Here is a 281,753-nt window from a genome sequence, read left to right as displayed (position 1 = left end):
TAATTGGTGGTTCTGTTGTGAACATCTTTATTATTGCACTAACAATACTTTGATGGTATTTAATATTAAGCTCCCCAAACTCCCTCCATTATTTATATGTTGGCCCATGGTTTATAGTATCTAACATGCTACATCAGAGCACTATAGCACTTTAGGTTCATCAACATCCCTGCTAGTAGTTATCACAATAGGTTTTTGTTTGGGACAGCCGTCGAGGAGCGGGTGCGCCATTCTCGCTATTTTCACATTAGGGCGCCAACCTCTGCTGTGAGGTAGAGACAGGGTAGGGTCACTAAATCTATTGGCCCCTTATCTTGATTAAGACTATTCCTGTTACCTCCTCCTAGGTCCCACATTTGACTATCTGTTGTGAATTCTGTGGCAGAGCTCCCTCCTGTGGTCACAAGTGGTACTTCGGCTGATTCTCTCTGTGAGCTTCCGTTGGTGGAGGAAAGTGGTACTGCGGCTTCTGAGTTTCCTTCCTCAGGTGATGTGGTGAAGTCGTTAGGTGCTGCTCTATTTAACTCCACCTAGTGCTTTGATCCTGGCTTCCAGTCAATGTTCTAGTATTGGACCTGTTTCCTCCTGGATCGTTCCTGTGGCCTGCTGCTCTGCATAGCTAAGTTCTGCTTTGCTATTTTGTTTGCTGTTTTTTTCTGTCCAGCTTGTATATTTGTTTTTCCCTGCTTGCTGGAAGCTCTGGGAAGCAGAGGGTGTACCTCCGTGCCGTTAGTTCGGTACGGAGGGTCTTTTTGCCCCCTTTGCGTGGTTTTTGTAGGGTTTTGTGTTGACCGCAAAGTTACCTTTCCTATCCTCGCTCTGTTTAGAAAGTCGGGCCTCACTTTGCTAAATCTATTTCATCTCTACGTTTGTTTTTTCATCTTAACTCACAGTCATTATATGTGGGGGCTGCCTTTTCCTTTGGGGTATTTCTCTGAGGCAAGGTAGGCTTATTTTCTATCTTCAGGCTAGCTAGTTTCTCAGGCTGTGCCGAGTTGCATAGGGAGCGTTAGGCGCAATCCACGGCTGCCTATAGTGTGGTTGGAGAGGATTAGGGATTACGGTCAGCAGAGTTCCCACGTCTCAGAGCTCGTTCTATGTTTTTGGGTTATTGTCAGGTCACTGTATGTGCTCTGACCTCTATGTCCATTGTGGTGCTGAATTACCTTATCATAACAGTACTGGAAGCCCAAAGTACTAATGATTCTCAATAGAGGGAAAAAAGAAGTTCTGAGACCATTTTTTTTTCTTCTCTGCACTGTGTTTTGCCTTTTTTTTCCCCTAGACATTTGGGTGGTTCAGGACACAGGTGTAGCGATGGACATTAAAGGTCTGTCTTCATGTGTGGATCAGCTCACGGCAAGAGTACAAAATATTCAAGACTTTGTGGTTCAGAATTCTATGTTAGAACCGAGAATTCCTATTCCTGATTTGTTTTTTGGAGATAGAACTAAATTTCTGAGTTTCAAAAATAATTGTAAACTATTTCTAGCTTTGAAACCTCGCTCCTCTGGTGACCCAGTTCAACAAGTTAGGATCGTTATTTCTTTTTTACATGGCGACCCTCAGGACTGGGCATTTTCTCTTGCGTCAGGAGATCCTGCATTAAGTAATATCGATGCATTTTTCCTGGCTCTCGGATTGCTGTACGATGAACCTAATTCAGTGGATCAGGCAGAGAAAAATTTGCTGGCTCTGTGTCTGGGTCAGGATGAGATAGAGGTATATTGTCAGAAATTTAGAAAGTGGTCCGTACTCACTCAATGGAATGAAGGTGCGCTCGCAGCTATTTTCAGAAAGGGTCTCTCTGAAGCCCTTAAAGATGTCATGGTGGGATTTCCTATGCCTGCTGGTCTGAATGAGTCTATGTCTGTGGCCATTCAGATCGGTCGACGCTTGCGTGAGCGTAAATCTGTGCACCATTTGGCGGTATTACCTGAGCTTAAACCGGAGCCTATGCAGTGCGATAGGACTTTGACCAGAGTTGAACGGCAAGAACACAGACGTCTGAATGGGCTGTGTTTCTACTGTGGTGATTCCACTCATGCTGTCTCTGATTGTCCTAAGCGCACTAAGCGGTTCGCTAGGTCTGCTACCATTGGTACGGTACAGTCAAAATTTCTTCTGTCCGTTACCTTGATCTGCTCTTTGTCATCGTATTCTGTCAAGGCATTTGTGGATTCAGGCGCTGCCCTGAATTTGATGGACTTGGAGTATGCTAGGCGTTGTGGGTTTTTCTTGGAGCCCTTGCAGTGTCCTATTCCATTGAGAGGAATTGATGCTACGCCTTTGGCCAAGAATAAGCCTCAGTACTGGACCCAGCTGACCATGTGCATGGCTCCTGCACATCAGGAGGTTATTCGCTTTCTGGTGTTGCATAATCTGCATGATGTGGTCGTGTTGGGGTTGCCATGGCTACAAGTCCATAATCCAGTATTAGATTGGAAATCCATGTCTGTGTCCAGCTGGGGTTGTCAGGGGGTACATGGTGATGTCCCATTTCTGACTATTTCGTCATCCACCCCTTCTGAGGTTCCAGAGTTCTTGTCTGATTACCGGGATGTATTTGATGAGCCCAAGTCCGATACCCTACCTCCGCATAGGGATTGTGATTGTGCTATCGATTTGATTCCTGGTAGTAAATTCCCAAAAGGTCGACTGTTTAATTTATCTGTGCCTGAGCACGCCGCTATGCGGAGTTATGTGAAGTAGTCCTTGGAGAAGGGGCATATTCGCCCGTCATCGTCGCCATTAGGAGCAGGGTTCTTTTTTGTAGCCAAGAAGGATGGTTCGCTGAGACCTTGTATAGATTACCGCCTTCTAAATAAGATCACAGTTAAATTTCAGTACCCCTTGCCGTTGTTATCTGATTTGTTTGCTCGGATTAAGGGGGCTAGTTGGTTCACCAAGATAGATCTTCGTGGTGCGTATAATCTTGTGCGTATTAAGCGAGGCGATGAATGGAAAACTGCATTTAATACGCCCGAGGGCCATTTTGAGTATCTAGTAATGCCATTTGGACTTGCCAATGCTCCATCAGTGTTTCAGTCCTTTATGCATGACATCTTCCGAGAGTACCTGGATAAATTCCTGATTGTGTACTTGGATGATATTTTGATCTTCTCGGATGATTGGGAGTCTCATGTGAAGCCGGTCAGAGCGGTGTTTCAGGTCCTGCGTGCTAATTCTTTGTTTGTGAAGGGATCAAAGTGTCTCTTCGGTGTTCAGAAGGTTTCATTTTTGGGGTTCATCTTTTCCCCTTCTACTATCGAGATGGACCCTGTTAAGGTCCAAGCCATCCATGATTGGACTCAGCCGACATCTCTGAAAAGTATGCAAAAGTTCCTGGGCTTTGCTAATTTTTATCGTCGCTTCATCTGCAATTTTTCTAGTATTGCTAAACCATTGACCGATTTGACCAAGAAGGGTGCTGATGTGGTCAATTGGTCTTCTGCTGCTGTGGAAGCTTTTCAAGAGTTGAAGCGTCGTTTTTCTTCTGCCCCTGTGTTGTGTCAACCAGATGTTTCGCTTCCATTCCAGGTCGAGGTTGATGCTTCTGAGATTGGAGCAGGGGCTGTTTTGTCGCAGAGAAGTTCTGATTGCTCGGTGATGAAACCATGCGCCTTCTTTTCCAGGAAGTTTTTGCCTGCTGAGCGAAATTATGATGTGGGCAATCGAGAGTTGCTGGCCATGAAGTGGGCATTCGAGGAGTGGCGTCATTGGCTTGAAGGAGCTAAGCATCGCGTGGTGGTCTTGACTGATCATAAGAACTTGACTTATCTCGAGTCTGCCAAGCGGTTGAATCCTAGACAGGCTCGTTGGTCGCTGTTTTTTGCCCGTTTTGACTTTGTGATTTCGTACCTTCCGGGCTCTAAAAATGTGAAGGCGGATGCTCTGTCTAGGAGTTTTGTGCCCGACTCTCCGGGTTTATCTGAGCCGGCGGGTATCCTCAAAGAGGGAGTAATTGTGTCTGCCATCTCCCCTGATTTGCGGCGGGTGCTGCAAAAATTTCAGGCTAATAAACCTGATCGTTGCCCAGTGGAGAAACTGTTTGTCCCTGATAGGTGGACGAATAAAGTTATCTCTGAGGTTCATTGTTCGGTGTTGGCTGGTCATCCTGGAATCTTTGGTACCAGAGAGTTAGTGGCTAGATCCTTTTGGTGGCCATCTCTGTCGCGGGATGTGCGTTCTTTTGTGCAGTCCTGTGGGATTTGTGCTCGGGCTAAGCCCTGCTGTTCTCGTGCCAGTGGGTTGCTTTTGCCCTTGCCGGTCCCGAAGAGGCCTTGGACACATATCTCTATGGATTTTATTTCAGATCTTCCCGTCTCTCAAAAGATGTCAGTCATTTGGGTGGTCTGTGATCGCTTCTCTAAGATGGTTCATTTGGTACCCTATGGTTCCATCTGTTGATCCTCCTGCCCCGGTTTTGGTGGAGGGGGAGTTGGAGTATATTGTGGAGAAGATTTCGGATTCTTGTGTTTCTAGACGGAAACTCCAGTATTTGGTTAAGTGGAAGGGTTATGCTCAGGAAGATAATTCCTGGGTCTTTGCCTCTGATGTCCATGCTCCCGATCTTGTTCGTGCCTTTCATATGGCTCATCCTTGTCGTCCTGGGGGCTCTGGTGAGGGTTCGGTGACCCCTCCTCAAGGGGGGGGTACTGTTGTGAATTCTGTGGCAGAGCTCCCTCCTGTGGTCACAAGTGGTACTTCGGCTGATTCTCTCTGTGAGCTTCCGTTGGTGGAGGAAAGTGGTACTGCGGCTTCTGAGTTTCCTTCCTCAGGTGATGTGGTGAAGTCGTTAGGTGCTGCTCTATTTAACTCCACCTAGTGCTTTGATCCTGGCTTCCAGTCAATGTTCTAGTATTGGACCTGTTTCCTCCTGGATCGTTCCTGTGGCCTGCTGCTCTGCATAGCTAAGTTCTGCTTTGCTATTTTGTTTGCTGTTTTTTTCTGTCCAGCTTGTATATTTGTTTTTCCCTGCTTGCTGGAAGCTCTGGGACGCAGAGGGTGTACCTCCGTGCCGTTAGTTCGGTACGGAGGGTCTTTTTGCCCCCTTTGCGTGGTTTTTGTAGGGTTTTGTGTTGACCGCAAAGTTACCTTTCCTATCCTCGCTCTGTTTAGAAAGTCGGGCCTCACTTTGCTAAATCTATTTCATCTCTACGTTTGTTTTTTCATCTTAACTCACAGTCATTATATGTGGGGGCTGCCTTTTCCTTTGGGGTATTTCTCTGAGGCAAGGTAGGCTTATTTTCTATCTTCAGGCTAGCTAGTTTCTCAGGCTGTGCCGAGTTGCATAGGGAGCGTTAGGCGCAATCCACGGCTGCCTATAGTGTGGTTGGAGAGGATTAGGGATTACGGTCAGCAGAGTTCCCACGTCTCAGAGCTCGTTCTATGTTTTTGGGTTATTGTCAGGTCACTGTATGTGCTCTGACCTCTATGTCCATTGTGGTACTGAATTACCTTATCATAACAGTACTGGAAGCCCAAAGTACTAATGATTCTCAATAGAGGGAAAAGAGAAGTTCTGAGACCATTTTTTTTTCTTCTCTGCACTGTGTTTTGCCTTTTTTTTCCCCTAGACATTTGGGTGGTTCAGGACACAGGTGTAGCGATGGACATTAAAGGTCTGTCTTCATGTGTGGATCAGCTCACGGCAAGAGTACAAAATATTCAAGACTTTGTGGTTCAGAATTCTATGTTAGAACCGAGAATTCCTATTCCTGATTTGTTTTTTGGAGATAGAACTAAATTTCTGAGTTTCAAAAATAATTGTAAACTATTTCTAGCTTTGAAACCTCGCTCCTCTGGTGACCCAGTTCAACAAGTTAGGATCGTTATTTCTTTTTTACATGGCGACCCTCAGGACTGGGCATTTTCTCTTGCGTCAGGAGATCCTGCATTAAGTAATATCGATGCATTTTTCCTGGCTCTCGGATTGCTGTACGATGAACCTAATTCAGTGGATCAGGCAGAGAAAAATTTGCTGGCTCTGTGTCTGGGTCAGGATGAGATAGAGGTATATTGTCAGAAATTTAGAAAGTGGTCCGTACTCACTCAATGGAATGAAGGTGCGCTCGCAGCTATTTTCAGAAAGGGTCTCTCTGAAGCCCTTAAAGATGTCATGGTGGGATTTCCTATGCCTGCTGGTCTGAATGAGTCTATGTCTGTGGCCATTCAGATCGGTTGACGCTTGCGTGAGCGTAAATCTGTGCACCATTTGGCGGTATTACCTGAGCTTAAACCGGAGCCTATGCAGTGCGATAGGACTTTGACCAGAGTTGAACGGCAAGAACACAGACGTCTGAATGGGCTGTGTTTCTACTGTGGTGATTCCACTCATGCTGTCTCTGATTGTCCTAAGCGCACTAAGCGGTTCGCTAGGTCTGCTACCATTGGTACGGTACAGTCAAAATTTCTTCTGTCCGTTACCTTGATCTGCTCTTTGTCATCGTATTCTGTCATGGCATTTGTGGATTCAGGCGCTGCCCTGAATTTGATGGACTTGGAGTATGCTAGGCATTGTGGGTTTTTCTTGGAGCCCTTGCAGTGTCCTATTCCATTGAGAGGAATTGATGCTACGCCTTTGGCCAAGAATAAGCCTCAGTACTGGACCCAGCTGACCATGAGCATGGCTCCTGCACATCAGGAGGTTATTCGCTTTCTGGTGTTGCATAATCTGCATGATGTGGTCGTGTTGGGGTTGCCATGGCTACAAGTCCATAATCCAGTATTAGATTGGAAATCCATGTCTGTGTCCAGCTGGGGTTATCAGGGGGTACATGGTGATGTCCCATTTCTGACTATTTCGTCATCCACCCCTTCTGAGGTTCCAGAGTTCTTGTCTGATTACCGGGATGTATTTGATGAGCCCAAGTCCGATACCCTACCTCCGCATAGGGATTGTGATTGTGCTATCAATTTGATTCCTGGTAGTAAATTCCCAAAAGGTCGACTGTTTAATTTATCTGTGCCTGAGCACGCCGCTATGCGGAGTTATGTGAAGGAGTCCTTGGAGAAGGGGCATATTCGCCCGTCATCGTCGCCATTAGGAGCAGGGTTCTTTTTTGTAGCCAAGAAGGATGGTTCGCTGAGACCTTGTATAGATTACCGCCTTCTAAATAAGATCACGGTTAAATTTCAGTACCCCTTGCCGTTGTTATCTGATTTGTTTGCTCGGATTAAGGGGGCTAGTTGGTTCACCAAGATAGATCTTCGTGGTGCGTATAATCTTGTGCGTATTAAGCGAGGCGATGAATGGAAAACTGCATTTAATACGCCCGAGGGCCATTTTGAGTATCTAGTAATGCCATTTGGACTTGCCAATGCTCCATCAGTGTTTCAGTCCTTTATGCATGACATCTTCCGAGAGTACCTGGATAAATTCCTGATTGTGTACTTGGATGACATTTTGATCTTCTCGGATGATTGGGAGTCTCATGTGAAGCCGGTCAGAGCGGTGTTTCAGGTCCTGCGTGCTAATTCTTTGTTTGTGAAGGGATCAAAGTGTCTCTTCGGTGTTCAGAAGGTTTCATTTTTGGGGTTCATCTTTTCCCCTTCTACTATCGAGATGGACCCTGTTAAGGTCCAAGCCATCCATGATTGGACTCAGCCGACATCTCTGAAAAGTCTGCAAAAGTTCCTGGGCTTTGCTAATTTTTATCGTCGCTTCATCTGCAATTTTTCTAGTATTGCTAAACCATTGACCGATTTGACCAAGAAGGGTGCTGATGTGGTCAATTGGTCTTCTGCTGCTGTGGAAGCTTTTCAAGAGTTGAAGCGTCGTTTTTCCTCTGCCCCTGTGTTGTGTCAACCAGATGTTTCGCTTCCATTCCAGGTCGAGGTTGATGCTTCTGAGATTGGAGCAGGGGCTGTTTTGTCGCAGAGAAGTTCTGATTGCTCGGTGATGAAACCATGCGCCTTCTTTTCCAGGAAGTTTTTGCCTGCTGAGCGAAATTATGATGTGGGCAATCGAGAGTTGCTGGCCATGAAGTGGGCATTCGAGGAGTGGCGTCATTGGCTTGAAGGAGCTAAGCATCGTGTGGTGGTCTTGACTGATCATAAGAACTTGACTTATCTCGAGTCTGCCAAGCGGTTGAATCCTAGACAGGCTCGTTGGTCGCTGTTTTTTGCCCGTTTTGACTTTGTGATTTCGTACCTTCCGGGCTCTAAAAATGTGAAGGCGGATGCTCTGTCTAGGAGTTTTGTGCCCGACTCTCCGGGTTTATCTGAGCCGGCGGGTATCCTCAAAGAGGGAGTAATTGTGTCTGCCATCTCCCCTGATTTGCGGCGGGTGCTGCAAAAATTTCAGGCTAATAAACCTGATCGTTGCCCAGTGGAGAAACTGTTTGTCCCTGATAGGTGGACGAATAAAGTTATCTCTGAGGTTCATTGTTCGGTGTTGGCTGGTCATCCTGGAATCTTTGGTACCAGAGAGTTAGTGGCTAGATCCTTTTGGTGGCCATCTCTGTCGCGGGATGTGCGTTCTTTTGTGCAGTCCTGTGGGATTTGTGCTCGGGCTAAGCCCTGCTGTTCTCGTGCCAGTGGGTTGCTTTTGCCCTTGCCGGTCCCGAAGAGGCCTTGGACACATATCTCTATGGATTTTATTTCAGATCTTCCCGTCTCTCAAAAGATGTCAGTCATTTGGGTGGTCTGTGATCGCTTCTCTAAGATGGTTCATTTGGTACCCTATGGTTCCATCTGTTGATCCTCCTGCCCCGGTTTTGGTGGAGGGGGAGTTGGAGTATATTGTGGAGAAGATTTCGGATTCTTGTGTTTCTAGACGGAAACTCCAGTATTTGGTTAAGTGGAAGGGTTATGCTCAGGAAGATAATTCCTGGGTCTTTGCCTCTGATGTCCATGCTCCCGATCTTGTTCGTGCCTTTCATATGGCTCATCCTTGTCGTCCTGGGGGCTCTGGTGAGGGTTCGGTGACCCCTCCTCAAGGGGGGGTACTGTTGTGAATTCTGTGGCAGAGCTCCCTCCTGTGGTCACAAGTGGTACTTCGGCTGATTCTCTCTGTGAGCTTCCGTTGGTGGAGGAAAGTGGTACTGCGGCTTCTGAGTTTCCTTCCTCAGGTGATGTGGTGAAGTCGTTAGGTGCTGCTCTATTTAACTCCACCTAGTGCTTTGATCCTGGCTTCCAGTCAATGTTCTAGTATTGGACCTGTTTCCTCCTGGATCGTTCCTGTGGCCTGCTGCTCTGCATAGCTAAGTTCTGCTTTGCTATTTTGTTTGCTGTTTTTTTCTGTCCAGCTTGTATATTTGTTTTTCCCTGCTTGCTGGAAGCTCTGGGACGCAGAGGGTGTACCTCCGTGCCGTTAGTTCGGTACGGAGGGTCTTTTTGCCCCCTTTGCGTGGTTTTTGTAGGGTTTTGTGTTGACCGCAAAGTTACCTTTCCTATCCTCGCTCTGTTTAGAAAGTCGGGCCTCACTTTGCTAAATCTATTTCATCTCTACGTTTGTTTTTTCATCTTAACTCACAGTCATTATATGTGGGGGCTGCCTTTTCCTTTGGGGTATTTCTCTGAGGCAAGGTAGGCTTATTTTCTATCTTCAGGCTAGCTAGTTTCTCAGGCTGTGCCGAGTTGCATAGGGAGCGTTAGGCGCAATCCACGGCTGCCTATAGTGTGGTTGGAGAGGATTAGGGATTACGGTCAGCAGAGTTCCCACGTCTCAGAGCTCGTTCTATGTTTTTGGGTTATTGTCAGGTCACTGTATGTGCTCTGACCTCTATGTCCATTGTGGTACTGAATTACCTTATCATAACAGTACTGGAAGCCCAAAGTACTAATGATTCTCAATAGAGGGAAAAAAGAAGTTCTGAGACCATTTTTTTTTCTTCTCTGCACTGTGTTTTGCCTTTTTTTTCCCCTAGACATTTGGGTGGTTCAGGACACAGGTGTAGTGATGGACATTAAAGGTCTGTCTTCATGTGTGGATCAGCTCACGGCAAGAGTACAAAATATTCAAGACTTTGTGGTTCAGAATTCTATGTTAGAACCGAGAATTCCTATTCCTGATTTGTTTTTTGGAGATAGAACTAAATTTCTGAGTTTCAAAAATAATTGTAAACTATTTCTAGCTTTGAAACCTCGCTCCTCTGGTGACCCAGTTCAACAAGTTAGGATCGTTATTTCTTTTTTACATGGCGACCCTCAGGACTGGGCATTTTCTCTTGCGTCAGGAGATCCTGCATTAAGTAATATCGATGCATTTTTCCTGGCTCTCGGATTGCTGTACGATGAACCTAATTCAGTGGATCAGGCAGAGAAAAATTTGCTGGCTCTGTGTCTGGGTCAGGATGAGATAGAGGTATATTGTCAGAAATTTAGAAAGTGGTCCGTACTCACTCAATGGAATGAAGGTGCGCTCGCAGCTATTTTCAGAAAGGGTCTCTCTGAAGCCCTTAAAGATGTCATGGTGGGATTTCCTATGCCTGCTGGTCTGAATGAGTCTATGTCTGTGGCCATTCAGATCGGTCGACGCTTGCGTGAGCGTAAATCTGTGCACCATTTGGCGGTATTACCTGAGCTTAAACCGGAGCCTATGCAGTGCGATAGGACTTTGACCAGAGTTGAACGGCAAGAACACAGACGTCTGAATGGGCTGTGTTTCTACTGTGGTGATTCCACTCATGCTGTCTCTGATTGTCCTAAGCGCACTAAGCGGTTCGCTAGGTCTGCTACCATTGGTACGGTACAGTCAAAATTTCTTCTGTCCGTTACCTTGATCTGCTCTTTGTCATCGTATTCTGTCATGGCATTTGTGGATTCAGGCGCTGCCCTGAATTTGATGGACTTGGAGTATGCTAGGCATTGTGGGTTTTTCTTGGAGCCCTTGCAGTGTCCTATTCCATTGAGAGGAATTGATGCTACACCTTTGGCCAAGAATAAGCCTCAGTACTGGACCCAGCTGACCATGAGCATGGCTCCTGCACATCATGAGGTTATTCGCTTTCTGGTGTTGCATAATCTGCATGATGTGGTCGTGTTGGGGTTGCCATGGCTACAAGTCCATAATCCAGTATTAGATTGGAAATCCATGTCTGTGTCCAGCTGGGGTTGTCAGGGGGTACATGGTGATGTCCCATTTCTGACTATTTCGTCATCCACCCCTTCTGAGGTTCCAGAGTTCTTGTCTGATTACCGGGATGTATTTGATGAGCCCAAGTCCGATACCCTACCTCCGCATAGGGATTGTGATTGTGCTATCGATTTGATTCCTGGTAGTAAATTCCCAAAAGGTCGACTGTTTAATTTATCTGTGCCTGAGCACGCCGCTATGCGGAGTTATGTGAAGGAGTCCTTGGAGAAGGGGCATATTCGCCCGTCATCGTCGCCATTAGGAGCAGGGTTCTTTTTTGTAGCCAAGAAGGATGGTTCGCTGAGACCTTGTATAGATTACCGCCTTCTAAATAAGATCACGGTTAAATTTCAGTACCCCTTGCCGTTGTTATCTGATTTGTTTGCTCGGATTAAGGGGGCTAGTTGGTTCACCAAGATAGATCTTCGTGGTGCGTATAATCTTGTGCGTATTAAGCGAGGCGATGAATGGAAAACTGCATTTAATACGCCCGAGGGCCATTTTGAGTATCTAGTAATGCCATTTGGACTTGCCAATGCTCCATCAGTGTTTCAGTCCTTTATGCATGACATCTTCCGAGAGTACCTGGATAAATTCCTGATTGTGTACTTGGATGACATTTTGATCTTCTCGGATGATTGGGAGTCTCATGTGAAGCCGGTCAGAGCGGTGTTTCAGGTCCTGCGTGCTAATTCTTTGTTTGTGAAGGGATCAAAGTGTCTCTTCGGTGTTCAGAAGGTTTCATTTTTGGGGTTCATCTTTTCCCCTTCTACTATCGAGATGGACCCTGTTAAGGTCCAAGCCATCCATGATTGGACTCAGCCGACATCTCTGAGAAGTCTGCAAAAGTTCCTGGGCTTTGCTAATTTTTATCGTCGCTTCATCTGCAATTTTTCTAGTATTGCTAAACCATTGACCGATTTGACCAAGATGGGTGCTGATGTGGTCAATTGGTCTTCTGCTGCTGTGGAAGCTTTTCAAGAGTTGAAGCGTCGTTTTTCTTCTGCCCCTGTGTTGTGTCAACCAGGTGTTTCGCTTCCATTCCAGGTCGAGGTTGATGCTTCTGAGATTGGAGCAGGGGCTGTTTTGTCGCAGAGAAGTTCTGATTGCTCGGTGATGAAACCATGCGCCTTCTTTTCCAGGAAGTTTTTGCCTGCTGAGCGAAATTATGATGTGGGCAATCGAGAGTTGCTGGCCATGAAGTGGGCATTCGAGGAGTGGCGTCATTGGCTTGAAGGAGCTAAGCATCGCGTGGTGGTCTTGACTGATCATAAGAACTTGACTTATCTCGAGTCTGCCAAGCGGTTGAATCCTAGACAGGCTCGTTGGTCGCTGTTTTTTGCCCGTTTTGACTTTGTGATTTCGTACCTTCCGGGCTCTAAAAATGTGAAGGCGGATGCTCTGTCTAGGAGTTTTGTGCCCGACTCTCCGGGTTTATCTGAGCCGGCGGGTATCCTCAAAGAGGGAGTAATTGTGTCTGCCATCTCCCCTGATTTGCGGCGGGTGCTGCAAAAATTTCAGGCTAATAAACCTGATCGTTGCCCAGTGGAGAAACTGTTTGTCCCTGATAGGTGGACGAATAAAGTTATCTCTGAGGTTCATTGTTCGGTGTTGGCTGGTCATCCTGGAATCTTTGGTACCAGAGAGTTAGTGGCTAGATCCTTTTGGTGGCCATCTCTGTCGCGGGATGTGCGTTCTTTTGTGCAGTCCTGTGGGATTTGTGCTCGGGCTAAGCCCTGCTGTTCTCGTGCCAGTGGGTTGCTTTTGCCCTTGCCGGTCCCGAAGAGGCCTTGGACACATATCTCTATGGATTTTATTTCAGATCTTCCCGTCTCTCAAAAGATGTCAGTCATTTGGGTGGTCTGTGATCGCTTCTCTAAGATGGTTCATTTGGTACCCTATGGTTCCATCTGTTGATCCTCCTGCCCCGGTTTTGGTGGAGGGGGAGTTGGAGTATATTGTGGAGAAGATTTCGGATTCTTGTGTTTCTAGACGGAAACTCCAGTATTTGGTTAAGTGGAAGGGTTATGCTCAGGAAGATAATTCCTGGGTCTTTGCCTCTGATGTCCATGCTCCCGATCTTGTTCGTGCCTTTCATATGGCTCATCCTTGTCGTCCTGGGGGCTCTGGTGAGGGTTCGGTGACCCCTCCTCAAGGGGGGGGGGTACTGTTGTGAATTCTGTGGCAGAGCTCCCTCCTGTGGTCACAAGTGGTACTTCGGCTGATTCTCTCTGTGAGCTTCCGTTGGTGGAGGAAAGTGGTACTGCGGCTTCTGAGTTTCCTTCCTCAGGTGATGTGGTGAAGTCGTTAGGTGCTGCTCTATTTAACTCCACCTAGTGCTTTGATCCTGGCTTCCAGTCAATGTTCTAGTATTGGACCTGTTTCCTCCTGGATCGTTCCTGTGGCCTGCTGCTCTGCATAGCTAAGTTCTGCTTTGCTATTTTGTTTGCTGTTTTTTTCTGTCCAGCTTGTATATTTGTTTTTCCCTGCTTGCTGGAAGCTCTGGGACGCAGAGGGTGTACCTCGTGCCGTTAGTTCGGTACGGAGGGTCTTTTTGCCCCCTTTGCGTGGTTTTTGTAGGGTTTTGTGTTGACCGCAAAGTTACCTTTCCTATCCTCGCTCTGTTTAGAAAGTCGGGCCTCACTTTGCTAAATCTATTTCATCTCTACGTTTGTTTTTTCATCTTAACTCACAGTCATTATATGTGGGGGCTGCCTTTTCCTTTGGGGTATTTCTCTGAGGCAAGGTAGGCTTATTTTCTATCTTCAGGCTAGCTAGTTTCTCAGGCTGTGCCGAGTTGCATAGGGAGCGTTAGGCGCAATCCACGGCTGCCTATAGTGTGGTTGGAGAGGATTAGGGATTGCGGTCAGCAGAGTTCCCACGTCTCAGAGCTCGTTCTATGTTTTTGGGTTATTGTCAGGTCACTGTATGTGCTCTGACCTCTATGTCCATTGTGGTACTGAATTACCTTATCATAACAACTATCATAATAAGGTTTTTCTCACCCTCTCCCTATAGGGGCAATAAGGGATAGACGGGACAGTCGACGGTGAGCGTGGGTGCCATTGCGCAGGATAAAGGGTGCCAACCTCCGCAGTCAGGTAGGGTGGTCTTGAGGCTTAGAGTAGGGACTGGCACCATCCTTGGCCTTTTCAAATTTTAGTATTTTTTTATTTCTTGGTGATGGTATTAGGTTTTGTGTGCACCAGTATTTTACATTAATAAAGTTTACATAATTTTATAGAGAAACTGTTCTTTTTTTCTGTGAACTAGCTGATGAAGTGTACTCCAATTATTTGTTTACTGTGAATAATTCAATTACTGAACATGTGCACTTATCCTTAAGAGGCCGGGAAACAAGCGTCAAATGACTTCAATATTGTCAATCGCGCTTGTTTAGCGGACTGAACTTAACACTTATAAATACAACAGAAATGTTTCTGTGTGATGCTGCAATATGTGACTATTTGGGACCACACTTTAAACTTTTGCCCACTTTGTCTAAAACCGGCCCTGTGGACAGGACAACGAAAAGGTTTAGCAGTTGTGCGAACCCAGCCTTCAAGGGTTTGTCCATCATTTTCTAAACTTTTCTAAATGTGTCCAGGTGAGAATGAAATGGTAAATGGGTTTGGCTATAGGTATGGTACTAGGTGTGGCAGAAAATTTGCCACGGTGCATATTTTTCTTAATATTTCTCTTTTTCAGAAGTTGGGAGTTATGGGTAACAAGTCTACACACAGCTTATAACAAACACAGCAGCCACCAATCACAACAGGCAATGTTACAGGACCTCACTTTGCATGTGTTGGGACTTTCACACAGCCGCGACACATGCAGCTGCAGAGCCAAACAGCTGATCAGCCGAAGCGATCCAGGAAGCCGGGTTCCTTCTGCAGCTTATTCGGTAAGCGCTATAGCTTGCCGAAGAAACCCTGACCCAATCAAATTTGCTCATCTCTACTGATGATCCCCTGCAGTGGAGTCCAAAATACACATGATGAAGTTAAAGAGAACCTGTCAGGTCCCACGTGCCCCCAGAACCAGCAGCATTTGCATCTGCATATATAGACGCTACCCAACAGTCCCTGTGTTATATTACATACGTAAACAGATCTTTAGAAAAAGTATGTCTTTTTATGATATGTAAATGATGTCTTTGACTAGGTGAGAGGGCATTAGTGTCCCCAGACTAGTTGTAGCACTAAGTATGTTATCATGCCCCTGAGAGTGTGATAACATAACTTACAAGGGCCATACTTACCTTGCATATGCACGCGGCTTCTTCCCCTCTTATAATTGATCCTCTGAAGACGGAGTTATGTGTCTCGGCTTCAGAGCGGTGCTCTGTGCATGATTGTAAGTGCAGAAACTTCCAATCATGTGCAGTGCGCCTCTCTGAAGCCGCGACACACATACCCTTGTGAGCCTGCACAGCACTGAGAGCAAGAATGAGAATGACAGGAACCACAGTCATTTTTCACATCTTACTCTTTCGACTCCTGAATGGGAGATCTTGGAATCTGTAAGGCAAAGTTACTTATCCATCTGGAAGACATCTTATTGGCTCGTAATTTATTCTGCAGCAGGACAACAGCCCCAAACATAGAGCCGATACAATTTTTTTATTAAATAAAACCACTTTACATACAGTTTTCCTTTTTCTTTTTTCAAACAGGAAGAGGAAACAATAAGGAAAGGAAAACATAAGATATTGACATAGTTTGAGATTAGTTCAAGGCAATCATGGTATTTGCATATACTGTATATAGATGTTAATTAATTAAGAACAATGGCAAAGTCACATAAGGCAAGTATTTGTTGGCAAACCAACAGAACCCTTTTGTATACCAGACCAATGCCCTAAGCCCATAACTTCCCTCTCTAAAATCTCTCCTCTCACTTTGCATCTAACTCTCTTGTCGACAACCTACAATCTGGCTTCCGTCCCCACCATTCCACTGAGGCTGCCCTGACTAAAATTACGACCTACTTACAGCCAAAGCTAACAGACAATTTTCTCTACTCCTACTTCTAGACCTGTCCTCTGCCTTCCACACAGCCCTACCACGGATCCTCTCTTCCTTTGGTGTCAAAGACCTTGCCCTATCTTGGATCTCCTCGTACCTTACCAACCGCACATTTAGCGTTTCCTACTCCCATACTACCTCATCATCTCGCCCCCTCTCGGTTGGTGTCCCTCAAGGCTCTGTCCTAGGACCCTTACTCTTCTCAATCTGTACACTTGGCCTGAGACAACTCATAAAGACCTAAGTCTTCCAGTACAATCGATATGCTGATGACACTCAGATCTACCTCTCTCCTCTCTGGCCAAGATATCACCTCTCTGCTCTCCAGAATCCCAGAGTGTCTATCAGCCATATCCGCCTTCTTCTCCTCTCACTTTCTCAAGCTCAATGTGGACAAATCTGGACTAATTATTTTTCCTCCATCTCGCATATCTTCCCTACTTGATCTATCAAAATAAATGACATCACACTTCCCCTGTCCCTGAAATCTGCTGCCTCTGAGTAACCCTTGACTTTGCCCTGTCCTTCAAATCGCATATCCAAGCTCTCGCCACCTCCTGTCACCTCCAGCTCAAAAATATTTCCAGAATCCGTCCTTTCCTCAACACTCACTCTACCAAAATGCTTCTGCATGCCCTAATCATTTCCCGCCTCGACTACTGCAACATCCTCCTCTGTGGCCTACCTTCTAGCACTCTCTCACCCCTCCAGTCTGTCCTTAACTCTGCTGCCCGACTAATTAATCTCTCTCCTCGCTACACTCCTGCATCCCCTCTTTGCAAATCCCTTCACTGGCTCCTAATTTCACAGTGTATCCAGTTTAAACCACTAACACTGACCTACAAAGCCATCCATAAGCTTTCTCCTCTGTATATTTCCAAACTAATCTCTCAATATCTTCCCTCACGTAAACTCTGGTCCTCCCAAGACCTCCTCCTCTCCTCCATGCTTTTTCGCTCCTCACCCAATCGCCTCCAAGACTTCTCCCGAATATCCTCCATCCTCTGGAATTCTGTGCCCCAACACGTTTGGTTATCCACCACATTTGTATCCTTCAAAAGAAACCTGAAAAACCACCTCTTCAAGAAAGCTTACAACCTGTAATGACCACACGGCCTCCTCAACACCATCGGAGCTACTGCATCCCCTGACCTACTGTCTCCTTCCCCATAATCCTGTAGAATGTAAGCCCGCAAGGGCAGGGTCCTCTTCCCTCTGTATCAGTCTGTCATTGTTAGTTTGTTTACTGTAAGTGATATATGTATTTTGATGTAACCCCTTATGTAGAGCATCATGGAATTAATGGAGCTATATAAATAATAATAATAATGATAAAGCAACCGGAATTGGTATTAACTAGCCTGTAACGATTCCATTCCATCAGCTTTGAGCTGTCTGTGCAGTGATTAACAGCTCAGTTGTCCAGTCTGGTGCAGGGGTGTGCTGAGTTGTTTGTGCAGTGATTGTCAGCTCAGTTGTCCAGTCTGGTGCAGGGACATGCTGAGCTGTCTGTGAAGTGATTGACAGCTCAGTTGTCCAGTCTGGTGTAGGGACGTGCTGAGCTGTCTGTGTTGTTATTGACAGCTCAGCTGTCCAATCTGAGACTGGGAAGTGCTGATCTCTCATCAGGTGATCCCAGTTCTCTTGATTGTTGAGCTGTTTACCTGAGCTTGCAATCACAGATAGCTGTCGCTTTAGCTTAGTTTAGTGTGGTTGGTTTTCTCTGTCTGTGCATTGTATTTTGTTTGCTGATGCATCACTGCCTGACCTTACATTTCGTTCTCATTATATGTCTCTTTAAGCACCTTTCTCTGATCCGCTATCCTACTGGTATCTTGACCTTGGACTGTTACCCGACTACGACTTTGTCTCTTACCTCTGTTTATAATGTACCCTTCAGGCTTTTAACCTCAGACTCCTCGACTATCCCAACTCACGGCTTGTCCGTGAGAAGTGACTCAGTGTTGCATAGCCTTTGAGTAGAGACAAAATCCATCCATCTAACCAAGAGCTGATTCTCATTAACTGTTCTGTCATAGGGTTCTAATTCCAATATTCCTTCTTTTTTCCTTTTTCTCAAGAGCTATGTGTAAGAGGACAGAGAACAGAAAGGATCTCTCTATCTCTTATTAGTATGTAGGAAGGCAAATCGGGAGTATTAAACCAGGGTCCCCACATTAACTCATTTATGCATGGCTTTTCTCTTTTGATACACTACTCTCTCCATAAATATAATATTATTAATTGTACATTTAATTTCATTAAGGTTGGAGGGTTCGGCTCTAGCCAATGATATGCCATTAGTTTACGTGCCTGAAAAAGAATCCTTTGGATGCCCAGAGCCATTGGAGTCTATGTCTATATTTTCCCCCAAAAGACCCAGTATACGAATCTTCTGGGCTCTGGTTCTAGTCTGACCTCAAATACTCTCTCCACAAAATCCAAAGCTCCCTTCCCAAAGTCTTCTGTGGAAACTTACTCCTGCATCATGTGCATTAAGTGACCATTCTCGTTACCATACTTACCATAGGGCAATCCAATTTAATTTTTGGGTGTACACCTATTCTGAAAAGGAAGTTTAGGGTTCTATACACCCTGTGGACAATATGTGTTTGTGATAGTCTTGGGATTTACAAATAGATAACCTTGGGATTAGCTCAAGAATGCAGTCAATCCTTATATACAATGTGTGCAGAATTATTAGGCAAGTTGTATTTTAGAGGATTATTTTTATTATTGATCAACAACTATGTTCTCAATCAACCCAAAAGACTCATAAATATCAAAGCTTAATATTTTTGGAAGTTGGAGTGTTTTTTTTTTTAGATTTTGCTTTTTTAGGAGGATATCTGTTTGTGCAGGTAACTATTACTGTGCAGAATTATTAGGCAACTTAATAAAAACCAAATATATTCCCATCTCACTTGTTTATTTTCACCAGGTAAACCAATATAACTGCACAAAATTTAGAAATAAATATTTCTGACATGCAAAAACAAAACCCAAAAAAATTAGTGACCAATATAGCCACCTTTCTTTATGATGACACTCAACAGCCTTCCATCCATAGATTCTGTCAGTTGCTTGATCTGTTTACCATCAACATTGGGTGCAGCAGCCACCACAGCCTCCCAGACACGGTTCTGAGATGTGTACCGTTTTCCCTCCCTGTAGATGTCACATTTTATGAGGGACCACAGGTTCTCTATGGGGTTCAGATCAGGTGAACAAGGGGGCCATGTCATTACTTTTTCTTATTTGAGACCTTTACTGGCTAGCCACGCTGTGGAGTAGTTGGAGGCATGTGATGGAGCATTGTCCTACATGAAAATTATGTTTTTCTTGAACGGTACCGACTTCTTCCTGTACCACTGCTTGAAGAAGTTGTCTTCCAGAAACTGCCAGTAGGTCTGGGAGTTGAGCTTCACTCCATCCTCAACCCGAAAAGGTCCCACAAGTCATCTTTGATGATACTAGCCCATACCAGTACCCCACCTCACCTTGCCAGCATCTGAGTCGGAGTAGAGGTGTCTGCCCTTTACTGATCCAGCCTCTGGCCCATCAAGAGTCACTCTCATTTCATCAGTCCATAAAACCTTTGAAAAGTCAGTCTTAAGATATTTCTTGGCCCAGTCTTGACGTTTTATCTTATGTTTCTTGTTCAAAGGTCATAAAGGAAATAATGGTGTGCACTCAGGACAGAGGTAAGTAGGTGCTGGTAAAACAAACCGTGTGGTCCAAAACAATCCAATATCAAAAATTACCGCACACTTGAAGCTGGTATGATGCAAATATATAACAAGTTTATTGTGTTCACAAAACAGGTTGCCACAAAAAGGAAACAAAAAGTGCAGATAGAAACCCAACGTTTCGACCCTCCCGGGCCTTATTCATGGGGTTACTCCTGCGCCCTGCTGCTGCGGCACCATGCCGCAGCAGCAGGGTGCAGGAGCGCCGCTCATCCAGCACTCTCCATTCACGTCACTACAAGCCTCAGGAGTGCTGCCCGCACAGGTCATCCAGCTATACACAGGCCCACTACGGATGTCACAGCCTCTGTGTGCCACTATCGCTTTGCATTACAAAACAGCATATTCCCAGCCTGTTCCAGGTTAAGCAACAGCTTATATACCAAGGGACTTGCCCTCCTACCCTATGCCTGCCACCTACATATGTATCCTAGCGTGCATCAAGTAACCCCATGAATAAGGCCCGGGAGGGTCGAAACGTTGGGTTTCTATCTGCACTTTTTGTTTCCTTTTTGTGGCAACCTGTTTTGTGAACACAATAAACTTGTTATATATTTGCATCATACCAGCTTCAAGTGTGCGGTAATTTTTGATATTGGATTGTCTTGCTCAAAGGTGTTCGTTTTTCAGCCTTCCTTACCTAGGCCAGGTCCCTGAGTATCGCACACCTTGTGCTTTTTGTTACTCCAGTAACGTTCCAGTAACTGGTGGCAAAAGGCATCTTGGCAGCTTCATGCTTGATTTTCCTCAATTCATGGGCAGTTATTTTGCGCCTTTTTTGCCCAACATGCTTCTTGCAACCCTGTTGACTATTTGCCATGAAACGCTTGGTTGTTCGGTGATCACGCTTCAAAAGATTGGCAATTTCAAGACTGCTGCATCCCTCTGCAAGATATCTCACAGCCCGTCAAGTCTCTCTTCTGACCCATTTTGCCAAAGGAAAGGAAGTTGCCTAATAATTAAGCACACCCTATATAGGGTTTTGATGTCATTAGACAACACCCCTCCTCATTACAGAGATGCATATCACCTGATCTACTTAATTGGTAGTTGGCTCTCAAACCTGAACAGCTTGGAGTAGGACAACATGTATACAAAGTATCATGTGATCAAAATACAACTTGCCTAATAATTCTGCACACAGTGTATTATTTCTAAACACTCTTTTTCGGTGATTACTTTGCATCTCCGTTCATACTGTACCCACACACACAAACAATACACCATTTGAAATGTAAACTTGCTCCCTTCAGCAAGAAAATAGCCAAACAAACCACACATCCACAATTTGATCACGAAATACAGTTTAAACATTAATTTACATAAACCTGCAATAAGGAAAAATGACCTGCAGGTGGCACCACACTACCACAAAGCACACTATAGATTGAATTTAGCCAGTGGTAGAATCCAACTATGGCAGCATTTTTCTGATAGCATGGTCACACTGGCCCCATGGTATCCCCTGATGAGCACAACGAAACGCGTCAGGAGAAAGGGGGAAGGTATCCACCGCTGCACCTGGACAAAGGGTCGTATATACTGACTACATTCATGCGGGTGAGATCTTTCCGAGTTGTAAAATAAGCCAATCTTTTGTGTTGCGTCAATCCCCTCCCAAAAAAAGGGGAGGTGGGAGATTCAACCCTAAGAGGATGCACTGACAGAGTATGATGCTGCATTAATAGGTGACACCACCTTGGGATTGTTGCTGCTGTCATGGTTGACCCCGTAACCTGCTGCATATTGGTCTCTTTGGACGGGTGGCTATAGTAGAGCGGCTTATTTGTGTCAAGTAGATGGCCCTGATATTGTTTACAGGGACCAGTCATGTATATTATTTACACTCACTGATATTGGCATAGTATTTCCAGGTGAACGATACCTATATATTCATGGACTGTATAGCCTGTCAATTAAGTTTCTTGACTATTCATATAACGTGGAGCATGCACTAAACGGGCACGACTCTATTAGTGGGACTGCCCATCTAAGTCTGGTTTGTTCAGAATAGAGTATGTAATCCCATGTAAATGGGACTGCAGGGATTGAATGTTATTTTACTATACGTGTAAAGAACAGACTTTTAAGTAGTTTTTTTTTTCACATATAAAACTACCCTACTCTTTGATGTGCACTCCACAAGTTTTAGTGTTGTTTGTCCTATGCACCTTGCACTTTTTTATTATGTTTGCTTTGAGAGTTATACCTTTTAAAGATTTACATTAAAGGTTACATTTTAATTCAAAACGCTGATGTATAATAATAGTTGGATTCTACCACTGGCTAAATTCAATCTATAGTGTGCTTTCGGGTAGTATGGTGTCACCTGCAGGTCATTATTCCTTAGTGCAGGTTTATGAAAATTAATGTTTAAACTGTATTTTGTGATCACATCGTGGATATGTGGCTTGCTTGGCTATTTTTTTGCTGAAGGGAGCAAGTTTACCTTTGAAATGGTGTATCATTTGTGTGTGTGGGTGCAGTATGAACAGAGATACAACGTAATCACCGAAAAAGAGTGTTTAGAAATAATATATAAGAATTTGACCAGCTTGATTGTCCTGAAATTGCCTGCGCCCCTGACAACCAATGTGCGAAAATTTTGCACAAGCCAACTAGTATTATTAAAAACTATTTCCAGCATAAAGAAGAACATAGTAACATAGTAACATAGTTAGTAAGGCCGAAAAAAAGACATTTGTCCATCCAGTTCAGCCTATATTCCATCATAATAAATACCCAGATCTACGTCCTTCTACAGAACCTAATAATTGTATGATATAATATTGTTCTGCTCCAGGAAGACATCCAGGCCTCTCTTGAACCCCTCGACTGAGTTCGCCATCACCACCTCCTCAGGCAAGCAATTCCAGATTCTCACTGCCCTAACAGTAAAGAATCCTCTTCTATGTTGGTGGAAAAACCTTCTCTCCTCCAGACGCAAAGAATGCCCCCTTGTGCCCGTCAACTTCCTTGGTATAAACAGATCCTCAGCGAGATATTTGTATTGTCCCCTTATATACTTATACATGGTTATTAGATCGTCCCTCAGTCGTCTTTTTTCTAGACTAAATAATCCTAATTTCGCTAATCTATCTGGGTATTGTAGTTCTCCCATCCCCTTTATTAATTTTGTTGCCCTCCTTTGTACTCTCTCTAGTTCCATTATATCCTTCCTGAGCACCGGTGCCCAAAACTGGACACAGTACTCCATGTGCGGTCTAACTAGGGATTTGTACAGAGGCAGTATAATGCTCTCATCATGTGTATCCAGACCTCTTTTAATGCACCCCATGATCCTGTTTGCCTTGGCAGCTGCTGCCTGGCACTGGCTGCTCCAGGTAAGTTTATCATTAACTAGGATCCCCAAGTCCTTCTCCCTGTCAGATTTACCCAGTGGTTTCCCGTTCAGTGTGTAATGGTGATATTGATTCCCTCTTCCCATGTGTATAACCTTACATTTATCATTGTTAAACCTCATCTGCCACCTTTCAGCCCAAGTTTCCAACTTATCCAGATCCATCTGTAGCAGAATACTATCTTCTCTTGTATTAACTGCTTTACATAGTTTTGTATCATCTGCAAATATCGATATTTTACTGTGTAAACCTTCTACCAGATCATTAATGAATATGTTGAAGAGAACAGGTCCCAATACTGACCCCTGCGGTACCCCACTGGTCACAGCGACCCAGTTAGAGACTATACCATTTATAACCACCCTCTGCTTTCTATCACTAAGCCAGTTACTAACCCATTTACACACATTTTCCCCCAGACCAAGCATTCTCATTTTGTGTACCAACCTCTTGTGCGGCACGGTATCAAACGCTTTGGAAAAATCGAGATATACCACGTCCAATGACTCACCGTGGTCCAGTCTATAGCTTACCTCTTCATAAAAACTGATTAGATTGGTTTGACAGGAGCGATTTCTCATAAACCCATGCTGATATGGAGTTAAACATTTATTATTATTAAGATAATCCAGAATAACATCCCTCAGAAACCCTTCAAATATTTTACCAACAATAGAGGTTAGACTTACTGGCCTATAATTTCCAGGTTCACTTTTAGAGCCCTTTTTGAATATTGGCACCACATTTGCTATGCGCCAGTCCTGCGGAACAGACCCTGTCGCTATAGAGTCACTAAAAATAAGAAATAATGGTTTATCTATTACATTACTTAGTTCTCTTAGTACTCGTGGGTGTATGCCATCCGGACCCGGAGATTTATCTATTTTAATCTTATTTAGCCGGTTTCGCACCTCTTCTTGGGTTAGATTGGTGACCCTTAATATAGGGTTTTCATTGTTTCTTGGGATTTCACCTAGCATTTCATTTTCCACCGTGAATACCGTGGAGAAGAAGGTGTTTAATATGTTAGCTTTTTCCTCGTCATCTACAACCATTCTTTCCTCACTATTTTTTAAGGGGCCTACATTTTCAGTTTTTATTCTTTTACTATTGATATAGTTGAAGAACAGTTTGGGATTAGTTTTACTCTCCTTAGCAATGTGCTTCTCTGTTTCCTTTTTGGCAGCTTTAATTAGTTTTTTAGATAAAGTATTTTTCTCCCTATAGTTTTTTAGAGCTTCAATGGTGCCATCCTGCTTTAGTAGTGCAAATGCTTTCTTTTTACTGTTAATTGCCTGTCTTACTTCTTTGTTTAGCCACATTGGGTTTTTCCTATTTCTAGTCCTTTTATTCCCACAAGGTATAAACCGCTTACACTGCCTATTTAGGATGTTCTTAAACATTTCCCATTTATTATCTGTATTCTCATTTCTGAGGATATTGTCCCAGTCTACCAGATTAAGGGCATCTCTAAGCTGTTCAAACTGTGCCTTCCGAAAGTTCAATGTTTTTGTGACTCCCTGACAAGTCCCCCTAGTGAAAGACAGGTGAAACTGTACAATATTGTGGTCGCTATTTCCTAAATGCCCAACCACCTGCAGATTTGTTATTCTGTCAGGTCTATTAGATAGTATTAGGTCTAAAAGTGCTGCTCCTCTGGTTGGATTCTGCACCAATTGTGAAAGATAATTTTTCTTGGTTATTAGCAGAAACCTGTTGCCTTTATGGGTTTCACAGGTTTCTGTTTCCCAGTTAATATCCGGGTAGTTAAAGTCCCCCATAACCAGGACCTCATTATGGGTTGCAGCTTCATCTATCTGCTTTAGAAGTAGACTTTCCATGCTTTCTGTTATATTTGGGGGTTTGTAACAGACCCCAATGAGAATTTTGTTACCATTTTTCCCTCCATGAATTTCAACCCATATGGACTCGACATCCTCATTCCCTTCGCTAATATCCTCCCTTAAAGTGGACTTTAGACAAGACTTTACATAGAGACAAACCCCTCCTCCTCTCCGATTTTTACGATCCTTTCTAAACAGACTGTAACCCTGTAAGTTAACTGCCCAGTCATAGCTTTCATCTAACCATGTCTCGGTTATTCCCACTATGTCAAAGTTACCTGTAGATATTTCTGCTTCTAGTTCTTCCATCTTGTTTGTCAGGCTTCTGGCGTTTGCGAGCATGCAGTTTAGAGGATTTTGTTTTGTTCCAATCTCCTCACTGTGGATTGTTTTAGAAATGTTCTTACCTCCCTTCTGAGTATGTTTTCCTGGGTCGTCTTTGTTCGAGTCTAATGTTTTTCTTCCCGTCCCCTCTTCTTCTAGTTTAACGCCCTCCTGATGAGTGTAGCGAGTCTTCTGGCGAATGTGTGTTTCCCAGGTTTGTTGAGGTGTAGTCCGTCTCTGGCGAGGAGTCCATCATACCAGTAATTCACACCGTGGTCCAGGAATCCAAATCCTTGTTGTCTGCACCATCGTCTTAGCCAGTTGTTTGCATCAAGGATCCTGTTCCATCTCCTGGTGCCATGCCCGTCTACTGGAAGGATAGAAGAAAAAACTACCTGTGCATCCAGTTCCTTTACTTTCTTCCCCAACTCTTCAAAGTCCTTGCAGATTGTCGGTAGGTCCTTCCTTGCCGTGTCATTGGTGCCAACATGTATCAGAAGAAATGGGTGGACGTCCTTGGAGCTGAAGAGCTTTGGTATCCTATCAGTCACATCCTTGATTATCGCACCTGGAAGGCAGCATACTTCTCTTGCAGTTATGTCCGGTCTGCAGATGGCTGCTTCTGTGCCTCTCAGTAGTGAGTCTCCCACCACCACCACTCTTCGTTGCTTCTTGGCTGTACTGTTTGCTGTCACTTGTTGCTGTGTACCCTTTTCTTTTTTGCTTGCTGGTATTGCTTCCTTCTTAGGTGTGCCATCTTCATCCTCTACAAAGATTTGATATCGGTTCTTCAGTTGTGTGGTTGGTGATTTCTCCATGGTCTTCTTGCTTCTTTTGGTCACATGCTTCCACTCATCTGCTTTTGGAGGTTCTCTGACACTTTTTGCACCTTCTGTGACCAGTAGAGATGCTTCTGTTCTGTCTAGAAAGTCTTCATTCTCTTTGATGAGTTTCAAAGTTGCTATTCTTTCTTCCAGACCCCGCACCTTTTCTTCTAAAAGGGCCACTAGTCTACACTTCTGACAGGTGAAATTGGATTCTTCTTCTGGTCGATCTGTGAACATGTAGCACATGCTGCAGCTCACCATGTAGGTTGTCACATCTGCCATGTTGCTCCTAGATCCTGCTGACTTGCTGTGTGTTTTCCTTCTTGTGTAATCTACTCAGCCAAGCTCTCTTGCAATAATGTCCTACAGGCAAAAATTCTGTAAGGCGCGCGGTTTGGTGATGCTTTCGAAGCAGCTGGTCCCGGCTGTACCCAACGATCTTCTAGCTTAGGGAGACTTCGCTTCTCCCAGAAGGCACCTGGAATATGCAAATTAGCCTCCTGAAGCTTGAATCCCTGGTTAGGGAGTCCTGAAAATGATGCTATGTGCCCCACAGAGCCCTGATCTGAACATCATCGAGTCTGTGTGGAATTACTTGGAAACAGAGGGATCAGCACAATCCTACATCCACAGGAGATCTGTGGATTGTGCTGATCCCTCTGTCTTATTGCATTTTTTTCACTGTTGTGGTGACTGAAAAAATGTAATTCTGGCAGTTTGATTTTTTTTAGCGATTCACCATTTACTGATCGGGTTAATTCATTTTATTTTTCGATACATCGGACTTTTATAAATATGGAGATACCAAAAATGTGTTTTTTATGTTTTTATTTCTTAATGTCTTTATATCTTTGAATTTTATATTTTTTTCATATTTCTTTTGCTTTCTATTGTATTTGTTAGCCCCTTTAGGGAACTTGAACCAGCAAATGTCTGATCGCTTGTGCTATATACTGCAATACTATAGTATTGTTATATATAGACATAACTTTAGCCTCTTACAAACGCCAATCATGGCACAGGTATCTTCAGCAGACTCCTGGCTGTCACTGCAACCTATCAGCACTCCGATGGAGATTGACATAATGTAACAGGTTAATAACCATAGTCGTAGCTTTGCTTCACTCATAGATATTCGGCAAAGATGCAGGCTCAAAAACTGAAGTCTGGAAACTAGCAAATGACGTACTGTTATATCATATATTGGTAAGTGTAGTGTCCCCATCCCGTTCCCCCGGCTGCAGCTTTGGCGTGGGGACGTCGGTCTCCTGGGGCTCACCTATGTCCTGCACAGCCTGCTCCTGGTGCTGCTTCTGGTACGCTATGTGTGTCCCGCAGGTCCTCTTGCACGCCACTAAGGGTGAGCGCACGCGCACTCCCAGTCTCTTAAGGAGACAGCGCACCATTTTCTAAAATACGTTTCAGCCAATGGCTTAGTGTCTCGTACTATTTCAGACCCCTCTGCCCTTAGGGAGGTGCCTGAGCAACAAGTGTTTCCTGTTGCTACTTCTCAGGTTCCCAGTGCCTGTGTGTAATGCCCTGCTGTAACCTCGCTACTACTGGTTTGTTTCCTCAGAGTACCTACTGGGCTTTCCCATGATTTCTGGAACTACGCCTGCTCCACCTTCTCCCCATGCCAGCTGTCATCCACTACCCGCTTGGGCCGCTTACCTCCTGCCTGGTTCTCCACAACACACAGTACCTGCCTGCCCGCCAGTCCAGCTGAGTCAGCTACCACGTTCCCAGGGTCTAACTGGAGGTAGCACCTTGCGTACCCTGAACTTCCATTCCAGCCCTGTTAGGGGTCTTACTACAGGGGTCTGGAGTTCGCTTAGTCACGCCCCCTTCAGAGTCCCCTGGGTAGTGGTCCGGTGCTTTCACAAAAATTTCAATAAATGAATGTGCACTTCAACATCTGTTCCTCCATTTCCATTCGTTATAGAAAGGAGTTGAAGGTGAAAAAAGTTCTGAAATGATTCTTGGTGTGATTTTTTTATTTACATGACATGACACTTTAGTGGGGTGGGGGTGTAGACTCTTTATGTCCACTGTAAAAAGGAACTGGTTGGAACTGTGCCCCTTTTACATCCATGCAGACCGGACTAACACCTATTGCAGTCGGCTAATTCCTGAAGTGGCTTCGCCTTTGAGAACCTTGGCGGTTCCACTGATTTAAAAAGACATGGCATGCATATATCCTAGATGTATTTCTGTATGAAAGTTTCAGATCTTATTTCAGAACTTGCACATTTTATTAGTTAATACTTTTGGCATAACCAAAATTCTCATGCACTGCTTCTGACATTTGATGTAATTCTCAGCACAACTTCCTTATTAAAGGGGTTTTCCCACAAACAGTTAATTTTAAATCAACATTTTAATTAACAGATCTTTAAATAATAATAATTTCCTCAAATGTCCCTGTGCTGAGATGAGATAATCTTATAAATGTGCCCCTGATGTGTACTGTGTAATGACCGTGAAGGAACATGGTCTGATCATACCACAACTCCTGAACAGGGAAGGACGCATTACCTAAAAACAGGCAGTGAAATGTTTGCCTCACAGAAAGAATCAGCCGCGATCCTGTGCTGTAGTGTCTGTATATTCTCATATGCTTCTTCCCCTGATCAGGACCTGTAGTATGATCAGACCATGTCCCTGTACGGTCAGACACGGCCATTACACAGTACACAGCAGGGGCACATTTATAAGATTATCTCAGCACAGGAACATTTTATTTAAACACATCCAATTGTGGAACATTTTTTCAACATCTATTAAATTAAAATGTATTTTGTGGGAAAACCACTCTAACTTTTGCTGTTTGTGCAATTAGCACTACCATCTCTGCAGCCAGGTCACACATTCCTCCGGTTCTTATATAGGGGCCAAGCGAGGGGTATGAAAAGAAGTTATCCAAGTAGTTGACGGACAACTTCATTAAGGATCAGCATTGAGATACAGAGGCCTATATAGTGATGTACGTATGCAGTTATTTGCACCAATATACAGTACAGACCAAAAGTTTGGACACACCTTCTCGTTTAACCCCTTCACCCCCGGAGCGTTTTCCGCTTTTTCATTTTCGTTTTTTGCTCCCCTCCTTCCCAGAGCCATAACTTTTTTATATTTCCGTCAATATGGCCATGTGAGGGCTTATTTTTTGCGTGACGAGATGTACTTTTGAACGATTCCAATGGTTTTACCATGCCATGTAACAGAAAACAGGAAAAAAATTCCAAGTGTGATGAAATTGCAAAAAAAGTGCAATCTCACACTTGTTTTTTGTTTGGCTTTTTTGCTAGGTTCACCAAATGCTAAAACTAACCTGCCACTATGATTCTCCAGGTCATTATGAGTTCATAGACACCTAACATGTCTAGGTTATTTTTTTATCTAAGTGGTAAAAAAAAATTCCAACGTTTGCTTAAAAAAAAAAAAAAAAATTGCGCGATTTTCCGATACCCGTGGCGTCTCCAATTTTCGTGATCTAGGGTCAGGTGAGAGCTTATTTTTTGTGTGCCGAGCTGGCGTTTTTAATGATACCATTTTGGTGTAGATACGTTCTTTTGATCGCCCGTTATTGCATTTTAATGCAATGTCACGGCGACCAAAAAAAACGTAATTTTGGCGTTTTGATTTTTTTTCTCGCTACGCCATTTAGCGGTCAGGTTAATCCTTTGTTTTTATTGATAGATCGGGAGATTCTGAATGCGGCGATACCAAATATGTGTATGTTTGATTTTTTTTAATTGTTTTATTTTGATTGGGGCGAAAGGGGGGTGATTTGAACTTTTATACAGTTAGGGCCAGAAATATTTGGACAGTGACACAAGTTTTGTTATTTTAGCTGTTTACAAAAACATGTTCAGAAATACAATTATATATATAATATGGGCTGAAAGTGCACACTCCCAGCTGCAATATGATAGTTTCCTGTTGTGAGTTCTGTTTTTGGGCTCCCTCTGGTGGTTACTGATGGTACTGGGTGACTTGTGTTCTCTGCGGTCTCTGGTGTCCACCTGTTCCATCAGGTTATGGGTGTTTCCTATTTAACCTGGCTTTTTTGTCATTTCCTCGCCGGCTATCAATGTAATCAGCGTGTCTTTTTACCTCTGCTCCCTACGTCTGTTATCTTCAGGACAAGCTAAGTTTTGATTTTCCTGTTCTACGTTTTGCTTACTTTTTGTCTTAGTCCAGCTTGCAGATATGTGATTCCTTGCTGCTGGTTGCTCTAGTGGGCTGAAATTACTCCTCATGTTCCATGAATTGGCACATGAGTTCAAGTAATTTCAGGATGGTTTTTTGAAGGGTTTTTCGCTGACCGCGCAGTTCACTTTTGTATCCTCTGCTATCTAGCTTTAGCGGGCCTCATTTTTGCTGATTCTATTTTCATAACTACGTATGTGCTTTCCTCTCATTTCACCGTTATTACATGTTGGGGGCTGCTATTTCTGTGGGGTGTTTCTCTGGAGGCAAGTGAGGTCTGTGTTTCTTCTTATAGGGGAAGTTAATCCTTCGGCTGGCGCGAGACGTCTAGGAATCATCGTAGGCACGTTCCCCGGCTACTGCTAGTTGTGTGTTTAGGTTCAGGATCGCGGTCAGCTCAGGTTCCATCACCCTAGAGCTTGTTTTGTTTTTGTGCTTGTCCTTTTGTGATCCCCTGCCATTGGGATCATGACAGTATAGCCGGCCGTAAAAAATTGGTCATCGTTTTGGCTGAAGTAGGAGGAAAAGTAGTCTGAGGAAGTTTTTTACTTTTTTTTTTTTTCCCTCCTCAGTGTTTGCTGCCTAGCCTTAATTGCAGCTTGACTGCTTCTTTCCTCCTCTTAATCCTTGAATGGCTCTGACCTCAGCTGTTTATCATGGACGTCCAGAGTTTGGCTTCCAGCCTGAATAATCTTGCTGCTAAGGTTCAAAATATACAAGATTTTGTTGTACATACGCCTATGTCTGAACCTAGAATTCCTGTCCCAGAGTTTTTTTCTGGAGATAGATCTAGTTTTCTGAATTTTAGGAACAATTGCAAGTTGTTTCTTTCTTTGAAATCTCGCTCCTCTGGAGACCCTGCTCAGCAGGTCAAGATTGTTATATCTTTCCTGCGGGGTGACCCTCAGAATTGGGCATTTGCATTGGCACCAGGGGATCCTGCGTTGCTCAATGTGGATGCGTTTTTTCTGGCATTGGGTTTGCTCTATGAGGAACCTAACCTAGAGATTCAGGCTGAAAAAGCTTTATTGGCTCTCTCTCAGGGGCAAGAGGAAGCAGAAATATATTGTCAGAAATTTCGGAAATGGTCGGTGCTTACTCAGTGGAATGAGTGCGCTCTGGCTGCAAAATTCAGAGATGGCCTTTCTGAGGCCATTAAAGATGTTATGGTGGGGTTCCCGGCGCCTACAGGTCTGAATGAGTCCATGACTATGGCTATTCAGATTGATCGGCGTTTACGGGAGCGCAAACCTGTGCACCATTTGGCGGTGTCTTCTGAACAGGCACCTGAGATAATGCAATGTGATAGAATTCAGTCCAGAAGTGAACGGCAAAATTATAGGCGGAAAAATGGATTGTGTTTTTATTGTGGTGATTCAGCTCATGTTATATCAGCATGCTCTAAACGCACAAAAAAGGTTGATAAGTCTGTTGCCATTGGTACTTTACAGTCTAAGTTCATTCTGTCTGTGACGCTGATTTGTTCATTATCATCCATTTCCGTCGATGCCTATGTGGATTCAGGCGCTGCCCTGAGTCTTATGGATTGGTCATTTGCCAATCGCTGTGGGTTTAGTCTGGAACCTCTGGAAGTTCCTATTCCTTTGAAAGGAATTGACTCTACACCTTTGGCTATGAATAAACCTCAGTACTGGACACAAGTGACCATGCGTATGACTCCCGTTCATCAGGAGGTGATTCACTTCCTGGTACTGTATAATTTACATGATGTCTTAGTGCTTGGTCTGCCATGGTTACAAACTCATAACCCAGTCCTGGACTGGAAAACAATGTCTGTGTTAAGCTGGGGATGTCAGGGGGTTCATGATGATGCATCTCCGATTTCTATCGCTTCATCTACTCCTTCTGAGGTTCCGGTATTTTTGTCTGATTATCGGGAGGTTTTTGAGGAGCCTAAGCTCAGTTCGCTTCCTCCTCACAGGGATTGCGATTGTGCTATAGATTTGATTCCTGGCAGTAAATTCCCTAAAGGTCGTTTGTTCAATCTGTCAGTGCCAGAGCATACTGCTATGCGGAATTATGTTAAGGAGTCCTTGGAAAAGGGACATATCCGTCCATCTTCGTCCCCTTTGGGAGCAGGTTTTTTTTTTGTGGCCAAAAAAGATGGTTCCTTGAGGCCTTGCATAGATTATCGTCTTTTGAATAAGATTACAGTCAAATATCAGTATCCTTTGCCATTGTTGACTGATTTGTTCGCTCGCATTAAGGGGGCTAAATGGTTCACTAAGATTGATCTTCGGGGTGCGTATAATCTTGTGCGGATAAGGCAGGGTGATGAGTGGAAAACCGCATTTAATACGCCTGAGGGCCATTTCGAGTATTTGGTGATGCCTTTTGGACTTTCTAATGCTCCTTCTGTCTTCCAGTCTTTTATGCACGATATTTTCCGTGAATATCTGGATAAATTTATTATCATGTATTTGGATGATGTTTTGTTTTTTTCTGATGACTGGGAGTCTCATGTTCAGCAGGTCAGGAAGGTGTTTCAGGTCCTGCGGGCCAATTCTTTGTTTGTAAAGGGTTCTAAATGTCTCTTTGGAGTCCAGAAGATTTCTTTTTTTGGGGTATATTTTTTCCCCTTCTACTATTGAGATGGATCCCGTCAAGGTTCAGGCTATTTGTGACTGGACGCAGCCTACATCTCTTAAGAGTCTACAGAAGTTCTTGGGCTTTGCTAATTTTTATCGTCGCTTCATAACTAATTTTTCTAGTGTTGTTAAGCCTTTGATGGATTTGACTAAAAAGGGTGCTGATGTTACTGATTGGTCTCCTGCGGCTGTGGAGGCCTTTCAGGAACTTAAGCGCCGGCTTTCTTCTGCTCCTGTGTTGCGTCAGCCAGATACGTCGCTTCCTTTTCAGGTTGAGGTTGATGCTTCCGAGATCGGAGCGGGGGCGGTTTTGTCACAGAGAAGCTCCGATGGCTCAGTGATGAAGCCATGTGCGTTCTTTTCTAGAAAATTTTCGCCCGCTGAACGGAATTATGATGTTGGTAATCGGGAGCTTTTGGCCATGAAGTGGGCATTTGAGGAGTGGCGTCATTGGCTTGAGGGTGCTAGACATCGTGTGGTGGTCTTGACTGATCACAAAAATCTGATGTACCTTGAGTCTGCCAAGCGTCTGAATCCTAGACAGGCTCGTTGGTCACTGTTTTTCTCCCGTTTCAATTTTGTGGTTTCATACCTGCCAGGTTCAAAGAATGTGAAGGCGGATGCTCTTTCTAGGAGTTTTGTGCCTGACTCCCCTGGAAATTCTGAGCCCACTGGTATCCTTAGGGATGGGTTGATTTTGTCGGCTGTCTCCCCAGACTTGCGACGTGCTTTGCAGGAGTTTCAGGCGGATAAACCTGATCGTTGTCCGCCGGAAAGACTGTTTGTTCCGGATAATTGGGCCAGTAGAGTCATCTCCGAGGTCCATTCTTCTGTGTTGGCAGGTCATCCTGGAATATTTGGTACTAGAGACTTGGTGGCCAGGTCTTTTTGGTGGCCTTCCTTGTCGAGGGATGTGCGTTCTTTCGTGCAGTTTTGTGGAGTTTGCGCTCGGGCTAAGCCTTGCTGTTCTCGGGCCAGTGGATTGTTGTTACCTTTGCCTATCCCGAAGAGGCCTTGGACGCACATTTCCATGGACTTTATTTCAGATCTCCCTGTCTCTCAAAAAATGTCCGTCATATGGGTTGTGTGTGACCGCTTTTCTAAGATGGTTCATCTGGTACCCTTGCCTAAGTTACCTTCCTCCTCTGAGTTGGTCCCTCTGTTTTTTCAAAACGTGGTCCGTTTGCATGGCATTCTGGAGAACATCGTTTCTGACAGGGGATCCCAGTTTGTGTCTAGATTTTGGCGGACGTTCTGTGCTAAGATGGGCATTGATTTGTCCTTTTCGTCTGCATTCCATCCCCAGACGAATGGCCAGACGGAACGAACTAATCAGACTTTAGAAACTTATTTAAGGTGTTTTGTTTCTGCTGATCAAGATGACTGGGTTTCCTTTTTGCCGCTTGCCGAGTTTGCCCTTAATAATCGGGCTAGTTCTGCTACCTTGGTTTCTCCTTTCTTTTGTAATTTGGGGTTTCATCCTCGTTTTTCCTCTGGTCAGGTGGAGCCTTCTGATTGTCCTGGAGTGGACATGGTGGTGGATAGAGAATAGTAAAACCAAAAACACTCAGTTTGAAAAAATGTTGCAGTAATCCGCAAGTGCTAGTAAAAGATGTAAAAAACAGGGTATTTGGTTGATACGTTTTTTGCAAAAAATGTATTGTAGCATGGCTAAAGGGTGTGTAGTCGATGGGAGGTATGTGCCACATAAGTGCCTTGTTGCTGTAATGTAGCCCGGAATATTGCGTTGTTTTATATAACCATATGTTTGTGTTTCAGGACCTGTGGTGATGTCAGACCACATGGCTAATCATGTGATAGATTACTGGGTGTGGTTAGTCCTATATAAGACTGGCTAATCCTTTACACAGCAGATATGTGTGGAGGTGAAACCCTCCTGAGTGTATTCGGCTTCAGGACTGAGCCGGATGAACTGGACACTTGTTTTCCTTTGCCTGAACCAAAGGCTATTTTGCTTTCTGTTGTTTTGCCACATGGTTTATGAAGCAATAAACCCAGTGAACTTTAAAGGAACACGTCTCCTGAGTGTCAGCCGTCGCAGCTGAGTGAGTGAAATCCCTACAATTGGTGGAGAATGCAGGCAGCGTTCCCAGCGGAGACGTGAGTTTATTTTTGAATGTCCTGGGTCAAGGCTGTTGCAAGCCAGCAAGCATTGCCGGAGAAAATGGAGGACCTGCTGAAACACTTGGCCCAGCAGGAGCAAAGGCAGCAAGAGACCAACAGGCTGTTGATGCAGCAGATACAACAGAGCCAGCAGCAGATACAACAGAGCCAGCAGGAGCAACGGCAGCAGATGCAGCAAAGCCAGCAGGAGCAACGGCAGCAGTTACAACAGAGCCAGCAGGAGCATCAGCAGCAGATGCAGCTTCTGGCAACCGCCATCCAGGGCAAGGCGAGCGCCCCAACCCCAGGTTTGGCTGATGACACCCACGTCCGGAAAACGGTAAGACGTGCATTGCAGAAAATGACTCCCGGGGATGATGTTGAGGCCTTCCTGACGGTGTTTGAGAGGGTCGCTGAGAGGGAAAAACTTCCGCCAGAGCAGTGGGCAGAGGTACTTGCGCCATACCTGACGGGAGAACCCCAGAAGGCGTACTATGATTTGACCTTGCAGGATGCCAAAGAGTATCACAAATTGAAAGCCGAGATTCTCGCACGTCTGGGGGTGACACTGACTGTCAGGGCACAGCGAGTTCACTCCTGGGGCTATCACCGGGACAAACCACCTCGTTCCCAAATGTTTGATCTGTTGCACCTGGTCCAGAAATGGCTGCAGCCAGAGACCTCTGCGCCTGCACAGATGGTAGAACGGGTGATGATGGATCGGTTTGTCCATTCCCTCCCGAGGCCTATACAGTCTTGGGTTGCCCAGGGTGATCCCCAGAATGCCGACGAGCTGATCGGACTGGTTGAGAGATACCAAGGGTTGGAAGGCTCCTTCGGGAGGCAGCCCATGCCGTACTGGGGGTCCCAGAGGGCAGCTGAGTCCCAAAAAGGGGTGGTGCGTCCAAGGTCACAAAGGGCGGGGGAGGTGGTGCCCAAGGTCCCCACGGGTGATGTTATTTGTTGGAGGTGCCACAAGCCAGGACATATAGCTGCCCGTTGTTCCCAAGCCACTGAGCAGATGGACTGCAGCATGGGACGCCGTTGTTCATACTATGCGTATCCAGTCTGTAGTGTGAACTCTCCATCCAACGAGGGACCTCAAGCGTGTCCCGTAAAGGTGAACGGTCGAGCAGTAACGGCACTGTTAGACTCGGGGAGCCTAGTGACCCTGGTGAGGGCCACTTTTCCTCTTCATCTGCTCCCAGGAAAGAAGGTCGGAGTGCGGTGCATACATGGTGATGCAAAGGACTACCCTATGGCCAGGGTGGACATTGAAACGGCATGTGGCACTGAATCCCACATAGTCGGCATAGTTCAGGACTTGTTGCACCCTATAATTATTGGCCGGGATTTCTGTTTGTTTTGGGATTTGTGGGGAAAGGGTTCTGAGCTCCCTGGCAGGGAACCAGTGAACCCTGGAACGGTATCGCCACACCCAGAGGCAGACAGCTTTCCTTTTTGTGTTCTGGTTGGGGATGAGGAGGAAGTATCCCCTACATCTGACATTCTGGAGTTAGAGGTTACCGGTGAAAATTTTGGGACTGCCCAACATAGGGACCCCACTCTGAGGGAAGCCTTTAATAATGTCACAGTTATTGACGGGGTGGTACAGGAGCCGGGGGCAGACAAAAGATTTCCCCATTTTCTGTTGAGGGGGGAATTGTTGTACCGGGTCACAAAAATAAGGGAGGAGTTGGTAGAGCAGTTGATAGTGCCGGGTCCGTATAGACGGAAAGTGTTGGACATGGCCCATTCACACATCTTGGGTGGACACCTAGGGGTGGAAAAAACGCAGGAACGGGTTGTGCAGAGGTTCTATTGGCCTGGGTGTCACCGGGAAATAGTGAACTATTGCAGGTCCTGCCCTACATGTCAGCTAACTGCTCCTACTCCTCATTTCCGGAACCCCCTTGTGCCACTGCCCATTATTGAGGTACCGTTCGAGAGAATTGCCATGGACTTGGTCGGTCCCTTAGTTAAATCAGCTCGGGGCCATCAGTATATATTAGTCATCCTGGACTATGCCACACGCTATCCTGAGGCAATTCCCTTGAGGAATTCTTCCTCAAAGAGCATAGCCCGCGAGTTGGTCCATGTCTTTTCCCGGACAGGTCTGCCAAAGGAGATCCTGACTGACCAGGGTACACCTTTCATGAGCAAGGTGATGAGGGAGTTATGCAAAGCCCTGAAGATCTCCCAGTTGAGGACCTCGGTGTACCATCCCCAGTCAGATGGTCTTGTTGAGAGGTTTAACAAGACTCTAAAGAGCATGCTGAGAAAAGCTATAGAGAAAGACGGTAGAGACTGGGATTGTCTCTTACCCTATCTGATGTTTTCCATTCGTGAAGTTCCACAGGCCTCCACAGGGTTCTCACCGTTTGAGCTTCTATATGGCCGACATCCACGAGGACTCCTGGATATAGCCAAGGAAACCTGGGAAGCCGAAGTCACGCCCCACAGAAGCGTCATTGAGCATGTGGCCCTGATGCAGCAGAGGATTGCAAAGGTGATGCCTATCGTGAAAGAACACCTTCTCCAAGCACAAGAAGCTCAAGCCAGGGTCTACAACCGGTCTGCAAGAGTGAGGCAGTTCAATTCGGGAGACCGAGTTCTGGTGTTAGTTCCAACGGTGGAAAGCAAGTTCTTGGCCAAATGGCAAGGGCCATATGAGGTTGTCGAGAAACTTGGTGAGGTAAATTATAAAATTCACCAACCAGGAAGACGGAAACCATTCCAAGTTTACCATGTCAACCTCATCAAGCCATGGCAAGATAGAGAGCCGACAGTTACTCCGTCATTGTTAAGCAACCCAGAAGGTGAGGTTGGAGCGGTTACTATAGCAGAGACGCTATCAAAGACCCAGAAACAGCAGTGCCGGGAGTTACTCCAGAAAAACAGGGACCTGTTTTCAGAATTGCCAGGATACACGAAGGTCATAGAGCACGAGGTCCTAACAGAGCCCCATGTGCGGGTGAATGTGAAACCTTATCGTATTCCTGAGGCTCGTCGAGAAGTTATCTCCAAGGAAGTGGAGCGTATGTTGAGGCTTGGAGTCATTGAGGAATCCAAGAGCGGTTGGTCAAGCCCAATTGTCCTGGTCCCAAAACCTGATGGAGAGTGGAGGTTTTGCAACGACTATCTGAAGTTGAATGAGGTCTCCAAGTTCGACGCTTATCCCATGCCCCGTATTGATGAGCTCATCGAAAGGCTTGGGCACGCCAGATATATATCCACCTTGGATCTGACAAAGGGGTATTGGCAGATCCCCATGGCGCAGGAAGCCAAGGAGAAGACAGCCTTTTCGACACCTGATGGATGCTTCCAGTATGCCCGGATGCCGTTTGGCCAACAGGGAGCTCCGGCGACCTTCCAGAGGGCTATGGATAGAGTTCTTGCACCCCATAAGGCCTACGCTGCTGCGTACCTAGATGATATCGTCATCTTTAGCCCGGACTGGGAGAGTCATCTGGAGAAAGTCCAAGCGGTGTTGGATGCTATAAGAGAGGCCGGATTTACTATAAACCCAAAGAAGTGTGCCTTGGGTAAAGAAGAAGCTAAGTACCTTGGATACATAGTGGGTCACGGAGAAATAAAACCCCAAATCAGTAAAGTGGAGGCAATTCAAACGTGGCCAAAACCAGTTTCCAAGAAGCAAGTTAAAGCCTTCCTGGGAATCGTGGGATATTACAGGAGGTTCATCCCAAACTTCGCCACGATGGCTGCGCCTCTGACTGACCTGCTAAAAGGGACAAAACCAGTAATGGTTAAATGGTCCGAAGAAACAGAGTCAGCCTTCCAAGAAATGAAAAACGCTTTGTGTAAGCAACCCGTTCTGATGGCCCCAAACTTCAAGAAAGAGTTTATTCTTCAGACAGATGCCTCAGATGTTGGGGTGGGAGCAGTCCTTTCCCAAGAACTACATGGGGAGGAGCATCCTGTTCTCTATCTGAGTAGGAAGCTGTCCTCATCTGAAAAGAACTACTCAGTCGTTGAGAAGGAGTGCTTGGCCATAAAATGGGCAGTGGACACATTACGGTACTATCTGCTGGGACGTAAATTTAGACTGATATCCGACCATGCCCCACTTAGGTGGATGAGGGAAACGAAGGGTAGAAATGCTAGGGTCACCCGTTGGTTCTTATCCCTGCAGGACTTCAGTTTCCATGTGGAACATCGGGCCGGAAAGCTGCACGGTAATGCGGATGCCCTATCAAGAATCCCTTGTTTAGTGGGAGAAAGTGCCAAGCCCCACGGCTTTAGGCAGAGGGGGGAGGTATGTAGCATGGCTAAAGGGTGTGTAGTCGATGGGAGGTATGTGCCACATAAGTGCCTTGTTGCTGTAATGTAGCCCGGAATATTGCGTTGTTTTATATAACCATATGTTTGTGTTTCAGGACCTGTGGTGATGTCAGACCACATGGCTAATCATGTGATAGATTACTGGGTGTGGTTAGTCCTATATAAGACTGGCTAATCCTTTACACAGCAGATATGTGTGGAGGTGAAACCCTCCTGAGTGTATTCGGCTTCAGGACTGAGCCGGATGAACTGGACACTTGTTTTCCTTTGCCTGAACCAAAGGCTATTTTGCTTTCTGTTGTTTTGCCACATGGTTTATGAAGCAATAAACCCAGTGAACTTTAAAGGAACACGTCTCCTGAGTGTCAGCCGTCGCAGCTGAGTGAGTGAAATCCCTACAGTATACTAAGCTGCTCTACCAATCTTCACGGTATACCCTTATCAGAGCAGTCCTAACTAATGTATGCAATCCCTATCTGATGTATTTAAAAACCTGATCATCTGTATATAACCTGTGTGAACAGGGTTCAGAGAGGAAAAATCCATGTGTGCATACAGGGTAGAACAGCTTTTGTGCAGATAGCCCAAGAGGAGTGGTGGAACTCCCCAGTCTTGTAGACACAAGAGAACAATTATGGAAACAGGAACACATGGGATACTTGCACAGTGAACAAGTCTGTATGATCATGTTCACACACCACCAAGAAACCTGAAGACACAAAAGAGAATAGTAAAACCAAAAACACTCAGTTTGAAAAAATGTTGCAGTAATCCGCAAGTGCTAGTAAAAGATGTAAAAAACAGGGTATTTGGTTGATACGTTTTTTGCAAAAAATGTATACTAAGCTGCTCTACCAATCTTCACGGTATACATTAGTACATTGCATACATTAGTTAGGACTGCTCTGATAAGGGTATACCGTGAAGATTGGTAGAGCAGCTTAGTATACATTTTTTGCAAAAAACGTATCAACCAAATACCCTGTTTTTTACATCTTTTACTAGCACTTGCGGATTACTGCAACATTTTTTCAAACTGAGTGTTTTTGGTTTTACTATTCTCTTTTGTGTCTTCAGGTTTCTTGGTGGTGTGTGAACATGATCATACAGACTTGTTCACTGTGCAAGTAGCCCATGTGTTCCTGTTTCCATAATTGTTCTCTTGTGTCTACAAGACTGGTGAGTTCCACCACTCCTCTTGGGCTATCTGCACAAAAGCTGTTCTACCCTGTATGCACACATGGATTTTTCCTCTCTGAACTCTGTTCACACAGGTTATACACAGATGATCAGGTTTTTAAATACATCAGATAGGGATTGCATACATTAGTTAGGACTGCTCTGATAAGGGTATACCGTGAAGATTGGTAGAGCAGCTTAGTATACATTTTTTGCAAAAAACGTATCAACCAAATACCCTGTTTTTTACATCTTTTACTAGCACTTGCGGATTACTGCAACATTTTTTCAAACTGAGTGTTTTTGGTTTTACTATTCTCTTTTGTGTCTTCAGGTTTCTTGGTGGTGTGTGAACATGATCATACAGACTTGTTCACTGTGCAAGTAGCCCATGTGTTCCTGTTTCCATAATTGTTCTCTTGTGTCTACAAGACTGGGGAGTTCCACCACTCCTCTTGGGCTATCTGCACAAAAGCTGTTCTACCCTGTATGCACACATGGATTTTTCCTCTCTGAACCCTGTTCACACAGGTTATATACAGATGATCAGGTTTTTAAATACATCAGATAGGGATTGCATACATTAGTTAGGACTGCTCTGATAAGGGTATACCGTGAAGATTGGTAGAGCAGCTTAGTATACATTTTTTGCAAAAAACGTATCAACCAAATACCCTGTTTTTTACATCTTTTACTAGCACTTGCGGATTACTGCAACATTTTTTCAAACTGAGTGTTTTTGGTTTTACTATTCTCTTTTGTGTCTTCAGGTTTCTTGGTGGTGTGTGAACATGATCATACAGACTTGTTCACTGTGCAAGTAGCCCATGTGTTCCTGTTTCCATGGTGGTGGATAGGTTGCATCGGATTTGGAGTCATGTGGTGGACAATTTGAAGTTGTCCCAGGAGAGGGCTCAGCAGTTTGCTAATCGCCGTCGCCGCGTGGGTCCTCGACTTCTTGTTGGGGACTTGGTGTGGTTGTCTTCTCGTTTTGTTCCTATGAAGGTCTCTTCTCCTAAGTTCAAGCCTCGGTTCATCGGTCCCTATAGGATCTTGGAAATTCTTAACCCTGTGTCGTTTTGTTTGGATCTCCCGGCATCGTTTGCTATTCATAATGTGTTCCATCGGTCGTTGTTGCGGAAGTATGAGGTACCTGTCGTTCCTTCGCTTGAGCCTCCTGCTCCGATGCTGGTGGAGGGTGAATTGGAGTATGTTGTGGAGAAGATCTTGGATTCTCGTGTTTCCAGACGGAAACTCCAGTATTTGGTTAAGTGGAAGGGTTATGGTCAGGAGGATAATTCTTGGGTGATTGCCTCTGATGTTCATGCTGCCGATTTGGTCCGTGCTTTTCATAGGGCTCATCCTGGTCGCCCTGGTGGTTCTCGTGAGGGTTCGGTGACCCCTCCTCAAGGGGGGGGTACTGTTGTGAGTTCTGTTTTTGGGCTCCCTCTGGTGGTTACGTTTTGCTTACTTTTTGTCTTAGTCCAGCTTGCAGATATGTGATTCCTTGCTGCTGGTTGCTCTAGTTGGCTGAAATTACTCCTCATGTTCCATGAGTTGGCACATGAGTTCAATTAATTTCAGGATGGTTTTTTGAAGGGTTTTTCGCTGACCGCGCAGTTCACTTTTGTATCCTCTGCTATCTAGCTTTAGCGGGCCTCATTTTTGCTGATTCTATTTTCATAACTACGTATGTGCTTTCCTCTCATTTCACCGTTATTACATGTGGGGGGCTGCTATTTCTGTGGGGTGTTTCTCTGGAGGCAAGTGAGGTCTGTGTTTCTTCTTATAGGGGAAGTTAATCCTTCGGCTGGCGTGAGATGTCTAGGAATCATCGTAGGCACGTTCCCCGGCTACTGCTAGTTGTGTGTTTAGGTTCAGGATCGCGGTCAGCTCAGGTTCCATCACCCTAGAGCTTGTTTTGTTTTTGTGCTTGTCCTTTTGTGATCCCCTGCCATTGGGATCATGACATTTCCACATCCAAATCGGAGAAAGGGTTTAGGAATCATAGCTCTGTAATGCATAGCGTCCTCTTTTTCAAGGGACCAAAAGTAATTGGACAATGGACTGTAAGGGCTGCAATTAACTCTGAAGGCGTCTCCCTCGTTAACCTGTAATCAATGAAGTAGTTAAAAGGTCAGGGGTGGATTCCAGGTGTGTGGTTTTGCATTTGGAAGCTGTTGCTGTGAGCAGACAACATGCGGTCAAAGGAACTCTCAATTGAGGTGAAGCAGAACATCCTGAGGCTGAAAAAAAAAAAGAAAAAATCCATCAGAGAGATAGCATACATGCTTGGAGTAGCAAAATCAACAGTTGGGTACATTCTGAGAAAAAAGGAATTGACTGGTGAGCTTAGGAACTCAAAAAGGCCTGGGCGTCCACGGATGACAACAGTGGTGGATGATCGCCGCATACTTAATTTGGTGAAGAAGAACCCGTTCACAACATCAACTGAAGTCCAGAACACTCTCAGTGAAGTAGGTGTATCTGTCTCTAATTCAACAGTAAAGAGAAGACTCCATGACAGTAAATACAAAGGGTTCACATCTAGATGCAAACCATTCATCAATACCAAAAATAGACAGGCCAGAGTTAAATTTGCAGAAAAACACCTCAAGAAGCCAGCTCAGTTCTGGAAAAGTATTCTATGGACAGATGAGACAAAGATCAACCTGTACCAGAATGATGGGAAGAAAAAAGTTTGGAGAAGAAAGGGAACGGCACATGATCCAAGGCACACCACATCCTCTGTAAAACATGGTGGAGGCAACGTGATGGCATGGGCATGCATGGCTTTCAATGGCACTGGGTCACTTGTGTTTATTGATGACATAAGAGCAGACAAGAGTAGCCGGATGAATTCTGAAGAGTACCGGGATATACTTTCAGCCCAGATTCAGCCAAATGCTGCAAAGTTGATTGGACGGCGCTTCATAGTACAGATGGACAATGACCCCAAGCATACAGCCAAAGCTACCCAGGAGTTCATGAGTGCCAAAAAGTGGAACATTCTGCAATGGCCAAGTCAATCTCCAGATCTAAACCCAATTGAGCATGCATTTCACTTGCTCAAATCCAGACTTAAGACGGAAAGACCCACAAACAAGCAAGACCTGAAGGCTGCGGCTGTAAAGGCCTGGCAAAGCATTAAGAAGGAGGAAACCCAGCGTTTGGTGATGTCCATGGGTTCCAGACTTAAGGCAGTGATTGCCTCCAAAGGATTTGCAACAAAATATTGAAAATAAAAATATTTTGTTTGGGTTATGTTTATTTGTCCAATTACTTTTGACCTCCTAAAATGTGGAGTGTTTGTAAAGAAATGTGTACAATTCCTACATTTTCTATCAGATATTTTTGTTCAACCCTTCAAATTAAACGTTACAATCTGCACTTGAATTCTGTTGTAGAGGTTTCATTTCAAATCCAATGTGGTGGCATGCAGAGCCCAACTTGCGAAAATTGTGTCACTGTCCAAATATTTCAGGCCCTAACTGTATATTTTTTATTTTTTTTATATTTTTAATCACTTTTTTTTTAATTTTGGCATGCTTCAATAGCCTCCATAGGAGGCTAGAAGCATGCACAACTCGATCGCCTCTGCTACATAGAGGTGATGCACAGATCACCTCTATGTAGCAGAAATGCAGGGTTGCTTTGAACGCCGACCACAGGGTGGCGCTCAAAGCAATCGGCCATCAACAACCATAGAGGTCTGTTGTGAATTCTGCTTTTGGGCTCCCTCCGGTGGCTGTAGGTGGTAATGCAGTTGTCCCTGGCCTGCAGTTCTGGACAGGTGTATCTGCTGATTGCAAATCTGACTGGGGTATTTAGGTTTGCAGGACTCATTAGTCCTTGCCAGTTGTCAATGTTTCTTGTGAAGTGTTGGATCACTTTCTGGTTTCTCCTGCTTGGCTGCCAATTCAGCAAAGATAAGTGTCTGCTTCTTTTTCTGTGGCACACATGCAGTGTGCTTATATTCTGTGCTATTCATTGTTTTTTCTCTTGTCCAGCTTAGACTGTGTCAGTGTTTTCTCAGTCTTGTTGGATTCTTTGGAGTTGCAGATATACGCTCCACATCTTTAGTTAGATTGTGGAGTTTTTGTATTTTCTGCTGTGGATAATTTTTGGAAGGATTTTTAATACTAACCGCTTAGTATCCTGTCCTATCCTTTCCTATTTAGCTAGTGTGTGCCTCATTTGCTAAATCCTGTTTCCTGCCTGCGTGTGTCTTTTCCTCTACTACTCACCGTCAATATTTGTGGGGGGCTGCCTATCCTTTGGGGTTCTGCTCTGAGGCAAGATAGTATTCCTATTTCCATCTATAGGGGTATCTAGTCCTCCGGCTGTGACGAGGTGTCTAGGTTTTGTTAGGCACACCCCACGGCTACTTCTAGTTGCGGTGTTAAGATCAGGGTTTGCGGTCAGTATAGTTACCACCTACTCGAGTGAAAGTTTTCATGCTGCTCCAAGGTCACCGGATCATAACAGAGGTCTCAAGGAGACCTCTGGTTGTTATGGCAATGCACTGATGACCCCCGATCATGTGATGGGGGTCAGCAGTGCGAGCACTTCCGGCCGCACGGCCAGGAGCGCTAGTTAAATGCCGCTGTCAGTGCTTGACGATGGCATTTAACTAGTTAATGGGCGCGGGCGGATCACGATTCCGCTCGCGCTCATTGCGCGCACATGTCAGCTGTACAAAACAGCTGACATGTCGCGGCTTTGAGGTCGGCTCACCGCCGGAGCCCACCTCAAAGCAGGGGATCTGCCAGCTGACGTACTATTCCGTCAGCTGGCAGAAAGGGGTTAAAGATTTTTCTGTGTTTTCATGACCATGAAAATTGTAAATTCACACTGAAGGCATCAAAACTATGAAGTAACACATGTGGAAGTATGTACTTAACAAAAAAGTTTGAAACAACTGAAAATATGTCTTATATTCTAGGTTCTTCAAAGTAGCCACCTTTTGCTTTGATGACTGCTTTGCACACTCTTGGCATTCTCTTGATGAGCTTCAAGAGGTAGTCACCGGGAATGGTTTTCACTTCACAGGTGTGGGACTTCTTGCTTTATAAATGGTGTTGCGACCATCAGTTGTGTTGTGCAGAAGTCTGGTGTGGTGGATACACAGCTGATAGTCCTACTGAATAGACTGTTAGAATTTGTATTATAGCAAGAAAAAAGCAGCTAAGTAAAGAAAAACGAGTGGCCATCATTACTTTAAGAAATGAAGGTCAGTCAGTCTGAAAAATTGGGAAAACTTTGAAAGTGTCCCCAAGTGCAGTGGCAAAAACCATCAAGCGCTGCAAAGAAATTGGCTTACATGAGGACCACCCCAGGAAAGGAAGACCAAGATTCACCTCTGCTTCTGAGGATAAGTTTATCCGAGTCACCAGCCTCAGAAATCGCAGGTTAACAGCAGCTCAGATTAGAGACCAGGTCAATGCCACACAGAGTCCTAGCAGCAGACACATCTCTACAACAACTGTTAAGAGGAGATTTTGTGCAGCAGGCCTTCATGGTAAAATAGCTGCTAGGAAACCACTGCAAAGGACAGGCAATAAGCTGAAGAGACTTGTTTGGGCTAAAAAACACAATAAATGGACATTAGACCAGTGGAAATCTGTGCTTTGGTCTGATGAGTCCAAATTTGAGATCTTTGGTTCCAACCACCGTGTCTTTCTGGGACGCAGAAAAGGTGAACGGATGTACTCTACATGCCTGGTTCCCACCGTGAAGCATGGAGGAGGAGGTGTGATGGTGTGGGGGTGCTTTGCTGGTGACACTGTTGGGGATTTATTCAAAATTGAAGGCATACTGAACTAGCATGGCTACCACAGCATCTTGCAGCGGCACCATCCGGTTTGCGTTTAGTTGATCCATCATTTATTTTTCAACAGGACAATGACCCCAAACACACCTCCAGGCTGTGTAAGGGCTATTTGACCAAGAAGGAGAGTGATGGGGTGCTACGCAAGATGACCTGGCCTCCACAGTCACCAGACCTGAACCCAATCGAGCTGGTTTGGGGTGAGCTGGACTGCAGAGCGAAGGCAAAAGGGCCAACAAGTGCTAAGCATCTCTGGGAACACCTTCAAGATTGTTGGAAGACCATTTCTGGTGATTACCTCTTGAAGCTCATCAAGAGAATGCCAAGAGTGTGCAAAGCAGTCATCAAGGCAAAAGGTGGCTACTTTGAAGAACCTAGAAAATAAGACTTAATTTTAGTTGTTTCACATTTTTGGTTAAGTATATAATTCCACATGTGTTAATTCATAGTTTTGATGCCTTCAGTGTGAATGTACAATTTCCATAGTCATGAAAATACAGAAAAATCTTTAAAGGAGAAGGTGTGTCCAAACTTTTGGTCTGCACTGTATGTCATGAAACTAATAATTTCCTATTTCATCTTCTGTGACAGGGTCAATTTTAACTTTACTTCATGTATTTTCATTTGCACTTTCTGCTTCTTCTTTTTGAAGACTAATTAAAGCTTTCTTACTTGGATGTGAGAACAAAACTGTTTCCTTCTTCTAAAATGCTCAGAAGAATGTATCTTTTTGTAACACCTCTTTTTATAGTTCATTTAGTTCATTGTCTTGCCCTTTATCTAAATACCCTGGCCAAGGCAAAGAGGATTGCTGGTGAACCTCTCCACCTGTCATCCAGTGCCTAGGGCACATGTCCTGATTTTCCAATCCTAGCTGTATCCCTGTGTCCTCATAATGCTCAGATGCCCCAGATCCTCCAGACCAGTGTTTCCCACACTCCAGTCCTCACAGCCCCCAAAACATGTTTTAAGGATTTCCTTTATAAATCCATCATGTGTGGAAAACTATAAAGGCATCAGTAACTGCTACATGTTCTATCACCTCTGCAATACTAAGAAAATCTTGCAAACATGATGTGTTGGGGGCCATGAAAACTGGGCTTGGGAAACACTGCTCCAGACCAACGTGCTTCTAATGACTCTTTAAAATCCTCATACATGTTACATAAAAGTTGTTTGAAGCCTTACGTAACCTACATTACCTACTTTTATCTGCAGATTTTTCTTACCAGGAAATAACTCATTATTTCTCATCAGCAATGAGGTCCATTGGCACCCCTAGCCCTTTACATTTGGAATCTGTTTGTTCCTGAGGCTCCTCTACTAAAGGTCTGGTTTTGGATAAATACAGTCTTATTTAGCAATAACCCAACTAAGAATTCTAATCACCCTAATATGCTGAGATGTGAGGGTTGGCTTGGGAGAGAACAATCTCCTCAATTGTTGACATGGTCCAGGTCTTTTAAGTCCTCTATCAACACACTTTATCAAGGCAAACCATATCAAAATACTTATGGCCTGGTATCATACTTCTGTGCTTTTACACAAACTTAAACCTGCAATATTAAAAATTTGCTGGAGCTGTAATTCGGGAAAAAGTTCTCTGTATTATATTTTCTGGACATAGAATCTTAAAATGTTGAAGTTGGAAGGGACCTCAAGGGTCATCGTGTCCAACCCTCTGCTCAATGCAGCGCAGAAATCACTTAACCATCACAGAGAGATGTTTGTCCAGCCTCTATATGAAGACTTCCATTGAAAGGAGAACTCACCACCTCTCATGGCAGCCTGTTCCACTCATTGATCACCCTCACTGTCAAAAAGTTTTTTCTAATATCTAGTCTGAATCTTCTCCCTTTCAGTTTTATTCCATTGCTTCTCGTGTTTCCATGGACAAATGACAATAAGGATGATCCCTCTATACTGTGACATCCCTTCAGATATTTGTAGACACCTATCAAGCCTCCTCTTAGCCTTCATTTTTGTAAGCTAAACATTCCCAGATCATTTAACAGTTCCTCGTAGGACATACTTTGAAGTCCGTTCACCATCCTGGTAGCTCTTCTTTGAACTTGCTCCAGTTTTTCAATGTCTTTTTTAAATGTGGTGCCCAGTATTGAGGTCTGACCAAGGAGGAGTAGGGGGGATGATTACTTTATGTAATCTAGACTCTATGCATCTCTTAATACATCCTAGAACTGTGTTTGCCTTTTTGCTGCTGCATCACACTGTTGACTCATATGCAGTCTGTGATCTATTAGTATACTCAAGTCTTCACACGTGTCATTGCTTAGTTCTATTCATCCCATTCTGTAGATGTAATTTTCATTTTTCTTACTGTTAAATATCATTCAATTAGTCGCTGCCCACTGATCAAGCATACCTAGAACCTTCTGAATCCTTTCTCTGTCTTCTCTAGTGTTAGCTATCCCTCCTAGCTTTTCATCTTCTACAAATTTTATCAGTTTCCATTCAGTTCCCTCATCTAGATCATTTATAAAAAATGTTGAACAACACTGGGGCCAGGACAGAGCCTTGTGGTACCCAACTTGAAACACTTTTCCAATTGGATGTACAACCATTTATCACTACTCTTTGAGAACGATCACTGAGCCAGATATGAATCCACCAAACCATAGCCTTGTCAATCCATTACTTGGTCATTTTTTTTTTTTCAATAAGGATAGTATGAGATACTTTATCAAATGCATTGCTGAAGTCGAAATATACTATATCTAATCCACATACCCCTTGATAACAAATTATTGCAAGGAGGTGGAGAACCTCACCAAAAATGTGCTAGGGAAGCATATTCCTCTAGATCCTGATATACACTAAACGTGTTTCTGAAAGACATGGATAAACCTAGGGCCAGACTTCTGCTCTTACTACCGACTACTAACAGCAGTAAAAATGTTTGATTCCTTATTAGCTTCATCAAAGATTTTTTCTGCACTGTCACTACCAGTTGTACAAATTACATGCCCTTATTAAATAAAAGCGCATTTTAATTTTCTCATTCTTGAGCCGAACATATAATAAAATTCTATCAAGTGAAGATCACTTTCATCACTTTTAATTACTATTACCAACCACATTTGGATTACAGCTTGTGCGTCTGTTTGATGCAAATAAAATTCTATGCTTAATTCTTTTTTTTTTTTGGAGCTGTTAATTAAGTGCTCTTGCAACGTGGGTAAGAGTGGGATTGGTGATTAAAAGAGGACGGAGTTTAGAAACTGCACAGAATAGATATACTCTAAACTCTGTCAAAAGCTTCCTTAGCTCTGCAGATGTTCTTTTGGGTCAAGGATTAACTGGTAGTAATTTGGCCGACTGCCCTTTCTGGGTACTCCTATATTTCAAGCCTCCTGAGTGGAAGGCAATATTTCAGTCAGTTCTTCTGTCTATTGCAATATATCAAGCACATTCAATGCCATCTTATAAAGTGAACGCCAGAGACACAAACTCTCCTATCTGCCAGGAGACAGGTTTGACCTCAGAGTTGCCATGTCCATCATGACAAATATCTCTCGCAACAGCAGGGTTTATGATTGCAGGACCATGGTGAAAACAGAAGATTTTATCTATAAAAGGTGTCATTGAAATTGCTAGTGATTCTGTGGAAAATGCCCCTTCAGAAATTAATATATTATCCCACAGCTCTGATGTAGAAAATGGGGATGTCAGCTAAATTATGCCACAACTAAGCATTGCCCTTAAAGCAATTATTCTACATAAATAAACTTGAGAAAGCTGAAAAGCCAAGTATGATTAAAAAGAATATTACCTCATAGGTAGTCGGAGTTGTAAAATCATTATACAATAAAGGCAAATAAGGAAATTACATAATTGTGATACTAAAAAATCAATAGAACTTGGGAGCCTACCACGACTTCGAATTATTGTCCCCATACCTCCTGCTTGATTGGGTTTCCTGAAAGAGGTGTAAGGTGATTATACTCAAGTAGTTTCCCTTAAAAGAAGACCATTGCTAACCAGATTGATGTAACAACCCTGCTGGCATCACTGCATGGCCTCCCATCCCCCACTTGCATTACACTCAAACTCACTTACTTCTCTGGGCCTTGTTGTGACTTCTCTCTGCTGCCAGCTCCATGCTGTGTGCCTCATGTCTGCTGCTTTTTCTGTACATGCTCTGTCTGTGTGCATAGGGGGGCGGAGCCGGCAACTCCTGTGTCATATTGAGACTGTGTGCACCTTGCTATGGTGTCCCCGGCCAATAGCTATGAGACTTCCTGTATTTGAGATCCCCACCCATTGGTGGGGGCCTGTGCAACTTACTCCCTCAGTCAGTTCTTAGCTGCTGAGGTGCCAGGCCCTGTCTCTGTTACTCTTATGTCTGCCACCCAGGGGGGCGTTGTACCTTGGTCTGTGTCCTATGTCTGCCACCCAGAGGGGCGTCGTACCCTGGCTTGTGTCCATGTCTCTATGCCTTTTTTCCTGTTCCTGACTTTGTCTTAGCCTAGTTCTGTTCCTGTGTCCGTTTATATCCCTGCCTTGGTTTCCTTTCCCTGCTGTGTGTACTCTGTGTCTTGCTTTGCTCTGCTCTCTGCGACCTTGCTTTGCTCTGCATTCTGTGACCTTGCTCTGCTCTCTGTGGTTTTGCTCTGGGCTCTGCACTCTGTGTCTTGCTCTGCACTCTGACTTTGCTTTGCTCTCAGCTCTGCACTGTGTCTTGCTCTGCTCTCAGCTCTGCACTCTGTGGCTTTGCTCTCAGCTCTGCTCTCTGTAGCTTTGCTCTGCACTCTGACCTTGCTCTGCACCCTGTGGCTTTGCTTTGCGGCTCCGCTCAGCTCTTGCTCTGCGGCTCCGCTCCTTGCGGTTCTACCTGGCTCCGCTCCTTGCGGTTCTACGTCTCTTGCGCTTGGCTCCGCCTCCTGCTCTTGGCTCCGCCTCCTGTGTTTCTGCACATGGCTCCGTCTCCTGTTCTTGGCCCCGCCTCCTGTGTTTATGCATGTGGCTCCACCTCCTGCTCTTGGCTCCGCCTCCTGCATTTCTGCACTTGGCTCCGCCTCCTGCATTTCTGCACTTGGCTCCTCCTCCTGGCTTCGCCTCCTGCATCTCTGTTCTTGGCTCTAGCTCCTGTGCTTTTGCTCTGCATCCGCTCTTGTGGTCTTCCTCTTCCTATTCATACGTCCTCCTGTCTGAACAGGTTCTTACCTGTTTTACATACCAGCCTGCAGACCGGTCCCTACCGGTTCTTCCAGTGTACCAGCCTTGTCCTCCTGACCTGCCAGAGAGCCACCCGTACCTGCCTGCCAGAGAGCCGTGTCCGCCTGCCAGTGTTTCTGTAGTACCCATACCTGCCTGCCAGAGAGCCAGCCGTGCCCGCCTGCCAGTGACTCTGTAGTACCTGTACCTGCCTGCCAGAGAGCCAGCCGTGCCCGCCTGCCAGTGTCTTTGTTGTACCCGTCCGCCTGCCTGTGTCTCAGCCGTGCCCGCCTGCCAGAGTGTCAGCCGTGCCCGCTTGCCTGTCTATGTTCCGTTCCGTGGGATCACCAGCCACAGCCAGACACCACCCTGGAGAGGTACCTGGTAGCTTCCTATTGCACAAGTCTGACCTCACTATCAGAGGCTCAAGTGAACACCTAGGAAGCTACTTAGTTACGCCCCTTCCAGGGAAGTTTGGTCTGTGGTCCAATGGGGCCACACCCCCGCACGCCCGCGCCAACCAGTCTGGGCACGAGCGTGACAGTTTGCACAGGCCATGGTCCCTCGCTCTCGGAGCAAGATGCACCAATCATTGTCTCTGATGCTATCTTTAAAAAACTTCTGGCCTATGAAAAGCAAGCTCCTGCGGATCCGCCAAGGTACTATGGGGATCCAAAGCTGTGCCGTGTGTTCCTGGAGCAGTGTATGCTGAACTTTGAATGGTATGCTTCTGCTTTTCCCTCTGATCTGTTCAAGGTTGGATACATAATGTCCTACCTAGCAGGAGATGCTTTGCTATGGATCAACCCCTTCTTTGAAGCAGGGGATCCCATCATCACGGACTTAGAGGCCTTCCTGGCGGCTTTCCGTAAAGTCTTCGATGTGCCTACTTCAATGTCTCCTGAACAGTCTTCCCCTCCAAGCTCACAGAGACGGTCCAAACGAAAGAAACCTGTAGGTAAACCATCGCTTCCATCCATGACGGTCCAAGACTCACCTGTTCCATAACCTGCCGAAGCAGCCACTCGAGCAAGATCCAAGAGGGCTAATAAGAGGGGGCTGGCAAATTTGCAGCCTGAATCTGGTGCTGAGATTGAAATACGGTATCCCTGTGGTTGTAAAGAACATTCAGATGGTCTCTGCCCTGTGAAGCCTGTACTCCAAATCTCTGGGCCAGTAGGAGAGGCTGCCCCTGGCGAGAGTCCTTCCTCTCCATCAAAGTTAATGACTGTTTCTCTGCCTTCTGGGTGCTTTGGTGTGTTTAAGCCACCTGTCATACGGAGTCGGTGTATGGTCTCCGTTCCAGACACCACCCTGGAGTGGTACCTGGTAGCTTTCTATTGCACAAGTCTGACCTCACCATCAGAGGCTCCAGAGAAAACCTAGGAAGCTACTTAGTTACGCCCCTTCCAGGGAAGTTTGGTCTGTGGTCCAGTGGGGCCACACCCCCGCACGCCCACGCCAACCAGTCTGGGCGCGAGCGTGACAATTGATTAAAAGCAATTGAAAATTTCTGAACATGACTGGACATTCAGCAATCATTGAGATGCCCAGACTTCATGGTTGCAGTCACTTTAAGGAAATGATGCTCTTAATGGTTGCACTACTCAGAAGAGATACAAAGGCATAATGGTTACATACACACACAAGTTGACAATGTATCATAAGTTTTGCAAACATAAATAACAAGAACAATGTTGTAACCTCTTAGATTTGACTTATGTTCAGTTCACAGAGGCCACCCCCAATATACGTGTCATTAAACATTGACCCAGCTGTCTCATTAAACTTGTTGTTATGTGCACGCTGCTAGGTTCAGATAGGGGGGACAGGTCTTATGAATTCTTTGTAACTCTGGGAGAATCGTTACTCAGGGCGACCATGCACTGTGGCTTCCTCAGGCACAAGATGGATCCACTTGCTCACACAGACACAATTGACAGAGTCCACATGAACAGATGAACAGTGTTGTTTAATATCACAGCACGTCCAGTGCAATTCAAGTCTCTTAAGCGCAGGCTTCATAAACAGTACAGCTGCTTCTTAGGGGCACATTGACTAACAGTTCAAGGCTCTTTACAAAGGCACAGTAGTACACATAATTCCTTCTAGCACAGTGAGATGGAGGGGGGTTGCTGAGGGAGATGATTGATCCCTGTGACAATTCTTTCCAGTCCTTATCTTCCTGCTCCTGATAGACTTTCTGAACTAGCAGTACAGTGGTTAGCCCAACTTCACTCTTTAATGGAATCCTGTGTCCTTATGGTTCACTTGTCTGAACTTTTGTGAGAGACGGATCACACATCACTCATCCTTTCGGCTGCTGCCTGAATAGTAAACACGTCCCCACAATCCCCGTGGGGCTCTGCTAACCACTCCCTGTCTCCTGTGACTCTCTTAACCCTTCTAGTTGCTGAATGTTTTTGAAGCAGCAGCACTCAGCACTACTTCTGCATGTCACATACATAGTACGCTGTTGTGAATTCTGTTATCAAACTCCCTCCTGTGGTCATGAATGGTACTTCGGCGAGTTCTGTCCATGGACTCACCCGGGTGGCTGTGAGTGGAGCTGCTGGTTCTGAGGTTCCTTCCACAGGTGACTTAGTTTATTCTTTGGCTGGCTGCTCTATTTAACTCCACTCAGATCGTTACTCCATGCCAGCTGTCAATGTTCTTGTACTGGTTCAGTTCGTTCTTGGATCTTTCTGGTGACCTGTCTACTCCAGCAAAAGCTAAGTCCCTGCTAGTTAATTATTTGTTCATTGTTTTCTTGTCCAGCTTGCTATCATGATTTTGCCTTGCTAGCTGGAAGCTCTGGGATGCAGAGTGGCACCTCCGCACCGTGAGTCGGTGCGGGGGTCTTTTTGCACACTCTGCGTGGTCTTTTTGTAGTTTTCGTGCTGACCGCAAAGATACCTTTCCTATCCTCAGTCTGTTTAGTAAGTCTGGCCTCCTTTGCTGAAACCTGTTTCATTTCTGTGTTTGTGACTTTCATCTTAACTCACAGTCAATATATGTGGGGGGCTGCCTTTTCCTTTGGGGAATTTCTCTGAGGCAAGGTAGGCTTTATTTTCTATCTCTAGGGCTAGTTAGCTCTTAGGCTGTGAAGAGGCGTCTAGGCAGAGTAAGGTACGCTCCACGGCTATTTCTAGTGTGTGTGATAGGATTAGGGATTGCGGTCAGCAGAGCTCCCACTTCCCAGAGCTTGTCCTGTGATAGTTTAACCATCAGGTTGTTCCGGGTGCTCCTAACCACCAGGTCCATAACAGTACAGCTGGCCCAAAGTGTTAATGCATCTCAATAGAGGGATATGAGAAGTTCTGAGACCATTTTTTTTTTCTCTGCAGTGTGTTTTGTCTTTCTTTTCCCCTTAACCTCTGGGTGGTTCAAGACACAGGTGTAGATATGGACATTCAAGGTCTGTCCTTTTGTGTGGATCATCTCACTGCAAGGGTACAAAACATTCAAGATTTTGTGGTTCAGAATCCGATGTTAGAGCCTAGAATTCCAATTCCTGATTTGTTTTCCGGGGATAGATCTAAGTTCCGGAATTTCAAAAATAATTGTAAACTGTTTCTTGCTTTGAAACCCCGCTCCTCTGGTGACCCTGTTCAACAAGTAAAGATAATTATTTCTTTGTTGCGTGGTGACCCTCAAGACTGGGCATTTTCCCTTGCGCCAGGAGATCCTGCATTGCGTGATGTAGATGCGTTTTTTCTGGCGCTTGGATTGCTTTATGATGAACCAAATTCAATGGATCAGGCAGAGAAAATCTTGCTGGCTTTGTGTCAGGGTCAGGATGAAGCGGAGGTATATTGTCAGAAGTTTAAAAAGTGGTCTGTGCTTACTCAGTGGAATGAGTGTGCCCTGGCGGCAATTTTCAGAAAGGGTCTTTCTGAAGCCCTTAAGGATGTCATGGTGGGATTTCCCACGCCTGCTGGTCTGAATGAGTCTATGTCCTTGGCCATTCAGATCGATCGGCGCTTGCGTGAGCGCAAAGCTGTGCACCATTTGGCGGTATTCTCTGAGCATAGGCCTGAGCCTATGCAATGTGATAGGACTTTGACCAGAGCTGAACGGCAAGAACACAGACGTCGGAATGGGCTGTGTTTTTACTGTGGTGATTCCACTCATGCTATCTCCGATTGTCCTAAGCGCACTAAGCGGTTCGCTAGGTCTGCCACCATTGGTACGGTACAGTCTAAATTTCTTTTGTCCGTTACTCTGATTTGCTCTTTGTCGTCCTATTCTGTTATGGCATTTGTGGATTCAGGCGCTGCCCTGAATTTGATGGACTTGGAGTTTGCCAGGCGCTGTGGTTTTTTCTTGGAGCCCTTGCAGTATCCTATTCCATTGAGAGGAATTGATGCTACGCCTTTGGCCAAGAATAAGCCTCAGTACTGGACTCAATTGACCATGTGCATGGCTCCTGCACATCAGGAGGATATTCGCTTTTTGGTGTTGCATAATCTGCATGATGTGGTCGTTTTGGGGTTGCCATGGCTACAGGTCCATAATCCAGTATTGGATTGGAAATCAATGTCTGTGTCCAGCTGGGGTTGTCAAGGGGTACATGGTGATGTTCCATTGCTGTCAATTTCATCTTCCACTCCTTCTGAAGTCCCTGAGTTTTTGTCAGATTACCAGGATGTATTTGATGAGCCCAAATCCAGTGCCCTACCTCCTCTTAGGGATTGCGATTGTGCTATTAATTTGATTCCTGGTAGTAAGTTTCCTAAGGGCCGACTGTTCAATTTATCTGTGCCAGAGCACGCCGCTATGTGGAGTTGTATAAAGGAATCCTTTGAGAAAGGGCATATTCGCCCGTTGTCATCACCGTTGGGAGCAGGGTTCTTTTTTGTGGCCAAGAAGGATGGTTCTTTGAGACCTTGTATTGAGTACCGCCTTCTTAATAAGATCACGGTCAAATTTCAGTACCCTTTGCCGCTGCTGTCTGATTTGTTTGCTCGGATTAAGGGGGCTAGTTGGTTCACCAAGATAGATCTTAGGGTACTTTCACACTAGCGTTGCGCCGCCCTGCGTCGGCGACGCAACGCGCGACGCATCGAAAAACGCGCGCAAACGCGCGCAAAAACGCGCACGTTTTGCGACGCGTGCGTCGTTTTTGACCAAAATCGGACGCACAGAAAATGCAACTTGTAGCGTTTTCGTGCGTCCGACGCCAGCGTCGGAAACGACGCACACGGCGAAAAACGCAAACAAAAAGACGCACGCGTCCCCTATGTTAAACATAGGGGCGCGTCGCCGCTGCGTCGCCGACGCAACAGCGGCGCAACGCTAATGTGAACTTAGGCTTAGAGGGGCGTATAATCTTGTGCGTATTAAACAGGGCGATGAATGGAAAACAGCATTTAATACGCCCGAGGGCCATTTTGAGTACCTGGTGATGCCATTCGGGCTTTCTAATGCTCCAACTGTGTTTCAGTCCTTTATGCATGACATCTTCCGAAGGTACCTGGATAGATTCATGATTGTATATTTGGATGATATTTTGGTCTTTTCGGATGATTGGGAGTCTCATGTGAAGCAGGTCAGAATGGTGTTCCAGGTCCTTCGTGCGAATTCCTTGTTTGTGAAGGGGTCAAAATGTCTCTTTGGAGTTCAGAAGGTTTCATTTTTGGGTTTCATTTTTTCCCCTTCTACTATCGAGATGGATCCTGTTAAAGTTCATGCCATTTATGATTGGACTCAGTCGACATCTGTGAAGAGCCTGCAGAAGTTCCTGGGCTTTGATAATTTTTACCGTCGCTTCATCGCTAATTTTTCTAGTGTTGCTAAACCGTTGACAGATTTGACCAAGAAAGGTGCTGATGTGGTCAATTGGTCCTCTGTGGCCATAGAGGCTTTTCAGGAGTTGAAGCGTCGTTTTTCTTCTGCCCCTGTGTTGTGCCAGCCAGATGTTTCGCTCCCGTTTCAGGTCGAGGTTGATGCTTCTGAGATTGGAGCAGGGGCTGTTTTGTCTCAAAGAAGTTCTGATGGCTCGGTGATAAAACCATGTGCCTTCTTTTCTAGAAAGTTCTCGCCTGCTGAGCGCAATTATGATGTTGGCAATCGAGAGTTGTTGGCCATGAAGTGGGCGTTCGAGGAGTGGCGACTTTGGCTTGAAGGAGCCAAGCATCGCGTGGTGGTCTTGACGGATCACAAGAATTTGACTTATCTCGAGTCTGCCAAACGGTTGAATCCTAGACAGGCTCGATGGTCGCTATTTTTCTCCCGTTTTGATTTTGTGGTTTCGTACCTTCCGGGCTCTAAGAATGTGAAGGCTGATGCCCTTTCAAGGAGTTTTGTGCCTGACTCTCCGGGTGTTCCTGAGCCGGCGGGTATTCTCAAAGAGGGGGTAATTTTGTCTGCCATCTCCCCTGATTTGCGGCGGGTGCTGCAGAAGTTTCAGGCTGATAGACCTGACTGTTGTCCAGCGGAGAAACTGTTTGTCCCTGATAGATGGACTAGTAGAGTTATCTCTGAGGTTCATTGTTCGGTGTTGGCTGGTCATCCTGGAATCTTTGGTACCAGAGATTTGGTGGCTAGATCCTTTTGGTGGCCTTCTTTGTCACGGGATGTGCGTTCTTTTGTGCAGTCCTGTGGGATTTGTGCTCGGGCTAAGCCCTGCTGTTCTCGTGCCAGTGGGTTGCTTTTGCCCTTGCCGGTCCCGAAGAGGCCCTGGACGCATATTTCCATGGATTTTATTTCAGATCTCCCTGTCTCTCAAAGGATGTCGGTCATTTGGGTGGTTTGTGATCGCTTCTCTAAGATGGTCCATTTGGTACCCTTGTCTAAATTGCCTTCCTCCTCTGATTTGGTGCCATTATTTTCCCAGCATGTGGTTCGTTTGCATGGCATTCCGGAGAACATCGTCTCGGACAGAGGTTCCCAGTTTGTTTCGAGGTTTTGGCGGTCCTTTTGTGCTAAGATGGGCATTGATTTGTCTTTTTCTTCGGCTTTCCATCCTCAGCAAATGGCCAAACCGAACGAACTAATCAGACTTTGGAAACATATCTGAGATGCTTTGTTTCTGCTGATCAGGATGATTGGGTGTCCTTCTTGCCTTTGGCTGAGTTCGCCCTTAATAATCGGGCCAGCTCGGCTACTTTGGTTTCGCCTTTTTTCCGTAATTCTGGTTTCCATCCTCGTTTCTCTTCAGGGCAGGTTGAGCCTTCGGACTGTCCTGGTGTGGACTCTGTGGTGGACAGGTTGCAGCAGATTTGGACTCATGTGGTGGACAATTTGACATTGTCCCAGGAGAAGGCTCAACGTTTCGCTAACCGCCGGCGCTGTGTTGGTCCCCGACTTCGTGTTGGGGATTTGGTTTGGTTGTCGTCTCGTTATGTTCCTATGAAGGTTTCCTCTCCTAAGTTTAAGCCTCGTTTCATTGGTCCGTATAAGATTTCTGAAGTTCTCAATCCTGTGTCATTTCGTTTGGCCCTTCCAGCTTCTTTTGCCATCCATAATGTGTTCCATAGGTCGTATATTGCGGAGATACGTGGCACCTATGGTTCCCTCCGTTGATCCTCCTGCCCCGGTGTTGGTCGAGGGGGAGTTGGAGTATGTGGTGGAGAAGATTTTAGATTCTCGTATTTCGAGACGGAAACTCCAGTACCTGGTCAAGTGGAAGGGTTATGGTCAGGAAGATAATTCCTGGGTTTTTGCCTCTGATGTTCATGCTGCCGATCTAGTTCGTGCCTTTCATTTGGCTCGTCCTGATCGGCCTGGGGGCTCTGGTGAGGGTTCGGTGACCCCTCCTCAAGGGGGGGTACTGTTGTGAATTCTGTTATCAAACTCCCTCCTGTGGTCATGAATGGTACTTTGGCGAGTTCTGTCCATGGACTCCCTCTGGTGGCTGTGAGTGGAGCTGCTGGTTCTGAGGTTCCTTCCACAGGTGACTTAGTTTTAATCTTTGGCTGGCTGCTCTATTTAACTCCACTCAGATCGTTACTCCATGCCAGCTGTCAATGTTCTTGTACTGGTTCAGTTCGTTCTTGGATCTTTCTGGTGACCTGTCTACTCCAGCAGAAGCTAAGTCCCTGCTAGTTAATTATTTGTTCATTGTTTTCTTGTCCAGCTTGCTATCATGATTTTGCCTTGCTAGCTGGAAGCTCTGGGATGCAGAGTGGCACCTCCGCACCGTGAGTTGGTGCGGGGGTCTTTTTGCACACTCTGCGTGGTCTTTTTGTAGATTTTGTGCTGACCGCAAAGATACCTTTCCTATTCTCAGTCTGTTTAGTAAGTCTGGCCTCCTTTGCTGAAACCTGTTTCATTTCTGTGTTTGTGACTTTCATCTTAACTCACAGTCAATATATGTGGGGGGCTGCCTTTTCCTTTGGGGAATTTCTCTGAGGCAAGGTAGGCTTTATTTTCTATCTCTAGGGCTAGTTAGCTCTTAGGCTGTGAAGAGGCGTCTAGGCAGAGTTGGGTACGCTCCACGGCTATTTCTAGTGTGTGTGATAGGATTAGGGGTTGCGGTCAGCAGAGCTCCCACTTCCCAGAGCTTGTCCTGTGATAGTTTAACCATCAGGTTGTTCCGGGTGCTCCTAACCACCAGGTCCATAACAGTACGCCATCAAATGGTAGTTGTAAACCTATCTAAAACTATCCTCTCAAGGACTCTATTCAATCAAACCTGTCCAAAACAACAGTTCTCGTTACCAATATACCAGGCAACTGATGTGAATACTTCACTTGTATTAGAAGATGCCTGAATGCAACTGGACCAACCAGGTCCCTCTCCAGACCCCAGGGAACAAGTCCTACACATAACTGCCTTCTAGCACTCTTAATATAGGCACATTTAACTCAGGGTTACCAAGCCTGGTAATAGTCTATCCTTGGTCTGAGCTCATCACCACGCTCACTCCCCAACCTTCCTTTAGGTTGACAATTTTCACAACCACAAAAGGCAGTCACGTCAGAACTTAAGTCTTCCTGCAACCTTAATAACTATATATCTGCTTTACAAACCTCAATAACATCCTCTCTCTGTTATCTGCCTCCCACTTCCCAATATAACTCACAGCACCAAAAACTGTCAATCCCACAACTGCTCACTGCAACCTGTTATAACAACACAACATAACGTTATAACATTTGTATGGGTGTGAGTAAAGGCACTTGCAATGTTAAGGGTTACATATGTTTCCAACTCTAGATACAAATTTTTACCAGTCTATCCAGAAAAGACTACATTTAGGCTATGGTCAGACGGCTATATATTCTCTCATGCGAGGAAATTGGGCTGATTATGCTAATGACACTCTTCTCAAACTGTCAGAGTTGAGCAGTGTCCTATTCTCTCATATGTGAGAATCGCAGCACAGGTGTGGACTAGATGGAGAACTTAATTTCTCCATTGTCTGATTTCTCAAATGATATCAGTGTGTAGTCCAATGTTTTACACCCATAGACTTGTATGCATGAGCATGATCCAGTTATCAGATGCAATCTGATAAAACATGGAATATCACTCGGCTGTGTTAAACGCTAGTGTGAGCGAGTCCTTATATGAGAAAACATTTCAGATTTCAATGTTCATCTTTCCTTCTGCTGCTTCCCTTAGTGTTAGTTATCATAAGCATATTACATCCATATTGTTTGTTAAAAAAATAGGAACAGATCATAACAGCAGGAAGCAGCAATTTGTTTCTTTCTCCCTCCAACTGGGATTTGTTCCTGTTTGTTACTACCATACTCACCTCCGCCGATCACGGGACTGACTCTGTTGGCGCTGTGCCCGCCGCTTCTTCCTCCTCTTTGGCCACCACTCCCGCGTCGCTGCCTGCTTCTTCCTGGTCTGGTTCTCGGCGTGTGTCTGTTCGGGCGCGTCGGCGCACCTCTTCTCTGCTGCCTGTCGCGTGCCCTGTCTCCTCCCCTCTTCTCCTTAGGGACCGGGGGCACGCACAGTCCTCCTCTTTATTCCACACTGCAACCTGACCCGGCAGTATTGCTGGGCCAATTAGGTGCTGGCATCTAGTATATCAGGCCGTCCTTCCCTTGTGGAGACGCCTGATTGTTTAGTTAACCCCTTCATGACCTTGGGATTTTTTGTTTTTCCGTGTTCGTTTTTCGCTCCCCTCCTTCCCAGAGCCATAACTTTTTTATTTTTCCGTCAATTTGGCCATGTGAGGGCTTCTTTTTTGCGGGACGAGTTGTACTTTTGAACGACATCATTGGTTTTAGCATGTCGTGTACTAGAAAATGGGAAAAAAATTCCAAGTGCGGTGAAATTGCAAAAAAAGTGAAATCCCACACTTGTTTTTTGTTTGGCTTTTTTGCTAGGTTCACTAAATGCTAAAACTGACCTGCCATTATGATTCTCCAGGATATTACGAGTTCATAGACACCTAACATCACTAGGTTATTTTTTATATAAGTGGTGAAAAAAAATTCCAAACTTTTTCTGATACTCGTAGCGTCTCCATTTTTCGTGATCTGGGGTCGGTTGAGGGCTTATTTTTTGCGTGCCGAGATGACGTTTTTAATGATAGCATTTCGGTGCAGATACGTTCTTTTGATCGCCTGTTATTGCATTTTAATGCAATGTCACGGCAACCAAAAAAACGTAATTCTGGCATTTCGAATTTTTTTCCCGCTACGCTGTTTAGCGATCAGGTTAATGCTTTTTTTTAATTGATAGATCGGGCGATTCTGAGCGCGGCGATACCAAATATGTGTAGATTTGATATTTTTTTTATGGATTTATTTTGATTGGGGCGAAAGGGGGGTGATTTAAACTTTTATATTTTTTTTATTTTTTTAACATTTTTTTTCAACTTTTTTTTTCACTTTTGCCATGCTTCAATAGCCTCCATGGGAGGCTAGAAGCAGGCACAGCACGATCGCCTCTGCTACATATCAGCGATCTGCTGATCGCTGCTATGTAGCAGAAATGCAGGTGTGCTGTGAGAGCCGACCACAGGGTGGCGCTCACAGCCACCGGCGATCAGTAACCATAGAGGTCTCAACGACCTCTATGGTTACAATGGAGACGCATCGCCGACCCCCGATCATGTGACGGAGGTCGGCGATGACGTCATTTCCGGCCGCCCGGCCGGATGCGGTAGTTAAATGCCGCTGTCTGCGTTTGACAGCGGCATTTAACTAGTTAATAGGTGCGGGCAGATCGCGATTCTGCCTGCGCCTATTACGGGCACATGTCAGCTGTTCAAAACAGCTGACATGTCCCGGCTTTGGTGCGGGCTCACCGCGGAGCCCTGCATCAAAGCAGGGGATCTGACCTCGGACGTACTATCCCGTCCGAGGTCAGATAGGGGTTAACTCTGAGTTCTGCTCTATGTTTGGCTTTCCCGTCCAGACCCGCCTTACTGTCTTTTGCTCCTTCCCTATATCTCAGAGCCTTAACCCTTTGTCTCCCATCACCTCGTCCTTTACTCTCCTAGTCCTGCATCTTCCGGTTCCCGCTGACTATCTCCACTTTGGTCGCTCTAGTCCTGTGCTCTCTTCTGTTGTTTTCTCCTCCCCTGTTCTGTTCTTCCATGGAGCCGATCTCTGGTCCTGGCATCCGTGGTACTTGAGACCTCCGAGCTTGCTCCCTAACAATCCCTGTATAGGGGTTGGTCTATCTGGAACGCTCGCTCGGAGGAGGTTCGGTATTACGATCCAGTGGGTCCACTCTTGTCTCCCGCCGCCCTCGGCATAACAGTGTTTTTGGCAAAGTTGATAGCACACCTATCTTTTTATACAAAACCTGTAGAGAAGCAAAGCATAGTCTTGTTGCCCTAACCAACCCCACAACAAAAAAATTGTCTTTAATTCACATACCTATCTAAAGTTTCTGCCACATATGGGGTACCAGCGTACTCAGGACAAATTGGACAACAACTTTTGGGGTCCAATTTCTCCTGTTACCCTTGGAAAAATAAAAATCTGGGGGCTTAAAAAAATCATTTTTGTGGAAAAAAATGTTTGTTTTTTCACGGCTGGGCATTATAAACTTTTGTGAAACACTTGGGGGTTCAAAGTGCTCACCACACATCTAGATAAGTTCCTTGGGGGGGGTCTAGTTTCCAAAATGGGGTCACTTGTGGGGGGTTTCCACAATTTAGGCACATCAGGGGCTCTCCAAACGTGACATGGCGTCCGATCTCAATTCCAGACAATTTTGGTTTGAAAAATTCAAACGGCGTTCCTTCCCTTCCGAGCTCTGCCATGCGCCCAAATAGTTTACCCCCACATATGGGTTATCACCATGCTCAAGACAAATTGGACAACTTTTTCTCCTTTTACCCTTGTGTTGCTAAAAGATAATTTTTGTGACTAAAAAGTTAAATGTGGTTTTGAACAGCTTGAGGGGTGTAGTTTTTAGAATGGTGTACTTTGGGGTATTTTCTGCCATATAGACTCATCAAAGTGACTTCAAATGTGAGGTGGTCCCTAAAAAATAGTTTTGTAAATTTTGATGTCAAAATGAAAAATCAGTGGTCAACTTTCAACCCTTATAACTTCCTAACAAAAAAAATTTTGTTTCCAAAATTTTGCTGATGCAAAGTAGACATGTGGGAAATATTAGGTATTAACTATCTTGTGTGACATATTTCTCTGCTTTAAGGGCATAAAAAAATAAAAAATAAAAATTCAAAGTTTGAAAAAAAAAAAGAAAAAAGTTATATCGAAGAAATTTTACCCCTCTTGTGAAGTACAATATATCGCGAAAAAAATATTCTCAGAATTACCAAGATCCGTTGAAGCATTCCAGAGTTATTGTCTCAGTAAGGGACAGTGGTCAGAATTGTAAAAATTGGCCTGGTCATTAACCTGCAAACCACCCTCGGGGGTAAAGGGGTTAAACTATTCTGGACTCTCCATATGATGATGTCATGTGTTTGGAAGCTGCTTTTTTTGACAATATCTGAGTTAAGTAGAGACATACCTGTGGATGTATTTTAATGCACGCCTGAAAAACACTGCTTCTTTATGTAGCATCATGGGAAAGTCTAAAGAAATCAGCCAAGATATCAGGAAGAGAATTGTGGACTTGCACAAGTCTGGCTTATCCTTGGGTACAATTTCAAGATACCTGAAGGTGCCTCGTTCATCTGTACAAACAATTATACACAAGTAAAAACAAGATGGGAATGTCCAGCCATCATACCGCTCAGGAAGGAGACTGGTTCTGTGTCCCAGAGATGCACGTGCTTTGGTCCGACATGTGCATATCAACCCAACGACAAAAGGAAAAGACATTGTCAAGATGATGGTGGAAGCTGGTAAGATTGTCTCAATATCCACAGTGAAATAAATACTGTATCAACATGGGCTGAAAGGCCACTCTGCCAGGAAGAAGCCATTACTCCAAAAGAAACATAAAAAAGTCAGCTTAATGTTTGCAAATGTACACAGGAACAAAGACCTTAATTTTTGTAGACATGTCCTGTGGTCTGATGAAACTAAAATTTAACTTTTTGGGCATAATGACCATCGTTACGTTTGGAGGAAAAAGGGAGAAGATTGGAAGCCTAAGAACACCATCCCAAGAGTGAAACACGGGGGTGGCAGCATCATGTTGTGGAGTTGTTTTGCTGCAGGAGGGACTGGTGCACTTCACAAACTAGGTGACATTATGAGAAAAGGAGATTATGTGGCAATACTGAAGCAACTTCTCAAGACATCAGCCAGGAAGTTAAAGCTTGGGGGGAAATGGGTCTTCCAAATTGACAATGACCCAAAGCTTACTGCCAAAATGGTAACAAAGTGGCTTAATGATAACAAAGTCAATGTTTTGGAGTGGCTATCACAAAGCCCTCATCTAAAATCTTATTGAAAGTTTATTGGAAAGCTGAAAAGGCCGGTGCAAGCAAGGCAACCTACAAACCTGGATCAGTTACACCAGTTTTGTCAGGAGGAATGGGACCAAATTCCGACCAACTATTGTGAGAATCTTGTGGAGGGATATCCCAAACGTTTGACCAAAGTCATTCAGGTTAACCCCTTTCTGACATCGGACGTACTATCCCGTCGAGGTGGGGTGGGCCCCTATGACCACCGACGGGATAGTACGTCCAGCGCGATCGGCGGCGCTCACGGGGAGAGCTTAGCCGATCGCGGCCGGGTGTCAGCTGCCTATCGCAGCTGACATCCGGCACTATGTGCCAGGAGCGGTCACGGACCACTCCCGGCACATTAACCCCTGGCACACCGCGATCAAACATGATCGCGATGTGCCGGCGGTGCAGGGAAGCATCGCGCAGGGAGGGGGCTCCCTGCGGGCTTCCCTGAGCCCCCCGCAGCAACGCGATGTGATCTGCTCACCTCCCTCCCTGCTCCAGGCCCGGATCCAAGATGGCCGCGGCATCCGGGTCCTGCAGGGAGGGAGGTGGCTTCACAGAGCCTGCTCAGAGCAGGCACTGTGAAGCCTGCAGTGCTGTAAGTAAGATCAGTGATCTGACAGAGTGCTATGCAAACTGTCAGATCATTGATCTGTGATGTCCCCCCCTGGGGCAAAGTAAAAAAGTAAAAAAAATAAATTTCCAAATGTGTAAAAAAAATAAAAATATTCCTTAATAACGAAAAAAATATACCGTATATACTCGAGTATAAGCCGACCCGAGTATAAGCCGACCCCCCTAATTTTGCCACAAAAAACTGGGAAAACTTATTGACTCGAGTATAAGCCTAGGGTAGAAAATGCAGCATTTACCGGTGAATTTCAAAAATAAAAATAGATGCTCCATACCGTTCATTATTGCCCCATAGATGCTCCATATACAACTGTGCTATATAGAATGATCTGCACCGTTGATTATGGCCCCATAGATGCTCCTTATAATGCTGTGCCATATATGCTCTGCACCTTTGATTATGGCCCCATAGATGCTCCTTATAATGCTGTGCCCCATATATGCTCTGCACCTTTATGGCCCCATAGGTGCTCCTTATAATGCTGTGCCCCTTATATGCTCTGCACCTTTATGGCCCCATAGGTGCTCCTTATAATGCTGTGCCCCTTATATGCTCTGCACCTTTATGGCCCCATAGGTGCTCCTTATAATGCTGTGCCCCTTATATGCTCTGCACCTTTATGGCCCCATAGATGCTCCTTATAATGCTGTGCCCCTTATATGCTCTGCACCTTTATGGCCCCATAGGTGCTCCTTATAATGCTGTGCCCCATATATGCTCTGCACCTTTATGGCCCCATAGATGCTCCTTACAATGCTGTGCCCCTTATATGCTCTGCACCTTTATGGCCCCATAGGTGCTCCTTACAATGCTGTGCCCCATATATGCTCTGCACCTTTATGGCCCCATAGGTGCTCCTTATAATGCTGTGCCCCTTATATGCTCTGCACCTTTATGGCCCCATAGATGCTCCTTATAATGCTGTGCCCCTTATATGCTCTGCACCTTTATGGCCCCATAGGTGCTCCTTATAATGCTGTGCCCCATATATGCTCTGCACCTTTATGGCCCCATAGATGCTCCTTACAATGCTGTGCCCCTTATATGCTCTGCACCTTTATGGCCCCATAGGTGCTCCTTACAATGCTGTGCCCCATATATGCTCTGCACCTTTATGGCCCCATAGGTGCTCCTTATAATGCTGTGCCCCATATATGCTCTGCACCTTTATGGCCCCATAGGTGCTCCTTATAATGCTGTGCCCCATATATGCTCTGCACCTTTATGGCCCCATAGGTGCTCCTTATAATGCTGTGCCCCATATATGCTCTGCACCTTTATGGCCCCATAGATGCTCCTTATAATGCTGTGCCCCATTTATGCTCTGCACCTTTATGGCCCCATAGATGCTCCTTATAATGCTGTGCCCCTTATATGCTCTGCACCTTTATGGCCCCATAGGTGCTCCTTATAATGCTGTGCCCCATATATGCTCTGCACCTTTATGGCCCCATAGGTGCTCCTTATAATGCTGTGCCCCATATATGCTCTGCACCTTTATGGCCCCATAGATGCTCCTTATAATGCTGTGCCCCTTATATGCTCTGCACCTTTATGGCCCCATAGGTGCTCCTTATAATGCTGTGCCCCATATATGCTCTGCACCTTTATGGCCCCATAGGTACTCCTTATAATGCTGTGCCCCATATATGCTCTGCACCTTTATGGCCCCATAGGTGCTCCTTATAATGCTGTGCCCCTTATATGCTCTGCACCTTTATGGCCCCATAGATGCTCCTTATAATGCTGTGCCCCATATATGCTCTGCACCTTTATGGCCCCATAGGTGCTCCTTATAATGCTGTGCCCTATATATGCTCTGCACCTTTATGGCCCCATAGGTGCTCCTTATAATGCTGTGCCCCTTATATGCTCTGCACCTTTATGGCCCCATAGGTGCACCTTAGAATGCTGCTGGTGCTGCCATAAAAAAAAAAAAAAAAATCACATACTCACCTCTCTTCTCAGGACGCCGGCGCTTTCAATAATTACCTGCTCCTCTGCGGCTCCGTCTCCAGCACTGACGCTCAGCAGAGGGCGCGCACTGACTACGTCACAGCGCCCTCTAACCTGAGCGTCATTGCTAGAGGACGCTGCAGACGGAGCCGGAGCGAGGAGCAGGTAATTATAGCGCTGCGCTCCCCTTACCTGCTGCGGCGCGGTCCCTGCAGTCCCTGGCTTCTCCGGCGCTGCAGCTTCTTCCTGTAATTGAGCGGTCACATGGCACCGATCATTTACAGCAATGAATATGCGGCTCCTCCCCTATGGGGGTGGAGCTGCCTATTCATTTCTGTAATGAGCGGTGCCATGTGACCGCTCAGTGCAGGAAGAATCTGCAGCGCCGGAGAAGCCAGGGACTGCAGGGACCGCGCTGGGAGCAGGTAAGTATGACTACACAGCCCCCGCTCCCCCTCCCCTGCTGACACCCGGGTATATGACTCGAGTATAAGCCGAGAGGGGGACTTTCAGCCCAAAAAAATGGGCTGAAAATCTCGGCTTATACTCGAGTATATACGGTATATATTATTCCCATAAATACATTTCAATAAAAGTACACATATGTATTATCGCCGCGTCCGTAACGGCCCGACCTATAAAACTGGCCCACTAGTTAACCCCTACAGTAAACACCGTGAGAGAAAAAAAAAAAAAAAACGAGGCAAAAAACAACGCTTTATTATCATACCGCCAAACAAAAAGTGGAATAACACGCGATCAAAAAGACAGATATAAATAACCATGGTACCGCTGAAAACGTCATCTTGTCCCGCAAAAAACGAGCCGCAATACAGCATCATCAGCAAAAAATAAAAAAGTTATAGTCCTGAGAATAAAGCGATGCAAAAATAATTATTTTTTCTATAAAATAGTTTTATCGTATAAAAGCGCCAAAATATAAAAAAATGATATAAATGAGGTGTCGCTGTAATCGTACTGACCCTAAGAATAAAACTGCTTTATCAATTTTACCAAACGCGGAATGGTATAAACGCCTCCCCCAAAAGAAATTCATGAATAGCTGGTTTTTGGTCATTCTGCCTCACAAAAATCGGAATAAAAAGCGATCAAAAAATGTCACGTGCCCGAAGATGTTACCAATAAAAACATCAACTCGTCCCGCAAAAAACAAGACCTCACATGACTCTGTGGACCAAAATATGGAAAAATTATAGCTCTCAAAATGTGGAAACGCAAAAAATATTTTTTGCAATAAAAAGCGTCTTTCAGTGTGTGACGGCTGCCAATCATAAAAATCCGCTAAAAACCCGCTATAAAAGAAAATCAAACCCCCCTTCATCACCCCCTTAGTTAGGGAAAAATTTAAAAAATGTATTTATTTCCATTTTCCCATTAGGGCTAGGGCTAGGGTTAGGGTTAGGGCTAGGGTTAGGGCTAGGGTTAGGGCTAGGGCTAGGGCTAGGGTTAGGGTTAGGGTTAGGGTTAGGGTTAGGGCTAGGGTTAGGGCTAGGGTTGGGGTTAGGGCTACAGTTAGGGTTGGGGCTAAAGTTACAGTTAGGGTTTAGATTACATTTACAGTTGGGAATAGGGTTGGGATTAGGGTTAGGGGTGTGTCAGGGTTAGAGGTGTGGTTAGGGTTACCATTGGGATTAGGGTTAGCGGTGTGTTTGGATTAGGGTTTCAGATATAATTGGGGGGTTTCCACTGTTTAGGCACATCAGGGGCTCTCCACACGCGACATGGCGTCCGATCTCAATTCCAGCCAATTCTGCGTTGAAAAAGTAAAACAGTGCTTCTTCCCTTCCGAGCTCTCCCGTGTGCCCAAACAGGGGTTTACCTCAACATATGGGGTATCAGCGTACTCAGGACAAATAGGACAACAACTTTTGGGGTCCAATTTATCCTGTTACCCTTGGGAAAATACAAAACTGGGGGCTAAAAAATTATTTTTGTGGGGAAAAAAAAGATTTTTTATTTTCACGGCTCTGCGTTATAAACTGTAGTGAAACACTTGGGGGTTCAAAGTTCTCACAACACATCTAGATAAGTTCCCTGGCGAGTCTAGTTTCCAATATGGGGTCACTTGTGGGGGGTTTCTACTGTTTAGGTACATTAGGGGTTCTGCAAACGCAATGTGACGCCTGCAGACCATTCCATCTAAGTCTGCATTCCAAATGGCACTCCTTCCCTTCCGAGCCCTCCCATGCGCCCAAACGGTGGTTCCCCCCCTCATATGGGGTATCAGCGTACTCAGGACAAATTGGACAATAACTTTTGCGGTCGAATTTCTCCTCTTACCCTCGGGAAAATACAAAACTGGGGGCTAAAAAATAATTTTTTGGGGAAAGTTTTTATTTTAATTTTCACGGCTCTGCGTTACAAACTGTAGTGAAACACTTGGGGGTTCAAAGCTCTCACAACATATCTAGATGAGTTCCTTAGGGGGTCTAGTTTCCAAAATGGTGTCACTTGTGGGGGGTTTCTACTGTTTAGGTACATTAGGGGCTCTGCAAAAGCAATGTGACACCTGCAGACCATTCCATCTAAGTCTGCATTCAAATGGCACTCCTTCCCTTCCGAGCCCTCCCATGCACCCAAACAGTGGTTCCCCCCACATATGGTGTATCATCGCACTCAGGACAAATTAGGCAACAAATTTTGGGGTCCAATTTCTCCTGTTACCCTCGGGAAAATACAAAACTGGGGGCTAAAAAAATAATTTTTGTGGGAAAAAATTTTTGTTTTATTTTTACGGCTCTGCATTATAAACTTCTGTGAAGCACTTGGTGGGTCAAAGTGCTCACCATACCTCTAGATAAGTTCCTTAGGGGGTCTACTTTCCAAAATGGTGTCACTTGTGGGGGGTTTCAATGTTTAGGCACATCAGTGGCTCTCCAAACGCAACATGGCGTCCCATCTCAATTCCTGTCAATTTTGCATTGAAAAGTCAAACGGCGCTCCTTCCCTTCCGAGCTCTCCCATCCACCCAAACAGTGGTTTACCCCTACATATGGGGTATCATCGTACTCAGGACGAATTGTACAACAACTTTTGGGGTCCAATTTCTTCTCTTACCATTGGGAAAATAAAAAATTGGGGGTGAAAAGATAATTTTTGTGAAAAAATATGATTTTTTATTTTTACGGTTCTACATTATAAACTTCTGTGAAGCACTTGGTGGGTCAAAGTGCTCACCACACCTCTAGATAAGTTCCTTAGGGGGTCTACTTTCCAAAATGGTGTCACTTGTGGGGGGTTTCAATGTTTAGGCACATCAGGGGCTCTCCAAACGAAACATGGCGTCCCATCTCAATTCCAGTCAATTTTGCATTGAAAAGTCAAATGGCGCTCCTTTGCTTTCGAGCTCTGCCATGCGCCCAAACAGTGGTTTACCCCCACATGTGGGGTATCGGCGTACTCAGGACAAATTGTACAACAATGTTTGGGGTCCATTTTCTCCTGTTACCCTTGGTAAAATAAAACAAATTGGAGCTGAATTAAATTTTTTGTGAAAAAAAGTTAAATGTTCATTTTTATTTAAACATTCAAAAAATTCCTGTAAAGCACCAGAAGGGTTAATAAACTTCTTGAATATGGTTTTGAGCACCTTGAGGGGTGTAGTTTTTAGAATGGTGTCACACTTGGGTATTTTCTATCATATAGACCCCTCAAAATGACTTCAAATGAGATGTGGTCCCTAAAAAAAAATGGTGTTGTAAAAATGAGAAATTGCTGGTCAACTTTTAACCCTTATAACTCCCTAACAAAAAAAATTTTGGTTCCAAAATTGTGCTGATGTAAAGTAGACATGTGGGAAATGTTACTTATTAAGTATTTTGTGTGACATATATCTGTGATTTAATTGCATAAAAATTCAAAGTTGGAAAATTGTGAAATTTTCATAATTTTCGCCAAATTTCCGTTTTTTTCACAAATAAACACAGGTACTATCAAAGAATTTTTACCATTGTCATGAAGTACAATATGTCACGAGAAAACAAAGTCAGAATCACTGGGATCCGTTGAAGCGTTCCAGAGTTATAACCTCATAAAGGGACAGTGGTCAGATTTGTAAAAATTGGCCCGGTCATTAACGTGCAAACCACCTTTGGGGGTAAAGGGGTTAAGGGCAATAGTACCAAATACTAATGAAATGTATGTAAACTTTTATCTTTGCAGTAAGTGCTTAAAATGCCTTAAAACATTCTCTGTCTCTCTCATTATTCTGGCATTTGGCAAATATTAATAATTATGGTAATCTTAACTAACCGAAAACGGTTTATTCTGATTTCATGTCCGTAGGGCTGTGTGCCCACATTGCATTTTTTTATGCGTTTCTGCCGTGTTTTTTTCCCCAGCAGAAACGCATAAAAACGCTTAAAAACTGCATTCCTATGCAATCCTATGGGATTCTGCATTTGCTGTGCCCATGCTGCTGATTTTCCCGCTGCGGAATGCATAGCAGTAAAATCTGCAGCATGTTCATTATTTCTGCGGAATCGCAGCGATTCCGCAGCCATAGCATTGCATTGAACGCTCACTTTACGCTTGTGGCTATGCCCACCATGGGTAAAGTCAGCGCTTCATGTGCGGCTGGTACCCGGGTCTGGAGGAGAGGAGACTCTCTTCCAGGCCCTAGGTACAATAGTCATGTAAAAAATAAGAATTAAAATAAAAAATATGGATATACTTACCTTCTGATGGCCCCCGGAGTCCTCTCGCCTCTCAGCGGTGCACGTGATCCCAGGGATGCATTGTGCGAATCACCTGGGATGACGTTGCGGTCACACGACCGTGACGTCACAAAGGTCCTTTGCGCAAAGCATCCCTGAGAACGGAACGTACTGGGAGTGCTGCTGAGGAGATCGGGGGCCGTCGGAAGGTGAGAATAACCATATTTTTTATTTGTTTATTATTTTTAACATTCTATCTTTTACTATTGATGCTGCATAGGCAGCATCAATAGTAAAAAATTGGTCACACTTGTCAAGCACGATGCTTTCAACTCGCTTGGAAACGCTTGCAAAACGCTTGTGTTTTGCGGGAAAACGCATGCGAATTCCGCATGCGTTTTACCCATGGCAGGAAATTGCGGAAATGCTGCGGACATTTCTGCAGCATTTCTGCAACGTGGTCAAATAGCCTATATGTGTCTTTTTATATAGTTTATGTAAAATTCTGGTTTCAACTGTATTTTAGAAAAGATATTTTTTGATTGCTATTATAGCAAAATACACACATATTGCAAATTTACAGCACATTAGTACTGATGAAAAATCTCCAACAAATCTGCTAATGTGTGAATACAGCCTTACAGGACAATTAATACCTTGTGATCATAGTTTTTTGGCAGTTTGACATTTGTTAATGACTATGTGAAAATCTTCACAATGAACATGATGTCAACACCTATAATGTATCCTTACATGGTTAGCCAAATATTAGATAGACACCTATAAAAAAAGGCACCACACACCAATGATATAAAAAATTACTTTATTAATGGAAAAAAGACCACAACATGGTCATTAAAAAGCCAAAAAAGGCAAAAATGAGACATCACAAACACAGAACAAAGATGGACAAAACCTGATAGTAACTGCAAAACAATATATATATAAGCACTTGGTGTGACAATATGTCTCATTTTTGCCTGTTTTGGCTTCTTAATGATCATGTTGTGGTCTTTTTTCCATTAATAAAGTAATTTTTTATATCATTGGTGTGTGGTGCCTTTTTCTATAGGTGTCTATCTAATGAACATGATGTGACTTAGAAGTGTGAATTGATCCTAATATGCAGCAGATCCATGGCAAACGCTTCTTGTTGATTTGACAATCCTCAGTACTGTTCATTCGGCTTTTTTCCACGGTTTGTGAGTGCGGCTGGATAACCCTATTTATCGGCAGTGTGCTGCATACAATATGCGCCATATGGGAATTTATCCAATGTGGAAAGCCGGATCCTGAATAAGGCCGGCGTCACATTGGCGTTTAAAATGGCCGAGTGCAATGTGAAAAAAAAAAAAAAATCGCATTGCAGTCGGACCAATGTTAACATATGGGGCCGCTCCCAGCAGCCGACTTTTTGTCGGCCGTTTTCCTCGGTCCGAGTAATGTATCATCCGAGTGATGTGCGCTATAAACGGACCCCAGCAAAGGAGGAGATGGAGAAATTCATTTCTCCGCCTCCTCCGCAGCTGTGCTCCGATCCTCCCTGTGCGAGAGAATCGGAGCACAGACGCATGACACTCGGCTCCTGCTCTGCTGCGAGCAGGAGCCGAGTGTCATTAGCATATTGCATCCGATGATCTCGCATCGGATGCAATATGCCAGTGTGACGCCGGCCTAACAAGTGGAAAACAGTCCGACTGTCATCCAGAAAAACCAGACCATTTTTAATCCTTCTGCCTTCCGTAGGTCCGTGTTTTCTTTTATAGATACATACGGCATCTGATTTTTTACATCAACAATGTCATTGATAATAAAAGGTGTAATACAGTTTTCTTAATAATTGCAGAGACACAAATGTCATACAATGTTAGCCCCGTATATGACCCATTATTTTTCAACTCATTGACTTCTAAGGCCGCCGTCACACTTGCGAGTTTTACGGATGTAAGAGCGCAGAAACTACGTCCGTAAAACTTGCATAACATACGGCACAATGATTTTCAATGGGTCTAGTCCTATCAGCCGTATATTACGGATCCGTAATATACGGTGTTCTACGGCCGCACAAAATCGCAGCATGCTGCGTTTGTCAGCGTATTGCGCAAAAAATACGCCAATGCAAGTCTATGGGAGAGCGTATAATACGGAATGCATACGGACCATGCGTGTGACTTGCGAGAAATACGCAACTCACTGGCAGATGTCCGGAAATGTCCAAAGGCCTCAATCAGGCAGGTGAGACATGCTAATTAGCTGAAAAAGCCAGACAGTGAACCCAGAAGTCTGCTGCACGCCTCCACGGAGTGAGATTCAGCATGGCCAGCCTAATTAATGTAGACATGCTGATCATTTTGGTCCAAGAGAGGCCTGTAATCTGGGACCAAAGAGACCCCAACTATGCCAACAGGGCCCAAAAAGAGGCAGCATGGAGGAGTGTGTGTGGGTCCCTCTTCCCACATTATGACCAGCAGCCACGTGAGGCACAGCGACAAATAAGTAAGTACACCCATGTTTGAAATGTAATGTTCTTGTTAAACAGCAGGCCCTTACTACTTTGAATTTCTAAACATGAATTCATAAATTAATCCAGAAATTAATAGAAAGCACACCAGTATATACCTGGTGTTGGACATGATAAACGGATTTCAGTTATGTTTTGAACAGATGTCCCTTACTAACAGTGTTTTCCAGTAATTGTGCTTTCTGGGATAGAGGGTAGCGGACTCTGTCCTTGTGGCCTTGCTTCATAATTGTGTGAGTTTTTCAAATTTAATAATAAATGTGCTCCACAAATGCCTATTTCTATGCTACACTTAAATCTGTGTAGTCAATTACACCTTGTGTGAGCAATCTGCATAATGGGCTAATCAATGTGTTTAATTTTTGTTGTTTCAGTGGGTGATGTTACAACAAGGTGGCGGAGTATCCGCGACCAATATAGGAGGGAGAGGCAGCAGCGGGAGAGAAGTGGAGCCGGGGCACCTCCTAAAAAATGGAAATATGTGTATTTTGACCGGCTAACCTTTTTGAACCCCAGCATGGACCTCAGGCCGTAAGTAAAAACATCACAACCTTTTTTTATTTTTTAAGTTTGAGAAATGATTACAAATAAAATTTCAACTAAATAAATTTTTCATTTACAGAACACAGTCTATCCTCACTGACAGGGAGACAGGGTCTGACTCTGAACTGGTCATTGACCCAGTTGGTGAAGAGGTGGCTGGTCCATCTGTTGCTCCCTCAGGCTCCATCCCTCCAGGATCCTCCTCATCTGGCCAGCCAGCTCCAGCTGCAGCAGAACAACAGCAAGAGGCCCCACAGTTCGCATCAGCAGCAGTATCATCAGCAGCAGCAGCACCACCACCTAGCCAGGATGACCCTGGAAATAGCAGCAGCCCTACTGTTGCCCTGGAGCGATCCCCACAGGCTGCAGTCAGACCCCAGCGTGCACGACGCAGGAGAGAGCTTCTCCAAAGCAGGAGAAACGTGGATGCTGGGGTCATGAACTATTTGGCACGGGTTCGAGAGGATGATGGGGAGGAGGGCTTTACAAGGAGCCTTGCCCAGTACTTACGGTCCATAGAGCGGGAGTTGAGGCTTCGTGTGAGAGGGTGTTTTCAGATCCTTATTGATGCATGCACCACCCCAAATAACCCATACAATCTCTTGCAGATGATTGAACAGTGGCAGATGTCACCCGAAAATATTCTGCGGCCTCAGAGATTACAAGGCATGTATGCTCAACAAGGATCTGAAGCACCCCCTCCACGTCAGCCAACACCTCAACCCCAACCCACAACGAACCCACAATGGCAACCTCAGCACCACATGGCGGGATATCAGCAACCATCCCAATATGGCCACTTGTCCACACCCAGTGCTGGAGGCTGGTCCCAACCTGGGTTTGGACAATATGGTCATTTTGGTTTGGGGTATGATTCCCGCCCATATGGTCATCAACATCAGGGGTATCTCCAAAATCCTGTCCCCAATCTTCAAAGTGCCCAGCATCATAGCAGGCATAATGTCCCTCAGGCCACTACCACATTCGCACAGGGTGCTGGACAATTGGGCCTACAAAGGCCACCTGATGCTGACCCTGAGCAATCAACATCTCCAGCACCTACCTACCAGGACTTGTAATTTTTTTTTTGTTTGTTTTTTAATTTAACCATTTTGTTTATTTTTTATATTTGATTTGTATACACAATATTGTGTTTGTTTGTGCTTACATAGCACTCTGTAATGTGGATGTTGATCCTAATTTTTATGGCCACAAAAAACTGTGGAATTTAGAAAAAAAAAAAAGGTTATGACAAAACAATAACCAACCAAAAAAAAAATTTAGATAAGTAAAATTTTCGTTACTAACAATCAAACTCTGGATGCGCTCTATTCATTCTTACATCACACACACATGATATGCTCAAAACCATATGTGAAATAATTAAATACAACAGACCTAGTTTCAAAATTGTGAAATTTTTTTTTTATATATCTCAATAATTACACATGCAAAATTGCATAGTCCTGCCAGGGAGTAGCACCTTGAGGAGTCAAAAAATAATTTGTCAATACATCACGAACTTTGAGGCCAGAAAGTGGACGACGCGGAGGAGGGATATATGGGGTAGGCCTACTAACATTGCTCATGAGGTGATCTTCAAAATTTGGTGAGGAACAATCATGTATTCTGGTGAAATTATGTAGAATAACACAGGCTTTGATCACTTCATTGATTGTAGCCTCACTCAGCTGAATGGCAGACGGAAGAACCCGCCATTTGGCTACAAGAATCCCAAAGGCGCACTCAACCAGTCTCCGTGCCCTGGAAAGTCTCAAATTAAACACCCTCCGCCGGTGGTCAAGGTTGCGCCTGGGGTAAGGCCTCATGACGTGCCTCGTCAGTTGCAATGCCTCATCTCCAACCAAAACAAAAGGCACTGCTTCCGCATTGGAGCCTGGGAGTTGTTGTGGTGGTGGGAGGTTCAACTGGTTGTCACGTAGCCGCCGACCCATTATGGACGAATTGAAGACCCTAGAGTCTCCAGTTCGCCCATAGGCCCCAATGTCTACAATTATAAACCTGTAGTTACTGTCAGCAACTACTAACAGAACTACAGAGAAAAACTGCTTATAATTGTAGAATTGGGAACCAGAGTTCGGCGGCTTACGCACCCTGATATGTTTCCCATTCACAGCTCCAATGCAGTTAGGGAAGTCACAAGTGTTTTTGAAACCAGTGGCGATTTTGAGCCAATCCTCCTGTTTGGGCTCAGGCATCACAACTTCCTGAAGTTTCTGCCATATTTGGGAACAGGTTGTCCGAACAATGCGTGAAATTGTCGACCGCCCAATCAGAAACTCCAGGTGTAGACCCGCATAGGACAAGCCTGTGGACAGGAAGCTGAAATACAAGAAAAATAAATAAAAAAAATTAACATGAGGACTAAGAAAACATGAATAAGCACAAGTGTATATTTCATTTACTATGACATTATTTACAATATAAAAATGTTCATTTAACATTCTTACTATACTAGAATATTAACACCAGTTTTGTTGATGTGCTTGTGGCTTCATGTCCAACTAAAGTTACTGAAACATAGTAGGACACAACACATTTAAAAAAAAAATCATCAACATACAGTATGTGCGAATGTTGAATACATACCGTAAGGTTAGGAGCAGACGCTCCTCAGCAGAGATGGCTTTTCTCATCCAGGTGTCCTGATAGGTGATCCCAGGACGTAAGATCTCCAACAACATGTCAAAAGTCCTGATGGACATGCGACTATACAGGTAAAACTTGTCAGGATGTGCCCTCAAAGCTGAATATAGTCTCTGGAAATGTCCTTTACTCTGGCGTTGGGTCAATAGAGGATGTACCCACAATCTTCGTCTCCTCCTTCGCGGAGCAACATTGACCGGATATGGCTGGCCAAAGCGACGAGACAACACCCAGTGAAGCAACACCCGCTGAGTTGTGCTTAAATACACATGGTCAGACATGTTTGTAAGGTCAAAGCAACACAGCCAAAATATGCAAGAGAACATATAGGGCAGATGGGAGGGGTCCACCTGTTGTAGAGGGCTTAAATAGTGTTGTTAATGATGGTTTAAATGATTTGCATGCCTGAAAACCGTTAAATGTCCATTTTGTGATGGTGCGTGCAAAATACGCCATACGGATCACATACGGATTACACACGCACAAGCACATGCGCAAAATACGCGACCACACCTAAGCAACGCATTAACTACGGAAGTCGATTACGGAGACATTTTGGTGTATTGAACGCGTAGTACGGACGTATTATACGTTCCATATTGTCTTACGCCAAGTGTGACGCCGGCCTAATGGGATCGCGTGATCCAAAATGCGGATCAAAGTGGTGCGTGCTGCGGCTTTTTACACTCAGACCATCGAGAAAATCGTTCATATGAGCTACTACATTGACTTCCATTGGTCAGTGTTCTGTCTATGTGTTATCAATTTTGCGTACGGACAATACTGATTATATACTGGTGTGAACGAGCCCTTAGGCCACGTTCACACGGTCAGTATTTTACCTCAGGATCTGTAAGCCTAAATCAGGAGAGGAACAATCAGAGGAAAAGTAAAATAGAAACACGTCACAACCACTTCTGTATTTATCACCCACTCCTGGTGTTGGCTTACAGATACTGAGGTAAAATACTGACCAAATACTGATATTCAATATCAGGGACTATTGCTCCCCACACGGGTTAAAGGGATGCACTCAAGTGGAAATAAAATATTCCTATAATATTATTACATGTTGGGACTTATCTGCTTTCTGACAATATTATGTGAATTTTGATATTGATTTATTTTTTATTTGCACACATATATAGAGCCAGTAAGTTCCTTAGTGCTTTACACACACCGTCACATATATGACTCCATTATCCACACCTGTATTTCTTGCTACTTCTGCTGGTATTTCCGTTTCACACCATAAGGGTATGTGCACATGGAGCGCCCCCAGACGCAGGGCCGGGAGGTACTCGGTACCGGTCCTCTCTGTCTCGGTGCTGGGGTTGTCACGGTGGCTGGACCCGGTCCGTGACCCTGCTAAGGGGCGTCCAATGAAAGGTGATGAAAGTCTGTCAAGGGTTCGTGACGCCACCTGTGGTGTTCGGTCAGGGTGACCGACGCTGCTTGGAGTCTACTGGGGTGATGTGATGGCAGCTAGATGGTGAACCTTCCCACAGGTGAAGTGCTTCCCCAGGGCTTCCCAGTAGTGTAGGTGGTGATGATGTGAGGCGCGGTTAATAACGAGGACACAGGGTTGCAGTCTCTTTACCTTTTACTGAAGGCTTCGGGATCCTCAATCCAGAGCACTGCTAACAGGGCTGGCTGAGACCGGCCGGTCCGAAGGCACATCCAGAGTTCCCTTTGCAGGTGGAAATTGTTGCCTACCAACTAGCGCCTGTGTGTTGTAGTCCTTCCCTGCTGAGCACCACGGGATAGTACTCACAACTTTCATATCTGTTCTTTCTCTTCTCCGTCCCCCAGTTTATCTGGATAGGACGCACCCGTATGACGGGTAGGCTCGGAGCTATTCTGGGGCCCTAGAGACGCCCCTCTCCACATTTGCCCCCTATGTCTGCTTAGGTGATTTAAGTTAGACAGCCAACCTATAATCAACTGTCCTGCTGCTGTTTGAAGTAATGCTTGAAGTCTGTTACTTCCTCGGCGTTCCGGCCACCGGCTACGCGCCTCAGTAGGATGTTGCCGTTCTCGGGGCATGACTCCTACTGGTTCTATCGCCTTTGTGCTGTGATCTCGTTTCTCACTTCTCCACAATACTCTTCGCTTCGTGTCCTTCCTTAAGATGCCGCCGCAAGGTAGTGCAGGCGCGGCTCCGTCACGTTCTGTCCTTTCTGCTAGGTACCTGCCAGGAACCCACCTCTGACAGGTCCTCCCTGGAGCTCTCCCAGGCTGCTTTCTGACTAACTTCCTATCCAACCCCCAGTTTTACCAGAGTGTGAGGAGTGGCCTAATACATAGTGCCTTTTGCTTCCCCTGGTGGCCAGAGTGTGAAGTGTAATGTGTGACTGTGATACCTGGTCAGGTGAACTCCTTTAGTGCAATCAGACATAACATCACTCCCCTTAGTGGCAGAGCGACATTACTGCAATGACCAGGACTCTGAGGCGCTGCACACACGCTGCGGATTTTGCTGCGGGTCCGCAGCGGTTTCCCATGCGTTTACAGTACAATGTAAACCTATGGGAAATGAAATCCGCAGAGCACATGCTGCGGAAAAAAACGCGCGGAAACGCAGCGGTTTACATTCCGCAGCATGTCAATTCTTTGTGTGGATTCCGCAGTAGTTTTACACCTGCTCCAATAGAAAACTGCAGGTGTAAACCCGCAGCGGTATCCGCAATAGAAACCGCGTTAAATCTCCAGGAAAAACCGCAGCGGTTTAAGGCTATGTGCACACTTTGCAGATTCCACTGCGGATTTTTCCGCAGCGGAATTGCAAAATCCGCAGTGAAAACCCATCGCGGTTTTTACTGCGGATTTATCGCGGTTTTTACTGCGTTTTCTTCTGCGGATTTTCAACTGCAGTTTTCTATTGGAGCAGCTGAAAATCCACAGAAAAGAAGTGACATGCTGCGGAATGTAATCCGCAGCGTTTCCGCGCGGATTTTTCTGCAGCATGTGCACAGCGTTTTTTGTTTCCCATAGGTTTACATTGAAATGTAAACTCATGGGAAACTGCTGCGGATCCGCAGCGGTCAAATCCGCTGCGGATCCGCAGCAAAATCCGCAAAGTGTGAATATAGCCTTACACTGCGGATTTATCAAATCTGCTGCAGAAAAAATCCGCAGCCCTCACAGATACGTGTGCACATACCCTAAGGCTATATTCACACTTTGCGGATTTTGCTGCGGATCCGCAGCGGATTTGACCGCTGCGGATCCGCAGCAGTTTCCCATGAGTTTACATTTCAATGTAAACCTATGGGAAACAAAAAACGCTGTGCACATGCTGCAGAAAAATCCGCGCGGAAACGCTGCGGATTACATTCCGCAGCATGTCACTTCTTTTCTGCGGATTTTCAGCTGCTCCAATAGAAAACTGCAGTTGAAAATCCGCAGAAGAAAACGCAGTAAAAACCGCGATAAATCCGCAGTAAAAACCGCGATGGGTTTTCACTGCGGATTTTGCAATTCCGCTGCGGAAAAATCCGCAGTGGAATCTGCAAAGTGTGCACATAGCCTTAGAGGCTGGCAGCCCCCTCATTCTGCTCTGGACCCCTATGGATTCTAGTTACACCTGTGAAGTCTCTAATGACTGCACAGCGCCAGAATCCCTGTGATCTCCAGCTCCATCTACTGGACAAGTGCGAGATTGCACCTAATTGTGCTTGTAGCAGAGGCAGCTGTGCTCTCATGTGAGCAGTCATAAGACAGCCACTGCCGCCTGGAACTATGGAGGTAAGGCTGGGCTCAGGGGCTGCGCTCTGCTGCTGGCTATGGCCGGCCGTGTGTAGTGTGAGGAGGGCATGTAAGTGACGCAGCGGGGGGTCCTGACGTGCGCGGCTGCCTGTGTATGTGTGGGCATAGGGCACGCAGCTTCCTGTTTAGCTCTAGCAGCCTGCCCACTCGTCGTGTTATTTCCTACAGAGGGCACAGGGGTAAGCAATGGATTGGGGGATGGTCCCTAGACTGTCAGGTGATGTGTGGCATGTTACTGTAGTCCATGAGAACAGAGTGATTGTCACTTCCCCTGCATGGCTCTGATGCCACACTGACCACCAGGCAGGTTATCAGGAGATAATCACACTAGGGAACTATGGAGGAGGAGATCTGGGGTAGTCTAGAACCAAGTGCAAGAACTGTCTCGTGCAGCCCCTATTTATTTATGACCCCATTTATCATGCCCAAAAACTAATACGAACCACACAGGATCTGAAAGTGGAGGACGCTGTATATAGGAAGGGATGATGCTTTATGTAGTAAAGGAGGACGCCGTATATAGAAGGGGATGATGCTTTATGTAGTAAAGGAGGACGCTGTATATAATGAGGGATGATGCTTCGTGCATTAGCCGAGGATGTTGTATATAGGAACGAATGATGGTTCATGTAGTAATAATAATAATAATTTTATTTATATAGCGCCAACATATTCCGCAGCGCTTTACAAATTATAGAGGGGACTTGTACAGACAATAGACATTACAGCATAACAGAAATACAGTTCAAAACAGATACCAGGAGGAGTGAGGGCCCTGCTCGCAAGCTTAGTATTGGAGGGTGCTGTATATAAGGGACCGTGCTTTATATAAGGCTGTAGAAGCCTCCAGCAATGCATACACCATACACATAAGTGCACTACCACCGGGGCTGTGGAGTCAGTAAGCCCAACCACCAACTCCGTCTCCTCCGTTCCCTTTCTCCTGGCACCACAGCCCTGCCTACCACAAGAGGTAGTAATGGCAGACATTACAGCTTTTATAAACGAGCTGGGTGATTTCCTCAATACACTTAATATTGTGGGTTATAGGTAATTTAGTGACAAAATATACAATTGGTGGAAAAAGGCTGAACTTTTTCAATCTATGTACAGTAAATAACTAAAATAACTAGGTCAGCAGGAAGTGGTGAATAAACCACATATGTAGCAATCACTGTAATCTCCAGCCTCCTCCCTGATAATAATCGCAGTAATAATCTATACCCCCTCCTGGAGATCTAACAAGCTGTGGGCGATACATCATCACTATAATCAGTGATACTTTGTCACAATGGATGTAATTTGTGTGCTGCATTGTGACCTGTGACTCTCATAGATGGCTCCACATGTGTTGGATTTTCTGCAGTTGGTTGCCCAGGACTCTTTACCATAGATCTGCATGTGACTCCTGCAGATTGGCCGATCTTATTAGCAGCGACGTCTGATCTCTAATATCACATTGCAGACAGATTGCACGCTTATCGCTGTGTAGTCCCAGGCGACCCTGTAGTAGTAGTCGCCCATTTTATGCTATTCACCATCCATTCTCTCCCATCACCTGCTCCTCGCTGATCTGCTGCTGGCCTTAGGGTATGTGTCCATGTTCCGTAATGATTGCACTTTGGAGGGAGCAGGAACCCCCCTCCGCCCAAAGCGCCACCCCCTTCTGTACGCACGGTGAACACATCTGGAATCTCTGCACCCCATACATAGGGCCCTGTAATTTACCTAACAGCAACGGAGCGTCGCCACAACGTAAACAGACATGCTGCGTTCTAAAAATATGCGCCGCATGTCCGTTAATGCAGGGCCGCCGGGTGCGTGTTCGCACGCATAGTGAAGACGGGATTTCATAAAATCCCCTCCACTATGCTGTAACATCTGGACACTGCGGTTGTACGTAGGGTTCAATCCGCAGCTAATCCGGATGTAAAACTGAACGTGGACACATACCCTTAGATTGGCTGATATAATTGGGGAACAAGTGTTCCTAGTTGGGCTGTATTCACATGCAGCGTTCATGCTGTGGCTTTTAACCACAGCAACATTGTGCTTTTGTCTTTTACAGTTTCTGTGCACATTCAGTTAATTTTGAGAAAGTGAAAAAATATTCTTGGGTTTTTGTTTTTCACTATACACTGCTTTTCCTGACCTGAAAGATTACATTGTCGGGTCATTTCTCTGCCTGGAATTTTTTTTTCCTAATTTTAGTATATTATATGCTAAGTGACTGGTGCCATTGAGAGCTACGTCTCGCCAGATCTTCCTACTAACAATAAAACCCCTCGTCATGTCAATGGAGCATTAAATTATGACCCCTGTGATACGTGAGGGTAATACAGTGTAAATATGAAAACTGGCTGCAGAGGGAAGGGGGTCAAAAATGTAGGTGAAAAGTTCCCTTTTGAAAACCCTTTGCATGATGGCGGTACTTGTACTGTGAGCCGCAGGCCTCGTTATGTCCCAGAAAAGCGCTACATGTTGGTGGTACTGATCCGAATATGTTATAATTTGTGACCTATCATAATGTGGTGTTTTTTTTGTTGTTTTTTTTTTATGTGGGTGGCATAGTAATGCATTATTCACTTACAACTAAAGGACACTGATGCAAAACAGTACAATTCATTTGGACTCATGCTTTATGCAAGTATGGATATGTCAGCAGGTCTAAGACTTGTCTTCAGTATACAGACTATATCTATAATATCTCAATCCAGCACTTTGGCTTTAAAAGCGTAACGCTTTATTTCTATCTTCCTAAGGGCTTGTTTTCACTTGCGAGATATACGTCCGTGTCTCGCATGTGGAAACGAAGCTCTGGTGCTGACACTGTGGAGCAGAGCGTGCGGCCGCATAGCAACACATGGAGCTGCACGCTCCGCTCCGGAGTGCCGGCACCAGAGCTTCGTTTCCACATGCGAGACACGGACGTGTTCCTCGCAAGTGAAAACAAGCCCTAAGACACATTGGAACAGAATACTCCAAAACATATGTCCTGTGCCCCTATCTGTTCATGTACCCATACGGCAGTATTGTGGCAGTTCAGTTTGTAGATACTTTAGGCTGGATCAGAGCCGGACTGGCAATTCTGGTAAATGACGGAAGGGCCTGTCTGGTTATGGGCCGCCTTGTCTGCTACATTAACAGAATCAGTGTTCTCAAGACACCCATATTAAGAGTTGTGATGGAACACAAAGTGGCTGACTCCATCAATTACCCCAGGAGTAGTGTTGAGCATTCCGATACCGCAAGTATCGGGTATCGGCCGATACTTGCGGTATCGGAATTCCGATACCGAGTTCCGATACTTTTGTGGTATCGGGAATCGGTATCGGATCCATATTAATGTGTAAAATAAAGAATTAAAATAAAAAATATTGATATACTTACCTCTCCGGAGGCCCCTGGACATCACCGCTGGTAACCGGCAGCCTTCTTTGCTTAAAATGAGCGCGTTTAGAGCCTTCCATGACGTCACGGCTTCTGATTGGTCGCGTGCCGCTCATGTGACCGCCACACGACCAATCACAAGCTGCGACGTCAGTCTCAGGCCCTAAACTCCTCATTCTAGGAATTTAGGACCTGAGAATGACGTCGCGGCCGGTTACCAGCGGTGATGTACAGGGGCCTCCGGAGAGGTAAGTATATCAATATTTTTTATTTTAATTCTTTATTTTACACATTAATATGGATCCCAGGGCCTGAAGGAGAGTTTCCTCTCCTTCAAACCCTGGGAACCATCAGGATACCTTCCGATACTTGGTGTCCCATTGACTTGTATTGGTATCGGGTATCGGCAATATCCGATACTTTTCGGGTATCGGCCGATACTATCCGATACCGATACTTTCAAGTATCGGACGGTATCGCTCAACACTACCCAGGAGACCATGGGTATCATCAGGGACGTATTTAGAGTTTCTGCTGCCCTAGGCACTTTTCGTGCTGCCTCCCCCATTGGCGAGTATGACTAATGCAGACACTGTCAGCAGTGACTTGGGCTACTTTCACATCAGCGTTTTTTACCATTCGCGGCAGATCCGGCAGTTTTTCTGCATCTGCCACGTAACGCATCACTTACGGCAACACTGCGTTCGGTCTCATTCATTCCCTGTGGGACTTGCAGACATGTGCCGCGATCTGGTAAATGCGGTACTTGCAGCAGCGGAAAAAAACGCTGCTAGCAGTGTTTTTTTGTCTCATCTTAAGTGTAAAACCGCAAGTGCTGCACATGTTCGCAAGTCCCATAGGGAATCAGTAAGGGGTCCAAATCTATGTATATGCCTATGTAGCTCTTTCAAAGACAAATCCAGCAATATTTTTACATGTTCAGTCAATTCATCTGAAATCGGTTTGCATACAAATGAGGGAGTAGATCTGTTACTCCAGCTCTATACCCCCTCAGTACCATATTATATAGTATATAACACAGCCACATAGTACATAGCACAGCCCACGCAGTATATAACTCAGCCCACGCAGTATATAACACTGCCCACGCAGTATATAACACTGCCCACGCAGTATATAACACTGCCCACGCAGTATATAACACTGCCCACGCAGTATATAACACTGCCCACGCAGTATATAACACTGCCCACGCAGTATATAACACTGCCCACGCAGTATATAACACTGCCCACGCAGTATATAACACTGCCCACGCAGTATATAACACTGCCCACGCAGTATATAACACTGCCCACGCAGTATATAACACTGCCCACGCAGTATATAACACTGCCCACGCAGTATATAACACTGCCCACGCAGTATATAACACTGCCCACGCAGTATATAACACTGCCCACGCAGTATATAACACTGCCCACGCAGTATATAACACTGCCCACGCAGTATATAACACTGCCCACGTAGAATACAACACAGCCCATGTAGTATATAGCAGTGTGGGCACCATATCCCTGTTAAAAAAAGAATTAAAATAAAAAATAGTTATATGCTCACCCTCTGGCGTCCACCGAAGCTGTACCGATTCGCGCGATGCTGCCGCCAGCTTCCATTCCCAGTGATGCATTGCGAAATTACCCATATGACTAAAGGTACCGTTACACTAAACGACTTACCAACGAGTCGTTGTGTGGTCGCTGGCAAGCTGTCACACAGACAGCTCTCTCCAGCGACCAACGATCAGGGGAAAGACTTCGGCATCGTTGAAACTGTCTTCAACGATGCCGAAGTCCCCGGGTAACCAGAGTAAACATCGGGTTAGTAAGTGCAGGGGCCGCGCTTAGTAACCCGATATTTACGGCGGGGGACGTGACAGATATCGGAATGTAAGTATGTACTGTTTTTTTGTTTTTTTTTAACTTTTTCAGTGGTAACCAGGGTAAATATCGGGTTACTAAGCGCGGCCATGCGCTTAGTAACCCGATATTTACCCTGGTTACAAGTGAACACATCGCTGGATCGGTGTCACACACGCCAATCCAGCGATGACAGCGGGTGATCAGTGACCAAAAAATGGTCCTGATCATTCCCCAGCGACCAACGATCTCCCAGCAGGGGCCTGATCGTTGGTCGCTGTCACACATAACGAGATCGTTAGCGGGATCGTTGCTACATCACAAAAAGCGTGACGTTGCAACGATATCGTTATGTGTGAAGGTACCTTTAGCGGTCTAGACCGCTAAGTCATCTGGGTACTTTCGCAATGCATCACTGGGAACGGAAGCTGGCGGCAGCATCGCGCATCGGTGGACAGAGGAAGGTGAGAATAGCACACACACACACAGCTCCGCATACACACAGCTCCACAAGCATACATACAGTTCCGCTGCCCACGCACACACACTTACAGCTCCGCTGTCCGCACACACACAGCCCCACACATGCAGCTCCGCACACACACACCACCGCACAGACACACACATACATAAAGCTCCGCGCACCCACACACACACTTACAGCACCGCATAGATACACATACATACAGCTCTGCGCACACACACACATTCGGCTCCGCTGCCCGCACAGACAGCCCCACACATTGCAGCTCCGCACACACACACACACCACCGCACAGACACACACATACATACATACATACATAAAGCTCCGCGCACCCACACACACATACAGCACCGCTGCCCGTGTACACACACATACAGCTCTGCTGCCCACACACACACACATACAGCACCGCACAGACACACACATACAGCTCCGCGCGCACACACACATACAGCTCGGCTGCCCGTTCATACACATACAGCTCTGCTGCCCGCACACACACACATACAGCACCACACAGACACACACATTCATACAGCTCCGCGCGCACACACACATACAGCTCCGCTGCCCGTGCACGCAGACACATACAGCTCTGCTGCCCGCACACACACAGCACCGCACAGACACACACATACATACAGCTCCGCACGCACACACACACAGCTCCGCTGCCCGTGTACGCAAACATTCAACTCTGCTGCCCACACACACATACAGCACCGCACAGACACACACATTCATACAGCTCCGCGCGCACACACATACAGCTCTGCTGCCCGTGCACACACACACATACAGCTCTGCTGCCCGCACACACACACATACAGCACCGTACAGACACACACATACATACAGCTCCGCGCGCGCACACACATATACAGCTCTGCTGCCCGCACACACACATACAGCACCGCACAGACACACACATTCATACAGCTCTGCGCGCACACACACATACAGCTCCGCTGCCCGTGCAGGCACACATACAGCTCTGCTGCCCGCACACACACAGCACCGCACAGACACACACATACATACAGCTCCGCGCGCACACACACACATACAGCTCCGCTGGCCGGGCACGCAGACACATACAGCTCTGCTGCCCACACATACATACAGCTCCGCACGCACACACACATACAGCTTCACTGCCTGTGTACACACACACATACAGCTCTGCTGCCCACACACACACAGCACTGCACAGACACACACATTCTTACAGCTCCGCGCGCACACACACATACAGCTCCGCTGCCCGTGCACGCAGACACATACAGCTCTGCTGCCCACACACACAGCACCGCACAGACACACACATACATACAGCTCCACGCGCACACACACATACAGCTCCGCTGCCTGTGTACACAAACACATACAGCTCCGCTGCCCGTTCATACATATACAGCTCTGCTGCCCGCACGCACACACATACAGCACCGCACAGACACACATACTACATACAGCTCCGCGTGCACACACACATACAGCTCCGCTGCCCGTGCACGCAGATTCATACAGCTCTGCTGCCCACACACACACACACACACACACACACACACACACACACCCACACGCACACATACAGCTCTGCTGCCCGCACACACATATACAGCACCGCACAGACACACATACATACAGGCACACACACACCAGCACTGGCAATGTTTGCTCCTAGGACCCAGATAGAGTGAGTGGGGGTGTATTACACCCCACCCCCACCACTCACTCTCTGGATCCGTCTGCTGGGAGCAAAGATCAAACATACATCAAACATTCAAGGGCTGCTGTGTGTTTGCACGGCTCCTCCAGCCTAAGGGTACCTTCACACATAACGATATTGTTAACGATATCGTTGCTTTTTGTGACGTAGCAACGATATCGTTAAGGAAATCGTTATGTGTGACAGCGACCAACGATCAGGCCCCTGCTGGGAGATCGTTGGTCGCTGAAGAAAGTCCAGAACTTTATTTCATCGCTGGATCTCCCGTGGACATCGCTGGATCGGCGTGTGTGACACCGATCCAGCGATGTCTTCACTGGTAACCAGGGTAAACATCGGGTTACTAAGCGCAGGGCCGCGCTTAGTAACCTGATGTTTACCCTGGTTACCAGTGTAAAAGTAAAAAAAAAACAAACACTACATACTTACCTACCGCTGTCTGTCCCCGGCGCTCAGCTTCTCTGCACTCCTCCTGCACTGGCTGTGAACACAGCGGCCGGAAAGCACAGCGGTGACGTCACCGCTCTGCTTTCTGGCTGACCGACGCTCACAGCCAGTACAGGAGGAGTGCAGAGAAGCTGAGCGCCGGGGACAGACAGCGTTAGGTAAGTATGTAGTGTTTGTTTTTTTTACTTTTAGGATGGTAACCAGGGTAAACATCGGGTTACTAAGCGCAGCCCTGCGCTTAGTAACCCGATGTTTACCCTGGTTACCGGCATCGTTGGTCGCTGGAGAGCTGTCTGTGTGACAGCTCTCCAGCGACCAAACAGCGACGCTGCAGCGATCTGGATCGTTGTCGGTATCGCTGCAGCGTCGCTTAATGTGAAGGGGCCTTAAGGCACTACAGTCAGAAATGAGGCTGTCGGAATGTAAGGGAAGGGGTGAGGACCGTGAGGTGAGTCACAGACAGAGCCATGCTGCAGGCAGAGCGCGGGCAGGAGCTAGGAGGGAGATCATTACAGAGACAGTACACTACTTACTGTGTATGTACTGCTCTACTGCGAGTCCTCCAGGGCAGCAATATGAGTCCAGGTTAGGACCCAGGGTCGGGACACAGGGCGCTGCCGCTCCACCTCAGCAGTCACAGTCACATTCCACCAGGCACCAGTGAGGCTGTGAGCAGGGAGTTACTGTGTCTCAGCAGGGGGAGTAGGGAGAGTCGGCACCAGCACCACGTATTCTGGTTGCCGCTCTGCCAGCCCCTGTCCTCAGGAAGGGACGCACAGGACTAGTATTAAAAAAACAAAAAACAAAAGGAAAAAAAAGAAAAAACCTTGCTGAGGTGCCGCCCCCTCACCTGTCCCCGCCCTAGGCACGTGCCCTCAAGTGCCTAGTGGCAAATACGGCCCTGGGTATCATGTATTTGTATAATTGCCTTAAATTCTTTCATCCACTTCCGTCTGGATGTCCTCAAATCCCACAATCCACCGCGCCGCACTAGAAGTTCTCTGACCGCCATATTGTAATACCCAAGTGATGGGTATTCCAATATGGCTCCCGCTGATGGTACCGGGCCCTTGCGCAGTACCACCAGCGAGTCATCGGCGGGCTGCAGAGGGAGAGCAGGTTTGTGGTAGAAGAGAGCGTGAGGGCAGGTGGAGAGCGGGGCTGTTAAGGGAGATGGCAGGACGCGGGTGGAGAGCTTGGCTACTGAGGTAGAGCAGGACAGCCAGTGGACACATGGGTGGCGGAGGGGCACAGCGGGACAGTGAGTGGAGCGTGGCTGCGGAGGGGGAGAGCAGGACGGCCAGTGGAGAGCGGGGCTCTGCAGGGAGAATGCGGGACGGCGATAGTAGAGTAGGGCTGCAGAAAGAGTAATGGTGGATGGACAGCTGAGCTGCTGAGGGAGAAAGCAGGATGGCCAGTGGACACAGGGTATGTGAAAGAACACCGTGGGACAGTGGATGGACAGTGGGGCTGCTGAGAGAGAATGCGGGACAGTGGGTGGAGAGCTGGGCTTTGGAGGGACAAAGCTAGACTGCGAGTGGAGAGCGGGGCTGTGCACATGGGGGCAGAGATTCTCAATGCTGTTAAGCCTACCCCATCACGACATTACCGTCCTCCTGATGTGATGGCATCGGGCCTCAATATAGTTAGAAATGGTGGTATTATAGTAAATCTTCCTTTCCTCCATCCAGGGTAATATTAGTAATATATCCCAACTGGTTCATGGGAATGGGGATAACATGGGTCTGTGTGATTTCAAATGCCAGGGCTGAATTTCTACCCCAGTCTGTACTTGGGCAGGATACTGATATGTCAGCTTGTAACAGAGATAAGCCCGGCACCAAAATCACCTGTTGCTGTAATGATCTGTAAGCTCAGTGGATCCGCATGGTTATGTGGCAAAGACTGGGTGATCACCAGAAAAATACAAAACCTCAGTCTAGAGAAGGGGAGACAGGTGGCACTCAATGTACTTGTGAGAAAAAAATAAATGTTATGTCCTTAAAAGCATGGAGATGGGGAGAAGTGTGGAGGAAAGACTGAAGACTGCCGTTTTGCGCTTGCTGCGCTTCAGCAGGTCCTGTGCTGATGTCGGCTTATGTCATACATGGGAAACTGAACAATTGATGTTATTCTACTTTGCATACAGCATTTTTGATTCAAATAAGGCTACTTTCACACTTCCGTCGGTACGGGCCCGTTGCAATGTGTCGGGCCGACGGACGTTGTGAAATTACTGCACGACGTGGGCAGCGGATGCAGTTTTTTCAACGCATCTGCTGCCCATTCTGCAGTCTGGGAGGAGGGGGCGGAGTTTCGGCCGCGCATTCATGGTTGAAAATGGCGGATGCGTCGCACAAAAACGTTACATTGAACTTTTTTTGTGACGACGGTCCGCCAATTACTAATGCATCCAGTGCATGACGTATGGAACGGGTGTCCATACATCGTGATGCGTTGGTAATACAAGTCTATGTGCAAAAAACACATCCTGCGGGCAACTTTGCAGGATGCGTTTTTTGCACAGAACGCATTGCAACGTCTTTATAAAGACGGAAGTGTGAAAGTAGCCTAAGTTTCCTGGAATCTTTGTCCTTTTTCTATTAGAATAGGAAGTGACAAGTTGTCTGGGTTTCTGTAGCTCGTTCTGCTGTCCCCTCCACCGCTACACTTACCACAAAAATAACTGCTTAGACTTCTGTGTCCTCATCTGCATTGTGTGGGTGTTGTCTGCACCTTGTAAGCTGGAAATCTCTGCTAATGGGCTGTAGGCTGCCATTTTATAACACTATCAGACTCGGGCGATGGGTGAGTGCAGTCCGATGTTTCGCACGCACCCATAGACTTGTATGGGTGAGTGCGATCTGATTCTTGGCAGCACCACCAGCATGCTGAGATCTTCTCATGCCAAATCTGCATGAGAAAATAATGGCAGATCTGCACTTCCCCATAGTATAACATTGGGCTATCTGATAAAGCAGGGGTCCCCAACTCCAGGCCTCGAGGGCCGCCAACAGTGCAGGTTTTCAGGATTTCTTTAGTTTTGCATCGGTGGTAATGTGATCATCTGCACAGGTGATGAGTCCAACCCCTGTGGAATACTAAGGAAATCCTGAAAACCTGCACTGTTGGCGGCCCTCGAGGCCTGGAGTTGGGGACCACTTTTTTAAAGCATTGGACAGCACACCGCCATGTTATGTGCTCATGTGAGTGAGCCTTCTGTGCTTTAGTTTTTTCCTTCTGTTCTTGCAAGAGCTGTAACTTTCTATCCACATGCAATATTATGGAAACCGAAAGGGAAAACTCAGTAGTTTTTACCTGGCAACGATTCTCCAGGACAGTAATCACAGCAGTAACAAAAAATTTTTTTTTCTTTGTCTAGGGAGAAAAGAATAAAATTCTACTGTAACTTTTTTCTTAATCAGTAAATCTTTTATTTGCAGCTGTTACATCGTAAAACAATGTACAGCAAATGGGGTCACCTTCTGACCTTGAGGGGGGCACGGTTACAAGGAAGTCATGAAAAACAGATATAGTTGAACTACCTGGAGCAGCAGTGGAACAGAAACTTCCAAAATTGTTTAGTCTTTGTTACACATACCTGGCCTAGTTCCTTATAGTCCGACTGAAAACCTCCCCGATCTGCACTTCCTATGCTTATTTTTTTTTTCTTTTCTTTTTTTTGCTCCTGAGCTAACAGGACAAATTAATTCATAACAGCGATGTTCACACTTTTTTATACAAATTAAAAGCTGCTTTTTACCTGCAAAAACAGATTTCTGAAATCTTATGCACACCCAACTGAATTGGAAAACTGCAGCATGTCAATTCTATCAGTGTTTTTGCATCTTATAGATTATCGGTCGTCCATGACAGCACCACGGAGAGGGGATCCGCCCTTCAGGAACAGGAAACCTAGAGATACATATGGGCGGCACCTCTCCCACGCATCAGTTGGATTCCTGTTCCTGGAGAACAGGATGCCCTACAGATAAATCCGTATTTCATCTGGAATACCCAGGCCGGCTGTCCGACTCTGGTAGCGAGGGGGTCTCCTACCTTGGGCAGTGTGGATCCCTGGAAGCACCACGGTGGGTCCGGGTAGGGCTCCATGACAGTGAGCGGAGCAGAGTCTGGAGGATGTCCGTCTCAAGTGCCAGCAACGGAGGTGAGTATTCCACCTCCCTCCCCCCGGGTCCGTGCGGTCTTCCTGGAGCCCCTGCGTCCTGTAGGTCATCCTGCCGGGGGGCTTGGCGGTGTGCGGCGGGGTTGGCCGGCAGCGCCATGCCCAGGCTTCCCTGCACGTCCCTGTGTGATCTTTCTGATACCGGAAGTGACGCAGCAGGGGCCAGGGCCTAAACCGGAAGTCGGACGCTGGCTTCTGCTGCAGACGCCGCTGTGCTGCAGCCATGTGCAGCGACGGCGGCGTGGGGGGGCAGCCGGAGGCTGTAGGGGTATTGGTGGCCACACAGGGAGGGGGCGGTACCACTGGCCACACCTGCTGACAATCTGGATCTGGGGGAAGGGCTATATATAGCCACACAAAAGGCTGCAGGGCTGCTAATGAGCACATCTGCAGCAATGGATGAGCCAGAAGCTCCCGTCGGTCTGCTGGAGCAGGACAGAGCCTTGGAAAGGTCCCATGCTAACCCCCAGCCGAAGACCCATGGACGCAGTGAACAGCCCAGACGCAAGACTTCGTCTAGACTGAAGGTTCCAGTTCGTTCCCCCAAAAATCCGGTACCTACTGCTGCTGCCTGGGTAAGATCTTCGTGAATGTACCCTGATGCAATCTTTTCCTATGTTTTTTCCTTAGGGGAAAAAGTGCGCTGGTAAAGCAAAGAATGAGTGTGCACTATGTGGTTGCCCTTTGCCAGACGCCTACCCTAAAAGACTGTCAGTCGTGTGTGACAGACGGCAGGGAGTAAGGAGTGTGTGTGTGTGTGTGTGTGTCTATGTATATAATATATACCGTGTATATATATTAGTAAAGCCTAGGATTTACCGATCAATCTGGACATTCACTGAGGCCGTCAGTAAAAGCTCAAAATACAAAGTAAAATTGGACTTTTACCAGTGAAGTCTTGGTAAATGTTAACATTTCTCAACATCGTTGGTAAGTCAGATGTATTCCATATAAACGAACGATTTTGGACTTTTACCTGGGCGAATTGGTAAACCTTTACATTTACCAGCATGTGTTGGTAAAAGTAACTTTGAGTCACAGAATTCTGACTCTGACCAGCAGATGATGGTGGTAAAAGTTAACTAAACGCAATTTATTACACCCTTCTCAGCTACATTTACCAAGAAGCCGTGGTAAATGTGCACATTTACCAACAGCGCTTTGTTAGTCAGATGCTCCATCTTCACACAGATATTTCTGACTTTTACCAACGCTGTTGAGAAAATGTTAACATTTACCAAGACATTTACCAAGACTTCACCAGTAAAAGTCCAATTTTACTTTTCATTTTGAGCTTTTACCGACAGCCTCTGTGAATGTCCAGATTGACCGGTAAATTCTAGGTTTTACAGTCCTTCTGACTTTTACAGTAATATATTTATATTTAGTATAGCGGTGGTACTAGTTAAATTACATAGGGTTTTTTCCGCTCCCATAAGTGGTGGAAGAGTCTCCCGATTTTACTTCAAACCTAATTTCGCTTGCAAAATGCTAAAAAAAAACGCAAAAAAAACTCAAAAAAAAAATGCGGATTTCTTGCAGAAAATTTCCGGTTTTCTTCAGGAAATTTCTGCAAGAAATCCCGACGTGTGCACATACCCTTAAAGGGACTTGGGAGATGTCGGCTGGTGCTCTAAGACCTGCAGTAGCTGCGACATGCACAGCCAGATCAATGATGGTGTTTCTGGACCAACTAGGGTATAATCTAGAAGATGGAGCCTCTAGGGATTCCATATTAAAATCCCTACCGACTATCCAGAATGCCGCTGCTTTTCTCGCAGATGCATCTGCAGATTCTGCAAGGATGGCTGCTAGGGCTGCAGGCTTATCGAATGCGGCACGCAGGGCCCTATGGCTGAAGTGTTGGCTCGGCGACATTCAGGCCAGGTCCCGTCTTTGCTCTATCCCGTGTGAAGAATACCTGTTTGGTCTGGTTCTAGACGAACTACTGGAGAAGGCCGGTGACGAGAAAAAAAAAAATTCCCAGTCTACCGACCACTTCTTATAGGCATCCCTTCACAGGGAAAAATTCTTTCGCAGAAGGCTGGCCCAGGACCAGGGCAGATGGGACGATAAAAAGAGGTACTGGATTCATGTTTGGAGGTGGGGGACGTCAGGAGCCATCCCGTGAGATCAAAAAGCCACCCCAATGACTAGTCGCCCCGGTGGGAGGTAGACTATCTGCCTTCTACCCAGCCTGGTCCAAACTTTCCAGTAGCAATTGGCTTTTGGGAATAATAGCTATGGGTCTACGGCTAGAGTTCTCCTCTATCCCTCATAATTTCTTCAGGGTTACCCCGCTCAGGTCTTCTGCAGCAGAACAGATGGCCCTGGAAACAGAAATTCACGACCTGCTCAGTAAGAAAGTTCTATCAGAGGTTCTGGAAGGAGAACGGGTAGAGGATTCTACTCTCCTCTATTCCTGATGCGTAAACCAGACGGCTCCTACAGAACTATTATCAACCTTAGGGCTCTTAACAATTTTCTGACCATACAACCATTTAAAATGGAGACTGTTAATACTGCAATAAAACTACTGTTTAAAAACTGCTTTATGGTGTTGGATTTAAAGGATGCCTATTACCATATTCCAATTTATGCAGGACACCAAAGATTCCTGAGGGTAGCGGTCCGGTTAGATGGGGTGGTCAGACATTTTCAGTATAGGGCTCACCCCTTTGGCATATCGGTCGCCCCTTGTGTATTTACTAAGGTCATGGCTGAGGTAATGGCCCACCTCCATGAGTCTGACATTCTGATAATCCCCTACCTGGACGATCTAATCATAGTGGGTAAAACAGAGGAGCACTGTTTAGAACAACTACAAAAAGTAATGTCTGCCCTGGAGCGTCTAGGATGGTTACTGAATGTCAAAAAGTCCTGGCTACAGCCCATGAAGGTGTAGCAATTTTTAGGCCTGACCTTGGATTCCCAGAATCAGGAATGCCGTTTGCCTCACGAGAAAATAAGTCGCCTGCACCTTCAGGTGCTAAATGCCTCTAAAAACCCCACCATGTCCCTTAGAAGAGCGATGTCTGTTAGGCCCTCTCTCTTCCTGCATTCCAGCGGTCCGATGGGCCCAGTATCATACAAGCATACTTCAGAGCAAGGTGTTACAACAACAAATTTTTTTGGGGGGGTCACCTAGAGAGCCAGCTGACCTTGTCCCAAAACACTATTATATCCCTTTGAATGGTGGCTAGACCGAAATAACCTATCCACGGGGGTTCCCTTGGAATACAACGTAACCTGTATAATCACCACAGACTCTAGCCCTTCTGGTTGGGGGGCTAACATGGGTGAGATTATAATTCAGGGACTTTGGAACCAGCTTCAAACGGAAATGTCCTCTAATTTGAAGGAGTTAATGGTGGTAGAGCAGGCAGTTAAACTCCTTGTCTGTCTACAGGGCCGGATATTCTCCGACAATCGGGTCACCGTGGCATATATCAATCAAGGTGGAACCCGTTCCAAATCCCTGATGAACGTGGCAGATTGTCTGTTCCAATTAGCAGAGCAGCACTTTCTCTCGTTGACAGCTCTTCACATAAGAGCAGCAGAAAATACTATGGCGGATTACTTAAGCCGCAACACCTTGAGGCAGGGAGAATGGTCACTAAACGACGCTATCTTCAATCTCGTTGTAGAAAGATGGGGTCAACCGGAGGTAGATCTTTTTGCCACAAAAGAAAACAGAAAAGTGACAATTCTGCTCTCTGAACCCCAGAGAAAATCCTGTCAGTAGACGCCCTCCTCATAGACTGGAACTTCAGGCTAACTTATGCCTTTCCTCCCCTGTCTCTACTTCCTCTGGTGAGGAAAATCGGGAAGGACAAAGCCAGAGTTATAGTAATTGCCCCCTTCTGGCCCAGAAGGATGTGGTTTTCATGCCTCAGGACCATGTCCGTGTCCGACTCTTGGGTCTTACCAGACATTCCAGATCTCCTATCCCAGGGCCCAGTCTACCATCCTCAGGCAGTTGGCCTTCATCTGACGGTGTGGATTTTGAGCGGTCGCTGTTAAGAGATAGAGGTTTCTCGCCAGGCCTGATTAACACTCTGCTCAAAAGCAGAAAAATAATCACCACTAAAATTTACATCAGGATCTGGAAAAGATTTCTTTAAAACTCGGGGGTAGTAACATAGTAACTTAGTTAGTAAGGCTGAAAAAAGACATTTGTCCATCCAGTTCAGCCTATATTCCATCATAATAAATCCCCGGATCTACGTCCTTCTACAGAACCTAATTGTATGATACAATATTGTTCTGCTCCAGGAAGACAGTAGCAGACAGTAGCTGGTCATTCAACACCAATAGACCAGATATTGGAGTTTTTGCAAAAGGGGTTTGATATGGGGCTATTCCCAAATACTCTTAAAGTACAGGGGTCAGCCTTAGGGGCCCTCTTTGGCTACAACATTTCTGAAAATTATTGGATCAGTAGATTCATTAAGGCGGCAAAAAGGCGTAGGCCAATTGGGTCATGCCGTGGACTTAATCTTAGTCCTCACGGCCATGTCAGAAGATCCATTTGAGCCAATTTCTTTGGCTTCTATTAAAAACCTGTCTCTTAAAGTGGCCTTCCTGGTGGCCCTAACATCAGCTCGTAGGGTAGGCGACATCCAGGTGTTATCCAGGCTTTCCCCTTACATGCAACTTAGAGATGACACTTTCCCCTGATCCAGCATACCTTCCTAAAGTAGTGTCTAGATTCCATAGAACACAGGAGATAGTTCTTCCATCTTTCCTCCCTAATCCTACTAATGATAAAGAAAGGAAACTACACACTCTAGATGTATTCGTGTCCTATCCGGGTAGCAGGAAAGGTCATAGAGTATCAAAACCTACGCTAGGTGGATCAGGGAGGCTATCTCGCTGGCATAAGTCTCAAAGGGCAAGCCTGCGCCTGAAGGTCTAAGAGCGCATTCCACTGTTTCGATCGACCAAATATGTAAGGCTGCTACTTGGTCTTCTCCAAACACTTTCTATAACCATTATAGATTGAACCTGGGTGCTTCCTCAGACCTCTTTTGGTGTAAGGGTGCTGGAAGCTGTAGTCCCTTCCTAAATAGTTACTCTGTAATTCTCTCTGTGGTGCTGTCATGGACGACCGATAAAGTCTTAGTTACTCACCGGTTAACGGTGTTTTTCAGAGTCCATGACAGCACCTGTACATACCCTCCCGTCTTAAGTTCTGGGTATACACCTCTTCCCTTCTTTTATATAGTCCACTCGTGGTGGATAGTTAATTTATATATAGCAATATTACAACTTATGTCATTAACCTCAGTGGTCCTCTTGTGCTGCTCTTATGTATCTGTAGGTTTCCTGTTCCTGAAAGGTGGATCTCCTCTCCGTGGTGCTGTCATGGACTCCGAAAAACACCGTTAACCAGTGAGTAACTAAGACTTTTTTCTTGCCAATGAATCAGTGCGTTTTTGATGAATAACTTTATTAAACGTATGCTGTAGACAAATAACACATGCTCCGCACCAAAAACCTCCAACAGGAACGAGCACAACCCAGCTTCTTTAGGCCAAGTGCCCACGATCAGGATATAGCAATGTTTTACGCAGCGTCAAATAGCATAGCAGGCATGTGTTTTCTTTTAATCCAGTCCACTGTGATTGTAACCTCTTACGCAGCTCTTTGGATGCAGTGCAGGTTAGCGGTGTCCAAACCTCTGCTACTCCAGCTCGTGGGCACACAGCCTTACTGCCAAGAGACCAGGTTGTGCCTGCAGGAAAAACCCTGCAAAAATTCACCATGTAAACATATCATTAGGCCAGTTTTGCACATCCATTTCTGTGGATCTTCTACTAAGCCTCAATGTTGGCAAGATGGGAAGACTTCTTTAAAGGGGTTGTCCACTACTAGGACAGTCCCTTCTTAACCCCTAAACGACCGCCGATACGCCTTTTAACGGCGGCCGCTAAGGGTACTTAACCCCTTAGTGACAGAGCCAATTTGGTACTTAATGACCGATCCAATTTTTACAATTCTGACCACTGTCACTTTCTGAGGTTTTAACTTTGGAACGCTTCAACGGATCCCACTGATTCTGAGATTGTTTTTTTGTGACATATTGTACTTCATGTTAGTGGTAACATTTCTTCGATATTACTTGCGATTATTTATGAAAAGCACTGTGGTTTAAGTACCCTTAGCGGCCGCCGTTAAAAGGCGTATCGGCGGTCATTAAGGGGTTAAACCACAGCGCCTTTAATTAACGGCACTGTGGAAAGTAAATGGCGCCCCCCAGAGTCGGATTTTCTCCGGGGGTAGCCGAGACCCCAGAGAACATGATTCGGGTTTTTTTTACCGACCCGCTTTTGCGATCGCCGGTAATTAAGTTTACCGGCGATCGCAAAAAAAAACAAAACGCGATTTCCCTTTTAATTTCTCTGTCCTCCGATGTGATCGCACATCAGAGGACAGAGAAATGGGGTCCCCAATAGCCCCCCGATACTCACCTGTCTCCCCCGATGCTCCTCGTGGCTCCCGATGGGCGCCGCCATCTTTTTCCGGCAAAAAAATGGCGGGCGCATGCGAAGTGCGCCCGCTGGCCGGCACCGGGAGGATCTTTGGGGTCTCTGCTACCGGGGGTAGCCGAGACCTCAAAGAACATGATCCGGGTCGGTTTGACCGACCCCTGTTTTGCGATCGCCGGTAATTAACTGTTTACCGGCGACCGCAAAAAAAAAAGCAATGTGTAATTCTGTCCTCTGATGTGATCGCACATCAGGACAGAGAAATAGGGGGATTTGGGGACCCTATTATACTTACCGGTGTCCCTGGGTCCTCCTGCTGCTCCTCCTGGCCGCCGGCGTCTTCATGGGAACAGAAAATGGCGGGTGCATGCGCACTGCGCCCGCTATCTGTCGCCATCTGCCGGCCGGCAGGAGAAGAGCAGTTGGGGCTAAAATTAGGGTTAGGGTTGGGGCTAAATTTAGGGTTGGGGCTAAATTTAGGGTTAGGGTTCTTTCACACTTACGTCGGTACGGGGCCGTCGCAATGCGTCGGACATACCGACGCACGTTGTGAAAATTGTGCACAACGTGGGCAGCGGATGTAGTTTTTCAATGCATCCGCTGCCCAATCTATGTCCTGGGGAGGAGGGGGGTGGAGTTACGACCACGCATGCGCGGTCAGAAATGGCGGACGCGACGTACAAAAAAAGTTACATTGAACGTTTTGTGCCGACGGTCCACCAAAACACAACTGATCCAGTGCACGACGGACGTGACGTGTGGCCATCCGTCGCGATCCGTCGGCAATACAAGTCTATTGCAAAAAACGCATTCTGCGGGCACATTTGCAGGATCCGTTTTTTGTCCAAAACGACGGATTGCGATGGATGCCAAACGTAAGTGTGAAAGTAGCCTTAGGGTTAGGGTTGCGGCTAAAGTTAGGGTTAGAGTTGGGATTAGGGTTAGGGTTGGCATTAGGGTTACGCTTGGGATTAGGGTTAGGTTTGGGATTAGGGTTAAGGTTAGGGTTAGGTTTGAGGTTAGGGTTGAGATTAGGATTAGGGGTGTGTTGTATTTAGGGTTTTGATTAGGGTTATGGTTAGGGTTGACATTAGGGTTGTTTTGGGGTAAGGGCAGGGCCGTATTTAGAGTTTCTGCTGCCCTAGGCACTTTTAGTGCTGCCTCCCCCTTTGGTGAGTATGACACTATCGGCAGTGACTTTGGCAAAAATCGCTGATGTGAAAGTCGCCTTTTGCAGCAGATCCGACAGTTTTTCCGCATCTGCCGCGTAATGGATCACTTAGGGCAACACTGCGTTCGGCCTCATTCATTCCCTATGGGACTTACAGACATGTGCGGCTCTTGCGGTTTTGCCGCCATCCGGCAAATGCGGTACTTGCAGCAATGAGAAAAAACACTACTAGCAGTGTTTTATGTATCATCGTAAGTGCAAAACCGCAATTGCCGCACATGTTCGCAAGTAGCCATCATTACCTGTCCCTGCACCTTGCTAGCTCATCCCTATCCAACCCTCCCTGACCTAAAACTACACTATAAAGCTTCAGAAAAGCAATTTATTAACTGCCATATTCCTATGATAATGAGGGCTCTAGGCTACGGCGTAGACTGGGACGGGCAGTCTCCGGGTCTCCATCCTCTCTGTGCACACCCTCAGTCCCTGCCTCACTGCCTGTGCACAGACCTCCCTCCACCGCACCCGGTAATCACCGCTCGCAGTAGCATACCAGCAGAGGTGTATCTAGGGTTTCTGGCACCCGGGGAAAGAATTCATTTTGGTGCCCCCCCTCCGCCAAGGACATATGTGATTTGCACACTCAGTCATGTACCCACGAGCTCCTCTCCCTAATGCTCTCAATGTTCAGTGAAAAACTAAGAGAAGCAGAAGAGAAGCTCGATGTCACAGGACCATAAGAGTATGTGTCCACGTTCAGGATTGCATCAGGATTTGGTCAGGATTTTTCATCAGTATTTGTAGCCAAAACCAGGAGTGGAACAATTAGAGGAAAACTATAATAGAACCATATGCTCCACTTCTGTATTTATCACCCACTCCTGGTTTTGGCTACAAATACTGATGTAAAATACTGACCAAATACTGATGCAATCCTGAACGTGGACACACACCCTAAGTCTGAAAAATCGCATATGAGTGACGTGTCCATGTGACGACTACTGGAACTTGCAGAGCTGAATCCTGACATCGCAGCTTCTGAATTCTCACAACGCATGCACTGCACTTTTAGGATTCTCCCTTGCCGGTGGACGGTCATGTCAGCACAAGTATGTGATTTGTAGACTTCTGACCACATTCTGACTAGATGTGCCCGGCCTCGCTCAGTTCATTTTCATTGACGGAGGTCACGCATGTCTAGTCAGCACGTGATCGCATTAATGTAAATCCCCAGCATGAGAGAATCCTGACAGCGTGCAGTGTGCACTGTGAGAATTCAGAAGTCTGCAGTCACAAAGAATGACTGCAGACTCATCACAAGCCTGGACATCCCCTTTAAAAGGGACTCTGTCACCTGAATTTGGAGGGAACAATTTTCAGCCATAGGGGCGGGGCTTTCGGGTGTTTGATTCACCCTTTCCTTACCCGCTGGCTGCATGCTGGCTGCAATATTGGATTGAAGCTCATTCTCTGTCCTCCATAGTACACGCCTGCGCAAGGCAAGATTGCAGATTGTGCAGGTACAGTATGTACTACGGAGGACAGAGAATGAGCTTCAATCCAATATTGCAGCCAGCATGCAGCCAGCGGGTATGGAAAGGGTGAATCAAACACCCGAAAACCCCACCCCTATGGCTGAAAATTGTTCCCTCCAAATTCAGGTGACAGTGTCCCTTTAAATCTCCTAACATATATAAAAACATGAGAGTTAGCATCACAAATAACATTTACATCCAGGTACCTGATAGATGACGTCGCCTCTGGAGCCGTTCTCCTTTTCTTCATCTTGTCCAGATCCCATGATGAGTTTTCTCATCCACAGCCGTCTCTGCAGACTTCCATCTTCGCCGCTCTTTTGCAGAAAGTCTCCACATGACGCCCTTAAAGATACAAGTGTCATTATAATGCTCCCAAATAAAAAATTGCCCCTCACTATATTGTCTGCACAAAGTATGACCCCCACACTGTCCCTCTTATGGTACATGCTCTTCACACTGTCCTCTCCTTTCTATACCAGTCCCCTCTTCACACTGTCCTCTCACACTGTGTCCCCCTTATAGGGCCCAGTATTTATACTCCATATTTATACTCCATCCTCCCACACTGCGTTCATGCCTCCCCCATCCTCCCACCCTGCGTTCATGGCTCCCCCATCCTTCTCCCCTGCAAGCATGGCTCCCCCATCCTCCCACTCTGCGTTCATGGCTCCCCATCCTTCTCCCCTGCGTTCATGGCTCCCCCATCCTTCTCCCCTGCGTTCATGGCTCCCCCATCCTCCCACTCTGCGTTCATGGCTCCCCCATCCTCCCACTCTGCGTTCATGGCTCCCCCATCCTCCCACTCTGCGTTCATGGCTCCCCATCCTTCTCCCCTGCGTTCATGGCTCCCCATCCTTCTCCCCTGTATGCACGGCTCCCCATCCTTCTCCCCTGTATGCACGGCTCCCCATCCTTCTCCCCTGTATGCACGGCTCCCCATCCTTCTCCCCTGTGTGCACGGCTCCCCATCCTTCTCCCCTGTGTGCACGGCTCCCCATCCTTCTCCCCTGTGTACATGGCTCCCCATCCTTCTCCCCTGTGTGCACGGCTCCCCATCCTTCTCCCCTGTGTGCACGGCTCCCCAACCTTCTCCCCTGTGTGCACGGCTCCCCATCCTTCTCCCCTGTGTACATGGCTCCCCATCCTTCTCCCCTGTGTGCACGGCTCCCCATCCTTCTCCCCTGTGTGCACGGCTCCCCATCCTTCTCCCCTGTATGCACGACTCCCCATCCTCCCCTGTATGCACGGCTCCCCATCCTTCTCCCCTGTATGCACGGCTCCCCATCCTTCTCCCCTGTGTGCACGGCTCCCCATCATTCTCCCCTGTATGCACGACTCCCCATCCTTCTCCCCTGTATGCACGGCTCCCCATCCTTCTCCCCTGTATGCATGGCTCCCCATCCTCCTCCCCTGTGTGCACGGCACCCCACTTTTTTCCCTGTCATACTTACCTCTCACCGGCGCGCAGCACAGAACTTCCTGGCATCTCAGCGTCTTCCTTCCTGTCTTCAGCGGTCACATGGTAGCGCTAATTAAGGGTGATGAATATGCGCATATTCATCACCCTTAATGATCGGTACCATGTGACCGCTGAAGACAGGACGGCGCTGAGACGCAGTTGCAGCCACCGCTGGAGGAAGGTGAGTATTACGTCTTCAGGGAGGGAGGGAGGGGGGCGGGAAGGAGGGAGGAGGGGGGGGCGGGAAGGGGGGAGGGAGGAGGGGGGGCGGAAACTTGACCCCGGAGTTTTATAAAATAAAAAAAAAAAAAAAAAGGAAAAAACCTAGCTCAAGGGCGCCCCCCCGCATCCCGCCGCCCTAGGCACGTGCCCTCAAGTGCCTAGTGGCAAATACGGCCCTGGGTAAGGGTTGTGATTATTGTTAGGGTTAGTGATTAGGATTATGGGTCGGGATTAGGGTTAGGGGTGTGTTGGGATTAGGGTTGGAGCTAGAATTGGGGGGTTTCCACTGTTTAGGTACATCAAGGGGTCTCCAAACACGACAGCCAATTTTGCGCTCAAAAAGTCAAATGGTGCTCCCTCCCTTCTGAGCTCTGCCGTGCGCCCAAACAGTGGGTTACCCCCACATATGGGGCATCAGCGTACTCGGGAAAAATTGGACAACAACTTTAGTGGTCCAATTTCTCCTGTTACCCTTGTGAAAATAAAAACTTGGGGGGCTACAAAATCTTTTTTGTGTAAAAAAAAAAAAAATATATATATTTTTATTTTCACGACTCTGCATTCTAAACTTCTGTGAAGCACTTGGGCATTCAAAGTTCTCACCACACATCTAGATATGTTCCATGGGGGGTCTAGTTTCCAAAATGGGGTCACTTGTGGGGGGTTTCTACTGTTTAGGCACATCAGGGGCTCTCCAAACGCGACATGGCGTCCGATCTCAATTCCAGCCAATTCTACATTGAAAAAGTAAAACGGCACTCCTTCTCTTCCAAGCTCTGTGGTGCGCCCAAACAGTGGTTTACCCCCACATATGGGGTATTGACATACTCAGGAGAAATTGCACAACAACTTTTGTGGTCTAATTTCTCCTGTTACCCTTGTGAAAATAAAAATTTGGCGGCAAATAAATCATTTTTGTAGAAAAAATGCGAATTTTTATTTTTTTTTTCTTCACGGCTCTACGTTATAAACTTCTGTGAAGCTCTTGGGGGTTCAAAGTGCTCACCACACATCTAGATATGTTCCTTAAGGGGTCTAGTTTCCAAAATGGTGTCACTTGTGGGGGGTTTCCACTGTTTAGGCACATCAGGGGCTCTCTAAACGTGACATGGCATCCGATCTCCATTCCAGCCAATTCTGCATTGAAAAAGTAAAACGGCGCTCCTTCACTTCTAAGTTCTGCGGTGCGCCCAAAAAGTGGTTTACCCCCACATATGGGGTATTGGCGTATTCAGGAGAAATTGCATAACAAAATTTATGGTTACATTTCTGTTTTTGCACTTGTGAAAATAAAAAAAATGGTTCTGAATTAAAATGTTTGCAAAAAAAAGTTAAATGTTCATTTTTTCCTTCCACATTGTTTCAGTTCCTGTGAAGCACGTAAAGGGTTAATAAACTTCTTGAATGTGGTTTTGAGCACCTTGAGGGGTGCAGTTTTTAGAATGGTGTCACACTTCGTTATTTTCTATCATATAGACCCCTCAAAATGACTTCAAATGTGATGTGATCCCTAAAAAAAAAATGGTGTTGTAAAAATGAGAAATTGCTGGTCAACTTTTAACCCTTATAACTCCCTAACAAAAAAAAAATTTGTTTCCAAAATTGTGCTGATGTAAAGTAGACATGTGGGAAATGTTGTTTATTAACTATTTTTCGTGACATATCTCTCTGATTTAAGGGCATAAAAATACAAAGTTTAAAAATTGCTAAATTAAATTAAAAATTTTCGACATATTTCCGTTTTTTTCATAAATAATCGCAAGTAATATCGAAGAAATCAGCGGGATCCGTTGAAGCGTTCCAGATTTATAACCTCATAAAGTGACAGTGGTCAGAATTGCAAAAATTGGCACGGTCATTAAGTACCAAATTGGCTGTCACTAAGGGGTTAACCTAAATGTTCAGATCCTGATAAAACAACAAAGCCTATACTCCTCCCATGTCGGCAGCGGTCCAGCAGAGTTGGCACCTGTGGTCTTGGGGATTGTGATGAAGTGAAATGACACAATGATGCACATGATGCCCGGTGCTCAATCAGCGCTGGCGTCACGGTTTTCACCTACAGACACTACTGAACATGAAGAGGAATCCAGGGATAAGCTGCATCTTTGGCTTCCTCCAAATGTTTAGTTTGTACAAAGGTGTAGATGGTGACCCCAGCGCTGATCGGGCACTGGCAACATGTGGCACAACTCCACATCACAGCCCCTGGGGAAGCGAGTGCTTACACCATGGGCTGAGCACTGGCATGGGGAGGGGGGTGTGTGTGAGTATAGGCTCTATTTTATCAGGACTGGTCATTTAGTTTGAGGTTGTCCTAGTAGTGAACAACCCTTTAAGAAAGGAGTTGCATGCACAGGGCTCTCAGCCTGGGGAAGAACAGGTGATGCTCATTTGAGCCATGGCATTGGTATGTGCAAAATGTATTGCTGGAGGTGCTAAACGAACTGCTAACTTCATGTGTTTCATGACCAAGTTGACATAACTATCACCTACCTACTCTAGGAGTAGAACTGTTGTGTTGCAAATCCACTGATCAAAAGACGCTTTTTTTTTTTTTTTTTGTACCTGTCTCGTAGACCTTATTCACAACTTTCCAGACTGGACTTGTCCTGTTCACACACAGCTGCAAGTTATTCCCATATTCTAGGCAATGCTGTGAGCTTTCCTATATGCTGCATTACCACATTCTAATAAGAGGAATTTCTATTGGAAAGCCCTGCCTTCTGCTGCTGCAGATCTTGTGTGCAGTCCTGGTACTGTGGTTAATTTGCTAATAGAACTATTACAACACTTCGCTGACACCGGCTTCTCAACTGGAGTCTTTTTTTCTTAATGCAGAATAACAAGGCGGGTTGTTGTGGGCTTCTTCAGACCTTGAGGCTGGAACCTGCACCTTAGCTGGTGAGGCTGCTATATTCCCCTGATGGGTGTTATCTGTATTTTTTTATCGGCATGCCACCATAATAAGGCTGAATTCAGACATTGGGTTTGGTGGGACTGTTCAATGCTGATCCCTTGGCTCCTCGTCTAGAAATCTAAATTGTATGAATTAGAAATGTCTGTCTATGGCATAAAACATTTATTTTTGTTAACAGGAAATGTTTTGCTTCTTGCTCAGTGAGATCCTCTTTCCTCTTCATGTGCTTTATTTTAAAAATAAAAATGTGCAAGGTAATAGAGGTGTGAATAGATCAGATCTCTGATAACAAGGGGAAGCCAAGATCACAGGAGGAAAACTGCTGTAAGTTGCTGAACAGTTTCATTTTTCACACCTATGTGGGTGCAGATTCTGTGAATGCCACTTTGTAATGGTATTTATCAGTTCTGCAGTTTTTCTTGCCCAGTCATCTCATTAATGACACCATTGTCTCTAAATCTGGCCATATACATAGATGGATTGAATATTAACTTCTGACCAAATGATCATCTGCTGAATGATTGTTACTCAGTTGTCCGCACACCTTTCTGTCCTTATTGGCTGTTACAAGTAGTTTTGCCGGGTTGTACGTGGTCAGAAAGACACTGAGCAGTGTTTTTCTATTTTATTGAAAGATCATAGATGAAATCTTTCATCAGTCAGTATACTGAAGCATGGCCAACTTCATATTAGACATTCATGGTCTGTTATTTCATTTGAAATGGCCGTTCTACCCAACTAATCATTTTGGTTGAAATTTTCCATTCTTATCACCTAAAATCTAACGGCTTGGGCTTTAAAGACCCGGAGTCTGAACACGAAGGAAGGTTCCTATAGCAAATGTCCAATTGCAGATTCCCCCAGTATTTCACCACATCACAATGACCCTTGGTCAATACCTTGCCTTGTTAGCAGATTCCTGTAAGGCCATGCTTGGACTTGTGGAGTGGCTGAACCCCAGGCTTCACTAGCACCAGTGGAGGAGGCCTGCACAGTTGTCTATCCTCAATGGACCTATAACTTATTGGCACATAGTGGGGTGCTGCTGTCCTTACTATACTGCCCCAACTGCACAGTGGCTCAGTGGTTAGCACTGTTGCTTTGTAGCTCTGGGGTCCTGGGTTCAAATCTGGCTTCTTTCCATATTCAAAAGACTTAATGATGGGGATCTAGATTGTGAACCCAATGGGGACAGTGTCTATAGAGCGCTGTGGAATATGGTGGTGCTATCAGCAATGCATAATGACAATGCCTTTTATATAAAGCACTAGATTGTGGCCCGATTCTAATGCATCGGGTATTCTAGAATATGCATGTCCCCGTAGTATATGGACAATGATGATTCCAGAATTCGCGGCAGACTGTGCCCGTCGCTGATTGGTTGATGCAACCTTTATGACATAATCGTCGCCATGGCAACCATTATGATATCATCGTCGCTGTGCCGCCAGGCCTCGACCAGAGACGCGGGATGTCTACGTCCTTTATGACATCATCGTCACTGTGCCCGTCGCTGATTGGTCGAGGCCTGGCGGCCTCGACCAATCAGAGACGTGGGATTTCCTAGACAGACAGACGGAAAACCCCTTAGACAATTATATATATACTAGATTGTGGCCCGATTCTAATGCATCGGGTATTCTAGAATATGCATGTCCCCGTAGTATATGGACAATGATGATTCCAGAATTCGCGGCACACTGTGCCCGTCACTGATTGGTCGAGGCAACCTTTATGACATCATCGTCGCCATGGCAACTATTATGACATCTACGTCGACACTGTGCCCGTCGCTGAATCAGAAACGTGAGATGTCTACGTCCTTTATGACATCATCGTCGCTGTGCCTGTTGCTGATTGCTCGAGGCCTGGCGGCCTCGACCAATCAGACGCGGGATTTCTACGTCGATGCTGTGCCCGTCTCTGATTGGTCGAGGCCTGTTGGCCTCGACCAATCAGAGAGCCGGGATTTCCAGGACAGAAAGACAGACAGACAGACAGAAAACCCCTTAGACAATTATATATATACTAGATTGTGGCCCGATTCTAACGCATCGGGTATTCTAGAATATGCATGTCCCTGTAATATATGGACAATGATGATTCCAGAATTCGCGGCAGACTGTGCCCGTCGCTGATTGGTCGAGGCAACCTTTGACATCATCGTCGCCATGGCAACCATTATGACATCATCGTCGCTGTGCCCGTTGCTGATTAGTCGAGGCCTGGCGGCCTCGACCAATCAGAGACGCGGGATTTCTACGTCGATGCTGTGTCGGTCTCTGATTGGTCAAGGCCTGGCGGCCTCGACCAATCAGAGAGCCGGGATTTCCAGGACAGACAGACAGACAGAAAGACAGACAGACGGAATAACCCTTAGACAATTATATATATAGAAGATAGATATATATAGATTTAGCCCCTTAACTACCGCTACACGTTTCATTACGGGGCCTTATTCCTGAGCACTGCTTTTTAACAGCACTGGGGAATATTGCCGCCTGGCAGCAGCAATTCCTGTGGGTATCGGCCCTGGATGATTTTGGAGCGAATTGGGGCTGATTTACACCCTAATGCTGTCACTAGCTGTATTTAATTGGTTGCAAGGAGGCCACAACACCCCCTTGCTTACCATCGGATCCCCAGATGAGAATTGGAAGTAATGGTTACCATGGTACTCAGAGGTCATGTGGTGACCCCAGGGTACAGTGGCCTGTGAGATCCAGCTATAAGCTGGGTCTCACAGGCTCAGTGGCTAACTATTCTCATGCACTGCAGTACAGGAGTACCGCTGTGTATGAGACCAGCAAGCAAAGTAAAAAAATATACTTGTCCCAAGTGAAAAACTAAAATACGTAAATAAAAAAGCGCACAAATCACACAGCCACTTTGCAACGCAACGTTTTGATTAAACAAAAAATATACAATTGGTATAGCTGTCTGAAACGACCCGCTCTATAAAATTGGCACGTTATTTATTCTGTACGAATGCTGTAAATCTGGTGTTGCACCAAAGCAACATGTATGAAATGCATATCAGCTGCTGCAGGACACGAGTCCAAAGCCGGTGCAGGACCTCTTCATCAGGACACAATCAAAGTGGGTTTGTCCTGATGAAGAGCTCCTGCACTGACCTCGAAACACATTGACTTTGAAAACTTTGTCAGGTTTACAAGGAAATTATTTGTTGGATTTAATCAGCATCACATCCAGTGACTCTTCACCCAGATATGTTCACTTTCATCATACAGACTCTCAAAGTGAATAAAAAGCAATCAGTCGTGTATATAAAAGAATAAAACCATGGTATACATTAAAAAGCCAAAACGTCTCACAAAAAACAAGCCCTAATATGGCTTATTCCATGCTCCTGTGCTATCCTGTCTGTATACTCTCTTGCTTCCTTCCCTGCCCAGGAGCTCTGGTATGATCAGACCATGTTCCTGTACGGTCAGTCATTACACAGTACACAGCAGGGGCACATTTATAAGATTCTCAGCACAGGAATATCTTTTTTTTTTTTTTTTTTTTGTAACACAACCAATTGTGGAAATTATTCCAAGATCTAGTGATTAAAAAGCTTTTGTTAATGGCAAAACCCCTTTAAAAAAACTTAATGTGGCATTACAGAACTTATATAGTATTAGTGACATATTCACACTGGAAAAACCAACAGGCAAAATAAGTGTAATTGGGTGTTATATTTTTTTTAAAATATTTGAACAGCACCCTTTAATTTACAGTGCACAGTACATAAAAATCCTTAATTTCTACAAAAACAAGCGGCAGGCAAATGGCTATAGGAATGGGGAAAGTGTGAATCTTGGCTGCACACTCCTCCAGTCTACGGTTTATTACAACTTTAGCGTGAGACTGCTGCGCCCATCTCTTGTAACTACTTGTATGGATGGAGTGACGGAGATGTCTGGCTAGTGAACACTGACTTACAAGCGCGCTAGGCCCTTCAGTCTAAGGCTGTATTATTCTATGCCGTGGCATGTCATTGGAGTGCCCCATAAAGCTGTGGGTATACTCTGTACTGGGTCCAACACAGCATTTCTTAAAGGGTAAGGTCACTGCAGCAGTGACCCGGTCCATGGCCCTGGGCATCCAGTTAAAGGGGATGAAGTGTAGTGGGAAATAGTCTATGGAGAAAAGGGGAAATGTGGCCGCTACAGTTCAGATCCTCTGGGGAAGATGGTGATGCAGCTGTGTTGGTGCAGCTCTCCACAGGTAGAGCTAACCCCAGGGGAGATGTAGTGTAGATATCAGATAGTGATGGTGGCTATGCCAGGCAGGTGCAATTGGAAAGACTTTTTACTTGCAGTTCTTTATGGCACCCAGCCGGGTGTGCTGTCCTTCGGGTCTGTGGCCCAGCAAACTCTCAGGTAGTTTGGGATGCACCCTTCCAGGACTCCCTTCATATGCCTTCCTTTAGCCGTCTCTCTACGCTGGCTTTCCTCTACTCCTGCCCAGCACCTTACCCACAGTGTCCCAAGCCAGCAGCCACGAACCTGGTCGGGCGATGTTCTGTCCCCTGGATTCTCTATGGCTGCCTTTTTGGCAAAGTATGGGTGGATGTGGCTGACTCTTGCAGAAGCCACAGCCTGCGGTTCCTTAGCTAGACTTGCAGTTTCTCACTAAGTTGGGGCCGGTCCCCTGACTGTGACTTGGTCCATCCACTTCTGGATGTGGGCCCTGCAGGTGGCTTCTGCACTTCCCATGCCCCTAGGACCATTTCTGTCTTTCAGGGAGTTTTTTTCTATCCCTATTTCCACTTCTTCTGTTCTGTCCATCAGGAGCTACAGACCTGCACGTCTACTTGGCTCCACCTCCTCCCTCCTTCTCACTTTCCTCCTAATTAGCTCCTCCCCTACTCTTCCTACCCCACCCACTCCCAACACCCATTCCTATCAAGCCTGGGATGAGGCCTTCCTCCCTAAAAGTATGGTGCCCCGACTGAACTGGTGTTGGATGTGAGTTAGTCCTGGGTAGTGCTCCCTCCTTACGAGAGTGGGATACCACACCTCTGGATGAGGTAACCACCACAAGAAATGAAGTATAGCAACTCACGACAACAATATAAGAGTATATTTATTAAACACTAGAAAAACAAAATATGATCCAATAATATTATAATGATACAATCATACAGAGTTGTTTGAATACTAGATAGAGGTGCACCAAAAACACTGAATGTCTCATCATGGAGAAGCGAAAGGCATGGGTTCTGACAAGTGAGTCCAGTAGTCACTCCTTGTAACAACAAAAAATGCTAGTGCTTAATAATGCCCTAAGCCGCTATAGGGACCCAATACTGCAAAGATGTAACAGGGAAATACCAGGGTCCAGTCCTCAAAGTATAACACATGCAGAAAGGACTATTAGTCCCATAGTAAAGTCTTTTCCCTTCTTTCTCCATTAATGCCGACACATGCCCCTACACGCGTTTCGCCCACAGCTTCCTCGGGGGGCCTGCATGCGACATTCAGTGTTTTTGGTGCACCTCTATCTAATATTCAAACAACTCTGTATGATTGTATCATTATAATATTATTGGATCATATTTTGTTTTTCTAGTGTTTAATAAATACTTTTTTTTTTTTTTTTTATATTGTCGTGAGTTGCTATACTTAATTTCTTGTGGTGGTTATGCAATAGGAAGTATTTCGGGGTACTATCACAAATTGTTCTGGGTGATCCTGACAAGACTAATTTATGACTATGGTTTCTTGACCTTAGTCTGTTACCTCTGGATGAGGTATAGTACCTCTGTGGCTACAGGACCCTCAGGTGCGCCACATCATTTGTAACCAACACACTGCCATCATGTGGTTGGATGACAACATGCCATGCTAAGGACATTTTTTTTTTTGGGGGCCATTAGAGGGGGGGACCTTTTACACCTAATTGTTTATACTGTAGTGGACATCTTGGCACCTGTGGGGTGGCAGTTGAAGGAGAACTATGCTGTGCCACCCCCTTCATCAGTGTAGCAGGAGGCACTCTATTTGGTCAGTGCTCTCTCATAGTAGTGCAGGAATGTACAGTGTTTTTGGGATAAGGAAGCTCTCATCCAAACCCACACCACTATGCCGGCAGTAGTGACGGAATGGCTGCTGCACATGAACCGGTGTTGGCTCAGTGCTCCTAGTTCACAAGCCATGGCCAGATGCACCCTCTGCTCACGTTGATATGTCGTTCCTGATTTCATTCCATGCTCATGAAAATGGCTTGGTAGAATTGGGAATGCATTTTTTTTTTTTTTTAATTAAATGTTAAATATTCTTCACCTCTAGCTTCTGAAGTGCTTCCTCTGCTTTTGCTCTATTAAATGGAAGCGGATTTGCCCCCCCTGAGACGGTGCTGCTTGTTGAATGTGTTTTCATGCAATTTTATAAATGGTTTTCTGGCTGTTAGTCAATTGCATTAGCTACCTGTTAATCTTTATCCACACCCAAGTATGGTACGTCCAGCTTTGATGTACTTAAAAAAATAAATACATAAAAAAATTAATTAAATAACAGATTAGTTGCATTAACCCCTTAGTGACCGTCAATACGCCTTTTAACTGACCTGAGATATAAGAGAATAGCCTCCCCATACAGGTAACAATCCAGCATCTGTCGGTTGTGCACTATAGCTGACAACTTGCTGCATCAGCCACGATCAGTGTTTGCATCTTCCAAATCTGTTTAACCCCTTAGATGCTGCTGTCAGTAGTGACTACATCATTATAAATGGTTAACAGAGTGTGGGGGCTCCCTCTTTATCCCAATTGGTGGTCTCAGATCATGATTGTGTGGTCCTGGTGTTTGCCATGGCAATTCATGACCAAATAGCGGCCTTAGAGTCTGTCGGCTGTTGTAACCTGTTCAGAAGTTAGCGGCAGTTAAGTGGTAAAAATACACATTTTCATTTTTCTCATGCCACTTTGCATTAATTCCTGAAAATCACCCGAAGGGTTAACAAACTACCTGACTGCAGTTTTCAATATGTCAGGGGGTGCTGTTTTTAAAATCGTATCACTTGTGGGGGTTTCCCTATATATAGGACCCCCAAATTCACTTCAAACATGGATAGGTCCCTAAAAAAATACATTTTGTTAATTTCCTTGAAAAAAATTTAAATTGTTGCTACATTTTTAAACCTCCTAAAATGCTAACAAAATAAAATAACATTTTGCAAATGGTGCTGATGTAAAGCCGACATGTGGGAAATGTTATTTATTAATGTTTTGCTGTGGTATGATTATCGGGATTAAAGGGATAATCATTGAAAGTTTGAAAATTCCTAATCTTTTAACATTTTTTTCAAATGTCTGATATTTTTTATAAATAAACACAAAACATATGAACCTAAATTTACCATTATCATAAAGTATAATGTGTCACGAAAAAACAATCTCAAAATCACTGGACTTTGTTGAAGCATTCCAGAGTTATTACCACATAATGTGACACTGGTCAGATTTCAAAAATTTGGCTCTGTCACTAAGGGGTTAAACATGTTATGTTTAGGTTCAAAATGTACAGTATGAATAAGGCCTAATCTATGCTGAATGGAAGTGTTGAAACCACTTGGTCCTGAGTGAGGTTCAGATTCACCACATTTCTAGTAAATCTTTGTTTTTCCCTCCCAGAGAACCAGAATGGACGGTCTCAGACTTCTGACGCTTGTGTTGGTGGTGGGTAACCTCAGACCAGGACATGCTAGGAGTTACTTAAGTCACCGGTTTAATGGAGTGAAGGTTCCTCCAACAACTAAAGGGGATCCAGGGAATCCGCTATTCCTCACTCCTTATCTGGACAGTGGGAAGATCGATGAAGGTGAGGAACAATTGTCTTTCCTTGAGTTCCCGTTCCCCATGTTTAGTACTTGTGTTTTTGGAGGCATCAGTTAAGCAGAATGGGAGGAAACTCTGAATTTCTTGACTACCGTTTTTTTCAGGCTATAAGACGCACCCAGGTTTGAGGTGGAAAATGGGGGAAAAATATTTGAAGCAAAAAAATGTGGTAAAATTGAATAACATACTATATGTGGTGGTATTATATATCCCCTTTCTGACCTTAGACATACTATCCCGTCGAGGTGCCCTGGGCCTTTCTGACCCTCGACGGGACAGTACGTCATAGCGATCGGCTGTGCTCACGGGGGGGGGGGGCGCGGCCGATCGCGGCCGGGTGTCAGCTGCCTATCGCAGCTGACATTCGGAGCTATGTGCCAGGAGCGGTCACAGACCGCCCCTGCACACCGCGATCAAACATGATCACGGTGTGCCGGGGGTATAGGGAAGCATCGCGCAGGGAGGGGGCTCCCTGCGGGCTTCCCTGAGACGCCCGCAGCAACGCGATGTGATCGCGTTGCTGCGAGGGTCTCTTACCTCTCCTTCCTCGCTGCAGGCCCGGATCCAAGATGGCTGCAGCATCCGGTCCTGCAGGGAGGGAGGTGCCTTCAGAGCGCCTGCTCAGAGCAGTCACTGTGAAGCCTGCAGCTGTGCATCTCAGATCGCTGATCTGACACACTGCACAGCAAAGTGTCAGTTCAGCGATCTTAGGGCTTGTTTTCACTTGCGAGGAACACGTCCGTGTCTCGCATGTGGAAACTAAGCTCTGGTGCCGGCACTCCGGAACGGAGCGTGCGGCTGCATGTGTTGCTATGCGCCCGCATGCTCCGCTCCGGAGTGCCGGCACCAGAGCTTTGTTTCCACATCCGAGACACGGACGTGTTCCTCGCAAGCGAAAACAAGCCCTTACACTAGAACATGATGCCCCCCCTGGGGCAATGTTATAGTGTAAAAAAAAAAAAAATTGTTCCTATAAATACATTTCTTTATCTAAATAAAAAAAAGTACACATTTAGTATCGCCGCGTCTGTAACGACCCCACCTATAAAACTATATCACTAGTTAACCCCTTCAGTGAACACCGTAAAAAAAGAGGCAAAAAAAGCTTTATTCTCATACTGCCAAACAAAAAGTGGAATAACACGCGATCAAAAAGACTGATATAAATAACCATGGTACCGCTAAAAACGTCATCTTGTCCAGCAAAAAAACGAGCCGCCATACCGCATCATCAGCGAAAAAATAAAGTTATAGTACTCAGAATAAAGAGATGCAAAAATATTTTTTTCTATAAAATAGTTTTTATCGTATAAAAGCGCCAAAACATAAAAAAAATATAAATGAGGTATTGCTGTAATCGTACTGACCCGAAGAATAAAACTGCTTTATCAATTTTAACAAACGCGGAACGGTATAAACGCCTCCCCCAAAAGAAGTTCATGAATAGCTGGTTTTCGGTCATTCTGCCTCGCAAAAATCGGAATTAAATGCGATCAAAAAATGTCACGTGCCCGAAAATGTTACCAATAAAAACGTCAACTCGTCCCGCAAAAAACAAGACCTCACATGACTCTGTGGACTCAAATATGGAAAAATTATAGCCCTCAATGTGGTAACGCAAAAAATTATTTTTTGCAATAAAAAGCGTCTTTCAGTGTGTGACGGCTGCCAATCATAAAAATTTGCTAAAGAAAACCCGCTATAAAAGTAACTCACACCCCCCTTCATCACCCCCTTAGTTAGGGAAAAATAAAAAAAATGTTTGCCATAATATGGCAAAATAACCACTTATTACCTGATAAATTCCCTGCAGCTGCTCTGTTGCTTCCTGGTGGTCTTTGCTGTGCAGCAGTGATAGCAGCATATGGCACAGTACCACTGCAGCCAGTCTGTTTTTTGCTAAAATGTTGCAAGAACTGAGGTGTGCATTCCAGGCAATGGTCTGCAGTACATGTATACAATTTTAACAAGTCACAATTGATGGATTAACCAAAAACTAGAAATCCGAAAAGCCCATCTGCCCACAATGACTTATAAAAGGTGGAAATGGGGGGGAAAACACCAAAAACTAGACAAAGGCGCAAATGCAACAAATTTTGTGGCCAAATGTTTTTTTTTTCATGAAGGCCAGGAGTCCAAATTAAAGTAACTGGTACTGAAAGACCTTAATCACTTTTTTTTTTTTTTTTTTTTGGCAGACCACAGAAGCAAGATCTAGTAAGGGACCTTCCTACAAATCCTGTCTTTCAAGGCAGCCACCATGTAATGTGCCACCCCACCCCTCCTCATTCATGTATACCACTATGAATGGCAATCGATGTAAATCTGAATAACACCAGGTCTCATAGGTTTTTTTATCTGTATTATTTGCTTGACATGTAGTAATTTTTATTTCAGCTCGGGAGTTGAGCCTTGTAGGAGAACTGCCAGGAGCAAATGTGAAAAGTTACTCAGGATACCTCACCGTGAACAAGACCTATGACAGCAACCTCTTCTTCTGGTTTGTCCCTGCACAGGTAGGAATGGAATCTGCCTTCTCTATTTTGACTCCTGCATTTCTTCCACTTCTAAGTTTTCTTGCCAATGAAGCCCCAGCTACAAAATGCTATAGAACTCCATGGTGTATGTGGCCATGGGACAGGTATTGTCGAAACGCAGGCATTGGATTATTCAGCTCGCTCCCCTGTATATCGCCTCCCTAGACAATCACTGGAAAATTAGACCATTGATAGGACTTCAAAAATTATTATTATTTTTTTTTGGGGGGGGGTTGCTAATCTGTTTTTATGACTCTGTAGAGGATTACAGTGGTATATGTAGGATGTTTGCAACAACCCACTCCTTACACAGGTTGTGCAATTGTCATGTAACCAGTAATTTCATATGCGACTTGCACACTAGGGCCACCATTACTGCATGCATACGTCACCAGGACCACCATTACTACATGCATACTTCACCAGAACCACCATTACTACATGCATGCATCACTAGGACCACCATTACTACATGCATGCATGCATCACTAGGACCACCATTACTACTATCTTTTCTGGCCTTGTGCAGCACATCCCTCACACAAAGCCCTTAAAAATAGCACTGTCATTATAATGCCCCTGAATAAATAATTGCTGCTCATTGTGTTCCCTGCTCAAAATGACATACACTCCACATTACCCTCTCCTTGCCATGCTGGAGCCCATCTTCACTGTCCTCGGTGTCCCCCCTATACTGCTCAGCATCTACTGCACTCACTCATCACCTCCCCACCCCTTCTCAACATACTGTCTCTTCCTTTGCTGGGGCATCACACTATTCCCCCCCCACACTACCTCCCCCCAGTCTCTATTCTGTGCCCCTCACATGTTTCTCATCCTATATGGTCTCCTGACACTCTCCCCCTCTCCATACTGTCTGCACTCATTCCCCAACACTCTCCATCCAGTCATAAAAGGGGGAGAGGGAACAGGGGAGTTGGCTCACCGTAACACGTTTCAGCTAGCGTGCCTCTCCATACTGTCTGTGCACGTCCCTCTCCCCTCCCCCTCTCTCCATTCAATGTACTCTCATTTCTTCTCCCTTGCCCTAATTACTTTAAATCTTCACTGTCTTCAGCTCCAGTGGAGCACTTGCCACACAACTCCTTCCACCTGTGCAGTGCCGAGGAGAGACGCCATCTGTGTGGTCACATAGAAAAAGAATTGGATACACGTCACTCCGTACTCAAGTAGGTGCTCGGAGAAGGATACCACTCCCTCAATACATAATATCAATTCCAGCACTCATATGATATGCAAAAAAAGTTTATTCAAGTGAAGCAATCCCAAAATTCATAACGTTTCGGTCTTGCATTTAGACCTTCATCAGACGGCTAGGATCAAAAAAGAAAATGGAGAAACCAGTGCATCAGTACATGCCTTCCACACATTAAGATACAAAAAACGGTAATTAATCTTACCGATAATTGTATTTCCAGGAATCCATCCTGACAGCACCATGGAGGACGTCCTTCTTATACACAGTGGGACAGAAAACACGAGAGTTTAAAAGGACCCTCCCCCTTCCACCCTTCAGTGGTTTTCCAAAGTAACACATCTGGATGGATGCAAACAGAAAAATTTATTTTGAACATAACAAGATTAACATCAATGTTACTTCACATAAGTATGATACATGTTTACATTAGGGAGGGAACTATCCGTGCTGTCAGGATGGATTCCTGGAAATACAATTATCGGTAAGATTAATTACCGTTTTCCAGGTCACCACCTGACAGCACCATGGAGAAGTACCAAAGGAAACTTCCTAGACCTAGGGTGGGACTACCGCCTGAAGCACTTTCCTGCCAAAGGCTAACTGAGAAGAAACTACATCTAATTTGTAGTGTTTTGAAAAGGTGCTAATGTTAGACCAAGATGCTGCATTACAAATCTGATCTACTGAGGCCCCCCCTTTTTCGGCCCAAGATGTGGCCATAGCCCTAGATGAATGAGCCTTAAGGCTATCTGGAGGATCTTTTCCCTGTATCTGATAGGCCGTGGAAATAGTGGATCTAATCCACCTGGCAATAGTGGATTTTGATGCCTTTTTTCCCCTATTAGGACCCCCGTACAGGACAAAGAGATTACTATCTTGTCTCCAGGCCCTAGTCATGTCCAAGTATTTCAGTATCGTCTCCCTGACATCTAAGTTATGGAAGAAGGCTTCTTTTTGGTTTTTAGGAGATTGGCAAAAAGACGGAAGAACGACCTCTTGGTTAATATTTGACACTGAAGCTACTTTGGGAAGAAACCCTGGGTCAAGCCTCAAAACCATCCTATCATCAAATATCTGTAGATAGGGGTTTTTGATGGAAAAGGCCTGAAGCTCCCCCAATCTTTTGGCTGATGTAATGGCTACTAAAAACACTGCTTTTAGGGACAGATTAGCGATATTTATATCCTTGTTTCTATCAAAGGGCTCTTTGCATAGAACGTTAAGGACTAAATTTAGGTCCCACGGGGGCACAGACTTTCTGATTGGAGGCTTCAGCCTCGAGACTGCTCTAGAAGAACGAGCGATCCAAGGGTGGGCGGCAAGGGAAGAGTCATAAAATACACTGAGGGCTGCGATTTGAACCCTCAAGGTACTTGGTTTGAGCCCGATCTTAAATCCCTGCTGTAGGAAATCAAGAATCTTGGGTATGTTAGGGTGATCAACATCGATTGTTGTGTCTCCACAAAAACTGCAGAATTTTCTCCAGGTTCTGAGGTATATTGCTGAAGTCACCGGTTTCCTACTTGCTTGTAGAATCGAAATTACTCCTTCTGAAAGGCCTTTTGCCCTTAGGATCTGCCGCTCAGGATCCAAGCTGTTAACCGCAACTTTCCTGGGTTCTGATGGAAGATCGGACCCTGAGAAAGCAAGTCCCCCCTGACTGGAAGATCGTAAGGACTGTCCACTGCCAGCTTCTTCAGAAGGGGAAACCAGCTCCTTCCGGCCCAGAAGGGTACCACCAGGATCACCCGAGCTCTGTCCTCGCAAATTTTCCTGAGTACCCTTGGTATTAATGCGAGAGGGGGAAAGGCATATAGCAGACCCGAGCTCCACGACTGAGAAAGGGCATCCACCGCTGCTGGATTTTCCTGAGGATTTAGGGAGAAGAAGGTCTTTATTTTTGTATTTCTTCTGGTCGCAAAAAGATCCACGGACGGGGTTCCCCAGTGCTGACACAGGGTATCGAAAATTTCGCTGTTTAGTTCCCACTCTATGGGTGATAGTTTTTCTCTGCTCAGAAAATCCGCAACCTGGTTCTTTGAGCCTTCTAAGTGGACTGCTGAAATTGAAAGTACCGAACTTTCTGCCCACTCGAAGATCTGATCCGCCAGACGTTGCAATTTCGGATGTCTCGGGCCCCCTTGATGGCGAAGAAAAGCTACCGCCGTCGTATTGTCCGGTAATATCTTCAGATGTTTGTTCTTTAACAGGGACCGGGCTGCACACAGAACCTTCCAAACCGCCTGAAGCTCTCTGTGGTTTGAGGAATTGTTGCTCTCTTCCGAATTCCACTGTCCTTGGTAATATCTTCCGAGTACCTGGCCGCCCCAACCTTGTTGACTTGCATCCGTGGTTACCGTGACTGCTGGGGTCTGGATCCATGGGACCCCCACCTGAAGGTTCTCTGACACCATCCACCATCGTAGGGACCTTCTGACTCGACAGGATAGGACAAACTGTCTGTCCAACGAAGACTGTCTTCTGTCCCATGTTGTTAGAACCGCTCTCTGCAATTGACGAGAATGGCATTGGCTCCAGCTGACACATGGGATACAGGCTGTCATCAGGCCTAGGATCTTCATTGCATCTCGTATTGTCACCCGAGTTCTTGCAAACTGTCGAACCTTCTTCACCAAATCCAACCGCCTTCTGTCTGGAAGAAAAGACTTCCTGATGTCTGAGTCTAGTATTACCCCCAGAAACTGTCGTCTTGATTTTGGGGTTAAGTGTGATTTCTTCCAGTTTACCACCCAACCTAGTTTCTGCAGTGTGGAGATCACTAACTGAGAATCGATCTTGAGTTGGGATACTGAGTCTGCCACTAACAGGAAATCGTCTAGATATGGTATTATAATGATACCTTGTTTCCTTAGAAAAGACACTATCTCTATTATGAGTTTTGTAAAAACTCTTGGAGCTGATGCTAGACCAAACGGAAGGCAACGGAACTGATAGTGTAAGACTGAACCGTCTTTCTCTATCGCAAATCTTAGGTATTTTTGATGTTGCAAAGAAATTGGAACGTGATAGTATGCACTTTTTAGATCCAAAGTGCACATTACCACGTTCTTCCCCAATAGGGGAATTGTGGAGCGAATGGACTCCATCTTGAATCTTTTGTACGATAGCCATTTGTTTAGTGGCTTGAGGTTTATGATAGTTTGGGATTCTCCTGATGGTTTTATTATAGAAAAAAGACCCGAGTAGTGACCTGTTCCCCTTTGGTGAGGAGGTACAGGAGTTATTGCCTCCATCCGGAGGAGATCCTGAATGTCTGACCAAATTGGGGAGACTGAAGAGAGACGGGCGTTGGAGATGAAAAATCTTTCTGGGGGACGAGATATGAACTCTATCCTGTAGCCCAGAGATATAACCTGAAGGACCCACGGATTTGAGGTAATTTTTTCCCATTCCCGCAGGTAATTCAACAACCGACCCCCTATTCTGGTGGCGTCACTTTCTCCGGAACTCAGATCTAGGGTTTGAGGGACCTGGATCTCTATTTCGGTTCTTATTATCCCCCCCTTTCTGGTAACTCCATCTCCCTTGTTTACCTTTACCCCTATAGTCTGATCTCTGACTATAATAATAGGGTCTACGAAAGGGCTGGAATTTTTTCTTTTTCTCTTCTGGAAACCCCTTCTTTTCATCAGAAGTTTTTTCCAAAATGTCATCTAATACAGGGCCAAAAACCCGGCCACCCGAAAAGGGAATGGAACATAGTTTGTTCTTAGAAGGAACATCCCCCGACCAGCTTTTTAACCAAATAGCCCTACGGGCTGCATTAGATAGCGATTGCCCTCTGGCTGAGAACCTGACCGATTCTGCCGTAGCATCTGCTAGAAAACCTGTGGCTAGTTTAAGTAAGGGAATAGCACTAATGATAGACTCCCTAGAAGTTTTGGCTGACAATTGATCCTTTAAATCATCAACCCACAGATGCATAGCTCTCGCCACGGATGTCGCCGCAATATTTGTGCGGATCACCGCGGCCGAACTTTCCCAAGTTTTTTTTAAGGAGACCATCTGCCTTTCTGTCCATGGGCTCCTTTAAGTTTGAGGAGTCCTCAAATGGTATGGCAGTTTTCTTAGACACTTTCGCTAGTGGGATGTCAATCTTTGGTACATCTTCCCAGTCCTTGACCTCTTCATGGTCAAAGGGAAGACGGAGCCTAAAGTCTCTCGGTATTGATATCCTCTTCTCTGCCTCCTCCCACTCTTCCAAAATCATTGAGCTGCGGGAAGAGGTGAAGGAGGGGTCAAAAGCTGCAAATTCTGAGCAAAGCCGAGACTGAACCCGGACTTACCGAATATGTGCGTTAACTGGAAAGACTTTTGAAGTCTGTGACCGCAGTCCCCCGAACATCTCGTCCTGCACGGAAAGAGAGGTTGAAGGTTCCTCAACCTGCATAGTCTGTCTGACCACTCCCAGTAGTTCGTCAATATCATTGGAAGAAAAAAGATACTTTTTCCCCTTCTGAGGGGAATCTTTACACACTTCTTCCTCTTCCTCTATGTCAGATTCTGATTGACTGTTCTCAGAAGATGAATCTGACTCTCTCTGCCTCTTCCTAGACCTGGGTAAATCCTGGACCTCAGGCTGGAACTGCTGGGCGGCAGATAGGTTAGATATAGAAGCCTGCACTTCTTCTCTAACCATAGCTCTCATGCTTGTTATTAGAGAGGCTTGTTCCTCTCCTACAATGCGGGCGGTGCAGGGCTCGCACAGAGGCTTCTGACACAAGGCATTAAGTTTTGTGGCACATATAGGACATCTCCTGGTTTTACCCGTCTTCTTATCCCCAGATGAAGGACGCCCCTGGAATATATAAAGGGACCACCACTAGTACCTTTAATAGGACTATACGGAGCGCACCTTTAAATGAGGACTCACGTGTGCAAGGGAATCCTGCTTCCCCGTAGCCTCTACACTGACCGCTGGTATGGAGCCTGGATCCATTATAGCTGCGGTGTCTAGCGCTATACTCCTCTTACCTTTTATCCTTCGCTTGTGTCCCGGTGCTCCTACAGGAGCGATGAGGAGAGCCGCCCCCCTGCTGCCGCCGTGACCCGGAAGTGACGCGGCAGCGGTAAACCGGAAGTCCAAAGCACGCTTACCGCCGACTCCTCTGAACACATGGAGTCCGGAGCGCTCTGCCGTACCTGCCCCTCCTCCGGACTGTCTGCCAAGGGACCTCCCTGCAGAGATCCACGCAGGTACGCTTGGCGTAGCCATCCGAGGTCGAGAGCCCCCACCAGGGGGAAGTGACCTTTTAGCCAGGAGCAGCGCTACACCGGCGTCGCTGAGGGACCCAATCAATTGGGTGTCGGCGATACAGAGTTTCGGCCATGGGAAGGAAGAGGCTGAGCCCCCCCGATCCGCACGCTCTGTAGGGACAACGATCTCTCGTCGTTCCTATCCACAGTGGGACAGGAAAAACACTGGAGGGTGGAAGGGGGAGGGTCCTTTTAAACTCTCGTGTTTCCTGTCCCACTGTGTATAAGAAGGACGTCCTCCATGGTGCTGTCAGGTGGTGACCTGGAAAACTTTTTTTTCCAGGACGTCCCTACTGACAGCACCACCAGGAGGTTGTCCTTCGTATCTTTGATGGGGACAGGAACACAGAAGAGGTTTAAATAGCCCCTCCTCACCTCCACCCTTCAGTGTTTTCCCTGTCCCTATCAGGGACAGACGCAGGAGAGTTCTTCAGAAGATTTACCTGGACATTAGGGAGCAGAGGATCCCAAAGGCGGTCCTTGCTCTGGGTGAGGGCTCTGGACCATGGGGGGGGGGGGGGTCCTGATGGAGGGACTCTGGCAGGATCGCAGCAAACCATGGAGGTCCCTCATGTGATTCCAGTAGAGCTTTGCGCTCCTGTCAGCTGCCTCATCCCTTCATCAAAAGGGCTCTGAGGCAGCAGCTACTGCAGCGGTGCCGGCAAGTTCCGGGCCTGGGCTCCATGTGCCATGATCGGCAGCGTTCCCTTGAACTTTCCGGCTCCGGCAGCAGCTCCCAGGACTTCCGTCACTTGCGTCGGAGGGGGCGCGCTGGGGGATCTCTTCCGGGGGCGCGATCAGCTGGATCCAGCGTCGCTGGCATTTCCGGCTTCTGGTGGCCCAATATGGCGCCGGAATGAAGGGGAGAGCCCAGGACATGAGGACGCCGAAAGTACAGAGTCCAGGGCCGGTCTGCATGCGTTCCGGAGGACGCATGCGCAGTACGCCTGGGACCTTCAATCACCAGAAAACTGCAGCAGCTGAGCTCAGAAGGAGGACGGTTTAGATGATTTGAAGACAGGTGAGGTAAACTAGTTACACACGGTCAGTTGACAGCCCATTTGACCAGTAGTCATGGAGGGTGCTAACCGTCAAGACATGCAGTCCTCAGAGCTCGCCCCTGAACATGTAAGTGATAAATAGTGGGGTTTATTTGGGCTAGTCGGATACAAACGACAGGGCCCTCTTATATGTCTATTGCAGGATAAAGAAGCTCCCAAGCGTACAACAGCGGTGACTTAGCGCAAGACTATTAGATGTCCCTTATGCTCAAGCAGACTGCCAGAAGGACATTCTAAACAAACTGTGATGGCTGTATGTCAGGAATACTCAAAGAAGAGCAGAGGTCCTTTCTAGACAGCATTAGAACTATGATCAGAGAAGAGGTACAAACTACGGTATCATCTGATATCAGCTGAATCCCCCCCGCCCTGAAAGACCCAGGTGGGAGCAGGATATTTCCTCAGGAGACGTCTCAATTCACTCTATTTCAGACTCTGCAGAGGGCAAGGGTCCGTCAACTTTATTCCCAGAAGAGAGGAAGAGATATCGGTTCTCTTCCAAAAACACGGACATACTCCTGCAGGCTGTTAGAAACACCATGAAGGTGGAAGAAGCCACAGAACCGCTAACGGTTCAGGATGAAATGTTCGGTGGGCTTAGAGCTTGCAGAAACCGAGTATTCCCAGTAAATCACCACATAACGGAGATTCTGGAAGAGTGGGAGGACGTGGGGAAACTCATAATCCCAAGAGATTTTAAACAGTCTTCTATTTGACCCAGATGAGACCAAGATATAGGAATCCGTGCCAAAAGTGGATATACCAGTAGCTAAAGTCTCTAAGAAGACAGCCATACCGTTCGAAGATTCGTCTGGTCTCAAAGACCCTATGGACAAGAGATCTCCTTAAAAAGGCCTGGGAGGCATCGTCCGCCATCATGAAGGCTAATATTGCAGCCACCTCGGTGGCCAGATCAATTTTTCTATGGGTAGAGCAATTAGAATACCAGATCAACAATAAAATCCCTAGAGAGGAGAACCTAAAGTCATTACCATTACTGAAGATGGCAATGGATTTTATGGCTGACGCCTCAGCAGAATCAGTTAGTTTTGCAGCAAGGAACATTGCCTTATCTAATGCAGCAAGGCGGGCTCTATGGCTCAGGTCGTGGTCCAGGGACACACAATCAAAGATCAAACTGTTCAATACCATTCTCCGGCCTCCATGTATTTGGACCTGTATTGGACGAGCTGCTTGAAAAAGCAGCAGACAAAAAAAAAGGCTTTCCGGAAGAGAAACCAGAGTACGCCATCCTTTCGTAGGACTCGTTCCCATCTCAGACAGGACTATAGAGGGAAGGGGAAAGGTGGACGATGGAGCTACCCGAAAGGGGGTAGAGGTACCTTCCAGGTTCAGAAACCAAGAACCAACAGACAATGATGCCAGGACAGTAGGTGGAAGACTCCAATACTACTTACAGGGCTGGCAAGAAATCACTCAGAATTCATGGATCCTGTTGTGAATTCTGTGGCAGAGCTCCCTCCTGTGGTCACAAGTGGTACTTCGGCTGATTCTCTCTGTGAGCTTCTGTTGGTGGAGGAAAGTGGTATTGTGGCTTGAGTTTCCTACCTCAGGTGATGTGGTGAGGTCGTTAGGTACTGCTCTACTTAACTCCACCTAATGCTTTGATCCTGGCTTCCTGTCAATGTTCCAGTGTTGGACTTGTTTTTCCCTGGATCATTCCTGTGGCCTGCTGCTCTGCATAGCTAAGTTCTTCTTTGCTATTTGTTTGCTATTTTTTCTGTCCAGCTTGTCTAATTGTTTTACTGGAAGCTCTGGGACGCAAAGGGTGTACCTCCGTGCCGTTAGTTCGGTACGGAGGGTCTTTTTGCCCCCTTTGCGTGGTTTCCTTTAGGGTTTTGTGTAGACCGCAAAGTTATCTTTCCTATCCTCGCTCTGTTAAGAAAGTCGGGCCTCACGTTGCTGTATCTATTTCATCCCTACGTTTGTCTTTTCATCTTACTCACAGTCATTATATGTGGGGGGCTGCCTTTTCCTTTGGGGTATTTCTCTGAGGCAAGGTAGGCTTATTTTCTATCTTCAGGCTAGTTAGTTTCTCAGGCTGTGCCGAGTTGCATAGGCAGAGTTAGGCGCAATCCACGGCTGCCTCTAGTGTTTGGAGAGGATTAGGGATTGCGGTCTGCAGAGTTCCCACGTCTCAGAGCTCGTTCTATGATTTTGGGTTATTGTCAGATCACTGTATGTGCTCTGACCGCTATGTCCATTGTGGTACTGAATTGCCTATCATAACAGTACAGGAAGCCAAAAGTACTAATGATTCTCAATAGAGGGAAAAAAGAAGTTCTGAGACCATTTTTTTTTTCTTTGCACTGTGTTTTGCCTTTTTTTCCCCTAGACATTTGGGTGGTTCAGGACACAGGTGTGGACATGGACATTCAGGGTCTGTGCTCTTCAATGGATAATCTCGTTATAAATGTACAAAAGATTCAAGATTTGGTGGTTCAGAAGTCTATGTTTGAACCAAGAATTCCTATTCCTGATTTGTTTTATGGTGATAGAGTCAAGTTTGTGAATTTCAAAAATAATTGCAAACTGTTTCTAGCCTTGAAACCTCACTCCTCTGGTGACCCAGCTCAACAAGTGAGAATTATTATTTCTTTTTTGCGTGGCGACTCTCAAGACTGGGCATTTTCCCTTGCGCCAGGAGATCCTGCATTAAGTAATATTGATGCGTTTTTCCTGGCGCTCGGATTGCTGTACGATGAGCCTAATTCAGTGGATCAGGCAGAGAAAAATTTGCTGGCTTTGTGTCAGGGTCAGGATGAGATAAAGGTATATTGTCAGAAATTTAGAAAGTGGTCTGTACTCACTCAATGGAATGAAGCTGCGCTCGCAGCGATTTTCAGAAAGGGTCTCTCTGAAGCCCTTAAGGATGTCATGGTGGGATTTCCTATGCCTGCTGGTCTGAATGAATCTATGTCTTTGGCCATTCAGATCGGTCGACGCTTGCGTGAGCGTAAATCTGTGCACCATTTGGCGGTATTACCTGAGATTAAACCTAAGCCTATGCAGTGCGATAGGACTTTGACCAGAGTTGAACGGCAAGAACACAGACGTCTGAATGGTCTGTGTTTCTACTGTGGTGATTCCACTCATGCCATCTCTGATTGTCCTAAGCGCTCTAAGCGGTTCGCTAGGTCTGCCACCATTGGTACGGTACAGTCAAAATTTCTTCTGTCCGTTACCTTGATCTGCTCTTTGTCATCGTATTCTGTCATGGCATTTGTGGATTCAGGCGCTGCCCTGAATTTGATGGACTTGGAGTATGCTAAGCGTTGTGGGTTTTTCTTGGAGCCATTGCAGTGTCCTATTCCATTGAGAGGAATTGATGCTACACCTTTGGCCAAGAATAAGCCTCAGTACTGGACCCAGCTGACCATGTGCATGGCTCCTGCACATCAGGAGGATATTCGCTTTCTGGTGTTGCATAATCTGCATGATGTGGTCGTGTTGGGGTTGCCATGGCTACAAGTCCATAATCCAGTATTAGATTGGAAATCCATGTTGGTGTCCAGCTGGGGTTGTCAGGGGGTACATGGTGATGTTCCATTTCTGTCAATTTCGTCATCCACCCCTTCTGAGGTCCCAGAGTTCTTGTCTGATTACCGGGATGTATTTGATGAGCCCAAGTCCGATACCCTACCTCCGCATAGGGATTGTGATTGGGCTATCAATTTGATTCCTGGTAGTAAATTCCCAAAAGGTCGACTGTTTAATTTATCCGTGCCTGAGCACACCGCTATGCGCAGTTATGTGAAGGAATCCCTGGAGAAGGGGCATATTCGCCCGTCATCGTCGCCATTAGGAGCAGGGTTCTTTTTTGTAGCCAAGAAGGATTGTTCGCTGAAACCTTGTATAGATTACCGCCTTCTTAATAAGATCACGGTTAAATTTCAGTACCCCTTGCCGTTGTTATCTGATTTGTTTGCTCGGATTAAGGGGGCTAGTTGGTTCACCAAGATAGATCTTCGTGGTGCGTATAATCTGGTGCGAATTAAGCAAGGCGATGAATGGAAAACTGCATTTAATACGCCCGAGGGTCATTTTGAGTATCTAGTGATGCCATTCGGACTTGCCAATGCTCCATCAGTGTTTCAGTCCTTTATGCATGACATCTTCCGAGAGTACCTGGATAAATTCCTGATTGTGTACTTGGATGACATTTTGATCTTCTCGGATAATTGGGAGTCTCATGTGAAGCAGGTCAGAACGGTTTTTCAGGTCCTGCGTGCTAATTCTTTGTTTGTGAAGGGATCAAAGTGTCTCTTTGGTGTGCAGAAGGTTTCATTTTTGGGGTTCATCTTTTCCCCTTCTACTATCGAGATGGATCCTGTTAAGGTCCAAGCCATCCATGATTGGACTCAGCCGACATCTCTGAAAAGTCTGCAAAAGTTCCTGGGCTTTGCTAATTTTTATCGTCGCTTCATCTGCAATTTTTCTAGTATTGCTAAACCATTGACCGATTTGACCAAGAAGGGTGCTGATGTGGTCAATTGGTCTTCTGCTGCTGTGGAAGCCTTTCAAGAGTTGAAGCGTCGTTTTTCTTCTGCCCCTGTGTTGTGTCAACCAGATGTTTCTCTTCCGTTCCAGGTCGAGGTTGATGCTTCTGAGATTGGAGCAGGGGCTGTTTTGTCGCAGAGAGGTTCTGATTGCTCAGTGATGAAACCATGCGCTTTTTTTTCCAGGAAGTTTTCGCCTGCTGAGCGAAATTATGATGTGGGCAACCGAGAGTTGCTGGCCATGAAGTGGGCATTCGAGGAGTGGCGTCATTGGCTTGAAGGAGCTAAGCATCGTGTGGTGGTATTGACTGATCATAAGAACTTGACTTATCTCGAGTCTGCCAAGCGGTTGAATCCTAGACAGGCTTGTTGGTCGCTGTTTTTTGCCCGTTTTGACTTTGTGATTTCGTACCTTCCGGGCTCTAAAAATGTGAAGGCGGATGCTCTGTCTAGGAGTTTTGTGCCCGACTCTCCGGGTTTGTCCGAGCCGGCGGGTATCCTCAAGGAGGGAGTAATTGTGTCTGCCATCTCCCCTGATTTGCGGCGGGTGCTGCAAAAATTTCAGGCTAATAAACCTGATCGTTGTCCAGCGGAGAAACTGTTTGTCCCTGATAGGTGGACGAATAAAGTTATCTCTGAGGTTCATTGTTCGGTGTTGGCTGGTCATCCTGGAATCTTTGGTACCAGAGAGTTAGTGGCTAGATCCTTTTGGTGGCCATCTCTGTCGCGGGATGTGCGTTCTTTTGTGCAGTCCTGTGGGATTTGTGCTCGGGCTAAGCCCTGCTGTTCTCGTGCCAGTGGGTTGCTTTTGCCCTTGCCGGTCCCGAAGAGACCTTGGACACACATCTCTATGGATTTTATTTCAGATCTTCCCGTTTCTCAAAAGATGTCAGTCATTTGGGTGGTCTGTGATCGCTTTTCTAAGATGGTCCATCTGGTACCCTTGTCTAAATTGCCTTCCTCCTCTGATTTGGTGCCATTGTTCTTCCAGCATGTGGTTCGTTTACATGGTATTCCAGAGAATATCGTTTCTGACAGAGGTTCCCAGTTTGTTTCGAGGTTTTGGCGAGCCTTTTGTGGTAGGATGGGCATTGACTTGTCTTTTTCCTCGGCTTTCCATCCTCAGACTAATGGCCAGACCGAACGAACCAATCAGACCTTGGAAACATATCTGAGATGTTTTGTTTCTGCTGATCAGGATGACTGGGTGTCCTTTTTGCCTTTGGCTGAGTTCGCCCTTAATAACCGGGCCAGCTCGGCTACCTTGGTTTCGCCATTTTTCTGCAACTCTGGGTTCCATCCTCGTTTCTCTTCAGGACAGGTTGAGTCTTCGGACTGTCCTGGTGTGGATACTGTGGTGGACAGGTTGCAGCAGATTTGGACTCATGTAGTGGACAATTTGACCTTGTCCCAGGAGAGGGCTCAATGTTTTGCTAATCGCAGACGCTGTGTGGGTCCCCGACTTCGTGTTGGGGATCTGGTTTGGTTATCTTCTCGTCATATTCCTATGAAGGTTTCCTCTCCTAAGTTTAAACCTCGTTTCATTGGTCCGTATAGGATTTCTGAGGTTCTTAATCCTGTGTCTTTTCGTCTGACCCTTCCAGATTCCTTTTCCATACATAATGTATTCCATAGGTCATTGTTGCGGAGATACGTGGCACCTATGGTTCCATCTGTTGACCCTCCTGCCCCGGTTTTGGTGGAGGGGGAGTTGGAGTATATTGTGGAGAAGATTTTGGATTCTCGTGTTTCAAGACGGAAACTCCAGTATCTGATTAAGTGGAAGGGTTATGCTCAGGAAAATAATTCCTGGGTCTTTGCCTCTGATGTCCATGCTCCCGATCTTGTTCGTGCCTTTCATGTGGCTCATCCTGGTCGGCCTGGGGGCTCTGGTGAGGGTTCGGTGACCCCTCCTCAAGGGGGGGTACTGTTGTGAATTCTGTGGCAGAGCTCCCTCCTGTGGTCACAAGTGGTACTTCGGCTGATTCTCTCTGTGAGCTTCTGTTGGTGGAGGAAAGTGGTATTGCGGCTTCTGAGTTTCCTACCTCAGGTGATGTGGTGAGGTCGTTAGGTACTGCTCTACTTAACTCCACCTAATGCTTTGATCCTGGCTTCCTGTCAATGTTCCAGTGTTGGACTTGTTTTTCCCTGGATCATTCCTGTGGCCTGCTGCTCTGCATAGCTAAGTTCTTCTTTGCTATTTGTTTGCTATTTTTTCTGTCCAGCTTGTCTAATTGTTTTGCTGGAAGCTCTGGGATGCAAAGGGTGTACCTCCGTGCCGTTAGTTCGGTACGGAGGGTCTTTTTGCCCCCTTTGCGTGGTTTCCTTTAGGGTTTTGTGTAGACCGCAAAGTTATCTTTCCTATCCTCGCTCTGTTAAGAAAGTCGGGCCTCACTTTGCTGTATCTATTTCATCCCTACGTTTGTCTTTTCATCTTACTCACAGTCATTATATGTGGGGGGCTGCCTTTTCCTTTGGGGTATTTCTCTGAGGCAAGGTAGGCTTATTTTCTATCTTCAGGCTAGTTAGTTTCTCAGGCTGTGCCGAGTTGCATAGGCAGAGTTAGGCGCAATCCACGGCTGCCTCTAGTGTTGTTTGGAGAGGATTAGGGATTGCGGTCTGCAGAGTTCCCACGTCTCAGAGCTCGTTCTATGATTTTGGGTTATTGTCAGATCACTGTATGTGCTCTGACCGCTATGTCCATTGTGGTACTGAATTGCCTATCATAACAGGATCCTAAGCACGATAGAACACGGATACAGGATAGAATTCAGCCAGTTACCTCCCAAGAGATTTTGTCTGACTCAGACCCAGTCTCCAACAGTCCACCAGAGACTTCTAGACAATATCCAGGACCTTCTCCAGTTAAGAGCCATTATCCCAGTACCCAGCTCTCAAAAATTCAGGGGACACTGTTCAAGCCTGTTCTCTATAAAGAAACCAGGCGGAGAACATCGTACAATCATAAACCTAAAATCACTAAATCAGTGGGTATCATACAAACAGTTCAAGATGGGAGTCCCTCAAATCCGTTATACCTCTAATTCAAAAGGGCTCAGTAATGAGCACATTAGATCTAAAAACTGCTTACTACCAGGTCCCCATCTACTACTCTCATCAGCAATCTCAGATTCGCCATAAGGAACCTGAATCATATAGAACATTTCCAGTTCAGGTGCCTGCCATTTGGCCTCTCATCTGCCCCAAGAATCTTCACCAAGCTGATGGCAGAAGTGATGGCCTTCCTAAGAGAAAGAGATCCTAATCATTCATTATCTGGACGACACTCTTCTTAAGGTACCTTCACACATAACGATATCGTTAACGATATCGTTGCTTTTTGTGACGTAGCAACGATATCGTTAATGAAATCGTTGTGTGACAGCGACCAACGATCAGGCCCCTGCTGGGAGATCGTTGGTCGCTGAATAAAGTCCAGAACTTTATTTCGTCGCTGGACTCCTGCTGACATCGCTGGATCGGCGTGTGTGACACCGATCCAGCGATGTCTTCACTGGTAACCAGGGTAAACATCGGGTAACTAAGCGCAGGGCCGCGCTTAGTAACCCGATGTTTACCCTGGTTACCATCCTAAAAGTAAAAAAAACAAACACTACATACTTACCTACCGCTGTCTGTCCTCCAGCGCTGTGCTCTGCACTACTCCTGTACTGGCTGTGAGCGTCGGTCAGCCGGAAAGCAGAGCGGTGACGTCACCGCTCTGCTTTCCGGCCGCTGTGCTCACAGCCAGTACAGGAGGAGTGCAGAGCACAGCGCTGGAGGACAGACGGCTGTAGGTAAGTATGTAGTGTTTGTTTTTTTTTACTTTTAGGATGGTAACCAGGGTAAACATCGGGTTACTAAGCGCGGCCCTGCGCTTAGTTACCCGATGTTTACCCTGGTTACCGGCATCGTTGGTCGCTGGAGAGCTGTCTGTGTGACAGCTCTCCAGCGACCAAACAGCGACGCTGCAGCGATCCGGATCGTTGTCGGTATCGCTGCAGCGTCGCTTAATGTGAAGGGGCCTTTATAGCAGACTCCCCTCAACAACTGTAAAGACATCTGGGGACAACCAGGTCAGTCCTACAGAATCTGGGATGGCTAATAAATCTAAAGAAGTCAAATCTCAAACCAGAAACAAGGAAGCCGTTTCTCAGAGTGATCCTGGACTCCATTCAGGAACATTCATACCACCTGCAGCACAAACAAGAATCAATCAAAAAAGATTCAGATATTACAGAAACAGAGGTAGACCTCCATAAGGAAGGCCATGAGGGTGCTGGGCTTGATGACAACATGCATTCTCAGCATCCAGTGGAGTCCGGATCACTCAAGACCCTTGCAGCAAGAAGTCCTTTCACTATGACAAAAGTTGCTCTTATCCAAAGAGGCAAAAAGATCACTATCATGGTGGACCGAGGAAACAAACCTCGGGAAAGGAAGATGCAGTCTTGCAGACTGTGCCTGTGCGGCCGCCCTGCTTGTGAATCCCAGCCCTGCACTGTGCATAATGCATAACACACTGCGGGGCTGGGATTCACAAGCAGGGCGGCCGCACAGGCGCAGTCTGCATCTGAGGTCAGACAACCAGAGCTCACTGCGCCTGCCCCAGCCAGTACTAAACAGCGCAGGCGCCGGATTTGATTAAAAAAACAGCGCGGAGGGGGTGGCGCACGGCACCAAAGAAGATTTGAGTGACTGAAGTGTGGCGTTTGCAGCAGGGGGGTTAAGACCTGCCTCCGGGACTAAAGACAGGTATTTTTGCGAAATTATAAAACGCTTTATTTTGGCTTTAAATGCACCAATAACTAAAAGAGCCACCCTGTCAGAATGCAGCACTACTGCTGCACAAGGTGGCTTTTAGTTTCTAATGGCTGCAGGGGGTGACAGTCGCTTTAAGACCCAGTACGCTAAAAGTACAAATTTCAGCTCTGTTCTTTCTATGACTTCCAGTTGGCCAGCCATCCCTGGGTAGTGAGATTTGTTAAAGCCGCTCAGCATCTTAGGCCCACAATATGCAGCTCAGTACCTCCTTGGGATCTCAGCCTAGTCTTGAACGAACTTTGCAAAGAACCATATGAACCACTAGATCAAGCAAACTTGAGAGCAGTAACCTTCTTAGTGGCAATAACACGAGCGAGACGTATTGGGGAAATCCAATCCTTCTCCATTAAAGACCCCATATCTGAGGGTTCAAGGTGACTGCATCATCCTAAGACTGGATCCTGCCTTTCTTCCCAAAGTGGTATCTGACTTCCATAGAAATCAGGAGATCATTCTACCTACCCTTTGTCAAAACTACAGTATTGAGAAAGAGCGTTCTCTGCACGCATTGGACGTTAAAGGAACAATAGTCCACTACTTGGAGATCATGGACAATTGGAGAATAGACTCTAACCTCTTCATCCAGATGTCTGGAAGAAACAAGGGGAACAAGGCGTCCAAAGCTACATTAGCTAGATGGATTAAGCTATTCAACTATTAGTGCGGCCTATATCTCGGCGGGGAGATCCCCCACCAGAAAGCCTCAGAGCGCACTCGCTGAGAGCAATCTCAGCTTCATGGGCAGAAAGTGCTGGGGCCTCTATGGACTAGATCTGCAGAGCCACAACTTGGGCTAGATCAAATACCTTTTTGTAAGCAATATAAGTTGGATGTCATAGCAAACCAACAAACTTCGTTTGGAGGGAGGGAGGGAAAGTCCTCCAGGCTGTAATCCCACCCCAAAATAACATATACACAAGATCACATGAAGTTGCAAAGCATAACATTATATGGTATACATGAATATTCCAAAAGTAATAAGGATGAATCCAATGTCACTGATAAATCACCAAATAGTCAAACATAATATAGTATAATGTATACATATGGAAATGAAGCCATGCAGTTAGTTGTATAACCACTAGTTTTTATATGGTACCATAGCGTGTGGTTATACAACGAACTGCATGGCTTAATTTCCATATATATATATTATACTATATTATGTTTGACTATTTGGTGATTTATCAGTGACGGTGACATTGGATTCATCCTTATTACTCTTGGAATATTCATGTATACCATATGTTATGCTTTGCACCTTCATGTGATCTTATGTTAAGTTACAAAAAAAACAATTTTTTTTTAAATAATCGTGTGGAAGGCATGTACTGATGCACTGGTTTCTCCATTTTCTTTTTTGATCCTAGTCTGATGAAGGTTTAAATGTAAGACCGAAACATTATGGATTTTGGGATTGCTTCACTTGAATAAATCTTTAGCATATCAGATGAGTGCTAGAATTTTTTATATTGAGCAGTGTGCACAGGACCTGATCATGCTGACGTTCCCCCTGACCCAGACGTGCTGGCTGTCGGGGCTACAATTGATCACTTGGAGCTGGCCTGCTGCACCTTCTCTGATCTGTCTGTCGGTTTGACGGCTGGCACAGAATGGCCGATTCCCACTTCAAAGACAAATGCCCCACCTGCCCCTCTAGAGATGTCCCTGTAGAAATATATCTATATCTCCGTTCTAGGAATAGGTGAAATTGATGATTCTCCATTACGGAGTTTGAGCAGCAGATGGCGCTGTCTTACTACTAATAGCGACATGATGCCATTAAGTCTTGATATTGATGCTATTGGCTTTGTCAGCTCTCCATTCTAATGACCCAGTTGCTTTGTTAGTGGGTGCATAGTTTTACCCTTACTGACCTAACAAACATCTGCTTTTATGTACCACAAAGGTAAGTTGTTGTTGGCTGGAATCACACATACAGTTACTTGAGCCAAAACAAGGAGCTTGGTCAAGGGTTAAATGAAGGGCTGTTTTCTTCTTGCTAGATTCATCTTTGTGGCTTTCTTTCTTTTGTCCAGTAGAAAACATCTACAGCATGGTATAGTAATTAATGGCTTCTTTTGGTGCAACAGAAGAATAAAAACACACCGCCATGCCTTACTGTGAACTTTCTTCTTGTATCCCCCTCCCTATAGCTCAGTCCGGAGTCTGCCCCAGTTTTACTTTGGCTACAGGGAGGACCAGGAGGCTCATCCATGTTTGGCCTCTTCGTGGAGCATGGACCTTATGTCGTGAATAAGAACCTGACACGTAAGCGCTTTCATATCCATTTTACTAGATGTGAGCTGTGTATATATCACAGCCAGAAGAGGGGTCAGTGAAGTCACACCAAAATATTGGCATGAGGTAAAACCACTACGCCAGACCTAAAAATTGAACAAAAAAACATGAATTAAATGTATATTTTACTTGTATAGCGCTATCATATACCACGGCACTTCATAGACGTTATTATCCCCGTCCACACTGGGGATCATTCTAGAATGCCGATCAATGTCTCTGGTTTCCTCCCATTCCAGAGGAAATCCACAAAACATGTAGAACATGCAAACTCCTTGCAGATGTTGTCCTTGGTGGGATTTGACCCAGTGATGCTAACCACTGAGCCACCATGCTGCCCAGTAGATCTTTCAGGGATGTAAACATGGACAACTCTGAATCTCTATCATGTATTTTTGGATTCCCGTAGTTACCTTTTTTGCCCTTGGGTTTCCTTAGTGTTTTACAGCCTGTATTGCATTACTGCTGGATGCAGATACCAGAGCTCACTGACTAATAGTTTGTACCTCTAATTTTGGTCTTGGCTTCTGAGGTGATATATTACCACATGAAAGTTGAACTGCACTTTGGCTTTCAGTCGGCTCAGGAGAAGGGAGAAAGAGTTGGAAGTAGTGATGAGCCAATATACTCGTTACTCGAGATTTCCCAAGCACTCTCAAGTGACCTCCAAGTATTTTTTTTTTTTTGTCCTCCGAGACCTAATTTTCATCGCCGCAGCTGAATGATTTAAATCTGTTAGCCAGCATAAGTACATGTGGGGATTCCCTAGCAACCAGGAAACCCTCACATGTACTCAGGCTGGCTAGCAGCTGTAAATCATTCAGCTGAGGCGATGAAAACTAAATCTCCGAGCACTAAAAAATACTCTGAGGACACCCGAGCGTGCTCATGAAATCTCAAGTAGCGAGTATACTTGCTCATCACTAGTTGGAAGCTTAGACATGATCAGACAGATTCTCAGGATTTTCTACAATAAGCAGTGCAAGCCCATCTAAATACAAGTTGGATTCCCTCCACATACTGTCTGGAAAAAAAAGCAAAAAAACACCATGTGAATGGAATGCAGTTTTAAAAAAAAAGCATTAATTTTAGTTACTGTAAAATGCTGAACGTTTTCACAAAAGTGAAAAAGAGCCTTGGGGTTAGTCTGGCCTTGGGCTACATGTCTGCAGACTTCAGCAGCCAGCATGTGCCCAAAAATGTAACTTGCATACATGTGATCGTGTGCCCACTAGATGTGTCTGGAAGGATGCAGATTGCACATGTGGGCACATGACCACCCGCTCCTGGCGCCAGAGAATCCTCAGAACACAGTGAACATGTGTGGATTCACAAGTCTGCAGTCAGTGATTGCAGACCCGTAGCCTAAGGCCAGTAGTCTATTGCAGACTAGTAGTCGTTTTGGGTTTATCTTCTCTATTAAACCTTAGAGAATTAGTGATTGGGATTTCACACCCAAATCTATGAATCTGTAGTTCTTTCAAAGTCCAGCAATACATTACATGACCAGTTTAAAAAGAAACCCAGTGTTTGCGCTAATATGCAAATGAGGCAAGAGGACTGATTGATCTGAATCCTTTGACCGGAGAATAGCGCTAGTGACTCTCTACCGCCTGCTTGTCGGCTACTTTGCCTGAAGTCACTCCGTATAGGGGCGGTCAGTCAAGGAGGAGGCGGCACACTGCGGGAATAGAGCTGGAGTGACAGAGGCTTCACATCTACCATCGGCATTCAGTATTTGTATTGATATACAAATGAGTCTTATTTCTCAGTAATGGAGGAACAGACCGGCCATGTTAAGGTATTGTTGGACTTGTCTTTGAAAGAACTACAAGCACACATAGAATCCTGCTGACTGATTCACTTTAATTTTGGAAGGCTTAAGGTACTGTCACACTCAGCAACTTGCCAACGATCACGACCAGCGATACGACCTGGCCGTGGTCGTTGGAAAGTCCTTGTGTGGTTGCCGAAGTCCCCGGGTAACCAGGGTAAACATCGGGTTACTAAGCGCAGGGCTGCGCTTAGTAACCTGATGTTTACCCTGGTTACCATTGTAAATAGTGTCTGTCACGTCCCTCGCCGTCAGCTTCCCGCACTGACTGAGCGCTGGCCGTAAAGCAGAGCACAGCGGTGACGTCACCGCTGTGCTTTACGGCCGGCGCTCAGTGCGGGAAGCTGACAGCGAGGGACGTGCCAGACACCGGAATGTAAGTATGTAGTGTTTTTTTTTCTTCTTTACAATGGTAACCAGGGTAAACATCGGGTTACTAAGCGCGGCCCTGCGCTTAGTAACCCGATATTTACCCTGGTTACCAGTGAAGACATCGCTGGATCGGCGTCACACACGCCGATCCAGCGATGTCAGCAGGTGATCAGCGACGAAATAAAGTTCTGGACTTTCAGCGATGGCACAGCAGGATCCAGATCGCTGCTGCGTGTCAAACACAACGATATCGCTATCCAGGACGCTGCAACGTCACGGATCGCTATAGTTATCGTTGTAATGTTGTTAAGTGTGAAGGTACCTTTAGTTAATTTTAATGCTGGTTACACTGGAATAGCTACACTCATAGAATCCAGTAATGAACTCTTCTGAAACAAAAGGGAAGGGGGGAGGGGGAGAATCTCCAATGCAGACTATGGGGGAGGGGGGGAGAGGGTCAGGCATCCTCCTCTTGTAAATAAATAGCTAAAGAATCTTTTTCCTCCAAGTGGTTATGGGAGGTCACTGCTTCATCTACTGAGGGGGATTTGTAGTGAAACATCTGCTTTGGGGATATTCATGATCACGTTCAGTAATGACCACATGTTCCTTCTCTTTTGTCCTTATAGTGGTTCATCGAGAGTTTGCCTGGACAAACAAATATTCCATGTTGTATATTGATAACCCTGTAAGTAATTTATTCAATTTAAGGGCATAAATCAATTAATGAACGTTGGCTCTTAAGGGAGCGCTCCGATTTTTATAGAACTATAGATACAAAAGTGACCTAAATATACTCAGCAACATGGTTTATAAAGATGACGGCAGTGGTTGCTATATAGGAGTCTCTTTATGGGCGAACTATGGACACTGTTGGCACTTTCCATCACCTTATGGGCATTAGGACGATAGTCAACACTTCTGTGATGTCTGTCTAAATCATAAATAGCAGAGTATAGGGCTTGATGTATTGGAAGTTCTGTATAAAAGGTTAAAACCCAGATTCATTTTCTCGGCATGCAGTACTGACCTGCAGATGCCGGTATTGCTGGTGGTCTTACAGTCTCATCCATTTCAATAGGGGTTTCCCAGCATATAAAGTGGTGGGGTTTCACAAGGATCTGCAATCGCCTTACTGTGGGAGCGGTCTGACCACTAGGTAGCCCACTGATGAATAATAATAATAATAATTTTTATTTATATAACGCCAACATATTCCGCAGCGCTTTACAAATTATAGAGGGGACTTGTACAGACAATAGACATTACAGCATAACAGGAATACAGTTCAAAACAGATACCAGGAGGAATGAGGGCCCTCCTCGCAAGCTTACAAACTATGAGGAAAAGGGGAGACACGAGAGGTGGATGATAACAATTGCTTTAGTTATTCGGACCAGCCATAGTGTAAGGCTCGGGTGTTCATGTAAAGCTGCATGAACCAGTTAACTGCCTAAGTATGTAGCAGTACAGACACAGAGGGCTATTAACTGCATAAAGTGAATGAGAACATGATGCGAGGAACCTGATTTTTTTTTATTTTTTTTTTATAAATAGGCCACACAGGGATCGTTAGGTTAATGCATTGAGGCGGTAGGCCAGTCTGAACAAATGAGTTTTTAGGGCACGCTTAAAACTGTGGGGATTGGGGATTAATCGTATTAACCTAGGTAGTGCATTCCAAAGAATCGGCGCAGCACGTGTAAAGTCTTGGAGACGGGAGTGGGAGGTTCTGATTATTGAGGATGCTAAACTGAGGTCATTAGCGGAGCGGAGGGCACGGGTAGGGTGGTAGACTGAGACCAGAGAGGAGATGTAGGGTGGTGCTGAGCCATGGAGTGCTTTGTGGATGAGGGTAGTAGTTTTGTACTGGATTCTGGAGTGGATGGGTAGCCAGTGTAATGACTGGCACAAGGTAGAGGCATCGGTGTAACGGTTGGTGAGGAATATGATCCTGGCAGCAGCATTCAGGACAGATTGGAGCGGGGACAGTTTGGTAAGAGGGAGACCGATTAGTAGAGAGTTACAATAGTCCAGACGAGAATGAATAAGTGAAACAGTAAGAGTTTTTGCAGAGTCGAAAGTAAGAAAAGGGCGAATTCTAGAAATGTTTTTGAGATGCAGGTAAGAAGAGCGAACCAGTGATCGGATGTAGGGGGTGAATGAAAGGTCAGAATCAAGGATGACCCCAAGGCAGCGGGCATGTTGCTTTGGAGTAATGGTGGAACCGCACACGGAGATGGCAATGTCAGGCAAAGGTAGGTTAGTAGAGGGAGAGAACACGAGGAGTTCAGTTTTTGACAGGTTTAGTTTCAGATAGAGGGAGGACATGATGTTAGAGACAGCGGTAAGACAATCACTGGTGTTTTCTAAAAATGAAGATGAAGAATGGGTGTGGAGGGTGCACAGTGATGGTTTAGCAGGGTCTAAATTCTAAATAATAATAATAATAATCATAATCATCTTTATTTATATAGTGCTAACATATTCCGCAGCGCTTTACAGTTTGCACATATTATCATCACTGTCCCACTGGGGCTCACAATCTAAATTCCCTATCAGTATGTCTTTGGAATGTGGGAGGAAACTGGAGTACACGGAGGAAACCCACGCAAACACGGAGAGAACATACAAACTCTTTGCAGGTGTTGTGCTGGGTGGGATTAGAACCCAGGACCCAAGCGCTGCAAGGCTGCAATGCTAACCACTGCGCCACCGTGCTGCCCGTCAGTTACCTAACTGACAGCCACTGTAGCTGTGCATGGAACGGACTACTTTCCTATAAAGCCGGTGGGCCTAAACTAAGAAGGCAAACCTAGATTAATCACTCTGTATTGTATCTTTTTACTCAGTAAAGCGTACTGATACTAACGAATAGTTTGTAACTTATCTTTTACTTTTAGGTTGGAACTGGTTTTAGCTTCACAAAAGATGACCAGGGTTATGCGGTAAATCAGGATGATGTCGGCAGAGATTTGTACAGGTAACAAAGTTCCACCTCCGGGATTGGATAAAATGCGATTTTAAAGGCTTCTACCAGATCCGATGTGTGATTTTCTTTTTGTTTTCGAAGATCTAAAGATTAGTTCCTAGATAGAGGCAATAGCCTTTAATAAAAAAAAAAAAAAATACTCCTTGTGGTGGTTGCTCACCTTGCTGCAGAGATGACTGTCAATGTTCTCCTTAAATGGGAATTCATCACGAAGATCATATCCCAATATGTAGTGGGTATATTAGCAAATACCTCCAATTAGAAATATAGTATAGTTCTCCTGATTTGCTTTTTTTCCTCATGTGCAGGCATTGCAGGACCTTAAATATCTATAGTTGTCTACTCATGAAGTGACTTGGCTAGTTGCTAGTGGTCTTAACGATGGATACCTGTGGTCTTGCAATGCCTGCACATGAGGAAAGACAGCAAATCAGAAGAACTATACTACATTCTAATTGGAGGTATTTGCTAATATTACATATTGGGATAGGATCTTGGAGATGGGAATACATCTTTAAGGCAAGTTCAGTCCAAGAGCCACTGTTCACTTCTTGTCCAACCTTAGTGTTGCCGACTTGTTCAGTACAACTTCCCAGCTACTTGTTTGCCATCCATATCTGCAGTTCTTCATTACCAATTCTGGTTTTAAGGCCATGTGAACACGTTCAGGTTTTTTCGCGCTAAAAACGCTATAAAAACTCATTAAAAATGCATACATTATGCATTCTATCATTTAGAATGCATTCTGCATGTTTTGTGCACATGGATGCGTTTTTTTTCCGCGAAAAAAACGCATCGCGGTAAAAAAATGAGCATGTTCATTATTTTTGCGGATTTTCTGCGTTTTTCCCGCAATTCTATGCATTTGGGAAAAAACGCACAAAAAATGCGTCAAAATCGCGGTAAAAACGCAAGCGGATTTCTGGCAGAAATGTCCGGTTTTTGTCAGGAAAATTTCTGCAAGAAATCCTGACGTGTGCACATACCCGTTTTAAGAGCCAAAGGTTGGTGGCGCTGGATGAAAAAGCAAGTGGGTAGGATGGTGCACTAAGCAGTCTGGCAACGACAAAAGTGCGTAAGTCTCCTGTGCATGGTTTGGTCATTGTTAATGCTCCCTTAACAAACATGGCTGAGAACAGTCACTAGACAAAATGTATTTCAGGAATAAACTCCTGCCTGAGTACAGCTCGGCACTGATTCTTGCAGGAGCGCTACCCTTAGTTTTAAGCATAGGCTCAGTTTTCTGATTTCACCGTCTGCTATCTTGGACTATTTATGGCAAGTTTATTCTAGTTGAACTAAGGGATGGTCGTCATGTCCTCAAACTCATTATTTTTTTTTTCACTTTTAGTGCACTCACTCAATTTTACCAGATCTTCCCAGAATATCAGAAAAATGAATTTTATGCCACAGGAGAAGTGAGTATTTTGAGAATGAGCCATATAGTAAGTAACGCATCCAGTCTGTAAGCTTGTCTTGCCAATAGGTGGTGCTCTAACAGAAATGAGAAGCTGCCTACCCTGTACAGTAAGCATGTAGACCATTATTGCTGAGGAAATCTGTCTCTTGCTTCGGCCTTTGTGAACCAAGAACTGCTGCAGCAATGTTACCCAATATCCTAGTAGTTTTTCTGCTGCAGCAACTTCCCCTTTAAATATGTGCAGATTTAATAGCCCAATTGTCTGAAAAATACTAAGTCCTACAGACAAGGACATCTAATAATTGTTCCTTATAACCAGGACAGAACCTTCATATTGACCTGGTGTTAGATTTAAGAAAAAAAAAGCATCAACCCCCCCCCCCAAAAAAAAAAAAAAAAAAAAACCTCTTCCTCTCAAGAATTTGAACATTTGTTTTCCCCTTGAACACACCCACTTGTCCGTCACACACGGTAGAATCAGTAGGTTGGGGTGGGCAAAAAATATCTGATCAAACGTTTAGATTTCGAGTGAGAGGCACTTAACATGGCTAATCTTAAAGCTTTTATTTGAGGTGATCATTGTCGTCTTCTGACAAAAATGCATATTTTCACATTTCATAAGGGCATTAAAATGGGTGAATCTCCTTTCCATAAGCTGCCTTAGAAGTGTTTGCCCCTTCTGGAGCTTTAATGTTAAAACTTTCTCAGTGGGGGATCCCTCCCTTCCTAAATGTGTATTCCTTACTCAGATCCTCTCCTGGGCTTGGCTCTGGGTTAGTCACTCGAAAAATGTTCATTTAAAAAGGTGTTCCCACCTAATGAGCCTGAGACACTGCCAAGTGATGTACTGTTAAGGGTCTCATAGAAATGAATGGAGATGCATGGCACAGAATTAACTAGGACATCACTCCTCCTCACTGAGGTCGTTCAGTATGTAGTAATTGAAGTTCAGGACCTCCTATTCCAGTGATCAGTGGGGCCCCTCATCCTGTGAATAGGTGTCCCTATATTGTATCAAGATCTTCTCTTAAAGGGAACCTGTCACCCCCAAAATCAAAGGTGCGCTAAGCCCACCGGCATCACGGGCTTATCTACAGAATTCTGTAATGCTGTAGATAAGCCCCTGATGTATCCTGAAAGATGAAAGAGGTTATATTTACTCACCCAGGGGCAGTTCGGTCCGATGGGTGCCCCGGGCCTCCATCTTCTTACGATGACATCCTCTTCTTGTCTTCACGCTCTGGCGCAGGCGTACTTTGTCTTCCCTGTTGAGGGCAGAGCAAAGTACTGCAGTGCGCAGGCAGAAAGGCCAGAGAGGCCCGGCGCCTGCACACTGCAGTGCTTAACTCTGCCCTCAACAGGGCAGACAAAGCACGCTACGGCTCCTGTGAAGGCGTAAAGACAAGAGGACGTCATCATAAGAAGATGGGCGTCGCGGTCTGGGGCCTCCCATCCGACCAGAACTGGGACCGCCCCTGGGTGAGTATAATCGAACCTCTTTTTCTCATCTTTTAGGCTACATCGGGGGCTTATCTACAGCATAACAGAATGCTGTAGATAAGCCCCTGATGCTGGTGGTCTTAGCTCACCTTCAATTTTGGGGGTGACAGGTTCCCTTTAATACAGTGCAGCATGGTGCCTCAGTGGTTGGCATGGTTTTGCTGCTCTGGGTTCAAATCCCACCAAGGACAATATCTGCAAGGAGTCTGTTCTCTCCATGTCTGCGTGGGTTTCTGCCAGATTCTCCTTTTTCCTCCCACACTCCAGACATACTGCTAGGGAACTTACATTGCGAGCCCCAATGGGGACAGTGTCTGTAAAGTGCTGCGGAATTAATGGCGCTTTGTAAGGGCAGTCTCACACGTCCAGATAATTCCAGTACCGGAATTATCCGTGTCCGTGTGCCCGTGCGTTTCTGTGGCACATCAGTGTGGCACACGTGTGCCGCCCGTGTGCCCACTGGGTACCACACGCACCGTGCAAGAGACAGCGCTAAAGTTTAGCGCTGTCCCCTGCATCTGGTGCTGAAGCTGCCATTCATATCTTCTCTGCAGCAGCGTTTGCTGTAGAGAAGATATGAATAATAGTGTGTAAAATAAATATCCATGTCCCGAACCCCCCCACCCCCTGTGCGCCCGCCCCCTGTTATTAAAATACTCACCTGGCTCCCTCGCTGGCTGGCGCTGCTTCCTGTCCTGGCCGCACCTTCTGCTGTATGAGTGGTCACGTGGGGCCGCTCATTTACAGTAAAGAATATGCGGCTCCACCCCTATGGGAGGTGGAGCTGCATATTCATGACTGTAATCGGCGGCCCCACGTGACCACTCATACAGTAGAAGGTGCGGCCAGGACAGGAAGCAGCGCCAGCCAGCGAGGGAGCCAGGTGAGTATTTTAATAACAGCGGGCGGGCGCACAGGGGGTGGGAGGGGGGTGGGGACATTGATCTTTATTTTACACACTATTATTCATATCTTCTCTACAGCAAACGCTGCTGCAGAGAAGATATGAATGGTGGCTTCAGCACCAGTGGGGGGGACAGCGCTTAATGTAGCGCTGTCTCCTGCACGGCACACGGACTGCACACGGAAAACGTCCGTGTGCGGTACGTGTTTTACACGGACCCATTGACTTTAATGGGTCCGTGTAATCCGTGCGCTCCCACGAACACTGACATGTCTCCGTGTTTGGCACACGGAGACACGGTCCGCAAAAAATCAATGACATCTGCACATTGTCTACGTGTCAGTGGCTCCGGTACGTGAGGAAACTGTCACCTCACGTACCGGAGCCACTGACGTGTAAAACCAGCCTGGTGATGGTAACTCATCATGTCTCCAGTGAGGGAATTTAAAAAGAACATTGCTGGTAGAAATGGACCAACATTACCAGCAGTTTATGGCTGCGAGGGACTATAGAGGCATTGAATATTCCTGGCATTCTTCTGACTCTGTAGCCGCAGGCCATTCTTGGTAGTTTATTGCATTCCAAAGGAAGCTTTAACTGCACAGCAGGAGGAGATCTTTATTGTTTAGTGGCAGCAAACAATTAAAATGTGTTCTGGAAATTTGGGTTGGATAAATCTATCCCTGTGTGTGCTGCGGCCGTTTCCAATAAGACTGAGTATTTTGAGCGCTCATCAAGAATGGACTGTACACCAGTATTGATGGAATTTTTCTGTCACAATGATTTATTGTACATACATGGATTTCTAATTGCATATAGAAAGGGGTGGTTAGTTAATTACAATATTGTCTAGCTCCTCTGTTATTGGTTATCTAAATTTATGGAATATTGTGATTAATGCACATATGAATGCTGATTAAGCAACTAAAATTAAGCTGTCTGCATCTAGGACAAAGTTGAGACATCTGATCATCACTTAATACATCTGGCGTTCTGCTTTTGCCTGGAAAACCCAATAGTCTGTCTGGCTTGTATCAGTTTGTAAGCCATTTTAAACCATTGATTATAATGGTTTAATGATCAACCTCAATGATCAATGATCAACCTACTGTCTCCTTCCCCATAATCCTGTAGAATGTAAGCCCGCAAGGGCAGGGTCCTCGCCCCTCTGTATCACTCCGTCATTGTTTGTTTGTTTACTGTATGTGATATCTGTAACTTGTATGTAACCCCTTCTCATGTACAGCACCATGGAATCAATGGTGCTATATAAATAAATAATAATAATAATGTATATATTAGCTGTGAGTATATATGAGTATACATGCAAGTGAGATCTACATGAGATCTTTATTTCCATCACAAATGCCTTGGTACTATGGGCGAATCGGTGTTATTTAAATTAAATTTCAATGTCTGTCCACGTTTGCCTGCAATGTTTATGGCCTGACATTAAGCGTGTGAATAAGGCTTTACACATGAATACAAGTGGAGGAAGGCGATCCATGCTGGCCCCTTATGCTCCATGGCAAATGTCTCTGGAAGTATTCACTTTATTCCTACTTCTGGCTTTCTTCCAGCTATTAACATAACACTTCTATATCTTTGCTGTCTATGTAATGACTGCATGGCCATACAGTGGTAATTTTACCTAAAATTTTAGGCAGAAGGGCAAAAGGCTTGATCCTCCATTCCTTTATTTTCAAGATCTGTGACAATGGCAGGCTGCATGACTCTTGCTCCCATCTCCTCCATACTTACAGTCCGGAGTAATTGAGATCTGTAATGTCTTTAGTTGGGTTTACATTACCTGATTTGGCAGTGTTAAACAATCTACACGTAACCATGTGCACTGAACAATTTGCAATAGATCGCTCAGTGTCTATAGGCTGCCATTGTGCTCATCAGTGGGTGAAAAAAATGACTATTCTGCAAAACCTAAGGTTTTGCACAAGATGCTGAGGGCAAAAAAAATGATTTCTGAAATCTGACCTAGCTGGTACTGCAAAACACCACTAAAATTGGCATTAAAAATGCACCAAAACACATAGGAAAAATCCACTTCAAACACACTGCACATACCGTAATGCTGTCTGCACAAATGTTGGTATTGTGAACATGTGGGCACCATCCTCTGTGTTGTACGCAGTCGTTGGCCTATATTATCATGGCTTATTTGTTTTTTTTTCCAGTCCTACGCTGGGAAGTATGTTCCTGCTATCGGCTATTATATCCACACTCTCAACCCATCCGCTAAGGTTAAAATCAACTTCAAGGGGATAGCCATTGGAGATGGGCTCTGTGATCCTGAAGTGGTAGGACATTTTAATTCAATTTTCTTTCTTGTGATCTACTAAAAGGGGTGGAATTCCTTTCGTCCCTTGCACACTGTTTTCCTAAAGTATGCACGTCCCCTTAAGACTTCTGATCTGAAACACTTGTTAACGATGCATTACTAAGTTTAGGTCGAAAAGGATTTAATGTTTCTTATTGCTTTAGCTGATTAGGATTACACACAAATCACAAGGTGAGGGCAATCTATTATTCTAATGACTATTGTGTGTTTACCAGATGTTGGCTGGCTACGCGGACTTCATGTTCCAAACTGGCATTGTGGACGAAAACCAGAAGGCCTATGTCCAGCAGCAGTGTGACCTAGCGATATACTATATCCAGCAGCAGAAGTGGATAGATTCTTTTGACGTATGTATTGGCGATGTACAAATTACCGTAATCTTGAATCAAGTCAACTTTTCTTTAAATTTGTCTTGTCAGCAATTTCAAGGTAAACGTAGAAATAGATTTTATTCGGACTCCCATGACCGCACCACGAGAGAGATCTGCCCTTCAGGAACAGAACCTACAGATACAAAAGGGTGGCACCTCTGCCACATATCAGTTGGTTTCCTGTTCCTATAGGGACTGGATCCTACAGAAGAATGGATCCCAGGCCAGCCGACTCGGGTAGTGAGGGGGTCTCCTACCTCGGCCAGTGCGGAGTTCTTAGAGGCGTCACGGTGGTCCTTGCAGGGCTGCACGGCAGTGATGCTCACAGCAGGGAGCGGTGGCCAGTGGTCTCTTCCATCTCCAAGCCGGCGCGAGGGGAGTATGTTCCCCCTCATTGTTTTCCCTGGGGTGTATGGTGGTGCTGGAGGCTGACTCTTCCAGAGGGGAAGCCGTCCGGGGAACCGCTGGGTGGCCGGGTGTCCAGCACTGCTCTTGGCGCCGACAGGAAGCGCTGGGGGCTGCGGTGACATCTAGGGGCAGAGCCAGCGTGTTTCCGGGTCAGGGGCTGCCACGCATGCGCGATGGCTCCAAGATGGCGGCGCCCACCAGTAATTGCACGCCGAGCAAAGCGCGGGCTTTTCTGCCCATCACCTGCACCTGGGGGCAGACAGCAAATCAGGGAGCAGTGCCATGCAATTCTGCTGAACAGGAGAAGGGGATTTAAGCAGGCTCCAGACCCGGACCCTTGCTTCTGGCCTCAAGGTGTGAGGATGGAGTGACCATGAGCAGCAGGCCCAGCTGCCAGAGGAGATTCGTCAGAAGCCCAAAGCGAAGGACCATATCAGAAGTGACGATTACGGTCGTAAAAGCTCCTCCAAACAAGGATCAGATGCATCATCCAGAAAGGATCCCCCTCGTATTCCGGTATCTTTTTTTTTTTTTTTTTTCTGCGGCCACTGGTAAGTGATCTATGAGAAAGTTCACTCAGTGACACAGTCCACCTAATATCGTTTATTTTGGGGGAAAGTGCATCGGTAAGGCTACTTTCTCAGTCGCCCATGACAGCACTACCAGAGAGGGGATCCGCCCTTCGGGGACAGGAAACCTACAGGATAAAAGGGCGGTACCTCTCCCCTGCATCAGTTTGGTTTCCTGTCCCTGATGGGGAACCTTCTAGGGCGGTACCTGCTAAGAAGACCAGGACCTGAGGAGTCCGGAGCCGGCCAGTCCGAGTTCTGGCAGCGGGGAGGCCCCTGCCATGGCTGGTGTGGTATCCGAAGCCGCCATGGCTATGACCGACGGGTCAGGAGCGTGAGCGGGGGGGGAAGCGCAGCGGCCACTCCGGATAGGACTTGGGGGCTCCGGGCATTCTGCTGCACAGGACACTGGTGTTCCAAGATGGTGCCGCACCGGAAGTGGTAGGAGAGCTTCTGGTTCGGGGGCGGCGCAGTTAGTAAGGTGCACCAAGATGGCGCTGCCCCGGAACCGGCTTGCTTCATTTCCGGGTCCCTGAGCGAGCGAGCGCGCGCATGCGCAGTAGAGCCTTTTGAGGGGAAAAAAAAAATATAAATATGAATGCTTCCTCTGAAATGCAGCCACAGGGGGAGGGGCTGATAATGAGCACCAGCTTTAAAAAAAAAAAAAAAGAAAAAAAAAGGTGGATATGGAAGTTCTTTGCTGCATGCCGTCCCAAGGTAGTACCATGGAAGACAGCGATCAGCAGCAGCAGCAACGCCACCACCAGCGGCCGAAGCCGGATGCACAGAAGAAACGAACTTCTGCTGGTACCCGGAGTTCTCGGCCTGGTAGCCATTCCACGCAGCATAGCAAGAACTCTGGCGTGGTGAACCAGCTACCACCTACGGATCTCACACTGCAGGATCCTACCCCTCCTCCAGAACCGGCAAGGAAGAGAACGGGGAAGATGAAACATAGAACCTGCTCTTTATGTGAAAAAGCTCTGCCACAGACGTGGGATAAGAAGCTATGTGACTCCTGTATTGAACGAGTCCTCTGTGAGGAGACCCCAAACTTCGCCTCCGAGTTACGATCCGTAATTAAATCTGAGGTCGAGACTGTATTTAACGCCCTTAAAAGTGAAAGGAGAGCTAGCAGGCAACCTATTCCTTATGGGAATTCTGACTCTTCCAGCTCCGAGGGTGAGAACCCACATACGCAGGATTCCTCATTTTCTTCTTTGGATAATGAGTGGAGGTTGTCATTGCTTCCCCCTAGATGAGGTTGATGGCCTCGTAAGGGCAGTAAGATCAACAATGGAGGTGTTGGACCCGCATCCTGACAAAACTGTGCAGGACATTGTTTGGGGGGTTATCACAGAAAAAGCTTAGTCTTCCCCCTTAATGAAAACATACAAACATTAAATAAAAAGGAGTGGGAGAAACCTGAGAGGAAAAACGCATCGGTTCCCTCTATTAAAAGAAAATACCCCTTTGAAGTTGAGGCTTCTGTCTCATGGAATAAAGCCCCCAAACTCGACGTTGCAGTGGCTAAGGCCTCAAAAGTTTGCTTTACCATTCGAGGACATGGGAACCCTGAGGCTATGTGCACACGTTCAGGATTTCTTGCAGAAAATTCCTGAGAAGAACCGGACATTTTCTGCAAGAAATCCGCAAAAAAAAACGCATGCGTTTTTGCCGCGTTTTTGCCGCGTTTTTTTCCGGACACTTCCCAATGCATTTTGTAGTGGGAAATCCGCAAAAAAACCTCAAAATTAATGAACATGCTGCGTTTTTTACCACAATGCGTTTTTTTCGCGGAAAAAAAACGCATCATGTGCACAAAACATGCGGAATTCATTCTAAATGATGGGATGCTTATTGTATGCGGTTTTTTTTTGCGGTTTTATAGCGTTTTTATCGGGAAAAACCGTGAAAAAAACGCAAAAAAAACGCAACGTGTGCACACAGCCTGAAAGATCCTCTTGATAAAAGAGCAGATACTTTTCTTAAAGGGGCTTGGGAGTCAGCAGGAGGATGCTTAAGACCAACCATAGCAGCGGCCTGCACATCACGGTCTCTAATGATCTGGGTTGATAACCTAGAGAAACAGCTTAGGGATGGGGTCCCCAGAAATAAAATTTTAGAATCTATCCCTATGATTAGAGGAGCCGCGGCTCTTTTGGCAGATTCTTCGGCCGACTCAATTAAATTAGCGTCTAAATCTGCAGCTCTTTCAAATGCAGCGTGTAGAACCTTATGGTTGAAGAGCTGGCCGGGGGACTTACAAACTAAGCAAAAACTTTGCTCTATCCCATGTGAGGGCAAGTTTCTTTTTGGAGAGACTCTGGACGATATCCTGCAAAAAGCAGGTGATAAAAAGAAAGGGTTTCCCATTCTGGCCCCAACATATAATAAACGGCCCTTTCAGAATAGAAAGTTTTTTAGGAGACCGCCAAGAGAACAAGACCAATGGGATGATGGGAGAAGGAAGGATAGAGGGTTCCTTTTTGGTAACTCCCCTCGGGATAGAAACCCCCCCCCCCCCCAGGTGACATCTTTCCCAGGGTGGGAGGGAGATTGTCTCAATTCCTCCCGGCCTGGGAGAAAATTTCGACCAGCCCTTGGATATTAAAATTGATACGAGAAGGGCTTCGCATAGATTTTCTATCCTTACCCCCACGAAACTATATGGTAACACCGCTGAGGTTGTCTCCTCTACAACAAGAAGCTCTGGAATTAGAAATCGTAAAACTGGTAGACAAAGCTGTCATCCAAGAGGTCCCCCCTCTGGAGAGAGGGAAGGGATTTTACTATCCATTGTTCCTAGTTCCCAAACCGGACGGAACCTTCCGGACTATAATAAACTTACGGAAGTTGACTACTTTATGTAAAAAAAACCAGAGATTCAAAATGGAGTCAATAAAGTCAACGATAAAAAATCTGTTTCCTAACTGTTTTATAATGGTACGCGTCGCTGAGATCTAAAACCATCACGTCCCCATCCACAACTCCTCTCAGAAATTCCTCAGACTGGCGGTAGTCATGAAAGGACAGACAAGGGAATACCAATACAGGGCTCTTCCCTTTGACATATCAATTGCACCCCGCATCTTCACCAAGCTGATAGTGGAGATGATGGCACATCTGAGAGGAAAACGTCTTGATTATTCCGTATCTAGACGACTTTCTGATTGTGAGCAATACGGCCGAAGTCTGCCGTCAGCAGTGCGACAGGGTGATAGACATCTTAAATAAATAAATAAATAAAAAACTGGACTGGCTGGTGAACCTCCAGAAGTCAAAGCTGGAACCAACCAGGGTTCAAGAGTTTTTGGGTCTCATCTTGGACTCAAGTGTGCCACCTTCCAGACAAGAAAAAGCAAAAGATAATCCACCTAGTATCGGAAGCGCGTGCAAACCCTAGGCGATGTCATTGCTGGGGTCCCTCTCCGCTTGTCTCCCAGCAGTTCAGTGGGCACAGCTCCACACAAGGCCTCTGCAGTGGGACGTTTTAAGAAACCAGAAACTACTAGGGGCGGTTAGAGGGTCGCTTGACTCTGTTTGCCTACTATTCATTCCCTAGCTTGGTGGTTAAATCCCAGCAATCTATCAAAAGGGATCTCCTGGGTGATAGTGGCGTCTCAGATAATTACTACAGACGCAAGTGGATCGCCCCCAGACTCAGGGCCACGCGTTCTCGGTACCGGGCCTCTCTGGTTCGGTTCTGAGGCTGTCACTGTGGCTAGACCCGGTCCGCGACCCTGCTAAGGGGCGTCCAATAAAGGTGGTGCAGTCTGTCAGGGGTTCGTGACGCCACCTGTGGTGTTCGGTCAGGGTGACCGACGCTGCTGTGGGGTCCGCTGGGGTGATGGAATGGCAGCTGGATGGTATACCTTCCCACAGGTGAAGTATGTCCCCAGGGCTTCCCAGTAAGGTAGATGGTGATGGTGTGAGGTGCAGTCAATAACGAGGACACAAGGTTGCAGTCTCTTTACCTCTTTACTGAAGACTTCAGGATCCTCAATCCAGAGCACGTTTAACAGGGCTATCGGAGACCGGCAGGTCCGATGGGCACTTCCAGAGTTTCCTTCGCAGATGTAAATCGTTGCCTACCACTAGCGCCTGTTTGTGTTGTAGTCCTACCCTGCTGAGCATTTGGAAGTCCTCACAACTGCTGTTCTCGTTCGTCGTTCTCTACAGCTCGCTCTCTTTAGTTCCAGATGTTACTAGTTTCTCGTCCCCCAGATATGTTATGGCTAGGATGCACCCGTATGACGGGAAGACCTGGAGGTCTTCCGGGACCCTAGAGACGCCCCTCTCCCACTGTTGCCCCTTATGTCTTCATAGGTGTTTAGGTGAGACAGCCAACCTATAATTAACTGTCCTGCGGAGTTTGAAGTCAGTTACTCCCGCGGTGTTCCGGCCACCGGCTACGCGCCTCAGTAGGATGTTGCCTCGGTCTCACGGCATGACTCCTACTGGTACTCCTTTTTGCTTGATCTCGTTTACACTGTTCCACAATATCCTTCCATTTGTGTCTTTCTTAGGATACCGCCGCAAGGAAGTGCAGGCGCGGTTCCGTTACGTTCTGTTCTGTTCGCTAGGCACCTGCCAGGTTCCGACGCCTGACGGGGACCCCCCTGTGTCTTCTCCCTGAAACGCCCCCTGCCACGGGATGTTGCCTGAATCCAACCCAGTCAGCTTCTGACTAACTTCCTCCCCAACCCCTAGTTTTACCAGTGTGGGGAGTGGCCCAATAAATAAAGCCTTTTTCTCCCCCTAGTGGCCGGAGTGTGAAGTGTAATGTGTTCTGGTGATACCTGGTCAGTAGAATTCCTTCAGTGCCATCAGACGTACCATCACTCCCCTTAGTGGCAGAGTGTCATACTGCAACAACCAGATCTCTGGGGCGCTGCACAAGTCCCACAGGGTGGGGGGCTCACCTGGACAACAGGGTCGCTCAAGGGATATGGACGAGTCAGGAGCTCAGGTCTTCCTCAAATCAAAAAACTGAGGGCAGTAAATCATGCATTTCTATACTTCCTAGACAAACTACAAGGCCATCATGTTTGAGTATTCTCGGACAACAAAGTAGTAGCTTACTTAAACCACCAGGGGGGAACCAGGTTTCAAACATTAATGAAAACCACCTCCGAAATTTTCAGCTTGGTGCAAAACAACTTCCTTTCCCTATCAGCCCTTCACATAAAGGGTGTAGAAAACCAGAAAGCGGACTTCCTAAGTCGTACCCAACTAAGGCAGGGGGAGTGGTCTCTAAATCAGGGCATATTCAACAAAATTACAGATCTATGGGGAATCCCTGTAATAGACCTCTTTGCCGATGTGCACAACAGGAAAGTAGAAACTTTTTGCTCCCTAGATTCCAGGGGGGACCCTCAGGCTGTGGATGCGTTCACAATTCCCTGGACACAGACCCTTGCATATGCATTTCCCCCTGCTATTCTCATTCCAGCAGTCTTACGAAAGATCGGGCAGGACAGATCCAGACTCATCTTAATAGCCCCCTTCTGGCCCAAGAGAGCCTGGTTCTCATGGCTGAGGATGCTATCAATTACCGATCCCTGGGTTCTTCCGGATCTTCTGGACCTCCTGTCTCAGGGACCGGTTTTCCACCCTCAGAGAATCTCCATCTGACAGCGTGGAATTTGAGAGGTCGCTATTAAAGGACAGAGGTTTTTCTGACCAACTAGTATCTACTTTAATGAAAAGTAGAAAACCGGTGACCACGAAAATATACGGTAAAACCTGGAAAAAGTTTTTATCCTCCTCTGGGGTAAGGTTGCAAGACGGGGTTCCAGGTGCTGAAATATTAGAATTTCTACAAAAGGGGTTAGATCTAGGCCTTTCAGTAAGTACCTTAAAGGTACAGATAGCAGCTCTAGGAGCATTATACTGTGAAAACATAGCGGCCAACCTTTGGGTTATACGGTTTGTCAGAGCAGCCGCAAGGTCCAAACCTATAACTACAAGTAGATTACCATCCTGGGATTTGAATTTAGTATTGTCAGCTCTAACAGAATCCCCTTTCGAGCCTATAGAATCGGTACCGCTTAATTCTTTCACTTAAAACGGCCCTCCTAATAGCCCTGACATCGGCCCGTATAATAAGTGACCTCCAAGCCCTATCTGCAAGCCCTCCATTTACACAAATCCTGGACGATAAGGTTATACTAAAAACCGACCCTGCCTATTTGCCAAAAGTTGCGTCCACATTCCATAGATCTCAGGAAATAATCCTTCCCTCCTTCTGTTCAAATCCTAGGAATAAAAAGGAAGAGAAATTCCACACACTAGATGTGAAAAGGTGTCTAGTCCAATATATCAAAATCACCCAGCAGTATAGGAAGGAAGGGTCTCTCTTTATTTGCTTCCAGGGGCCCAGAAAAGGACTCAAGGCTTGTAAGGGCACTATAGCTCGATGGGTAACAGACGCAATAGCCTTGGCGTACTCATCCACCAGGAACGCCGTTCCGCAGGGACTGAAGGCTCACTCTACAAGGGCTATGGCAACCTCCTGGGCCGAAAGGTCAGAGGTACCATTAGATCAAATTTGTAAGGCGGCCACCTGGTCATCACCTTCAACCTTTTTCAGACACTACCGCTTAGACCTAGCCTCTTCATCTGACCTAACCTTCGGAAGAAGGGTTCTGCAGGCTGTGGTTCCTCCCTAAGCAATAATCTCTGCAATTCTCTCTGGTAGTGCTGTCATGGGCGACTGAGAAAGTCGTAGTTACTCACCGATAATGGTGTTTCTCAGAGCCCATGACAGCACCTGCTTATTCCCCCCCTCATCACGTGTGCGGTGAGCACATTATTTTGTGTGAAGTGGTTTTCCATATAGACACGGTGTTCACTTAAGCAATATGATAAAATTGTATATTTTTTGTTGTTGTGACTAACCTGGAGGACCTCCGATGCTCTGTAAACAAAACTGATGCAGGGGAGAGGTACCGCCCTTTTATCCTGTAGGTTTCCTGTCCCTGAAGGGTGGATCCCCTCTCTGGTAGTGCTGTCATGGGCTCTGACAAACACCGTTATCGGTGAGTAACTACGACTTTCACACTTGCGTCGTGCACTGCACGTCGCAATGCGTCGTTTAGGAGAAAAAACGCATCCTGCAATAGTGCTTGCAGGATGCGTTTTTTCTCCATTGACTAACATTAGTTACGCTTTGACACACGTCGCAACTGTCGTGCGACGGTTGCGCCGTGTTGTGGCGGACCGTCAGCAGCAAAACGTTACATGTAACTTTTTTTGCAGCGTTGTGTCCGCCATTTCCGACTGCGCATGCGTGGCCGAACTCCGCCCCCACCTCCCCCGCAACTCACAATGGGGCAGCGGATGCGCTGGAAAAATGCATCCGCTGCCCCCATTGTGCGCCGCTTGCACAGTATGCGTCGGTACGTCGGGCTGACGCAGCGCGACGTCCCCGTACCGACGCTAATGTGAAAGTAGCCTTAGGCTAAACACAAGGAATGTGCCCTCTGTGGAGTCCCCATACCAGATTCATGCTAAAAAAACTGCCCCTGTATCCAGCAGACTGTGAGGTCTCGGAGGGGAAGGGGTGGAGTGGCACTAGGTCTAGAAAGACTATATTGCCTTACTATACTCCCTCGGGTAGCAGAAGAATCTACTACTATGGCGGCAAGCCTGAAGGAGATGATCAGGGCAGAAGTTAACCGTCTCGAAGTCCCTGTCTCAAGCAGGATCCTCAAAATCCAAGGGACCCCTGGTCTCTGATTCTTCAGGGGATGATGGAGATGAAGTCTCCTACGATTCGGCCTCCTCGTCGGGAGAAGATTCTGGCCGCTTTTGCTGACCCCTTGATAGGATTGACAGGTTAGTCAAGTCAGGCAGGGGGATGATGGGCATAGCAGATCCCAAACCGTAATTATCCAGGGAAGAGATCATGTTCAGTTGACTGGAACAGAAGAAACGTAGGGTTTTTTCCATTGAATGAAAAGATTCAGGAACTTATTTATAGAGAATGGAAGAAACATGAGAAGAAAGGTTCCCTGCCACCAGCTTTAAAGCGTAGATACCCCTTTGACAACCCAGCAGTCAGAACTTGGGACAAGGCCCCTAAGCTAGATGTGGCGGTTGCAAAAGTCTCAAAACGAGCCTTGCTGCCCTTTGAGGATATGGGGTCTCTTAAGGATCCACTTGACAGAAAGGCAGACTCCTTCCTTAAGGGAGCCTGGGAAATGGCAGCTGGTTCCTTAAAGCCAGCAGTAGCATCAACTTGTACGGCCAAATCAATGATGGTCTGGCTGGACCAATTAGAATCCCAATTAAAGGAAGGGGCTTCTAGAGACGCTATTAAGTGCTCTGCCGGTGATCCAGGAGGCCACTGCCTTAACAGATGCTTCTATTGACTCGGTTAAGATGGCGGCTAGGGCAGCGGGTCTCTCTAATGCTGCTAGGAGAGCCCTGTGGTTGAAATGCTGGTCGGGGGACATTCAGGTAAGATCAAAACTCTGCACCATTCCATGCAAAGGAGTATTTATTTAAAATCTAAAAGTGAGGTATCGCGCTAGAACAGCTACAACAGACTGTAAATATGGGTTTTTTTCTTTCTGAGAACTGTAGTGTGCCCACAAACGACTAGTACTGAAACTACTAATGCTGGTATCAATCGTGTATAGAAATAGTAATAAACACTTACTCTTTGCCTAAGTCGTGGAATATAATGCCAGTTAGTGTAAAGACCTGCGGGTGCTGTTCCTGGGGATTCCGAATAACCAGGCGGCAGGAGTAATTAAGAGTAGTTGGAGGGCGTGCAGAGCCAGAAGCGCCCCGGCCGGTGGCGTCCCTGGATGTGCGGCTGAAAAAAATGGCCGACAGTGCTCTGCAGCGTGTGACGTCACAAGGCTACGGAGCCTTGCTAGGGCAAAAAGCTAACCATCGCGTTTCGAGGGACCGCTTTTCGAGGGACTCCGTCCCTCTTCGTCAGGATTAGCACTGTCAGCCATTTTTTTTTCAGCCGCGCATCCAGGGACGCCACCGGCCGGGGCACTTCTGGCTCTGCGTGCCCTCCAACTACTCCAATTACTCCTGCCGCCTGGTTATTTGGAATCCCCAGCAACAGCACCCGCAGGTCTTTACACCAACTGGCATTATATTCCATGACTTAGGCAAAGAGTAAGTGTTTATTACTATTTCTATACACGATTGATACCAGCATTAGTAGTTTCGGTACTAGTCGTTTGTGGGCACACTACAGTTTTCAGGAAGAAAAAAACCCCCATACTTACAGTCTGTTGTAGCTGTTCTAGCACGATACCTCACTTTTAGATTTTCTTTTTTCTACCTTGTAGGTGTGACAGGGGTGGCACAGCACCTGTCCGGTATCAGCAGCTTTAACCTATTTTATTCTTAGCACCAGTGTGTCACTATAATTTTGAGAGTATTTATTTGGTCTGGCATTGGATGAGTTGCTAGAGAATGCTGGGGACGATAAGAAGTTCCCCAATTTATCCATATCCTACCGTTGTCCCTTCAACAAGAAAATATTTGGTCAGGGAAGAAAACTTACTTTTTCACCCTCTAGAGACCGATTTTAGAGGGGAAGAAAGGCATAGAGGTTCAGGATTTATGTTCCGTCGTTCCTCGAGGGAAAGGAAGAAGCCAGACCAATGACTAGCAATGCCGGTAGGGGGGAGGTTGTTGGCCTTTTCAGCAGCATGGTCAGAAATCACAAATAGTGACTGGGTATGATGTGTTATCTCGGGGACTCAAACTTGAGTTTAATCGTAACCCATGAGAACTTTAAACTTACTCCCTTGCGCTCTTCTCCCCTTGAACAATTGGCATTTGAATCGGAAGTCACGGCTCTGTCTAAAAAATGTTCTGATAGAAATTCCAGAGTCTGAAAGAGGGAGAGGATTTTACTTTCCTGTTTCTTATCCAGAAACCTGATAAAACATTTAAAACCATCATAAACCTTAGGTCCTTTTAATAGTTTTCTGGTCAAACATACCTTTAAAGTGGAATCTATCAGTTCAACAATAAAAATGCTGTTTAGACTGTTTTATGGTGGTAGTGGATTTAAAAGACTCATTATCATGTACTTATCCATGCAGATTCCCAACAATTCTTAAGGGTGGCGCTTTTTATGGGGGGGGGGGAGTAGTTTGCCACTTTCAATATACGGCGCTTCCCTTTGGGTTGTCGGCTGCCCCAGAGTACTTACAAATATAGTTGCGGAGGTTATGGCACATTTACTGGAATCCAATATTCTCATTGTCCCATAGTTAGATGATTTTCTCATAGTGGGTGTCACGATTCCCCTAACCGCTGTCACCAATTGGTCAAGATTCACACCGTGACCATCACCCCTACGTCACGGATTGAGGTGACTTTAGGCCAACAGACGGCTATCACATGTGCAGGGGGCTTATCTTCGTTATCCCTCCGCTCCACGAGGTGATGAAAAAACACACACAGGGCTATTGACCTCTTAGTTTACAGCAGGGGCTTATTCTAGGTATCCCACTGCTTTCAATATACCACCAACTGCAGGGATTTATGTATATCCCGCTTACAGTTCGACTTAACACTTGCAGCTCTCTGGCGCCCCCCTTACTCTCAGGTCAGATTAGGTACTGCACCCTGGGTAATTAGTCGCCAGACAGACTGCCTGCTATGTACTGGCTATTGGGCACGCTGCAGCGACGCGATAACTACTCCCACTCAGGCAGGAACAATAATTATTAACGCCGCAGTCACTACAGCATCCCTCAACAGTCGGCACACATATCGCTGCCACCAGCTTCGATTAAACGGGTCCGAAGCTAACCCAACACAACAGTAACAGTAGCGTATTTCCCTTCAGAAGACAGGGTAAGTTTAGAGCAGGATGAACGAACTAATATATAATAGTATATCCCATTGAAATTAATTAGGCAGTGCTTTATCAAAAATATTTTATAAAGAAGTTACAAATGAGACAATTGCAAATATGTACATGGGTAATTATAACATAAAGGGAATAAAAGAGAAAAGATAACACTCACATGTTAAAAGCATTGCAGGCAATCAGGCTAGGCGCAGTTTCCATATATCCCAGTCCATGGGATGCTGCTGGCTTCAGGAGAAGACAAGAAGTCAGGAAGAAATCTAGCAGAGAGAGTCAGCTGGGGATGTGTGCAGCCAGTTATACTTTCAAGGCTGTGACATCACAGAAAGGCGGGTTTATCCAGACCCTCCTCTCTCTACATTCTGAGTACTTCAATCTTAAATTTATCTACTTGCTATAACTTTGCTACAAAACATGACAGAGTCAGACTCAACCTATCATTCATCTCGGATTAACGTGAGCATTCTAATGAGATCAAATATGTCCTAACTGGGATACATATTCACAGAGACATCCCTACTTCTTTACCAGATGGAGTTAGAAGCCCGAGTTTCATGGGATATGTAGATACACCGAGTGAGACTAAGAATATATATTTTCGTATTTCTAGCTTAAATCGTTTGCCTAATATCTAACAAAAACTAAACAAAGAATCTTTCATGAATTTTTGGAGCCACTTTTCCTTATAGCTGAACAAGAGCTTACACAGGAAATGCCAGTCGTAAATTCCATTCGGCAATAAAACCTCTCTTCCCCCATACTCTCAGAGAAGGAAAGCCAGGAATTTGCAGCTACAAACTGTTACTCCAAGAAGGGGGGCTTAGCCCACGCAGGCTAGCAAGAGAACTACTTATGATATTTCATACCATATCGTGACAGTGGGGAATTCAGCGGATGATTGCATATCACAATTGGAGGTGGCTAGGAGGAAGCTAGAACATTTAGGCTGGATAATAAATTATGAGAAATCTGTTACAGCCCCTGAAACGTCAGAGGTTCCTGGGTCTGCTGTTGGATTCAGCTACTCAGCAGTGCTGTCTTCCCCCGGATAAGTTAGTTCAGATTCAGCATCAGGTGTTAAAAGCAATTAATAAACCCACCATGACCCTTAGACAGGCCATGGCCCTCTTGGGGTTCCTGACATTATGTATTCTGGCTGTCAAGTGGGCTCAGCTTCACGCTAGACCCCTTTAAAAAGACGTTTTAAATAATGATAGGGCCTTGAGAGGGTCCTTACATGGAAAGATAACATTGAACCTATTAACCCTTATGTCGCAAAGGCTAGGTTCACACTACGTTAGTGCAGTCCGTTCAACATATCCGTTAAACGGACTGCACTAACGCAAGGGCCGGCGCTTGCACAGCGCTAGCGCAGATGGAGCTTCTGCTAGCTCCATCTGCGCTAGCGGCGTGCTAGCAGTGACTGACCCGGAAACGCTGCAGGCGGCGTCTCAAGTCCGTCACTCAATGACGGCACATCGCTAGCGATGCGCTCGCCATTGCTTGTAATGGCAGCGTTAACTGACTACGTTACACCGCGTTATGCCGTGGTGTAACATAGTACGTTAAACGGGTTCACACAACGCAGTGTGAACCCAGCCTTAGATGGTGGCTAGACAGGGATAAATTAGCTGCAGGTGTTCTTTGGGTAACAGATATAACTCGCATGATAACCACAGATGCTAGCCCCTCAGGGTGGGGGGCCCACATGGGTGACATTGTGATTCGGGGACAGTGGGACTCCCTCACAATGGCTTCATCCAACCAGAGGGAATTGATGGCTGAGTTATCGGTTAAAAAACTCCTCATATATCTACAGGGTCACCACGTCAGGATCCTTTTCCTATCGACACGACAGCACCCACAACGAGAGAGGGGATCCGCCCACCTTCCGGACAGGAACCTACAGGTTAAAAAGGGGCGGTCCCCCTCGCCCTCCAGTTTGGGTTCCTGTCCGGACGGTGGGAGCCTGCAGGTTTTCGTCTTACCCGGGTCTGCGAAGCCTCTGTGCGGTGTCCGGGGGGAACGGCAGAGTCGGGGGCCCGGAAGCAGCGTCTGGGGAAGTCTTGTGTTCAGCTTTCCCCCTCGTCTGGCAGGGATCAGTGGCGTTCCTGGGGGAAGGCATGCCGCCCTGGGTCGTCCACACGCGCGCGATGCTGCTGGAGCAGGTCGGCGCATATGACCCGGAAGTTAAACTTTCGACTTCCGGAGGAGACCGGGAGGAGGAGCACGGGACTTTTAAAAGAAAGGCAGCGCTTGGTGAGTGTGTGCGGCAGCATGTCTTCTACAGGAGACGCCGAACACCGACAGCTAGGAGAGCAGCAAAGGAGCAGCAGCAGATCTCGTAGCGGTGATGTGGTACGCAGGCAGCAGGACTCTGGCAACCCGACGTCACGTCGCACCTTGCCCCCTCAGAAACCGGTACTCCATATCTTTCAGCAGGGGTGAGTGTTATATCCGAGCGGTGGCTGATACAATTGTTTCTGTACTATGTTTTGTTATAGGGGAAGAAGGTTTTTAAATCTAAGCATAAACAGTGTGCTTTATGCACAGAGCCACTACCTGACAGCTATTTAAAGTTGTGTCAGACGTGTATATGCCGAACCTTAGAAGAAGAGGCCCCTCTCCGGGTATCGAATTTGAGGGAAGTAATTAGGGAAGAAATAAAATCGTCCCTTAAATCTAGACGGCATGAAAAGATCAGTATGGAGATGGTGTCCGATTCTAGCCCTTCGTTACAAGAGGGCGAATGCTCGGAAAGTTCTTCACCATCCTCCTCGGATGAGGAGGGAAGGCCTTGCTTTTCCGTTGACAATATAAAAACTTTAATTAAGGCAGTCCGTGCGACTATGGGGTTTGCAGAAAGTAAAGAAGCGAAAAGAACCCAGGAGATTATGTTCGCGGGGCTGAGCCAGATAAGTCGTAGAGCTTTCCCGGTGGTAGATTCAATTAAAGATCTGCTCAAACGGGAGTGGGACAAGCTGGATAAAGGGTTCTTACCTTCGGCCGCAAAAAGAAGGTACCCCTTTGAGGATGAGGCCTTATCTCAGTGGATGAAGATTCCGAAAGTAGATGCGGCAGTGGCCTCTACTTCAAAAACAGCCTCGCTACCACTAGAGGATGTAGGACTCCTTAAGGATCCCTCAGATAGGAAGGCTGACATGCTCCTTAAGAAGCTGTGGGAGTCCTCATCTGGAGCCTTTAAGCCAGCAATCGCAGGCACCTGTACTGCTAGATCAATTATGGTCTGGGTGACTCAGCTGGAGGAACAACTTAAAGCAAAAGTACCTAGGGATAAATTATTGAATTCCCTGTCTCAGGTCAGAGAAGGAGCGGCTTATCTAGCTGATGCTTCGATTGATTCCTTAAAATTGGCCGCAAGATCGGCAGGTCTTTCAAATGCAGCCCGACGGGCACTATGGCTTAAGACCTGGAAGGGGGATGCTCAGGCTAAAGCCAAGTTGTGCTCCATTCCGTGTAGGGGTGAGTACCTATTCGGCCCGGTGCTGGATGACATCCTTGCAAAGGCAGAAGATAGAAAGAAGGGATTTCCTAAAACATTTAATCCCACTTTTAGGAACGCCTTCCGGAGACGCATGCCCTTCAGGAGGTTTCAGTCAGACCAGCAGGGATATAATCGTGACTGGGAAACATCGGATCAAAAGAAGAAAGGTGGATACTATAAGAACCCTTCATCTTTCTCAAGACGTAGACGTAATTACAGATAGAACAGATCTACCAGTAGGGGGGAGACTGAGGTTCTTCTCAGATGAATGGAAAAAAATAACTTCTAGTGCCTGGATAATGGGGGTAGTTGAGTCAGGGTTCAAATTAGAATTTTTGAGAACTCCCCCAAATCATTTTGTAATAACATGGCTGGACTCTCCGGCCCAACAACAGGCCTTAGAATTAGAGATTCAACAATTGCTTACAAAGCGAGTTATTGAAGAGGTTCCAAAACATCAGGAGAAGTCGGGTTTTTATTCTCCGCTATTTTTGATCTCCAAACCTGATGGGTCCTTTAGGACTATCATAAATTTGCGTAAATTAAATAAATATCTTCAGTACCACGCTTTTAAGATGGAATCCATTAAATCAACAACTAAGCTTTTGTTTCCTAGGTGCTACATGTCGGTCTTGGATCTAAAAGATGCATACTACCATCTTCCAGTTTACAGAAATCACCAACAATTCCTCAGGATGGCAGTATGGGTAAACCATCAGATTAAACATTTCCAATTTCTGGCAATGCCCTTTGGCCTGTCCATGGCACCTAGAGTTTTTACAAAGGTTGTTTCGGAAGTAATGGCCCATATCAGGGAAAGGGAAACCCTTGTAGTGCCTTATCTAGATGATTTTTTAATAGTCGGGAATTCAATTGCTCAGTGTACGGCTAGGGTAAATGCCATGATATCATCCCTACAGGAACTCGGATGAATAATCAACTGGGAAAAGTCAAAACTAGAACCTACAAGATGTCAGATGTTCCTAGGAGTTCTTCTAGACTCAGAAAATCAGTCATCCTTCCTACCAGAAGAGAAGAAGCAGAAGATCATTCGAAAGATCACGGCTGTAAGGAAAGTTCCAAACTTAAGTTTAAGAGACGCAATGTCTCTACTGGGATCATTGACTGCGTGTATACCGGCGGTGAGATGGGCTTAGGCTCATACTCGAATGCTTCAGTATGAAGTTCTTCAAGCAGAGAAAGATCTTCGGGGTTCTCTAAGCAGAAAGTTCAGTCTATCACCCGCCACTCTTCACGATCTGAGATGGTGGCTCAATCTAGCACATTTATCAGAGGGAGTTCTCTGGACCATCACTCCGGACAATGTAGTTACAACAGACGCCAGTCCGTTCGGTTGGGGGGCCCATATGGGAGACATTCTAACCCAGGGGCGATGGTCGATCCAGGAATCCCAGAATTCCTCAAATTTGAGAGAGCTTGCTGCGGTCAATCAGGCTCTTCTTCACTTACTACCATCCCTGAAAAATTCGCATGTACAGATACAAACCGACAATATGACTGTGGTGGCCTACATCAATCATCAAGGGGGGACAAGGTCGCGATCCCTAATGACCACTACAGCACAGATATTGTCCCTGGCCGAGAATCACTTGCATTCCCTGTCGGCAGTTCATATAAAAGGGGAACTCAATATAGAGGCAGACTATCTCAGTTGCCATTCCCTTCGTCAGGGGGAATGGCCTATAAACAAACAGATATTCGATCGGATAGTCAGTCTTTGGGGGCTGCCAGTAATAGATCTTTTTGCTACGAGGGAGAACAGGAAGTTTGCATCATTACACATAGCAGACCGACCGTTCTTAGTGGATTCCCTTCGTATCCGTTGGGACTTCCAGCTGGCATATGCCTTTCCCCCAATGTGTCTGATTCCGATAGTTCTCAGAAAGATCCGGGAGGAAAGAGCCAGAGTGATCTTAATTGCCCCCTTCTGGCCCAGGAGGCCTTGGTTTTCTCTCTCCTCAGGACAATGTCTGTGACCGATCCCTGGGTGTTGCCAGTGGTTCCGGAACTCCTTTCTCAAGGTCCATTTCGTCATCCAAATTTGGAGACTCTTCACTTAACGGCTTGGAACTTGAGAGGGAGCTTCTGAAGGAGAGGGGGTTCTCCAATGCTTTAATAGCTACCTTATTGAAAAGCAGGAAGGAGGTCACTACAAAAATCTACACTAAAATTTGGAAAAAATTCCTTCCATTTTATCAGCAACCATTAGGAAATAAAGCTCCGATTTCGGCTATTCTAGAATTCCTTCAGAAAGGCTGGGAATTGGGTTTAGCAGTCAACACTCTGAGAGTTCATGTTTCAGCCTTAGGGGCTCTGTATAACAGTGATATAGCTGGTAATAGTAACATAGTAACATAGTAACATAGTTAGTAAGGCCGAAAAAAGACATTTGTCCATCCAGTTCAGCCTATATTCCATCATAATAAATACCCAGATCTACGTCCTTCTACAGAACCTAATAATTGTATGATACAATATTGTTCTGCTCCAGGAAGACATCCAGGCCTCTCTTGAACCCCTCGACTGAGTTCGCCATCACCACCTCCTCAGGCAAGCAATTCCAGATTCTCACTGCCCTAACAGTAAAGAATCCTCTTCTATGTTGGTGGAAAAACCTTCTCTCCTCCAGACGCAAAGAATGCCCCCTTGTGCCCGTCACCTTCCTTGGTATAAACAGATCCTCAGCGAGATATTTGTATTGTCCCCTTATATACTTATACATGGTTATTAGATCGCCCCTCAGTCGTCTTTTTTCTAGACTAAATAATCCTAATTTCGCTAATCTATCTGGGTATTGTAGTTCTCCCATCCCCTTTATTAATTTTGTTGCCCTCCTTTGTACTCTCTCTAGTTCCATTATATCCTTCCTGAGCACCGGTGCCCAAAACTGGACACAGTACTCCATGTGCGGTCTAACTAGGGATTTGTACAGAGGCAGTATAATGCTCTCATCATGTGTATCCAGACCTCTTTTAATGCACCCAATGATCCTGTTTGCCTTGGCAGCTGCTGCCTGGCACTGGCTGCTCCAGGTAAGTTTATCATTAACTAGGATCCCCAAGTCCTTCTCCCTGTCAGATTTACCCAGTGGTTTCCCGTTCAGTGTGTAATGGTGACATTGATTCCTTCTTCCCATGTGTATAACCTTACATTTATCATTGTTAAACCTCATCTGCCACCTTTCAGCCCAAGTTTCCAACTTATCCAGATCCATCTGTAGCAGAATACTATCTTCTCTTGTATTAACTGCTTTACATAGTTTTGTATCATCTGCAAATATCGATATTTTACTGTGTAAACCTTCTACCAGATCATTAATGAATATGTTGAAGAGAACAGGTCCCAATACTGACCCCTGCGGTACCCCACTGGTCACAGCGACCCAGTTAGAGACTATACCATTTATAACCACCCTCTGCTTTCTATCACTAAGCCAGTTACTAACCCATTTACACACATTTTCCCCCAGACCAAGCATTCTCATTTTGTGTACCAACCTCTTGTGCGGCACGGTATCAAACGCTTTGGAAAAATCGAGATATACCACGTCCAATGACTCACCGTGGTCCAGCCTATAGCTTACCTCTTCATAAAAACTGATTAGATTGGTTTGACAGGAGCGATTTCTCATAAACCCATGCTGATATGGAGTTAAACAGTTATTCTCATTGAGATAATCCAGAATAACATCCCTCAGAAACCCTTCAAATATTTTACCAACAATAGAGGTTAGACTTACTGGCCTATAATTTCCAGGTTCACTTTTAGAGCCCTTTTTGAATATTGGCACCACATTTGCTATGCGCCAGTCCTGCGGAACAGACCCTGTCGCTATAGAGTCACTAAAAATAAGAAATAATGGTTTATCTATTACATTACTTAGTTCTCTTAGTACTCGTGGGTGTATGCCATCCGGACCCGGAGATTTATCTATTTTAATCTTATTTAGCCGGTTTCGCACCTCTTCTTGGGTTAGATTGGTGACCCTTAATATAGGGTTTTCATTGTTTCTTGGGATTTCACCTAGCATTTCATTTTCCACCGTGAATACCGTGGAGAAGAAGGTGTTTAATATGTTAGCTTTTTCCTCGTCATCTACAACCATTCTTTCCTCACTATTTTTTAAGGGGCCTACATTTTCAGTTTTTATTCTTTTACTATTGATATAGTTGAAGAACAGTTTGGGATTAGTTTTACTCTCCTTAGCAATGTGCTTCTCTGTTTCCTTTTTGGCAGCTTTAATTAGTTTTTTAGATAAAGTATTTTTCTCCCTATAGTTTTTTAGAGCTTCAATGGTGCCATCCTGCTTTAGTAGTGCAAATGCTTTCTTTTTACTGTTAATTGCCTGTCTTACTTCTTTGTTTAGCCACATTGGGTTTTTCCTATTTCTAGTCCTTTTATTCCCACAAGGTATAAACCGCTTACACTGCCTATTTAGGATGTTCTTAAACATTTCCCATTTATTATCTGTATTCTCATTTCTGAGGATATTGTCCCAGTCTACCAGATAAGGGCATCTCTAAGCTGTTCAAACTTTGCCTTCCTAAAGTTCAATGTTTTTGTGACTCCCTGACAAGTCCCCGTAGTGAAAGACAGGTGAAACTGTACAATGTTGTGGTCGCTAGATGGGTTGCTAGGTTTATTAAGGCATGTCAGCGTTCTAACCCAATCCATATTGTAAGGTTACCCCCTTGGGATCTAAATTTGGTGCTTGAGGCGTTGACTGAACCTCCTTTCGAGCCATTGGATTCTATTTCGATAAAAAATTTAACCTTAAACAGCTCTACTTTTAGCGTTAACATCTGCCAGGAGAGTCGGTGATATACATGCGTTGTCAGTAGATCCTCCCTATCTAATAATTCTCCAGGATAAGATTGTCTTAAAACCTGATCCTGCATACTTGCCAAAAGTAGCAACTAAATTTCATAGAAGTCAGGAGATTTATTTACCATCTTTTTATGAAAATCCAGGTTCAGAAGAGGAGAAAAAATATCATACTCTAGATGTAAAGAGGGCGATATTAGAATACTTGAATAGGACACAAAGCTGGAGACAGAGTAGGGCTTTGTTTGTTTCTTTCCAGAATCGAAAAAAGGGTTCAAGTGTCACGAAGAATTCTATCGCTAGATGGATTAGAGAAGCGATATGTCTTGCTTACTCTGCCAGGGGAGTAACACCACCAGAAGGCATCAGGGCGCATTCCACTCGGGCTATGGCATCATCTTGGGCGGAGAAGTCAGATGTCCCCATTGAAATGATATGTAAGGCGGCAACTTGGTCATCACCTTCCACCTTTTATAAGCACTATCGCCTTGATCTATCCGCCAATTCCAGCTTACAGTTTGGCCGTTCAGTACTTAGTGCTGTGGTCCCTCCCAAATAGATAATCTTTGAAAGTCTCTCGTTGTGGGTGCTGTCGTGGCGATAGGAAAACCGGTTTTTACGTACCGGTAATAGGATTTTACAGAGTCCACGACAGCACCCATACATTCCCCCCGTATTTAGTTACTTATTCTTGCACTCTGTTGGAAGGTGTATCTTTAGAGATCACTCTATAGAGGTGGTGGTATTTAGTAGTGTTTAAGATAAAATTGTCATGTACTGATTCATTGGCGGTATCCCTTGTACTCTGGAACACAAACTGGAGGGCGAGGGGGACCGCCCCTTTTTAACCTGTAGGTTCCTGTCCGGAAGGTGGGCGGATCCCCTCTCTCGTTGTGGGTGCTGTCGTGGACTCTGTAAAATCCTATTACCGGTACGTAAAAACCGGTTTCGGACAACTAGATGGTGGTGGCCTATGTAAATCATCAAGGTGGAATACGTTCCAAGGCTCTGATGCAGGTGGCGGATGGCCTTTTCTAGACAGCAGAGACACATTTTCAATATTTAACTGTGCTCCACATCAGAGGAAAAGAAAATGTAAAGACAGACTTTCTCAGCCGCAATACTCTATGCAAGGAGAATGGGTCTTTAAACCGGGACATCTTCAGTCTGATTGTCTGCAAATGGGGTCAACCAGAGGTAAACCTCTTTGCCACCAAACACAACAGAAAAGTAAGAAAATCCTGTTCCTTGAATCCCAGGGAGAATCATCTGGCTGTGGACGCCTTCCTGATAACATGGGAGTTTCATTTGGCCTATGCTTTCCCACCATTGAACCTGCTGCCTCTAGTGGTGAGGAAAATCAGGGAGGATGGGGCAAAAGTTATACTGATTGGCCCGTTCTGGCCCAGGAGGACCTGGTTCGTATGGCTCAGGACAATGTCGGTAGACTATCCCTGGGTACTTCTAGACATCCCAAACTTGCTCTACCAAGGTCCGATCAGCCATCCACAAGTTAAGGGACTCCATTTAACGGCATGAGTTTGAGTGGTCGTTGTTAAAAGACGGAGGCTTCTCCCCGAATTTAGTAGATGCCCTTCTTAAGAGTAGGAAACAGATCACAACCATGATCTACTCTAGAACTTGGAAGTTCCTGGCCATATCAGACTTCGACATAAAAGAGGGCGTGCCGATACGCCAGATCTTAGAATTTCTGCAGAAGGGATTGGAATTAAATCTTTCCACGAGTACACTAAAAGTACAGGTCTCAGCCCTGGGAGCCCTGTTCTTTTGTAATATTGCCAACAATTATTGGGTTTTGAGGTTTATTAAGGCTGTTGGCAGAGCTAGACCCTTACATAAGAATATGACGGTTCCGTGGGATCTTAATCTAGTCCTTTCATCTTTGACAAAATAACCCTTCGAACTCCTACAATCAGCCTCAATAAAGATGCTATCCCTTAAAACAGCTTTCCTGGTAGCGATAACATCTGCATGTAGAGTAGGAGACATCCAGGCACTTTCCAGGCTTCCTCCTTATACTGAATTGTTGCAGGATTGGGTGGACCTCAGGCCGGACCCAGCTTACTTGCTGAAAGTAGCATCCCATTTCCACAGGTCTCAGGAAATAGTTCTACCATTTCTCCCTAATCCTTCTAACTCAAGATGAACTCCATGCAGAAGACATCTTCTGACATCTAATGTAATATCACTGATACTTGGAAGAGAGAGAATGCGTTATTCTTATCCTTTCAAGGTACAAGGAAAGGGTTTAGAGTATCAAGGTGCACACTAGCTAGATTGATTCGGGAGGCTATCTCTCTGTATCTTATACAGCAGGTGGGGGCTCTGCTCCGCAGAATCTGAGGGCGGATTCCACCCGGGCCATGGCATCATCCTGGGCGGAAAGATCTGGAGTATCAATCGAACAAATATGTAAGGCGGCCACATGGTCATCCCCTTCCACCTTTTTAAACACTATCGGTTGGACTTGGGTTGCTCCTCAGATCTCACCTTCGGGTTAAGGGTGCTGCAGGCTATAGTCCCTCCCTAAGGTAGCTTACATCTCTGTAAATCTCTTGTGGTGCTGTCATGGGAGTCTGAATAAAGCATTAAGCTACTTACCGGTAGCAGTGTTTTTTGGAAGCCCATGACAGCACCCTTAGTTCCCTCCCTTTTCATGTGGGGCTTGCACTTCCTTAAGTAAATATAAAGCGTTTCTTCACGTGTGATATCTGGCTTGCAGATTATATAAGATTTTGTGTATATTATATTTGTGCTTCTAACCACGGTAGTCCTCTCAGGCTCTGAAATACAACTGATACGTGGGAGTCGTGCTGCCCTTTTGTATCTGTAGGTTTCCTGTTCCTGAAGGGCGGATCCCCTCTCTCGTGGTGCTGTCATGGGCCTCTGAAAAAACACCGCTACCGGTAAGTAGCTTAATGCTTTCTCCATGGAGCCTGATTTGAGTTTTCTAGATTTCAGGTTAGATTTCTTTATTATGCACTTTAAATTGCTCTACTTCTAATGTCTTGCATTATTAACTCAGGAAAATTTAGTTGAAAGTAAATTGGTTTTGGTGGTTACAGATAAAACCTGAGCATTTAAATGCCTTACAGATGTTGCCTTACTTGGCTTTGACCCAAGCTCGGTCCATGACATTGCATTCTCCAGCCCAGTGTATGCTATGCCTTACCAGTTACCTTCAGTGGGAGCAGTAGCTCCATTTAAGGTATTGGGGCCTTAATTCTACATGTGATTGGCTGTGTAGAATTGATCATCCAATATTGGTGTGATTAGACAACAATTTAAAGGTTAGAATAGGTCATCAGTACCCTCACTGATTAACTGTTCGTGGTGGTAGCCATATGTAATCTTTTTGAATGGCACAGCTTCAACTGTATAGCGGCCGTGTGCTGTATGAACAGTACAAAAATGTCACTGGCTTCTAGTTCTTCTTTCTCCGCTACATAGGGGATGACATTTGGTGCTGTTAAGATTCACATCTCAGTAATTGGCTGAATACAGATTTTACCTAGAAATTGAGAATAAAGATCATTCCTTGAAGAGCAAGAAGCAGATTTCTCTGATAAGATATTTTAGTTTATTTTCATGTGTGCAAATGATTTATTGAGTAAAAATAAAGGTTACACTTTAAGGTTAATACACCTAAAGATCCCCATATAACAGTTTCATTGTTTTTATGCTTTCTTCCTGTGCTGTCATAGCGATCACTTTATATTCAGAATACTCTGCTCCCTTAGGACTACACTTCCCATCATTCCTTGTGCTGGGCTGTAAGCCACCAGTGAGCACAGACCTGTAACCCTGTAATTCCACCTAAACCCTTCCTACTCCTCTTCCAGAATCACACACAGCCCCTGCACCATCTCCTGGTGTGTACAATGCTTATCTATGGCAGTTAGTTCACATGACACGTGTACAGTAGTGGCTGACCCCTTTAACCAGTGTCTGCCATGGGGCAGGAGTATCTGGAGGCTGCTTTCCACAGTTTGCCAGTAGGGTGTCATGCCTGCTGCCCATCTTCACTAGTCAGGGGTCCTAATGCCTGTAAGTTTCCAATGCCTGTGCAAGCTGTTCGCTTTATAAATGTTGTGTATTGCTATGCATGAGACTTCCCCTGTACTCAGGCAAAAGGCTGGTATTAAATCTGGGGCAGATGCCATGTAGAAACATCTCCAAGGAGAGACTCTGCTCTTCACTAGCCCAGGATCTCCTGCAGTGTGAAATAAGATGTTGTGAGCAGAGCAGACTGTCAACTATTTGTTCTGTGCATTGGAATAGTGTAGGGTTTCCTGTAGTCCCATGTAAAACCAAAGTTGAAAACTCCATGATGCATGTGTAACTGTCTTTAAAAAAAGTTTATACAAACTTACTGCTGACACTGAGCTCTGCTACACTGACAGCATGCAATATTTATGCACAACCACAAATACTGTAAAACTCAGTGTGCGCAGATGGGACATAGTAGAGTTTGCTGCACTCCTAACAAATGAACATTGATTTTTACAATGTCTTCACCTTGTACTGTAAGGCGATGTGCACACAATAAAAGCGCGATATAAACGCATACATATGCATCCTATCATTTAGAATGCATTCTGCAATTTTTTTGCACATGTGTTTTTTTTCCAAAAAAAACGCATGGCGGTAAAAAAAGCAGCATGTTCATTAATTTTGCAGATTTTTCACACTTTTTCCACTATTTAATGCATTGGGATAAAACGCAAAAAAAAGCATGTGGATTTCTGGCAGAAATGTCCGGGTTTTTGGCAGGGAAATTTCTGCAAGAAATCCTGTTTGTGTGCACATACCCTTAAAAAGACGAGTTTGTGCTACATCTGGGCACTGGTTTCACAATATTGTTTCTGGTCTTCCATAACAATGTAAGACCAACTATATTCTGGTTTGACATTGGACAAGTGTCATGTTTGCCTTGGGATAAGGTTTTGAGGATTCCCTGGATTCCTGTTGGTACAAACACAATGCAATCCTCATTTTTCCCGTCTCCCATGACGGCACACCTGGGAGAGGGGATCCGCCCAGTCAGGACCGGAAACCTACTGAAATAAAAGGGCGGTACCTCTCCCTCGCTTCAGTTGGGTTTCCTGTCCTGATGGGAGCCCTAGTTCTGGAATCACGGCGGTTTTTGAAAGACTCACCCACTCCTGTCCCGGCACTGGTAGAACAGGCAGGATGCCTGTATGCTGGCCTTCAGGTTGTGGAAGCGCCGTTCGCAGGTCCTGGGGCCTTTGCGGGCGTTGGGCAGTGCAGTCCGGAGTCCTGTGGCTCTTCTGCGGCTGCCACGCCACTCTCTGCCCCCTCTGCTGCTGCCTTCGGCCCTGGCCTAGCTTCCGGGTGCGCGGCAGGTGTTGCGCGCAGGGCACGCTGGGAATAGACGTGCCCGCGTGACGGTCACTGCTGCGCAGCGGATCCAAGATGGTGGCGCCCATAGACAGACGCTGCCGAGTCACAGGGACCTTCTAGCGGTCTCCTGGTGGGCGCAGAGGTGGGGGAGGAGCAGTTTTTTGTACCGGATGAGGCGGTGAGCAGAGTGGATCACCCTTCAAAAGGGGGTGAGTCCACAGGAAAAGTGCTCATATCTACAGAGCTCCGCTATGGAGGATTGTATGGAGCAGCACTCACATCAATAATCGCCACAGCAGCACCAGCAGCAGCAGCAAGAGATCTTACCAGGTGCTATGTCTGCTCACCAGCATCTGCCAGGACTACCAATCTATGCCCCTGGATTGTATTGTAGTACGGGAGTGATGGGATGACTGAGGGAGCTCCTTGTTTACTCCTTACATGTTACGGCACCTATTCACTGCAGCATCTAAGGAGTTAAACTGCCAGAAACGTGGGAGTCTATTACAGCCAGCTTCTGCTGTGTATGGAATGAGCTGAACACTAGAGCCGAGTGCTTTATGCATCCACTGCAATGTCTGCTTCACATAGAGGGAGGTAAAGGCACATCCCACGTGTGGTGTCTAGCTCGTGTTTATTCTTGCTACTTGGTGTTCAGAAATATAAATATATAAATTTATTTATGGACGTTGCCAAAGGTACATTGCTCAGAGCATGCCAGACACCCCTGGAGAGTCCCATTACCCACAACCCCCTGCTAAAGGGCACAAACTACAAAGGCCGTATCTCTAGCTCCTTCACAAAAATAAAATAAAAATACTATGGAGCAGCAGGATTAAAATAAAGAGCAAATCCTGCCAATTTTAAAACTGATGGGCTCTTTACACCCCTATGTGCCATGTAGTTACCCCACTGTGGGTACAATCAAAGGAAAGGCTGAGATACTTGCCAGTCACTGGACTCTATTGATTTGGTGGTTTTATTTATTTTTTCTTGTAGGTATTTGACGCATTACTGAATGGCGACTGGGCTTCATATCCTTCCTTCTATCAAAATGTTACAGGCTGCACAAATTACTTCAACTTTCTGCAATGTCAGGTAAGTGTCACTGATCTAGAGGCCTGTAATGAACTTAAAGGGACGGTCCGCACAGAATGACTGTTCAAAAAGTCCTGTTGCTCTGTCATGTCAGGGCCAGTGATTTATTTACTTTCCCATCTGCTTGTTTTCCCCCTCTGCCCTTCTCTGGCTCTGAGGGGTGTGGAGATGGGGAAACCAAGCAGGTGGGAAGGTATATATAAATGACTGGCCCTGCCATGACGCACAGAGCAGCAGGACTTTGTTTCAGCAGGCATTCTGTGCTCACCATCCCTTTAACACTGACACAGGTATCCAGGAAGGGTAGTTCTACAGCGTTGAGTAGAATACATTTGGTCTAAGGTGTCCAGACATGAGCAATAACACTTTCATACATCTTGAAGTCATTGTAAGACAATGTAGGAGTCCCGTTTCAGCAGCTTGGATAACTGGACCCTATAAAGGAATTACTCATTCCCATACTGCACACCTCTCCTGTACGCCACATGACTGATGGAGGTGCTTGTGACCAGACATATCAGTCAATCTCCTCTACTTAAAATGGATGTCCTAGTCATGGTGGGGGGGTTCTAAACCTGGGACCTCCACCGATCAGTTGTCAATGCAAGCAGCGGTCAAACAAGTAGTTGCAGAGCTGAACTGCTTGGTTACCGCTGCTGAGTACTGCGGATCCTCCTCCTCTCTGCTGGCCGTGGCTAAACATTTGATGGAGCTGTACTGTTCAGGTGAGCAACTACTTGCATCTGGCCAGTACTCATTTTAACTCCTTTCTGACATATGATGTATTATCCCATCGTGGTGGTGTGGGCCGTATGACAACCGACAACCGACGGGATAGTATGTCATCACCGATCAGCTGCACTCACGGGGGAGCGCGGTCAATCGGGGCCGGGTGTCAGCTGACTATTGCAGCTGACATTTGGCACTATGTGCCAGGAGCGGTCACGGACCACTCCTGGCACATTAACCCCTGAGACACTGCGATCAAACATGATCGCAGCACTCTGGCGGCATAGGGAAGCATCGTGCAGGGAGGGGACTCCCTGCGTGCTTCCCTGAGACCCTCAGAGCAACACGATGTGTTTGTGTTGCTCCGAGGGTCTCCTACCTCCTCCTCCCTGCAGGCCCGGATCCAAAATGGCCACCGGGGGCCTTCCGGGTCCTGCAGGGAGGTGGCTTCCAAGCACCTGCTCAGTGCACAGCAAAGTGTCAGATCAGCGATCTGTCAGTTTACTGTGATGCCCCCCTCCCCCCGGGGCAAAGTAAAAAAAACAAAAATAAAATTGTTCCAATAAATTTCTTTATCTAAATTAAAAAACTATAAAAGTGCACATATTTAGTATTGCCACGTCTGTAACGACCCACCCTATAAAACTGTCCCACTAGTTAACCCCTTCAGTGAACACTGTAAAAAAAAGGCAAACGACGCTTTATTCTCATACCGCCAAACAAAAATGAATGTGATTAACCTGAAGGGTTAATAAACTTTAAATGTGGTTTTGAGTACCTTGAGATGTGCAGTTTTTAGAATGGTATCACACTTAGAAAATACCCATCATATAGACCCCTCAAATGTGATGTGGTCTCTAAAAAAAAAAAAAAAATGGTGTTGTAAAAATGAGAAATTGCTGGTCAACTTTAAACCCTTATCTCCCTCACAAAAAATATTTTGGTTCTAAAATTGTGCTGATGTAGAGTAGACATGTGGGAAATGTTACTTATGTATTTTGTGACATCTCTGATTTAAGGGCATAAAAATTCATAGTTGGAAAATTGCTAAATTTTCGCCAAATTTCCGTTTTTTTCACAAGTAAATGCAGGTAATATCAAAAATGTTACCACTATCATGAAGTACAATATGTCACGAGAAAAGTGCCTGGATCTCAAGCGTTCCAGAGTTATAACCTCAAAGGAACAGTGGTCAGAATTGTAAAAATTGGCCCGGTCATTAATGTGCAAACCACCCTTGGAGGTAAAGGGGTTAAAGGGACTGTTGGCACAGAATGACTGTTCAAACCAAGCACAGCACTCTGTGCTTCAGTTGGGCCAATGATTTAACTACACCTTCCCACCTGTGTGGTTTCCATCTAAACAAGCAGGTGGGAAGGTGTAATCGGCCCTGCTGTGAAGCGATGGAGCTTGGTTTGAACACTGAATCTGTGTAGACTGTGCCATCTTTTTAAGGCTGCGTAATCAAGATCTCCTTAGTGGAACAACCTTTATCCCCTTCCTGACACTTGGCCTACTAGTGCGTCATACGTCTGGTCCCTGTTCTTATGGAAGCTGAGGAGCTGTGCATCCATTATCAGTGGCTGCAGCTCTGCCTGTTACTAACCACTTACTTGCTGCGGTCAGTCTCTAACAGCAGCCATTACCGTGCAGGGCCTGGTGGTGCGCAGTTACATGCACCCATCGAGCCACTCATCCCCCCCACCCACACACACACACACACACACACACACACACACACACACACACACACACACACACACACACACGCGGATTGTGGGCTGCCAATGCATTGCTATAGCAGCTGGCTCTGCTGAAGACAACTGTCCCTGCCATGACTGAGCTTCTTTGAAGACCAACCTGTGCCTGGTCATAATTCAATATACACATTGCTATACGATAGTATATGGTGTACAAGTAACTGTATGACCTTGGGATCATGTTAGACTAAAGCTGAAATTGTGGTTTAGTTTTTAAGCTTTCCCACCCATATTCACCTTATGATGGTTACAAAAATATGCATATTTGGTATTGCTCTAGCCATAAAGGTCCAAGCTATCAATGTTTGATATGTAACAATAAAGAAAGCTTTAAAACTGAGCTTTTTGGTAGCACTCGGTTAATGTTAATCCATTAAAGCACAGTATGATTTAAAAATATTCATACAAAATTCCACATTTTTTTCCACCACTTAAATGCCAAACTTGGTGTTTACGTTTGTGTTTTTTCTTTTGTATGCTACAATTTTCATTCAAAACTACAATGAAGGCACAGGACAAGCCTGCAAAGACCTAGTTAAGGGCTTAATTTCTGATAATTGGTAACACCTGTTGTATAAATTAGAGGGTTTAAGAGCATTGCCTTACAACACACGGGTATCAAGGAGAATTTAAAGGGATTGTCTGGTCAAGACTTTGACATAGGCAACATCATAAATATCAGATTGTTGCGGTCTGAAACCTGGACCCACCTGGCCCTCCGACTATCGGCTATTTTGCTCCAACGGATGTAAATTTTCAACAAATCTACATGGGGCAACTTCATTCATTTGTTAGGGAGGACATGAACAACTATTCCTGGTGCCACACAAGAATGCGAGGTAGAAAAAACAAATCTAAAAGACCTCTGCTAGAAGTCTGTACTCTAGACCATAAAGATGAGGTGATCGTGTGGGGGTGGCATCGAATTACATTTTTCGGTCCTTTTCACATCAATGGATTAAGCTGCATGCTGGAACTATGAAATTAACTAATATGTGGTGTTTTAAATTTCTTGTCTCTAACCCTCTTTTCAAATTGTTAGGAGCCGATAGATCAGGGGTATTTTGTGCCATTTTTGGCACGCACAGAAGTGAGGCGGTCAATCCACGTTGGTAACCTGACCTTTAATGATGGATCTGAAGTTGAAAAACATTTGCTTTCTGATGTGATGAAGACCATAAAGCCATGGCTGGTGGTGCTAATGGATAATTATAGGGTAAGTGTCCTGCTGCTTAAAATCTCATTACTCTCTAACCATCAGGAGAAGGCCTCTGTTGCTTCAAGGTCAGTATGTTTAACTGGCCTTTAAATTAAAGGTACCGTCACACTAGACGATATCGCTAGCGATCCGTGACGTTGCAGCGTCCTCGCTAGCGATATCGTCCAGTGTGACAGGCAGCAGCGATCAGGCCCCTGCTGTGCTGTCGCTGGTCAGGGAAGAAAGTCCAGAACTTTATTTCATCGCTGGACTCCCCGCAGACATCGCTGAATCGGTGTGTGTGACACCAATTCAGCGATGTCTTCACTGGTAACCAGGGTAAACATCGGGTAACTAAGCGCAGGGCCGCGCTTAGTAACCCGATGTTTACCCTGGTTACCATCGTAAAAAAACAAACAGTACATACTTACATTCAGCTGTCTGTCCCTTGCCGTCTATTTCCTGCACTGACTGCTGGCCGCAAAGTGAAAGTGAAAGCACAGCACAGCGGTGAGTCACACAGCGGTGACTCACCGCTGTGGCTGTGCTCTGCTTTCACTTTGCGGCCAGCAGTCAGTGCAGCAAACAGACGGCAAGGGACAGACAGCTGAATGTAAGTATGTACTGTTTGTTTTTTTACGATGGTAACCAGGGTAAACATCGGGTTACTAAGCGCGGCCATGCGCTTAGTTACCCGATGTTTACCCTGGTTACCGGGGACCTCGGGATCGTTGGTCGCTGGAGAGCGGTCTGTGTGACAGCTCTCCAGCGACCAAACAGCGACGCTGCAGCGATCCGGATCGTTGTCGGTATCGCTGCAGCGTCGCTAAGTGTGACGGTACCTTAAGATGGAAGCAGAACCATCCACTTCTCCCCATGAGCCAGAGCAGGAAAAGGGTTCTGCAATATGGGAAGTTCACAATGATTTATTGCATTATAGCACACCACACCAAAATGAGGTGATCAACGCTCCAGGGATGCCAGTTCTGACAAGTGTGGACATTGGTGCATCTCATTAAATGGCCTTTGAACTACATGTCATAGTTCTCCTTCCACAGCTGGAGACTGTTAGGTTTGTGGTACGTGATTTGTTCACTTGTTCCAGCATTTTTACTCCAAAATAACTTTATTCTTGGATAGCCTATGAATATTTGGGAGTCTAAATCTTGGCACCATTGCCAAAAAGCTGCTAGAAAGGCTGCAGTGCTGCACGGAGCCATGTGAGTTCTTCAGTGTATAAATCAGATTTAGTGGTTCATACTCGCACGCTTTTTTTCCACTGTGTACATGTCCCTACTGCAACACTTGGCACAAACCCTATGAAATGTGCAGCATAAAACCTGATGTAAACTGAAGAGACTACAGCGCTCATCAGAACTCTGCAGCCTCTTCAGACAATTTATTGGATGGTGGTGCCAACAGCCAAATCCCCTTCTAGTCTACAAATGACCATTCAAGATGCCTGTTTGCTGCAAATGGCTGTCCTGACTATCCCACAGACCGAAGCCCTCGGTTGAGTGTTCACAGGTTTTAATGGGGGGAGGTAGTGGAGGAAAGGCTCTGTCAGCAGTTCATGATCTTTCTCTTGCCTGATCCTCTGGTGAAAGGCCCCCACTAACATAAAATGGAAAGCTGGTCCAATCTGTGGGCTTAGACATTCATTAATATGTATATAGGCTTTTATGCCTTCAGTTATTAAACCCTGGGTAACTAATGTAATTTTAGGTTCTAACGCTTTTTTTTTTTTAACGGGTTAATGAACATGTATATTGTTTTAGTACTTAGTACTCACATCACTTGTAGAAATCAAGACACCCTCGACTACAATGCCTCAAGAGCACTGATTGTTTTCTGCTGACAGCCATAGGAAAACCATTCTCCTTCAAATAATCCTCATATTAAAATGGCCCAGCTCCCCAACGATCCAGCAAGACCATCCTGGAATTGGGTCTCTGTTCCAGGTGATGTCAAATGTCCCAGCCTGTCATCAGGGTAGTGCTGTATAGCATGAGCACTGAATTGAATTTGCTATGGGTAGCACTGCATAGATGACCGGATTTTACAGCACTGCCAGGAGCTTCAGCATCTCCATGAGACTACAAAAGCAGTTGACCTAGAGACAGAGCGCTCAATGAGCCCTGTGTGCTGAATATTGGCCTCTGCAAAGATTTTTCCCGGGCTTCTGTTAGACCCAAGTTCTCACACAATTGTTTGGTCCCTGCCTAGCAGAGCAGAACTGGTGGATCCTAGCTCACCCAGGTCATCTATGCCAGTGACTTCACTGGATGTTTTCTGAAGCTCCTAGATGCCTCAGATGGTGGAAAACTTGGGTGGTAAAGAAGTGTCCCCCAGAAATCTATGAACTCTGCTTTTTAAAGGTAGCAATGCCCCACAACAAAACACATGTGGTTACATGAAATGTGTTCGGTGGACACTGCCTGAGTGTGGACTGATGGGAACAAGAACTTGTTTGAAATATGGTGGACGCCTGGACAAAGTTGATAGGGACTCATTAGTCAGTGGAGATGGTCCTGCTCTGTTGTGCATTTTATGGCTGATCCATCCCCTGCAGATTTCCATTGTTCTGCTCTTATAATAAACAGAAGTATAGCAGTAGTGTCAACAGGGCCTTCAAACGGTTGTCCATTAACAATTTCTGAAAATTTTTGGCCAGGTGAGATTGAAAAATTTAAATGGGTGTGCTTAAAGTCAGTCTAAATCTTTGCTGCTACATGTGCCACATATTGTCCTTCTTTAAGTTGGGAGGTATGAAATAGTTTGACTATTGCAACTACACGATCATTTTCACTTGGATAGCTTTCTAATGTGCATGCATGCTCCAAATCTTAATGTACAAATTAGGTCTCTGATCTCATTGTTCACTGGTGATAAACTACAAAGTTGTCCTTTTTTGACCTCAGTGGTGATGGTCCTCTACATGTAGCCAGATTCACTAACCTATCAGCACCATTAAATGACTGCCAAATGTGTTTGACAATCTGAGGTTGTCTAATGGCCTGTTTAAACAGACTGAATTTGAAGAGAACCTGTCAGCAGTTTTAGCCACTATAAGATAGTCATCACTTTTCAGGGCTGATATACAGCATTCTATAATGATGTACAGTTAAGTCCATATATATTTGGACAGACAACATTTTTCTACTTTTGGTTATAGACATTACCACAATGAATTTTAAACTAAACAATTCAGATGCAGTTGAAGTTCAGACTTTCAGCTTTCATTTGAGGGTATCCACATTAAAATTTGAATGAAGGGTTTAGGATTTTCAGCTCCTTAACATGTGCCACCCTGTTTTTAAAGGGACCAAAACCAAAAGTAATTGGACAGATTCAATAATTTTAACCCCTTCCCGACCCATGACGCCACGTAGGCGTCATGAAAGTCGGTGCCAATCCGACCCATGACGCCTATGTGGCGTCATGGAAAGATCGCGTCCCTGCAAGCCGGGTGAAAGGGTTAACTCCCATTTCACCCGATCTGCAGGGACAGGGGGAGTGGTAGTTTAGCCCAGGGGGGGTGGCTTCACCCCCTCGTGGCTACGATCGCTCTGATTGGCTGTTGAAAGTGAAACTGCCAATCAGAGCGATTTGTAATATTTTTACCTATTATAACGGGTGAAATATTACAATCCAGCCATGGCCGATGCTGAAATATCATCGGCCATGGCTGGAAATACTAATGTGCCCCCACCCCACCCCACCGATCGCCCCCCCAGCCCCCCGATCTGGCCGGTACACTGCTCCGGCTCCCCTCCGTCCAGTGCTCCGCTCCCCCCCGTGCTCTTGTCCGCTCCCCCGTGCTCCAATCACCCCCCCCGTGCTCCAATCACCCCCCCTGCACTCCGATCCACCCCCCCGTGCTCCGTTCCACCCCCCCGTGCTCCGTTCCATTCCCCCGTGCTCCGTTCCAGCCCCCCCGTGCTTCGTTCCACGTCCCCCATGCTCCGTTCCACGCCTGCCGCGCTCCGATTCCCTCCCCCCATGCTCCGATTCCCCCCCCGTGCTCCCTCCCCACCCCATCATACTTACCGATCCTGCCGGGCTCCGTCCGTCTTCTCCCTGGGCGCCGCCATCTTCCAAAATGGCGGGCGCATGCGCAGTGCGCCCGCCGAATCTGCCGGCCGGCAGATTCGTTCAAAGTGCATTTTGATCACTGAGATAGATTATATCTCAGTGATCAAAATAAAAAAAATAATAAATGACCCCCCCCCCCTTTGTCACCCCCATAGGTAGGGACAATAAAAAAATAAAGAATTTTTTTTTCCCACTAATGTTAGAATAGGGGTAGGGGTAGGGTTAGGGGTAGGGTTAGGGGTAGGGCTAGGGTTAGGGTTTCGGTATGTGCACATGTATTCTGGTCCTCTGCAGATTTTTCCGCTGCGGATTTGATAAATCCGCAGTGCTAAACCGCTGCGGATTTATGGCGGATTTACCACGTTTTTTTCTGCGCATTTCACTGCGGTTTTACAATTGCGATTTTCTATTGGAGCAGTTGTAAAACCGCTGCGGAATCCGCACAAAGAAGTGACATGCTTCTGCAGCATGTGTACAGCGATTTTTGTTTCCCGTAGGTTTACATTGAACTGTAAACTCATGGGAAACTGCTGCGGATCCGCAGCATTTTCCGCAGCGTGTGCACATACCTTTAGAATTAGGCTATGTGCACACGGTGCGGATTTGGCTGCGGATTCGCAGCAGTGTTCCATCAGGTTTACAGTACCATGTAAACATATGAAAAACCAAATCCGCTGTGCCCATGGTGCGGAAAATACCGCGCGAAAACGCTGCGTTGTATTTTCCGCAGCATGTCAATTCTTTGTGCAGATTCCGCAGCGTTTTACACCTGTTCCTCAATAGGAATCCGCAGGTGAAATCCGCACAAAAAACACTGGAAATCCGTGGAAAATCCGCAGGTAAAACGCAGTGCCTTTTACCCGCGGATTTTTCAAAAATGATGCTGAAAAATCTCACACGAATCCGCAACGTGGGCACATGGCCTTAGGGTTGGAATTAGGGTTGTGGTTAGGGTTAGGGGTGTGTTGGGGTTACGGGTGTGTTGGGGTTAGGGTTGTGATTAGGATTATGGCTACAGTTGGGATTAGAATTAGGGGTGTGTTGGGGTTAGTGTTGGCGTTAGAATTGAGGGGTTACCACTGTTTAGGCACATCAGGGGTCTCCAAACGCAACATGGCGCCACCATTGATTCCAGCCAATCTCGTATTCAAAAAGTCAAATGGTGCTCCCTCAATTCCAAGCCCTGACGTGTGCCCAAACAGTGGTTTACCCCCACATATGGGGTACCAGCATACTCAGGATAAACTGCGCAACAATTACTGGGGTCCAGTTTCTCCTGTTACCCTTGTGAAAATAAAGAAATGCTTGCTAAAACATCATTTTTGAGGAAAGAAAAATGATTTTTTATTTTCACGGCTCTGCGTTGTAAACGTCTGTGAAGCACTTGGGGGTTCAAAGTGCTCACCACATATCTAGATAAGTTCCTTGGGGGGTCTAGTTTCTAAAATGGGGTCACTTGTGGGGGGTTTCTACTGTTAAGCCACATCAGGGGCTCTGCAAACGCAACGTGACGCCCACAGAGCATTCCATCAAAGTCTGCATTTCAAAACGTCACTACTTCACTTTCGAGCCTCGGCATGTGCCCAAACAGTGGTTTACCCCCACATATCGGGTATCAGCGTACTCAGGAGAAACTGGACAACAACTTTTGGGATCCAATTTCTCCTGTTACCCTTTGGAAAATAAAAAATTGCAGGCTAAAAGATCATTTTTGAGAAAATAATTTTTTTTTTTTATTTTCATGGCTCTGCGTTATAAACTTCTGTGAAGCACTTGGGGGTTCAAAATCCTCAGCACACATCTAGATTAGTTCCTTTGGGGGTCTAGTTTCCAAAATGGGGTCATTTCTGGGGGATCTCCAATGTTTAGGCACACAGGGGCTCTCCAAACGTGACATGGTGTCCGCTAATGATTGGAGCTAATTTTCCATTTAAAAAGCCAAATGTCGTGCCATCCCTTCCGAGCCCTGCCGTGTGCCCAAACAGTGGTTTACCCCCACATATGAGGTATCGGCGTACTCGGGAGAAATTGCCCAACAAATTTTATGATCCATTTTATCCTACTGCCCATGTGAAAATGAAAAAATTGAGGCGAAAAGAATTTTTTTGTGAAAAAAAAGTACTTTTTCATTTTTACAGATCAATTTGTGAAGCACCTTTGGATTCAAAGTGCTCACTATGCATCTAGATAAGTTCCTTGGGGCGTCTAGTTTCCAAAATGGGGTCACTTGTGGGGGAGCTCCAATTTTTAGGCACACGGGGGCTCTCCAAACGTGACATGGTGTCCGCTAAAGAGTGGAGCCAATTTTTCATTCAAAAAGTCAAATGGCGCTCCTTCCCTTCCAAGCCCTGCCATGCGCCCAAACAGTGGTTTACCCCCACATATGAGGTATCAGCGTACTCAGGACAAATTGGACAACAACTTTCGTGGTTCAGTTTCTCCTTTTACCATTGGGAAAATAAAAAAATTGTTGCTAAAAGATAATTTTTGTGACTAAAAAGTTAAATGTTCATTTTTTCCTTCCATGTTGCTTCTGCTGCTGTGAAGCACCTGAAGGGTTAATAAACTTCTTGAATGTGGTTTTGAGTACCTTGAGGGGTGCAGTTTTTAGAATGGTGTCACTTTTGGGTATTTTCAGCCATATAGACCCCTCAAACTGACTTCAAATGTGAGGTGGTCCCTAAAAAAAAATGGTTTTGTAAATTTCGTTGTAAAAATGACAAATCGCTGGTCAAATTTTAACCCTTAACTTCCTAACAAAAAAAAAAAATTGTTTCCAAAATTGTGCTGTTGTAAAGTAAACATGTGTGAAATGTTATTTATTAACTATTTTGTGTCACATATCTCTCTGGTTTAACAGAATAAAAATTCAAAATGTGAAAATTGTGAAATTTTCAAAATTTTCGCCAAATTTCTGTTTTTATCACAAACGCAGAATTTATTGACCTAAATTTACCACTAACATGAAGCCCAATATGTCACGAAAAAACAATCTCAGAACCGCTAGGATCCGTTGAAGCGTTCCTGAGTTATTACCTCATAAAGGGACACTGGTCAGAATTGCAAAAAACGGCAAGGTCTTTAAGGTCAAAATAGGCTGGGTCATGAAGGGGTTAAATAAAATGTTCATTTTTAGTACTTGGTTGAAAACTTTGTTGGCAATGACTGCCTGAAGTCTTGAACTCATGGACATCACCAGACGCTGTGTTTCCTCCTTTTTGATGCTCTGCCAGGCCTTCACTGCGGTGGTTTTCAGTTGCTGTTTGTTTGTGGGCCTTTCTGTCTGAAGTTTAGTCTTTAACAAGTGAAATGCATGCTCAATTGGGTTGAGATCAGGTGACTGACTTGGCCATTCAAGAATATTCCACTTCTTTGCTTTAATAAACTCCTGGGTTGCTTTGGATTTGTTTTGGGTCATTGTCCATCTGTAGTATGAAACAACGACCATTCAGTTTTGCTGCATTTGGCTGGATCTGAGCACACAGTATGGCTCTGAATACCTCAGAATTCATTCGGCTGCTTCTGTCACATCATCAATAAACACTAGTGACCCAGTGCCACTGGCAGCCATGCATGCCCAAGCCATCACACTGCCTCCGCCGTATTTTACAGATGATGTGGTATGCTTTGGATCATGAGCTGTACCACGCCTTCGCCATACTTATCTCTTTCCATCATACTGGTAGAGGTTGATCTTGGTTTCATCTGTCCAAAGAATGTTCTTCCAGAACTGTGCTGGCTTTTTTAGATGTTTTTTAGCAAAGTCCAGTCTAACCTTTTTCTTCTTGATGCTTATGAGTGGCTTGCTGTTATGGCTGGCAATCAGGCAACACAGCGTGCAGTAATCAGCGCACATACAGAGATCTGGCAATAACCAAAAACAATAGGACGAGCTCTGAGACGTGGAATCTCTGTAGACTGCAGTACCTGATCTATCCTCACACAACTATAAGCAGCAGTGGATTGCGCCTATCACTACCTATGCAACTCGGCACTGCCTGAGGAGCTGACTAGCCTGAAGATAGAAATACAAGCCTGACTTACCTCAGAGAAATACCCCAAAGGAATAGGCAGCCCCCCACATATAATGACTGTTAGCAAGATGAAAAGACAAACGTAGGAATGAAATAGATTCAGCAAAGTGAGGCCCGATATTCTAGACAGAGCGAGGATAGCAAAGAGAACTATGCAGTCTACAAAAAACCCTAAAACGAAAACCACGCAAAGGGGCAAAAAGACCCACCGTGCCGAACTAACAGCACGGCGGTGCACCCCTTTGCTTCTCAGAGCTTCCAGCAAAAGTTAATAGCAAGCTGGACAGAAAAAAACAGAAAACAAACTAGAAGCACTTATCTAGCAGAGCAGCAGGCCCAAGGAAAGATGCAGTAGCTCAGATCCAACACTGGAACATTGACAAGGAGCAAGGAAGACAGACTCAGGTGGAGCTAAATAGCAAGGCAGCCAACGAGCTCACCAAAACACCTGAGGGAGGAAGCCCAGAGACTGCAATACCACTTGTGACCACAGAAGTGAACTCAGCCACAGAATTCACAACAGTACCCCCCCCTTGAGGAGGGGTCACCGAACCCTCACCAGAACCCCCAGGCCGACCAGGATGAGCCACATGAAAGGCACGAACAAGATCTGGGGCATGGACATCAGAGGCAAAAACCCAGGAATTATCTTCCTGAGCATAACCCTTCCATTTGACCAGATACTGGAGTTTCCGTCTAGAGACACGAGAATCCAAAATCTTCTCCACAATATACTCCAATTCCCCCTCCACCAAAACAGGGGCAGGAGGCTCCACAGATGGAACCATAGGTGCCACGTATCTCCTCAACAACGACCTATGGAATACATTATGTATGGAAAAGGAGTCTGGGAGGGTCAGACGAAAAGACACCGGATTGAGAATCTCAGAAATCCTATACGGACCAATAAAACGAGGTTTAAATTTAGGAGAGGAAACCTTCATAGGAATATGACGAGAAGATAACCAAACCAGATCCCCAACACGAAGTCGGGGCCCACACGGCGTCTGCGATTAGCGAAAAGCTGAGCCTTCTCCTGGGACAAGGTCAAATTGTCCACTACCTGAGTCCAGATCTGCTGCAACCTGTCCACCACAGAATCCACACCAGGACAGTCCGAAGACTCAACCTGTCCTGAAGAGAAACGAGGATGGAACCCAGAATTGCAGAAAAATGGAGAGACCAAGGTAGCCGAGCTGGCCCGATTATTAAGGGCGAACTCAGCCAACGGCAAAAATGACACCCAATCATCCTGGTCAGCGGAAACAAAACATCTCAGATATGTTTCCAAGGTCTGATTGGTTCGTTCGGTCTGGCCATTAGTCTGAGGATGGAAGGCCAAGGAGAAAGATAGGTCAATGCCCATCCTACCACAAAAGGCTCGCCAGAACCTCGAGACAAACTGGGAACCTCTGTCAGAAACAATATTCTCAGGAATGCCATGTAAACGAACCACATGCTGGAAGAACAAAGGCACCAAATCAGAGGAGGAAGGCAATTTAACCAAGGGCACCAGATGGACCATTTTAGAAAAGCGATCACAGACCACCCAAATGACCGACATTTTTTGAGAAACGGGAAGGTCAGAAATGAAATCCATCGAAATATGTGTCCAAGGCCTCTTCGGGACCGGCAAGGGCAAAAGCAACCCACTGGCACGTGAACAGCAGGGCTTAGCCCTAGCACAAATTCCACAGGACTGCACAAAAGCACGCACATCCCGTGACAGAGATGGCCACCAGAAGGATCTAGCAACCAACTCCCTTGTACCAAAGATTCCTGGATGACCGGCCAGCACCGAACAATGAAGTTCAGAGATAACTTTACTAGTCCACCTATCAGGGACGAACAGTTTCTCGGCCGGACAACGATCAGGTTTATTAGCCTGAAATTTCTGCAACACTCTCCGCAAATCAGGGGAGATGGCAGACACAATGACTCCTTCCTTGAGGATACTCGCCGGCTCAGATAACCCCGGAGAGTCGGGCACAAAACTCCTAGACAGAGCATCCGCCTTCACATTTTTAGAGCCCGGAAGGTATGAAATCACAAAATCAAAACGAGCAAAAAATAACGACCAACGGGCCTGTCTAGGATTCAAGCGCTTGGCAGACTCAAGATAAGTAAGGTTCTTATGATCAGTCAATACCACCACGCGATGCTTAGCACCCTCAAGCCAATGACGCCACTCCTCGAATGCCCACTTCATGGCCAGCAACTCTCGGTTGCCCACATCATAATTACGCTCAGCAGCAGAAAATTTCCTGGAAAAGAAAGCACATGGTTTGAACACTGAGCAACCAGAACCTCTCTGTGACAAAACCGCCCCTGCACCAATCTCAGAAGCATCAACCTCGACCTGGCACGGAAGAGAAACATCAGGTTGACACAACACAGGGGCACAGCAAAAACGACGCTTCAACTCCTGAAAAGCTTCCACGGCAGCAGAAGACCAATTAACCAAATCAGCACCCTTCTTGGTCAAATCGGTCAATGGTCTGGCAATGCTAGAAAAATTACAGATGAAGCGACGATAAAAATTAGCAAAGCCCAGGAATTTCTGCAGACTTTTTAGAGATGTCGGCTGAGTCCAATCCTGGATGGCCTGAACCTTAACCGGATCCGTCTCGATAGTAGAAGGGGAAAAGATGAACCCCAAAAATGAAACTTTCTGCACACCGAAGAGACACTTTGATCCCTTCACGAACAAGGAATTAGCACGCAGTACCTGGAAAACCATTCTGACTTGCTTCACATGAGACTCCCAATCATCTGAGAAGATCAAAATGTCATCCAAGTAAACAATCAAGAATTTATCCAGATACTCACGGAAAATGTCATGCATAAAAGACTGAAAAACAGATGGAGCATTGGCAAGTCCGAACGGCATCACCAGATACTCAAAATGACCCTCGGGCGTATTAAATGCCGTTTTCCATTCATCTCCCTGCCTGATTCTCACCAGATTATACGCACCACGAAGATCAATCTTAGTAAACCAACTAGCCCCCTTAATCCGAGCAAACAAGTCAGAAATCAATGGCAAGGGATACTGAAACTTAACAGTGATCTTATTAAGAAGGCGGTAATCAATACACGGTCTTAGCGAACCATCCTTCTTGGCTACAAAAAAGAACCCTGCTCCCAATGGTGACGACGATGGGCGAATATGTCCCTTCTCCAGGGACTCCTTCACATAACTGCGCATAGCGGTGTGTTCAGGTACGGACAAATTAAATAAACGACCCTTAGGGAATTTACTACCAGGAATCCAATCGATAGCACAATCACAATTCCTATGCGGAGGTAGGGCATCAGACTTGGACTCTTCAAATACATCCTGAAAGTCCGACAAGAACTCTGGGATGTCAGAAGGAATGGATGACGAAATAGACAAAAATGGAACATCACCATGTACTCCCTGACAACCCCAGCTGGTTACCGACATAGAGTTCCAATCCAATACTGGATTATGGGTTTGTAGCCATGGCAACCCCAACACGACCACATCATGCAAATTATGCAGTACCAGAAAGCGAATAACTTCCTGATGTGCAGGAGCCATGCACATGGTCAGCTGGGCCCAGTACTGAGGCTTATTCTTGGCCAAAGGTGTAGCATCAATTCCTCTCAACGGAATAGGACACCGCAAAGGCTCCAAGAAAAATCCACAACGTTTAGCATAATTCAAATCCATCAGATTCAGGGCAGCGCCTGAATCCACAAACGCCATGACAGAATACGATGACAAAGAGCACATTAAGGTAATGGACAAAAGGAATTTGGACTGTACAGTACCAATAACGGCAGAGCTATCGAACCGCCTAGTGCGTTTAGGACAATTAGAAATAGCATGAGTAGAATCACCACAATAGAAACACAGTCTGTTCAGACGTCTGTGTTCTTGCCGTTCTACTTTAGTCATAGTCCTGTCGCACTGCATAGGCTCAGGTTTACTCTCAGACAATACCGCCAGATGGTGCACAGATTTACGCTCGCGCAAGCGACGACCGATCTGAATGGCCAAGGACATAGACTCATTCAAACCAGCAGGCATAGTAAATCCCACCATTACATCCTTAAGAGCTTCAGAGAGACCCTTTCTGAACAAAGCCGCTAGTGCAGATTCATTCCACAGAGTGAGTACTGACCACTTCCTAAATTTCTGACAATATACTTCTACATCATCCTGACCCTGGCATAAAGCCAGCAGATTTTTCTCAGCCTGATCCACTGAATTAGGCTCATCGTAAAGCAATCCCAGCGCCTGGAAAAATGCATCAACATTACTCAATGCAGAATCTCCTGGTGCAAGAGAAAACGCCCAGTCCTGTGGGTCGCCGCGCAAAAAAGAAATAATAATCAAAACCTGTTGAATAGGATTACCAGAAGAATGAGGTTTCAAGGCCAAAAATAGCTTACAATTATTTCTGAAGCTCAGGAACTTAGTTCTGTCACCAAAAAACAAATCAGGAATCGGAATTCTTGGTTCTAGCATCGATTTCTGATCAATAGTATCTTGAATCTTTTGTACATTTACAACGAGATTATCCATTGAGGAGCACAGAGCCTGAATATCCATGTCCACAGCTGTGTCCTGAAGCACTCTAATGTCTAGGGGAAAAAAAAGACTGAAGACAGAGCTAAGAAAAAAAAATGATGTCAGGATTTCTTTTTTCCCTCTATTGGGAATCATTGGTGTGTCTCCTTGTACTGTTATGGCTGGCAATCAGGCAACACAGCGTGCAATAATCAGCGCACATACAGAGATCTGGCAATAACCAAAAACAATAGGACGAGCTCTGAGACGTGGAATCTCTGTAGACTGCAGTACCTGATCTATCCTCACACAACTATAAGCAGCAGTGGATTGCGCCTATCACTACCTATGCAACTCGGCACTGCCTGAGGAGCTGACTAGCCTGAAGATAGAAATACAAGCCTGACTTACCTCAGAGAAATACCCCAAAGGAATAGGCAGCCCCCCACATATAATGACTGTTAGCAAGATGAAAAGACAAACGTAGGAATGAAATAGATTCAGCAAAGTGAGGCCCGATATTCTAGACAGAGCGAGGATAGCAAAGAGAACTATGCAGTCTACAAAAAACCCTAAAACGAAAACCACGCAAAGGGGCAAAAAGACCCACCGTGCCGAACTAACAGCACGGCGGTGCACCCCTTTGCTTCTCAGAGCTTCCAGCAAAAGTTAATAGCAAGCTGGACAGAAAAAAACAGAAAACAAACTAGAAGCACTTATCTAGCAGAGCAGCAGGCCCAAGGAAAGATGCAGTAGCTCAGATCCAACACTGGAACATTGACAAGGAGCAAGGAAGACAGACTCAGGTGGAGCTAAATAGCAAGGCAGCCAACGAGCTCACCAAAACACCTGAGGGAGGAAGCCCAGAGACTGCAATACCACTTGTGACCACAGAAGTGAACTCAGCCACAGAATTCACAACAGCTTGCACCGTGCAGTGAACCCTCTGTATTTACTTTCATGCAGTCTTCTCTTTATGGTAGATTTGGATATTGATTCGCCTACCTCCTGGAGAGTGTTGTTCACTTGGTTGGCTGTTGTGAAGGGGTTTCTCTTCACCATGGAGATTATTCTGCGATCATCCACCACTGGTGTCTTCCGTGGGCTCCTGGTCTTTTTGCATTGATGAGTTCACCAGTGCTTTCTTTCTTTCTCAGGATGTACCAAACTGTAGATTTTGCCACTCCCAATATTGTAGCAATTTCTCAGATGGGTTTTTTCTGTTTTCGCAGCTTAAGGATGGCTTGTTTCACCTGCATGGAGAGCTCCTTTGACCGCATGTTTACTTCACAGCAAAACCTTTCCAAATGCAAGCACCACACCTCAAATCAACTCCAGGCCTTTTATCTGCTTAATTGAGAAAGACATAACTAAGGGATTGCCCACACCTGTCCATGAAATAGCCTTGGAGTCAATTGTCCAATTACTTTTGGTCCCTTTAAAAACAGGGTGGCAAATGTTAAGGAGCTGAAACTCCTAAACCCTTCATCCAATTTTAATGTGGATACCCTTAAATGAAAGCTGAAAGTCTGAACTTCAGCTGCATCTGAATGATTTTGTTTAAAAACATTAAAATAATGTCTATAACCAAAAAATTAGAAAAATGTCTGTCCAAATATATATATATATATATATATATATATATATATATATATATATATATATATATATATATATATATATATATATATATATATCTATATCTATATATATATCTATATATATATCTATATATATATATATATATATATATATATATATATATATATCTTAACTGTATATAAGCCCCCAACCCGACCTGGAAGAATTGAAAAATAAGTCTTATACTCACCTGCAGCGTGGTCTGGCCTGATGTCTGTCGCCTCCCTTCTTATGATCGCCACCCTCCTGCTTGCTTCATGTGGATGACACGACCATGCATCATCCACACGGGCTCCCCGGCATTGCTCCTGCACAGGCGCACTTCTCTGCCCTGTTGAGGGTAAAGTACTGCAGTTCTCAGGTGCTGGGAAAAGGTCAGAGCCCCGCTACCTTCGCACTGCAGTACTTTGCTCTGCCCTCAACAGGGCAGAGAAGTGCGCCTGCGTAAGAGCGCAATGCAGGGCAGCATCCACAAAGCAAGCAGGAGCGTGGCATCAGGGAGGTGCTGGACTAAGACTAGTTACACCCATCGGAGCTGACCGCCCCACAGGTGAGTGTAATAGGTTATCAATCTTCTTACAGGTCAGGCTGGGGCAGATATACAGCATTCTAGAATGCTGTATATCAGCCCTGAAAGGTGATGACTGTATCCCTTATATCAGCCAAAACTGCTGACAGGTTCACTTTACTTTTCTCTCCGTACAAACCGTAATTGTTTTATATGCATAATTTTTTTTCTTTTAGCTGCCCATGTCCTATTTACACTAAATGTGCTGTCAAAATCTATCTTCTCAACAACCCAAAATATCATTCCACACTACAAAGGAGCAGCCTATTTGTACAGCATGGCTATTAGAGAAACAAGTATTCATAAGCAATTCAAGTTGCACATCAAGTCCCACTTAAGTACAAGTGATGAGTTACATCTTTATCTACAGGGAATCTGACACACAATTTATGCTGCCCAAACCACAGGCAGGATGAATCTGAGCTTTGTTGCAGTTATATCCAGATATGTTGTTCATAGTTTGAAGAACTGACTGGGGACTGTAGTGAGTGAGACTGGCCTGATTGCCAAGGGTGGCACCAGACTAAACGACTAGCTGGGTCTTTCCCTACGGTTCTCAGTGTCTTCAAACTATTTCCTCTGAAACACTCCAGCATTTGTCAAATCTTGGGCAGCATGCATCAAGTGAGAGCCTTCTAAAGTAGGAGTACACAACACAACCTACATCCTGGGGAGCTACGTGTGGCCAACAATGCCAGTTTGTGCTGCCCCAACCATCTGGACACAAATGCTTTTCTGTATGTAGCTGTTCTGATGTAGTTTCTATACTAGAAGTGGTCAACAGATCAAGACTTGGTATGGCCATGTAGTAATATTGCATTGTCCTATAAATGGGGCCCCCTATTTCCATGTTTGGCATATTACTATGGACATATAAGCTAAGGGACAAGCAGTTGCTACTTACCTGACTGTGACAAATACTGATTTCTGCTGGCAGTGATCAGACCACACAGGCCAGTGACTCGGTAATTTCCACTGATGACATGTCTACAGAGCAGCGGCTAATACTTTGCTCTGACGGAGCATGACTGCTGGTGTTGTTTGACAGCCGGCTCCCCGTTGCCTGACTGCAAGGAGCGGTCTGTCAATCAGCATGTTGGCAGTCGCGCCCCTGTCGACAGCAGCCTGGAAAGTAGCTGCTCTGATCAGCTGAATCGCTGGCAGGAGCAGTCAGTAACCTGTCTGTGCTAGCGCCCAGTAGAAGAGGCAGGTAGTTAACTACCTGCCTGTTGGTATTTGGGCGCATTGTTCAAGGGTTTATCCAGGACTTTAAAGGGACTCTGTTCCCTCCAAATTCAGGTGACAATCTTCAGCCATAGGGGCTGGGTTTTCGGGTGTTTGATTCACCCTTTCCTTACCCACCGGCTGCATGCTGGCTGCAATATTGGATTGAAGTTCATTCTCTGTCCTCCATAGTACACGCCTGCGCAAGGCAAGATTGCCTTGTGCGGGCATGTACTACGGAGGACAGAGTATGAACTTCAATCCAATGTTGCAGCCAGCGGGTAAGGAAAGGGTGAATCAAACACCCGAAAACCCTGCCCCTATGGCTGAAGATTGTTCCCTCCAAATTCAGGTGACCGTTAAAGGGACTCTATCTCAAATGCAGCTCGTATGTGCAACCTATGGCCACATTTGGCCATTTATGTGCTATGGACTTGCTGGTCTGTGTTGCACTAAATGCTGACTATGTAATATTTTACATTGGAAAATTCTTCTATGGAATGGCTAAATAGTAAATAATTGATACCTAAACATACAGTGTAGAATCCTCTTCCCTCTGTACCAGTCTGTCATTGTTAGTTTTGTTTACTGTAAGTGATATTTGTATTTTGATGTAATCCCTTCTCCTGTACAGCACCATGGAATTAATGGTGCTATATAAATACAGTAAAAATTGCCCCAAACACCTTCTCCTGATACACATCCCCCATGTTGATGACATTAGTTCAGGACATGCAGGCTACATTGTGATGGTTCGTGTGCCTCAGGACAGGAGCAGCCTGTTTAGAGATTTCCTAGGCAGGAAATGATGGTTATAAAGCTGTAGAAACTGTCATTTTATTCAGTCGCCATGACAGCACTAACGAGAGAGGGGATCCACCCTTCAGGGACAGGAAACCTACAGAGATAAAAGGGCGGCACCTCTCTCCCGCATCAGTTGGTTTCCTGTCCCTGACAGGGGACCCTACAGACATGCCTTATGAAGAAAGGTGAAGACTGAAGATGGTACCCAGGCTCGGCAGACTGGTTCTGGAAGCGGGGGTTCCCCTTCCACGGTCGGGTCTGGTGCGCTGGAGGTGCCACACCAGAGGGCTGTGGGGGTAGGCAAGAGCAGATGGAAGCAGCCTTTGGGGGTGGGGGGACAGGGGGAGTGCTGACTTTGGTGTGTCCCATCGCTGCAGGTACAGGTATGTATGCTGTGGGAGGCCTGTCTACGAAATTCTGTGACGGAACTGGCGGTGGTGGGGGCACGGGTGGCGGCGTGATCGGCATGCAGAACATAGCAGGAGCCTGGAGAGTGTCCGCGCCATGTGTGCGCTGTAGTGACCGGCATCAGACCGGTGAAGGGTGAGGACGCGCAACGCATAGAGCTGCGGCGGGGATGATGGCGGCGTCCTATGGTTGAGACCGGCAAGGGGTGGTGACGTGCGGCGCATGTACGGTAGGGCCGCGGTGATGATGGTGGCGTCAGGTGACCGGCGAGGGCTGATGACGCATGGCACATGCGCGGTTGAACCACGGCAAGGGATATGGCGGTGCCCTGCAGCACACAGCGGAAGAATGCAGGTGTGGGGCGGTTCCGGAGGCAGGTGAGGCCATTAAAGGCATACGGCACAGCAGTGAAAGTTCCAATATGCGGGTGGGCTTCTGGGGGAGGGGCCTCCCATATGCAATGTACCAGGCAGTTCACCTGGATTAATCTGCTGACCCATCCGGGGGAGGTACCTAGAGGGGCCGGCTATCTAAGGATTTTGTATGGGCTACCATATGCTTCCTATCCATTTTTACAATGGAGTCTCAGGAACCATTGCAATCTGAGCAACAGTGTCAATCCCTGGAGAAGCCCCAAACAGTGAGCACCCAGCGGCTATCTAGTGGCAGTAGTCGTCCTGGAGGTGGTAGAGCCGGAAAAGCCTCAAGCCGTAAGGATGTTACAATGGTTGAGAGGGTCCCCCCGCAATCTACGGTACCACTCAGTCACTATAGGGGTAAGTGATCGCCGAGAAAGTTCACTTAGTGATGTATATCTCCCCTTATATTCCCTCTCTCCATATCTATCAGGGAAAAAAGCGATCCTCTAAATCTAAACACAAAGAATGTGCAGAATGTGGAATTCCTCTTCCAGATGACTACATAAGGAAATATGTGCACCCTGTATTTAACGGTTAATAGCAGAGGAGACGCCAGATTTCGCTACCAGCCTAAGGCAGATGGTCAGGCAAGAGATCAGGGGTTCAGCAAAATCCCTATCTCAAAATAGAGCATCTAGAGAAATAGAACCTAGATCCCAAAGTTCATTTGCGGACAGTGATTCAGGGGAACTGAAGTCAGAGGTTTCTCATACGTCATCTTCCTCAGAGATGGAGTACGGTCATTCATGTTTTTCTTGTGACCGGATAGACCGCCTCGTCAAGGCAGTAAATAACACTATAGGAATAGGAGAAACTCCATCAGAGAAATCTATGCAGGATGTTATGTTTAAAGGTTTAGACCATAAATCCTGCAGATGGTTTCCGGTAGTAGATAAAGTAAGCTCCCTCATTACATGTGAGTGGAAAAAACGGAAAGGAAAGGTTCTCTTCCTCCATCTTTTAAGAGAAAGTATCCGTTCGAGGAGACGGCATCTGCAACGTGGGATAAAGCCCCAAAACTTGATGATGGCAGGGGGACATGCAGGCCAGATCAAAGTTGTGCAGCATTCCATGTGAAAGGGCACACCTATTCGTTCCAGTTTTGGATGACTTATTAGAAAAAGCAGGAGATAGTAAAAAACGATTCCCCTACCTAGGAAAACCCACCTACGGACGGGGCACTAACAGAAGGTGATTTGACCGCACGAGGTCAAATAGAGAAGCCCAGATATGATGCAAATAGGAAGAAAGGTAGAGGCTACATGTTTAACTCCTTTCGGGACAACAGAAAGCCACAATGACTGCTGGACCGGGTGGGAGGCAGGCTTTTGGCCTTCTATCCGGCTTGGCTTAATATTTCCAGCAGCCCATGGATCCTGAACATAATTAAATCAGGGCTAAAGTTTGATTTTCATAACATTCCTAATGATAAATTTCTGGTAACACCTGTACGTTCTTCATCTGCAGAACTGGCGTTCGAGTCTGAGGTCCAGGAACTTCAGCAAAAGGGCGTATTGGTGGAGGTTCCTGAAGCACAAAGGGGTAAAGGATTTTATTCCCCCCCCCTCTTCTTGATTAAAAAGCCAGACAATTCTTTTTGCACCATCAACCTGAAGGGCCTGAACAGATTCTTATGGGTACAATCATTTAAAATGGAGTCTGTCAAAACAGCAATAAAGCTATTGTTTGACAAGTGTTTCATGGTCGTCTTAGATCTTAAAGACTCCTATTATCATGTCCCTATACACGCAGACCACCAGCGGTATTTAAGAGTAGCAGTCTTGCTAGACGGGATGGTTAAACACTTCCAATACAGGGCACTTCCCTTTTGGTGTTGCAGTTGCTCCTCGTGTGATCACAAAGATAATGGTGGAGGTCATGGCACATCTTCATGAACAGGATATTCTAGTGATTCCATATCTAGATGATCTATTAATAATAGGGAACTTAAGGTACCGTCACACATAGCGACGCTGCAGCGATACCGACAACGATCCGGATCGCTGCAGCGTCGCTGTTTGGTCGCTGGAGAGCTGTCACACAGACCGCTCTCCAGCGACCAACGATCCCGAGGTCCCCGGTAACCAGGGTAAACATCGGGTAACTAAGCGCAGGGCCGCGCTTAGTAACCCGATGTTTACCCTGGTTACCATCCTAAAAAGTAAAAAAACAAACGCTACATACTTACCTTCCGCTGTCTGTCCTCGGCGCTCTGCTTCTCTGGTCTGGCTGTGAGCGCCGGGCAGCCAGAAAGCAGAGCGGTGACGTCACCGCTCTGCTTTCCGGCTGACCGACGCTCACAGCCAGAGCAGGAGGAGTGCAGAGCACAGCGCTGGAGGACAGAGAGCGGTAGGTAAGTATGTAGTGTTTGTTTTTTTTACTTTTAGGATGGTAACCAGGGTAAACATCGGGTTACTAAGCGCGGCCCTGCACTTAGTTACCCGATGTTTACCCTGGTTACCAGCAAAGACATCGCTGAATCGGTGTCACACACGCCGATTCAGCGATGTCTACGGGGAGTCCAGCGACGAAATAAAGTTCTGGACTTTCTTCCCCGACCAGCGATCTCCCAGCAGGGGCCTGATCGCTGCTGCCTGTCACACTGGACGATATCGCTAGCGAGGACGCTGCAACGTCACGGATCGCTAGCGATATCGTCTAGTGTGACAGTACCTTTAGAATCACACTGCTCAGCCCAACTAGCGAAAGTAATTACAGCTTTACAAAGATTGGGTTGGATTATTAATTTTAAAAATCTGTTACAACCTCTAGAGGTTCAAGAATTCCTGGGTCTCATATTAGACTCAAGATTGCAGGAATGCCGTCTACCGGATACAAAGGTAGAAAAAAATTCAATGGCAAATACTCAAGGTTGTTAATAATCCATTGATAACATTAAGAGGGGCAATGTCACTGTTAGGCTCACTCACGTCGTGTATCCCGGCGGTTCTTTGGGCCCAATACCACACCAGAGTCCTACAGTGGGAAGTATTGTGTAATACTCATCTGTTAGACGGCCACCTGGATAGTACCTTTTCCTTGTCTAATGTCTCTATTCAGTCCTTACGTTGGTGGTTACACACGCCAAACCTGCGTACAGGTGTTCCCTGGATAAACCATATATCTCAAGTGGTGACCACAGATGCTAGCCCCAGGGGATGGGGAGCAGATATGGGTGATTTGTGGGTCCAGGGTGTTTGGTCACATTCCGAACAAGAGTTGTCCTCTAACCTTAAAGAGTTGTTGGCAGTAGAACGAGCTCTGAGTCATTTCCTTATGTCCGTACAGGGCCATCACATCAGGCTATTTTCAGACAATCAGGTAACTGTAGCTTACATTAACCATCAGGGGGGAACCCGAAACTCATCTACTGTCACTCACATCGCTTCATAAAATGGAAAGAAAATCATGGCCGATTACCTAAGTCGCAGAAAACTTAGACAAGGAGATTGGGTCCTCAATCAGACCATCTTCGACCAGATCACACTTCTTTGGGGGTGCCCAGATATAGACCTCTTCGCCAGCAAAGAGAACAAAAAAAGTGTCACCGGATTTGCTCCATAAACCCCAGAGACAATCCGTATGCGGTGGATGCCCTCCTAATTCCATGGCACTTCAATATGGCTTATGCCTTTCCCCCATTGAACTTGATCCCAATTGTTCTGAGGAAGATTCGGGAGGACAGAGCTTGAGTAATCCTGATAGCGCCGTTCTGGCCCAGGAGGCTGTGGTTTCCGTGGCTGAGAAAAATGTCCATTTCTCAGCCTTGGATTCTCACAGAATTCCCAGTCCTCCTCTCACAGGGTCCAATTCTCCATCCACGAGTGTCCAATTTACATCTGACGGCATGGGATTTGAAGGGTCATTACTAAAGAGAAAGGGTTTTTCACAAGGTCTTAATACTTTATTAAAAAGCAGGAAGGCTTCCACGACAAATATTAGTTAGGGTCTGGAGAAAGTTCTTGGCGGTGTTGGGATCAGAGATGGGTCAAAAAGTCAATATCAGTAAGATTCCGGAGTTCCTGCAGAGAGGTCTAGATGGGGCTAGCTACAAGTACCCTGAGAGTCCATGTCAGCTTTAGGGGCTTTATACAATTGTAATTTAGCTAATAATTATTGGATTGCTAGATTTATCAAAGCAGCGGCTAGATCAAGACCCATGGTTAAGGGAAATCTAGCCCTGTGGGACTTAAAGTTGGTACTTACAGCTTTGACGGAAGCCCCCTTTGAGCATTTAGAATCTGTCACTGTAAAAGTCCTGTCCTTAAACAGCTCTTCTGGTCACTCACATCGGCAAGGAGAGTTAGTGACTTACAGGCCTTCTCTAGACAGCCTCCATTCATTCAGTTTAGAGAAGATAGGGTAGTATTAAGAACCGATCCCCTTTATCTTCCAAAGGTAGCGTCAAAGTTCCACAGACTACAGGAAATAAATCTCCTGACTTTTTGTCCTAATCCTAAAAATCAAAAAAGTCAAACTCCATTAGATGTCAAAAGATGTCTACTTGGGTATATATCTGTAACAGACCCCTGGAAAAAAGAATTCTTTATTCATATCCTTTCATGGAGTCAAGAAGGGGTTTAGGGCATCCAAAAACACCTTAGGTAGATGGATTAGGGAAGCGATTTCTTTGGCTTATTCAGCAGGTGGCCTAGAAGTCTCGGAAGGCATAAGAGCTCATTCTACTCAGGCCATGGTGACTTCCTGGGCAGAGAGATCGGAGGGGTCGATTGAGGATATATGTAAGGCGGCCACATGGTCACCTCAATCTACTTTCTTTAAACATTATAGATTACATCTAGGTGGCTCCAACGATCTCGCGTTTGGTAGAAGGGTGCTGGAAGCAGTAGTCCCTCCCTAAGACTCTTTTCTCTGTAATTCTCTCATTAGTGCTGTCATGGCGACTGAATAAATACTCAAGCTACTTACCGGTAGCGGTGTTTTTCAGGAGCCCATGACAGCACTCCTATATTCCCTCCCTTTTATACTGGTATGGCTTATCACCACTTCTTTCTATAAAACTTTAAGTTAATTCACAAGGTGAAATGTATAAATTACTTATGTGCTACTAACCAAGGAGGTCCTCTCATGCTCTGTAATCCAACTGATGCGGGAGAGAGGTGCCGCTCTTTTATCTCTGTAGGTTTCCTGTCCCTGAAGGGCTGATCCCCTCTCTCGTTAGTGCTGTCATGGGCGCCTGAAAAACACCACTACTGGTAAGTAGCTTGAGTATTTCTCATCTGCAGCTCGTTAAATCCCATCTAATTTGCTGCTTAGTGGTTTGACGTTTTTGGCAGCTTATAGAACATTGTCCTGAAATCTCAACCTTTTACTGTTCATTTATTCATTTTTTTTTTCATTTTTTACATTTTTATTCCTGTGTGCAGTTTTTTGCTTTGCTCCAGTATACAAATGCTAAAGGTAAACCTAGTGATGTCAATGTAGTTGAATTGTTCAGAGTACACTAGTATGGATAGGATTGGCTGGACTGTAATACAAGCTGTAAATTTGAATCAGGCCAGGATCAGGTAATGTATTTAAAAGGCTACCTACCTATTGGGATGAATTTCTAATGCATTATTTTTATGGTATAGTACTAATAACTTAATTCAAATATAGTATAGGAAAAGTGATCACCTCCTTTTTCATCAGGTCCTGATGTACAGTGGTCAGCTAGATGTTATAGTCGCAGCTCCGCTTACTGAACGATTCCTGCAAACTGTACCTTGGTCAAGACTTGAAGAATATAAGGAAGCTGAGCGGTCAGTCTGGAAGATCAGGTCAACAGACACTGAGGTGGCTGGTTATGTCCGTGTGGCTGGAGAGTTTGCTCAGGTAAGACACCACCACGATGAATGTGCCATAAAGTTTTTACTTAAATGATATGGCTATGTGCAGCATGGTCTGTTCCCCAAAAAGTCAATACCTGTTCTCAATCCTGCATAAGCGACACACAAGTACATTGTAAATATGTATACATGGCAGTCCAAAGAAACCTCTTTGGTCATGAAGAACTATTGATCTATCGAGGTCACTGCTAATAGAACACTGAATTAAGAGGGCTTATGGTTTCTAAATATTAGCCTGTCCTCAGAATATGCCATCGATCTTCATCAAGTCTGACCTAAATGATCCACATGTCTATACATACAGACAGGAGGTTGAGGTGTTCAGTAGCTAGTGGATCTGTAGCTAGCTTATTTCCTCTTCATGACTTTATGCACTCTGTATGATTGAGGATGAATAAAATAACGATATTTTGCCATCCTGAAGGATAGCGGGGTAAAGGGTCTTGTGTACAACCCACTGCTATCTCTAGCATCATACGAGAAAGGGCTTGGATGGATATGGAGCCCTTTGTATAGGCATTCGGCTTGATAGTCTAGCAGACACTGCAAAGGAAAAGTGGTAGAACATTTTTGATGAGGACTAGTTACTTGGCAGCTACGCAAACACAATGTGTGAGGTGCACTGCCGGACCGTGTAAGTCGTTGTCCATTTGTTAAGTGAAACGGGCTCGATGCTTCCCGGAGCCCTGATTCCTTGGTGCCAATGGTCAGCTCTCCAGGGCATTGTATAAAATCTGAGAATCCACCACCTACTCACATCTTTGACTATTCACGCTCTCAGAAAATGGTTAAATGTTGTGCAGAAGCTCTAAGCAATTGATTTATACTCCACACAACTACTACAATACCTCCAAAGAAAACCGCTGTTGTGATCCTGTGTATGTATGTATGTATGTATGTAATGTGTCAGACTATACATGGCTGAAGTCTGCAATATAACTATAGGGTTAACTTATGAGCATGAGAATCAAATAAAAACCATATTTACAGTTTCCATCTGCTGCAGTTTAACAAGGGGCTGCTGTTGGCTCTACAGGGTGACATTTGGTCTTCTGTGATCATGAGGAGAAAAACAAACACACGGGGAAAACATGAGGATGTGATCATCAAAGACTCTGCTTTTTTTCTTAACTTCTAACCGTGATAGAAGTAGAACACAAAATTTTGTAAATGTTGTGCCCTGATTTTCTCCCCAGTGACTTGATCCAACAATTATCAATTTAGCCCAACATTCACAATCGTTCACCAATTACTATACATAGAAATGTATCTGTCATACATTTACGAACTTCTCGGCATGCATAGAAATGGATCTACCGTAATTTGTGTCTTTTCACTCAATGTTGCTAATTGAAGGCATGAAGTTATGCAAGTTGGCTCGCAGAACTAAAACGATAAACCCATTTAGATGGTCTGATCATGGGCATGAATGCTCGTTTCAGATGAGCACGTTTAAAAGGTCTGATAATAGCGACCCTCTATTGCCCATTAAATAAGCAAAAATGCTTGTTTTAAGGGTACAATTTTTAAGCAGACTTTAAAAAATTAAATCTGTAAGTGCATCGCAGCACAAGTCCCATATTCACTGGTTAGATAACATTGTTCTGTATGCATTGTTTACATGATGTTCTATTGTTCTATGCACAGAACTAGGTTTCTGGTTGTCCTGTTAAAGATTGCTGATTACCATAATTTGCAGATCAGCTGTCTCTTAACTAAGATCAGGCAGTGCAAGAAGGGGACCATCAAGGGTATGTGCACACGTTGTGGATTCCATTGCGGATATTTCTGCGTGGATTCTGCAGGTAAAATGACTTGCATTTTACCTGCGGATTCCCTGCGGGTTTGATGTGGATTTTGCCTGCATTTTTACACCTGTGGGTTCCTATTATGGAATAGGTGTAAAATGCTGTGGAATCCGCACAAAGAATTGACATGCTGTGGAATATAATCCACAGCGTTTCCACGCTGAATTTTCCGCATCATGTGCACAGTGGATTTGGTTTTCCATAGGCTCACATGGTACTGTACAACACATGAAAAACTGCTGCGGATCCGCAGCCAAATCCACAACGTGTGCACATACCCATAAATGTGTTAGAGCGTGTGGATGTGTATATATGTATGTGTACTCTCAGCTGCTCCAATGTAATGTTTGACCCTCTAAAGAGCCTTGCAACATGACCAAGGATGTATGGCAAGCCAGAAGCTCATGCAGACAGTTCTACATTGAAGGGGTAAAATACTGAAACATGTGGAGTCTATTGCCAGATAGGAAAAATTAAAAGGTTCAAGCAAAGTCGGCTCTCCCCCTGCCATGTAACCTCAAGGGCATTGCGCTCAACCAGCTGAACTATGATGCTTTTACCCCTCATCAGTGTAAAGCAGTGTCTGCAGATTAATTTCTGGCATGGTATTTCTCCCTGGTCAGGTTGCAAGAAGTAATGGATCATTGACTTTCGATAGCTGCCCCATAGGTGGTACTTCTCTGAGCGAACATTCAAGTGTTTCAGCCGTATTGTTGCCTGTAAGATTCCATACCCCAATACTCAACTGATGCCTAGGAAGAATCTTGTGTTTTTTTTTGTTTTTTTTTCGCTAAGGGGAGCGATCACCTGAACCAGATATCACCAACCTTAGGAATTGACTGACTTGCTTAAAACATCTAGCAGAAAGATACGCTCCTGCATACCATTCACATTTCAGATTTTCCTTCTCTGGGGGCTTTTAAGTAGGGGGTCACTAACAGAGAATCTTCCATGTGTCAATCATGGATATTTTGCCAGCTTGCCAAACTTTACAATTCTGTCCAGTGTCACTTTGAGGCAATAACTCTGAAACGCTTGAACAGATCCCACCGATTGAGTTTTTTTTTTTTTTGTGGCACATCATAGTTTACTAGATGGTGGCCCGATTCTAACACGTTGGGTATTCTAGAATATGTATGTAGTTTGTTTATGAAGTTTTCAGAATAATGCAATTTATACACATTATTCAGCTGGCCACAACAAAATAGCGAAGCGTGGTTCAAATTCCACGCCAATTCGCGGGTGGACTGCACCTGTCGCTGATTGTTCGTGGCCGGCCGCGAACAATCAGTGAAGCCAGGGCCGGCTCCAGGTTTTTGAGGGCCCCAGGCAAGTGTCTGTGGGCCCCCCTCTTTAACACATACCACGATTCATGATGCACAGATACAGCAGAGAAATATAGCACAGCCAAGTAGCATATAACACAGGCCATGCGATATGTAGCACGGCCATGCGGTATATAGCACGGCCACGCGGTATATAGCACTGTGGGCACCATAACTGTTAAAGAATTAAAAGTTATGTACTCACCTTCCGTCGACACCCCCCCCCCCCCCCCCAATCCAGCCGAGGCGTTTACCGATGCTCCTCGCGACGCTCCAGTCCCAAGAGTGCATTGTGGTCTCGCGAGATGACGTAGTCTTGCGAGACCTCTACGTCATCTCGAAAGACCGCAATGCATGGAGCGTCGTGAGGAGCGGGAAAGGCCTGGACTGGATCTGGAAGGTGAGTATATAACTTTTTAAAAATTATTTTTAACATTAGATCCTGCGCCAATGTCGCGCCCAGCTGGTGCGCGCGATCAATCAGCGACATTGGCGCAGGATTTAAATCCTGCGCCAATGTCACTGATTGGTCATGTGGGATTTAAATCTCGCACCAATGTGGCTGATTGGTCGCGACCAATCAGCGAAGCGGTGGGACTAGAGCATCGTGAGCTGCAGGAAAAGCTGCTGCGGAGGTGACGGAAGGTGAGAATATCACGATTTTTTATTTTCAACATTATATCTTTTTACTATTGATGCTGCATAGGCAGCATCATTAGTAAAAAGTTCGTCACACAGGGTTAATAGCAGCATTAACAGACTGCGTTACACCGCGTTATGCCGTGGTGTAACAGTCGCTTTAACAGACTGCTACAACGCTATGTGGGTGGCGGGCGCTGACTGGGGGGGGGGGGTAGTATAGAACGGGCACTGACTGCAGAGGAGTAGGGAGCGGCCGGACTGTGCCCATCACTCCCAAGAGTGCATTGCTGTCTCGCGAGACTGCTACGTCATCTCGTGAGACAATGCATGGACCGGTCACCAGAGCGTCGCAGGCCTGGGCTGGATCCAGAAGGAGTATATAATTTTTTTATTTTTAACATGATCTTTTTACTATTGATGCTGCATAGGCGGCATCAATAGTAAAAAGTTGGTCACACAGGGTTATTACACCGTGGCATAATGCGGTCCGTTAACGCTGCCATTAACCCTGTGTGAGCGCTGACTGGAGGAGAGTATGGAGCGGGCACTGACTGCGGGGAGTAAGGAGCGGCCATTTTTCCACCGACTGTCGGTCGTGGCTGTTTTGCCCGCGACTAATCAGCGACTTGGGATTTCCATTACAGACAGACAGAAAGACGGAAGTGACCCTTAGACAATTATAGTAGATGATGGTTAATTTAGGTTGTGTTTATTTTATGAAAAAAAAATCAGAAATTTGACAAATGTAAAAAAAAATAATTCAGTTTTCAAACTTTGAATGATTATCCCTTTAATCCAGATAGTCAAACCACCAGAAGCATTAATAAATAAAAATCCCCAGAGTCTGGTATACATCAGCACCATTTGTTAAAATGCTAACAAAATAAACAAGCATTTAGGAGGTTTAAAAATGTAAAAGTAACTTTTTTTAAAAAAAAATTTCCTTGGAAAAAAAAATATATATTTTTTTATGGACCTATCCAGGTTTGAAGTGACTTTAGAGGTACTGTACTGTCAGGTAGTTTATTAACCCTTCAGGTGCTTTTCAAGAATTAATGCAAAGTGGCATGACAAACGGAAGTGTGTTTTTTACCACCTAAATAAATGTCTAACTTCTGAACAGGCCGCTGTAGCCGGCAGACTTGAAGGCCGCTATCCGGCTGTGAACTACCATGGCAAACATCAGGACCACACAATCCTGATCCCAGGGTGCCGATGGGGTTAAAAAGGAAGTTAACTGTTTATATGGTGTAGTCAGTATTGACAGCAGCATCTAAGGGATTACGGTAAATAGATATGGACGTGCCAACACTGATCTTGGCTGATGCAGCAAGTTGTCAGCTACAGTATAGTGTACAGGCGACAGCTGCTGGATTGTTACGTGTATGGGAATTCTAGTCTCTAATATCTCGGGTCAGTAACAAGACATTGACAGTCATTAAGAAGGTAAAGATTTCTAATTATATTTAACACTGTGTGCATATGCTATATGGATTGCAGACCACTGGTTCCGTATTGTTACTATAAATGTGACCAAATCGGTTTATGGCCAACATCTCAATGCTCCATGCAGCCTCTTAACTCCGTGACTCCTGTAATTTTCAATATATCCTGTTCTTCCTTCCTTTGAATGTCCCCAGCAGATTAGAATTCTCCTTTTCTCGTGTTACGGTCGTCTTCGGTATTCTTGCTTCATGACCTTGGATGGTAAAATAACTTGTGGCAGAATACGATTTTTGTTTTCACCTTATAGATACAAACGATCAGTAGAAACAAATCACTGTGGTTAGAACCAGCCATAAAGTAGTGGAAAATATCTTAATTTGTTCCAATGGATGTAGCCCAGCTGTAGCATTCATTCACTTTTGTGCTGTTTGCAGTGTTTATATGCATTCCAGGACTGTGTTTCCTTCATTGTGGTAGGCGTAATATAAACTGCAAGAGGTGCAGGGGGAAATCCAAAGAGCCAAGATATTTGACAACTGCAGTCATAATAAAACAGCAGAAAGATATTCTATTTTATGAAACTCTATGGAAGTGACCAGGGCCGGATTTAGGAGGTGGGTGGCCCGGGGCCCATTTTGGAGGGAGGCCCATTTTTCAAGGTGCTGCAATACGTAATGCAAAAAACACAAAATTAAACGAACGCAAGTTTATTTACAAAAATCATTTACGCAGAGTAATTCAAGTAAAATAATTCATTTTTTACAATCCGGGCACTTTCCTTGATTTTTGTGCTGCAAAATCACTAAAGTACAATTCACGCAGTATATCTGACCCTGTCAACTCTTGAAGTCCTGAAAGGGTGTTAAAGATTAAAATATGTACATATGTATGTATATTGTAGAAATTTGGGCTGTCTATATCAAAGACTTCTGCTGGGCTCTATATGTCAGAGGCTTCTGCTGGGCTGAATATATATGAGGGGCTTCTGCTGGGCTGTATATATCAGAGGCTGTTGCTGTGCTGGCTGTATATGTATGAGAAGCTTCTGCTGGGCTGTATACGTATGAGAGGCTTCTGCTGGGCTGTATATGTATGAGGGGCATCTGCTGAGCTGTGTACATATAGATATAGCTGTTGCTGGGCTGTATATATTAGAAGCTGCTGCCGGGCTGTATATATCAGAGGCTGTTGCTGTGCTGTCTGTACATATGAGGGGCTGCTGCTGGGCTGTATATATCAGAGGCTGTTGCTGTGCTCGCTTTATATAGAATAGAGGCTGAGGGGCTGTATAAAGTGTATGCACAGCAATATACTGTAAACAGGTCCACACTATATACATACAGTATACACAGACACACTGTAATGCAGGATATAGTGTGGACGTGTATATACAGTATGGTACTATGTAGGACAGGAGCTGCAAGAAAGATACAGATAGACACACAGACAGAGATCATACTCACCCACCGTGACACTGAATATTGAACCACTTCACATCTGAATCTTCAGTGACTGGAGATCCAGAGTGAAGTCCTGCCCCTCTCTGCACTGGAGAATCCTCTTCTCGCACCGACATTGTGGCTCCACCTCCTTCCTCGAAGGTAGCTGAACAAACTCTCATCTGATCTAATCCGAGGGAGCGATCATATAGCTGAATAGGTAGCGCCTAGAAGCTTCTGTTGGGATTGGAGAAGGCTGCCGCATGCCATAAGCTAAGCATTAGGTACAGGGAGGGTACTAAGGAAGTCTGGCTAGCCAGGTCAGTGGATGCTGACGCAGGTCAGGTGCCATCGCTCTGCGCCAGCCACTGAGATGTAGGACTTGTAGCCAGGTCCCTGCACTTTCAATAGTTTCTCTTTTGTTAAATATTCCTCACAGCGGCGTAGCTAGAGCTTTTGCCGCCCGGGGCTGTTCCCGAGTTTGGCGCCCGACCCTCCCCCCCCCCCCAAGGGACAAATACCACAACACCATTTCCAGACCACATATTACCACCACATAGTGACTGAATACTACAATACTGATCAGTAATAAAAAAAACCCCACAATACTATCACCATAAGTGCCAGTATTCACAGGAGATCTGTACTTAGTATGCAGTGTCTGTGTAGAGGTAATACAGAGATCACTGGTGACATTATACACAGGACCTCTATATAGTATACAGTGTATAGTGTCAGTGTATAGGTAACACTGACTCACCAGTGACGTCTCTAGGTGAAGTCCTTCATCTTTCATCCAGCACAGACCGCCATCATTCCTTCCAGCCAGGACTCGTTTCTGCAGGAAATAACACAGTTATCTCGAGCTCCGCTTGCAGAACACATTACTTAATTTTTCACAACTTCTACATTACATCACATGAAGAAAAAAAGGTGCTATAGTGTCACTCTGCACAGTAACAGGACCGCCCCCCCATTTAAAACAGTATACTCAAAAAATAAAATAAATACATCACTGCAGTAATAATATCCCTTAATTAGCCCCTATGGTAATAATATTCCCCACCCTGGCCCCGTTTCTCATTCCTGGCTCCAGCCATATGTTCTCGCATCCTGCCCTCATGAGTATCCATTCTACCCCATATGATCTCCACATCCTGCCCCACCAGCCTCCATCGTATCCGTCCTGCCCCATGATCCAATCCTGCCCCGTGTCTCCAATCATGCCCCGTATCTACATTCTGCCCATGCCTCAAGTCCTGCCCCCAGTGTGTCCAGCATATTACCCCCATGTTGTCCAGCAATCTGCCCCAGTGTGTCCAGCATATTACCCCCATGTTGTCCAGCAATCTGCCACATGGTCTCCTGTATTGCCCCAGTGTGTCCAGCAATCTGCCCCATGGTCTCCTGTATTGCCCCAGTGTGTCCAGCATTCTGCCACATGGTCTCCAGTATTGCCCCAGTGTGTCCAGCATTCTGCCCCATGGTCTCCAGTATTGCCCCAGTGTGTCCAGCATTCTGCCCCATGGTCTCCAGTATTGCCCCAGTGTGTCCAGCATTGCCCCAGCCCCAGACAGACATAAAGAAAAAAAAAAAAAGTAAAATCCTCACCTCTCCCGTTCCTAGCGCAGGTCCGGTGCAGTCAGCGTCTCTCTGGCTCTGCGACGCTCAGGACAGAGAGGCAGAGCGGCGCGCACAGTAGTGACGTCATCGCGCCCTCTGCTCTGAGACGTCGCAGAGTCAGAGGACGCTGCAGCTGCCGGCGCTGCAGGAACCAGGAGAGGTGAGTATAGAGCGGGGGGCGGGGTCCGGTGGTGGGGGGAGCTGGCCCTGGTCGTGGCGGCGGACGGCGCCGCCCGAAGATTTAAAGGGGCGTCTTTTTTTTTTTTTTTTTTTTTTTCTTTTCCTGCAGCGCCGGCCGCCCCCCGCATTGTGCCGCCCGGGGCGGACCGCCCCCCCGCACCCCCCTTCCTACGCCACTGATTCCTCATCATTAGAAATGGTTCACAGCAAAGAGACGTGTATTTTACATGTTTTGAGATATTTATCCCTATATTGGTGGGAGGCCCCTGCTTGGTGGGTGGCCCGGGCCCCTTGGGCCCACCCCTAAATCCGGGCCTGGAAGTGACTCCCCTGATCGTGTGGGTTGTTCTTGGTGTTCTGGTCACCTCCCAGGAAAAAACTTGCTCTAAACCATATGATTAATTCATTAAATCTGGATATGGTTTAAATTTGTAATTTAATTCTTTCTGCTGATCGGTGGTGGTCTGTTGGACAACCACTTAGCTAGGATTAAGTCCACCTTGTTAACGTCACCCAGGCCAAAAAACTCTACCCAAAAGTAAATGTGGGTTTCAAGGCACTCATAGGATGGATTTAAAAAGTAGCTGGCATGTATGCGTAACTCATGCAGGAGCTGTGCACTTCAGACCAGTCTGTGGGATCTCTGGACAAAGATTCCCACTGAACTGTACCACCTGGCAGCCATAAAAATTATATAGGGTGTATGTGTTGATAGATACAATGTAATATTGGCTGCAAAGAGGCATAATAAAATGTGATCAGATCAATACGAAAAACTTTGCCCTTCTACTCAGTTAATTCTGCTTTTGCATTATGTATATCATGTGATTAAAAAACGGACTAGCTGAATCCTTCTAAGGGTACCGTCACACAGTGCAATTTTGATCGCTACGACGGCACGATTCGTGACATTCGAGCGATATAGTTATGATATCGCAGTGTCTGACACGCTCCTTCGATCAGGGACCCCGCTGAGAATCGTACGTCGTAGCAGATCGTTTGAAACTTTCTTTCGTCGTCCAGTGTCCCGCTGTGGCGGCATGATCGCATGGTGTAACATATATCGTATATGATGTGCGCATAGTAACCAACGGCTTCTACATCGCACATACGTCATGAAATTATCGCTCCAGCGTCGTACATTGCAAAGTGTGACAGCAGTCTACGACGCTGGAGCGATATTGTTACGATGCTGGAGCGTCACGGATCGTACCGTCGTAGCGATCAAAATGCCACTGTGTGACGGTACCCTTAGCTCTATGTAAAAACATGAGGTTGATTTTGTTCTCTGCATAACTCACTGCAAACGTCTCTGGAAGCGGACAGCCAGCAATCAGACTGTGACAAATGCAGGGACAAGAGCCTTCCTGTTTCTACAAAGCAAGTTAGCTGGTAGAAAGGCAAAATGAGCAATTGTAAGGGTATGTTTCCACGGGCAGAAACCGGCAGCACATTGGATGCAGCAAATGTCCGCTCTGTTCAAAGCGCTGCCGGCTTTTGAACGCAGGTGATTCTTCAGGTGTTCATTGAACCGTGCAGAATCACGGTCCTATACATCGGACGGTGATATTTATCTTGCGGAGACTGAGTGTCTCCAAGACAAATTGACATGCTGCAGTCTGGAAAGACGCACCGCATGTCTATCTACACAAGGAAGCCGGAGGTGTCCCTGCACGCATAGTGGAGATGGGATTTAATCGCCTCCACTATGCTGTAACATCTGGACGCTGCAGGTTGGACGCTGTGGCTGTACAGAATCCAACCCGCAGAGTTTACGGACTGTGGGAACATAACCTAAGTGCACAGTGCTTTATAATGAATGCTCCCATCAAGGTTTATCCTCTGAAAATATTGGAGTTTTTCTTTAATCTAGAACCTGAACCTCCTTATCGACTTGAATTCCCAGATTTTCTGCTCTTAATGTCCTTGCAGTATTAAGATTAAATGTCAGTTACCCACAAAGTCCAAAGAAATGTTTTCCCACAGATGTGTCCAGTTAATTCCTTGTCTGTGTAGATTGTTATAAACTACGATGTTTCCCCAATATAGGATCCTACAGGGAATTTTATACACTATATTGGGAGATGTGCATGAAAAGGAATCCATGACCTTACTTGTTCCTGTTCAGGTATATTCAGTGGATGCCATCCTTCTAGTTGGAATGTAATCCTCAGTGATGGCAGGTCTAGATTTCTATCTTCAGTCTAATCTTCAGTTAAGCTGAGATATTTGGATCCCTTCGATTTTCCTGTGTGTACCGTGTGCAGTGTCATCAAGAAGTTTAAAGCCCATGGCACTGTGGCTAACCTCCCTAGATGTGGACGGAAAAGAAAAATTGACAAGAGATTTCAACACAAGATTGTGCGGATGTTGGATAAAGAACCTCGACTAACATCCAAACAAGTTCAAGCTGCCCTGCAGTCCGAGGGTACAACAGTGTCAACCCGTACTATCCGCCGGCGTCTGAATGAAAAGGGACTGTATGGAAGGAGACCCGGGAAGACCCCACTTCTTACCCCGAGACATTAAAAAAGCCAGGCTGGAGTTTGCCAAAACTTACCTAAAAAAGCCTAAAACGTTTTGGAAGAATGTTCTCTGGTCAGATGAGACAAAAGTAGAGCTTTTTGGGCAAAGGCATCAACATAGAGTTTACAGGAGAAAAAAAAGAGGCATTCAAAGAAAAGAACACGGTCCCTACAGTCAAACATGGTGGAGGTTCCCTGATGTTTTGGGGTTGCTTTGCTGCCTCTGGCACTGGACTGCTTGACCGTGTGCATGGCATTATGAAGTCTGAAGACTACCAACATATTTTGCAGCATAATGTAGGGCCCAGTGTGAGAAAGCTGGGTCTCCCTCAGAGGTCATGGGTCTTCCAGCAGGACAATGACCCAAAACACACTTCAAAAAGCACTAGAAAATGGTTTGAGAGAAAGCACTGGAGACTTCTAAGGTGGCCAGCAATGAGTTCAGACCTGAATCCCATAGAACACCTGTGGAGAGATCTAAAAATGGCAGTTTGGAGAAGGCACCCTTCAAATATCAGGGACCTGAGCAGTTTGCCAAAGATGAATGGTCTAAAAATCCAGCAGAGCATTGTAAGAAACTCATTGATGGTTACCGGAAGCGGTTGGTCGCAGTTATTTTGGCTAAAGGTTGTGCAACCAAGTATTAGGCTGAGGATGCCAATACTTTTGTCTGGCCCATTTTTGGAGTTTTGTGTGAAATGATCAATGTTTTGCTTTTTGCTTCATTCTCTTTTGTGTTTTTTCATTTAAGACAAATTAAATGAGGATGATAATACCAAATAATTTGTGATTGCAATCCTTTTCAGGAAGAAAATGAGTATTATCTGACAGAATTGCAGGGGTGTCAATACTTTTGACTATGACTGTATTTGCATGCTAATTGCCTGTGTCCTATGTACTTGTACTGACTCACTTCATTGGTCATTTTTATTACTGCTGAATTAATCCACTTTCTTTCTCTTTCTAGGTAATAGTCAGGGGAGGTGGCCACATACTTCCATATGACCAGCCTGAAAGATCTTTTGTGCTGATTGACAGGTTTATAAGTAACTGTATGGCCTTGCATTGTGAGATTGTGTTGTAATTCAATACCACTAGATCATTTTTTTTTCTTTCAGTAAAAAATTGAGTATGACGTGTAAATTTTAATACAAATTTTTATACGAATAAAGTTGTTGTTTTTTTTTTATGAAATTGAGCAAACCTGTTTGTCTATGGTTCTTGGGGCGCTTCAAATGCTGTAGTCTCTTTTCCACTGTGAAAGTGTTAACAATAACATTACATCTAGGAGGATCTAGATTTTCAGTTCTAATGTAAAAAAAAAAAAAGCTCAAATGTGGTGGTATACTTTCAAGTGTGCCCTTGGATGTATCACTTTACTTCCTTGAAAGATTTATCAAACCTATATTGTTCAGTGCAGCATTTTATCCAACAAGCTCAGAGTATAAGGAACATCTTGCAGCACCCCATACGTTTTAATAGGGTTGTGCTCATCCTTGCACAACGATTGAAGGTAAGCATTTACAATTCATATATTAATTTTTGTCAAATCTTGTGTGGCACAAAGTGCTCATAGACTAAATATCCCTTTCTGGCTGCTGACTTGCAATCAATACAAGAAGACTGGTGATTACTTGTTATCCAAAGCTAACGATCAATACTCTATACTCCTTCTAGATCTGTCCTCTTCTTTCCACAGTTGACCACTGTCTCCTACTACAGATCTTCTCCTTTGCCATCAAAGACCTCACCTTAGCCTGGATCTCCTCCTACCTTTCCAACTGCACATTCAGAATCTCCCACACAACCTCCTCATAAATCCCTATGTTGGAGTCCCCCAGGCTCTGAGTAGAGTAAGGGTCCTAGAACACTTGGCTTGGGACAACTCATGAAGTCCCATGGATTCAAGTACCACCTGTATACTGATGACACTCAAATCTACCTCTCTGGCCCAGACATTGCCTTTCTGCTGTCTAAAGAGTGTCGATCAGCCATATCCTCCTTCTGCTCTCGTTTCCTCAAACTCAATGTGGACAAATCTGAACTCATCAACTTTCCTCACTAACAGAACTTCTATCTACATTAATAATAATTATTATTATTATTTATTGTTATAGCCAGGGCTGTGGAGTCGGAGTTAGTTTTGGTTGGAGTCAGTAGAAATGTACCGACTCCAGCTTTAAAAAAAAAAATGTATTAATATTTCATAATTGAACTTTCATATGAATTTTATAAATGTTATTCAAATATATGTTCTATCAAACTAAGAACAGTAATAAGCAGCTCTGCTGGAGATAGAGACATTTCTTACTTCTTGTGTGTCAGGCTGTGTTCACACGTTGCGTTTTTTTTCGCGGTTTTTCCCGATAGAAACGCTATAAAACCGAAAAAAAACAGCATACAATAAGCATCCCATCATTTAGAATGAATTCCGCATGTTTTGTGCACATGATGCGTTTTTTTCCGCGAAAAAAACGCATCGCGGCAAAAAACGCGGCATGTTCATTAATTTTCCGTTTTTTTTTTCGGATTTCCCACTCCAAAATGCATTGGGAAGTGTCTGGAAAAAACCGCGGCAAAAACGCATCAAAACCGCGGCAAAAACGCATGCGGATTTCTTGCAGAAAATGTCCGGAATTCTCAGGAATTTTTTTCAAGAAATCCTGAACGTGTGCACATAGCCTCACTGTTCTCCACTGCCCTTATCTAATCTTATACTTGGTTAACCTCATGCTGCCCCAACCCCCCCTACTTACAATGTATGAAACTGAAAGTGAAAATGTGTTGCAAATTCTTAGTAGTAAAGCTCCTCCTCTAGACTAGATGTTTGGTGTGCTTCTTCCAAGCATCTCAAAGCTGCTACTCAGAAGAGGAAGACTGTAAGAAGTATTATCCTTTCAACAAACTCTGCATCAGTTAACTGTGAGTACATGAGGAATATCCGTATTACTGACCACTATATCAGTTGTACGACCTGGCAATAATTTTGTACAATTGTTTTTAGGAAAAACAATTGTCATTTGGCTTGTGAATGCAGAATTAAAAACCTGAGAATGTCAAAGAAGCGTCACATTAAATCAGCTGTATTTGAACATTTCACCATCACTCAAGATAGAAAACATTTTGTCTGTCAGTGTATGACAAATGATCCAGACGAAAACAAATGCTGTGAAGCCAAGATCAGTGCATATTCAGGCAAAGAAAAATGCTCCTACCAGAGCTTCTAATCTAAAGGGACATTTACAGCGCTTTCATCCAGAAGTTCTGAAAGCAGTGGATGAGACACTGCATCCAAACCAATGAACCAGTGCTCTGCTCTTCCAGCCAAACAATGGAGCAGAGAACTTTGCAGCCATCGATTGCAAGATATTTTGTCAGTGACAAAGATACTGTGACAATGACAGTAGATACATTTAAAAAAAAACAGATCATAGAGCTTGTTGTAAAGGATAGTGTGCCTATTTCATTATTTTCATGACCAGCTTTTGTGTCTGAATGGGGAAATGGCCCGCAAGCTTGGTGTTTCTCTGGAGAATGTATTAGAAAATTAGTAATCGAAGAAGCTTTTAAACAAAAAAAAGAACTTGGAAAACGTCACTTGAGAGCAGGGCCGGCGTCAGCACCCGGCACACCGGGCAAATGCCGGGGCCCTGGGGAGAGGGGGGGGGCCCACTCATGCTGTCATAGATACAGCTGGGAGAGCAGAGCAGGAGATAACATGCTCTCTCCCCCCACAAAGTCACTGCTGGCTGCGTTCTCTTAACCCCTATGTGCCAGCTCTGACACAAGCATCTTCTCACTCAGTCAGTCCAGGCAGGCACACATAGGGGTTAACAGAAGGCAGCCAGTGTGACATTGTGGGCTGAGAGAGCATGTTCTCTGCTCTCCCCCCTGGGTGGCTGCAGACAGTGCTGAAGTTTATCAGGCAGATTCCGAGGAGCTCCGTCCTACCAGTGACTGAGTGAGTGTTATGGTATCCAGCAGTGGTTGCAGTTGTGGCTCAGTCTGCTGCTGTCTGTCTCCACTGCCTAAAAATGTGGGCGAAGTCTGGAGGAGCAGCTGGTGGGGTGCAGCCTGTAAGCCGCCCAGCTCACCCAGAATACATGCATGCTGCACCAAACCTGCACCAGTGGGGTAGGAAGAAGCTTAACCCCTTCCCATCTGTATGAATGTTATTGCTAAACCTTAAAGATAACAATCCGACCCGCATAAATGGGGTTAACCAGATGCCAGGAGGAAGGGGAGCTGCTGCCATGGATAAATCTGAGCTGTGGGCTGTAGGTTGGGGTCCCGTGGCCCCAGGCTGGTGACTGGAGGGACTCTGCCCAGTGCTGGCATGTGGGTGATTTCTGCTCCGGAGTCTCAGCTTCTCTCCTCCACATCACACTGTGCAGGCACAGCAACATTGGTTGTCTCTGTCCAGGTCCCAGCAGCTGCCACTGCTCCCACCAAAGACATGGCATCACTTAACCCTTCACCTGCAGCCACCAGCAACAAATCCACATTATTCCTTGATTAAATCAGGTTCCAAACCAATAGAGGAGCAGACATTTCCTGCTGCCATTAGGGTCCGGGAGGGGGTGACATTGGCTGCCCTGCTACTCTGTAGTGGGGGGGTGACAAGTGTAACATGGGGTAACGATGACAGAGAAATGCACAGGATAATAGTGAGAGCGACAGAGGGCAGTGTATGGTATGGAGCAGTCACGGGTGGGCTGCAGGATCCCCCCATACTGTACATGACTGCTCGGGACAGGGAGGCGTTTAATGAGGTTCTAATGACGGGGCACTAATTGGGTCATTAGGGTTTGTGGAAAGGATTCAGCATCAGGTCCCTCATTAATGCCCGAGCCACCTGTTACTTTGTAGCACAGATCTGTTGGTGCCGCAAAACCAAACAACGTTGTTTATGTAGAAAAGTCTTTGTTTCATAGAAAAACTCAAAACAGAAAAGCACCTCTCCTGTATATATACACTGCACAGCACCTTTCCTCCTGTATATATACACTGCAGAATCTACAATAGCTGTCACTCATGTAAGAAGTGAAATCTGGCATTGTACTATACATTTCTCTGCCGTATCTGTGCATCATAAATCGGGGTATGTGTTAAAGGGGGGGGGGCCCACTGAGACTCTTTCGCCGGGGGCCCTCGAAAACCTGGAGCCGGCCCTGCTTGAGAGTTTTTTTTTTTTTTTTTTGTTTCTTAAAATGGATGCCTGCACACGTCAGAGTGAACTATTTTGCCATCAATGTCCGATTTTGTTTGTGACAAAAATGAAATAGTTACCAAGACATTGGCAGTAAAAGACACCAAAGCTCATCACACCAGTGAGTTTCTCCAGGTCTTGGTGGAAAAGGTTCTGCAAGACTATGAACTTAAGAGCAAGTTCTTTCTGTCGTAACTGACAATGCTTCAAATATGATACGGTATATACTCGAGATTTTCAGCCCATTTTTTTGGGCTGAAAGTCCCCCTCTCAAGTCATACCCGGGGGTCGGCAGGGGAGGGGGAGCGGGGGCTGTCTAGTTATACTTACCTGCTCCGGCGCGGTCCCTGCAGTCCCTGCTTCTTCCAGAGCTGCATCTTCTTCCTGTATTCCAGTCACATGGTACCGCTTATTAGTCATGAATATGCGGCTCCACCTCTCATAGAGGTGGAGCCGCATATTCATGACTGAAAATGAGCGGTAACAGTGACCGGAAGAAGGAAGAAGATGCAGCGGTGGAAGAAGCAGGGACCGCGCCAGGAGCAGGCAAGTATACGGGGAGGGGAGCGCTGCACGATATTTACCTGCTCCTCGTTCCGATGCGGCTCAGTCTCCATCATCCTCTGGCAGTGACGCTCAGGGTAGAGGGCGCGGTGACGTAGTCAGTGCGCGCCCTCTGCTGAGCATCAGTGCTGGAGACGGAGCCGCACGAGGAGCAGGTAAATATGGAAAGCGCCGGCGTCCTGAGCAAGAGAGGTGAGTATGTGATTTTTTTTTTTTATTGCAGCAGCAGCATTATATATTGGACAGCTTTATATGGTCCTCTATGGGGCAATAATCAACGGTGCAGAGTATTCTATATGGCACAGTTTTATATGGAGCATCTATGGGGCAAAAATGAACGGTGCAGAGCATTCTATATGGCACAGCTTCATTATGGCCCCATAGATGCTCCATATAAACGGTGCAGAGCATTCTATATGGCACAGTTTTACATGGAGCATCTATGGGGCCATAATGAACGGTATGGAGCATCTATTTTTATTTTTGAAATTCACCGGTAGCTACTGCATTTCCTACCCTAGGCTTATACTCGAGTCAATAAGTTTTCCCAGTTTTTTGTGGCAAAATTAGGGGGGTCGGCTTATACTCGAGTATATACGGTAAGTACTATTAAGCTAATGAATGAGAGTAATGATGGTGACCAGCAGCTAGAAGAACATTCTGGTTCCACAGACACAGAAATTTTTGAAATAGAGGAACACAGTATTGGAACTGAGGAGCAAACTGAAGTTGCTTCAGATGAACAGCAACATGAGTTTAGATCTTGTTGAAACTGTCAATACGTTCTTTCATTCATCACATGCGCTGTTGTGCATATGCTACAGCTGGCTATAAGACAGTCTGCAAGAAGGACATGCTGCTGCACTGATTGGCAAGGTGAGAAAATTGGCTACTGTTGCCAGAACCCCTAAAGTTGACTCAATTTTGAAGAGACGTGCTGGAAAAGGGGCAATTATTGATCAAGCCACACGATGGGGCAGTACTTACTTAAAGGGACTCTGTCACCTGAATTTGGAGGGAACAATTTTCAGCCATAGAGGCGGGGTTTTCGGGTGTTTGATTCACCCTTTCCTTACCCGCTGGCTGCAATATTGGATTGAAGTTCATTCTCTGTCCTCCGTAGTACACGCCTGCACAAGGCAAGATTGCCTTGCGCAGGCGTGTACTATGGAGGACAGAGAATGAACTTCAATCCAATATTGCAGCCAGCGGGTAAGGAAAGGGTAAATGAAACACCTGCAAACCCCGCCTCTGGCTGAAAATTGTTCCCTCCAAATTCAGGTGACAGTCCCTTTTAATGATTCAGCGCTTGGTTGAACTGAAAACCTTTCTTGTAGACATGGCTAACCCTGAACTGACGCTAAATGAAAGTCAGTGGAATCAGGTGACTGAGCTGGAAAAATTGCTAGAGCACCCATTTACAATGACTAAAAAATTACAAGCAGAGGACTTAACTCTAGGTATTTTCTAAAGGCCTGTCCCACACGTCCAGATAATTCCGGTACCGGAAAAATCTGTACCGGAATTATCCGTGTCCGTGTGCTCACGTGGCACACGTGCGGCATCTGCGTGCCTACTGGGTACCACACGCACCGTGCAGGAGACAGCGCTACAGTTAAGCGCTGTCCCCTGCATCTGGTGCTGAAGCCGCCATTCGTTCTCTCCATTTCTTCTCTCCAGCAGCGTTCGCTGGAGAGAAGATATGAAAAATCTTTTTTTTTGGTGTTTAAAAAAAGATCCCTGTCCCCAACCCCCTCCCGCTGTTAATAAAATACTTACCCGGCTCCCTCGCTGCTTCCTCTCCTTGCCGCAGCTTCTCCTGTATGAGTGGTCACGTGGTACCACTCATTACAGTGATGAATATGCGGCTCCACCCCTATGGGAGGGGTAAGTATTTTATTAACAGGGGGGGGAGCACAGGGGGAAGGAGGGGGTGGGAGGGGGTTGGGGACAGGGATCTTTTTTTTAAACACCAAAAAAAAAAAAGATTTTTCATATCTTCTCTCCAGCGAACGCTGCTGGAGAGAAGAAATGAATGGCGGCTTCGGCACCATGCTGGGGGGACAGCGCCTACTGTAGCGCTGTCTCCTGCACGGCACACGGACTGCACACGGACAGCATCCGTGTGCCGTACGTGTTAGACACGGACCCATTGACTTTAATGGGTCCGTGTAACACGTGCGCTCCCACGAACACTGACATGTCTCCGTATTTTTTCAAACGGACACACGGTCCGTGAAAACACACTGACATGTGCAGAGACACATTGATTTTAATGTGTCTACGTGAGTCAGTGTCTCCGGTACATGAGGAAACTGTCACCTCCCGTACTGGAGCCACTGACGTGTGAAACCGGCCTAAAGGAGTGGAAGAACCTAGTGTTTCGCCTGTCCCAAAGAGGAGGGTTAATTGCAAGTGGCATTGCTACATCAATGAAAGAGAGGAGCTACTATTACAAAATAACATTCTTTTGGCAGCTGTTTATGTAGAGCCAGTGCATCGGATTCTTCTAGATGATCAACAGCTAAAGGAAAAGAAGCTCTGTTTGAAATAGCAGTAAGGATGAAAGGGTTGCAGAACAGTCAGGAGGAACAAGAAGAATTTGGTTGTCCTGCCACATCTTCACCCTTATCAACTGATGAAGAATTTAATTTCGAAAAAATATTTGGATCACAAGGACCGTGCAAAGCGTTCCCGCATAGAAGTGTCATCCCCATCAAAGAACACAGCCAGTACATTTCAGCAGAATTTTTCATGTGCACTAAAAGAAATTGAGAAATTTGACCATTCATCAAAAATAACAGTGCAACAAGCGATTTCTCTGTATCCTGACATTGTCAGATGTTGCCCGAGTGGTTACTGCTTTGCTACCAACCCAAGTTAGTGTAGAGGGGTTGTTCTCTGCTCTCAAAATAATTAGATCAGATTTGAGGGCATCCATGAAAGAGGATCTGACAGAGGCAATACTTTTTCTGAGGACAAATTTATAGATTTCTTCTTATTAACTGCATAAGTGTTTATTGCATATTTACTTACTAGAGTTTAGAAAAGTTTAGAAAAGTTATTTGCTATATTCTAATTGTATTCTAATATAGTTTTTGCTCAAAGTGGTCTGATTACTTATATAATTGTGAGAAACTGAATAAGCACGATGTTAATATTTGACAACAGTAAATTTATTGTTACGAATTGACCATTTATGAAGGAGTCTGAGTCGGAACCTGATAAAATCCAGGAGTCGGAGTCGCAACTGTGGCTTACCAACTCCACAGCCCTGGTTATAGCGCCATTTATTCCATGGCACTTTACATGTAAGGAGGGGTATACATAATAAAAACAAGTACAATAATCTTAAACAATACAAGTCATAACTGGTACAGGAGGAGAGAGGACCCTGCCCGTGAAGGCTCACAATCTACAAGGGATGGGTGAGAATACAGTAGGGTAGAGCTGGTCATGCAGCGGTTTGGTAGATCGGTGGTTACTGCAGGTTATAGGCTTGTCGGAAGAGGTGGATCTTCAGGCTCTTTTTGAAGGTTTTGATGGTAGGTGAGAGTCTGATATGACATATATAATAATGACATCATGCTTTCCCCTGTACTGGAACTCTGCTCCCTATGAGTAACCTTTGATTCTGCCCTGTCCTTCAAACCGTACATCCAAGCTCTTTCCACCTCATGTCACCTCCAGCTCAAATATCTCCAGGGATCTGTCCTTTTGTCAACCCACTAAAATGCTTGTGTATGCCCTCATCATCTCCCGCCTCAATTACTGCAACATCCTTTTCTGTGGCCTCCCTGCTAACACTCTCGCACCTCTCCAGTCCATCTTTATCTCTGCTGCCCTACTAATTCATCTCTCTCCTTGCTACTCCACCACTTCTCCCCACTGCAAATCTCTTCATTAGCTCACATTCCCTCAGCGTATCCAGTTCAAACTACTACTAATGACTTAAAAAGCCATCCATAACCTGTCTCCTCCATATATTTGACCTAATTTCCCAATATCTTCCCTCACGTAATCTCTGGTCCTCCCAAGACCTCCATCACTCCTCCACAATGAATCGCTCCTCAGCTAACAGCCTCCAAGACTTCTCCCAAATATCTCCCATCCTCTAGAATTCTGTGCCCCAACGATCAGCCACATTCAGATCCTTCAGACGGAACCTGAAAACCCATCTCTTCAAGAGAACCCACAGCCTGCAATGGCCCCGTTACCACCTCACCAACACCAGAGCTGCCACAACCCAAAACCTATCGGGCAGCACGGTGACGCAGTGGTTAGCACTGCAGCCTTGCAGCGCTGGGGTCCTGGGTTCCAATCCCACCCAGGGCAACATCTGCAAAGAGTTTGTATGTTCTCTCGGTGTTTGCGTGGGTTTCCTCCGGACACTCCGGTTTCCTCCCACATTCCAAAGACATACTGATAGGGATTCTAGATTGTGAGCCCCATCGGGGACAGTGATGATAATGTGTGCAAAACTGTAAAGCGCTGCAGAATGTTAGCGCTATAAAAAATAAAGATTATTATAAAATAAAGATTGTCTCCTTCTCCATCATCCTGTAGAATGTAAGCCTGCAAGGGCAGGATCCTCGCCCCTCTGTATCAGTCTGTCATTGTTAGTTTCCTTGCTATAAGTGATGTCTGTAACTTGTATGTTGCCCCTCCTCATGTACAGCACCATGGAATCAATAGTACTAAATAAATAAATACAAGTTAAGCTGGCCCCTGATCTGTCATAGCAGATGTATACAAAGTGAGTTGGCTTGGCTATTAATGTGCAATCAGCCAGCCTACTCTCGCATTTCTCTAATCATGTGCTGATGCAGAAAGTGGGTGAATCTTAGGATAAAGAAGCTACTGAGACCCAGGACATAATGATTGAGTGCCTGGCCTAATGAAGCTAAAATACAATGCTAAACATTGAAATTGCATCACAAAAGAAAGTCTTGGAGCTATGGAAACCACAGGATTAATATGCATTGAAATTTTCAAATTAACAACTTCATTTACAGGGTGGGCTATGCTATATATATATGGATACACCTAAATAAAATGGGAATGGTTGGTGATATCAACTTCCTGTTTTTATCACATTAGTATATGGAAGGGGAAGACTTTTCATGACCACTTATAAAATGTGTTCAAAGTGCTGCCCATTGTGTTGGATTGTCAATGCAACCCTCTTCTCCCACTCTTGACACAATGATAGCAACACCACAAAAGAAATGCTAGCACAGGCTTCCAGTATTATCCGTTGTTTCAGATGCTGTGCATCTCATATCTTCACAGCATAGACAATTATCTTTGGGGTCATCTGAAGGCAAGTCTAAAGGGGTCAGGTTGGAGACCTTGGTGGCCATTCTACTGGCCCAAGACAACCAATCCATTTTCCAGGAAACTGTTCATGTTTATCTTTGGGGTCACCTGAAGGCAATAGTCTATACCAGGGGTGGTACCACTCCACACCCTAATCCTGTGAGTAAGAGCAGTGTGGGGCTTCTTCGCAAAGGCCTTTCATGGTGTTGCCTGTGATCTGTAGATCAATCTTTTGACCATTTCATCCTTGACAAAAGTGAGACTCCTCACTATAGTGTATAGACCTCCACTGCTGTCTTGCTGTGCCCCATGACGGCCTTTCAGAGCGATGTCGTGACATCAATGGAACAACTGTAGCTGGACGTCTGGCTTGTAGCCCAATGTCAGGTGTAGACGCTGTTTGAAGCAATTATGCTTTGTATGAAATGTCTAATTTCATTTGCAATACTGAACTACTAAAATTGTGGAACTAAGGGTACGTCCTTTTCTCCAGCTAAAATGCCACTGGTCACCTTTTCTAAAAAAAATAAATAAGATGCACAGTTTTTTTTTAATTTAACTGTTTTGCCCAAGTGCTTTTAGAGGGCAGAGCATTTCTCAGATGGCTATTAATTCATTGATAACGAAACTGGGAAAAAGCGCAATAGGGTCTTAACTGGTAACAAAAAGGTGGCAAGTAAAAGGATCCACTCAACGTATTTCAGGGTCGCAAGGACCTCTTCATCAGGACAAATAGAAATTGCAGTCAATTGGGGCGCAGAAATTATCCAACGTCCATACACAAGGGCTTGTCATTGGCTGCTGAAGTCATGTCCCTGTCCATATGAAAAGTGGACATGTGGCTTGAGTGCTGTTTTGTGAGTGTAACAGCGTAACGAGGTTGCTGCTGCAAGTAGTCATAGTTAACTAGGAAGGAGAGGAAGTTGACTCACAGGGTGAGGAGTGGGAGAACAGATGATCCCACTTGGTGTGAATCCAGAGACACGTAGCTGAGTAGGTCAGCGGAGGAGAAGGTTATGTTGCGACTTTCTGCACAGACATGGAGTGTTGCAACAACAACAAGCACTGCAACCTCAGCCACAACGCTGATTGTAGCCTGCACCGGTCGCGGTGCTGCCGTTTGCAGAGGTGGCAAGGGTTGCCTAGCCTGAGCCTTCTTGGGACCACAAAGATGACCCAATAAATGTTATCTGCCAACTTTGTGGAAAAAAAATTGATTTGAGGGAAAAATTCCAGTAATTTGAGTACTACATGCATGAACTGACACATGCAATCAACATGCATTGGTCTGGGAATCTCACTGCTAAAATGTGGCCTAGCGGCCGCCCTGTCACGTTCATGGCATGAGACGCCAATTCTGGCGCTTGGCCCGACTCTTCCTGATTTGGCCTGGTGCGGTGGAAATCGGGGTAATGGTTTTTGTCAAAAATCACAGCTGGGTAGAAGGGCAAAATGAGCAATTGTAATTATATAGTGCTATATAACATGATATATCAAGAGAATAAAAATTTTGATTGGAGTCCCATTATATGAAAACCTACAATATAGAGACTGCTTTTATTTTACACAAATGGCGCAGACCAGTAGCGTACCTAATGGGGGGCTGAGGGTGCTATATCTGCTTGCGGTCTACTGAACTGCCGGTGATGCACCGTCGCGTACACAGGACTTCAGAGTCCCGTCATGGTGACATTCTAAGTGTGCGATGACAGCTCGCTGATATGCCCGCACTTTGCCGGTGGACTCATCAGGATCATGGATTAGGTGAGTATAGTATGTTTAATTTATTTAAAATTTGTGGTGGGATTGTGGGGGCATCAAAATATGGGGCCCCCTCATACAGCATGGAAAGTACAGCTGGGAGCATTATACAGCGAGGGAGCTAATCTGGGGGCCTTTATACAGCATGAAACAAGGTCGGGCCCTTTTACAGTGTGGGAGCTAATTCTGGGGCCATTATACAGCACGGGAGCTAATTCTGGGGCCATTATACAGCATGGGAGCTAATTCATGGGCCATTATACAGCACGGTAGTTAATGTGGGGGCCATCATATAGAGTGGGGACTATTGTGAGGTCATCATATACTGTGGGGCTCTGTCAAACTATGGAGATCATTATACAGTGTGGGGACTATTGTGGGAGCCACTGTGGGGAGCTTTTCAACTGTGGGGGACTACTTTAGGAGCCATTATACAGTGTAATAATAACGTAAGGGACATAATACAGTTTCAGGGCTACTGTAGATGCCCTTATAGTGCAGGAGCCCTCAAAGTGTGAAGGCTACTTTCGGAACCATTAAGCAGTGTGGATGTTACTGTAGGGGCCATTATAGTGTGTGTTGACCATTCTGCTGTGTTTTGGGGACCTGTGGTGACAACATACTATTTTATAGGGGAGTTGGGGAGGCAGTATAGGGAGCTGTGGGAGCATCAAACTTTTATATAGAGGAGCTTTCAGACCATGTGTCTGCACAAATGGTTAGAAACTGTTATGACTGCCGCTTCTGCTGCTGCCTCTACTTACCTCTGTGGGCGTCGCGCCGACTCCTCCCCGCTTGTGGTCGTCCCTGCCGCTGTTCCTGCTTACTGGTGCGTCGCTTCGTCTCCTCCCTGGCTCTAGTCGTCTCCATTGCTGCTGCTGCCACTGTTGTCCCCGGGCTACCTGCGCCGTCAGCTCCTCCTTGCTCCAGGCATCACGCTAATCCCCCGATTCCTTCTTCTGCCACTAGGGGGCTTCATCATGGTGCTTCTCTCCCTGCGTTCTCGTGTCCTGTCTCTGCTCCATTCAGGTGCTATAGGGCACGGGCGCGCATTCTTTGTTGTTATTAACCTTCTCGGCTCCTTTCCAGCAGTCCCTGTGCCCCAATCAGATTCAGGACCGGGTATATCAGGCGTCTCCACCATTCTAGCAATGCCTCATTATCGTGTGTACTTCATGTGAGCTTCTGGCCCGTTTTCTTACCCGTCCTGTTATTCTGATTCTTCTAACTGCTTGCTCGCTTCTGTTGGTCCGTTTTAACCCGTTTCCATTCTGAGCTTCCTTCTTGAGCCGTCCCTCTTGGTTCCAGCTGTTGTGATATCTGACTCCCTCGGGCTTGCTCCTCACGGTCCCTGTATAGGGGTTGGTCTCCCAGGTTCACTTGCCTGTCAGAGCTTCAGTGCCGTGACCCAGAGGGTCCACTCTCTGTCTGTCCCTTCTGTCAGTTCATCAGAAACAGTAGCAGTATAACAGAAACTAACTCCATGAAGATGGTCTGAGTGCCTGATGTCCACAGATGGGAGTTGTGCTCACAGCCCACCACCGTGCAGGATACTTGGCATTTGCCACAGAACACCAGGATTGGCAAATTCGCCACTGGCGCCCTGTGCTCTTCACAGATGAAAGGTTCACACTGAGCACATGTGACAGTCTGGAGACGCTGTGGAGAACGATCTGCTGCCTGCAACATCCTTCAGCATGACCGGTTTGGCAGTGGGTCAGTAATGGTGTGGGGTGGCATTTCTTTGGAGGGCCGCACAGCCCTCCATGTGCTCACCAGTGGTAGCCTGACTGCCATTAGTTACCGAGATGAGATGCTCAGACCCATTGTGAAACCATATGCTGGTGCGGTTGGCCCTGGGCCCCTTCTAATGTAAGACAATGCCAGACCTCATGTGGCTGGAGTGTGTCAGCAGTTCCTGCAAGATGAAGGCATTGAAGCTATGGACTGGCTGGCCCGTTCCCCAGACCTGAATCCGATTGAACACATCTGGGACATCATGTCTCGCACCATCCACCAACGTCACGTTGAAGCACAGACTGTCCTGGAATTGGTGGATGCTTTAGTCCAGGTCTGGGAGGAGATCCCTCCGGTGACCATCCGCCGTCTCATCAGGAGGATGCCCAGGCGTTGTAGGAAGGTCATACAGGAACGTGGAGGCCATATACACACACAACAGAACATCATTTCCATGTCTTGAGGCATTTCCACTGAAGTTGAACCAGCCTGGAATTTGATTTTCCACTTTGATTTTAAGCATCATTCCAAATCCAGACCTCCATGGGATATTCATTTTGATTTACATTTATCATTTTTATGTTTTATTGTTCTCAATGCATTCCACTATGTAATGAATAAAGATTTGCAACTGAAATATTTCATTCAGTGATATCTAGGATGTGGTATTTTAGTGTTCCCTTTATTTTTTGGAGCAGTGTATATGCAGGTGGGTAAGGAACTGGTTGAATGACAGGAAACAAAGTCATCATACATAGTATGTACTCTAAGACTGTGCACACAATGTGGAATTTGTGCGGATCCCCAGCGGATTTTTCCACGCAGAAACGCTGCAGTTCCGCACAGTGATTTACAGTACAACGTAAATCAATAGGGGAAAAAAAAGCTGTGCTAATGGTGCGGAAAAATCCGCACTGAATTCGCTGCGGATTGAAAAGAAGTGCATGTCACTACTTTTGTGCGGAAATGCAGCGTTTCTGCACCCTTCCATTATAGGAATCCGCAGTGGTAAAAACCACAGAAAATCCGTGCAAAATCCGCATTAATTCTGCATCAAAACCACACAAAATCCGTTTCAAATCCGCACCTACGGTTTCTGCCAGGAGATGCGCATTTTGTGCGGAAAATTATGGACCCCAATCCGCAACGTCTGCACATAGCCTAAATGGGATATAGTCAGCAGTGGGGACCACAGGGATCTGTGCTAGGACCGATTCTTTTTAACCTTTTTATTAATGACCTTGTGGATGGGATTGAGTAAAATATCAGTCTTTGCTGATGAAACCCAACTGTGTAGGATATTAAAATCTAACCTTGACATTACAAAAAGATCTAAATAAGATGTGTCAATGGGCAAACATTTGGCAGATGAGGTGTAATGTAGATAAATGTATAGTAATGCACCTAGGATGGTGCAATCCTATTATTGCATACACATGAAATAGGTGTATACTAAGGACTTGGGTATTATGGTTACAAATAAGATAAGCAGTAGTACTCAATGTCAGGAAGCAGCTACAAAAGCAAACAAGATTTTGGGGTGTATGAAAAGAGAATATCCCCTCATCCGAATGTATTGTTACCTTTTATAAATCACTGGTGAGGCCACATCTAGGATATGGATCCAGTTTTGGGCTCCACATTTTAGGCCAGTCTCACACGTCCAGATAATTCCGGTACCGGAAAAATCGGTACCGGAATTATCCGTGTCCGTGAGCTCACGTAGGCCATCCGTGTGGCACACGTGTGCCGACTGGGTACCACACGGAGCGTGCAGGAGACAGTGCTAGAGATAAGCGCTGTGCCCTGCATCTGGTGCTGAAGCCGCCATTCATATCTTCTCTCCAGCAGTGTTTGCTGTAGAGAAGATATGAAAAATCCTTTTTTTTTTTTTCGTGTCTAAAATAAAGATCCCTGTCCCCACCCCCCTCCCACCCCCTGTGCACCCGCCCGCTGTTAATAAAATACTCACCCAGCTCCCTCGCAGCGTCCTGTCCTCGCCGCAGCTTCTCCTGTATGAGCGGTCACGTGGGGCCGCCCATTATAGTAATGAATATGTAGCTCCACCCCTATGGGAGGTGGAGCTGCATATTCATGACTGTAATCGGCGACACCACGTGACCGCTCATACAGGAGAAGCTGCGGCGAGGACAGGACGCTGCAAGGGAGCCGGGTGAGTATTTTATTAACAGCGGGTGGGCGCACAGGGGGTTGGAGGGGGTTGGGGACAAGGATCTTTATTTTAAACACGAAAAAAAAAAGGATTTTTCATATCTACGCTACAGCAAACGCTGCTGGAGAGAAGATATGAATGGCGGCTTCAGCACCACGTGGGGGGACAGCGCTTACTGTAGCGCTGTCTCCTGCACGGCACACGGACTGCACACGGACAACGTCCGTGTGCGGTACGTGTTTTACACGGACCCATTGACTTTAATGGGTCCATGTAATCCGTGCGCTCCCACGAACACTGACATGTCTCCGTGTTTTGCACACGGACACACGGTTCATGAAAACACACTGACATGTGCAGAGACACATTAATTTCAATGTGTCTACGTGAGTCAGTGTCTCCGGTACGTGAGGAAACTCACCTCACGTACCGGAGCCACTGACGTTTGAAACCGGCTTTAAAAAGGATATTTAGAAGTTAGTACAAAAGTGGTTCAGGTGCTGGAGGGGGATGATTAAAGAAGTGATAAGATACTACTCTTTTTTTCTGCTCTAAGAAACAGGAAAATTTAGCTGGGTTGGAGGGCAAAACGAGCAATTGTAAGCACCATATTTTTCAGATTATAAGATGCCCTTTTGTTTCCTCCAAATTTGGGCCTCCTGAGATCTCACCGCAGTGAAAAGGATGGGAAGTGCGGGGACTCCTGACATTTTGTGAAGGTCCAAAGCCCACACAGCCTCACACCATCGGAACACCCCCTCCTCCAAGCCCGTGGCCCGCAGCATCGCTCCACTCCTGCCAGCTTCCTGCAGCAGTGCCACTGCCTCCTGGGAACCCACTCCACCGCAGCCGCTCCCTTCGGTAAGCTACCATGTAAGTGGACTATAATACGCACCACCAATTTATTAAGAAAATTGTTTTTTCTATTTTCCTCCCCAAAATTTGGGGTGGCGCGTCTAATCCAAACAAAATGATGCAGAGTGCTATACAATATGATGACTCTAATATATTAAGAAGACAAAACTTTGATGGGAGTGCTTCTTTAATTCAGTATTTTTGTGCTTTTTTCCTCCCTCTTTGTTGTTTCCATTCATTGAGCTCTTACTTTTATCTGCTGCAGAGCTTCTGTTCCTTAATGCTGTCTGTTTACTTGTCTTTCTGAACTCTGCATACTAAAGGCCCCTTCACATTAAGCGACGCTGCAGCGATACCGACAAGGATCCGGATCGCTGCAGCGTCGCTGTTTGGTCGCTGGAGAGCTGTCACACAGACCGCTCTCCAGCGACCAACGATGCCGGTAACCAGGGTAAACTTCGGGTAACTAAGCGCAGGGCCGTGCCTAGTAACCCGATGTTTACCCTGGTTACCATGCTAAAAGTAAAAAAAACAAACACTAGATACTTACCTACAGCCGTCTGTCCTCCAGCGCTGCGCTCTGCTTCTCTGCACTCCTCCTGTACTGTCTGTGAGCCGGAAAGCAGAGCGGTGACGTCACCTCTCTGCTTTCCGGCTCACAGCCAGTACAGGAAGAGTGCAGAGAAGCAGAGCGCAGCGCTGGAGGACAGACGGCTGTAGGTAAGTATGTAGTGTTTGTTTTTTTTTACTTTTAGCATGGTAACCAGGGTAAACATCGGGTTACTATGCGCGGCCCTGCGCTTAGTTACCCGATGTTTACCCTGGTTACCAGTGAAGACATCGCTGGATCGGTGTCACACACGCCGATCCAGCGATGTCAGCAGGAGTCCAGCGACGAAATAAAGTTCTGGACTTTATTCAGCGACCAACGATCTCCCAGCAGGGGCCTGATCGTTGGTCGCTGTCACACATAACGATTTCATTAACGATATCGTTGCTACGTCACAAATAGCAACGATATCGTTAACAATATCGTTATGTGTGAAGGTACCTTAAGGTTGCATTCTTCCCTCAGACATAAATTCTAAATTCAGTGGAAAATCAGCATGTGAGCGAGTCATGAAGGCCCCTCTCCCCCCCCCCCAACCACAGTAGTTCTCCAAATATGGCATCTTCTTAACATTGAGTGGAGATTGTCCTACAGATGTGTGCCCACTGCCTACTTCTCAACAATTTTTTTTTATTTTTAATCTTTTTGAAATTTTATGAAGAAAGTGGAAACCTTTACGCTGCATTCACACAATCAGTATTTGGTCAGTATTTTACATCAGTATTTGTATACAATACCAGAGGTTGAGTAATCGGAGAAAAAGTATAATAGAAACCCGTCATCACCACTTCTGCATTTTTCACCCACTCCTGGTTTTGGCTTAGGCTGCTTTCACACATCAGGTTTTTTATTTCAGGCTCAATCCGGCTCTTGAGAGAAAAACTGGAACCGGTAAAACTGAAAACCGGAACCGGCTTTACCCCTAATGACTTGTATTAGCGCCGGATCGCGACGCATGGCCCCGCGTTTCTTCCGATTTTTGCCAGATCTGACTCAAATTCCGATTCCGGCGTCTGGAAAAAAAATCTACTGCAACGTTTTTTGTCTCCGGCGAAAAAGCCTGAAACGCCAGATCCAGCCCTTCCGGCTGTTTGCTAGAATGGAAGCCTATGGGAGCCGTAAGGTGGCGGATCCGGCGGCCTGATCTGGTTTTTTAAACTAAGCGTGCTTCAAATTTTTTTTTATCCAATTTAGATAGGCTAGCCGGATCCGTCGCATCAGTTTTTCACAATCTGTGCCAGATCCAGTTTTTCCAACATTTGCCGGATTTAGCCTGAAACAAAAAACCTAATGTGTGAAAGTAGCCTTACAAATACTGATGTAAAATTCTGACCAAATATTGAACGTGTTTAAACATCTTAAACCATGTTCCCACATATCAAAAAAGGGAAAAATGCTGCGAAAACTTAATCAAAGCAAATTATTATTTGGGTTTATTGGTGCTGACCCTTGCAGAAAAAAGGTAGCATATTGGCATACTGGAGCATAATAATAATAATAATAATAATAATTTTTATTTATATAGCGCCAACATATTCCGTAGCACTTTACGATTAAGCGGGGACACGTACAGACAATAAATTCAGTACAAGTTAAGACAATTTAAACAGTGACATTAGGAGTGAGGTCCCTGCTTGCAAGCTTACAATCTACAAGGAAATGGGGGGACACAATAGGTGAAAAGTGCTTGTTATTTCAGGTCTGGCAATTATAATAAATCGGGATTTTCATATAAAGCTGCATGATCCGGTCATCAGCCCGTGTGTTTAAGTGCAATAGTCAAGTATCAAGTGCAGTTATCGTGTGCATGGAGGGTTTGGAGACAGATGAATAGTAGGGTGCAGATTCACATGCAGATAATATTTGGAAGGAGGGAACAGGACAAAGTTAGTTTACCGAGTAGTTGATGTGGTAGGCTTGTTTGAACAGATGGGTTTTTAAAGCGCACTTGAATAGGTCGGGGCTAGGTATCAGTCTGATCGTCTGGGGAAGTCCATTCCAGAGAGCTGGTGCAGCATGAGAGAAGTCTTGGAGACGGAGGTGCGAGGTTCGGATTATGGGGGATGTTAGTCTTAGGTCATTTGTAGAACGGAGGGCACGTGTAAGGCAATAGACGGAGATGAGAGAGGAGATATAAGGCGGTGCAGAACTGTGGAGAGCTTTGTGGGTGAGAGCGATGAGTTTACACTGGACCCTGTAGCGAATGGGTAGCCAGTGTAATGACTGGCACAAGATGGAGGCATCGGTGAAGCGGCTGGACAGAAATATGACCCTGGCTGCCGCATTCAAGATGGATTGGAGAGGAGAAAGTTTGGTAAAAGGGAGACCGATCAGAAGAGAGTTGCAGTAGTCCAGACGAGAATGAATAAGAGCGACAGTAAGAGTCTTAGCAGTTTCAAAGGTGAGAAAAGGTCGGATTCTGGAGATGTTTTTAAAATGCAGGTGACAGGAGCGAGTGAGTGATTGGATATAGGGAGTAAAGGAAAGTTCGGTGTTGAATATGACCCCAAGACAGCGGGCATGCTGCTTGGGAGTTATGGTTGAACCCTCCAGGGGTTGGGTAGAGTGAGGTTAGTAGAAGGGAGAAACACAAGTAGTTCCGTTTTGGAGAGATTTAGTTTCAGATAGAAGGAGGACATGATGTTAGAGACAGCAGACAGACAATCCTTGGTATTTTGAATTAGGGTGGGGGTGATGTCAGGGGAAGAAGTGTATAATTGGGTGTCATCAGCATAGAGATGGTACTGGAACCCAAATCTGCTGATTGTTTGTCCAATAGGGGCAGTGTATAGAGAGAAAAGGAGGGGGCCCAGGACTGAGCCCTGCGGAACCCCGATAGTAAGGGGACGAGGAGAGGAAGTGGAGCTGGGAAAAGATACAGTGAAGGAGCGGTCAGAGAGGTAGGAGGAGAACCAGGAGAGGGCTGTGTCTTTGAGGCCTATGGAGCGGAGCATGGTGAGAAGGAGCTGGTGATCCACAGTATCAAATGCGGCAGATAGATACAGGAGAATCAGCAGAGAGAAATGACCTTTGGATTTAGCTGTTATTAGATCATTAGAGACTTTAGTGAGGGCAGTTTCAGTGGAGTGTAAAGAGCGGAAACCAGATTGTAAGGGGTCGAGAAGAGAGTTATCCGAGAGATAGCGGATTAGACGGGAGTGGACGAAGCGTTCCAGGAGTTTAGAGATGAAGGAAAGGTTAGAGACAGGTCTGTAGTTAGCCGTGCAGTTCTGGTCCAGGGATGGCTTTTTAAGGGGTAATGATGGCATGTTTAAATGAGAAGGGAAAAATACCTGAAGAAAGAGAGAGGTTAAATATTTTAGTCAGGTGAGTGGTGACCACTGTTGAGAGAGACTGCAGGAGAGGTGAAGGAATGGGGTCGCTATTGCAGGTTGTAGGCCGAGCAGAAGTGAGGAGCTTGGAAACTTCTTCTTCTGAAACAGGCTCAAAGATGTCTAATGAGCTTGAGGTGCGGCAGAGAAGGGGATCCAGGCACTGAGGAGATTGGGCTGAGATATCCTGATGGATGTGGTTGATTTTTTCTAGGAAATAAATGGCCAGATCCTCACCACTGAGATTGGTGATGGGGGCCTGTACTTTAGGTTTCAGGAGGGAGTTTAAGGTTTCAAAAAGTCGTTTTGGGATGTTGGATAGTGAGGTGATGAGGGTGGTGAAGTAGGAACATAGACGCAAGAGGCATTTATACTACAAGATATTCATGTGCAAACATTAAAACCAATGGTTTCAGATTATCTCGTATGTAAACAGGCTGCGGATCACCTGATGAACAAGGGAAATGCTTGTTCATTGGGTGAAATTATCTATTGTGCACGGTAAAAGATCATCGTCCTCTGTGGTGCATCGTCCTGTGTAAACAGAACTCGCATAGATTTCTAGTATAGATTCTTCAGTGCACAACATTTGCTTTTGGTTTGCCTGTGGAAACAGGCATTTAAATGACCACCAATGGGTAAACATTTACCGGTCGACAGTGATATCTTGACGCTGGTCGGACCGTGTAAACGAGTCCTTAGGCTTTTCAATAAACATCGATCACCATTCCGAACAGGAAGTCTTTTATTGTTTGAACAATGGTATTTGGGTTGTAGAAGAACATGCAACAGTGCCACTTTTGACTATGGGCTGTGTCTGGTATTGCAGCTCAGCTTCATTCAAGTGAATTGGTCTCAGCTGCAATAAATTTCATTATTTACTACAACTGATGGGATGGCTGTATTGACTGATGTGTGGGGGGTGAGGAAATTAGGCTATGTTGTTGTTATTATTATTAATTTTTATGGCCCATTTATTCCATGGCGCTTTACATGTGAAAAAAAGTGGCAAATATAGACAAGTACAATCAACATGAGCAATACAAAGCACACACAGGTACAGATGGAGAGAGCCCACGAGGGCTCACAGTCTGCAGGGGATGGATGAGGATACACTAGGAGAGGGTAGAGCTGGTCGTTCAGCGGATCAGTAGACTGAGGATCACTGCAGGTTGTAGGCTTGTCTGAAGAGGTGGGTCTTCAGGTTCCTTTTGAAAATTTCCGTGGTAGGCAAAAGTCTGATGTGTTATGGTAGAGAGTTCCAGAGTATGGGGAAAGCACGGGAGAAGTCTTGTATGTGGTTGTGAGAAGAAGAGATAAGATGGGAGTAGAGAAGGAGATCCTGAGAGGATCAAAGGTTGCATGTAGGTAAGTACCGGGCGACCATGTAACAGATGTATGGAGGAGACAGGTTGTGGATGGCTTTGTATGTCATAGTTAGGGTTTTGAACTGGAGCCTCTGGACAATAGGAAGCCAGTGAAGGGCTTGGTAGAGAGGAGAGGCTGGGGAATAATGGGGAAACAGGTGGATTAGTCGGGCAGCAGAGTTTAGGATAGATTGGAGTGGTGCAAGATTGCTAGAGGGGAGGCCAGAGAGTAGGAGGTTGCAATAGTCGAGGTGGGATATGATGAGGGCGTGCACAAGCTTTTTTGCAGTTTCTTGGTCAAGGAATGTACGGAGTTGGAGTCGGCAGGAGGAGGCAAGGGCTTGGATATATGGCTTGAAAAAGAGGGGGGGAGTCGAGGATCACCCCGAAGCACCGAGCATGCAGGACTGGGGAAAGTGAGCAGCCATTGACATTGATGGATAGGTCTGGTGGAGGGGTAGAGTGAGATGGGGAGAAATATGATCAATTCGGTTTTGTCCATGTTCAGTTTTACAAAGCGAGTAGAAAAGAAAGCTGAAATAGCAGACAGACATTGTGGGATTCAGTAAGGAGTTGGTCAGGTCCAGATAGGTAGATCTGCGTTTCATCAGTGTAGAGAAGATTTGTGAAGAGACTGCTTCTGAATACAGCACAGAAGTTCTTGCTTTCCAACTGACTTGCAGATAGAATCTGCACTACCTCAAAGAGACTTGGTTCCCTCTTAAAGGGAATGTTCACGTGTTGCACGTAAGTATAATGTTGCCTTAAGAAAGTTAAATTGTAATAATGTTGAGATTTAGGAAATGTTAATAATGTTACCAGAGATTGAGGACAGGAAAAGTTGGAAGCCGAATTTCAACACCGTGAACCCGTAAGGGTTAGAGAGTCCTCCTGAGAACCATAGAAAGATGATTGGTTGCGCTGATAGAAGAACAGATGGCAGGAGGCCCAGACAAGGAGCTAGGCGGTCCTGCATTTGTGAAGTTAGAAAAATAAAGAACAAGTTGAGTTTGCATTATAGTACCTTATAGTAAGCCTTTAGTGGGTTCAGCCTATACGCCCTTAAAGGAGAAGTTAAATTATTGTTGAGAATTTGCACTTAGTAGAATACCCGGCAGGGTACCAGAAGTTATTTATAGTCAGAGTGTTATTTAAAATAATTAACCTTGTTTTGGTTTGTAACGTTCAAGTGTCCTCACCTCCCATAAAGGGAAGCATTGTCATATTTATTTGTTCCTTGCATTCCAAAATTTTGCATATCTTTTGCTAACATGTATTGTTGTTCTTCTTCCCAGTCCAGGAGTACTGGATTTAACCGGGGGGGGGGGGGGGGGGAGTGCAGCACCCCAGAGACCTGGTCGTTGCAGTAGTGTCGCTCTGCCACTAAGCTAAGGGGAGTGATGGTACGTCTGATGGCACTAAAAGAGTTCACCTGACCAGGTATCACCAGCACACAGTACATTTCACACTCCGGCCACTAGGGGGAGAAAAAGGTTCTATTTATTAGGCCACTCCTCACACTGGTAAAACTAGGGGTTGGATAGGAAGTGAGCCAGAAGCTGACTGGGTTTTGTCCAGGCAACATCCTGTGGCAGGGGGTGTTGCGGGGAAGATTCAGGGGGGTCCCTGTCAGGCGTGGGAACCTGGCAGGTACCTAGTGACAAGGCAGAACGTTACGGAACCGTGCCTGCACTACCTTGCGGCGGTATCCTTAGAAAGGACACGAAGAGAAGGATATTGTGGAAAGTGAGAAACGAGATCAAGCACAAAGGAGAGCCAGTAGGAGTCGTGCCCCGAGAACGGCAACATCCTACTGAGGCACGTAGCCAGTGACCGGAACACCGAGGAAGTAACTGACTTTATGCCTTACTTCAAATACAGCAGGACAGTTAATTATAGGTTAGCTGTCTACCATACATCACCTAAGCAGACATAGGGGCAACCGTGGAGAGGGGCGTCTCTAGGGTCCCAGAATAGCTCCGAGCCTTCCCGTCATACGGGTGCATCCTAGCCATAACAAACCTGGGGGACAGAGAGAGAAAAGAACTAGAAAGAACGAAAACAGAAGTTGTGAGGACTATCCCGAATGCTGAGCAGGGAAGAACTACAACACACAGGCGCTAGTTGGTAGGCACTGATTTCCACCTGCAAAGGGAACTCTGGATGTGCCCTCAGACCGGCCGGTCTCAGACAGCCCTGTTGACAGTGCTCTGGATTGAGGATCCTGAAGCCTTCAGTAAAAGGTAAAGAGACTGCAGCCCTGTGTCCTCGTTATTGACTGCACCTCACACCATTACCACCTACACTACCGGGAAGCCCTGGGGACATACTTCACCTGTGGGAAGGCATACCATCTAGCTGCCATAACAACACCCCAGTGGACCCGAAGCAGCGTTGGTCACCCTGACCGAATACTACAGGTGGAGTCACAAAACCTTAGCTGACTTTCATCATCCCTTTTATTGGACGCCCCTTAGCAGGGTCACGGACTGGGTCCAGCCACCGTGACAACCCAAGAACTGAGACAGAGAGGACCGGTACCGAGTGACCCGCGGCCCTGCGTCTGGGGGCGCTCTAGTTAGTCATATAATCAGGATATCTAAAAGTGGTTTATCAGTGGTTATACCCACAGAAAGCATGCAATGATCAGATAGTCATACTATAAAGCAAATGAATTTTTAATAATCTATTCAACCTAATCATGTATTAGGTATCATGTAAAAGGTATCAAAATATAGAAATCATGGAAATCGACCTAAAGTTTTCCTGCCACTTAGTGTGTCGCTAAGGTGCAGTCTAGTACATAATTGAGCAGTTCAGAAATAAGCACCACATGTAAAATACTCAACTGAGCCACTTGGAGAAAGTGAGGACTGGCACCCCAACGCGCGTTTTGTTAGCTTATTCCAGGGGAATATATTCACTTAGAGTATCTCTGTTTTTTTTACATCCATCTTGAGATGACAAAAAAAGGAAATAAATTTTTTCCCCATTCAGGATCCTGTGGAATGGAAGCGTCCTATAATGTCTTCTTTGTCTTCTTGGCTGCAATCTGTTTTTTTTTTTTAGCTGCATCCAAAAACAGGCTGCATAACTTGCATTGTCTGGGCCCAAGAAATACGTGCCAACTGGATCTTTTGGAAACTGGCTGTAATGCATGGTCATTTAAGTCATACACTTTATTTTTAAGCACTGTGCGTTCCCAGAACAGTAGAGGTGTTCAGACACAGATCTACTAAAAACGTATCCATTTCATACAGAACAAAAATAAGTGAAAACGGAAACAAATGGGTGCATCAATTTTTGCTCTGTCTGCAGTAGATCCTGTTTTTTGTTTGTGTATGACAAATTTATTATAGAAGATCCGTTGCCAATGGATGACAATTTGACATGTGAACAGAGCTTTAGGGTCCTTTTATACAGCATGATGTGATTGCCGATCAGTAAACTTTCACTGTAAGGTGATGTGTACTGAGCAATCCATGGTTCTCGGCAATGCGACTCCTGTTTACACAGGACAGTGCACCGCCAAGTGTGTTGATATTTTTTGCTGCGTAAAAGATCATTGCACCTGATGAATTAGCATTTTGCTTGTTTAAGGGGGATCTAACACCTGCCTACATAGCAAGATAATTGTGAAACAAGTGTTTGTTTTTTTAACAACGGTCATTCACGATTATCTTGCAGTGTACATGGACCCTTAAAGGGACTCTGTCAGCAAAGAATGACTGTTCAAACCAAGTACAGGCACTCGGTACATCATGGTTTGGTTAAATATTTATAATACACCTTCCCATCGGTTTCTTTTCCCTCTCTCTCACAGCTCTGGTTTCATAGAGCCAGAGAAGGAAGGAGGAGATAAATGGAAAACAAGCAGGTGGAAAGGTGAATTTAAATCATAGGCCCCACCATTATGCACCGAGTGCCTGTACTTGGCTTGAACAGACAATAGCTTATTTGCATGGGCGACTACATCTTCAGATTCGCACTGAATGATCAGTAATCGATTTTCAATGCCATTGTTCTCGGCAGCACTGGTCTTAACACATTACACAGTAGGATGTGCTGCCGAGAGCTGTGATCCTTCATGCAAATCAAAATATCAATCCACCAGACAAATGAGCAGTTTGCTCATTCGGGTCATTGGCAGTCTGTTTCGACTGCAGTCTAAATGGGCCTTAAGTAAATCTCCCCATTGTATGGAGATCAGTAAATGGCTACTATAATCCTGGTTCACACAATACATGCTGTGTGTGCAGATAAATCACATAAGTATTATTGCAATACATTGTCTAGCATATAACTCGTGGATTAACAAAGAATTATAAATATATGTATAGATAGACAGGATCAGCAGATAGACTTTGGCAATATTTTAGAGCCAGAAAGAGAACGTATTTCTGTAAGGGCTCACTCACCGTAGCGTAAAATGAGAGAAAACCTCACATTGTATTCTGACCAATGTTAGTAAATGAGTCTGTGCTCTTCTGTAATTTTTTTTTCTCAGCTCGGATCTGACTGAGCTTGCTGCGATTGTAAGAATCAGAATGCAAGTCAATGGGTGCAAGAAAAAAAAATCACACTTCACATGGACCATGCTGTCTGATTTTTTTTTTTTTTTTTTTTTTTTTTATGCACCAATCTCAAGGGAAACCCAACTTTCCATCAGCTTAGTACAGTAAATTCACAGCCCGAAGCATCAGAATAGAATAGATAGAAACATGTCGGTGAGATATATAATTAGTGGCATGCATGTGTAGTTTACTGTAAATGTATTTAGCTAATATAAAAATAAATTAAAACTATGTTGTGGGGTCCCATTTATTTTTAATAACCAGTTGAGGGAAAGCAGATAGCTGAGGTCTGGTGTTATTATTCTGGGAAGGAAGCAACAAACATGGAGCTTCCCAGGCTATTAACATCAGTTCACAGCTGTCTACATAGCCTTCACTGGTTATTAACCTCTTTGCCCCTTAATTTGTGAAAATTGGCCTGGTCATAAACATGTAAACCACCTTACATGTTAATAACCAGGCCAATTTTTACAAATCTGACCAATGTCACTTTAGGAGGTAATAACTCTAGAACGCTTGAACGAACCCCACTAATTCTGAGAATGTTTTTTCGTGACATATTGTACTTCATGATAGAGGTAAAATGTCTTCGATTTAACTTGCATTTATTTGTGAAAAAAATGGAAATTTGGAGAAAATGTGAAAAATTTTGCAATTTTCAAACTTTGAATTCTTATGCCCTTAAATCAGACAAATGTGTCACACAAAATAGTTAATAAATAACATTTCTCACATGTCTACTTTACAGCAGCACAATTTTGGAACCAAGTTTTTTATTGTTAGACAGTTATAAGGGTTAAAAGTTGACTAGCGATTTCTCCTTTTTACAACAAAATTTACCAAGTCACATTTTTAGGGACCACCTCACATTTGAAAGAACTTAGAGGGGTCTAAATGATAGAAAATACCCAAAAAGTGACACCATTCTAAAAAATGCACCTCTCGAGGTGCTCAAAACCACATTCAAGAAGTTTATTAACCCTTCAGGTGCTTCACAGGACTTTTTGGAATGTGGGGGAAAAAAAATGAACATTTAACTTTTTTTCACAAAAAATTTACTTTAGACCCAATTTTTTTTTTTATTTTCACAAGGGTAGCAGAAATAAATGGACCCCAAAATTTGTTGTGCAATTTCTCCTGAGCATGTTGTACCCCTTATGTAGAAGAAGCGCCATTTGACTTTTGAATGCAAGATTTGCTGGAACAATTAGCGGACGCCATGTCACGTTTGGAGAGCCCCTGATTTCCCTAAACAGTTAAAATCTCCCACCAGTTATGCCCAACTCATGCTTCTGGAGGCATGCACCCGTAAGTTAGGCGGGCTCTCATCCAGCAAATTCTGCGCTCCTAAATCCAAATGTCGCCCTCCCATCTGAGCCCAAGTGTGTCTAAACCACATTTAACGCCCTCATATTTGGCATTTCTGTAGCAATGACAGCTCACCTAATTTACGGGTGCATGTCTCCAGAAGCATGAACTGTGCACCACAGCGTACTGTGCACCACAATGGCAGTTTGCAATTTACTCAGTAACATCTACTGCTGCTTGTTTCTGGAAAACACCCATGGAGTCAAAATCGTCACTACGATTTATTGTAGATAAATTCCCAAAGTACTATAATTGATGGGGGCATTCTGCTTTTCTAGCACTAAGGGTATGTTTCCATGTTCAGGAAACGCTTCGTGTTTGATGCTGCGTAGAGCCGCAGCGTCAAACACGCAGCATCCAGATGTTACAACATAGTGGAGGGGATTTCATGAAATCCCGTCTCCACTATGCATTAAAAGACGCATGCAGCATACCCGCGGAAACGGACATGCGGCGCGTCTTTTAAGAACACAGCATGTTCTTACAATGCTGAAACAACGCAAGGACAATGCAGGTGACCTGCCAGTGACCTCAGGTGCAGATTTGGTCAGGATTTTACCTGAGTAAAATCCTGACCAAATCCTGATGTAATCCTTAACGTGGACACATACCCTTAGGAGCTCAGTATTTGGAGTCCGCAAACTATTAGCGCTTCTTCCCTCCTGAGTTCTCTCCACTACTGCTTGTTTCTGGAAATCAGCCATGGAGTCAAAATCGTCATTACACCTGTTGATAAATTCCCAAAAGGGTATAATTTCCAAAATGGGGTCACTTGAGGGGTATTCTGCTTTTTTAGCACTTAGGGGCTTTGTATATGGAGTCCGCAAACTATTCTAGGAAAATCTACACCCCAGGAGGCAAATAGTGCTCCTTCCCTCCCAAGTCTCTCCGTATGGCTAAGCCGTACTGTACAGCCACATATGTCTACATTCAGCAGAAATTGTGGGACAAATTTTGGTGCCATTTTTAAACATTTCCTCTTGTGAAAATGGAAAATTTGGGGCTAAAATGATTTTTTGTGTGGCAAAAATGACATTAGTTTTTACTTCACATCCCAACAGTATAAAAATCTGTGAGGCACATGTGGAGTCAATATGATCACTGCACCCCTAGATTAATTCATTGTGCAGTGAAGTTTGTAAAATGAAGTCATATATGGGTAGTTTCTGGTGTTCCGGCACCTCAGGGGCTCTGCCAGTGTCACAGGGCACCCCTTCTGTGCTTTGCACTGTGCCTCAAAAGTAGTTTTCAGCCACATATGGGGTATTAGTCAGGGCTGCCACTAGGAATTTCGGGGCCCCATACTGGCAAAATTTTCAGCCCCCTGACACTCCACCCAGGCTCCACCCCAGCCCCGCCTCCACCCCTTGAACTGTCCACAGCCCCACTGCTCTCTCTTGGAATAACTCCACTTCTCACCAATCACACATTAACAGTTCCCATCACCAGATCACACATATAGCCAGCAGCTTTTGTTTAGGCCAAAATATTTTTTAATCCGCCTGCATGACAAGGTAGACTCTTTTGGGCGACCTCTACTTACTCTAACCTATTAATCATTTATTAAAATATCCAATACAATTTAGATATATTTTTATTTAAAATGACCAATAATTTTATATACAAGGGACAAATACCACCACACCATGACCAGACACCATATTACCACCACATAGAGACCTATAATACCACATACAAGGAACAAATACCGCCACACCATAACCAGACCACATATTACCACCACATGGACTGAATAATATCACATGCAAGGGACAAATACCACTGCACCATGTCCAGATCACATATTACCACCACACAGGGACCAAATAATAGCACATACAAGGAACAAATACCACCACACCATGGCCGAACAACATATTACCACCACATAGTGACTGAATTCTACAATACTGATCATTAATAAAAAAACACAATACTAATATCACCATAAGTGCCATTATACACAGGAGATCTGTACTTTGTATGCAGTGTCTGTGTAGAGGTAATACAGTGATTAACGATGACATTTTTCACAGGAGCTCTGCATATAGTGTCAGTGTACAGGTAAATATTTAGAATTGAGAGTCCTCAGTGGTTGATACCTTTTAATGGCTAACTGAAAAGATGGTAACAAATTGCAAGCTTTCGAGACTACATACGTCTCTTCATCAGGCAAAGACTAAAACAGGTAATACAGTGATCCAGGTGACATTATACACAGGAGCTCTGTATACAGTATTAGTGTACCGGTAATACAGTGACATTATACACACACGATAACTGCATATATTGTACAGGTTATACTGTGATCAATGATATTATACACATGAGCTCTGTATATAGTGTCAGTGTAAAGGTTAGTGATCACTGGTGACATTGTACACAAGACCGCTTTATATAGTATACAGTGTATAGTGTCAGTGTGCAGGTAACACACTGACTCACCAGTGATGTCTCTAGGTGAAATCCTTTGGCTTTGGTTTTCATCTTCATCCAGCACAGACCACCATCACTTCTTCCAGCAAGGGCTCGTCTCTGCAGGAAATAACACAGTTAGCTAGAGCAGGGGTCCCCAACTCCAGTCCTCAAGGCCCACCAACAGGTCATGTTTTCAGGATTTCCTTTGCATTGCACAGGTGATGCAATTATTACCTGGGCAAGACTAAGGAAATCCTGAAAACATGACATGTTGGTGGGCCTTGAGGACTGGAGTTGGGGACCCCTGAGCTAGAGCACTACTTGCAGAACACATTACTTACTTTTTTCCCAACTTCTAAACTACACCAGATGAAGAAAAGAAGGCAACCTAGTGTCACTCTGCACGGTAACAAAACTGCCTCCTGCATTTAAAACAGTATCCTCAAAAAATATAATAAATACTTCACTGCAGCAATAATATGCCTTAAATAGTCCTTATGGTAATAATATCCCCCATCCTGGCCCCCATGTGTCTCATTCCTCGCTCCAGATATATGTTCTCCCATCCTGGCCCCATATGTTCTCCCATTCTGCCCCCATGTGATGTCCGATCCTGCCCCATCTGTCCCATGATCCAGACCCATCTGTCCCGTGGTCCTGACCCATCTGTCCCATGATCCTGCCCCATCTGTCTCCATTGTATCCATCCTGCCTGTCACAGATCCCTTCTCCGTGGAGTCACTTATTCATTACATGCCTGCTGTCACACATGACTTGGGGTTGTGCCTGCAGGGGTTAATCTATCTCCCCCCTCTCAGTCCAGCATTCAACCTCTGTCCTATGCTGTAATGGGAGCATAAATCACACACCGACCCAGGCCACACACCCGCTCATACATGCTGCCACCACTCACCGAATACACGGGCGATGAGTCCCAGACTATTAATACTAGTAATGTCTATCACTCATAAGGCTCACACACCTTAGGCTATGGATTCTTTTAGAACATTCAAGGTTCAACTTGTTAAAGTTTTATACTTTAATAACAAAAGGTTCAATTATTACAATAAGAAAAAGTTGCTTTCTGGTCCCTGAGGGTAGGACAAATGTAGATTGGATTACACCAGCTTCTCAGGCTGCCCCCAACATGTGAACACAATTCTCTGTCTGCAGCCTAAATTTATAACTTTGGTCTGGAGGTCAGGTTTCTAGACCGGCCCCTCAGGTTAATATCATAATTGCTGGCTTTCTGATTGGCCACGGCTGCACTACTAATGAATATATTATTTTTCTCGAGACACTTGTGAAAAGGTTCTCAGGAATAGATACCCTCAGGCCGCAATTAACACCTCCCCTCCAAGACCTAGGAGGTGCCAAATGTTAGCTTTCTTCTTGGCCCTAGCTAGACCTCCTGGTGAGACATGGAGACACAATTTCTACTAGTCCCAAGGAAGTACCTATTGACACCTAGGTGCGACTTGCCTTCAGGACAGATGTTAAATTATCACTAGTCACACATATAACCCTAGACATGTCACTACACACATATAGGTATATATACACACATATTTCACCACACCTCCCTCCTTATGAACGTGCATGGGGGTTGACTTACAGGTCAGCTCCCGAGCACGTATCTGGTTCTGCCCCATCTTGGCGAGAAAGGCCATCAGCATTGCCATGATCAACTCCCTTCTTGTGCTGAATTGTGAAATCATATTGCTGAAGTTTCAAACTCCATCTAAGCAATTTCCCATTGTCCCCAACTACTCTGTTGAGCCAACTCAATGGGTTATGATCTGTGATCACGGTGAAGTTGCGCCCATAGAGGTATGGTTGCAGCTTCTGCAGAGCCCACACAATTGCCAAACATTCTTTTTCAATGGTGGCATAAGCCACTTATCTGGGCAGGAGTTTCCTGCTTAGGTACAGAATTGGGTGTTCCTTTCCTTGTTGGTTCACCTGGCTGAGAACTGCACCTAGCGCATAGGTGCTGGCATCTGTCTGCACTACAAACCGGTGAGTGAAATCTGGGGCCTGCAGGACGGGTGAACTAACCAATGCAGACTTTAGGGCAGAAAATGATTCCTCACACTGAGGACTCCAGGAGACAATTTTAGGAAGTCTCTTCCTGGTCAGATCAGCTAACGGTTTGGCTAGAGCACTGTAGTTTGGTACAAACCTCCCATAGTAGCCAGTCGTACCCAGGAAGGACAGTACCTGCTTCTTGGTTCGTGGGGTGGTCCAGGCTGTAATGGCTTCTACCTTCCCTGAATCAGGTTTTAGCAGTCCTCCCCCCACCCTTTGTCCTAGGTATTGTACCTCCCACATGGCTATCTGACATTTTCCTGGCTTAACAGTAAGACCTGCAGTTTTAAGCTTTTGCAACACCTGAGACAGATGTACGAGGTGTTCCTCCCAAGAATCACTAAAGATGGCTATATCATCAAGATAAGTGATGGCAAAACCATCACATCCTTCCAACCTCTGGAAGGTCACAGGGGCATTCTTCATACCAAAGGGCATCACCAGAAACTCAAACAGCCCGAATGGCGTTATAAAGGAAGACCTCTCCTGAGCTTCTCTGGTCAGGGGTATCTGCCAGTATCCCCTACTCAGGTCCATGATGGTAAGGTACGATGCTTTAGCTAGCTGCTCTAACAGCTCATCTATCCTCAGCATGGGGTAGACCTCACATGTAGTCAGTACATTTAATTTCCTGTAGTCTATACAGAACCGGGTAGTACGGTCCTTTTTTGGGACAAGAACCACAGGCGAGGCCCAGGCACTCTGGGATTTTTGTATCACCTTGAGTTTCAGCATCTCCTCTACCTGTTCCCTCATGTGTGCCTTCACCTCTGCTGACACACGGTATGCAGACTGCCATATTGGGGGATTAGTACCAGTGTCCACATGGTGAACTGCTAAGTGTGTCCTCCCAGGCTCCCCGGTGAAGACTTCGGTGAACTCGCTGAGCGCCCCCATCAGCTCAGACCTCTGACTGTGGGATAGCTCAGGGTTAAACTCTGCTGACTCCAGGGACTCCATGTACTGAGTCCCGGCTCCCACATCCAGTAACAGATCAGCCTCCCTCTATTCAGGCAGGCTACAGACAGGTAAGACACAGGCCTCCCTGGCATGATGAGCCTTCAAAATATTTACATGAAACACTTTCTGACGCTTTGCATGCTCATCTAGTGTCACCACATAATTAACATCATTCAGCCGCTTATGTACAGTATATGGTCCCTCCCACGCGGCCTGCAATTTATTCTGTAACATAGGGACCAACACCCAAACCTTCTGCCCTTCCTCGTAGGCCCTCAGTCTGGCATTACGGTCGTACCAGACCTTCTGCTTGATTTGGGCCTGGGTCACGTTCTCATGGGCCAGGTTGCTCAGTTTTTGCATTCTCTCTCTGAGCCGCAGTACATATTCGACCACTGAGACTCCAGTAGTTCTGGGGTCGTCCTCCCAACAGTCCTTAATCAAATCAAGTGGCCCCCTGACCTTCCTCCCATAAACCAGTTCAAAGGGGGAGAATCCAGTAGACACCTGGGGTACCTCTCTGTAGGCAAACAACAGATGGGGGAGGTACCGCTCCCAGTCTCTCCATTCAGTCTCCACCAGCATTTTGAGCATTTGCTTTAATGTTCCATTAAAACGCTCACAGAGTCCGTTGGTTTGGGGATGATAGGCGCTGGCCACAAAAAGCTGTACTTGTATTCTTTAACAGAGGCTTTCCATCAGATCAGACATTCAACATTTCCCTGGGGAAACCCACACGAGAGAACACAGTCAGTAAAGCATCAACCACTTTGTCTGCTCGGATGGAGGACAGTGCCACAGCTTCCGGGTATCGTGTAGCATAGTCCACCACTGTAAGGATGTACTTTTTGCCAGAGCTGCTAGGGATTGCAAGTGGCCCTATGATATCCACAGCCACTCGCTGGAAAGGTTCATTGATCACAGGCAGTGGTATCAATGGAGCTTTCTGTATATTCCCGGACTTCCCAACTCTCTGACAAACTACACATGATCGGCAGTAATTGGCAATATCTGTCCCCATCTTGGGCCAATAGAAGTCATGTGTCAGACGAGCTTTATTCTTTTGTATTCCAAGGTGTCCGGCCAAAGGAATTTCATGGCAATCCTCAATAACTGTTCCCTAAATGGATAAGGGACGATCAGCAGCCGTTCATAGTCCCAAGATTCTGTAGTATCCGTGGGGATGGTCTCTGTATACAGTCTGCCCTGGTCCCAGTATACTCTCTCTTTGTCAGAAGCAGCAGGGGGTCGGTCTGCAAGACATGTGAGCTCCTCCAAACTGACATCTGTCTGCAGGGCCTCCTGGAAGCTCTGACTGTCAGCCTGCAGGCCCTGGCCTAGTGTGACTGCCAGGCCCTGGTCTGAAGCTGAGTTTTCAGTGTCTGTTATCAGGGATCTTGGTGGGTCTGCCATGTATGGAGGCTCCGGGGCCACAGTATGGGCCTCCTGTTCTGGCAGTTCTGTCTGATACTCATCCTCTAATCTCTGGGCCTGAGTCTGAGCCACAGCCTGACTCCGGTTCACAGCTGCCACATAATCACAGTCTTGTGCATTGGGACATTTTCCCTCCTCGCACAGGATCTCAGGTGGGTCACTTTCTTCCACCTTCTCTGCATCATTTACTTGCAAGGGAGGAACATAGTGGGACACCATCCTCCCCAGGTCCGTGCCTAGCAACACATTGGTGGGAATAGCCTCTGATACTCCCACTTCCCTCAGTCCCTTCCCTGCTCCCCAGTTCAGGTACACACGGGCCATGGGCACGGCAGGACTGACCCCTACAATCCCGGTTATAGACATAGTCTTTCCTGGTATGATATCGGCAGGGGTTATCATGGCTGGACACACCAGGGTCACCTCTGCCCCAGTGTCCCTGAGACCAATGGTGACTTTATTGCCAACAGAGACAGATTGACAGTTCTCATTAGCCCTCACATCAAAGCCGGCTACAAAGAGGACAGACGGTGGGGGCACAGACTGCTTTGTGGTGGTAGTTGGGCATTTCTCCCTATCAGGGAAGACAGCGCTAACACGTCCCACTTTGTTGCAGGAGAAGCACCGGCATGCATCGCCTAGAGAATGTCTATTCCCCAGGGCCCCATAGAAGGTGGGCTTGGACAACACTGGTGATCGGGCCGGCAGAGGGAGAAGGGTCCCCGTTTGGCTTACCTCCCCTCCAGCTGGATCCCGATGGCTTCCGCACCTCAGGCATCCTGTTAGCCACATAGCAGTCTGCAATCCTTGCAGCCTGATCCGCAGTTTGTGGCTACCGATCACACACAAATTGTCGTACATCCTTGGGGCACATGTGAAAAAAATTGATCCTTGACCATAAGATCCGTTAAGTCTTCAAAACTGTTAACAGAAAGTCCCCTAATCCATTGGTGGAATGTGGTCCTCAAGGTGCTCACAACATCCGCATAGCTGTCAGTTGATCCACGTTGTAGGTTCCGGAACTTTCTACTTCTGGTGTCAGGTTGTATTTCCTGATCAGGGCCTCTTTTATGGCCTCATAGTTCACATCTAGCTCTAGTGGGAGGTCAGCAAAAACTTCCAGGGCTTTGCCTCTCAACCCTGGGATTAGAAACTGGGCCCACTGCTCATGGGGTAGATGGTATTGCCTGCAGGTTTTTTCAAATCCCCGCAGGAAAGTATCTAAGTCCGTATCCTTCTCTATCACAGGGAAGTTTTCTAGACATGGTCTCCTTAGATTTATGTCCTGGGAGGGGGTTATCTGAGGACTGATACCCCGCTCTATTTGAGCCATCTGAAGCTGGAACGCTCTGTCCTCCCGGTGTTCTGCAGCCTCTCTCTCAGCCTGTCGGTCCCGGCATTCTGCAGCCTCTATCTCAGCCTGTCGGTGCTGTAGAATAAGCTGCATGAGCAAATTGAGATCACTTGTTCCCAGCCGTTGTAAGTCCATTTGCAAAGTACAGTCCATAGGCTCCTCAGCACTGGCATTGCTGACACTTCCATCAGGCATCTCCGGTGCAAGAGCTGGCATTGCTGTGTCTCTCTGAGGTGTACTCTCTCCTCGGCCAGATGCTTCAGCACTTTGCTCCATGTCATGCTCAATCAAGGAACATATCAGCCGCTCCCTGGATCTGTCGGCTGTCTCTATTACCTTCTGCTGCTTACAGAGGTCGTCAGAGACTCTTTGCTCAGCTTGTTGTACTGGGCTGCCATATCAATGAACAGCCTTTGCCAAATAAAAGATGGAAAAGAAAAACTGGGAGGGGAAACTGTTTGCAAGTAAGTAAGCACTGAGTTGAACCTTGAAGAACTGGTGCACTCCTCGCAAGGATACCAATTCTTTAGTACAGGGAATAATTGCTTAAACCATGCACTAATGCTCTAATAGAAATAATTCTATCCCACCGCTCTGCCACCAATTTTCACGGATCCCTTCTCCGTGGTGTCACTTATTTGTCACGTGCCTGCTCTTGCTTATTACTGTGATTTTTTTTTTTTTTTACAACAGAGTATTTTTGACCTCACTGTGCTCTTTTGTGTCTTCAAGTTTCTTGGTGGTGTGTGAACAGGTTCCTACAGACTTGTTAATTGTGCAAGTAGCCCATGTGTTTCTGGTTCTGTAATTGTTCTCTTGTTTCTACAAGATTAGGGAGTCCACCACTCCTTATGGGTCATTTGCATCAAAGCTGTTCCATCCAGCATGTCCACATGAAAATTCCCACCCTGAACCCTGCTTATACAGGTACTGTACAGATGATCAGGTTTTTAAATACATCAGATAGGGATTATATACACTAGGTAGGACTGCTCTATATGGGTATACCTTGATTCTTTGTGGAGCAGCTTAGCATAAATTTTTTTGCAAAAAAAGTATCAACTAAATACTCTGTTTTTTCCATCTTTTGACTAGCACTTGCTTATTACTGTGATTTTTTTTTTTTTACAACAGAGTATTTTTGACCTCACTGTGCTCTTTTGTGTCTTCAAGTTTCTTGGTGGTGTGTGAACAGGTTCCTACAGACTTGTTCATTGTGCAAGTAGCCCATGTGTTGTGAATTCAGCTTTTGGGCTCCCTCCGGTGGTTGTAGAGGGTAATGCAGTTGTGCCTGGACTGCAGGAGTGGACAGGTGTATCTACTAATTGCAAAACTGACTGGGGTATATAGCTTTGCAGGATCCTTTAGTCAGTGCCAGTTGTCCATTGTTCTTGAAGGATTCACTTCCCTGCTGGTCTCTCCAGTTTGCTGTGCCTTTCTACAAAGATAAGTCCTGGCTTTGTTTTTGCTGTCCACCTGCTGTGGACCTTATAGTTCTGTGCAGTTTCATGTTTTTGTCTTGTCCAGCTTAGTCTGTGAAGGATTTTTTGCAGCCTAGCTATATCTCTGGAGATGCAGATATACCGCCCATGTCTTTAGTCAGATGTGGTGATTCGTATTTTCTGCGGTGGATATTTTCCAGCATCATACAAGTTCCCACAAAGTACCTCTACAGCTCAGACCAAACACCCACTTGAGACCACAAAGCCTTCTGAATCTGAGAACTCTGAGGTGGCTGGTACCTTGGAGTCACCTATTGAAATGTCACACGATGGCATTTTAGGTCCTGAGTTTAAATAGGCCATGCCCGCAGCAGAGACCTTGCATCAAAACCAGCTTGACTCTTTGTGTACATCATTGGGTTCTGTTCATGATGGCCACAGGGAAACATTACAACAAGTTGCCCCCTTGGGCCTCTCTGATCCATGTGAATTTAACAAGCTGCATCTACTTAATCTCTTGGTGGAATCTGTAGGAAGTAACACAGCACATGTACGCTGGCAGACTTCAGTCTCTCATACCCATGGGCATGTCTTATTCAGGGTGCTGTATGAACGTTTTGGCCAGAGTGGCCGCTTTCAGCGATTTGTGCATCCTCGCGGCCATGCAGAATCTTTAACTTTGCTGGAGCTCACAAGAGATACTCCATATTTGGTATTTTGACCTTGGACCATTACTCGACTACGACTTTGTCTCTTACCTCTGTTTATAACGTACCCTTGTGGCTTTTAACCTCAGACTCCTCGACTATCCCGACGGCTTGTCCGTGAGTAGTGACTTAGTGTTGCATAGCCTTTGAGTAGAGACAAAATCCATCCATCTTTCCAAGCGCTGATTCTCAATAACTGTTCTGTCATAGGGTTCTAATTCCAATATTCCTTCTTTTTTCCTTTTTCTCAAGGGCTATATGTAAGAGGACAGAGAATAGAAAGGATCTCTTTATCTCTTATTAGTATGTAGGAAGGCAAATCGGGAGTATTAAACGAGGGTCCCCACAATGACTCATTTATGCATGGTTTTTCTCTTTTGATACACTACTCTCTCCATAAATATAATATTATTAATTTTATATTTAATTTCATTAAGTTTGGAGGGTTTGGCTCTAGCCAATGATATGCCATTAGTTTACATGCCTGAAAAAGAATCCTTGAGATGCTCAGAGCCATTGGAGTCTATGTCTATATTTTCCCCAAAAAGACCCAGTATACGAATCTTCTGGGCTCTGGTTCTAGTCTGACCTCAAATACTCTCTCCACAAAATCCAAAGCTCCCTTCCCAAAGGCTTCTGTGGAAATGCACTCCAGCATCGTGTGCATTAAAGGGAAGGTACCGCATTTGTAGATCATTAATAAATCACTGTAATGTAGCATAACATGCTGCTATAACCAAGTTTTAAGTGCATGTGAAACAGATTACGTGTGTAATATGAGTTTAAAGAAGGCACTGGGGGCTGACATCTTGGTTTCACAGCAGTTCACAACACTATCAGTCAGGCTCGGACTGGCCCACCGGGGAACCGGAGGATCCTCCGGTGGGCCCTGGCACTGACACCTGCTGCCAGGGCCTCCCCCCGCTTCAGGGCCCCCTCTCCCTCCACCTCCCCCTCCCCCGCCGCCGCCCGCCCTGAATACTCACCTTGCTCCAGCGATGGTCTCGGCGTCTGCACTGCAGCTCGTCCTGAACGAGCTGTCACGTGACACCGCTCATTAAGATCATGAATATGCGCATATTCATGATCTTAATGAACGGTGTCACATGACCGCTCAAGCAGGAAGAAGGTGCTGCGCCGGCGCCGCCGCCTGGAGTCGGGACAGAGCGCGAGGGATGTCGGCACGGCCGTGCAGTGGGACAGGTGAGTATGAGGGATGGGGGGACGGGGGGATGAAGGAGGACATAAGCCGGCGCGCCGAGCAGGAGCGGGTGTGGAGCCATGCAGGGGGGAATATGAGCCATGCAGGGGGGAATATAAGCCATGCAGGGGGGAATATGAGCCATGCAGGGGGGAATATGAGCCATGCAGGGGGGAATATGAGCCATGCAGTGGGGAATATGAGCCATGCAGGGGGGAATATAAGCCATGCAGGGGGGAATATGAGCCATGCATACAGGGCGGACTATGAGTCATGCATACAGGGGCGGAATATGAGCTATGCATACAGGGGGGACTATAAGCCATGCATACGGGGGGGGGGGGGATATGAGCCATTCATACAGGGGGGAATATAAGCCATGCATACAGGGGGGGATATGAGCCATGCATAGGGGGGGGAATGTGAGCCATGCATACATGGGGAGATATGAGTCATGCATACAGGAGGGGGTAATATGAGCTATGTATATGGGATAGGAGGGAGATGAGCCATGCATACAGGAGGGGGGTCATTATACAGTATTGAGCATCATGTGTGGCCGTTATACAGTATGGAGCATCATTTGTGGCCAATGGACACTATACAGTATGGAGCATCATGTGTGGCCATTATACACTATGGAGCACTATGTGTGGGTGGTCATTATACAGTATGGAGCACTGTCTGGCCATTATACAGTATGGAGCAATGTGTGGCCATTATACAGTATGGAGCATCATGTGTGGCCAATGGACATTATACAGTATGGAGCATCATGTGTGGTGGCTGTTATACAGTATTGAGCATCATGTGTGGCCATATTTTTGTTTGCTTATAATTATTTATAAAACAGTGTGATCAGCAGTGCTAAATGGCTGCGGTTGGGACGTGGATATGGGTGTGACTAGTTGTGAAATGGGTCTGGTCAGAGGCGTGGCCTAAAATTTGCCGCAGCGCACTACGCACGCCACAAACTTTATACCTCCTTCCCTTCAAAAGTTGGGAGGTATGGTACCACATTTGCCAGATCACGGCAAGTGCCGCAAATCCCATAGGGAATGAATGAGGCCGAACGCAGTGTTGCCATAAGTGATCCGTTACGCGGCAGATGCAGAAAAACTGCCCGATCTGCTGCAAAAGGCGACTTTCACATCAGCGATTCTTGCCAAAGTCACTGCCGATAGTGTCATACTCACCAAAAGGGGAGGCAGCGCTAAAAGTGCCTAGGGCAGCAGAAACTCTAAATACGGCCCTGGGGGGCTACATTATATTCTGTGGGGGGACTGCATTATACTCAAGGTTCTACATTATATTATGGGGGGCTACATCATACTATGAGGGGTTACAGTATACTCTATGGGGGGCTGCATTATATTCTGTGGTGGGGCTGCATTATTCTCTCAGGGGACTACATAATATTATGGGGGCTACATCATACTATATGAGGGGGCTACAGTATACTCTATGGGGGGCTGCATTATATTCTGTGGTGGAACTGCATTCTCTCAGGGGACTACATTATATTCTGTGGTGGGTGGCATTACACTATATGGGGGGGGCTGCATTATACCCTATGGGGTGCTACATTATATTCTATGGTGGGGACTGCATCATACCTGAGAGGGTTGCATTATATTTTGTGGGGTGCTGCATTATATTCTATGAGAGGGGACTGCATTATATTTTATGAGGGGGCTACATTATATTCTGTGAGGGGGCTACCCCAACCCTTGCTACATTAAGAAGTGAACTATCTTATATTATACCCTGATATTAGCGCTTTTTACTGCACAATTGGTGGTCTTGTATCTATTTCTATGTAGCTACATAGTGGGCCCCAAGAATGATTTTCTCTGGTGGGCCCAAGGTGCTCCAGTCCGACGCTGCTATCAGTGTCATTTTACGGCACCCCTTGGACATAGGAGATAATAGACCAGTGCTGACCTTATCTCTAACATTGTAGCAGCATTAGCAGTGAGCTGGGCTTGCCTCTGTGGGCTGCACAACTTACTGCTGTAGGTGTGACTGGCCACCATTTTATAATAGCCAGGGGCTATCTGCCGAGCTCCACTTACTTTCTATCGCAGGAGAGAAGCACTCACTGGAACCGGAGGATGGGGAGTGCGGGTGATTTATCTCCATGCTGCACGTCCTGGGCAGACATCCTCTGCTCTCACAGGCTGCCCTCCCTGTGTGCTTCTCCTGCTCTGTCTCTCCCTCCTCACACACAGACCCTGTGATCTCCGGTAAGGCTACGTTCACATTAGCGTCATGCGACGCTGCGTCGTCGACGCACGACAACGCATGCGTCATGCGCCCCTATCTTTATCATTGGGGACGCATGTGTTGCGTTGTCGTGCGTTTTCGGTAAAACGCATGACGCATGCGTCGTTTCACCGCACCTGGGTGGCGTCGGAGACGCTACATGTTGCATTTTTGTAGCGTCCAAAAAACGCACGCGTCGCACTTGCGTCGCTCGTGCGTCGTCAATGCGTTACAATTTCCCATTGAAACCTATTGACAACGCACTTGCGTCGCGTGTGTGCGTCGTGCGTGCGTTGTGCGACGCATGCGTCGTTAGATAAAATTAAACAAAAAAGTGTCTAGACAGTGCAAACAGTGATAAAAACATCCCCCATATATAAAGAAAATGTTTGGATTGTTTGTCACTTCTGCTGCAGGCTACACAACAGACAACATCAGACCAGACTGTCTTTTCATCCGCTGTCCAGAGATGTAAGTATAGAATGATTCTGTGCATTTTCTACATGTTTTTTGTTTTTGCAAGTTGTGTATTATATTCTGCACTGTGGTTTTTTAAAGATATTGTTGTATTTTTAGTCTGGTTGTGATGTATGGCGTTGTATAGAATGGCGTTTCATTGTCTGCGGCCTTGATTATTGTTCTTTACAGGATAGATTTTTCTTTTCCATTTTTTGGTTTGGTGGTGTTTTTTGTATTCAGTTGTGATGTTTTATTCTTGCGTTATATGATGGCGTTTAATAGTCTCCGGTCCTGTCGGTTATTGTAAAGTATGGTAGTATAGAATGATTCTGCGCCCTTTTATTACATGTAATAATTTTTTAATGCAAGTTGTGTATTATGTTCAGCACTGTGGTTGTGTAAAGACCTTGTTGTATGTTTCTGGTTGTGATGTATGGCGTTGTATGGCCTTTTATATTGTATCCGTCCCTGTTGGATTTATTGTAAAGTATGGTGTGTTAATGTTTCTGCCCTTAATTTTTGGGGGTTGATAATTTTTACCTTTCAAAAATCTATTGTGTTTTTTTGGGTTTCTACATGCATACTGTACTTTTTAAACAAAAAAATATACTCTTTTGGGATTACTACATAGGGTCTGTTGTAGATTAGTTTTCTTATCTTTAGGCTTTTGTTTACTTTGGCATTGGGTTGTCTCTGCCATTGTTTCTTTTAATCAATGTGGCAGTGTTGTTTGCTCAGCGTTAGTTCAGTTGGAGTGCAATGTTCTTTGTGGTTGAAATGAAAATGTTTTTTTTTTTTTATATTGCTGGATTGTGCATATGAGCATAGGATCAATGTTATTTTGTTTGTTTTTTCAGAATCAGAATTGCATTATGGCCAGCGATACCAGCAACACCCCACCGCTGACGAGTCCGGTGAGTACATGATCTACTATTGCTTACTATATTCGCTGTCATTTGTAGATGGGTCACTCAACTTTTTGGTAAACTATTTTGCAGGCTTCTTCAAGTGAGGAGGAGAACCAGGAGGAACAGAGGGAGCAGGAGCAGGGACCACGGGGCCAAGCTGTGGTTGCAGGACGGAGAGTAAGTTTTTATTTCAAACCTATTCATTTTTTTTCTGTATTTTTTTTGTTTTTGCGGGTATGGGGGGGTGGTGGGAGGGGGTGGTGGTGTTTGTGGTAGGTGGCGGTGGAGGAGGTAGGGACAACTTTTTTTTTTTTTTCTTGCAAACATTAATATTTTCCTTTTATTCTAGGTTTCACAACGGGCCCTGGATGAACCACTGGATATTGACCTGATGGTGGCATCCATAGAAGCACGGGGCCCGTTGTGGGACAGCCGTGACCCCCGGCACGCGGACCAGGGCATATTGCGGCGTCTGTGGTTAGAGGTGGCACAATCGCTGTGGGATGGCTTCGACAGCGCTTCCCCCAAGGCCAAAGCTAGTTTCCGTAAGTATTTCCAAAATGCTGCTGTGACCCATCATGCCAGGATTACACAACCGTCTGTGATGTCTTCTATTGGTATTGCACACGGTTGCGTAATCGTTTTCAATATATTCTCTAAAACATTTTTTATTTTTTTAATTTATACACAGTTAAACAATTGAGGACCAGATGGCGCTCCATGAAGGACCGCTTCAGGAGGGGCCTGAAAAAGGAGGGACAGAGCCGTAGTGGTGCTGCCGCTTCAAGGACCTCGGTGTACAAGTACAACCGTATACTGCAGTTCTTGCGACCGGTCCTTGAAAGCAGAGAGTAAGTATAGTACCTATGCTCACACCTAGTTTTTACAACATGCATATTCACCTACTATATTCCAGCCACGTAGCTTATTGCCCAGCCAGTTATTTTGACAAGTACAAAGTATAGAAATGAAGAAAAAAAGGAAAGCTCACCGAGGCGTGAAAAGTAAAAAATACATACTTTTATCCTCTTCAATAATAAGCAGAGGATGAAACATCAGCACAATACAATAGACACTATCTACGCGTTTCAGGTGACAGGGAACATCCGACCTGAAACGCGTAGATAGTGTTTTTATTGTATTGTGCAGATGTTTCATCCTCTGCTTCTGATTGAAGTGAATAAAGTATTTATTTTTTACTTTTCACGCCTCGTTGACCTCGAATTTTTTATTCATTTCTGGTCTTCTCACACTTGACACAGCGGCTCCCTTCTGTGATTACTACAATGGAGAGCTTGACTTACTAGTAATTTCCCTGAAATCATAAGTATACAGAAAACAGAAAGATAGTAGATTGGCCATGCCCAGGCAATATTTCATAGTGGAGTAGTATAGTGCCCATCCAGTTGTATCCCAGATTTTTTATACACAAAAAATTAAAATATAATAGACACGTCATACCTTCAACTGCAAGGCAGGTTATGTTCCCATGGTTGCTCAGCTCGCAGGACCTGTGATGTTGTCTCGGTCACATGACCGTGACGTCATGGCAGTTTCAACGTAAGCATAATTGTCTGGCGTTACAAACCGCAACCATGGGTGACTATTTGTAATTAAATAAATGCATTTTTTTTATATATTGATGGTGCATATGCAGTGTCAATATTAAAAATAGGTTAATATTAATGGCGGCAATGGATACCTGGCGGTAAAGTTAATTAATGACGCATGTGAAATGTGATATTTAGTATACTAATGGTTTCCTTATGTTTTCACAGAACACACAGCAGCACCCGCGAGGCTGTCCGACCCTCTGGAGCGGTCCTTTGTGAAGCGCCATCTGAACAGTCGCAGCCATCCCACAGCGAGAGCAGGTCTGCACCACCACAATCTGGCGAACCGGCAGCCGGTACATCAGATGTTCCCTTGGCCGAGGCCTCTGGCGTTCCTTCCTTTGGGTCTTCCCGACAGCGTCAGCGGGCCTCGGACAGGGCGGTCATGCCCGAATTTTTACATTTGAGCACCGTATTTCAGAATGGTTTCAAGGCGCTGTGCGATAAAATGTCCAATATCGAACGGCGTCTTGAAAACATCGAAACGGATCTCTCGAGGCCGGCCAAACATTTTTTTAGTGCCATTCACAAGGGCATGGTTGAACATCTTACGCCGGAACTCCAGATTTCGGTCATGCAGGGCTGCAATAATGCATATGTCACTGCTCTGCAGCAGGCTCGGGTCATGCAGTCAGCGACAAATGTGCCCGCAGTACCATCGCTGGCTGCCATGACTCCGACTCCTGCTGCAGAGCACCACCACAGAGCTCCGCGTGCCGAGGGCCACCGCCACCACAGAACAGAGCCCCAAAGTTCAGAGCATGACAGGCCTTCAAGGGCACACAGACGGGAAGCCGACCCACACCCAGAGGGAGAGAGGAGGCAAAAAAAGAAGAAGACGACGACGACAAGCACTACGACCTTGGCTATGGCTGCTCCCAAAACTACCACCAGAACACAGCCTGGGTCGACCCGGAGCACACCAAGTACCCAGGCTGGGTCTACATGGAGTACACCCAGTACCCAGCCTGGGTCTACAAGGAGTACACCATCACAGCCTGGGTCTACCCGGAGCCGGAATAGCCAGCCAAGGACACTGGTCGTCCCTCCTCCTCCCTCACCTCCTGCTTTGGCAGTCTCGCCACCATCAATTGCCTGGATTGATGTCGGCATCCCGTCTAGTGTCATAGACTATGCTGCTTCCTCCCCCTCGTCCTCCTCCTCGGTCTCCTCAACACCCCCAAAAAGTGGGGGATATCAATCCCCTTTAATCGCTGATGTTGATACCCCCTAACATTTCCCATTCCTTTTTTTTTTTGTGTCCCTAAATAAAATTTATATTTTTTTTTTTAAAAATTAGTTTTTATTGTCTCAAATAAAGTTTGCACCAAATCACACCTTGCGCCGTATACACAAATCTTGTCTTTGTAACACCTGATGTGCAATGTCTGACAATATTTTTTCAATTTTTTTTTTCATTTTTTTATAGGGCTGTCGCTCATTGTACTATCAGATGTTACAAACACAAACAGCATTGCTCAATATGTCAAGTTTAAAATGTACCATCACACAACGATTTCAGTATCGATAAAGTTGGTTTTTGTGTGTAACCGACGTTATCTTTTCTGAAATCGTAAAACGATTAGGCCCCTGCTGTGTCAGCGAATGATTTGGAATTTTTTGGGGTAACTGGTCACACGCTGTCATTGTTGGATCGGCGTGTTTGACACCGATCCAGCGATGTCTTTGTTTTAAACAAGGGAATATTGGGTTACTATCGCAGTGTTTTAAACACTCAAATAAAATGTGAACAATACCCCACAAATATAAAAAGGTGTCAACCACGTCCCTCGCCGTCATCTTTCCGCACTGACTGACACTGTGATTCCCGCCCGTAACGCAGAGCACACCGTTGACTTAATAATAAACGCTGTGCTGTGCTTTAGGGCTGGCACAGTACGGAAAGCTGACGGCGATGGACGTGTCACACACCGGAATGTAAGGGTTTTTTGTATTTTTTAAAATTACATTTACAATGGTAAACATCGTGAGTGCGGCCATAACACGGGGACTTGCTCTTTTTTGGTCGCTGGAGAGCTGTCTGTGTGACAGCTCTCCAGCAACCACGCGACAAATAAACAACGATCACGGTCCGGTCGTATCACTGGTCGGTCTCGTTGGATAATAGTTTTATTAATGTACATTAAGAATATTGGTCAGGTGAGGTGGTAGCAATGTTCACAGTGTTGCCACTATTTGACTCTGGACGATTTATAGCATCCTGAGTACAATAGTGTTAACTCTGTAGAGTTTTGCAAACATGATCGTCTCCCTCCTTGTCAAGCCAGGTTCCATATGCAAATAGTCTGCAGGATTAAAAATGGTTGACAAGGTGGGAGCCGATTATGTTATACGTCAAAACTATGGAACACACAAATTTTGTGGGACACACATTACTTTCAATAAAATTGGATTTTATTACTATTACTATGGAAAAACGTATGGGAGATTTGTTTTTTGAAAACGGAAAGGCACAAGAACTTTATTTCAAAACACAACGCATTAGACAATCAGGGGACATTATAGGATGGTTAAATGACATGGACTCCACAGTGTTTACATGACATCATAATAACAAGAAGAATTAAACCATTTGATCTTGCCATGAAACACGGCCAACATCTGAAACAAAGTATGCAGCAAATTGGTCCCTCATATGAGCAATCTCCACAGTTGTCCGCAGAGGATGATCTTGATAATCAGGCAATGGATTTGGTATGGGTTCATCGAGTTCCACGTTTACTCTCTCTTTATCAATAATAAAATTGTGGAGAACCACACACGCCTTCACCACCTCATCCACTGTCTCAATTTTCAAATTTATAGCGGATCCTAAGATACGCCATTTGGAGACAAGGATTCCAAAGGCGCACTCCACAGTTCTTCTGGCCCTGGACAGTCTATAATTAAATATAGTTTTGGTGCGGTCCAACCCCCGACTGGAGTACGGTTTAAGTAGGTTGCCACTCATTTGAAAAGCCTCATCCCCAACAACAACAAATGGCAGGGCCGGGCCTTCGGTGTTGGGAAGAGGTCGTGGATGGGGGAAATTAAAATTGTTATTGTACAATCTTCGGCCCATATCAGACTCCTTAAATGTCCGTGAATCATTTGCACGGCCAAACGCTCCAATGTCCACAGCGAGAAACCTGCAGTCCGCACCTGCAATTGCCATCAGCACGGTGGAAAAGTATTTTTTATAATTAAAAAAAAGAGATCCACTTCTTGAAGGCTTGGTAATCCTAATGTGCTTCCCATCCACGGCTCCAATACAGTTAGGGAAAGAACACACTTGTTCGAATTTTTGGGCGTTGGCCTGCCATATTTCTCTTGTAGGGATGGGTAAAAATTCCTCCCGGAGGTTGTCCCACAATGCGCGGCATGTGTCGGCAATAATACCAGACAATGTGGAGACTCCAATCCGAAACTGGAAATGCAGTGATCTCAATGTCTCTCCGGTAGCAAGGAAACTGACAAGAAGAAAAATAAATAAATGTAATTAATTAAATTGATTTGAAAAAATTTTTCATTCATAATTACAATCCCCCACCCCACAATAGCAAAACACATTACTTTAAAAAATAGCAAGAACATATGAAAACACATTACTTTAAAAAATAGCAAGAACATATGATCCTTCACATTGCATTACGTACCGTAGAGTCACCAGCAGACGTTCCTCGGGGGAAATCTATTTACGGAGCTGCGTGTCCTGCCTGGAAATGCTTCCTTCCACCAGACGCATACCACCCTCATCTACCCATTGGTGGCATTATCTATTGTCTAGACACTAGACCCACCCTCTTCTATTCATTGGTGGTGTTATCTAGTGTCTAGACACTAAATTGTGTGTAAAGATATAATCATTGTTTGACAACGCATGCGTCGTAAAACGCTGCGTTTTTTGTAAAAACGCAACAAAAATGCACAAAAAACGCTGCGTTTTACGACGCATCCGTCCGACGCTTGCATAAAAAAAGTTGCGTTTTTGCGTGCGTTTCCGATCCGTCGTGCGTTGCGTCGGCAACGCAGCGTCGCATGACGCTAATGTGAACGTAACCTAAGCTGCATTCACAGCCTGCCTCTCTCTCTCTGCCATACAATGTATCTCTCCCCTCCCTCCACAATGCCTGGCCATTCTCTGCAGACCTGGATCTCCTCCTTCTTATCTTACTGAGGGATGAGTCACAGACAGCTCTGCTCAGATAATGCTGCTCCATACATAAACACCACATGTCTTCACTTTTCCTCCAGTCCACCATGCTGCTGAGCCCACTGTGTTCTTATTTTTGTAAACTCTGTAGCTGTGTTTCTGATGCAGTAACTGCTGGTGATAGCAGATCACAGGGCAATCACACACAAAATGGCTCTGCCCTGTGATGCTGCTCTTCATTCTGCCCCAGGGATATTAGACCACCCAAAAGGGGAGGAAAATGGTGATGTCAGCAGTTACTGCCCCAATTTTCCAGCAAAGAGTAAAGCTGGTAAGTCTTACTATAGCTGCTTGAGGTCTAAAACGGAAAATGCTCCCCCTCGTGGTAAATATATATATTTGTAAGAAAATATATATTTTTCATATAGAAATGTTTGCAAACAGTGCAAACATTGCATTAATACATTAATACATTTTATTTAGTATTTTAAGCTTAATTTCACACAAAAAACAAACTACACAAAAACTGGTGGCACCTTCCCTTTAAGTGACCATTCTTGTTACCATACTTACCCTAGGGCAATCCAATTTACTTTTAGGTGTACACCTATTCTGAAAAGGAAGCTTAGGGTTCTATACAACATGTGGACAATATGTGTTTGCGATAGCCTTTGGGATTTACAAATAAATACCCTTGGGATTAGCTGAAGGATGCAGTCAATATTATTAAAAACTATTTCCAGCATAAAGAAGAAGAATGAGTCCTGAAAATGATGCTATGTGCTCCACAGAGCCCTGATCTGAACATCGAGTCTGTGTGGAATTACTTAGAGACAGAGGGATCAGCACAACCCTACATCCACAGGAGATCTGTGGTTCTCCAAAGTGTTTGGAACAACCTCCCTGCTGAATTCCTTAAAAACTGTGTACAACTGTACCTAGAAGAATTGATGCGTTAATGCTGTTTTGAAGCCACGAGGCAGTCATGACAAATATTGATTTCATTTAGATTTATCTTGTGTTCATTCACTTAACATTTTGTTAAATTTTAAAAATAAACTATTAACACTTCTATTTTTAAAAGAATTCTTAGATTGCAACATTATTTCCACACCTGCCTAAAACGTTTGCACAAAAATATAAGCAAAGCTAATAACACACAAGAGAGGTGTTATAAAGGTACAATCATCTGCTAATTTTATAAGATGTCATATAGAACTAGGAGCCTACAAAGCTGTCAGAAAAAAACCAGAATATCTGTGTATTATCACATGGGAATACTGTTCTTCAAATTACATTTTCTTTTGTATAGTGAAAAGTATCACTGTCTACGGGAACATTGAAGTCCTACAGCCAAAACTCCCTGTGGGAGAAGTAAAACTCATTCAATAGGATTCAGTAGTAGATAGTCCGCAGGGCACAGTCAGGTGTCCTGTTCTCATAATTTCCTAAATGTAGGGCAAAATCTAAGTTCTAGGCTGGGGTCAGATGGGCTTATGTAAAAACATCTGAATTTCATCCATAAAACTCTTAATCTTCATCCAAATTGTCATCCGCCGTATTACATCCTTGTGTCATCTGTGACATCTGTGACATCTGTCAGTCACGCAGTAGTAGGCAGTGCAGGACGGGGTGTGGAGCTGGAGTGAGGGGGTGTCGGATCTGCCCTGGCTCTTCGTCTTCATTTGCATTTCAATTCAAACACTGATTAAGGAATTTCTGGACTCTTTGGACTCCGCACTGGCCTCGGAGAGTAAATGATAGTTTGTTTTACAAAGCAGTCTGCCGCCAAGTGAGAGGGGTTTTCAGAAACCTGGAAATCCCCCTTAATAACCTTTTCATTAAAATAATTGTGTGCTTTCTCTTTGTCTTGTATGTGTTCCTTAAAGAAGTTGCTGCCGAAACATTAAGAATGTATTTAAAAGCATTTTTTGACTAACACTATCTCATGTCTTCAACTATCACAGGTTGTATCTCTTCTTTTAAACATTTAAAAGTCACACCCATCCTTAAGGTACCTTCACACTAAGCGAGGTCGCTAGCGAGATCGCTGCTGAGTCACAAGTTTTGTGACGCAACAGCGACCTCAGTAGCGATCTCGCTATGTGTGACACGTAGCAGCGACCAGGCCCCTGCTGTGAGATCGCTGGTCGTGTCGGAATGGCCTGGACCTTTTTTTTGATCGTTGAGGTCCCGCTGGGTAGCACACATCGCTTTGTTTGACACCTTACCAACGACCTCGTTGACGACTCAGACACCGACACGTAGGCGTGCATTTGCGTTGCCTTTTCCGCACCCCTCCGCTCCGATTGGTGGTCGCTACTGCGTTCTGATTGGCGGTCATGACTTCAACAGAAGGCGACATAGTAGTGCTTCCATCCTTTGTTCCTGACCGCGTGGTGGTTTGCAGATCGTTGTAGAGTTCTCCGGCCTGTGACTCCTCTTCGATTTATCTATTCTTCAACGGTTCTTCTGACACCTATATTTTGTGCACGGTAGGTATCGTTTGGGGTCTCAAATGCGTTTTCATTTTTCCTTAATTTATTTAGCAAGGCCGCCACCAATCGGAACTGAAAAGGCAACGCAAATGCACGCCTGTGTGACTACAACGTCACACAGGACATCCCTCATCAAGGTCTGAATCGTCATAATAGCTGCCATGTGACAGGGTCACAATGACCAACGACATCGTTGTACAGGTCGCTACAGGTCGCCGCATCGCTGCTGCGTCGTTGGGAAGATCTCACTGTTTGACATCTCACCAGCGACCACATAGCGATGCAGCAACGATCCCTGACAGGTTGTATCGTTGTCGGGATCGCTTTAGCGTCGCTAAGTGTGACGGGGCCATTAAAGAGGACCTGTAGCCTCCTGTGCATTCCCTGACACAGTAAGATGCCCCCACCGTGCATCCCTTCGTACGCAGTATAATGTCACAACACTGCAGTGTCACCCATCCCACTCAAAATAGTATAGTGGCTAATACATAGCCTTGTTCTCACATTGAGCTGTTTAGGCCTGGGCTGTGTTTGGCTCCTTGCGGTAGACAGACAGGCTCAATTGTGGATCCCCAGTGGACTAAGACATTGGGTCTCAGATATCAAAGAATAATTTATTCCACTTTCATATGATTATCATATTACTTGCCTGATAAATAACAATATTACACCTTCGGCCTGGGACAGCTCATAGAATCCCACGGTTTGAAGTACCATCTCTACGCTGATGACACGCAGATCTACCTATCTGGACATGACCTCACCTCCTTACTGACCAAAATCCCACAATGTCTGTCTGCTATTTAATCTTTCTTTTCTGCTTGCTTTCTAAAACTGAACATGGACAAAACAGAATTCATCATCTTTCCCCCATCTCAGTCTACCCCTTCACCAGACCTATCCATCAATGTCAATGGCTGCTCACTTTCCCAAGACCCGCATGCTCAGTGCCTCGGGGTGATCTTCCACTCTGCCCTCTCTTTCAAGCCACATATCCAAGCCCTTGCCTCCTCCTGCCGACTCCAACTGAAAAACATTTCCCGGATCCGTACATTCCTTGACCAAGAAACTGTAAAAATGCTCGCGCACGCCCTTATGATCTCCCACCTCGACTACTGAAGCATCCTACTCTCTGGCCTCCCCTTTAGCACTCTTGCACCACTCCAATCTATCCTAAACTCTGCTGCCTGACTAATCCACCTGTCTCCCAGTTATTCCTCAGCCTCTCCTCTCTGCCAAGCCCTTCACTGGCTTCCTATTGTCCAGAGGCTCCAGTTCAAAACCCTAACTATGACATACAAAGCCATCCACAACCTGTCTTCTCCATACATCTGTGACATGGTCTCCTGGTACTTACCTACATGCAACCTTTGATCCTCGCAAGATCTCCTTCTCTACTCCCCTCTTATTTCTTCTTCCCACAACCGCGTACAAGACTGCTCCCGTGCTTCCCCCAAACTGTGAAACGCTCTGCCCCAACATATCAGACTTTCGCCTACCACAGAAACCTTCAAATGGACATGAAGACCCACCTCTTCTGACAAGCCTACAAGCTGCAGTGATCCTCAGTCTACTGAACCGCCGCACGACCAGCTCTATCCTCTCCTAGTATATCCTCACCCATCCCCTGTAGACTGTGAGCCCTCGCGGGCAGTGTGTTCTCTCCTTCTGTACTTGTGTGTGCCTTGTATTGCTCATGTTTATTGTACTTGTCTATGTATGCCCCTTTTTTCACATGTAAAGCACCATGGAATAAATGGCGCTATAAAACTGAATAATAATAATAATAATCTGTGTGTCTGTATTTTACATCCATGGTGATATCTGAACTTATACGTCAACAGTTTAAAATTCAAATTATCAAATACAGATTCCTAGGTTGATCATTGCAATTTATCAGTAAAAATTGGATTCTATTTGGATGATCCTTATTGGATCAGATTTTGTTGCGCACACTTAGACTTGTATAGGCCAATATATGGAAGAGAATAGCGATGAAGGAGATGTTATTACTGGAAACTCTGGATGGTGTAAGCTCTACCCAGTCACTAATATTAGACTAACTGGGACCTGTAGTTCCATTAAGTTTGGCAGTATCTGCCAGATGTATTTATCAGCTCCATGCTTCTTCCAGTTGCAAAGGACGTTACATTACTGCTGGTAGCTGCCAGATGTACAGTAGTTTGTTCTTCCTCTAGTTTTCGGGCACCTCCAAGCTCCTGTTTTGCCCATTGTTTTTCTGTCCTAACCTTGGGCTGTTTACTGTCTTCTCTTGTATCTTCCGATTTTATGCCTTTACTGCCCTCCCAGATCTGACCTATTTATTTAACCACTCCTGCCAGCTTGCCCCACCAGCCAGCCACCTACACTGAGGTCCCAGCCCAGAAACCCCTGTGTAAGTGCAGATAATGGTACAGGGATTAAAAAGTGAAGGCCTGGACAAAGGCTTGTGCAGCGCCCCAGAGGTCTGGTCGTTGCAGTATGACACTCTGCCGCTAAGGGGAGTGATGGTACGTCTGATGGCACTGAAGGAATTCTACTGACCAGGTATCACCAGCACACATTACACTTCACACTCCGGCCACTAGGGGGAGAAAAAGGCTTTATTTATTGGGCCACTCCTCACACTGGTAAAACTAGGGGTTGGGTAGGAAGTTAGTCAGAAGCTGACTGGGTTGGATTCAGGCAACATCCCGTGGCAGGGGGTGTTGCAGGGAGAAGACACAGGGGGGTCCCTGTCGGGCGTGGGAACCTGGCAGGTACCTAGCGAACAGAGCAGAATGTTACGGAACTGCGCCTGCACTACCTTGCGGTGGTATCCTAAGAAAGAGACACGAAGCGAAGGGTTTTGTGGAACAGTGAGAAATGAGATCAAGCACAAAAGAGAGCCAGTAGGAGTCGTGCCGTGAGACCGAGGCAACATCCTACTGAGGCGCGTAGCTGGTGGCCGGAACACCGCGGAAGTAACTGACTCCATGCCTTACTTCGTACTCCGCAGGACAGTTAATTATAGGTTGGCTGTCTACCTTAAATTTCCTACGAAGACATAGGGGGCAATGCGTGGAGAGGGGCGTCTCTAGGGTCCCGGAAGAGCTCTGAGCCTTCCCGTCATACAGGTGCGTCCTAGCCATAACATATCTGGGGGACGAGAAACTAGTAACATCTGGAACAAGAGAGAGAGAAAGAATAGAAAGAACGAACGAACGAGAACAGAAGTTGTGAGGACTATTCCGAATGCTCAGCAGGGTAGCACTACAACACACAGGCGCTAGTGGTAGGCACTGATTTCCACCTGCAAAGGGAACTCTGGATGTGCCCATCGGACCGGCCGGTCTCAGAAAGCCCTGTTAAACGTGCTCTGGATTGCGGATCCTGAAGTCTTCAGTAAAGAGGTAAAGAGACTGCAACCTTGTGTCCTCGTTATTGTCTGCACCTCACACCATCGCCATCTACATCACTGGGAAGCCCTGGGGATATACTTCACCTGTGGGAAGGTATACCATCTAGCTGCCATTCCATCACCCCAGCGGACCCCAAGCAGCGTCGGTCATCCTGACCGAACACCACAGGTGGCGTCACGAAACCTTGACAGACTCCTATCACCTTTTATTGGACGCCCCTTAGCAGGGTCACGGACCGGGTCCAGCCACCGTGACAACCCCAGAACCGAGATAGAAAGGACCGGTACCGAGTATCCTGTGGCCCTGTGTCTGGGGGCGATCCACTTGGATCTTGTAAACAGAGTAGCTAGGGCTAAGCCTGTACATGATAGCCATCTTTATAGCTGTCAGGCAAACACTGATAGAGCCTCATTACATGCAGCACATCACATGTTTACACAGGACAATGCATGAATGAAGATCGGAGGCAGAGTTTTCTTCCAGGCTCTACAGGCCCCATAGCTTGGAAGAGATCATTAGCATAAAGAAATAAAACATGATTTCTCAACAACAAGACCGAAGTCATACAGGTATGACTAGTTAACCGTTCCATCACCTGTACATCCATATTAATAGGTTAAAAACATCCTGGGGGTGACAGATTCTATTTAAAATACGCAAGCAGAGGACATGTCATTCCATGTGCCTATGAGCACGCCTGTCACGTGATCGCAGGGTGCCAAGCGGTTGCCATGACAGCCGGGGGTGAAGACCTTCATGCTTATAATGACAATTCTCCTATGAAAGCCAGTCTGTACTTGGTGTTCATAGGAGATAGGGATTTTTGCAACACATAGCAGTGCTGACTCAAATCATCCCCCTTTGCTTAATAAAAAAATAAATAAAATAAATACTGTACATATATTTGGTTTTTGCTGCATTCACAATAGTCTGATCTATTAAAATCTAAAATAAATTAATCAGATTGGTAAATGGTGTAATGAGAAAAAAAAATCAAAACTATTGAATTACGTTTTTTGATCTTCGCAACATTTCAATAAAATGCAGTAAGAGCTGATCAAAACATCGTATCTCCCCACCAAAATGGTATCAAACAATAAGCCCTCATCTGGTTATGGACAGAAAAAATTATGGCTCTTGCAAGTAGGGGAGAAAAATGGGGGAAATGCCTCTTTCAGTCACTGACAGTGATATTTAAATGGTGTGGTTTTGATTGCGCTGCATCTATGGGTTTCGTTTTCCATTTCTCAGTTTTTCATTGTATGGTAAAATACTGTAGATGAGATCATCCAAAACTACAACTCAAAGGAAAAATAAAAAAGTTATGATGTTTGGAAAAAAGCAAGAAAAAAATGAAAAATTAAAATTGGCTGAAGAAGCAAGGGATTAAAGTGGTATTTTGTGCTGAATTTGGAGAAACCACTTGTTATATTAGCTGCTTTGTGGTATTTAAATTGTTTTTGTTTGATAAGTTTATTGCAAACAGCATAAAGTTAATAAATGTTGCTTATAACCTGATTTCCAATGATTATGATTGAAACTAGATACAAAAGGTGTCCATACATGTAAATAATTGTAAGATCTACAACTTGAAATCCTCATTGTTTAAGAATTTTTTAAATCTCTTGTCATTTTAGGGTAAAGTACACACGGTGGGAATAAGAAAACTACAGTGGATATAAAGCCAACACACCCCTTAAAATTACAGTTTTTTGTAATTTAAAGAAAAAAAACATACCAAGAAAAATAATTTCCACCTTTAATGTCACCCGTAACCTGTACAATTTAATATAAAATCTTTTCAGGTGGAAAAAGAAAAAGAAATAACTAAAATAAGGTGGTTGCATAAATATGCACACCCATAAATTAATACTTTGATGAGGTACCCTTTGAATTTATAACATCATTCAGTTATTTTGGGTATGAGTCTATCAGCATGGCATATCTAGAATTGCAATCTTTGCCCACTCGTCCTTTCAGTTGTGCTCCAAATCTGTCATATTGCAAGGACATCTCCTAAGTACAGCGCCCTCTTCAGGTCAACCCCAAACTTTCAATTGAATTATGGTCTGGGGTGTGGCTGGGCTATTACAAAACTTTGATCTTCTTCTACAGAAGCCATTCTTTTGCTGATTTGGAGATATTCTTAGGGTCCATTTCATAACGAAAGGTGAAATTGTCTCTACATCTTCATCTTTTTAGCAGAGGCCTGAAGGTTTTGTTGCAAGAATGACTCCTATATGAACTGTTCATAATTCCCTCCACCTTGTCTAAAACACCCAGTACCAACTTCCTAAAAACAATCCCAGTTATATGAGGGTGTTTTCAATTATGAATCCACACTGTTTTAGTTATGTTCTCTTTATCACCCCATCCCCTTCAAAATGTTTTCAGTTTGTTTCTGAATGGATTTGTACAGGTAATGGGTGACATTAACCCTTCTCAACTGGGTAATTTTCCATTTTTGCGCAGAGTGAAGGCAAAAGGGCCAACAAGTGCTAAGCATCTCTGGGAACTCCTTCAGGATTGTTGGAAGACCATTCCCGCTGACTACCTCTTGAAGCTCATCAAGAGAATGCCAAGAGTGTGCAAAGCAGTCATCAAAGAAAAGGGTGGCTACTTTGAAGAACCTAGAATATAAGACATAACTTCAGTTGTTTCACACTTTTTTGTTAAGTACATAATTCCACATGTGTTAATTCATAGTTTTGATGCCTTCAGTGTGAATGTACAATTTTCATAGTCATGAAAATACAGAAAAATCTTTAAATGAAAAGGTGTGTCCAAACTTTTGGTCTGTACTGTATAAATAAAACAAAAAACAGTCATTGAAAAGGGTAAGACTTCTTTATGTCAAGAAAGTATTGTTATATATAGACATAACTTTAGTCTCTTACAAATGCCAACCATGGCACAGGTATCGTCAGCAGACTCCTGGCTGTCACTGCAACCTATCAGCACTCCGATGGAGATTGACATAATGTAACAGGTTAATAATCACAGTCGTAGCTTTGCTTCACTCATAGATGTTTGGGAAAGATGCAGGCTCAAAAACTGAAGTCTGGAAACTAGCAAATGACGTACTGTTATCTATAATATAACGCTGGGAGCATCACTCTGTCCGAAGCCTTTATAGACTGCGCAAGCGCAAGCGCCGGCGCAGTCTGGCCCCCACAGAGTGACGCTCCCAGGAGAACGCGGTATGCGTAAACACTGAACGCACACTGCAATCTCCACCGGAGAGTCAGGGACCACCAGGAGGGTGAGTATATTCACCTGTCCCCCGTTCCAGCGCTGCGTGCGGCTCCGTCTCCCCTGCTGTGACGTTAACAGTTCAGAGGGCGCGATGACGCGCTTAGGCGCGCAGCAGTGGACTGGGGCCAGGTGAATATAGCAAGTGCTGGGGGGCCTGAGCTAGCGGCGATACCGACACCTGACCCCCACAGCGCGCCGGTGTCCCCGCCTGCTCAGGCCCCCCAGCACTCGACGCCCAGCGACGATAGGCGAGTATGGTATTATTTTTTTATATATATCGCAGCAGCATGCGGGGCATATATTATGGAGCATCTTATGGGGGCCATCAACCATAATGGAGCAGTGTACGGGGGCATATATTATGGAGCATCTTATGGGGGCCATAAACCATAATGGAGCAGTGTACAGGGGCATATATTATGGAGCATCTTATGGGGGCCATAAACCATAATGGAGCAGTGTACGGGGGCATATATTATGGAGCATCTTATGGGGCCATAAACCATAATGGAGCAGTGTACGGGGGCAAATATTATGGAGCATCTTATGGGGCCATAAACCATAATGGAGCAGTGTACGGCGGCATATATTATGGAGCATCTTATGGGGGCCATAAACCATAATGGAGCAGTGTACGGGGCATACACACTGGAGCGTCTTATGGGGCCATAAACCTTTATGGAGCAGTGTACGGGGGCATACACACTGGAGCATCTTATGGGGGCCATAGACCTTTATGGAGCAGTGTATGGGGGCATACACTATTGAGCATCTTATGGGGGCCATAAACCTTTATGGAGCAGTGTACGGGGGGCATACACTATGGAGCATCTTATGGGGGCCATAAACCTTTATGGAGCAGTGTACGGGGCATATGGATGGGAGAAGCAAATTAAAGAATGGTGGCGCAGGATGGGAGCAGCACATGACAGAACGGGGGCGCAGGATGGGAGCAGCACATGACAGAACGGGGGCGCAGGATGGGAGCAGCACGTGACAGAATAGGGCAGCACATGACAGAAAGGGGGTGCAGGATGGAAGCAGCACATGACAGAATGGGCGCAGGATGGGAGCAGCACGTGACAGAACAGGGGCGCAGGATGGGAGCAGCACATGACAGAACGGGGGCACAGGATGGGAGCAGCACATGACAGAATGGAGGCGCAGGATGGGTGCAGCACATGTCAGAATGGGGGCGCAGGATGGGAGCAACACATGTCACAATGGGGGCGCAGGATGGGAGCAGCACATGACAGAATGGGGGCGCAGGATGGGTGCAACACATGACAGGATGGGGACGCAGGATGGAGCAACACATGACAGAATGGGGACGCAGGATGGAGCAGCACATGTCAGGATGGGGGTGCAGGATGGGTGCAGCACATGACAGGATAGGGATGCAGGATGGAGCAGCACATGACAGGATGGGGACGCAGGATGGAGCAGCTCATGACAGGATGGGGATGCAGGATGGAGCAGCACATGTCAGAATGGGGACGCAGGATGGAGCAGCACATGACAGGATGGGGACGCAGGATGGAGCAGCACATACCAGGATGGAGACCATATACCAATATAAATGCTCGCCACCCGGGCGTAGAACGGGTTCAATAGCTAGTATCATATATTGGTAAGTGTAGCGTCCCCATCCCATTCCCCGGGCTGCAGCTTCGGCGTGGGGACGTCAGTCTCCTGGGGCTCACCTCCTATGTCCTGCACAGAATGCTCCTGGTGCTTCTTCTGGTACGCTGCGTGTGTCCCGCAGGTCCTCTAGCACGCCACTTAAGTCTCTTAAGGAGACATCGCACCATTTTCTAAAATACGTTTCAGCCAATGGCTTAGTGTCTCGTACTATTTCAGTCACCTCTGCCCTTAGGGAGGTGCCTGAGCAACAAGTGTTTCCTGTTGCTAGTTCTCAGGTTCTCAGTGCCTGTGTGTAATGCCGCTTTAATCTCGCTACTACTGGTTTGTTTCCTCAGAGTACCTACTGGGCTTTCCCACGAATTCTGGAACTACGCCTGCTCCACCTGCTTCTCCCCATGCCAGCTGTCATCCACTACCTGCTTGGGCCGCTTACCTCCTGCCTGATTCTCCACGACACACAGTACCTGCCTGCCTGCCAGTCCAGCTGAGTCAGCTACCACGTTCCCAGGGTCTAACTGGAGGTAGCACTTTGCGTACCCTGAACTTCCATTCCAGCCCTGTTAGGGATCTTACTATGGGGGTCCGGGGTTCGCTTAGTCACGCCCCCTTCAGAGTCCCCTGGGTAGTGGTCCGGTGGTTTCACAAAAATTTCAATAAACGAATGTGCACTTCAACATCTGTGCCTCTGTTTCCATTCGTTACAGAAAGGAGTTGAAAGTGAAAAAAGTTCTGAAATGATTCTTGGTGTGATTTTTTTTTATTTACATGACATGACACTTTAGTGGGGTGGGGGTGTAGACTCTTTATGTCCACTGTAAAAAGGAACTGGTTGGAACTGTGCCCCTTTTACATCCATGCAGACCGGACTAACACCTATTGCAGTCGGCTAATTCCTGAAGTGGCTTCGCCTTTGAGAACCTTGGCGGTTCCACTGATTTAAAAAGACATGGCATGCATATATCCTAGATGTATTTCTGTATGAAAGTTTCAGTTCTTATTTCAGAACTTGAACATTTTATTAGTTAATACTTTTGGCATAACCAAAATTCTCATGCACTGCTTCTGACATTTGATGTAATTCTCAGCACAACTTCCTTATTAAAGGGGTTTTCCCACAAACAGTTAATTTTAAATCAACATTTTAATCAACAGATCTTTAAATAATAATAATTTCCTCAAATGTCCCTGTGCTGAGATGAGATAATCTTATAAATGTGCCCCTGATGTGTACTGTGTAATGACCGTGAAGGAACATGGTCTGATCATACCACAACTCCTGAACAGGGAAGGACGCATTACCTAAAAACAGGCAGTGAAATGTTTGCCTCACAGAAAGAATCAGCCGCGATCCTGTGCTGTAGTGTCTGTATATTCTCATTTGCTTCTTCCCCTGATCAGGACCTGTAGTATGATCAGACCATGTCCCTGCACGGTCAGACACAGCCATTACACAGTAAACAGCAGGGGCACATTTATAAGACTATCTCAGCACAGGAACATTTTATTTAAACACATCCAATTGTGGAACTTTTTTTTTAATTCCAACATCTATTAAATTAAATTGTACTTTGTGGGAAAGCCTCTTTAACTTTTGCTGTTTGTGCAAATGGCACTACCATCTCTGCAGCCAGGTCACACATTCCTCCGGTTCTTATATAGGGGCCAAGCGAGGGGCATGAAAAGAAGTTATCCAAGTAATGGACAATTTCTTTAAGGATCAGCATTGAGATACAGAGGACTTATAGTGATTTACCTATGCAGTTATTTGCACCAATATCTGTCATGAAACTAATAATTTCCTATTTCATCTTCTGTGACAGGGTCAATTTTTACTTCACTTCATGTATTTTCATTTGCACTTTCTGCTTCTGCTTCCTTTTGAAGACTAATTAAGGCTTTCTTACTTGGATGTGAGAACAAAACTGTTTCCTTCTTCGAAAATGCTCAGAAGAATGTATCTTTTTGTAACACCTCTTTTTATAACATCCTCCTGGTACGTGTCAGGCCCGGGTATGCAATATTGTAGATGGAGCAGTAGCATAGCTACCGGGGGGGGGGGGGGGGGGCAGAGGGGGCCATCGCCCCCGGCCCGGAGCTCAGAGGGGACCCACCCGCAGCTATGCTACTGTGGCAGAGCATAGAGTCGATCTCCCTGCTCTGCTGCCCGCTATGGCGCAACTGAGCAGGCCGGGGGGGCCCAGTGCCAGTAGTGGGCCCCCACCCGTCACCGCACTGTTGAGGGAAGGAGAGCTGCGCTGTGCTCCTTCTCCCATCATCCCCCTGTCAGCGTCTGGCGTCACCAACGCCGACACTGACAGTGGGTGCTATGATGTCACCACCCGGCGCCCACTGTCATAAGATGAGCAGGAGGTCGGTGCACCGCTGGAACAAGGAGGAAGAGATGTCAGTTTTTTTTTATTGTTTTTTTATTGGGGCTGCCTTATAGGCATGGTGCTGCCTTATACTTAATAATAATAATCTTTATTTTTATACAGCGCTAACATATTCCGCAGTGCTTTACAGTTTTGCACACATTATCACACATTACTTCAGGATCTGCCTATAGGGGAGGCTGCCTTAAACTTCAGGATCTGCCTATGGGGGGCTGCCTTATACTTCAGGACCTGCCTATAGGGGGGCTGCCTTATACTTCAGGATCTGCCTATAGGGGTGCTGCCTTAAACATCAGGATCTGCCTGTTGTGGTGCTGCCTTAAACTTCAGGATCTGCCTATAGGGGGCTGCCTTATACTTCAGGATCTGCCTATAGGGGGCTGCCTTTTACTTCAGGATCTGCCTGGAGGGGGCTGCCTTATACTTCAGGATCTGCCTATGGGGCGGCTGCCTTAAACTTCAGAATCTGCCTATAGGGGTGCTGCCTTATACTTCAGTATCTGCCCATGGGGGGGCTGCCTTAACCCCTTTACCCCCAAGAGTGGTTTGCACGTTAAGGACCAGGCCAATTTTTACAATTCTGACCACTGTCCCTTTATAAGGTTATAACTCTGGCACGCTGCAACTGATCCTGGTGATTCTGACAAGGTTTTCTCGTGACATATTGTACTTCATGATAGTGGTAAAATTTCTTTGATATTACCTGCGTTTATTTGTAAAAAAAACTGAAATTTGGCAAAAATTTTGAACATTTTGCAATTTTACAACTTTGAATTTTAATGCAATTAAATCACAGAGATATGTCACACAAAATACTTAATAAGTAACATTACCCACATGTGTACTTTACATCAGCACAATTTTGGAATCAACATTTTTTTTGTTAGGGAGTTATAAGGGTTAAAAGTTGACCAGCAATTTCTCATTTTTACAACACCATTTTTGTTTAGGGACCACATCTCATTTGAAGTCATTTTGAGGGGTCTATATGATAGAAAATAACCAAGTGTGACACCATTCTAAAAACTGCACCCCTCAAGGTGCTCAAAACCACATTCAAGAAGTTTATTAACCCTTCAGGTGTTTCACAGGAATTTTTGGAATGTTAAAATGAAAATGAACATTTAACTTTTTTTCACAAAAAATTTAATTCAGCTCCAATTTGTTTTATTTTACCAAGGGTAACAGGAGAAAATGGACCCCTAAAGTTGTTGTACAATTTGTCCTGAGTACACCAATACCCCATATGTGGGGGTAAACTACTCTTTGGGCGCATGACAGAGCTCGGAAGCGAAGGAGCGCAATTTGACTTTTCAATGCAAAATTGACTGGAATTGAGATGGGACGCCATGTTGCATTTGGAGAGCCACTAATGTGCCTAAACATTGAAACCCCCCACAAGTGACACCATTTTGGAAAGTAGACCCCCTAAGGAACTTATCTAGATGTGTGGTGTGCACTTTGACCCACCAAGTGTTTCACAGAAGTTTATAATGCAGAGCCGTAAAAATAAAAAAAATCATATTTTTCACAAAAATGATCTTTTCACCCCAAATTTTTTATTTTCCCAAGGGTAAGAGAAAAAATTGGACCCCAAAAGTTGTTGTACAATTTGTCCTGAGTACGTTGATACCCCATATGTGGGGGTAAACCACTGTTTGGGCGCATGGGAGAGCTCGGAAGGGAAGGAGCGCCGTTTGACTTTTCAATGCAAAATTGACAGGAATTGAGATTGGACGCCATGTTGCGTTTGGAGAGCCACTGATTTACCTAAACATTGAAATCCCTCACAAGTGACACCATTTTGGAAAGTAGACCCCCTAAGGAACTTATCTAGATGTGTGGTGAGCACTTTGAACCGCTAAGTGTTTCACAGAAGTTTATAATGCAGAGCCGTAAAAATAAAAATTATTTTTTTCCCACAAAAATTATTTTTTAGCCCCCAGTTTTGTATTTTCCCAAGGGTAACAGGATAAATTGGACCCAAAAGTTGTTGTCCAATTTGTCCTGAGTACGCTGATACCCCATATGTGGGAGGGAACCACCGTTTGGGCGCATGAGAGGGCTCGGAAGGGAAGGAGCGCCATTTGGAATGCAGACTTAGATGGAATGGTCTGCAGGCGTCACATTGCGTTTGCAGAGCCCCTAATGTACCTAAACAGTAGAAACCCCCCACAAGTGATACCATTTTGGAAACTAGACCCCCCAAGGAACTTATCTAGATGTGTGGTGAGCAGTTTGAACCTCCAAGTGTTTGACTACAGTTTATAACGCAGAGCCGTGAAAATAAAAAATCTTTTTTTCCCACAAAAATTATTTTTAGCCCCCAGTTTTGTATTTTCCCAAGGGTAACAGGACAAATTGGACCCCAAAAGTTGTCCAATTTGTCCTGAGTACGCTTATACCCCATATGTTGGGGTAAACCCCTGTTTGGGCACACGGAAGGGAAGGAGCACTGTTTTACTTTTTCAACGCAGAATTGGCTGGTTTAGATCGTACGCCATGTCGCGTTTGGAGAGCCCCTGATGTGCTTAAGCAGTGAAAACACCCCAATTATAACTGAAACCCGAATCCAAACACACCACTAACCCTAATCCCAACGGTAACCCTAACCACACCTCTAACCCTGACACACCCCTAACCCTAATCCCAACCCTATTCCCAACAGTAAATGTAATCCAAACCCTAACCCTAACTTTAGCCCCAACCCTGTTGTGAATTCCGCTCTTGGGCTCCCTCCGGTGGTTCTAAGTGGCACTTTTGTGAGTTCTGCTCTTGGGCTCCCTCCGGTGGTTTTAAGTGGAATGGCTGCTCCTTAGATTTAGCAGTCTGCAGCTGCTTCCACTGATTGTCTATTCTGCTCGGCTATTTAGCCTGGCTCTTTCCTTCAGCTTGTGCCACTTGTCAATGGTTCCTGGTTGGATTCACATCTCTTTTGGATTTCCCTGTTATCCAGACCAGTTCAGCAAAGTTAAGTCCTTGCTTGCTCTTTTCTGTCCACAGGTTGTGGACTTATCCGTTCTGTGCTTTCTAAGGTTTGTCCAGCTTGTCAGTATGAATTATTTCAGTTAAGCTGGAAGCTCTGGGAAGCAGATTTGCCCTCCACACCTTTAGTCAGGTGTGGAGATTTTTGTAAACTCTGTGTGGATTTTTTGTAGTGTTTTATACGGACCACACAGTATTCCATCCTGTCCTATCTATCTAGCTAGACTGGCCTCCTGTGCTACATCCTGGTTTCATTCTGTGTATGTCTTTTCCCTCTCCACTCACAGTCATTACTTGTGGGGGGCTATCTATCCTTTGGGGATTTTCTCTGAGGCAAGATAGTTTTCCTGTTTCTATCTTTAGGGGTAGTTAGTTCTTAGGCTGTGACGAGGTGCCTAGGGAGTGTCAGGAGCATCTCACGGCTACTTCTAGTGTTGTGTTGAGCTTAGGGACTGCGGTCAGTACAGGTACCACTTCCTTCAGAGCTCGTCCCATGTTGCTCCTAAACCACCAGTTCATAACACAACCCTAACCCTAACTTTAGCCCCAACCCTAACTGTAGCCCTAATGAATCGCCCCACGTAAGGGCAATGGGGTACTCGGCACCGGGTCCTTCAGTTCCCTCAGCGAGGATGTCACAGTGGCCCGATCCGGACCATGGCCCTATGAGGGGCGCCCAATAAAAGGCAGAGTTTGTAGATAATGGTAGTGTTCGTGACGCCACCTGTGCTGTTCGGTCAGGGTGACCGACGCTGCTTAGGGGTCCGCTGGGGTGATGGAATGGCAGCTAGATGGTATACCTTCCCACAGGTGAAGTATATCCCCAGGGCTTCCCAGAAGTGTAGATGGTGATGGTGGGTGGTGCAAGGTGCGGTGAATAACGAGGACACAATGGGTGCAGTCTCTTTACCTTTACTGAAGGCTTCAGCATCCACAGTCCAGGGTGCTGGATGACAGGGTAGGCAGGGTCTGGCTTCTCCTGCTTAGCTGCCAATTCAGCAAAGATAAGTGTCTGTTTCTTTTTCTGTGGCACACAAGCTGTGTGCTTATATTCTGTGCTATTCATTTGTTTGTTCTTGTCCAGCTTAGACTGTGTCAGTGTTTTTTCAGTCTTGTTGGATTCTCTGGAGTTGCAGATATACGCTCCACATCTTTAGTTAGATGGTGGAGTTTTAGTATTTTCTGCTGTGGATATTTTTAGAAGGATTTTAATACTGACCGCTTAGTATCCTATCCTATACTTTCCTATTTTAGCTAGACTGGCCTCTTTTGCTAAATCCTGTTTCCTGCCTACGTGTGTCTTTTCCTCTACT

The 281,753-nt window shown here is 45.6% G+C and overlaps 2 protein-coding genes across 5 annotated transcripts; both read left to right on the top strand.

Annotated features, from left to right (window-relative positions):
* Window positions 1–82,091: 82,091 nt before the first annotated feature.
* LOC138642037 (probable serine carboxypeptidase CPVL) lies at window positions 82,092–215,564 on the top strand. Of its 4 annotated transcripts, none has more exons than XM_069729930.1 (13): window positions 82,092–82,187; window positions 115,774–115,960; window positions 118,375–118,493; window positions 137,572–137,686; window positions 140,552–140,610; window positions 142,826–142,905; window positions 144,266–144,332; window positions 148,931–149,053; window positions 149,310–149,441; window positions 176,038–176,136; window positions 179,668–179,841; window positions 203,209–203,391; window positions 215,361–215,564. In XM_069729930.1, the coding sequence occupies exons 1-13, from the start codon at window positions 82,182–82,184 to the stop codon at window positions 215,475–215,477; spliced, it is 1,461 nt and encodes a 486-aa protein (XP_069586031.1). In that variant the 5' UTR covers window positions 82,092–82,181; the 3' UTR covers window positions 215,478–215,564. The 4 variants fall into 4 exon arrangements, with proteins under 4 accessions (XP_069586031.1, XP_069586033.1, XP_069586034.1 ...); XM_069729932.1 differs by having other exon boundaries at window positions 82,135–82,257; XM_069729933.1 differs by lacking the exon at window positions 82,092–82,187 and adding an exon at window positions 82,344–82,387.
* A 42,782-nt stretch (window positions 215,565–258,346) lies between these two features.
* On the top strand, window positions 258,347–261,347 carry LOC138643585 (serine/arginine repetitive matrix protein 1-like). Its single transcript, XM_069732461.1, has 5 exons — window positions 258,347–258,504; window positions 258,589–258,675; window positions 258,848–259,043; window positions 259,190–259,349; window positions 260,277–261,347. The coding sequence occupies exons 1-5, from the start codon at window positions 258,409–258,411 to the stop codon at window positions 261,343–261,345; spliced, it is 1,608 nt and encodes a 535-aa protein (XP_069588562.1). The 5' UTR covers window positions 258,347–258,408; the 3' UTR covers window positions 261,346–261,347.
* The last annotated feature ends 20,406 nt before the right edge of the window (window positions 261,348–281,753 follow it).

Source organism: Ranitomeya imitator, chromosome 6, assembly GCF_032444005.1.
Source record: "Ranitomeya imitator isolate aRanImi1 chromosome 6, aRanImi1.pri, whole genome shotgun sequence".
Classification (NCBI taxonomy): Eukaryota; Metazoa; Chordata; class Amphibia; order Anura; family Dendrobatidae; genus Ranitomeya; species Ranitomeya imitator.
This window is presented reverse-complemented; position numbering and strand designations above follow the sequence as displayed.

Coding starts and splice junctions, on each gene's coding strand:
- LOC138643585 (XM_069732461.1), top strand. CDS start 258,409: ATGAGCATAGGATCAATGTTATTTTGTTTGTTTTTTCAGAATCAGAAT. Junction 258,676..258,847: donor CTGTGGTTGCAGGACGGAGA/GTAAGTTTTTAT, acceptor CTTTTATTCTAG/GTTTCACAACGGGCCCTGGA. Junction 259,044..259,189: donor CAAGGCCAAAGCTAGTTTCC/GTAAGTATTTCC, acceptor ATTTATACACAG/TTAAACAATTGAGGACCAGA.
- LOC138642037 (XM_069729930.1), top strand. Junction 140,611..142,825: donor TGTTGTATATTGATAACCCT/GTAAGTAATTTA, acceptor TTTTACTTTTAG/GTTGGAACTGGTTTTAGCTT. Junction 179,842..203,208: donor TGCTAATGGATAATTATAGG/GTAAGTGTCCTG, acceptor CTTTTTCATCAG/GTCCTGATGTACAGTGGTCA.